The sequence below is a fragment of the Dendrobates tinctorius genome, unplaced genomic scaffold (assembly GCF_039654945.1).
Source record: "Dendrobates tinctorius isolate UK_male_01 unplaced genomic scaffold, ASM3965494v1 ptg000062l, whole genome shotgun sequence".
NCBI classification, from domain to species: Eukaryota; Metazoa; Chordata; class Amphibia; order Anura; family Dendrobatidae; genus Dendrobates; species Dendrobates tinctorius.
The window spans coordinates 21403111-21691468 of record NW_027361730.1 but is presented as its reverse complement, the minus strand read 5'-3'; the positions used below and the strand labels follow the sequence as shown (position 1 = coordinate 21691468).

General features: G+C 46.1%; 1 protein-coding gene across 1 annotated transcript; it reads left to right on the top strand.

The window, feature by feature from the left end:
- Positions 1-135193: 135193 nt before the first annotated feature.
- IREB2 (iron responsive element binding protein 2) lies at positions 135194-283676 on the top strand. Its single transcript, XM_073579368.1, has 23 exons — positions 135194-135342; positions 144271-144325; positions 144405-144494; positions 169746-169911; positions 189532-189669; positions 200386-200598; positions 200704-200773; positions 203323-203506; positions 204581-204720; positions 205952-206123; positions 214516-214613; positions 236539-236655; positions 244282-244441; positions 245380-245515; positions 247370-247454; positions 254372-254528; positions 254822-254946; positions 264979-265083; positions 273158-273300; positions 273508-273655; positions 278355-278477; positions 279358-279543; positions 283054-283676. Exons 1-23 carry the CDS (start codon positions 135277-135279, stop codon positions 283162-283164), a joined length of 2988 nt encoding a protein of 995 aa, XP_073435469.1. The 5' UTR covers positions 135194-135276; the 3' UTR covers positions 283165-283676.
- The last annotated feature ends 4682 nt before the right edge of the window (positions 283677-288358 follow it).

The following is a 288358-nucleotide window of genomic DNA, read 5'->3' as shown; positions in this document are numbered from 1 at the left end:
GGGACTGGCAGTCAATTAGGGCCGGGGGTGTGGTTTCAGTCACAGGGTGGCGCTGGTGTGGGGTCAGTCACCACTCTAAGTATACAGAACGGTGGCTGTAACCGCGCCCCCATCCTTGACTAACACTACATCTGCATTAAGGCTCAACTGCGAATCAGTGCTGGGGGTGCAGTTACAGCCGCTGCTAAATTAACCAGCACTGGTGCCCCCGTGACTGAAATGAGATCACTGATTGGGAGAATAAAGCTCATTTTCTCCCTTCAGTGTTAAGCTATGTGCAGGCGCCGGTCAACATTATAATGTCACTAACTTGCAGATTAACCCTATATCTGCAGGATTAGTAGCATTTTTTCTGGTGACAGGTTCTCTTTATGTTTGCTTTGAGGTTTGCTGCTCTCCAATTGGCTGGAGCATAAAGCTGATAACTCGAGCTGGACAGCACACATACCCATACTGCCAGACTGGATGGCACCGCATGTCCCAGCCACTCCATTCTAAGTGGCTAGACAGAGCCTGTGCCATCCAGAGCTTCTGGTTCTAAGATCTCTTCAGTCACCAGCGTCGCCTGCAGGATGAATATGTCAGCTCCTGTCAACAGACATCGCAGGAGCAGGGACTGGTGGTGATGTAACACTTTCTCATTTGTGATTACAAGTGCCAGGAGTAGAGTAGAAATTGATACCTTTCAGCTTTCATCTCACAGCAGCCAGTGTGGTGGGGGGGCAGTGCTGTGCTCACTAGAAACACCTCTGCAGTAGCTGCTCTCCTCTCATAGAACTGTCAGCTCAACCCTTCCTCCACACTCACTGCACTGAGATGAAAGCAGAAATGATCACAATCGTTGCTATATTCTCAACACTTGAGCAACAGCAGAGCAATAAGTGAAGGGAGCAGACTGTTTTTACATGTCTCATTCATGAGAAAACTTGTTCTAAGGTCTAAGCTATTGCCTGTTCAAAGCTTGTTCTTTTTTATCCTGTATGTTGCTGCCTTCTTTTAATTAGACAACATCATACAGAGGAAGAAGTGCATGACCCCAGTAATGCCCCTTGGACTATACTCCGCACTGCAGCAATTATTCTATGATGTGGCCAGTTTCACATACTCAAACTGGTGAAAGATCATCTTTATGTAAGTTTCTTACTGATTGTCTACATGCTGAGTACAACCAACAGAAGAGACTCTTTCTTAGACAGAGTGTTTAAAATAGTCTGAACATGTGAACCTAGGCTGCATTTCATAAGGACACAGTCTGTATTTGATCCATTACTACAGAACTGCAATGCCATTGCACCACTTCTTCAATGCCCTTACCTTCTACAGTGTTTTCGTATTGTGTACTGTGCCTTTGATCAGTGTCTCATTATGTGTCATTTATTGTTACTTTGTGATTTATTAAAATTATTTCAATAAAAAAAAGTCTGTGTTCAATTTTATCTGTTAGAAAAGAGAAACAAGTTGTGAACTTGCAAAAATACTGGGTTCAGTTTACTCGGCTCATAGCTTCACTAGATCACACACACATACTGTAGATAGTGATTAGAGCCGGATCCAGGTTTTCGTGGGCCCCTAGCGAAAAAGTCTCAGTGGGTCCCTTTAACACAGTGGTCCCCAACCTTTCTGACCTAGAGAGACACATTCAGCTTAGAGAGAGAGTCGCGAGCCACATTCAGTACTGAGAGAGTGACCTGACTAAAATCCAGCTCCTGTCTATCCCCCTTACAGTAGTGGTGACCAGAGCCCCCATTACGGGTATAATGATAACCAAAGCTTTTCCACAGAAATTCACCCTGAAGCATAACAAGATCCAGTGGTTCCCACAATACCCCCATTCAGTATTCTCCCATCCAGCACTCCTAACACACTGTCTCATCCAGCTTCAGGCACCTCCTCCGACAGATAGTATCATCCTTTCTCCAGCGTACCTTACTTAAATTATCTCTAAACCCCTAAGACCAGTATATGTGCAGGGCTACTCACAAAATTCACCATTTTGAGATTTGCTTTTCATACCTGTTTGTTAGACCTGGAGCTAATATACCAAGCAGGAAGAAAGCCATGAGCCACAATTCATGGGACCGCAAGCCACATGTGGCTCCCGAGCTACAGGTTGGGGACCCCTGCTTTAACACATGCCACGATTCATGATGCACAGATAAGAAATATAGGTATAGTACAATGCCAAATATTTTACTTACTTATTACATTACATGAGTGATATCTATTCAAGACCAAAGAAACAGGGATGGGCTATATGCGGGGGATCACCACAGACAATAATTCGGCTTTTAGGTAGACAGTTTTATTGAACATGTATAGACCACACATAGGTTAAAAACATAAAAAAGTCACACATGTGACTTGACAAAGACAAACTGGCTCACAATAGAACCCACACCCTATAGGTACCCTCCACAAGAGACCTGTCTATATATAAACAGCATACCAGTTGGTGGATGGATGTGGTGATTTGAGATGGAATAAGTGGGCTTACAATAATGCCCGTCTATCTGAAAAGAAGAAAATCACCGTTATACAGATAACAATGTACTCCCTAAAATAGGTTCCATATGTATGACACATCACCGTAATCCACAATGCCCATCAAAGAAATATGTATGAGTATGCCCATGAATGAATAAGTATATCCTAAACCCCATATAGGGGACGACAAGGCACAACACCAATGATAGGTGGAGACAAAAGCCCCATGAATGTTGATATATCAAATAGCATTAAAATACAAAGCCCATGTGGAGTGACCTGGGGAGAGAAGATACCCGACGCGTGTCGCCACCCGCAGTGGCTTCGTCAGGGGTACTGAGTGCAGCTATAGCACGTCATTAAATACATGAAGTTTGATGATTAGTGACGCACAGCTGCGTCGCTTACCAGGCTAACATAGAAGAAGATAGGCATCTTGTAGACACAGGCACCGGTGATCAGCCGTAATCAAAAAGCCCTGCACAAGCGCCGGCATGTGGCAACCGGAAGTCCGTCACAACACCTGAGTGCCATGTGAGCCGGTATGTTTGATCACTGCGCATGCGCCGGCGTACGATAACAGGAAGTGAATCACCGATCCCAGTTGCCATGTCGACCCATACACAGGGTCACTGCGCATGTCTCAAGACATATAATCGCATCAATAACCAAACAGCGGCGGATGTGAAATAGTAAATTCCATTAATCTAAATTAACAATTATGCGCATACATAAACCACCAGCATAGTTTTATTTGAAAAAAACACACAATAACTATATGTATATATAATGCCTATCCAGACCCACAGGAAATGAACACTAGTTCGTTGCTGGCATACAATAGCAGGAAGTGAGTCACAGATCACAATTGCCGTGTCAACCCATACACAGGGTCACTGCGCATGTCTCAGGCCATACAATCGCATAAATGGCCCAACTGCGGCGTTTATAGAATAGCAGATTCCGTTAATCTACATTGGCAATTATGCACCTATATAAGCAGCTAATAAACTGTAAATTCTACAATAGCTCAGAAACCATCGAATCCTCACAGCCCATGGCAGACAGAGTGACTGCAGTCTAATCATTTTATATCGGATAGTATAGTCCACGTATTGCTCCATACAGTATATAATGGACCCATATATTACTCCATAGAGTATAATGGGCACTACAATGTCCTCCATACAGTGTAATGGGCCCCACATAATGCTCCATACAAGATAATGGGCACCACATAGTGCTCCATACAATATAATGGGCCCCATATATAGTTCCATACAGTATTCAGGGCCGTATATATTGCTGAAACAGCACAGAAAGAGGACTTAAAAATACTCCAATAATAGAAAACAGCAAAAGAGCAAAAAGGTTTACCCGTCCAGGCCTCCAGACAAATGCACTATCAGGATGCAGTGGACCCATATAATTAAGATGGAAACACAGGTGCAAGTATATAATGGACCCATATATTACTCCATAGAGTATAATGGGTACTACAATGTCCTCCATACAGTGTAATGGGCCCCACATAATGCTCCATACAAGATAATGGGCACCACATAGTGCTCCATACAATATAATGGGCCCCATATATTGTTCCATACAGTATTCAGGGCCTTATATATTGCTCCATACAATATTATGGGCCCCATATATTGGTCCATACAGTATAATAGGCCCCATATAATGCTCTATTCAGTATAATGGGCCCATATATTGCTCCATACAGAATATAATGGCCCCATATATTGCACCATACAGTATAATGGGTCCCATATAATGCTCCATATTGTATAGTGCCCCCATATAATGCTCCATACAGTATATTGCCCCCATATATTGCTCCATTCAATATATAATTGCCCCATATATTGCATCATACAGTATAGTTGCCTCATATACTGCTGCATACAGTATAATGGGTACCATATATTGCTCCATGCAGTATAACAGCTCCACATAGTACTTCATACATTATAATGGACCTCGGATTTTATTCCATACCGTATAATAGGCCCCACATAGTGCTCCATATATTATAATGGCCCCGCACAGTGCTCCATACAGTATAGTGGCCCCATATATTGCTCCACACAGTATTATGTGCCCCATACATTGCTCCATACAGCATAATGGCCGCCATATAATGCTACATACAGTTTAATGGGCACCATATAATGCTCCATACAGTATAATGGGCCCTATATATTGCTCCATACAATGTAATGGGCTCCATATATTGCTTCATACGGTATAATGGTTGCCATATAATGCTCCATACAGCAAAATGGGCCACACATATTGCTCCATGCAGTATAATTTCCCCACAAAGTGCTCCATACAGAAGAGTGGCCCAATATATTGCCCCATATGGAATAATGGCCCCATATATTGCTCCCTATAGTATAATAAGCCCCATATATTCCTCCATACAGTATAATGGGCCTCACATATTGCTCCATACAGTCTAATGGGCCCCACATAATGCATCATACAGTATAATAAGTTCCATATATTGCTCCATACAATGTAATGGGCCCCATATAGTGCTCCATACAGTATAATTGGCCCCATACAATGCTCAATACAGCATAATGGGCCATATATATTGCTCCATACAGTATAATGGGTTCACACATTGCTCCATCCAGTATAGTAGCCCCATATATTGCTCCACACAGAATAATGTCCCCATATATTGCTCCATACCATATAATGGGCTCGATATATTACTCCATAATAATATAATAATAATTTTATTTCTATAGTGCCAACATATTCCGCAGCACTTTACATTATAGAGGGGACTTCTACAGACAACAGACATTACAGCATAGCAATAAACACATAGATCAAAACAGATACCAATAGAAATGAGGGCCCAGCTCGGAAGCTTACAATCTATAAGGGAAAAGGGGAGACATGAAAGGTGGTTAGTAACAATTGCTTTTATTGATTTTTATTGTTTGGACCAGCCATAGTGTAAGAATCGGGTGTTCCTGTTGCTGCAAGAACCAGATAACAGTCTAAATATGCAACAGTACAGACACAGAGGGCTATTAAATGCAAAAAGCATGTGAGAACATGATGCGAGGAACCTGGATATGGTAAAAAATTTTGATATGAGCCATACAGGGATATTTAGGCTCCATACAATATAATGCCCCACACAGTGCTCCATACAGTATAGCGGCCCCATATATTGCGCCATACAGAATGATGGCTTCATATATTGCTCCATACACTATAATGGGCCTCATATATTGATCCATACAGTAAAATGGGCCCCATATATTGCTCCATACAGTATAATCAGTATCTTATAATGCTTCATACAGTAATGACGCCATACATTGCTTCATACAGTATTAATGGGCCCATACAATGGTCCATAGAATATACAATGGCTCATACAGTCATGGCCAAAAGTATTGACACCCCTGCAATTCTGTCAGATAATATTCAGTTTCTTCCTGAAAATGATTGCAAACACAAATTCTTTGGTATTATTATCTTCATTTAATTTGTCTTAAATGAAAAAACACAAAAGAGAATGAAGCAAAAAGCAAAACATTGATCATTTCACACAAAACTCCAAAAATGGGCCGGACAAAAGTATTGGCACCCTCAGCCTAATACTTGGTTGCACAACCTTTAGCCAAAATAACTGCGACCAACCGCTTCCGGTAACCATCAATGAGTTTCTTACAATGCTCTGCTGGAATTTTAGACCATTCTTCTTTGGCAAACTACTCCAGGTCCCTGATATTTGAAGGGTGCCTTCTCCAAACTGCCATTTTTAGATCTCTCCACAGGTGTTCTATGGGATTCAGGTCTGGACTCATTGCTGGCCACCTTAGAAGTCTCCAGTGCTTTCTCTCAAACCATTTTCTAGTGCTTTTTGAAGTGTGTTTTGGGTTATTGTCCTGCTGGAAGACCCATGACCTCTGAGGTAGACCCAGCTTTCTCACACTGGGCCCTAAATTATGCTGCAAAATTTGTTGGTAGTCTTCTGACTTCATAATGCCATGCACACGGTCAAGCAGTCCAGTGCCAGAGGCAGCAAAGCAACCCCAAAACATCAGGGAACCTCCGCCATGTTTGACTGTAGGGACCATGTACTTTTCTTTGAATGCCTCTTTTTTCTCCTGTAAACTCTATGTTGATGCTTTTGTCCTAAAAGCTCTACTTTTGTCTCATCTGACCAAAGAACATTCTTCCAAAATGTTTTAGGCTTTTTCAGGTAAGTTTTGGCAAACTCCAGCCTGGCTTTTTTATGTCTCAGGGTAAGAAGTGGAGTCTTCCTGGGTCTCCTACCATACAGTCCCTTTTCTTTCAGATGCCGACGGATAGTACGGGTTGACACCGTTGTACCCTCGGACTGCAGGGCAGCTTGAACTTGTTTGGATGTTAGTGGAGGTTCTTTATCCAACATCCGCACAATCTTGCATTGAAATCTCTTGTCAATTTTTCTTTTCCGTCCACATCTAGGGAGGTTAGCCACAGTGCCATGGGCTTTAAACTTCTTGATGACACTGCGCACGGTAGACACAGGAACATTCAGGTCTTTGGAGATGGACTTGTAGCCTTGAGATTGCTCATGCTTCCTCACAATTTGGTTTCTCAAGTCCTCAGACAGTTCTTTGGTCTTCTTTCTTTTCTCCATGCTCAATGTGGTACACACAAGGACACAGGACAGAGGTTGAGTCAACTTTAATCCATGTCAACTGGCTGCAAGTGTGATTTAGTTATTGCCAACATCTGTTAGGTGCCACAGGTAACTTACAGGTGCTGTTAATTACACAAATTAGAGAAGCATCACATGATTTTTCGCACAGTGCCAATACTTTTGTCCACCCTCTTTTTTATGTTTGGTGTGGAATTATATCCAATTTGGCTTTAGGACAATTCTTTTTGTGTTTTTTCATTTAAGACAAATTAAATGAAGATAATAATACCAAAGAATTTGTGTTTGCAATCATTTTCAGGAAGAAACTGAGTATTATCTGACAGAATTGCAGGGGTGTCAATACTTTTGGCCATGACTGTATATTGCTCCATACAGTATAATGGGAGCCATATATTGCTCCATAGAGTATAATGGTCTCATATATTGCTCCATACAGTATAATGGGCCCCATGTATTGCTTCATACAGTATAATGGGTCCCATATATTGCTCCATACAGTATAATGGGCCCTATATTGCTCCGTACAGTATATAATGGCCCCATATATTACTCCATATAGTATAATGTGCTTCATAATGCTCCATACAGTATAATGGGCCTCATACACTGGTCCATACAATATAATGAGCCTCATATAATGCTCCCTACATAAAAAGTCAAATACTCACCTCTCATGTTGCCCATCAGCATCTTCTGACTTTCTGCACTGCTGAGCACAGAGGACGCACTGTAATGAAGTCATCAAGCCCTCTAACTTGAGACATCACAAAGAAACAGAAGATTCTGGAGATGATGGAGCTGCGGGGACGAGGAGATGTGAGTATTTCAGGGGGGCCGAGTTCCCCTGACTCACAGGTCCCATAGTGTGCCAGTGTCACAACCGCAAGTGGGCCCACTGTACGTCCAGGGCCCCGGCACTTGCCCAGGTGCGGGTGTTGATGTAGAACCCGATAGTGACTGTCATTTTGTCACTAATGAAGACAATACTTTATCAATTAATAACCAGGGGTATCATTAAAGTGTTTTAACCCTAAAGAAAATTTATCTCCTACAATAGTGACTAAAACTGCTGAAGTGCATAAAAAAGTGCATTTTTGACGTTTGATACCTCATAATACCATTTTTTAAATTTTCATAATACCATAAAAAATTATCTGGCATTGGAAAAATAATGTAATGTACAATGTTAATGCAATTCATTTTCCAAAGAAATTTGTGGTAGAACAGCTATTTGTAGTCGAACAGTTCTAGACAAAAAGCGATACAAAAAAATATTGAAAACGTCTTAACATGCTAGCTAGTACATACATAGTTGGGAATCTTTTAGCCTTATCTATGGTTTTAAAAAGCCTTCCCATAGAGAGAATCATTTTTTTAAATTCTTCTGGCATTATTACGTAAAACCAAAATTATATTATTGCATTTAATAGGTTGGTTTCACACTTGCGTTGGTCAGAGCTGCGGAGAGCTGCGTACTTCCTCTGTTAAGCCCCGCCCACTGCCGCACTTCTTCCATTCAGCTCAGCTTATGTCTGCATGCGTCCTGCGTACCTTAACTTTGGGTACGCAGGCCATGCTGATGTATGCGGATGCCTCCGCTTGCGTCGTTTTGAAGTTATGAGGGTTAAAAGTTGACCAGCGATTTTTCATTTGGAACGGAACGGAAGTAGCGCCGTTTGACTTTTTCAATGCAGAATTGGCTGGAATTGAGATCTGATGCCATGTCGCGTTTGGAGAGCCCCTAATGTGTATAAACAGTGATGTGTATGAACCCCCTTATACACGAGTACCGCATATACTCGTGTATAAGCTGAGTTTTTCAGCACCTTTCTTTTGCTGAAAAAGACCCCCTTCTGCATGTACACAAGTCACAGTCCCACTTACTTGGTGTCAGGAGAAACCTCCAGGTGGGCACTTACCATCGGTTTCAGCAGCCCTGATAGTGAGAGCCCGGAGCCTGTGACGGCCTGTGACAGCTGTACTTACAGCGTCCGGGAGCTGGGCAAGTTAACAGCAATACAGCAGGGCTGGAGTGAGCAGAATGCCGGGTGGTGAGTCTACTGAGAGGACCTGCAGCACATGACCACAGGTGGCGGGGCTTAGCGTCCTGCTGCTGAAGATGAGTGCATGATGCTACAGGGACCCTGGAGCAGAGGAGAGGGGAAGGGGGGCTACCGGACACCAGGGAAAGGACTGGGCACCAGAGCGAGAAAAAATCCAAGACAAGCCGAGATCAGAAAACAAGAGAGGCAATGCAGTACACATGGAGCAGGCTAATGAGGAATAGTCAGGGATGTAGCAGGAGTCAGAAAACCATAGAAGCAGATACACAGTACAGAATCAAAAGGCAAACCCACAACAGGGGACGGAACCATACAAGCAAGCTAGAACACAGGCACAAGGCACAGGCACACAGGGGTTGACACACTCAGCCAAGGGCAAAAGTATAACTGATGGGGATTGGAGCTTCCCAGGGCTATAAGAACCTCTCCCCGAAGCAAAGAGAGGCCACAATGATTAACCCCAGGTGTGCAGGTCAGAGCCTGCACTAGAATCAAGACATTAACCCCTGGCGTGCAGGTCAAAACCTGCAATGGGATCATGACAGTACCCCCCTCTCAACGGGGGGCCTCTGGACCCCCAGGCTTCCCTGGGTATTTAGCATGGAAAGCCCAAACCAGGCGATCCGCATGTAGCAAGTGAGCATGGACCCACGAGCGATCCTCCCGGTCGATATCCCTTCCAGTGGACCAGGTACTGCAACGAGCGGCGCACCCGCCGAGAGTCCACAATATGTCCGACCTCATACTCCAAGTGACCCTCCATCAACACTGGAGGAACAACAGACTCGGAGTCCTCCTTGACAGACCCCACAGGTTTCAACAGAGATTTATGAAACACATTGGATATTTTTAAGGAGGCGGGGAGACGCAACCTATATGCCACCGGATTGACTATCTCCACAATCTTGCACGCACCGATGAACTTTGGTCCCAATTGATGTTACATGTGGAAAGCCAAACCTTCTCCCCCAACTGAAACATGTGTCCTGGGGCTCTCTTTTTGTCTGCAAAATATTTTATACCTCCCCTGGGCCCGAGAGATATTACGCTGGACTTCAGTCCACAGGTTTTTAACCATTGAACGGATCCCTCTGCCCCTGAACAACCGGAATTCAACAGTGAAAACTCCCCAAAATGGGGTTTAAACCCATAATTGATCAGGAATGGGGACATGTTGGTGGATTGGCTCACCCGGTTGTTAAAAGCGAATTACGCCAACGGTAACGCATCACCCCAATTCTCCTGTCTGGTGGAGGTCAGAAACCTGAGAATCTGTTCCAGGGATTGATTGGTGCGTTCCAACTGACCATTATTCTCTGGGTGATATGCTGACAAGAAGGAGAGTGAGATGCCCAATTTTTTACAGAATGCCCTCCAAAATTTGGCGACAAACTGCACACCTCTGTCAGACACAACATTCAGGGGTACCCCATGCAATCGGACCACATGCAGCACAAACAACCTTGACAATGTTTCTGCTGAGGGTAATGCTGCCAAGGAAATTAAATGGGCCTGTTTAGAAAACCTGTCCACCACCACCCAGATCACAGTTTTGCCCCTGGAAGATGGAAGACTGGTAATAAAGTCCATGGAGAGATGAGTCCATGGCCTATCAGGAATCGGTAAAGGTGTGAGTTCCCCAGCCAGCCGGCTATGAGAGCTTTTGGAACGGGCACAAACTCCACAAGGAGAAAAGAATTTCTTGACATCGGACTAGTGTTGAGCTTTCCGATACCGCAAGTATCGGGTATCGGCCGATATTTGCCGTATCGGAATTCCGATACCGAGTACCGATACTTTTTTCGTATCGGATACTGGAATCGGAAGTCCAAAATGCAATGAGCCACTTTTGTGGCTCTGATTGGCTGCCGAAATGACGTCATCATGATGCACTGTCTGTGCGCATCATGATGCGCCGTCAGTTCGGGCCTTCGGGGGGGCTGTGCCGACTGTCCGGGGGTCTGTACTGGCCTGCCGGTGGTCTGTGCAGGCTCCGGTGGTCTGTGCCGGCCTGCCGGGGGGCTGTGCCGGTCTGCCGGTGGTCTGTGCAGGCTCCAGTGGTCTGTGCCGGCCTGCCGGTGGTCTGTGCAGGCTCCGGGGGTCTGTGCCGGCCTGCCGGTGGTCTGTGCAGGCTCCGGTGGTCTGTGCCAGCCTGCCGGGGGGCTGTGCCGGCCTGCCGGTGGTCTGTGCAGGCTCTGGTGGTCTGTGCCGGCCTGCCGGGGGGCTGTGCCGGCCTGCCGGTGGTCTGTGCAGGCTCCGGGGGTCTGTGCAGGCATCGTCCGATGGGACTACAAGTCCCATCGGGCGATGCCTGCTACCATGACAGTGATTGACACATTAGCCAATGATGGGACAGTAGTAGTCCCATCATCCGGCTAATGTGTTGAATGTAAAAAAAAAAAAAAAAAAAAAAAAATTTACATGCTACATACATGCTACATACATACAACATGCATACTACATATATACTACATGTAACATACATACTACATACATGCTACATACTACATGCATGCTACATACTACATACAAGCTACATACATACTACATACATAATACATATATACTACATGCATGCAACATACATACAACATATATACTACATGCATGCAACATGCATACTATATATATACTATATATACTACATGTAACATACATACTACATATATACTACATGCAACATGCATACTACATACATGCTACATACATGCTACATACATACTACATACATAATACATATATATTACATGCATGCAACATACATACAACATATATACTACATGCATGCAACATGCATACTACATATATACTATATATACTACATGTAACATACATACTACATATATACTACATGCATACTACATACATACTACATACATGCTACATACATACTACATACATACACTACATGCATGCAACATACATACTACATATATACCACATGCATGCAACATGCATACTACATATATACTGCATATATACTACATGCATGCAACATACATATATACTACATACAATACATACATATAGACATACAGTACATATAACATAGAGTACATACTCACCGTCACTTGTCACTTTGATCCCCGAAGCCATTGTCGCCTGAGGAATAAATATCAAAATAAAAAAACACCAATATACTTACCCTGATCCGCAGAAGTCCACGAGGGTCCCACGTCCATCTTGCGTGGAGAACAGCAGCATCAGCTGATGCTACCATTCTCTACCAGCTCCAGGAATACAATGACGGAAGGTAGGTATCCTTCCGCACTGTATTCCTCCACCACTGTAAAAAAAGTCCCTAGTCTCACTTTATGCCATTGCTGCGTTCCCACGCAGCAATGGCATAAAGTGAGACTAGGGACTTTTTTTTTTTTAAAGTGGTGGAGGAATACAGTGCGGAAGGATACCTACCTTCCGTCATTGTATTCCTGGAGCTGGTAGAGAACGGTAGCATCAGCATCTGCTGTTCTCCACGCAAGATGGACGTGGGACCCTCGTGGACTTCTGCGGATCAGGGTAAGTATATTGGTGTTTTTTTATTTTGATATTTATTCCTCAGGCGACAATGGCTTCGGGGATCAAAGTGACAAGTGACGGTGAGTATGTACTCTATGTTATATGCACTGTATGTCTATATGTATGTATTGTATGTAGTATATATGTATGTTGCATGCATGTAGTATATATGCAGTATATATGTAGTATGCATGTTGCATGCATGTGGTATATATGTAGTATGTATGTTGCATGCATGTAGTGTATGTATGTAGTATGTATGTAGTATGCATGTAGTATATATGTAGTATGTATGTTACATGTAGTATATATAGTATATATGTAGTATGCATGTTGCATGCATGTAGTATATATGTTGTATGTATGTTGCATGCATGTAGTATATATGTATTATGTATGTAGTATGTATGTAGCATGTATGTAGTATGCATGTTGCATGTAGTATATATGTAGTATGTATGCTACATGTAGTATATATAGTATATATATAGTATGCATGTTGCATGCATGTAGTATATATGTTGTATGTATGTTGCATGCATGTAGTATATATGTATTATGTATGTAGTATGTATGTAGCATGTATGTAGTATGTAGCATGCATGTAGTATGTAGCATGTATGTAGTATGTATGTTACATGTAGTATATATGTAGTATGCATGTTGTATGTATGTAGCATGTATGTAGCATGTATGTAGCATGTATGTAGTATGCATGTAGTATGTTGCATGTATGTAGCATGTAGTGTGTATGTTGCATGTATGTAGCATGTAGTATATATGTAGTATGTATGTTACATGTAGTATATATAGTATATATGTAGTATGCATGTTGCATGCATGTAGTATATATGTTGTATGTATGTTGCATGCATGTAGTATATATGTATTATGTATGTAGTATGTATGGAGCATGTATGTAGTATGTAGCATGCATGTAGTATGTAGCATAGCATGTATGTAGTATGTATGTTACATGTAGTATATATGTAGTATGCATGTTGTATGTATGTAGCATGTATGTAGCATGTATGTAGCATGTACATTTTTTTTTTTTTTTTTTTACATTCAACACATTAGCCGGATGATGGGACTACTACTGTCCCATCATTGGCTAATGTGTCAATCACTGTCATGGTAGCAGGCATCGCCCGATGGGACTTGTAGTCCCATCGGACGATGCCTGCACAGACTACCGGAGCCTGCACAGACCACCGGCAGGCCGGCACAGCCCCCCGGAGCCTGCACAGACCACCGGCAGGCCGGCACAGCCCCCCGGCAGGCCGGCACAGACCACCGGAGCCTGCACAGACCACCGGCAGGCCGGCACAGCCCCCCGGCAGGCCGGCACAGACCACCGGCAGGCCGGCACAGCCCCCCGGCAGGCCGGCACAGACCACCGGAGCCTGCACAGACCACCGGCAGGCCGGCACAGCCCCCCGGCAGGCCGGCACAGACCACCGGAGCCTGCACAGACCCCCCGGCAGGCCAGCACAGCCCCCCCCGGCAGGCCGGCACAGCCCCCCGGCAGGCCGGCACAGACCACCGGAGCCTGCACAGACCACCGACAGGCCGGCACAGCCCCCCGGCAGGCCGGCACAGACCACCGGAGCCTGCACAGACCACCGGCAGGCCGGCACAGCCCCCCGAAAGGCCCGTACAGACCCCAGAGAGGCTGTACAAGGCAAAAATAGGGTTTTTCTTATTCCGATACCGGAAGTCCCATAGACTTGAATGGGACTTCCGGTATCGGAATCGGCGATACCCGATATTTTTTTTAGATCGGCCGATACCATCCGATCCGATACTTTTAAGTATCGGACGGTATCGCTCAACACTACATCGGACCCAAGTAAAGGCCACCAAAAAACCCTGGCTACTGCCTCTCTAGTGGACGTGATACTGGGATGAGCACTCAGCCTAGACTCATGAAAGTCCTGCAGAAGTCTAGGCTGCAATAAATCTGAAACAATTTATCCAATGGCCTGGCCACCAGAGCTAGGAACTGAGCCCTCAAAATTTCTTGCTCCAAAACTGACGAGACCCCCGCCACTACCACCCCCGGGCGAAGAATGGAGGACAGCGGCTCGGGGGGAGTTACCAGGTCAAAATTTCTGGATAGGGCATCCGCTTTATCATTTTTGGACCCCGATCGAAAAGTAATGGAGAATTGAAATCATGTAAAAAAAGTGACCAACGTGCTTGTCTAGGAGTAAGCCTCTTAGCAGATTCATTGTATGTCAAATTTTTGTGATCCATGATAACAATGATAGGATGAGCCGCCCCTTCCAAAAAGTGCCTCCATTCTTCGAATGCCAGCTTGACCGCAAGAAGTTCTCTATTGCCTACATCATAGTTTCTCTCGGCAGAAGAGAACTTCTAGGAGAAGAAGGCACAGAGTTTGAGATTAGTAAGGGTGGCTGGACCCTGGGACAACACTGCCCCCACCCCCACTTCAGAAGCTTCCACCTCCACAATAAATGGTTTGGACAGGTCTGGCTGAACCAACACCGGGGCAGATATGAAACATTTCTTAGGAGCAGAACTCCTTAGTGAGTCCTGACCAATATTTTACATCAGCCCACTTCTGGGTAAGATCTGTGAGTGGTTTAACCACTTGTGAGAAACCTTTAATGAATCTCCGGTAATAATTTGCAAATCCTAACAAGCGCTGGAGCCCCTTGAGATCTTGAGGCTGAACCCTGTCTGCGATCGCCAGCACCGTCTTAGGATCCATACAAAACCCCTCACAGGATACAATCAGTCCCAAAAAAGACAGTTCCTGTACGAAAAACTAACATTTTTCCAATTTAACAAACAATTGGCTCTCCCTGAGTCTCTGGAGAACTGTCCGTAGATGTTGCAAACTGACTGTCCGGGGAATATACCAAAATGTCATCCAAATAAATGATAACAAAACGGCCTATCAGGTCAGAAAGCACAACATTGATAAAGTTCTGGAAAATAGCTGGGGCATTAGTTAACCCAAATGGCATAACCAGTGTCACGACTGCAGCCGCAGATGCGGCCCAGCAGGCGCCTCCACGCCGACGGCGAGGGGGCGGGCGTCCCCCGGGGATGCAATTTGGACCCTCTATACCACAGAGGGGGACCTGGGCCTACCCGAACTAGGGAAGGGCAGCAACCGTGATTCTGTGGCAGCTGAGCATGTGGACAAGGACACGTAGGACTTGATGACACCGCACAACTTCAGGTATAAATAAAGTAAAGTTTACTTAAAGTAAAGTCACAGTACATAGACAAAACCAGGACACACGAGGTCATCAGGACATCAGGACACATGAGGTCATCAGGACATCAGGACACACGAGGTCATCAGGACATCAGGTCACCCGAGGTCATCAGGACATCAGGACACACGAGGTCATCAGGACATCAGGACACACGAGGTCATGAGGACACACGAGGTCATCAGGACATCAGGACACACACATCCAGATGCAGGCAGGACATCAGGGTCACCCACAGGACATCAGAGTCACCGGCAGACATCAGACGGGAGTCGTTTGGTTCCGGACATCCAACACGACCTACAGGCACCACTGCAGTCATCCAGCTCCAGGCTCCAGGCAGCGGTCATCAGGTTCCAGACTGCGGTCGTCAGGCTCCAGGCATCAAACCTAGGAAGGAACTCAAGCGTGATGGTACTAACACCGCAGGATTGCTGGGCCTGCATGGAGCTAGCACCGCATGGTAGTCAGAGCACAGCATAGTAGATGCTCAGCAGGAACACCGGTTGCAAGAGTCTCAGAGTCACTTGGTGCGGGGCTCCAAACACAGAGGGATTCCAGGAACATAACACAGCAGACAGTTCAGACATAGTCAGGTAAGGGATAGGTACAGGATCAAGGATTCAAGCCTGGATACACCGCCTCCAGGCCAGGGTGAATTTAGACGGGGTCAGGTACATGACAGGTACAGGATCAGGGATTGAGGCCCGGACATACCGCCTCCGGGGCAGGGCGAGGGAACAGGACAAAGCAGGAATCAAAGCAGGGAATTTGGTACCATAACCGAGACAGACACGAGACACACATGGCAAAGTCCAGGAGCTTTGTGAGTTGTGAGTAGCTCTGGCCCCACCCATAGGGCAGGGTAAGTTTATAAAGGGGCTGCCCCTCAGCAATTGGCTGGGGACAGCATTTCAAGCACACACACTAACCCTGATAAAAGAAGGGAAGGTGTGGCTGCGCACGCCCTAAGCACACACAGAAACCATTGCAGCACAATCAGTGCAGGAACTGCAGCTTAGAGCACCTGGCTTTGTCTGCAAGCCTAGACACACGAGGAAAGTCATGCACCAGCTGCAAATGACCTCACAACCCGCGGACAGCTTCAACAGAAGCAACCAGGGACCGCACATGCGGACGGTCAAGCAGCAGAGCAAAGACCTAACAATACATGTGCAGCTATGCAGCAGAGCAGGGAACTGAGCAGGCTCCATACAGGTAAAAGCCAGCAGTATCCCAGCTCAATCAGGGGGAAAGGAGTAAGGGGTTGAAGCAAAAAGCATGCATTGTCACGCCGACAATCAAATACAGACAGAACGGCGTGACAACCAGGTTTTCAAAGAGTCCCTCTGATGTGAGGAACGCCGTTTTCCATTCTTCCCCTTCCCGAACCCTTATCAGGTTGTAGGCACCTGGAGATCTAATTTGGAGAACCATTGGGTCCCTGATAACTGGTTACATAAGTCTGGGAAGAGGGGAAGCGGGAAAGTGCTCCTAACCGTTATCTTGTTAAGTTCCTGAAAGTCGAGGCACAGCCGCAATCCACCATCTTTCTTCTTCACGAAGAAAAATCTTGCTGCCACGGGTGAAACAGAAGGCCTGATATGCCCTTTGGGGAGACTCTCCGCTATGTACTCCTTCATGGCTTGGCGCTCCGGCACGGACAAATTGAACAACCGAGCCTCAGGTAACTTGGCTCCGGGTACTAAATCAATGGCACAATCGTAGTGTCTATGTGGTGGCAGCGCCTGAGCCTCGCTTTCGGAAAATACATCTTCGAAATCCTTCAGGTAATCCAGAATACCCTCCAGACCGACAGACAACACAGATACGGATTTATCAAGTTAACAAGAGGTTACAACATTTATCACTGCATCCTCATTGAGTGATCTCCCCGTTACCCAATCAATGGTAGGATTATGGCGTTGAAGCCAAGGCATCCCCAGTACCAGTCCCGCAGGCAAGTTATCTAACACAAGACAACTTAGCTTTTCCACATGAGTGTGTTGCGCCCCCAGGAGCATGGTCACCACACTGGCTTTGCCTTCCTCAAGGGGAGGGTAATGCCAGACTTGGAAGCAGTGATGGGTCTCTCCAGCAGTTAACCTAATGCATGCAACACAGTTCCACTCCGGGCCACCAGGGGGAACTCTGAACCAGGATTGAGGAGCAGGGTACTCTCTGAGGGTCAGGAGAAAGGAGTAGTCAGATAGTGTGAGGAGGTCCACGTGTGCAGACGTGTGGAGCGGGGTGCAGGTTGAGCTCCGAGAGGAGAGCTCCCTCACCACTAGAGCGCAAAGACTGGAGCCTGGTCTCCACGGTGGTACGGATACTAACGGTCCTACCACAGATACCAGAGGAGTAGGAGGCTGTAAATGCCCTACTCTCACCAAAGACTTGGGACACAACAGCAATTGAATAGAGAGCCAGGACTGAAGAGAGGAGTCCCCGAGAGAGGCTACAGCTGTCTGTCATACAAGTATAGTTCTAGGAACATCTGAAGAGAGGCATTTCAGAGTAACTAAGTACTGGAGTGTTTCACACTACAAAGCACTAGGAAGGAGACTGCACAGCCCTTCTGCTGAGAGAGAATCCTGATCTGCTTCCAGGCTAACCTGCTCCAATACCATCTGTAATCAGGACTCTGGACTGCATATACTCAGTAAAGGTACAGAAACTACAACTGCTGTGTCTTGTCTGTTCCCTACGCTTTCAGCACTGCTACATCCCCATGCCAGCTACATCTACACTGCCCTGGGACTACAGCTCCACCTATGGGGAGCTTTACCATCTAAGCTGCACATACCATCAGTCCCAGCAGATCTGTATGCAGCGTTGGCCTAACACCATATTTGCCAAACACCAGAGGTGGCGTCACAAACTATTCTACCATTAATTACATCTCCCCATTGCTTGGGCGCCCAGGGCCACGGACCGGGTCACCGCTGCTGTGACACATCCCCCTGACACCAGCCCGGTACCGAGTATCCCACAGCCCTGGGAGGGCGACCCAACTTGGCGTCACGAGCAGGATTACGGAGCCCGGTATCCCTGGGTCCTGTGTGCCATAGACTGTGTTTGTGAACTATGTGAATTTGGCGCCATTTGCCGCTATTGCTGCGCTGCTTGGCACGCGCGGGAAGAAAGAGGCGGGCCTTCGTGGGCGGAGCCTGCCGCAGAGCGCGAAGAAGAGAAGTGCCGCGCGGGAAGAGAGGACAGCGCGCGAGAGGAGGAGGAGCTGAGGCCTACAGCCCGGAGCGTCGGGCCTGTGAAGCGGCCGCCGGTGAGCTCACACAACCCCCGGCCCTGGCTAATGTTAACTAGGGGGGGAGAAGTTGTCCGCGCCACAAGCCAATACAGCGGCCGACCCTGCCGCAGCGGTCCCCATAATGCCGCTATCCTTGCCCTACATACCGGGAGCGGCCTGGCTACCGCAGTACTCGGGTGAGTCCTACACCCTGAGTGAATTTAAAGAGAGACTGTGCAGTTTGTTCAAAGTTTACCCTCTGTCCGAAGACCAGAAAGTGAATATCCTGATTGGACAGCTAACGGGTGCAGCCCTGAGAGAAGTGAAAGCCTGGCAGGACACTGACAAAGAGACTGTTGCAAAGGTCCTGGCCAAGCTGAAGAGTACCTTTGACACCCGCATGCAGCTGAAATCAAGATGCGGTTCTTTGGCAGTAAGCAGAGGTCACAAGACAGTATCTGGGATTATGCCCTCAACCTGCAGGAGGCACTGTGAGCAGTCAAGCAAGTTGATCCTGACAGCGTAAAGGAAGAAGATAAATTGTTAAAGGAGCAGTTCATCGAAGGACTCCAGTCTAGTACCCACCGAGGACAGTTGCGTATCATATCCTTGCAAAACCCTGATCAGGACTTTGCTGAATTTCAGGACAGGGCTATTCGGGTACTGCAGGAGTCCACTGACAGCTGTCCAGTGCCCCCTAGGCGCCCAGCGATCACCTACCATCAGGAAGCAACATCTTTTCCTTCCGTTCCTGTGGAGGCTGATGCACAGACTCTGGATAAAGATCCAACTGAGCAGCTGTGTCTTCAAGTCCAGGAGCTGACCAAAGGGATGGCTGCACTTACCAGAACCGTGCAGTCCCTGCAGGATTCCTCCAAAGAAAAGGTCCAGCTTGCTTCCAGTCCAGAGGATGTCCAGTGGCTCCGGAGGAGGAGAACCCCGCCACTTCAAGGAAGGAACAATTATCGCTACGACCAGAACGGACGTCCCATCTGTCGCCACTGTTACAAGGCAGGTCATCTTGCAAGGTACTGTCCTTTAAGCGAGCAACCCCTGGGGCAGAGGGCCAACCCCCAGGAGTAGGTTCAGCAGGCCCAAGGAACTGGAGAGCCAAGTATGTGGGAGGGAGACCGGTCCTTCCTGTGGTGATTGACGCCATCCCCATGAACGCTTTGCTGGACACTGGCTCCCAGGTGACCACTATGCCGTATATTTTGTACAAGAGGTACTGGGATGATTCTGAACTCACCCGTGGCCCCATTGATGAACTAACTGTAGTTTCTAGTAATGGTTAGAGTTGAGCGACTTTTGGTTTTTTAGGGTCGCGTTTCGTTTCGTGAAACCCGACTTTTCCAAAAGTCGGGTCGAGCAAGATCGTCCGATTATAGGGAAAAGTCGGGGTCGTCCCGAAACACGAAACCCAATGTAAGTCAATGGGGAATAAAAGTCGGCAGTGAGAGGAGGACAGGAAACACACCTACAGTGCCCATTTGAATGCCAAAAGCATCAATTCTTCTTACTTAAGCTTGTCAACCTTAATTAACTTCATAATACAAGTTACGCACTGAAAAATGGGGGTTATTTGGCTAAAGTTGTGGGGGGGGGAGGACTGGCTGCAGGTTTTCATGTGCCCTGGGCGAAAGAGCGCCCCTTTAACACATACCACAACTCATCATGCTCCGATACGGCAGATAAATAGCGGTATAGTACAATGAAAAATACCTAACTTTTTACATCTCATGACGAGGCCCATCTATTTCTCCATCCAGAATCATTGGTCCCATATAATGTTTGAAACAGTATATGATGAGCTCCACATAATGCTACAGTATATGTTGGTCCCCATGGATGAAGCTCCACTGTCTTATGGGACCAAATAATGCTCCAAACATAATGGGCCCCATTTCTAATGCTCTAGTGTATAATGGGCCCTGTAAATGCTGCTCCAGTGTCTGATGTCCACCTTTGGAATGTTCCAGTGTATGGTGGGCCCCATCTATCATTCTCCAGAGTATAGTGCTCCCCAAAAATTGCTGTCCCAACACATTCAAAATATATGTCTCAGGAGGCAGGCTCAGACGGTGTCAGGCCCAGTATGGATTGCACGTGATTGCACAAAGGTTAGAAAGGGTACCGTATCCCTGGATAACATGTATGGATAGCGTACACATTCAAAATATATGTCTCAGGAGTCAGGCTCAGACGGTGTCAGGCACAGTATGGATTGCACGTGATTGCACAAAGGTTAGAAAGGATACCGTATCCAAGGATAACATGTATGGATAGCGTACACATTCAAAATATATGTCTCAGGAGGCAGGCTCAGACGGTGTTAGGCCCAGTATGGATTGCACGTGATTGCACAAAGGTTAGAAAGGGTACCGTATCCCTGGATAACATGTATGGATAGCGTACACATTCAAAATATATGTCTCAGGAGGCAGGCTCAGACGGTGTTAGGCCCAGTATGGATTGCACGTGATTGCACAAAGGTTAGAAAGGGTACCGTATCCCTGGATAACATGTATGGATAGCGTACACATTCAAAATATATGTCTCAGGAGGCAGGCACAGACGGTGTTAGGCCCAGTATGGATTGCACGTGATTGCACAAAGGTTAGAAAGGGTACCGTATCCCCGGATAACATGTATGGATAGCGTACACATTCAAAATATATGTCTATACAGCATGAGGCAGGCTCAGACGGTGTTAGGCCCAGTATGGATTGCACGTGATTGCACAAAGGTTAGAAAGGGTACCGTATCCCTGGATAACATGTATGGATAGCGTACACATTCAAAATATATGTCTCAGGAGGCAGGCTCAGATGGTGTCAGGCACAGTATGGATTTGACGGCCCAGATTACACAGCGGAGGAGCAGGGAGAGGTAAAGATTGCAAATGCTGGGGCCCTGCCCAAGAAAGGGGTGCCCACTCGTGGGCGTCGGTACTGGCACTGGGCCCCTCATAGTACAGCGGTGTGTCTGACGGCGGGTGTGCACCACCACCGTCAGAAACACTTGATTGCACTATGAGGGACCCTGTGCCAGTGCCCGCGCCCAAGAGTCGGCCTACCCACCTGTCCAGGGCAACGGCACTCGCACGGTGTCGTGCGGTAGGTGGTGACCCCGGCCATGGGGGGGGAGGCAGCACAGTTAGGGAGTTTTGGAAAGTGGCATATGTTGATGTTGGACATTAAGCTGATGCAAAAGGCGAAATAGGTGAAGTACCAGGAAGAGGTGGACCAAAGCAAGCCATTTTTCTGTCACCCTATGTGTCATCAGGGGAAGGTGGGACAAAATCCTTGGAAACCCATGCGTGGTTCATTTTAATGAAGGTTAGATCATCCACATTTTGGGTTGACAGACGGGTCCTTTTTTCTGTCAGGATTAGTGTTGAGCATTCCGATACCGCAAGTATCGGGTATCGGCCGATACTTGCTGTATCGGAATTCCGATACCGACTTCCGATATTTTTTCAATATCGGAATTCGGCATCGGAATCGGAAGTTCAGTTGATTGACGGCCTGACGTCATCATGATGCGCGGTGTGTGCGCATCATGATGCGCCGTCATTTCGGGCCTTCCGGGGGTCTCTGCCGGCCTGCCGGGGGGCTGTGCCGGCCTACCGGGGGGCTGTGTGGACTGCCCGGGGTCTCTGCCGGCCTGCCGGGGGTCTGTGCCGGCCTACCGGGGGGCTGTGTGGACTGCCCGGGGTCTCTGCCGGCCTGCCGGGGGGCTGTGCCGGCCTGCCGGGGGGCTGTGCACCCTGTGGGGGTCTGTACCGGCCTGCCGGGGGGCTGTGCCGGCCTGCCGGGGGGCTGTGCTGATGTCCGGGGGTCTGTGCAAGCATCGTCCGATGGGACTACAAGTCCCATCGGGCGATGCCTGCTACCATGACAGTGATTGACACATTAGCCAATGATGGGACAGTAGTAGTCCCATCATCCGGCTAATGTGTTAAATGTTAAAAAAAAAAAAAAAATACTACATACATACTACATGCTACATACATACTACATATATACTACATACATACTACATACATACTACATACATACTACATGCATGCTACATACATACTACATATATACTACATACATACTACATACATACTGCATGCTACATACATACTACATACATACTACATACATACTACATGCATGCTACATATATACTACATGCATGCTACATACATACTACATATATACTACATACATGCTACATATATACTACATACATACTACATATATACTACATACATGCTACATACATACTACATACATACTACATATATACTACATGCATGCTACATATATACTACATGCTACATACATACCACATACATACTACATACATGCTACATATATACTACATGCATGCTACATACATACTACATATATACTACATGCATGCTACATACATACTACATGCTACATGCATGCTACATACATACTACATACATACTACATGCTACATACATACCACATATATACTACATACATACAATACATTCATACAATACATACATAGACATACAGTACATATAACATAGAGTAACATACTTACCAATACTTGTCACATTGTTCCCCGAAGCCATTGTCTTTCCGGAATAAATATTAACATAACAAACCACAAAAATACTCACCCACGATCCGAAGCAGTCCACGAGTGTGTCCCACGACGATCTTGGGTAGAGAACTGCAGCATCAGATGATGCTGCCGTTCTCTACGGGCTGCAGGAATCCAATGACGGAAGGTAGGTATCCTTCCGCACTGTATTCCTCCGCCACTTAAAAAAAAAAAAGTCCCTAGTCTCACTTTATGCCATTGCTGTGTGGGAAATTCCCACACAGCAATGGCATAAAGTGAGACTAGGGACTTTTTTTTTTTTTAAGTGGCGGAGGAATACAGTGCGGAAGGATACCTACCTTCCGTCATTGGATTCCTGCAGCCCGTAGAGAACGGCAGCATCAGCTGATGCTGCAGTTCTCTACCCAAGATCGTCGTGGGACACACTCGTGGACTGCTTCGGATCGTGGGTGAGTATTTTTGTGGTTTGTTATGTTAATATTTATTCCGTAGACGACAATGGCTTCGGGGAACAATGTGACAAGTATTGGTAAGTATGTTACTCTATGTTATATGTACTGTATGTCTATGTATGTATTGTATGAATGTATTGTATGTATGTAGTATATATGTGGTATGTATGTAGCATGTAGTATGTATGTAGCATGCATGTAGTATGTATGTAGCATGCATGTAGTATATATGTAGTATGTATGTAGCATGCATGTAGTATATATGTAGCATGCATGTAGTATGTATGTGGTATGTATGTAGTATATATGTAGTATGTATGTAGTATATATGTAGCATGTATGTAGTATGTATGTAGCATGCATGTAGCATGTAGTATGTATGTAGCATGCATGTAGTATATATGTAGTATGTATGTAGTATATATGTAGCATGTATGTAGTATGTATGTAGCATGCATGTAGTATATATGTAGTATGTATGTAGCATGCATGTAGTATATATGTAGTATGTATCATGTAGTATGTATGTAGCATGCATGTAGTATATATGTAGCATGCATGTAGTATATATGTAGTATGTATGTTGCATGTAGTATGAATGTAGCATGTATGTAGTATGTAGTATGAATGTAGCATGTAATTTTTTTTTTTTTTTTTTTTTACATTTAACACATTAGCCGGATGATGGGACTACTACTGTCCCATCATTGGCTAATGTGTCAATCACTGTCATGGTAGCAGGCATCGCCAGATGGGACTTGTAGTCCCATCGGACGATGCCTGCACAGACCCCCGGAGCCTGCACAGACCACCGGCAGGCCGGCACAGCCCCCCGGCAGGCCGGCACAGACCACCGGAGCCTGCACAGACCCCCGGCAGGCCGGCACAGACCACCGGAGCCTGCACAGACCCCCTGGCAGGCCGGCACAGCCCCCCGGCAGGCCGGCACAGCCCCCCGGAGCCTGCACAGACCACCGGCAGGCCGGCACAGACCACCGGAGCCTGCACAGACCCCCTGGCAGGCCGGCACAGCCCCCCGAAAGGCCCGTACAGACCCCAGAGAGGCTGTACAAGGGCAGGAAAGGGTTTTTCTTATTCCGATACCGGAAGTCCCATAGACTTGAATGGGACTTCCGGTATCGGAATCGGCGATACCGATACTTTTTTTAAAGATCGGCCGATACCATCCGATACGATACTTTGAAGTATCGGATGGTATCGCTCAACTCTAGTCAGGATTGATCCAGCTGCACTGAAGACTAGAGTTGAGCGAAACGGGTCGAAAAAATTCAAAAGTCCCGACTTTTGGCAAAGTCGGGTTTCATGAAACGAAACCCGACCCTAGGATGAGTTCGGCCACGAGGTCGGCGACTTACGCGCCAAAGTCACGTTTCAAAAGTTTGTTTTGCGCTCTTTTTCAGCCAATCAGGATCCACGGACACTGTGGGCAACGTGATAACCTAGGCACGGGTCACCACCATCTTTCAGAAGGGCATGCAAGTGATTGGCTTGCTTTGGTGGGCGTCACAGGGGGTATAAAAGGGCGTGCACGCCGACCGCCATCTTACTTCTGCCGATCTTAGTATAGGGATAGGTTGCTGCTGATTCTGTAGGGAGAGCGTTAGGCAGGGAAGAAGACAAAAGAACTGCTTCTGCTGCTAGCGATTTGGCCTGCACAACACACAAGTCACTGTGTGTGCAGTGCAAGGGGAGGCTATATTGTGGTGTATCAGTGGTGTTGGTTGTTGGGCTGCCTTCTAAGGCTTCCTGACACGCTGGCATTGCTGTTTACCCACTGCTCCGCAAACTGCTTTTTTAAAAGCAATCCAATCTCCCTTATCCTCTAGTCACTTTGGTCACAGCTGTGCCATCGAGCATGTCACATAGCGCTCAGATATCAGTGGGCCTCACACAATCCACAAGTGTCCAGTGTCCAAAAGTGTACGCAGAGATTCAAAATCTCCATTATCCTCTCGTCACTTTGGTCACAGGCAGCTGTGCCATCGAGCGCGTCACATAGCGCTCAGATATCAGTGGGCCTCACACAATCCACAAGTGTCCAGTGTCCAAAAGTGTACGCAGAGATTCAAAATCTCCATTATCCTCTCGTCACTTTGGTCACAGGCAGCTGTGCCATCGAGCGTGTCACATAGCGCTCAGATATCAGTGGGCCTCACACAATCCACAAGTGTCCAGTGTCCAAAAGTGTACGCAGAGATTCAAAATCTCCATTATCCTCTCGTCACTTTGGTCACAGGCAGCTGTGCCATCGAGCGTGTCACATAGCGCTCAGATATCAGTGGGCCTCACACAATCCACAAGTGTCTAGTGTCCAAAAGTGTACGCAGAGATTCAAAATCTCCATTATCCTCTCGTCACTTTGGTCACAGGCAGCTGTGCCATCGAGCGTGTCACATAGCGCTCAGATATCAGTGGGCCTCACACAATCCACAAGTGTCCAGTGTCCAAAAGTGTACGCAGAGATTCAAAATCTCCATTATCCTCTCATCACTTTGGTCACAGGCAGCTGTGCCATCGAGCGTGTCACATAGCGCTCAGATATCAGTGGGCCTCACACAATCCACAAGTGTCCAGTGTCCAAAAGTGTACGCAGAGATTCAAAATCTCCATTATCCTCTCGTCACTTTGGTCACAGGCAGCTGTGCCATCGAGCGTGTCACATAGCGCTCAGATATCAGTGGGCCTCACACAATCCACAAGTGTCCAGTGTCCAAAAGTGTACGCAGAGATTCAAAATCTCCATTATCCTCTCGTCACTTTGGTCACAGGCAGCTGTGCCATCGAGCGTGTCACATAGCGCTCAGATATCAGTGGGCCTCACACAATCCACAAGTGTCCAGTGTCCAAAAGTGTACGCAGAGATTCAAAATCTCCATTATCCTCTCGTCACTTTAGTCACAGGCAGCTGTGCCATCGAGCGTGTCACATAGCGCTCAGATATCAGTGGGCCTCACACAATCCACAAGTGTCCACTGTCCAAAAGTGTACGCAGAGATTCAAAATCTCCATTATCCTCTCGTCACTTTGGTCACAGGCAGCTGTGCCATCGAGCGTGTCACATAGCGCTCAGATATCAGTGGGCCTCACACAATCCACAAGTGTCCAGTGTCCAAAAGTGTACGCAGAGATTCAAAATCTCCATTATCCTCTCATCACTTTGGTCACAGGCAGCTGTGCCATCGAGCATGTCACATAGCACTCAGATATCAGTGGGCCTCACACAATCCACAAGTGTCCAGTGTCCAAAAGTGTACGCAGAGATTCAAAATCTCCATTATCCTCTCGTCACTTTGGTCACAGGCAGCTGTGCCATCGAGCGTGTCACATAGCGCTCAGATATCAGTGGGCCTCACACAATCCACAAGTGTCCAGTGTCCAAAAGTGTACGCAGAGATTCAAAATCTCCATTATCCTCTCGTCACTTTGGTCACAGGCAGCTGTGCCATCGAGTGTGTCACATAGCGCTCAGATATCAGTGGGCCTCACACAATCCACAAGTGTCCAGTGTCCAAAAGTGTACGCAGAGATTCAAAATCTCCATTATCCTCTCGTCACTTTGGTCACAGGCAGCTGTGCCATCGAGCGTGTCACATAGCGCTCAGATATCAGTGGGCCTCACACAATCCACAAGTGTCCAGTGTCCAAAAGTGTACGCAGAGATTCAAAATCTCCATTATCCTCTCGTCACTTTGGTCACAGGCAGCTGTGCCATTGAGCGTGTCACATAGCGCTCAGATATCAGTGGGCCTCACACAATCCACAAGTGTCCAGTGTCCAAAAGTGTACGCAGAGATTCAAAATCTCCATTATCCTCTCGTCACTTTGGTCACAGGCAGCTGTGCCATCGAGCGTGTCACATAGCGCTCAGATATCAGTGGGCCTCACACAATCCACAAGTGTCCAGTGTCCAAAAGTGTACGCATAGATTCAAAATCTCCATTATCCTCTCGTCACTTTGGTCACAGGCAGCTGTGCCATCGAGCGTGTCACATAGCGCTCAGATATCAATGGGCCTCACACAATCCACAAGTGTCCAGTGTCCAAAAGTGTACGCAGAGATTCAAAATCTCCATTATCCTCTCGTCACTTTGGTCACAGGCAGCTGTGCCATCGAGCGTGTCACATAGCGCTCAGATATCAGTGGGCCTCACACAATCTACAAGCGTCCAGTGTCCAAAAGTGTACGCAGAGATTCAAAATCTCCATTATCCTCTCGTCACTTTGGTCACAGGCAGCTGTGCCATCGAGCGTGTCACATAGCGATCAGATATCAGTGGGCCTCACACAATCCACAAGTGTCCAGTGTCCAAAAGTGTACGCAGAGATTCAAAATCTCCATTATCCTCTCGTCACTTTGGTCACAGGCAGCTGTGCCATCGAGCGTGTCACATAGCGCTCAGATATCAGTGGGCCTCACACAATCCACAAGTGTCCAGTGTCCAAAAGTGTACGCAGAGATTCAAAATCTCCATTATCCTCTCGTCACTTTGGTCACAGGCAGCTGTGCCATCGAGCGTGTCACATAGCGCTCAGATATCAGTGGGCCTCACACAATCCACAAGTGTCCAGTGTCCAAAAGTGTACGCAGAGATTCAAAATCTCCATTATCCTCTCGTCACTTTGGTCACAGGCAGCTGTGCCATCGAGCATGTCACATAGCGCTCAGATATCAGTGGGCCTCACACAATCTACAAGTGTCCAGTGTCCAAAAGTGTACGCAGAGATTCAAAATCTCCATTATCCTCTCGTCACTTTGGTCACAGGCAGCTGTGCCATCGAGCGTGTCACATAGCGATCAGATATCAGTGGGCCTCACACAATCCACAAGTGTCCAGTGTCCAAAAGTGTACGCAGAGATTCAAAATCTCCATTATCCTCTCGTCACTTTGGTCACAGGCAGCTGTGCCACCGAGCGTGTCACATAGCGCTCAGATATCAGTGGGCCTCACACAATCCACAAGTGTCCAGTGTCCAAAAGTGTACGCAGAGATTCAAAATCTCCATTATCCTCTCGTCACTTTGGTCACAGGCAGCTGTGCCATCGAGCGTGTCACATAGCACTCAGATATCAGTGGGCCTCACACAATCCACAAGTGTCCAGTGTCCAAAAGTGTACGCAGAGATTCAAAATCTCCATTATCCTCTCGTCACTTTGGTCACAGGCAGCTGTGCCATCGAGCGTGTCACATAGCGCTCAGATATCAGTGGGCCTCACACAATCCACAAGTGTCCAGTGTCCAAAAGTGTACGCAGAGATTCAAAATCTCCATTATCCTCTCGTCACTTTGGTCACAGGCAGCTGTGCCATCGAGCGTGTCACATAGCGCTCAGATATCAGTGGGCCTCACACAATCCACAAGTGTCCAGTGTCCAAAAGTGTACGCAGAGATTCAAAATCTCCATTATCCTCTCGTCACTTTGGTCACAGGCAGCTGTGCCATCGAGCGTGTCACATAGCGCTCAGATATCAGTGGGCCTCACACAATCCACAAGTGTCCAGTGTCCAAAAGTGTACGCAGAGATTCAAAATCTCCATTATCCTCTCGTCACTTTGGTCACAGGCAGCTGTGCCATCGAGCGTGTCACATAGCGCTCAGATATCAATGGGCCTCACACAATCCACAAGTGTCCAGTGTCCAAAAGTGTACGCAGAGATTCAAAATCTCCATTATCCTCTCGTCACTTTGGTCACAGGCAGCTGTGCCATCGAGCGTGTCACATAGCGCTCAGATATCAGTGGGCCTCACACAACCTACAAGTGTCCAGTGTCCAAAAGTGTACGCAGAGATTCAAAATCTCCATTATCCTCTCGTCACTTTGGTCACAGGCAGCTGTGCCATCGAGCGTGTCACATAGCGATCAGATATCAGTGGGCCTCACACAATCCACAAGAGTCCAGTGTCCAAAAGTGTACGCAGAGATTCAAAATCTCCATTATCCTCTCGTCACTTTGGTCACAGGCAGCTGTGCCATCGAGCGTGTCACATAGCGCTCAGATATCAGTGGGCCTCACACAATCCACAAGTGTCCAGTGTCCAAAAGTGTACGCAGAGATTCAAAATCTCCATTATCCTCTCGTCACTTTGGTCACAGGCAGCTGTGCCATCGAGCGTGTCACATAGCGCTCAGATATCAGTGGGCCTCACACAATCCACGAGTGTCCAGTGTCCAAAAGTGTACGCAGAGATTCAAAATCTCCATTATCCTCTCGTCACTTTGGTCACAGGCAGCTGTGCCATCGAGCATGTCACATAGCGCTCAGATATCAGTGGGCCTCACACAATCTACAAGTGTCCAGTGTCCAAAAGTGTACGCAGAGATTCAAAATCTCCATTATCCTCTCGTCACTTTGGTCACAGGCAGCTGTGCCATCGAGCGTGTCACATAGCGATCAGATATCAGTGGGCCTCACACAATCCACAAGTGTCCAGTGTCCAAAAGTGTACGCAGAGATTCAAAATCTCCATTATCCTCTCGTCACTTTGGTCACAGGCAGCTGTGCCATCGAGCGTGTCACATAGCGCTCAGATATCAGTGGGCCTCACACAATCCACAAGTGTCCAGTGTCCAAAAGTGTACGCAGAGATTCAAAATCTCCATTATCCTCTCGTCACTTTGGTCACAGGCAGCTGTGCCATCGAGCGTGTCACATAGCGCTCAGATATCAGTGGGCCTCACACAATCCACAAGTGTCCAGTGTCCAAAAGTGTACGCAGAGATTCAAAATCTCCATTATCCTCTCGTCACTTTGGTCACAGGCAGCTGTGCCATCGAGCGTGTCACATAGCGCTCAGATATCAGTGGGCCTCACACAATCCACAAGTGTCCAGTGTCCAAAAGTGTACGCAGAGATTCAAAATCTCCATTATCCTCTCGTCACTTTGGTCACAGGCAGCTGTGCCATCGAGCGTGTCACATAGCGCTCAGATATCAGTGGGCCTCACACAATCCACAAGTGTCCAGTGTCCAAAAGTGTACGCAGAGATTCAAAATCTCCATTATCCTCTCGTCACTTTGGTCACAGGCAGCTGTGACATCGAGCGTGTCACATAGCGCTCAGATATCAGTGGGCCTCACACAATCTACAAGTGTCCAGTGTCCAAAAGTGTACGCAGAGATTCAAAATCTCCATTATCCTCTCGTCACTTTGGTCACAGGCAGCTGTGCCATCGAGCGTGTCACAAAGCGCTCAGATATCAGTGGGCCTCACACAATCCAAAAGTGTCCACTGTCCACAAGTGTGTGCAGAAATTCTAAATCTCCCCTGTCCTATAGACACCTTTTACCTTGTTTTACATTACTATATAGTTTGTTGGATTTTGTCTACATTTCTACCAAAAATGAGGAAGGCTGGTGGAAGAGGCCGTGGAATTGGGCGGGGGTTCGCAGCTGGTAATGATGGTGTTGGTGGTGGATCTGATGGTAGTGGCAAGAGCAAAATAGGACCGAATGCAGGAGGTGCTGACCCTGCGTCATCGTCTGGCTACATAAGGCCTCGAACTCTTAGTTTTCTAGGAGTTGGCAAACCGCTTTTAAAGGCAGAGCATCAGGAAAAAGTTTTGTCTTACATTGCTGACTCAGCCTCCAGCTCTATCGCCTCCTCTTCTTCAGTTGTAAAAAGTAAAAGCACTGAGTCGTCATTGGAGGCTCATGTTCATGAACCACACCTTTCCTTGTGTCCTTCACCCCAACCAAGATTGAAGGATGACGCAGGCCATACTACTGATTACTCCATGGAGCTGTTTTCACATACCATGCCTGGATTATCAAGTCAAATGGTGAATTACCCAGGCCAAGATGAATCTGACATGGAGTGCACTGATGCACAGCCGCTGATGGATGATTCTGCTGGTACATTCACTCAGAGCACTACATTGTCCTCGCAGTGTACAGAGCCAGATTTTGACCCTGATGAGACTCAGGTGCCCCTTCCCGCACACTATACCACCATACACGGTGACACAGAGAAAGGTGCACATGACATAGAAGAGGAGGTGATGGATGACCCAGTTGTTGACCCAGATTGGCATCCATTGGGGGAAGAGGGTGCTGCTTCCAATAGCTCAGATGAGGAGCATCCACAGCAGACATCGACATCGCAACAGCTGTTATCTGGCAGGCCCGGAGCACTCCAAAGACAGGTTCCAAACATCAAAAGAGTTGCTGGACAGCTTGTCCAGAGGGTCAAAAGATCACAGCGTGCTAGGCCGCAAAATGTCTGCAAAGTAGGAAGAGTGCAGTGTGGCACTTTTTTGAACAAAATCCTCATGATCAGGCCAAGGTTATCTGTAAGAAGTGCGCAAAGACCTTTAGCCGAGGGAAAAATCTGAAAAATTTGAATACCAGTTGCATGCTTAGACATTTAACCAGCATGCACTTGCAAGCGTGGACACAACACCAAACCTCAAGTGCCACATGTGCAACTGATCACAACGAAGGTAGTCAGCAACGCTACATTGTTTCCCCCACTGTAAGCCCACCGGTTAGCACAGCAGCAAATGTTGAGGTGTCGTTGCAAGGCCACAGCAGTCAGGGAATACCACTGTTATATCAACGAAAGACTGATTCTAGGCCATCAGAAAGAACACCAACTCCATCACCATCATCAATCCTCTCTCAGTCCGCCCTGTCCACCGCTACTTCCACCATATGCAGCTCTCAAGTCCAGCTCACCCTCCCAGACACTATGAGTAGGTCAAGAAAGTACTCAGTCTCTCTTCCGCGTACACTGGGTTTGAACGCCCACATTGCCAAACTAATCTCGTTTGAGATGATGCCCTTTCGGTTGGTGGAAAGCACAGCTTTCCGCGAACTCATGGCCTATGCAGTACCACGCTATGACCTACCCAGTCGCCACTTCTTCTCTCGCAAAGCCATCCCAGCCCTCCACCATCATGTGAAAGACCGCATTGTCCATGCACTCAAGCAGTCAGTGAGCGGAAAGGTGCACCTCACAACTGATGCATGGTCCAGTCGGCATGGCCAGGGCCGTTACGTGTCCATCACTGCGCACTGGGTTAATGTGGTGGATGCAGGGTCCACAGGGGACAGCGGTGGTGGGACAGTGCTGCCTAGCCCACGGTATAGGAAACAGTTGGCTGTAGGCGTTCGACCCTCCTCCTCCTCCTCCTCCTCCTCCAGAAGCGAAAGCTCGTCCACAGAGCGCAGTCGTACGAGCACTCCATCTGCAGCTACCACTGTTGCACACGATGTGTCCCCCTATCGAGCAGCTAGTGGAAAGCGTCAGCAGGCTGTGTTGCAGATGATGTGTTTGGGCGACAGACACACCGCCGAGGTGCTGGCCGAGTACTTGAAGCGACAAACTGAGTCATGGCTGGGCAGTGTACATCTTGAGGCAGGCAAGGTAGTTAGTGATAACGGCCGTAATTTTGTGGCAGCCATAGCCCTTTCAAAACTCAGCCACATACCTTGCTTGGCTCACACTTTGAACCTGGTGGTGCAGTGCTTCCTCAAAAATTATCCAGAGTTAACAGCCCTGCTCCAGAAGGTGCGAAGACTGTGCGCGCACATCCGCCGGTCGCCTGTACACTCCGTTCGTATGCAGAAGCTGCAGCGATTGCTCCACCTTCCCAACCACCGCCTCATTATCGACATTGCAACAAGGTGGAACTCCACCCTGCACATGGTGGAGCGGCTGTGCGAGCAGAGGCAGGCCATAATGCATTTGTGGGAGGATACACGGCCAGGCACTTTGAGAGCAGACATGGAATTGACAGGCGTGCAGTGGTCGAAGCTGAAAGACCTTTGTAAAGTCCTTCAGTGTTTTGAGGAATGCACACGGCTGGTAAGCGCAGACGACGCCATCCTAAGCATGAGCATCCCACTTATGCGTCTGCTCATGCAAACTTTGACGCACCTTAAGGAGCAGGCGTCTGCAGCCAATGTTGATGAGGAGGAAGAGGAGGAGGGAATCCTTGATGACATTCAGCCATTGTCTGCTCAGGGACCTCTCCTGGACGAAGTGGAGGAAGAAGAGGAGGAGGAGGAGGAGGATGATGGGGATGATTACTTAGGGGAGGAGGATGCATCTCGTGGGGCAAGTGAAAATGTTGGCGTGGCAAGGTCTGGTACAGGGTTTGTGCGTGACTGGAGGGATGTGGATTTGCCAGAAAGTGCTCCTCCACCCAGCACTCGCAGTGCATCATTGACACCGGGAACATTGGCCCACATGTCAGATTATGCCTTGCGGATCCTAAAAAGGGACCCCCGCATTGCCAAAATGATGAACGATGACGACTACTGGTTGGCCAGCATCCTGGATCCACGCTATAAAGGCAAATTACAAAACATCATGCCACAGGAGAACCTTGACCTAATATTGGCTAATAAACAAGCAACTCTGGTAAATCGGTTGCTTGAGGCATTCCCAGCACACAGCAGCGGTGATGGTTCTCACACGAGCCGTACGGGCCGGGGGCAGCTTGGCAGAGGTGTTCGTGGTGCACACAGCAGAAGTGGCGTTGGAGACAGGGGTTTCATGACAATGTTGTGGACTGATTTTTCAAATACCGCTCACACAACTGGTAATACTGCATCGATGGAAAGTGACAGGAGACAGCAGTTGTCAACTATGGTTACAAACTACTTTTCCTCCCATATCGATGTTCTCCCACACAGGTCATTCCCCTTTGACTATTGGGCCGCTAAACTGGACACCTGGCCTGAATTGGCACAATATGCCTTACAGGAGCTCGCTTGCCCTGCTGCAAGTGTGCTATCGGAAAGAGTCTTCAGTGCAGCTGGATCAATCCTGACAGAAAAAAGGACCCGTCTGTCAACCCAAAATGTGGATGATCTAACCTTCATTAAAATGAACCACGCATGGGTTTCCAAGGATTTTGTCCCACCTTCCCCTGATGACACATAGGGTGACAGAAAAATGGCTTGCTTTGGTCCACCTCTTCCTGGTACTTCACCTATTTCGCCTTTTGCATCAGCTGAATGTCCAACATCAACATATGCCACTTTCTAAAACTCCCTAACTGTGCTGCCTCCCCCCCCATGGCCGGGGTCACCACCTACCGCACGACACCGTGCGAGTGCCGTTGCCCTGGACAGGTGGGTAGGCCGACTCTTGGGCGCGGGCACTGGCACAGTGTCCCTCATAGTGCAATCAAGTGTCTCTGACGGCGGTGGTGCACACCCGCCGTCAGACACACCGCTGTACTATGAGGGGCCCAGTGCCAGTACCGACGCCCACGAGTGGGCCCCCCTTGCTTGGGCAGGGCCCCAGCATTTGCAATCTTTACCTCTCCCTGCTCCTCCTCTGTGTAATCTGGGCCGTCAAATCCATACTGTGCCTGACACCGTCTGAGCCTGCCTCCTGAGACATATATTTTGAATGTGTACGCTATCCATACATGTTATCCGGGGATAAGGTACCCTTTCTAACCTTTGTGCAATGACGTGCAATCCATACTGGGCCTAACACCGTCTGAGCCTGCCTCATGCTGTATAGACATATATTTTGAATGTGTACGCTATCCATACATGTTATCCGGGGATACGGTACCCTTTCTAACCTTTGTGCAATGACGTGCAATCCATACTGGGCCTAACACCGTCTGAGCCTGCCTCATGCTGTATAGACATATATTTTGAATGTGTACGCTATCCATACATGTTATCCGGGGATACGGTACCCTTTCTAACCTTTGTGCAATGACGTGCAATCCATACTGGGCCTAACACCGTCTGAGCCTGCCTCATGCTGTATAGACATATATTTTGAATGTGTACGCTATCCATACATGTTATCCGGGGATACGGTACCCTTTCTAACCTTTGTGCAATGACGTGCAATCCATACTGGGCCTAACACCGCCTGAGCCTGCCTCATGCTGTATAGACATATATTTTGAATGTGTACGCTATCCATACATGTTATCCGGGGATACGGTACCCTTTCTAACCTTTGTGCAATGACGTGCAATCCATACTGGGCCTAACACCGTCTGAGCCTGCCTCATGCTGTATAGACATATATTTTGAATGTGTACGCTATCCATACATGTTATCCGGGGATACGGTACCCTTTCTAACCTTTGTGCAATGACGTGCAATCCATACTGGGCCTAACACCGTCTGAGCCTGCCTCATGTTGTATAGACATATATTTTGAATGTGTACGCTATCCATACATGTTATCCGGGGATACGGTACCCTTTCTAACCTTTGTGCAATCACGTGCAATCCATACTGGGCGTGAGAACGGCTGGCGAGCTGTTAAGCAAGCTACAGCACCTGTCCAGACAAGTACAGGGATTCCCTAGCGAGGAGACTTATTTGATTGTTTTCAATGTTGGGACAGCAATTTTTGGGGAGCACTATACTCTGGAGAATGATAGATGGGGCCCACCATACACTGGAACATTCCAAAGGTGGACATCAGACACTGGAGCAGCATTTACAGGGCCCATTATACACTAGAGCATTAGAAATGGGGCCCATTATGTTTGGAGCATTATTTGGGCCCATAAGACAGTGGAGCTTCATCCATGGGGACCAACATATACTGTAGCATTATGTGGAGCTCATCATATACTGTTTCAAACATTATATGGGACCAATGATTCTGTATGGAGAAATAGATGGGCCTCGTCATGAGATGTAAAAAGTGAGGTATTTTTCATTGTACTATACCGCTATTTATCTGCCGTATCGGAGCATGATGAGTTGTGGTATGTGTTAAAGGGGCGCTCTTTCGCCCAGGGCACATGAAAACCTGGAGCCAGCCCTCCCCCCCACAGTTTGTAGCCAAATAACCCCCATTTTTCAGTGCGTAACTTGTAATATGAAGTTAATTAAGGTTGACAAGCTTAAGAAAGAAGAATTGATGCTTTTGGCATTCAAATGGGCACTGTAGGTGTGTTTCCTGTCCTCCTCTCACTGCCGACTTTTATTCCCCATTGACTTACATTGGGTTTCGTGTTTCGGGATGACCCCGACTTTTCCCTATAATCGGACGATCTTGCTCGACCCGACTTTTGGAAATGTCGGGTTTCACGAAACGAAACGCGACCCTAAAAAACCAAAAGTCGCTCAACTCTACTGAAGACTCTTTCCAATAGCAAACTTGCAGCTGGGCAAGCGAGCTCCTGTAAGGCATATTGGGCCAATTCAGGCCAGGTGTCCAGTTTAGCGGCCCAATAGTCAAAGGGGAATGACCTGTGTGGGAGAACATCGATATGGGAGGAAAAGTAGTTTGTAACCATAGTTGACAACTGCTGTCTCCTGTCACTTTCCATCGATGCAGTATTACCAGTTGTGTGAGCGGTATTTGAAAAATCAGTCCACAACATTGTCATGAAACCCCTGTCTCCAACGCCACTTCTGCTGTGTGCACCACGAACACCTCTGCCAAGCTGCCCCCGGCCCGTACGGCTCGTGTGAGAACCATCACCGCTGCTGTGTGCTGGGAATGCCTCAAGCAACTGATTTACCAGAGTTGCTTGTTTATTAGCCAATATTAGGTCAAGGTTCTCCTGTGGCATGATGTTTTGTAATTTGCCTTTATAGCGTGGATCCAGGATGCTGGCCAACCAGTAGTCGTCATCGTTCATCATTTTGGCAATGCGGGGGTCCCTTTTTAGGATCCGCAAGGCATAATCTGACATGTGGGCCAATGTTCCCGGTGTCAATGATGCACTGCGAGTGCTGGGTGGAGGAGCACTTTCTGGCAAATCCACATCCCTCCAGTCACGCACAAACCCTGTACCAGACCTTGCCACGCCAACATTTTCACTTGCCCCATGAGATGCATCCTCCTCCCCTAAGTAATCATCCCCATCATCCTCCTCCTCCTCCTCTTCTTCCTCCACCTCGTCTAGGAGAGGTCCCTGAGCAGACAATGGCTGAATGTCATCATGGATTCCCTCCTCCTCTTCCTCCTCATCAACATTGGCTGCAGACGCCTGCTCCTTAAGGTGCGTCAAAGTTTGCATGAGCAGACGCATAAGTGGGATGCTCATGCTTAGGATGGCGTCGTCTGCGCTTACCAGCCGTGTGCATTCCTCAAAACACTGAAGGACTTTACAAAGGTCTTTCAGCTTCGACCACTGCACGCCTGTCAACTCCATGTCTGCTCTCAAAGTGCCTGGCCGTGTATCCTCCCACAAATGCATTATGGCCTGCCTCTGCTCGCACAGCCGCTCCACCATGTGCAGGGTGGAGTTCCACCTTGTTGCAATGTCGATAATGAGGCGGTGGTTGGGAAGGTGGAGCAATCGCTGCAGCTTCTGCATACGAACGGAGTGTACAGGCGACCGGCGGATGTGCGCGCACAGTCTTCGCACCTTCTGGAGCAGGGCTGTTAACTCCGGATAATTTCTGAGGAAGCACTGCACCACCAGGTTCAAGGTGTGAGCCAAGCAAGGTATGTGGCTGAGTTTTGAAAGGGCTATGGCTGCCACAAAATTACGGCCGTTATCACTAACTACCTTGCCTGCCTCAAGATGTACACTGCCCAGCCATGACTCAGTTTGTCGCTTCAAGTACTCGGCCAGCACCTCGGCGGTGTGTCTGTCGCCCAAACACATCATCTGCAACACAGCCTGCTGACGCTTTCCACTAGCTGCTTGATAGGGGGACACATCGTGTGCAACAGTGGCAGCTGCAGATGGAGTGCTCGTACGACTGCGCTCTGTGGACGAGCTTTCGCTTCTGGAGGAGGAGGAGGAGGAGGGTCGAACGCCTACAGCCAACTGTTTCCTATACCGTGGGCTAGGCAGCACTGTCCCACCACCGCTGTCCCCTGTGGACCCTGCATCCACCACATTAACCCAGTGCGCAGTGATGGACACGTAACGGCCCTGGCCATGCCGACAGGACCATGCATCAGTTGTGAGGTGCACCTTTCCGCTCACTGACTGCTTGAGTGCATGGACAATGCGGTCTTTCACATGATGGTGGAGGGCTGGGATGGCTTTTCGAGAGAAGAAGTGGCGACTGGGTAGGTCATAGCGTGGTACTGCATAGGCCATGAGTTCGCGGAAAGCTATGCTTTCCACCAACCGAAAGGGCATCATCTCAAACGAGATTAGTTTGGCAATGTGGGCGTTCAAACCCAGTGTACGCGGATGAGAGACTGAGTACTTTCTTGACCTACTCATAGTGTCTGGGAGGGTGAGCTGGACTTGAGAGCTGCATATGGTGGAAGTAGCGGTGGACAGGGCGGACTGAGAGAGGGTTGATGATGGTGATGGAGTTGGTGTTCTTTCTGATGGCCTAGAATCAGTCTTTCGTTGATATAACAGTGGGATTCCCTGACTGCTGTGGTCTTGCAACGACACCTCCACATTTGCTGCTGTGCTAACCGGTGGGCTTACAGTGGGGGAAACAATGTAGCATTGCTGACTACCTTCGTTGTGATCAGTTGCACATGTGGCACTTGAGGTTTGGTGTTGTGTCCACGCTTGCAAGTGCATCCTGGTTAAATGTCTAAGCATGCAACTGGTATTCAAATTTTTCAGATTTTTCCCTCGGCTAAAGGTCTTTGCGCACTTCTTACAGATAACCTTGGCCTGATCATGAGGATTTTGTTCAAAAAAGTGCCACACTGCACTCTTCCTACTTTGGCAGACATTTTGCGGCCTAGCACGCTGTGATCTTTTGACCCTCTGGACAAGCTGTCCAGCAACTCTTTTGATGTTTGGAACCTGTCTTTGGAGTGCTCCGGGCCTGCCAGATAACAGCTGTTGCGATGTCGATGTCTGCTGTGGATGCTCCTCATCTGAGCTATTGGAAGCAGCACCCTCTTCCCCCAATGGATGCCAATCTGGGTCAACAACTGGGTCATCCATCACCTCCTCTTCTATGTCATGTGCACCTTTCTCTGTGTCACCGTGTATGGTGGTAAAGTGTGCGGGAAGGGGCACCTGAGTCTCATCAGGGTCAAAATCTGGCTCTGTACACTGCGAGGACAATGTAGTGCTCTGAGTGAATGTACCAGCAGAATCATCCATCAGCGGCTGTGCATCAGTGCACTCCATGTCAGATTCATCTTGGCCTGGGTAATTCACCATTTCACTTGATAATCCAGGCATGGTATGTGAAAACAGCTCCATGGAGTAATCAGTAGTATGGCCTGCGTCATCCTTCAATCTTGGTTGGGGTGAAGGACACAAGGAAAGGTGTGGTTCATGAACATGAGCCTCCAATGACGACTCAGTGCTTTTACTTTTTACAACTGAAGAAAAGGAGGCGATAGAGCTGGAGGCTGAGTCAGCAATGTAAGACAAAACTTTTTCCTGATGCTCTGCCTTTAAAAGCGGTTTGCCAACTCCTAGAAAACTAAGCGTTCGAGGCCTTATGTAGCCAGACGATGACGCAGGGTCAGCACCTCCTGCATTCGGTCCTATTTTGCGCTTGCCACTACCATCAGATCCACCACCAACACCATCATTTCCAGCTGCCAACCCCCGCCCAATTCCACGGCCTCTTCCACCAGCCTTCCTCATTTTTGGTAGAAATGTAGACAAAATCCAACAAACTATATAGTAATGTAAAACAAGGTACAAGGTGTCTATAGGACAGGGGAGATTTAGAATTTCTGCGTACACTTGTGGACAGTGGACACTTTTGGATTGTGTGAGGCCCACTGATATCTGAGCGCTATGTGACAGGCTCGATGGCACAGCTGCCTGTGACCAAAGTGACGAGAGGATAATGGAGATTTTGAATCTCTGCGCACACTTTTGGACACTGGACACTTGTGGATTGTGTGAGGCCCACTGATATCTGAGTGCTATGTGACACGCTCGATGGCACAGCTGCCTGTGACCAAAGTGACGAGAGGATAATGGAGATTTTGAATCTCTGCGCACACTTTTGGACACTGGACACTTGTGGATTGTGTGAGGCCCACTGATATCTGAGCGCTATGTGACACGCTCGATGGCACAGCTGCCTGTGACCAAAGTGACGAGAGGATAATGGAGATTTTGAATCTCTGCGCACACTTTTGGACACTGGACACTTGTGGATTGTGTGAGGCCCACTGATATCTAAGCGCTATGTGACACGCTCGATGGCACAGCTGCCTGTGACCAAAGTGACGAGAGGATAATGGAGATTTTGAATCTCTGCGCACACTTTTGGACACTGGACACTTGTGGATTGTGTGAGGCCCACTGATATCTGAGCGCTATGTGACACGCTCGATGGCACAGCTGCCTGTGACCAAAGTGACGAGAGGATAATGGAGATTTTGAATCTCTGCGCACACTTTTGTACACTGGACACTTGTGGATTGTGTGAGGCCCACTGATATCTGAGCGCTATGTGACACGCTCGATGGCACAGCTGCCTGTGACCAAAGTGACGAGAGGATAATGGAGATTTTAAATCTCTGCGCACACTTTTGGACACTGGACACTTGTGGATTGTGTGAGGCCCACTGATATCTGAGCGCGATGTGACACGCTCGATGGCACAGCTGCCTGTGACCAAAGTGACGAGAGGATAATGGAGATTTTGAATCTCTGCGCACACTTTTGGACACTGGACACTTGTGGATTGTGTGAGGCCCACTGATATCTGAGCGCTATGTGACACGCTCGATGGCACAGCTGCCTGTGACCAAAGTGACGAGAGGATAATGGAGATTTTGAATCTCTGCGCACACTTTTGGACACTGGACACTTGTGGATTGTGTGAGGCCCACTGATATCTGAGCGCTATGTGACACGCTCGATGGCACAGCTGCCTGTGACCAAAGTGACGAGAGGATAATGGAGATTTTGAATCTCTGCGCACACTTTTGGACACTGGACACTTGTGGATTGTGTGAGGCCCACTGATATCTGAGCGCTATGTGACACGCTCGATGGCACAGCTGCCTGTGACCAAAGTGACGAGAGGATAATGGAGATTTTGAATCTCTGCGCACACTTTTGGACACTGGACACTTGTGGATTGTGTGAGGCCCACTGATATCTGAGCGCTATGTGACACGCTCGATGGCACAGCTGCCTGTGACCAAAGTGACGAGAGGATAATGGAGATTTTGAATTTCTGCGCACACTTTTGGACACTGGACAATTGTGGATTGTGTGAGGCCCACTGATATCTGAGCGCTATGTGACACGCTCGATGGCACAGCTGCCTGTGACCAAAGTGACGAGAGGATAATGGAGATTTTGAATCTCAGCGCACACTTTTGGACACTGGACACTTGTGGATTGTGTGAGGCCCACTGATATCTGAGCGCTATGTGACACGCTCGATGGCACAGCTGCCTGTGACCAAAGTGACGAGAGGATAATGGAGATTTTGAATCTCTGCGCACACTTTTGGACACTGGACACTTGTGGATTGTGTGAGGCCCACTGATATCTGAGCGCTATGTGACACGCTCGATGGCACAGCTGCCTGTGACCAAAGTGACGAGAGGATAATGGAGATTTTGAATCTCTGCGCACACTTTTGGACACTGGACACTTGTGGATTGTGTGAGGCCCACTGATATCTGAGCGCTATGTGACAGGCTCGATGGCACAGCTGCCTGTGACCAAAGTGACGAGAGGATAATGGAGATTTTGAATCTCTGCGCACACTTTTGGACACTGGACACTTGTGGATTGTGTGAGGCCCACATATCTGAGCGCTATGTGACACGCTCGATGGCACAGCTGCCTGTGACCAAAGTGACGAGAGGATAATGGAGATTTTGAATCTCTGCGCACACTTTTGGACACTGGACACTTGTGGATTGTGTGAGGCCCACTGATATCTGAGCGCTATGTGACAGGCTCGATGGCACAGCTGTGACAAAAGTGAATAGAGGATAAGGGAGATTGGATTGCTTTTAAAAAAGCAGTTTGCGGAGCAGTGGGTAAACAGCAATGCCAGCGTGTCAGGAAGCCTTAAAAGGCAGCCCAACAACCAACACCACTGATACACCACAATATAGCCTCCCCTTGCACTGCACACACAGTGACTTGTGTGTTGTGCAGGCCAAATCGCTAGCAGCAGAAGCAGTTTTTTTGTCTTCTTCCCTGCCTAACGCTCTCCCTACAGAATCAGCAGCAACCTCTCCCTATACTAGGATCGGCAGAAGTAAGATTGCGGTCGGCGTGCACGCCCTTTTATACCCCCTGTGACGCCCACCAAAGCAAGCCAATCACTTGCATGCCCTTCTGAAAGATGGTGGTGACCCGTGCCTAGGTCATCACGTTGCCCACAGTGTCCGTGGATCCTGATTGGCTGAAAAAGAGCGCAAAACAAACTTTTGAAACGCGACTTTGGCGCGTAAGTCGCCGACCTCGTGGCCGACCTCATCCTAGGGTCGGGTTTCGTTTCATGAAACCCGACTTTGCCAAAAGTCGGCGACTTTTGAATTTTTTTGACCCGTTTCGCTCAACTCTAGTAATGGTCATACCTTGCCACAGATTGGATGCAAGGAAATTTCTGTTAAAGTGGGGCAGGTGGAGCTAAAATCATAAGGTCTGATAGTTGTTGATATTGACCGACGTGAATGTAATCCCACGATGACTCTTGGTACAAATGTAATTGAAAACTGTCTGTCCGAGGTTATTGTCTTGTTACAACAGGTGGCTGAGACTGCTGGTTCTGGTGAACAACGAGTCCCACAGAAGGAGATCCAAGCCCTGATGCAAAGGCAACAGGTAGAACTCTCTGGCAGAGAGATTGGCAGCGGCAGAGTGAGTGATGCTTTTCCCATTGTAATACGCCCCAGATGTGAAATGTTGGTTTGGTGTCGGGCAGCCATAGGGCTCAGAGGGCAGGATTACCAGGCATTGGTAGAGCCAGTATATTCAGATAGCAGGCCCACTGTCCTGACAGCCAGAGGGGTGGTTGATGTACGAAAGGGGAGAGTACCTGTACGCCTTCTGAATTGTGGGGAGGAGGAAGCCACAATACCTCGGTACACCACAGTTGCTAAACTGCTCACTGTTAATAACAACTCATTGCAGGCAGCAGAGCCTTTGGTCTCATCCGATCCGGTGGAGGACAATGGCCCTGTGAAGCAGCTAGAAGAGTGGTGCCAGCAACTGCAGGTGGGAACTGACTCTACACCTTCATGCCAGAGAAATGGGGTTTACAGAGTGACACAAGAGTATGAGCGGGTATTCAGCAAACACCCACTAGATTTTGGGCAGTCAAAAGGGGTGCAACATCATATCCCCACTGGAGACCATCCACCCATAAAGGAGAGGTACAGACCTATACCCCCAACACAGTTCCAATGTGCTAAGAGTATGTTGAAAGAGATGAATGAAGCTGGGGTCATTAGGGACAGTTGTAGCCCATGAGCAGCTCCAATAGTGTTTGTAAAGAAAAAGGATGGTACTATGAGAATGTGTGTTGATTACAGGAAAATTAACAGAATCACACATAAAGATGCCTACCCATTGCCTAGAATTGAAGAGTCATTAGCTGCACTTAATACTGCTAACTACTTTTCCACTTTGGATTTCACCAGTCGGTATTGGCAGGTTCCCGTGGCAGAGGCAGACAAGGAAAAAACAGCATTTACCACTCCAATGGGTCTCTGTGAGTTCAATTATATGCCATTTGGACTCTGCACTGCTCCAGGAACATTTCAGCGGCTGATGGAGTGTTGCCTGGGACACATGAAATTTGAAACAGTCCTGTTGTACTTGTATGATGTCATCGTTTTCTTCAAGACCTATGAAGAGCATCTGGAACACCTGGCCGAAGTGTTTGAAGCTTTGTCCAATTTTGGCCTGAAAGTGAAGCCTTCAAAATGCCACCTCCTGAAGCCTAAGGTACAGTACCTCGGTCATGTGGTCAGTGCAGAAGGTGTGGCAGCAGATCCTAACAAGGTCACGGTCATCCGGGACTGGACGAAGCCCAGCAACCTCCATAAGGTACGCCAATTCCTTGGACTGGTAGGCTACTACCAGAGATTCATCAAAGGCTTTACTGAAATAGCCACCCCGATGCAAAACCTTCTGGTGGGGCAGTCCAAGAAGGGCAAGCAGAAGAATTCCACATTTGAATGGACTGAAGAGTTGGAGAGGTCTTTCACCAGATTCAAGATGGCTCTCACAGGAGACGAAGTTGTGGCCTACCCAGATTATGACAAACCCTTTGTGCTGTACACAGATGCCAGCAACGTGGGATTAGGAGCAGTACTGTCGCAGGTACAGAATGGAAAAGAGAGTGATCTCCTACGCCAGCAGGAAGCTGCGTCCCACTGAGAGGAACCCTGATAATTACAGTTCTTTCAAGCTGGAGTTCCTTGCCATAGTCTGGGCTGTCACCAAAAGGTTCAAGCATTACCTAGCTTCGGCCAAATTTACAATCTTCACGGACAACAACCCGTTGACCCAGTTGGACACTGCCAAGCTAGGAGCACTGGAGCAGCGATGGATGGCTCGGTTATCCAATTATGCGTTTACCATCAAGTACCCGGCAGGGCACAAGAATGCCAATGCTGATGCGCTATCCAGGATGCCTAATCTGCCAGATGCAGAAGACCCTGAGGCTCTGGAAGAGGTAGAATTGCCTCCCTTCCACTGGCCACTGGCGGCCCAACGTGCTCAAGGAGTGAGAAGCAGACGGCCTGGCTTGAAGGAAGTCACTCTGAATCCGTTGCCCCATCATGATTGGGCAGAAGCGCAAGATAATGACCCTGCAGTCTGCCTGGTGAAAGCGCTGCTGACACAAGGTGACTCATGCCCAGAGTTGAATGCTCCTGAAGAAACTCATCAGTTGTGGAAGGAAAGAGGTCGGCTGTTCCTTTATGAAGGGAAGCTGTGACGGAGGAGTATCAATGCCCGCACACATGAGCTGGTCTGGCAGGTGGTGGTCCCAAAGAGAGATGCATAAATGGTCCTAGTAGCATACAACAATGGAGCTGGACACTTTGGAAGAAAGAAGTTGGAAACATTGCTCCGAGAGAGTTCCTACTGGACTGGCATGCGGAAGGCCATTGAGAGGTGGTGCTGGGAGTGTGGACAGTGTAACCTGCGCAGAAAGGATCGAGACAGCCAGAGAGCTCCCTTACAGCCAATCATCACCAAACAGCCCCTGGAGTTGGTATCCCTGGGCCATGTGAAGCTGGTTCCAAGCCGGTCAGGCTACCTCTATGCCCTTACCATTGTGGACCACTATTCCAGATTCCTGGTGGTTGTGCCCGTCAAAGATCTAACGGCCAGGACAGTGGCCAGAGCATTCCAACAGCACTTCTGTAGACCACATGGTTATCCTGAGAGGGTGCTGACAGACCAAGGTCCAGCTTTCGAGGCAGAAGTGTTCCATGAATTTTGCAACTTATATGGGTGTAAGAAGATCCGGACAACACCTTATCACCCACAGACCAACGGCATGTGCGAGAAGATGAACCAGGTAGTGATTGATTTACTGAAGACATTGCCCTTGGAGGAGAGAAATCTGTGGCCAGAAAAGTTGCCCGATCTGGTGGACCTCTACAACCATATCCCAGTGAACTCTACCAACTGTACTCCAGCGTACCTGATGAGAGCAAGGCCTGGTATGCTGCCTATTGATTTGGACATGGGAGTCCTGACGCCTGAAGTAACATCACCAGATGCTGACTGGGACAAGGAGAGGCAGCAGTTCAGAAGGGTACAAGAGTGTGTGGAGAAGAGTCTGGCTCAGGCAAGGCAGAAGCAGGAGAGACTTTATGACCAAAGTGCACCTGTTGTTCCTTTTTCGCCGGGAGAACAAGTTCTCAAGAGAAAAAGAAGACTGCAAAAACTGGATGATCAATGGGAAGAGGAGCCCTATTCAATTCTGCCCTCGAACTTTGATAATGCCAAAGTATGCCTTGTTAGCAAAGATGGAGGAGAGACCTCAGCAGCGGTATCCAGGGATCACTTGAAGTTATGGCCTGACCAGTTGAAAGAAAAAGCGGGAGGATCAGATAACATCCCACCTACAGAGGAAGAAAAGACAGTCAGTACCGTGCTTGGAGAATTCCCTGCGAATTGGACTAGAGTTAATGATGCAATCGTGGTGCCGGTGTTGTTATTTCCCCAAGTAGAAGCACAGGAGAATAGGACTCAAGAAGACCTTGAAGATCGAGAAAATCAGGCAGCAGAGGCCACACCAGCAGTGGAGCCAGAGAACCCTCGCCCTGCCAGTGGTGAACCTGTTTTGCCCATGGTGAGTCCAAGAGTTACTAGACAATCTAGAATCCCTGTGCCATGTGGAACACCCAGTAGTGTATCCAGTACATTACCCACTGCACCAGTCTTACGCAGATCTACCCGCACCACAAAAGGCACACTACCAGTTAGATACCGTATATAGAGTAATGTCATTGTTGAAATTGTGTAAATATTTAACTGTTTTTCAAGTTTTGTACCTACAGGTGACCTGTAAGAGTTCTCTTTGGTTTGTTTTATGGACACTGAGCCACAGGACTTGTGTGTGGTCAAAAACTTTTACCATTTGCCCAGGGATGGACCATGGACATTGATGCTGGACTTAACATCATAGGACCATTTTTGAGCTCTTGGATTTTGTACATTTTTCTCTTTTTCAAATATTGTACAATTCTTGTTGTTTAAATGTTTTTTTTGTTTTTCATGTTTTTGTTCAGCCCAGGAGTGCTGACTTGCACTAGGGAGGAATGTGGCACCCCCATGAGCATGGTCGCCACACTGGCTTTGCCTTCCTCCAGGGGAGAGTAATGCCAGGCTTGGAAGCAGTGATAGGTCTCTCCAGCAGTTAACCTAATGCATGTAACACAGTTCCACTCCGGGCCACCAGAGGGAACTCTGAACCAGGATTGAGGAGCAGGGTACTCTCTGAGGGTCAGGAGAAAGGAGTAGTCAGATAGTGTGAGGAGGTCCACGTGTGCAGACGTGTGGAGCGGGGTGGAGGTTGAGCTCCGAGAGGAGAGCTCCCTCACCGCTAGAGCGCAAAGACTGGAGCCTGGTCTCCACGGTGGTACGGATACTAACGGTCCTACCACAGATACCAGAGGAGTAGGAGGCTGTAAATGCCCTACTCTCTCCAAAGACTTGGGACACAACAGCAATTGAATAGAGAGCCAGGACTGAAGAGAGGAGTCCCCGAGAGAGGCTACAGCTGTCTGTGTGACATCGGCGGCCGAGCCCGCCGATGCCCCTTCTGTGGCGGTACCCGCCGCTGTCTCTCCCCACCGCCGCTCCCCCGTCGTCGCCCTCTCTTACCCGGCCTTCCGCTCTGCTGCATCCCCGCGCTCTGTCCTTAGGTCGCGGGCGCGCGCCCATCCGCTTCCTTCATCCAGCGGTGGGCGTCGCTGAAGGTGGGGCTTGCCGCCCACTTCCTGGCCAGTAGGTATTTCAGGCGTCCTCCCTATGAGGAAGACGCCTGATGATTGTGTGGCATCCCTGCACTCTCTGGCCGCTATAGTTTCCCTACAGTACACCTGCCTTGTGTCTTACTCTGTTCCCCCCTGCCTGCCTCAGCCTTTCCCTTCCGCCCTCTCCTCCAGTGCTTCTCCTGCCTACCCTCTGGGTTACTTACCTCCAGGTCCCCTTCCTCCCTTCCTGGGCGTCCCATCCCTCCGGGGTTTCCTGTCCTAGGCCGTCCGCTCCTTTCCTTCCTTCCATGGTTCTCTCCTCTGTACTCCCTTGCCTCCTGTGGCAAAGTCTTGCTACCTTACTACTAACTGCTGCCTGGGTTCCTCCGTTACCTCGCTCCGGTACTCTGGTCTCTGTCCATTATCTCTGCCACCCCTCTGTTCTACCTTGTCTTTCGAGCCATCCCTCTTGGTACCGGCTGTTGCGGTCCTTCCTCCTGTGGTCCTGCCCCTATCGATCCCTGTATAGGGGTCGGTCTTCACCTGGCGTGCTCGGCCCAGGGGCTCCAGGTCCGCGACCCAGAGGGTCCACTCTCAGACGTAGTCGGTTCCTGAACATCACAGTATCATCAGGCCATGGATCCCGCCGGTGCCGCGACCGCTACACAGAAGGAACTACTTTTTCTACTTGAAAACCAGACCCTGATAATGTCCTTCATGAAATCTGGGTTGTCTGCCCTGCAAACCTCTGATCCAGGGCATGCTCCCCTCTTAGCTAGTCTCCAGCAGGAGCTCGTTCAGCAACGCGATGATCAGTCCCACATCCTGGGTTACATGGCGTCCGTTGATGACCGACTGCTCACCTTGCAGTCCTCGGCAGCCGCATCAACCTCATCCCGGGATGCAGCTTCATCCCCGCCCCCTCATCTGGGAAAGCATTCCAGGTATGGTGGAGACCCTAGGTTGTGTCGGGGCTTCTTAAACCAGTGCAGATGGCACTTTGCGCTTTTGCCCCAGCAATATCCCACAGATCGCGCCAAGGTGGCGTTCATTGTATCCCACCTTGAGGGAGAGGCCCTGGCCTGGGTGAATCCTTTATGGGAGAGGGATGACCCCATGGTTTCTAGTATCCGGAACTTTCTGGATATGTTCCGCAAAGTATTCGATGAACCCGGACGCGTAGCATCCGCCACAGAGGCCCTCTTTAACCTCCGCCAGGGTTCCCTCACTGTGGGACAGTACGCCATCCGCTTTCGGACATTATCGTCGGAGCTGGGGTGGAATAATGAGACACTTGTGGATGCCTTTTGGAGGGGTCTCTCAGCTAAAATCAAGGACGAGCTTGCCGGACGAGATACCCCTACCACCCTGGAGGATCTCATATCCCTGGCCACTCGTATCGATCTGCGGTTTTTGGAACGCGCTTGAGAATCGGCTAGGGAGAAGAAGCCCTTTAGGCTCTATCAGGCTCCTATTCCACGCTCTTCTGCGCCCTCCACTAGCGTCGCCCCCGAGCCCATGCAGGTTGATCGTATCAGGCTGTCCGAACAGCGACGCAGGAAGAGGATGACGAGCGGTCTCTGTCTGTACTGTGGTGGGGCCAATCACTTCGTGCGCACCTGTCCTGAGAAACCGGGAAATGCCTCCACCTAGGTCAGGTAAGAGAGGACCTCCTAGGTGATCATAATTCCTCTTTGCCCCTTACCCTTTCAGCTTTAATTATTGCAGGTCGGGAGCGTAGATCTGTGGAGGCGTATGTGGACTCGGGTGTGGCTGGTAATTTAATTCGGCAAGAAGAGGTTGATAAGCTCCAGATTCCGGTCGTCATCCTAAAAGACCCGCGCGCTATCGCCTCCGTTGATGGCAAACCTCTCCCCGAGCTCGTCACCAGGGTTACAGCCGAAGTAGACATGCAAATTGGAGCACTTCATCTCAAGAGGATCGCCTTTTACGTCCTGCCACAATTATCCCATGCCGTTCTCCTTGGATTACCTTGGCTCAGGCTGCACGAGCCGGTTGTTGACTGGCGCTCTGGGGAGATTCTCCGGTGGGGTCACTCCTGCCATGAACGTTGTCTGCGGTCCATCGTCCTTCCTCGTCCGCTGCCTAAGCCAGTCGAGCTCCCAGGCCTTCCCGCACCGTATCACGCGTATGCCGATGTCTTTAGCAAAAAAGAAGCGGATTCACTGCCTCCGCATCGGGCCTATGACTGCCCTATCGACCTGATTCCCGGGGCCACTCCTCCCAGAGGGAGAACGTATCCTTTATCCCCAGCAGAGACCACGGCTATGACGGATTGCATTCAAGAAAACCTGGCAAAGGGGTTCATTCGGAAGTCCTCGTCCCCTGCAGGCGCAGGCTTTTTCTTTGTTCGGAAGAAAGACGGATCACTCCGACCATGTATCGACTACCGGGGTCCGAACAACATCACCGTTAAGAATCGATACCCGCTCCCGCTTATCCCTGAACTCTTCGACCGGCTGAGGGGGGCTCGGGTCTTCACGAAGTTGGATCTGCGGGGAGCTTATAATCTAATCCGGATCCGTGCAGGGGACGAGTGGAAGACTGCCTTCAATACCCGGGATGGGCATTATGAATATTTAGTCATGCCGTTTGGCCTCTGCAACGCTCCGGCCGTGTTTCAGGAATTCGTTAACGAGGTGTTTCGGGATCTACTGTATTCCTGCGTGGTGGTGTACTTAGATGATATTCTCATCTTTTCGCCTGACCTATCCTCTCATCGGAGAAGCGTTCGCATGGTCCTGCATCGCCTCCGGGAGAATCATCTCTATGCCAAGATTGAGAAATGCCTCTTCGAGCAAACCTCGTTACCCTTCTAGGGTTATATAATCACAGATTCCGGCCTGAGGATGGATCCAGAGAAGCTCTCAGCGGTGCTCAAGTGGCCTCGTCCTGTTGGTATAAAAGCCATCCAGCGTTTCCTCGGATTCGCTAATTATTACCGATAGTTTGTGCCTCATTTTTCCACAGTGACCAAGCCCATTACGGTCCTGACCCGTAAAGGAACCAAGTCAAACACCTGGTCTCCCGAGGCTGAAGAGGCCTTCCTTGCCTTGAAACGCTCTTTTGCATCAGCACCGATCTTATCGCCCGGGGGTCAGTAGGCCTTTTGTCCTAGAGGTTGATGCCTCCACCACGGGAGCTGGGGCGGTCCTTTCCCTTCAGGCTCCATCTGGACGGCTGGCTCCCTGTGGGTTTTTTCTAAATCCTTTTCACCTGCAGAGTGCAATTACTCCATTGGTGGCCGGGAATTGCTGGCCATTAAGATGGCTCTGGAAGAATGGCGGTACCTGCTTGAAGAGGCAGTGCACCCCTATACTATCTTCACGGACCACAAGAATTTGGCCTATCTGCAGTCTGCTCAGAGACTCAATTCCAGACAAGCCAGATGGACTCTGTATTTTTCTCGTTTTGATTTCAAGCTGCACTTCCGTCCCGGCAATAAGAACATCAAAGCGGATGCTCTCTCCAGGTCCTTGCAGTCGCCTGAAGGGGATGAGGGTCCTTCTTATATTATCGAACCTGCCAAAGTTATCACCGTGGCTCCTGTGAATTTCTCTTCCCCTCCACCAGGCAAAGGTTGCCAGGCATGTGGGTACCAAGAGGACCCTCCTGCTGCTCTCCCGTTACTACTGGTGGCCATCCCTTCGCCAAGACGTGATGGACTATGTAGCCTCTTGCACGACCTGTGCTCAGAACAAGGTTCCGAGAACCCGGCCTTCCGGTCTTCTTCACCCGTTACCGGTTCCGGAGGCTCCTTGGCGGCAAATCGCTAAGGATTTCGTAACGGACTTGCCCCGCTCAGCTGGATGCACTACCATCTTAGTCGTAGCAGATCGCTTCTCCAAGATGGCCGATTTTATACCTTTGCCCGGACTGCCCTCAGCCCCAAGGTTGGCCGAGAACTTCATCCGCCAGATCTTCAGGCTGCATGGCCTTCCTCAGCGGATTGTGTCTGACCGTGGGGTCCAATTTACCTCTCGATTCTGGAGGGCTCTCTGTCGGCTTATGGGCACATCCCTCGACTTCTCCTCCGCTTATCATCCGCAGACCAACGGGCAAGTGGAATGGATTAATCAGGTTCTAACAACCTACGCCACTTTTCCAACGCCCATCAAGACAACTGGGTCTCTCTCCTACCTTGGGCAGAATTTGCCCATAATAATCATCCAAGCGAATCCACCACCAAGTCGCCGTTCTTTGTAGTCTCTGGTCAAAACCCAGGAGTTCCGCTGCCCTTTTTCACGTCATCAGGAGTTCCCACGGCAGATACTCTTACCATGGAATTTTCGCAAATCTGGAGAGAGACCAGAGAAGCCCTCGTGAAGGCCAGTACCCGAATCAAGAAGCATGCAGACAAAAGACGAAGAGACCTTCCTCTGTACCATCCTGGCGACAAAGTTTGGCTTTCGACCAAGCATATCCGTCTAAAAGTTCCTTCCTACAAGTTAAGTCGCCGATACATCGGGGATTTCGAAGTACTTGGACGCATTAATGAGGTGGCTTAGAAACTGAGGTTGCCGGCTTCACTTCGAGTCCCTAACGCCTTTTATGTCTCGCTCCTGAAACCTGTGGTTCTGAATCGGTTTCAACCTACCTCCACTGCTCCTCCTTCGCCAATTGGGGCTGAAGATGTCTTTGAAGTAAAAGACATTTTGGCTGTGAAAAGAGTTAGGGGGAGGACTCTTTTTCTCATTGAGTGGAAGGGTTTTGGCCCTGAGGAAAGGTCCTGGGAACCTCGAGAGAATGTTAATGCCCTTCTTATTCTGAAAAAGTTTTTTGCCACTCTCAGAAGGGGGGACGTAAGGAGGGGGGCACTGTGACATCGGCGGCCGAGCCCGCCGCTGCCTCTTCTGCGGCGGTATCCGCCGCTGCCTCTCCCCACCGCCGCTCCCCCGTTGGCGCGCTCTCTTACCCGGCCTTCCGCTCTGCTGCATCCCCGCGCTCTGTCCTAAGGTTGCGGGCGCGCGCCCATCCGCTTCCTTCATCCAGCGGTGGGCGTCACTGAAGGCGGGGCTTGCCGCCCACTTCCTGGCCAGTAGGTATTTCAGGCTTCCTCCCTATTGGGAAGACGCCTGAAGATTGTGTGGCATCCCTGCACTCTCTGGCCGCTATAGTTTCCCTACAGTACACCTGCCTTGTGTCTTACTCTGTTCCCCCCTGCCTGCCTCAGCCTTTCCCTTCCGCCCTCTCCTCCAGTGCTTCTCCTGCCTACCCTCTGGGTTACTTACCTCCAGGTCCCCTTCCTCCCTTCCTGGGCGTCCCTTCCCTCTGGGGTTTCCTGTCCTAGGCCGTCTGCTCCTTTCCTTCCTTCCGTGGTTCTCTCCTCTGTACTCCCTTGCCTCCTGTGGCAAAGTCTTGCTACCTTACTACTAACTGCTGCCTGGGTTCCTCCGTTACCTCGCTCCGGTACTCTGGTCTCTGTCCGTTATCTCTGCCACCCCTCTGTTCTACCTTGTCCTTCGAGCCGTCCCTCTTGGTACCGGCTATCGCGGTTCTGCCCCCTGCGGTCCTGCCCCTAACGATCCCTGTATAGGGGTCGGTGTTCACCTGGCGTGCTCGGCCCAGGGACTCCAGGTCCTCGACCTAGAGGGTCCACTCTCGGACGTAGTCGGTTCCTGAATGTCACAGTCTGTCATACAAGTATAGTTCTAGGAACATCTGAAGAGAGGCATTTCAGAGTAACTAAGTACTGGAGTGCTTCACAGTACAAAGCGCTAGGAAGGAGACTGCACAGCCCTTCTGCTGAGAGAGAATCCTGATCTGCTTCCAGGCTAACCTGCTCCAATACCATCTGTAATCAGGACTCTGGACTGCATATACTCAGTAAAGGTACAGAAACTACAACTGCTGTGTCTTGTCTGTTCCCTACGCTTTCGGCACTGCTACATCCCCGTGCCAGCTACATCTACACTGCCCTGGGACTACAGCTCCACCTGTGGGGAGCTTTACCATCTAAGCTGCACATACCATCAGTCCCAGCGGATCTGTATGCAGCGTTGGCCTAACACCATATTTGCCAAACAAAACAGGTGGCGTCACGAACTATTTACCATTAACTACATCTCCCCATTGCTTGGGCGCCCAGGGCCATGGACCGGGTCACCGCTGCTGTGACACATCCCCCTGACACCGGCCCGGGACTGAGTACCCCACAGCCCTGGGAGGGTGACCCAACTGGGACCCACTTTCAGAGAAAAAAGTTCAGACCTGAAACAGATACCGTCCCGGGTAAGAAGGGAAGAGTCAATTGCCACAAGTTTAACAGGATCCTGAAGCCTGACTGTCCCTATCTTATTAAGAGTCATTATTCGGGTATCAATCAGGTTAACAGCAGAACCACAGTCAACAAAGGCAGTAGTCTGAACAGAACAGTCACCAAGTTCCAGTTCCACCTGAAGCACAATTTTTGAAAGTGAGGAAAAATGTACCTGAAGGTCTGGGTAGCCTCCTCGACTACTACTGTTAAATATTAATATTATGGATTTATATTCTTATTATTCTCAGTTCTGTACCAAACACATTGCTTTTAGCTGACAGGTTATTTCTGTATTTAGCTCATGGTAAATGTCAACCCCATATAGAGATAACACATGCTTTATGGGACGTATATAATTCATGGCCTGCAGGAAGGAGGGGCTCTCTCTCTTCTTCACTCTTGGCCGGCCTCTATGTTGAATGGACAGCTGATATGTAAGTTAACCCATGTTGCTTCTACGATGCTTCTAACAGACGCAGCTGTCATTTACCATCCAAGGAAAGAAGTGGAACAAGCTTTGCTATGAACAAATGGACAATCTCTTTATAACTATTTCACCTATTTTCATATTTCACTGCAATGATCTTTTTTTGGTGGAAGAATCCAAATAAACCACTACTTTTTTTTTATAAGAAACATTGTCATATTTTAGAGTATCACATCTGAAAAGAAGTCCTGAATAAGAAAAATACACGAGAATAAGTATTTTTAACAACTACCCAGTCCTAGTCATTTCCCGCCATCTTGAAGGATGACGGACAGGAGGGGCAGATTCCCCACAATAGAAGCACAACTGCTTCTCCCGGCGGCGTCTTCTTTCCTTCTCCTCACAGGCAACAGCGCTCACCTCCATAGCCACAGGAGGAGTCCGGATCTCACCTCCACTGGAGAATAACGATGTTTCAAGTTGCATAACACCTCTTGCCCACAGTCTGCGATCCATGCAAACCGCTTGGGTCATGGCGTCCTCCAGGGAGTCAGGTGGAGGATGAAGTGCCAGGGCATCCTTCAGATGTTCACACAGGCCTCTACGGAACAACCCCCAAAGGGCAGCATCACTCCAAGAAATCTCAGCTGCCTAACGTCTAAATTCAGAACAGAACCACTCGGCCGAGTGCTTCCCCTGACAGATACTCATTATCTTGTCCTCAGCCAAACACACGCTATCAGGCTCGTCGTAAATATGCCCTAAGGCCTCAAAAAACGCATCCACAGTCATTCTCCCCAGGGCAGAAGAGGAAAGCAAAAATGCCCAGGCTTGTGGGGCCCCCCTAAGCAGGGACATAACCACCCCCACTCTCTATTTCTCATCCCCAGAGGAGCGATGTTTCAAGGAGAAAAAGAGCTTACTGCTCTCCTTAAACACTCTAAATTCACTTTTGTTACCAGCAAACGTATCCAGTAACTTAACCGGGGGGTTCGGGTGGGACTAAAATGACATCTCTAGCCCCCACCTGCTGAAACCCTGTGGAAAGCGCACCCTGAACTAAGTCCGCAACCTGCCGATGGGACTGGGCCAGAGTTTGGTGCTCCACATTTAGCTTCTGCAGCGATTGAGTCAAGTGTTTCACCTGCTCAGATAAAGCATCGGGTCCATGCTGCAGAAGGGAAAAAAGTTCACGGTCAGTTATAATGTCAGGAAAAACCGCCAGGTGGGCACTTACCAGCGGTTTCAGCAGCCCTGACAGAGAGAGCCAAAAGCCTGTGACGGCCTGTGACAGCTGTACTTACAGCGTCCGGGAGCTGGGCAAGATAACAGCAATACAGCAGGGCTGGAGTGAGCAGTGAGTCCCAATGAGAGACATGTACAATTTTTATTTTGATCACTTGTCTCATACACTACTGTGCTCGTGTAGTGCAAGAGCTGTTGGTGTCTCACTGACACAGACTGTAAAATTCAGCTTATTGCTGGATATCACAGTCTATCATACCCTGGGGTCATCACATGACCTCAGGGTACCATGGTAACGACTGCGACCCACGATTCTCATTTCGCAATTTTCAAATTTTAAATTTTTATTCTGTTAAACCAGAGAGTTATGTGACACAAAATAGTTACTAAATAACCTTTCCCACATGTCTACTTTATATCAGCACAATCTTGGAAACAAATTTTTTTTTTGTTAGGAAGTTATAAGGGTTAAAAGTTGACCAGCGATTTCTCATTTTTACAACAAAATTTACAAAACCATTTTTTTAGGGACCACCTCACATTTGAAGTCACTTTGAGGGGTCTATAAGGGAGAAAATAACCAAAAGTGACACCATTCTAAAACTACACTTCTCAAGCTACTCAAAACTACATTCTAGAAGATTATTAACCCTTCAGGTGCTTCACAGGAACTAAAGCAACTTGGAAGGAAAAAAATGGACATTTTAATTTTTCCAACAAAAATTTTCTTTTAGCATCATTTTTTTCATTTTCACATGAGCAACAGGATAAAATGGATCCTAAAATTTCTTGGGCAATTTCTCCTGAGTACACCAATACCTCATATGTGGTTATACACCACTGTTTGGGTGCACTGCAGGGCTCAGAAGGGAAAGAGCTCCATTTGACTTTTTGAATGGAAAATATGCTAACATTTAGCGGACACCATGTCGCATTTAGAGAGCCCCTGTGTGCCTAAACATTGGAGCACCCCCACAAGTGACCCCATTTTGGAAACTAGACCCCCAAGTAACTTATCTAGATGTGTGGTGAGCACTTTGAACCCCCAAGTGTTTCACAGAAGTTTATAACGCAGAGCCGTGAAAATAAAAAAAAATCATTTTTTTCTCAAAAAATTATATTTTAGCCCACAATTTTTAATTTTCACAAGGGTAACAGGAGAAATTGGACCCCAAAAGTTGTTGTCCAGTTTGTCCCGAGTACGCTGATACCCCATATATGTAGGTAAACCACTGTTTGAGAGCATTGCAGAGCTCGGAAGGGAGAGAGCACTGTTTGACTTTTTGAATGCTAAATTGGCTGGAGTCAATGGTGGCGCCATGTCATGTTTGGAGACCCCCTGATGTGCCTAAATAGTGGAAACCCCTCAATTCTAGCTCAACCCTAACCCCAACACATCCCTAACACTAATCCCAACCCTAACCACAAGCCTAACCCTAATCCCAACCCTAACCCCAACACACCCCTAACCCTAATCTTAACCCTAATTCCAACCCTAACCCTTATTCCATCCCTAACCCTAATTCCAACCCTAACCCTAATTCCAACCCTAGCCCTAATTCCAACCCTAACCCCAACCCTAACCCTAATTCCAACCCTAACCCTAATTGAAAAATAAAAATATTGTCTTTATATTATTATTTGTCCCTACATATGGGGGTGATAAGGTGGGTGATTTACTATTTTTTTATTTTGATCACTATGATAGGATCTATCACAGTGATCAAAATGAATGAATGGAATTGGCAGATTCGATAGGCGCACTGCGCATGCGCCTGACATTTTAGAAGATGGCTGCACCCATGCAGGAGGGAGGAGGGACACCGGGAGCGACACAGAGACATAGGAGGTACTGGTGGGTGATGGGGGGATCGGAAGGCGGGGAGAGCGGAGGGAAGGGGAGGGGAGCAGATGGTGATGGCGGCGGCAGATCGCCGTCATCAGTCGGTAGCGGGGGCAAATCGCCCCTGTCAGCCGTGGGGGGTCTGATTGCGGTCTCCAGCCATGGCCGATGCTACTGTAGCATTGGCCATGGCTAGATTGTAATATTTCATCAAATTTCATTGATGAAATATTACTATCGCTCTGATTGTCTGTTTCACTGTTAACAGCCAATCAGAGCAATCGTAGCCACGGGGGGGCTAAGCCACCCCCCCGGGGTGAAGTACAAAGCCCCCTGTACATGCGGGTCGGTGACCATTCATTGACCCCGGTCACCCGACCCGCAGGGGGGCTATCAAGTCATGACACAGCATATGCGTCATTGGTCGGATTGGCACCAACTTTCATGACACATACGCTGTGTCACTGGTCGGGAAGGGGTTAAGGAGTTTTGCAACCGATCGGAGCCGATACTGCAGGGCGTCATCTGTCATGTACAGCTGACACCCGCTTGAATTGCCACCAGAATCCCTTATTCGCCATCGCTGTTTTAAAATGGCAATGAGGAAATTAGTACCCTTAACGACTGCTGTTAATGCGTATTGGCAGTCGTTAAGGGGTTAAGTAGGTCCAAACGGTAAACAAGATGTTTTCCACCACCATCTTTCTAAAGGGCAATTCCAAAACACAATTTCAGCCTCCAGGGGTAAGTTGTGAAATTGCAGCACAATTTAGCAAAGTGAATAATAGCAGCCACTAGACGTCAATCTGCAGAAGGACTACAGAATCCTGACATCTCCTTTATATGAATACTTGTGTGATCCATACAAATAATAATTGTTAATTCTATAGCACCAACATATTCTTCAGTACTTTACATTTTGGAGGTGACTTGTACAGACAATAAAGATATTACAGAGTAACACATAACAGATACAAAAAGGAGTGAGGGCCCTGATCGCAAGCTTACAATCTATGAAGGACTGGCACATGATTTATTTCTTTAAGGCCCTTACAAAGGACTGGGGACATTCATTATGTGTTGAGGAAAGGCAATTCCTGCATCTATATAGGAAAGAGTTCTTTACAGTTAGAGCAGTCAGACTGTGGAATGCCTTACCGAAAGCGGTAGCAATGGCATCAAAAGAGGGGCTAGAAACTTTTGTCACAATAAATGTCATTGTGGGTTAATAATAACCTAGTCACAGGTGATGTATAACTGGTCAAGAAAGACTGACATAATGGACCTATGCCTTTTTTTAACCTATGTAACTATAATATATAACTATTTGAATATCTACTAACTTATGGATTTTGCATAAGGATGGCTCGCGTGTGTGCCTCTTTCTACTCTATAATGGATGATACAAGGTGATGGGAAAGCCTCACACTATACAGGCACAGAACCGGTGAGCTATACTTAACCCTTTCAGTTGTGCAGATATTCTGCAAATATCCCATCCATGACTGAGCTGGCTACACGGTATTTTTTTAAGGCTATGTTGCTATGTGCTGGTCAGAAAATATATTGAAAAGAGAGGCCCTGTGGTTCCATTTCCACTTGCTTTTCAGACTATACTGCTTTTTTATGGCTCCATACATTTTATTGAATTTGAAATACAAGAGAGCGAACATCACATGTAAGTGTCATGAAAAACATTAATGTTGAAAAGTATACCTGGAGGGTAGAATCTGGAAAACAATCACATTACACATAAGAGCGGGAGCTACCTGAATTCGGAACTTGCAGCGAATAATAGGTTCATGAACTTTTTATTGTATGCAGCAGTTTACTGCATTTATCTCTACCCTGCAGCATACAAAATTAGTTGTATTTTTTTATACAATTTTGCAGTCATTTTACCCTTTAGCTTTCAAAGTTGATGAACACATACTGTATCTCTGGCTGCAGGTTATGTGATGTTAAAGCGGCATGAAAGGTGTACTCAAGGACAAAGCCATTTACAGATTTAATGATGCCATAAAAGTCTGATGGGTGTTGTTCCAGCTTTGCGATCAAGACAAATGAGAAAAAATGGGGAAGAGCTCAGTGTAAATGCTTCATTCTCTTAACTGAAGCTTATGGATTCCTGCCTATCAGGCCATGAATATGCAAGACTAATGATGCGGGGTGGATTCTAGCTTTCCTGCTGTCTGAACACCTCCCAACAGTGCAGCGTAAATGTACAGTGAATAAACGCAATTCAATCATTGTTTTTTGATTGTATTCGTTTTATCATAAGAATCATCTCTGAACATGATTCTCCAGGTCAGTGGGATTATGTTGCAAAAAAGCAAACTTTATTTTTAGAAAGGTGAGGTAAACAATAAACTACAATTCTAATAATTTGATCTTTATTTCTCTTTACCAGAAGGGTTAATTAAATTTATAATATTGATAGACCACAGTTTTATTTTTTCTATTTTTTTGTTTTTCACTGGTGAGAAGGGGATGATTCCAATTTTTTTATTTTTAAAAAGTTTTTACATTTTTAACTTTCTTAGGCGATTGTCTGATTGTTTCAATAATATACTTCAATACTTTGGCATTGCAAGAAAATAGTACAAATCATAATCTCCTATGAAGTCTTTGGCACAGGAGAGTCAAAATGGCAACGTAGGGGTCTGCAACACAACCCATCGGCTGAGCGGGTCAGGAATTTTGGTCTTTGCTCAGAAACTGAGTCTATTCAACATGCGATAGATGACGACTATGTTACACAGCTAGCATCTATCTGATATAGCAGCTGCCAGAGCTAAGCTTCAAAAACTACTGTTAACTATTTAGGTGCTGCTTTCAATTTCTGTGCGCATACCAGCTACAATCCTTTACGAGCTACAAGTACCACTCTGTCCCCCCCTTATAAGCTATAATTGCCAGTTGTGAGGAAAACTCTATAAAACCTATCAATTTACTGTAGGGAGGAATATTTGTTTAGTTATCCCACCGCTGCCACCAATATGTCGCGAACTACAGGGATTTATGTATTGTATATCCCACTTTCCAGTTCTGATTTGGAACTCACAGCTTTCCAGCACCCCCCTTACCCTCAGGTCAGTCAGGGAACTGCGCCTAGGATAACTAGTTGCCAGACAGGCCGCCTGGATGTGTACTGGCTATTAGGCATGCTGAAGAGAGGGAATTATAACTATTCCCAGCCGCAGCCAAGCAATACGCTTATAAAACCCGTTCCGTCACTGCCAGCTTTGTCCAGCTAGCCCAGAATACACTTCGCTGCCACCAGCTCCGATTTCTTAATTAATAAGGGGTCCGAAGCCAACCCAATTTAGTAGCGCAATTCACTTTAGAGGATGTGGCAGTATGTTATAGAACAAGGAGAAACAAAGCTAGTAATTTCATATATTTTACTCCAAAAAGGTAGGCAGTGTTTACAAAAGTACAAAAAGATATCACAAAATGAGACAATTGAAGTTTGCACAGAATGATTGCAAAATAACAGGGATTAAAAGAAGAAAAGCACTTACAGCCATTTAAGTCATCTCATGGCAGACCATGCGGTTGGGGGAAGGGCAATATATCACAGTGCATCACAGAGGCTCTCTGTGTCAGGGTTCCTGGGCAAAAAGACCCCTGCAGACTGAGCTTACTCTAACTTATATCCCCTGGTTGTGACATCACTGAAGGGGCTGAGTTATGGCAGCCCTCCTCCTTTTTACCAGAGTAGATAATGTGCTAAAAAAACTTCTTAATTATGTAACTAGGGGAGGGAACCTTATATGGCGACGAACAGAGTATCATCTTACTCAGCATGAAGTTGGTATTCATTTAAGTCCAAACTTGAAGTACCTGTATGGATCAGCTATGTAAAAATCCATTTCTTGGAATCTGCTGAAGCTGGAGTCTAGAAAGCTATAGGGTGGGTGGCTCTATCGAGGCACATCCCAAATATGTAACTTTCAGGGGGAAAGGGAAGCTTGTGTCTGTGCAGCTATGGATGTCACAGAGCTCAGTGTGTGTGACAATGAAAAGTTCTAGAAAGGTACTTTGAAGGTGAGCATTTTCGTAGTATCATTACACCACTCTATCCACTTTTGGGAGCTATAATTGTTAATGTCCCATTTTATAAATTATGACTCACTGTCCACCTGTCGGGGTTTGAATCCTTGAGCCTGTGCTTTGTGGTCAGCTTAGCTACCTGCTGATCCACAGCAATTACACCTTTTCTCAGGGTGTTTATTGTTTGTTATCCTTGCTTTAGACTTTTTAGGTTAACAGGTGTTTTCATTTATTTATTTTTTTTGAAACATCATTTTTATTGATTTTGTAATGAAGTTGCATATTACAAGTTATAAACGTTGCATTGAATTGTTACAAAGAACATATTTAAACATGCTTATCACCTAAGCCTGAATAGAAGCAAAAATAAACTTAACAAATATAAAATTATCAAACCCCCTTACGTCCACATTTTCACTGTTTACATTGACTGAAATCAGACACCTTATCTCCAGCTCCACCTTATCCTCTATATAGCTCATATTACACATTTCAGTTTACCCAGATTACCACTCAAATCCTCTAATAGATACCAATCCGAATCCACAAAGGCGCTCATTAAGTCTTGAATTTCTCTGTTTTTTTCCAAAAATAAGACCGATGTTAAACCTTCCTTGATCTCTTTTATCCCTGGGAGTGTTTTAGCTAGCCAGTGTTGCAGAATTAGACGTTTTGTCACCATTGCAATGGTGTGAAACAAGTCATGTAGCCGTCCCCCTCTTGTTTTACCCGTCGTAAAGTGAAATAACCAACATAATGGATCTACTTCTACCCATATGCCACATATCTTCAGATACATATCCTGGACTTTTAACCAGAGTTCTTGTGTCCTGGGACATGACCACAATCCATGTTCTGTGTCTGTTGTGGGCATTGTACATTTTGGGCAACTTGTCTGCCTATCAGGATTCTGCGGAGTCGGAGGTATATTGAAGCCACATATTGTTTTATGCATTATTCTGAACTGACTATCTCTCCATTGTTCATTGATGATATGCTTTCTTACCAATTCCCAGCCCCGCAGAATCTTATGCTCAAGTTCTTCATCATGTATATGTTTTTCCCATTTATGAAATATTTTGCCCTTCCCTGAAGGGCGTAATATGTCCCTCAGCATCCCATATATTGAAGTGATAGATATTTCTCCAATGTCTTTGGTAACCAAGTCTTCCGATATTTCTGAATCGAATTCCTTCCTCACATCCTGAAGGAGGTCTAATACATAATGCTTTAATTGACTATATAACATCAAATGAAATCTCGGCAGCACATATTTGTCTATCACTTCCAATCCCGTCAACCAGCGGCCTTCTTGTAGATGTAGTAAGTCCCCTAACTTCTGTATACCTTTCCCCAACCACTCTGTGTATAATTTATTTTCTCTTCCTAATCTAAAGGCAGGAAATGCCCAAGGATTCAGGTGTTTTGACACTCTCCACATTTTTAGTTTTTTTCTTACTGCCTTCCATGTGGCAATGGTATCTTTACATATTACCGAATATTTAATGTTTGGCGGTATGTGTGACAGCGGCGTACGTAGCAGCTCCGTCAGGTCCTACAAACCACAAAATTCCGTTTCCAATTTGTAGTCAGTATATCTCCCCGTTTTTTAAATCCAGTCTATTACATTCCTCATTAAACATGATAAATTATATCCCCTAATATTTGGCAATCCCACTCCCCCTCCATCCTTTGTGTGCATTAGAGTTCTAATCTCGCTCTTTTACCCCTCCAGATGAATTTAGAAAAGGCCCTGTTTAATCTGACAACATCTGCGTGACGAATTAACATTGGGATAGATTGTATTGGGTACAGTAATCTCGCAAAGCTTGTCATCTTGATTAGGTGGCAGTGACCCAGCAGTGAGAGGGGTAGATTTCCCCACCTCTCCAACTCCTTCTCTATTTTGTCTATGATAGGCTTATAATTGAGATCATAAATCTGTTTCGGCGTTCTCCCCAAATAAATTCCCAAGTACTTTATAGATGTTGTCGCTTTCGGGATACCCATTATATTACTCTCCTGGCCACGTTTTACCTCTCTCCTCATGAACAGAATCTCACATTTAGACTTATTTAAACGAAAGCCTGAGAATTTTCCAAACTTTTCAATTTCAAGCAGCAACATAGGGAGATCTTCCCCTGGGTTGTTCATGAACAGAATTATGTCATCTGCAAATAGGGCATTTTTGACTGTCTCATTTCCCACCTTTATCCCTTTATAGGAACTGCAATCACTTAAATATCTCGACATAGGTTCTATCGCCAAATTAAGCAGTAAGGGGGACAGCGGGCACCCCTGCCTCATTCCCTTTTTCAGCTCGAAGGCATCTGAGAGAAACCCCGGCGTGTATACCCTTGCTTTGGGATTCTGATATAGTACCGACAAAAATTGTCTAAACGGACCTACCAGATTTATATAATCCAACATTTGACCCAGCCATGGCCACCTCACATTATCAAACGCTTTTTCTGTGTCCAGTGTGACCATAACTGGATCCTCTTCCTTATCCAAATGCTTCCCTCTAATCTTGTCTAGCAATAACATGGCTTTCCGTATATTAGTAACGGCTGATCTTCCCTTCACAAAACCTGTTTGTTGCTTTGATATCAATCTAGGCAGTATCCTAGCCAGCCTGTCTGCCATTATTTTTGAGAGAAGTTTAACATCTTGATTTATTAATGATATCGGTCTATATCCTGAAGGGTCTTCCAAATCCTTCCCTCCCTTCGGGAGAAGCTTTGTGCAGGCCGTATTCATCCCTTCTGACATAGCTTCCCTTTGCAAAATGTGATTATATAAATCTTTAAGCGTGGGAACTATTTTCTCACTCAGCGCCTTATAAAATGAACTATTAAATCCATCGGGCCCTGGAGCCTTATTGGCCCCCAGTCCTTTTATTGCCATACTAATTTCTTCCTCCGTGATGCAACCATTTAAATCCTGTAATTCCTCCTCCGTCAGTTTAGGGATATCAACTCTTCCCAGCCATGTCTCCCCCGCTACATCTTGATGATCCTCATCCTTGTATAACCTAGCATAGAATTTGCCCAGCACTCTGTTTATATCTTTGGGATTAGTCAGTCGTCCTTTTTTATCTCTATTTGCCATTATAGATGTACCCACATATCTTCCCCTAGCCAAATTAGCCAGTATTTTCCCTGCTTTGTCACCATACCTATTTAATTCTCCCTCCCAGTGATTTCTATATAATTGCTCTCTTTTTTCCACCCATTCTTCAAAATTTTTTTTGGCCCGCATCCAATTATCTTTATCCTCATCCAGTAGTGAGTTCTTATATTTTGTATAGGTGCTCCTAACTTCACTGCTTGCTGCTATAAGTACTGCTCTTCTATTCGTTTTTTTATTCTCTGCGTGTAAGCCATGATGTTTCCCCTTATCACCACCTTCGCTGTTTCCCAATATAATCTAGGGTTACATTTGTGCTCCTCACTATACATTGCAAACTCGGTCCACCATTCCCCCATCCGTTTCACAAAATCTTGCTCTTTTGTCATGTTTCCTAGAAATCGCCATAAATAGTCCGTCCCTTTCTGATGTGCGTCAGCTAAGTCTAGAGATATAGGACTATGATCAGATATCACCATGTCCTCAATACTGACATCACACACTTTGTGTAGTATCTTATCTGACATAAAGAACATGTCTATTCTCGACCATGTCTTGTGTGCATGAGAGTAATGTGAAAATTCCCGATCCATAGGGTGTTCTCCATGCATCTTTCAGCTGCCAATTCGATATCATATCTTCCAAATAACCTTTTTTCCCCCTATGTCTCTTCCCTTCTCCTGGATTTAATCTTATTAAGCTCCCTTTCCTGTCCTCTTCCTCCTTAAGCACCTCATTACTATCTCCTCCTATGATTATGTTGTTACCACTATCAGCCAGTATTTTGTTCTGTAAGGACATAAAAAATTTCTTTTGATTTATGTTCGGGGCATATATATTGTACAGGGTAATACTTTCATTATTTATCTCTAATTTCAAACGGATGACCCTACCCTCCTGGTCCATTTCTACGGATGAAACTCTGTGTGCCAATGCTTTATGAATAAATATTAGGACTCCTGCTTTTCTGTGTACCGAGCTAGACCCATAAACTTCTCCCACCCATAATTTCTTCATTCTAAAAAAGTCTTCTTTACCCAAGTGTGTCTCCTGAAGCAAGGCTATATCTGCTTTCAATCTTTTCAGGTGACGAAGTATTATCATCCTTTTATGTGGTGAGCGCAACCCTTTTATATTCCATGTTATTAATCTAACCATTATTAATTGCAAAATGATTTCTTCTGCGAGGATGTGTGAAGCTTCTCCCTCTCAGGTATGGACTGCCAGTCAATGTCATCTCAGTCAGTAATAAAATAATTAGTACAATAGTAGTGGACTCAAGTACTTTAACTTCCCTCCCTCCATTTCCCCCCCCTTCTCATCTCACCCTCTCTCCATATAACAACCTCTTTGTTGACTCCTCTTTTTTCTGCCATTATCCAAACCAAAAGAGAAACAATTTCCCGCCCGCCTATTATCCCATATTTATCATGTTGTACCTATTTTATATCCATTCTCTATCTGAGCGGGCGGCGCGGTGGCTCAGTGGTTCGAATCCCACCAGGACAACATCTGCAAGGAGTTTACGTGGGTTTCCTCCCACACTCTAAAGACATACTAATAGGGAATTTAGATTGATGATGTGTGGAAACTGTAAAGCGCTGCGGAATATGTTAGCACTATATAAAAATAAAGATTATTATTATTATCTGAGCCCTGACCCTCATGTAACCTTGAAACTCTGAAATCTTAGATCAACATCTATTTCCCTTAATTTATCATATCAATTTCCTAACATCTTAATATTCACAACCATATTATCTTAAAGCCCTTCTCTCCTTTTTGATGTCAGAGAGGTATAAAAATACTTTACTCCCACCCCCTTCATCCTCCCAAGCAATATTTCCCAATGTTAACCTAGCATTTGTATGTTACTTTCCCCCTGGAATATATCTTAATTTAACACAAAATACTCCCATCAACATTCAATGAAGATCTTGTCTTCTACCTAGTATATACATCACATCTGGTCATCATTATCCCAACTTCATATATGTCTTTTTGTTGTGAAAACCTCACAATGTCCATAAACCAGGATGTCACAAATTTGCCATCAGCCAGTATGATCAGTATGCAGACCAATTAAATCAGCACCCCAAATTCTCCATTCAATCAAACAGAACCTGTGAAAAGAAATAAGATGGGGGGAAAAAAAAAGAAATCGGAGAAGGGGTGGATCTCTCCACCAGCTGTCCTGTAGTCTTCCTTGAACATACATAGTTCCATCTGAAATTGACCCGGTCGGGTGAATATACCTGTAAATTTGTAAGTTTTGTACACCACCATGTGGTTCACAGATGATATCCCTTATTACTGTACGTCTTCCTATTTTAGGTGATTGGGAGTGTAAGTAGTCTTTCTGTAGCTCAACCTGGACCACAAAAATTTCTCCCTTTCATCTTCATAGCATCATGTGAGGTATTCCAGTCATACTTTTCACTTATGCTGACCCCAGGATATATCTTGACACAATCTCATAAGCATTAGATCATTTAGTATTCTGTCTTTTTTGGTTCTTCCTGAACGCCCTTGTCATTGGGGTTCTTTGTTCCTTAGCCATTGTCTCTCTTTCATTATCTCCTTCCAAATGCAAATCCGACCTCAGGCTATAAGGATAGGCTCTCCCCCTCTCGTCCCCAGCATCTCCCCCTATCTCCTCTCTCGGTGGGCTGGTATTTTCAGGTGATTGTTGGTCAGATGAAGGATGCTGCTGGGACATAATTTTCATGGCCTCCTTGGGATCTGTAAATTACCTCATCACACCATCTCTTGTCCTAAAACGCAGCGCTGCTGGGTAGTTTAGCTGGAATCTGATGTTGTGTTTAAACAACAGAGTGCATGCTTCGCTGAATGCCCTTCTTCTCCGTGTCACCTCTGCTGAATAGTCTCCAAATAAAAGGACTTTCTGTCTATGAATTATCAGTGGTCGCCTTCTTCCTTTATAAGCCCTGAGTATTTCTTCCTTATCTTTAAAGTTCAAGTACTTTGCCACTGCCTGGCGTGGTTTCGGAGCTTCCTTGTTATTCTGTTTATTCCTGCCCCTCTCAGCCTCAGTGGCTTCTCTGGGGGGGCTATCCTGTGTGCACGCTCCACTCTGCAGTTATTTGACAGTCCCAGTGCTTTTGGCAATTCCACCTTATAGATATCATTTAGCTGCTGTGTGTTTATTGTCTCTGGGTGGCCAATCATTTTCAGATTGCTTCTGCGGGACCTATTCTCCAGATCCTCTAGTTTATCCACAGTGTAGGAGGCTTGTTTCTTTAAGTCACTGACTTGTTTTTCTAGCTGAATAACTTTGTCCTCCGCCTCAGAAATTCTCTGCTCGGCTTCCTGCAGTTTCTGCTCCTGATGAGTCATCTTGTTTTGCAGCTCTTTAGTGGTAGATTGGATCATGTCAGCCACTGCCTGCTTAAAGTCTTCAGCAAGGTATGATGCCATTTCTTTTGCTAGCTGTTTAAAGTTTAATGAGCCATGAGCATGTAGCTGCATTTGCAATGTGCCTCTTGCCTCCACTGTCTCCCCCTGGCTGAAATTTCCTTCTTTCTCTGGGGCTTCCTCCTCCCGTTCTATCTCCTCATGTGCTTGCCCTGTTTGTGCCTGTGTCTCCGTCGCCATTACTGTGCTCCCACTCTGCTGGCCTCCTCCGACCTCCTCCTCCCTCTGCTCCTTCCCTGCGCCTTTCGTGACAAACCGATCCATGTTGCGGATGATCCCGGATGGTCTCACGATTATCCCAGTACCTTTTGTGAGTCAGGGCTCTGTGTAAATGCAGAGTATTTGCGGCGGTCAGCAGGAGCTCCCTCACATGTGTCTGCACATGGCGGCGCCAGAACAAGAAGTATCGTTTTCATTTATTAGAAATAGAGTCCAACTCACCGTGATTTGCATCCTGGGGGTGTTCACAGCACAGAAACGCTGCGCCAAGGAGTGGGAAATGCATAATGGCGAGAATCATGTTGATGGCAACACAGACACTTGCAAAGCATTGATGTGTGCTTTGTAAGCTGTACTGATGACTCTGTATGTCCCTGAAGCATTTCTGCTATAGCTTAAAGTCATTCAGTGAAATTTCAACTAGGGTTTATCTCCTTGCTCTTTCTGTTCTTTACTTTGCACCTACCTTCTGTTTCTTTTTAGGACGTAGGCAGCATACAAACTAACAGTACGTGCTTTATAATTTACTTTGTATTTTGTGGTTAACTTTATACTCTCTAGCATCTTTCCTCTTTTCAGCACTCTTTCTCTTTTGTAGGTAGTTAACTCTCTGCACTGCCCTCCGATTCTTTAGGAGAAATACAAGGCACTTAACAGCCTTTCAGGTAGTTCAGGTCCGAACTACCATCTTCTAGTCTGTGGTTAGGCCTATCTCAGCTCACACAGGAACCTTTAGTCATTGCTGGTCAGAATCTCCTGTCTGTACAGGAACAAACAGGGTCAGTTGCAGTGTTTAGTTTGCTTCCTTTTTTCCCCAGAGTGAGTTGTTACACAATCATAACACCGCCCTTCTGAAATATAACTTCCACACCATCACCCCTTATGAACTATGATATCAAATCATCCTCCCTTATTACCTACAACTGCTACTCTATCCCACCTCATGAACTATAATATTATGTACTATAATCTTCATAATATCCACAGTATAGACTATAACCACTACACTGTCTCCTCAAGAGGTATGATTCCACACTGCACACATGAAAAGAAGGATTCAGCTTCGGTAATGAAAAAGTTTAGCGTCTTTTTTAAAATGATTAAAATAAAGGCAGTTGTTGTGACAACAAAAAAATATAGTTGGGGTATGAAAGGTGCAAACAATAAGGTAAATTGGATATGTTTAGAACACCTGATGTGTCCTTAAATGCACGTCAAGTGTTCGAAACGCATCCAGTTTACCTTTTTTTTTACCCTTCCATACCCAACTATATTGTTATTGTGGTTACAACAACCGCCTTTATTTTAATCATTCAAATAAAGACGCTAAACTTTTTCATTACCGAAGTTGGATACTTTTCATGTGCACTTCGCTTCTACGTCTGGCAGGGACGTGATCCTGTGCTTCATCCTGTGGATTCCAATGGGAGACTACTAAGGGTGAGCTGAACACTTTTCCTCTTCGCATGATTCTACACTGCCCTCCTTTATGAACTATGGCCTCTACACCATCCCCACTTCATAATGTCCCCTCTCCAAGGTTTATCTTTACACTGTGCCTGTCTCCATGCTGCCCTCATGCAGTCCTTTTTCCATCTTGTCCCTCACAATGCCTTCTTTTCATTCTGTCTCCTCTCCACCGTTTCCTTTCATGCTCTCCCTATCGCCAATCTGTCTTTCCTCTTTGCCTATCTTCAGTTTTCCCCTCCCATGCTGTATTTTCTACATACTGTGCTCTCACAGTGTACCCCCACGCTGCCCCTTCTTTATATTTCCATAGAATCATAGAATATTAGCGTTGGAAGGGACTCCAAGGATCATCGTGTCCAACCCCTTGCTCAAAGCAGAATTCACTAAACCATCTCAGACGTCTGTCCAGCCTCTTTGAAGACTTTCATTGAAGGAGAACTCTTAACCTCTCATTCATCACCCTCACTGTCAAAAAGCTTTTTCTAATATCTAATCAGTATCTTCTCCCTTTCAGCTCCATTCCATTACTTCTCAAGTTTCCATGGGCAAATGAGAATAAGGATGATCCCGCTACACTGTGACATCTGTAAGACAACGCTTACTGCTTCTGTTGGGGGACACTCGCTTGGCAACGGGATGAAAGCACACAGGCATGTTTTTCTCACAAAAAAAACAGTCTATTTGGTTTATTTAGACATCATAAACCACTTGAGGCCATGTTATATATCACAGGCTTAACACATAGTACATAACACTTCTTAGTATACAATTTTAATATGCAGTCTCTAAACACGCCAGACCTCACTTCGTCCAGTTACCGTGGGTGACCGTACAGTTCATTATCATCCATGGAGCCTAACAAGCACCAACAGTCTGTTCCAATGACAGTTACTTGTCTGTCCATAACCCCCTTATCTGGAATTACCTAACAGGAGGTCCTGCTCCACATGCTGACTCCTCGTCAGTCCTCACTCCTGGGGAAGCAGTCTTAGGCTAGGTTCACATTAGCATTTCTGTGCGCAGCGTATCATCTGCATGCGCAAACACATGCAAAAACGCAGCATTTTTTATCCGCATCATCTTACGCATGACGGCAAAAAAACAACTACTTGTGCATGCGTTTGTATGCATTTTTGCATGCGTTGTTTATGCGCATACGTTCGACAGGACAATGCTTTTCCAGGATACTTTCCTTGACACAAGAAACACACAATGGGCGTTTCTCATGAGATTTCTGTATATAGACACACTGCACAGATGAAATCCTCATCTTTTGCTGTTGTATCCAGCTGCAAGATGAATCTTATCGTGGAGGGCTTCCTTATTAATCTTGATTTGCAAGTGAAATTGGCTGTTGCCTTTGCTGTGGCTTGTGAAGATGAAAGAAGAGAAAGACGGAGAAGACATCATCGTCGCTATTGGCAACAACCCATCATTGAAGTTCGAGAGAGCCGTGGAGCCTACCACTCATTGTACACAGAGCTGCGTGAAAACCCAGAAAAGTTTTTCGACTACACGAGAACGTCGGAACAGAGCTTCAATGACTTGCTGCAACGTGTCCGAGGATCCATCACCAGGCAGGACACACAGCTATGTCGAGCAATTCCTGCTTAGCAACATCTGTTGGTGACCCTAAGGTAAGTAATGTTGAAAAAGAAACACCTGTCATTAATATTATTGTTCTAAAAGCCATGTAATGTTTTTTTTTCACATTTTCTGTTCCGCAGATCCTGGCTACCGGAGGTACCTTATCATCTCTACATTTTCAATTCCGCAATGGAGTGTCCACCCTTTCTGGGATTGTTGGAGACACCTGCCTCGCTTTATGTGACGTTCTGCATAAAGAATTCCTTCCCCAACCAACAACTAAACTCTGGCTGGAAATGCTGCAAAATTTCTGTACATTTCCAAACTGTTTGGGGGCTGTGGACGGCAAACACATTCAGATTATGAAACCAGCTGGAAGCGTATCCGAGTATTTCAATTACAAAAAATACTTTTCGATTGTTCTCATGGCGATTGCAGATGCTGACTGTCGATTTGTCGCGGTGGACGTTAGCTCTTTTGAACGAGGAAATGACTCCCAGACTTTCAAAAACTCAGTCATGGGCCAATGTTTGTATGGTAATGATTTCAATCTTTCACAGCCACAACCTCTTCCGAACACTGAAAGACTGCCAATGCCGTTTGTAGTGCTTGGGGATGAGGTGTTTCAAATGTGTGCTCATAAAACCGTGTGCTGTACAGTAGATAAGCCCTGAAAGGCAATGGCCGCATCTTATATCGGCTAAAATTGCTGACTGGTTCCCTTTAAAGTCCCTTATATTATTGGCTCAACTATGGAGTGCTTAACATAGCCTGTACAAACAATTAAAAACGTCCAGAGAATCTGATAAGGCACCAGTCCAGGCATATGGTGGTGTAAATAGTCTATAGATCTCTCTCTTGAGAGCAATATGCCATACATCACATCTATCAGTGATACTCACATTCGAATTTCAAATCATGTATGCAAGAAAAAAGTGAAAAGCAGCACTCACTGGGTAAGGCTAGTTTCACACTTGCTTTTTTTTTCAGCGCGTTTTTCCCGCAAAAAAATGCATTGAAAAAACGCATACAAAAGCATACAACTGCTGCGTTTTTTTCAAGCATTTTTATGAGCATGCATGAAAAAAACGCAGCGTTTTTATGCGTTTGTATGCGTTTTTAGTGCGTTTTTACCGCGTTTGCGTTTTTTTCCAACATTAGGTGGCCCCTCACACTAACCCAAACCATGACTTTACTAACCCTAACCCTAACCCTAACCCTGACCCTAACCCTTAACCAAACCATACTTAACCCTAACCCAAACCCTAAACCCTAACTAACCCTAACCCTGACCTTAACCCTGACCCTAACCCTAACCCTAACCCTGACCCTAACCCTAACCCTAACCCTAACCCTGACCCTAACCCTAACCCTGACCCTAACCCTTAACCAAACCATACTTAACCCTAACCCTGACCCTAACCCTAACCCTGACCCTAACCCTTAACCAAACCATACTTAACCCTAACCCAAACCCTAACTAACCTTAACCCTAACCCTAACCCTAACCCTAACCCTGACCCTAACCCTTAACCAAACCATACTTAACCCTAACCCTAACCCTGACCCTAACCCTTAACCAAACCATACTTAACCCTAACCCAAACCCTAACTAACCTTAACCCTAACCCTAACCCTAACCCTGACCCTAACCCTTAACCAAACCATACTTAACCCTAACCCTGACCCTAACCCTTAACCAAACCATACTTAACCCTAACCCTGACCCTAACCCTAACCCTAACCCTGACCCTAAACCTTAACCAAACCATACTTAACCCTAACCCTGACCCTAACCCCAACCCTAACCCTGACCCTGACCCTAACCCTAACCCTAAACCCCCTTAACTAACCCTAACTCTAACCCAAACCCCTAAATTCCATGGTTAACAAAAAAAAACGCATGTGCAAAAAAACGCATACATGAGCATGCCAGTGCGCACGTATGCGCATCCATAGGCTATAATGGCCATTTTTAGCGCAAAACGTGCGCATACATGCGCATGCGCTTTTTTGCAGGGCCAAAAAATGCAACATGCTGCGTCTGGAAAATACAAACGCACACCCCAAAAAAACGCAGCGCATGAAAATCGCATACGTGCGCTTACCAGCGCGCAGGTATGCGCACCCATGTTAAATATAGGGGAAAAAACGCATGCGCACGTATGCGTTTTTTTCCAGCGCAAAAAAACGCAAATGTGAAACCAGCCTAAGCGATTCACAAATCCTTTATTTTCAGTTCATTTCCAGGTTCAACTCAAGGGGAACTTAATGTTTAGGGGAAAATAAAATGATAAAAAAGGTGAAGCTTTTATGTTATGAGGAGCTGGGGGATATGTGTGCACTACAATCTTTATATTTGTTACCCAACCTACACTATATGAATTTAAAGGGGTATTCCCATTTCCAAGATCCTATCCCTATATTTAGTAGCTGTAATAATAATATTACAAAATACCTTCAATGTAGTATAGTTTTTCTGATTTCACCATGTCGCTTTCGCCATATGTAGGGCATTGCAGTAGCTTAGAAATCAAAAACCTGAATTTAATGATTAAGGGAATCCAAACATTGTCCTTGAACATAATTGGAATTTATTAACCACTAGTCCCACCATGTGGCATTTTAATATAATTGCAAGTATAATTAAAAAATCTTTGGAAACAACTTATCAGGATTTGTTTGGGAAATGCATATTTTAAATCTGTATTTTATTACAAAATCTGTAGCGGAAAAAATGGGACAAGGGTATGCAGGAGATCACATCGGCACTAGCTCTATTATCATATAATGATAACAGATCACACACAGATTAGTTCAATTGTAATATTATGATGAATTTCTGTGCAAAGTTGGTAACCAGATACTTATTTCTGTTGCAGATTTATTTTCTGTGGAGAAGTAAAATTATCCATGTAGATTTCAGAAACCCCATTCACATGCATAGTATGAAAATTTTTGTGAAATCTGTTAAGAATTTCAACACGGAATTAAAGCTGAAACACTTTTCAGATCCTTAACATGTAAATAGTTAAAAAGAACCTAACAGCACTACAGTATTTACTTCTATTACATGCTCAAGAAAGACATTACTGAACTTGAAAGGGTTCAAAGGCGAACTACTAAAATGATAAATGGAGTTGGTTCACTACAATACCCAGAAAGGTTGTCAAAATTAGGTCTATTTACGCTAGAAAAGAGTAGACTTAGGGGAGACTTAACCCCTTAACGACCGCCGATACGCCTTTTAACGGCGGTAGTTAAGGGCACTAAAACCACAGCGCCGTTTATTCACGGTGCTATGATTTAAGTGAATAGCGCCCCCCAGTGTCGGATTTTCTCCAGGGTCTCGGCTGCCAGGGGTAGCCGAGACCCCAGAGAACATGAATCGGTCAGTTTTTACAGACTCCGCTTTTGCGATCGCCGTTATTAACCCTATAACGGCGACTGCAAAAAAAAAGCCGCGATTATGCATTAAATTTCTCTTTCCTCTGATGTGATCGCACATCAGAGGAGAGAGAAATAGGGTCCCCGATCCCCCCGATACCTATCCGTGGTCCTCTGTCCCCTCCCGGTGGTCCCACGTCCTGCCGGCGTCCTCTGATGGGCGCCGGCATCTTGAAAATGGCGGGCGCATGCGCAGTGCGCCCGCCGGGAATCTGCCGGCTCCGGCTGGCAGATTCCATTCATTATTTTGATCACTATGATAAACGATCATAGTGATCAAAATAAAAAAAATAGTACATAACCCCCCCGTTTATCACCGCCTTATATAGGCAAACATAATGAAATAAAGAAAATAGTTTTTTTTCAGTTTTCCATTATGGTTAGGGTAGGGCTAGGGTTAGGGTTGGGCTAGGGTAAGGGTTGGGCTAGGGTTAGGGTTGGGCTAGGGTTAGGGTTAGGGTTGGGCTAGGGTTAGGGTTATGGTTGGGCTAGGGTTAGGGTTGGGCTAGGGTTAGGGTTGGGCTAGGGTTAGGGTTGGGCTAGGGTTAGGGTTGGGCTGGGTTAGGGCTAGGGTTAGGGTTCGGGTTAGGGCTAGGGTTAGAATTAGGGTTACGGCGAACTAGGATTAGGGTTAGAATTAGGATTAGGGATTAGTGTCATGAACTCATTTTCTGCTCCACCAGTTGAGAGTTCCCCTTCCGTTCTCCCTCTGGTGGTGACCGGAGGTAGTGCGGTTGGTTTAAGTGGTAGTGATCTGCCACCTGATGAGGAAGATAACGATTGGATCTCTAGAGTATCAGACTGGATATAAGACAGCCGATGCCCTATCCGGGTGCTCGTGATTCAGTCTGATTCTCAGGTCCTGGACTTCAGCTCTCTTCCAGTCTTCTCAAGTTAAGTTTGTTTTTTGCTATGTTCACACATGCACTTGTTGGTCAGTTCAGTTTTTTGTGTAATCCGCCTGCCCCTGCTGGGGCTATGCTGAAATTCCACTCCTATTAAGCCCTTAAGCCCCAAGGGTGGTTTGCACGTTAATGACCAGGCCAATTTTTACAATTCTGACCACTGTCCCTTTATGAGGTAATAACTCTGAAACGCTTCCATGGATCCCGGTGATTCTGACATTGTTTTCTCGTGACATATTGTACTTCATGCTAGTGGTAAAATTTCATTCAAATAACTTGCGTTTATTTGTGAAAAAACGGAAATTTGGCGAAAATTTTGAAAATTTTGCAATTTTCCAACTTTGAATTTTTATGCCCTTAAATCACAGAGATACGGCACACAAAAAACTTGATAAGTAACATTTCCCACATGTTTACTTTACATCAGCACAATTTTGAAACCAAAATTTTTTTTTGTTAGGAAGTTATAAGGGTTAAAAATTGACCAGCGATTTCTCATTTTTGCAACACCATTTTATTTTTACGGACCACATCACATTTGAAGCCACTTTGAGGGGTCTATATGATAGAAAATACCCAAAAGCAACACCATTCTAAAAACTGCACCCCGTAAGGTGCTCAAAACCACATTCAAGAAGTTTATTAACCCTTTAGGTGCGTCACAGGAATTTTTTGAATATTTAAAAAAAAATGAACATTTAACTTTTTTTCACTAAAAAAATAGTTCAGGTTCAATTTTTTTAATTTACCAAGGGTAACAGGAGAAATTGGACTGCAAAAGTTATTGTGCAATTTGTCCTGAGTACGCTGATACCTGATATGTCGGGGGAACCACTGTTTCGGCGCATGGCAGACCTCAACCTCAGCAGGGAAGGAGCGCTGTTTGACTTGCAAAATTGGCTGGAATTCAGATTGGACACTATGTCGTGTTTGGAGAGCCCCTGATGTACCTAAACAGTGGAAACCCACCCAAGTGACCCCATTTTGGAAACTAGACCCCCCAAGGAACTTATCTAGATATGTGGTGAGAACTTTAAACCCACAAGGGCTTCACAGAAGTTTATAACGTACAGCAGTACAATTAAAAAATCATATTTTTTCCACAAAAATGATCTTTTCACCCCCAATTTTTATTTTTCCAAGGGTAACAGGTCCCTAAAAGTTATTGTGCAATTTGTCCTGAGTACGCTGATACCCCATATGTGGGTGTAAATGACTATTTGGGCGCATGGCAGAGCTCGGAAGGGAAGCAGCGCCATTTGACGTTTTTGGGTGGAATTGAGATCAGACACCATGTTGCGATTGGAAAACCCTGATGTACCAAAACAGTGGAAACCCCCCACAAATGACACCATTTTGGAAACTAGACCCCCCAAGGAACTTATCTAGATGTGTGGTGAGAACTTTGAACCCCCAAGGGCTTCACAGAAGTTTATAACATACAGACGTACAATTAAAAAATCATTTTTTTTCCACAAAAATGATCTTTTCACCCTCAATTCTTATTTTTCCAAGGGTAACAGGACCCTAAAAGATATTGTGCAATTTGTCCTGAGTGCGCTGAAACCCCACATGTGGGGGTAAACCACTATTTGGGCGCATGGCAGAGCTCGGAAGGGAAGCAGCGCCATTTGATGTTTTTGGCTGGAATTGAGATCGGACACCATGTCGCGTTTGGAAAGCCCCTGACGTACCAAAACAGTAGAAACCCCCCACAAATGACACCATTTTGGAAACTAGACCCCCCAAGGAACTTATCTAGATGTGTGGTGAGCACTTTGAACCCCCCAGTGCTTCACAGAAGTTTATAATGCCCGGGCGTGAAAATAAAAAAATCATATTTTTTCCACAAACATGATCTTTTAGTCACCAATTTTTTCATTTTCCCAAGGTTACAAGGAGAAATTGGACCCCAAAAGTTGTTGACCAATTTGTCCTGAGTACGCTGATACCTCATATGTGGGAGAAAACTACTGTATGGGCACACGTCGGGGCTCGGAAGGGAAGTAGTGACGTTTTCGAATGCAGACTTTGATGGAATGGTCTGCGGGTGTCATGTTGCTTTTGAAGAGCCCCTGATGTACCTAAACAGTGGAAACCCCCCATAAGTGACCCCATTTTGGAAACTAGACCCCCTAAGGAACTTATCTAGATGTGTGGTGAGCACATTGAACCCCCCAGTGCTTCACAGAAGTTTATAACGACCGGGCGTGAAAATAAAAATATCGTATTTTTTCAACAAACATCATCTTTTAGTCCCCATTTTTTTTCGCAAGGGTAACAGGAGAAATTGGACTGCAAAATTTGTTGTCCAATTTGTCCTGAGTACGCTGATACCTCATATGTGGGAGAAAACTACTGTATGGGCACACGTCGGGGCTCGGAAGGGAAGTAGTGACGTTTTCGAATTTCAGACTTTGATGGAATGGTCTGCGGGTGTCATGTTGCTTTTGGAGAGCCCCTGATGTACCTAAACAGTGGAAACCCCCCACAAGTGACCCCATTTTGGAAACTAGACCCCCTAAGGAACTTATCTAGATGTGTGATGAGCACTTTGAACCCCTCAGTGCTTCACAGAAGTTTATAACGACCGGGCGTGAAAATAAAAATATCGTATTTTTTCAACAAACATCATCTTTTAGTCCCCATTTTTTTAATTTCCCAAGGGTAACAGGAGAAATTGGACCCCAAAAGTTGTTGTCCAATTTGTCCTGAGTACGCTGACACCCATATGTGGGAGAAAACTACTGTATGGGCACACGCCGGGGCTCGGAAGAGAAGTAGTGACGTTTTGGAATGCAGACTTTGATGGATTGGTCTGCGGGTGTCATGTGCGTTTGGAGAGCCCCTGATGTACCTAAACTATTGAAACTCCCCACAAGTGACCCCATTTTGGAAACTAGACCCCCCACGGAACTTATCTAGGTATGTGGTGAGCACTTTGAACCCCCAAGTGCTTCACAGACGTTTATAACGCCTTGGCGTGAAAATAAAAAAATCATTTTTTTTCCACAAAAATGATATTTTTGCCCCCAATTTTTTATTTTCCTAAGGGTAACAGGAGAAATTGGACTCCAAAAGTTGTTTTGCAATTTGTCCTGAGTGTGCTGATACCCTATATGTGGGGGTAAAACACTGTTTGGGCGCATGGCAGAGCTGGGAAGGGAAGGAGCACCATTTGACTTTTTCAACGCAGAATTGGCTGGAATTGAGATCAGACGCCATGTTGCATTTGGAGACCACCTGATGTGCCCAAACAGTGGAAACCCCCCAGTTATAACTCCAACCCTAACCCCAACACACCCCTAACCCTAATCTGAGCCCTAACCCTAGCCCTAACCCTAACCCTAGCCCTAACCCTAACCCTAATGGGAAAATGGAAATAAATACATTTTCTTTTAATTTTATTATTTTTCCCTAACTAAGGGGGTGATAATGGGGGGTTTGATTTACTATTTATGGCGGTTTTTATGTTTGGCGGCTGTCGCACGCTAAAAGACGCTTTTTATTGTAAAAATAGTTTTTGCATCACCACATATTGAGAGCTATAATTTTTCCGTATTTTGACCCACCGAGTCATGTGAGGACTTATTCTTTGCGGGACGAGTTGACGTTTTTATTGATACTATTTTCGGGCACGTGACATTTTTTGATCGCTTTTTATTCCGATTTTTGGGACGCAGAATGAACAAAAACCAGCGTTTCATGAATTTCTTTTGGGGGGGTGCGTTTACACCGTTCCACGTGCGGTAAAATTGATAAAGCGGTTTTATTCTTCGGGTCGGTACTGTTACAGCGATACCTCATTTAGGTCGTTTTTTATGTTTTGTCGGTTTTTTGCAATGAAAACAATTTTATATAAAAATAATTATTTTTGCATCGCTTTATTCTGAGAGCTATAACTTTTTAATTTTTTTGCGGATGATGCTGTTTGGCAGCTCGTTTTTTGCGGGACAAGATGACGTTTTCAGCGGTACCATGGATATTTATATGCGTTTTTTTGATCGCGCGTTATTGCACTTTTTGTTCGGTGGTATGATAATAAATCATTATTTTTTGCTTTGTTTTTTATTTTTATTTTTTAAGGGGTTCGCTAAAGGGGTTAACTAATGGGACAGTTTTATAGGGCAGGTCGCTACGGACGCGGCGATACCAAATATGTGTACTTTTATTGTTTTGTTTTTTTTTATTTTCAAAAAATGAATTTATTGGGGAATATTTATTTATTTACTAATTTATGTAGCGATTTTTAAAAAATTATTTTTACATTTTTTTTTTACTTTATTACATAGTCCCAGGTGGGACATCACTGTCCTGTGACAGATCGCTGATCTGTCGCATCACAGATCAGCAATCTGTCACAGGCAGTTCTGCAGACTTCCTCATGCCTGCGCTTTGCAGGCAGTGAGGAAGTCAGCTCCCTACAGGCCCCCGAAGGCCCCCGTCGCCATCTTGGATCCTGGGGCCTGTAGGGAAGGAGTCCCCCGCAGCAGCGCTGCACATTGCGCTGCCGTGGGGGGCTCAGGGAAGCACGGAGGGAGCCCCCTCCCTGCCGATGCTTCACTTTAACCCCCGATACACCGCAATCTTGTTTGATCGCGGTGTACAAGGGGTTAACGTGTCGGGGGCGGTCCGTGACCACCCCGACACATTGTGCCAGGTGTCAGCTGTGATAATCAGCTGACACCCGGCCGCGATTAGCGGCGCTCACCACATGGGCACCGCTGATCGCATTAGATGTACTATCCCGTCCTTGGGAATTAAGTCCCAGGGCACATGGACGGGATAGTACGTCTAATGGCAGAAAGGGGTTAATCAGTATTTGCCAATCCGCTTTTTGTCCCTTATTAGATTGGCCTCTTTTTTGCTCTGTCTCAGAATATTTCAGAGTGCTGATATAGGTTTAGAAGTCTAGTGACTTCAGGGTTAATTTTGCTATCAGAAGTGTTGGACAATATTTTTGTAGGCTTTTTTGGCAGATTGCAGACAGTGTCTTTCCTTTTCTATCCTTTTTAGTTAGCCGGGCCCCATCGTTTGCTCAGCCTATTTTCCTGCCTTTGTTTGTATTTTCATCTTGTTTCACCGTCAATACATGTGGAGGGCTGTCTTTCCTTTGGGGTCTGCTCTGGGGCAGTTAGTTTTCCTCTTTTCCTGCTTTAGGCTTATGTAGTTCTCCGGTTGTGACGAGGCGTCCACGACTGCTGCTAGTTGTGCGGTTAAGATCAGGGATCTGCAACCTGCATAGTTACCAACTTCTCTGGTTTTCGGAGACTTAGCTTGTTGTCTTTTTTTCCTCCTTGGTTTCCCATTCATGACAGAATCACCCGCCATACCGCAGATTCTAGGGTACTCAAAAGCAGGAAAGAATTGTTAGAGAAAGAAAAAAAAAAAGTGTCAGAATTTTTTTTCTTTATTATGTATTTTTTCCTCTTTTTCTCTGGGGCCGTAGGAGGATTTTTTTTCCTAATGGAGATTAGGCAACTGTCTAATCATGTGGAGCAGCTTGCTACTGAAGTACAGGAAAATTCCACCTACCTTATTCAGGCACATGCTGCTGAACCCATGATTCCTACTCCTGATGTGTTTTCTGGGGATCTGTTTAAATTTCTGAATTTTAAGAATAATTATAAATTATTTCTTGCTTTGAAGCCTAACTGACCGGGGAGCTCTGTGCAGCAGGTTAAAATTGTCATCTCCTTGCTGCGCGGTGATCCCCAATATTGGGCTTTTTCTCTGACACCTGAAAATCCTATTCTGACTAATGTGTATGCATTTTTTCAGGCCTTGGGGTTGTTGTATGATGAACCTAATGCCGTTGATCAAGCTGAGAGAACCCTGTTGGCATTAAACCAGGGTCATGCTCCTGCAGAGTTGTACTGTCAAAAATTCCGAAAGTGGCGGTCCTTACTACATGGAATGATAGTGCATTGGCAGCTCTCTTTCGGAAAGGTTTGTCAGAGACCGTAAAAGATGTTATGGTGGGATTTCCTGTTCCCTCTGGTCTGGATGGCTCTATGTCATTAGCCATTCAAGTTGATCGGCATTTACGTGAACGTAAAACTACACGGGAGGTGCTGCCACCTTTTGAACAAATGTCTGAACCTATGCAATGTGATGGGGTTTTGTCTAGGGCGCAACGTCGGGAGTTTAGAAGGCGTAATAAGCTGTGTTTTTTCTGTGGAGACGCCTCTCATACTATTTCTGCCTGCCCTAAACGAGAGAAACGTTTTGCACACACATTTGCTGTGGGCAGTATACAACCTAAGTTCCTTTTGGCAATTACTCTGATCTGCTCCTTGTCCACATTTTCCACTAAGGCTTTTGTGGATTCAGGAGCAGCTCTGAATCTGATGGATTTGGACTTTGCTAAACGTTGTGGTTTGTCCATGACGCCTCTGCAGACGCCCATTCCTTTGACGGGTATTGATGCCACTCCTTTGGTGGAGAATAAACCTCAGTTTTGGACCCAGGTGATAATGCGAGTTGCCCTAGACCACCAAGAAAATTGTAAATTTTTGGTGCTGCATAATTTGCATGATACTATTGTTCTGGGGTTCCCCTGGTTGCAAACTCATTACCCAGTTTTGGATTGGAAATCTGTGTCTGTGGTGAGTTGGGGTTGTCAGTGTGTTCTTAGGGACGCTCCTGTTTTCTCCACCTCTCCTCAGTCTCATGATATTCCTGATTATCTGGCTGATTTCTCTGATGTTTTTAGTGAGAGTAAGTCTGCGTCTTTGCCTCCTCATAGGAGTTATGACTGTGCAATTGAGTTGATGCCTGGGTGTAAATTTCCCAAGGGTCGGCTTTTCAACTTATCTGTACCCGAACATGATGCTATGCGATGCTATATTAAGGAGTCGTTGGAGAAGGGTCATATTAGACCATCCTCGTCACCGTTAGGCACTGGTTTCTTTTTTTTGTGGCCAAGAAAGATGGTTCATTAAGACCGTGTATTGATTATCGTTCCCTTAACAAGATGACGGTTAAATATCAGTACCCGTTACCTCTGATGTCTGATTTATTCTCCAGAGTTAAAAGTGCCTGCTGGTTTACTAAGCTTGACCTCAGGGGGGCGTATAATCTTATTCGCATTGTGAGAATCATGTGGGAATAGTGGATGAGGGCAGGTATATCTCGCCCAGATTCCTTTCCTATGTGGCCTAGTCTGGTCATTATCGCACCTGCTTGCTAATGAATAATGGGAGGTGGATATAAAAGGATGCCAGGTGGTTGTGTGAGTGTCTCAGCCTGGGAACACAGAGAGCCTGTCTGTGAGAGAGACACACGTGAGTGGAAGCAGTGCCCACTGCAACTGTGGTTTGGCTGGACGGGAGAAACCCACCAGTTGGTAGTTAGGTGGTACCTTGTTTAGTTAGTGCCGGACAGGCAAGGATTTGTTTTATGTTTTATTTCTTTTTGCATTGCTTTCACCATTAATAAACCTGACCCAGGGTCAGTTACACCCGAATCCCAGCTCTGCGCCTGAGTTTCATGCTGAACACACGTGACCTTTGACCCCAGCAAAGCCGAGCCCGGAGTGTTTTATCACATTGTGGTGGAGAACGCGGGCATCACGTTGGAAGCATGAGCATGGAGGACGTGGTGAAAGCGCTGGTACAGTCCACCGCCGTCCAGCAAGAAGCTAATCGGGTGATGATGGCCCAGCTGAAGGAGTTGGTGGACATGACGGTTACCGATCGTTCGCTTCTCCAGCAGGTGGCACAGCGCTTGGCAAGCTTACCTGAGGTTAACCTGGAAGCCGAGTCGAGAGTGATTCACGTGAGTCGGTACTGGCAGAAGATGACGACCGAAGATGACGTCGAGGCATACCTGACCACGTTTGAACGGACGGCGGTGCGAGAAAAATGGCCGAAGGCACGATGGGCCGGCCTGATTGCCCCATTTCTTTCCGGTGAGGCCCAAAAGGCGTATTATGACTTGGAACCTGAAGCTGCGCAGGACTTTGACAAATTGAAAGCCGAGATCTTGGCCCGGCTGGGAGTGACGACCGCTGTCCGTGCACAGAGAGTGCATCAATGGACTTATCAGCCGGATAAACCACCGCAGTCACAGATGTTCGACCTGATCCACGTGACAAAGAAATGGCTACAACCCGAGGTGTTGACAGCGCCAGAGATAATCCAGAGAGTCGTCATGGACAAGTACCTGAGAGCTCTACCGCCAGCCCTGAGGAAGTGGGTAAGCCATGGAAATCCTACGACGGCAGATCAACTGGTGGATCTGGTTGAACGTTACTCCATGGCGGAAGGACTCCGAGACGACGCTACCCCACCTCGTTCTTCATCGTCTCCACGTGGAACCGGCAAGACTGTTCCAGGGAGTAGGGGAGATGGAAAAATCCCTAAGACAGTGGGGGAGGAAAACAGGACTGCCCGCACTGCGAGGCCGAGAGTAACAAACCATGGTCTAAGCAAGGGGCCCGTTAGGTGTTTCCGCTGCCAAGAGATGGGACATATTGCTGCGAACTGTCTGGTCACTACTGAACCCATGCAGTGCGACGTCACAGACTCTAAAAACCGCATGTCTATGGTTGCACGGGTAGTGAGTGTGAATGCCGGTCAAAAGGATATGGAAGAACACTTGTGTGATTTAACTGTTGATGGCAAAAATGTGGTGGCATTGTTAGACTTGGGAAGTGTGGTGACTCTGGTGAAGGCCAGTCTGGTGTCAGCCCCGACTGGACCATCAGACAAATTTTCTGTAACGTGTGTGCATGGAGACACCTGTTCGTACCTCACCACGGTCATATGCATTACTACTTCCTATGGGTCTGTGCAACATAAAGTGGGACTCGTCCCTGCGTTATTGCATGATGTTATCTTGGGCCAGGATTTTCCCCACTTCTGGCAATTGTGGGAGAATCAGTTGATGCCCTCGGGTAATAGTGTACGTGATTCTTCTCCCAGGGCGTGTGTGAGTCCCGAACCCCTGGAAGAGGTCTCCCCGGAAGACTCGGGGGAAGAGTCTGCGGGAAATGACCTGCAGTTCCCGTTTTCAGTCATGGCGGGTGATACGGGGGAGACCGGGGAAGAGGAGGAGGCTGACAGCCGTCCACCTCCCCGTTTGCCGGATTTAGAAGTTCAGAAAGATGACTTCCAAAGCGAGCAAATAAAGGATCCTACCCCTTCTCAGGCTAGGACAAATGTAAAAGTGATAAATGGGGTACCCGTAGAACCTGGCTCTAGGCTGGCATATCCTTACATGGTTCTTTTTCTTCAGATAGAGAAAAAGGGGGAAGATACGGTGCAACTATTAGTCGTGCCAAAACCCTACCGGCGGCAGGTGCTGGACCTGGCCCACGGACATGTGATGGGAGGTCACCTGGGAGTCCAGAAAACCACCGAAAGGATATTACACTGTTTTGTTTGGCCAGGCATGCATCACGATATTCGTGTATATTGTGAGTCTTGTCCTGACTGCCAAGCCTCTGCACCTAAGCCCTGGTTCTGTAGCCCTTTGGTACCCCTACCTATTATTGAAGTCCCGTTTGAGAGGATTGGGATGGATTTAGTTGGGACCCTTCCACGGTCTGCACGTGGACACCAACATATCCTGGTCATCTTGGATTATGCCACTCGTTACCCAGAGGCCATCCCTTTGCGTAACACGGCCACCAAGACGATAGCCAAGGAACTGGTGCATGTGTTTAGTCGGGTCGGAATACCAAAACAGATACTCACCGACCAGGGGACCCCCTTTATGTCCAGGGTAATGAAGGAGCTCTGCCGATTGTTACAAATCGAACCGTTATGCACATCCGTGTATCACCCTCAAACAGACGGGTTGGTCGAACGGTTCAATAAAACGCTTAAGCAGATGCTGAGAAAGGTGATAGACAAGGATGGGAAGAACTGGGACTATTTACTTCCGTATTTGCTTTTTGCCATCAGGGAAGTACCCCAGTCTTCCACGGGATTCTCGCCTTTCGAGTTATTGTACGCCCGACGTCCTCGCGGACTGTTAGACGCTGCAAAAGGAACCTGGGAGGGTCAGGTCACTCCGTTTAAAACAGTGATAGATCACGTCACACAAATGCAGGACCGTATTGCGGCTGTTATGCCTATCGTCAAAGAACACATGATACAGGCTCAAGGAGCCCAAAAAGAATATATGATAGGGGCGCCAAGATCCGTACGTTTGCACCCGGAGATAGGGTGTTGATCCTGGTCCCCACGGTGGACAGTAAGTTCCTGGCAAAGTGGCAGGGCCCCTTTGAGATTAAGGAAAGAGTTGGTGAATTAAACTACAAAGTATACCAGGCAGGTAAACGGAAACCTGAACAGATTTATCATGTAAATCTGATAAAACCCTGGAAAGATCGGTCTGCCTTGTCAGCGGAGCTGGCCCGTCCCGTCTGCTCGCATACCGTACCGGAGGTACGGGTTGCAGAGACTCTCTCGGAGCGGCAAAAGACTGAGGTCAGGCAGTTTCTACTTCACAACCAAAAGTTTTTCTCAGAAAAACCCGGGCAGACTACGCTAATGAAACATGACATCGTAACTGAACCTGGTGTCACAGTTCACGTAAAGCCCTACCGAATCCTGGAAGCGCGCCGTGAAGCCGTTTCCCGAGAAGTGAAGGCAATGTTAGAGTTAGGTGTCATTGAGGAATCGCACAGTGCTTGGTCCAGCCCGATTGTGCTAATTCCTAAACCGGACGGCACCATCCGGTTCTGCAATGACTTCAGGAAACTGAATGCGGTCTCAAAATTTGATGCCTACCCTATGCCCCGGGTCGACGAGTTAATAGATCGGTTAGGAAAAGCCCTGTATATTACGACTCTAGACCTAACAAAGGGGTATTGGCAGATCCCTTTGGTGGAGGCTGCCAGAGAAAAGACGGCATTTGCTACGCCGGAAGGTCTGTTTCAGTATGTGTATATGCCGTTTGGACTGCACGGAGCACCGGCGACCTTCCAGAGACTGATGGATCGAGTCCTGAGGCCGCATAGGCAGTACGCTTCGGCCTATTTGGATGACATTGTCATTTACAGCTTGGACTGGGAGACTCATCTCCAGAAAGTACAAGCTGTGATTGACGACCTGTGGGAGGCAGGTCTAACCGCGAACCCCAAGAAATGTCACATCGGGCTAGAAGAAGCCCGGTATTTGGGGTATGTAATTGGGAGGGGTGTTGTTAAACCCCAGGTTGATAAGATTCAGGCGGTTCAGGACTGGCCACAACCTGTCAACAAGAAGCAGGTGCAAGCCTTCCTGGGGATCGCCGGCTATTATCGCCGGTTCATACCCAATTTTGCAGCCATCGCTACCCCCCTGACAGATCTTACAAAAGGGAAAGACTCCGTCATGATTAAATGGAGTTTAGCGGCTGAAGAAGCCTTCCATAGCCTAAAACGGGCACTTTGCTCTCAGCCCGTATTGGTGACTCCGGACTTCCGCAGCGAGTTTGTGGTACAAACGGATGCCTCTGATACCGGTATCGGGGCCGTACTCTCACAAGTGAGGGACGGAGTGGAACACCCAGTCCTCTATCTCAGCAGGAAGCTGAATAAACACGAGCAAAGGTATGCAGTCATAGAAAAAGAGTGCCTCGCCATTAAGTGGGCTCTAGAGGCCCTCAAATATTACCTGGTGGGCCGAAAGTTCAGGCTGATCACTGACCATGCCCCTCTCAAGTGGATGCACTTGAACAAGGAACGGAATAGCCGGGTGACCTGGTGGTTCCTTGCCCTGCAGGCCTACACTTTTACGGTGGAGCACCTCCCAGGGGTACAGATGGGGAATGCAGATGCCCTGTCCCGAGTGCACTGTTTGGCGGGTGTCATTGCTCGACCGGAGTGGTCTGAGCAGAGGGGGGGGATATGTGAGAATCATGTGGGAATAGTGGATGAGGGCAGGTATATCTCGCCCAGATTCCTTTCCTATGTGGCCTAGTCTGGTCAGTATCGCACCTGCTTGCTAATGAATAATGGGAGGTGGATATAAAAGGATGCCAGGTGGTTGTGTGAGTGTCTCAGCCTGGGAACACAGAGAGCCTGTCTGTGTGAGAGACACACGTGACACACTGTGATTTGGCTGGACGGGAGAAGCCCGCCAGTTGGTAGTTAGGTGGTACCTTGTTTAGTTAGTGCCGGACAGGCAAGGATTTGTTTTATGTTTTATTTCTTTTTGCATTGCTTTCACCATTAATAAACCTGACCCAGGGTCAGTTACACCCGAATCCCAGCTCTGCGCCTGAGTTTCATGCTGAACGCACGTGACCTTTGACCCCAGCAAAGCCGATCCCGGAGTGTTTTATCACAGCATCAAGCACAAGAATGAATGGAAGATGGCGTTTAATACTCCGGAGGGACATTTTGAGTACCTGGTGATGCCTTTTGGGCTCTCTAATGCCCCTTCTGTCTTCCAATCCTTTATGAATGATATTTTCCAAGACTTTGTGGATAAGTTTTTGATCATCTATCTGGATGACATTTTGATCTTTTCTAGTGATTGCGATTCCCATGTGGAACATGTCCGGACTGTGTTCCAGATTTTGAGGGAGATTTCCGTTTGTTAAGGGATCGAAGTGCCTCTTTGGTGTACAGAGGATTTCATTTTTGGGATTTATCTTGTCTCCATCGACTATTGAAATGGACCCGGCCAAGGTACAGGCCATTTATGATTGGGTTCAGCCTACTTCTTTGAAGGCTCTCCAGAAGTTTTTGGGTTTTTCTAATTTCTATCGTAAATTTATAGGTAATTTTTCTAGTATTGTCAAACCACTGACTGATCTGACCAAGAAGGGAGCTGATGTGCTGAATTGGTCTCCTGAGGCTGTCTCAGCATTTCAGGAGCTTAAGCGGAGATTTACTTCAGCTCCAGTTTTACGGCAACCTGATGTCTCACTTCTATTTCAAGTGGAGGTGGACGCTTCTGAGATTGGTGCAGGAGCTGTGTTGTCCCAAAAAGACCCTGTGACTTCTAAGATGAATCCCTGTGCCTTCTTTTCTCGAAAGTTTTCCCCATCTGAACGCAACTATGACGTGGGGAATCGGGAATTGTTGGCCATGAAATGGGCATTTGAGGAGTGGAGACATTGGTTGGAGGGAGCTAGACATCAATTTTTGGTCCTCACCGATCACAAGAATCTGATTTATCTGGAGTCGGCCAAACGCTTGAATCCTAGACAGGCTAGATGGGCCTTGTTTTTCACGCGTTTTAATTTTGTGGTCTCTTTTCTTCCAGGCACTAAGAATGTTAAGGCAGACGCCCTTTCTAGGAGTTTCTTTGCTGATTCTCTTAATGTGACCGAGCCTACTACTATCCTAGGTGAGGGGGTAGTTCTTTCTGCCATTTCGCCCGATTTGAGACGCGCCCTGAAGGAATTTCAGAAGGATAAACCTGAGCGTTGCCCTATGGGAAGATTGTATGTTCCTGACCAGTGGAGAAAGAGAGTGATGTCTGAAGTCCATTGCTCTGCATTGGCTGGTCATCCAGGTATTTTTGGTACCAGAGATTTGGTGAGTCGGTCGTTTTGGTGGCCTGCCTTATCTCGTGATGTCAGGAATTTTGTACAGTCCTGTGGGACTTGTTCTCGGTCTAAACCCTTTTCTCGTTCTAGTGGGTTGCTGATGCCCCTGCCGGTGCCCAAGAGGCCATGGACCCATATCTCAATGGATTTTATTTCTGATCTTCCTGTCTCTCAGAGAATGACTGTTATCTGGGTGATTTGTGATAGATTTTCGAAGATGGTCCATCTTGTACCACTCCCAAAGTTGCCATCTTCCGCTGAGTTGGTGCCCTTGTTTTTACAACAGGTGGTTCGGTTACACGGGATTCCTGAGAACATTGTGTCCGATAGAGGGGTCCAGTTTGTTTCCTGATTCTGGAAAGCCTTTTGTTCCAATCTGGGAATTCAGTTATCCTTCTCCTCTGCGTTTCATCCCCAGACCAATGGGCAGACTGAGAGAACAAACCAGACCCTGGAGTCTTATTTAAGATATTTTATATCTGCTGATCAAGATGATTGGGTCTCATTTTTGCCCTTGGCCGAAATTGCGCTGAACAATAGAGCTAGTTCTGCCACTCTGATGTCACCCTTTTTCTGTAATTTTGGGTTTCATCCTCGATTCTTTTCAGGGCAAGTGGAATCTTCGTCCTGCCCAGGTGTGGACACTGTGGTTGTGAGAATGCAGCAGATATGGGACCAAGTGGTGGATAAGTTGTCACTCTCTCAGGAAAAGGCCCAGCGTTTTTCCAACTGGCGTAGGACCATTGGTCCCCGGTTTAAAGTGGGTGATATGGTTTGGCTGTCATCTAAGAATATTCCTATGAAGGTTGTATCTCCAAAATTTAAGCCAAGATTTATTGGACCTTATAAGATTTTGGAGATTCTTAATCCTGTTTCTTTTCGATTAGCTCTTCCAGTTATGTTCAAAATCCATAACGTATTTCACAAGTCACTGTTGAAGAGGTTTGTTGAGCCAGTAGTTCCTGTGGCGGCACCTCCTGATCCTGTATTGGTTAAAGGCAATGTGGAATATGAGGTAGAGAAAATATTGGATTCTCGTTTGGTTAGACGGAGACTCCAGTATTTGGACAAATGAAAGGGTTATGGCCAGGAGGATAATTCTTGGGTCTCTGCCTCTGATATTCATGCCAATAAATTGGTTCGTGCTTTTCACCGGGCCCATCCTGATCGGCCTGGTGGCATGGATGAGGGTTCGGTGACCCCTCCTCAAGGGGGGGGTACTGTCATGAACTCATTTTCTGCTCCGCCAGTTGAGAGTTCCCCTTCCATTCTCCCTCTGGTGGTGATGGGAGGTAGTGCGGTTGGTTTAAGAGGTAGTGATCTGCCACCTGATGAGGAAGATAACGATTGGATCTCTGGAGTATCAGACTGGATATAAGACAGCCGACGCCCTATCCGGGTGCTGGTGATTCAGTCTGCTTCTCAGGTCCTGGACTTCAGCTCTCTTCCAGTCTTCTCAAGTTAAGTTTGTTTTTTGCTATGTTCACACTTGCGCTTGTTGGTCCATTCAGTTTTTTGTGTAATCAGCCTGCCCCTGCTGGGGCTATGCTGAAATTCCACTCCTATTAATCAGTATTTGCCAATCTGCTTTTTGTCCCTTATTAGATTGGCCTCTTTTTTGCTCTGTCTCAGAATATTTCAGAGTGCTGATATAGGTTTAGAAGTCTAGTGACTTCAGGGTTAATTTTGCTATCAGAAGTGTTGGACAATATTTTTGTAGGTTTTTTTGGCAGATTGCAGACAGTGTCTTTCCTTTTCTATCCTTTTTAGTTAGCCAGGCCCCATCGTTTGCTCAGCCTATTTTCCTGCCTTTGTTTGTATTTTCATCTTGTTTCACCGTCAATACATGTGGGGGGCTGTCTTTCCTTTGGGGTCTGCTCTGGGGCAGTTAGTTTTCCTCTTTTCCTGCTTTAGGCTTATGTAGTTCTCCGGTTGTGACGAGGCGTCTAGGACCAACGTAGGACCAAAGTAGGAACTCTCCACGACTGCTGCTAGTTGTGCGGTTAAGATCAGGGATCTGCAATCTGCATAGTTACCAACTTCTCTGGTTTTCGGAGACTTAGCTTGTTGTCTTTTTTTCCTCCTCGGTTTCCCATTCAGATTAGGGATGGGATTAGGGTTAGGGTTTGGATTAGGGTTAGGGGTGTGTTGGGGTTAGGGTTGGAGCAAGAATTGAGGGGTTTCCACTATTTACCAACTTTGGGGGTCTAAAAATTGGGGTCTAAAAAATCACTTTTGTGGAAATAAAAAAGACTTTTTAATTTCACGGCTCTGCGTTTATAAACTTCTGTGAAGCGCTTGGGGGTTCAAAGTGCTCACCACACATCTAGATAAGTTCCATAGGGGGTCTAATTTCCAAAATGGGGTCACTTGTGGGGGGTTTCCCCTGTTTAGGCCCATCAGGGGCTCTGCAAACGCAACATGATGACCGCAGACCATTCCATCAAAGTCTACATTCCAAAATGGCACTCCTTCCCTTCCAAGCTCTCCCATGCGCCCAAACAGTGGTTCCCTCCCCACATATGGGGTATCAGCGTACTCAGGACAAATCGCACAATGACTGTTGGGGTATGATTTCTCCTGTTACCCTTGTAAAAATAAAAATTTGGTGGCGAAAAGATCATTTTTGGGGAATAAGATAAGTTCCTTAATGGGTCTAGTTTCCAAAATGGGGTCACTTGTTGGGGGTTTCCACTGTTTGGGTACATTAAGGTCTCTCCGAATGCAACACAGCATCCGATCTCAATTCCAGCCAATTCTGCATTGAAAAAGTCAAATGGCGCTCCATCCCTTGCGAGCTCTGCCGTGTGCTGAAAAAGTGGTTTACCCCCACATATGGAGTATCGGCGTATTCAGGAGAAATTGTACAACAAATTTTCTGGTTGACTTCCTCTTTTAACACTTGTGAAAATAAAAAAAATTGGTTCTGAAGTAAATTTTTTGCAAAAAAAAGTTAAATGTTAATTTTTTCCTTCCACATTGCTTTCGTTCCTGTGAAGCACTTAAAGGGTTAATAAACTTCTTGAATGTGGTTTTGAGCACCTTGAGGGGTCTAGTTTTTAGAATGGTGCCACTTTTGGGTATTTTCTGTCATGTACAATCCTCAAAATGACTTTAAATATGATGTGGTCCCTAAAAAAATGGTTTTGCAAATTTTGTTGTAAAACTGAGAAATCGCTGGTCAACTTTTAACCCTTATAACTTCCTAACAAAAAAAATTTTTGCTTCCAAAATTGTGCTAATGTAAAGTAGACATGTGGGAAATGTTATTTATTAAGAAATTTGTGTGACACATCTCTCTGATTTAAGGGCATAAAAATGTAAAGTTTTAAAATTGCAAAATTTTCAAAATTTTCGCCATATTTCTGTTTTTTTCATAAATAAACACAAGTCTTATTGAAGAAATTTTACCACTAACATGAAGTACAATATGTCACGAAAAAAACAATCTCAGAATCAGCGGGATACATTAAAGCGTTCCAGAATTATAACCTCATAAAGTGACAGTGGTCAGAATTGTAAAAATTGGCCAGGTAATTAAGCTGCAAACTGGCTCTGTCGCTAAGGGGTTAATATATATGTACAAGTATATCAGAGGGCAATACAGAGATCACTCCAATGAACTGTTTGTACCAAGGACTGTGACAAGAACAAGGGGGTATTCTCTTCGTTTGGAGGAAAGACAATTTCTGCACCAGCATAGAAGAGGGTTCTTCACGGTAAGAGCAGTGAGGCTGTGGAATTCTCTTCCTGAGGAAGTGGTGATGGCCAACTCACTGAATGAATTTAAGAAAGGAATGGATGCTTTTCTTGTAAGGTTGACCCAGCTTAGGGGAAGGAATTTTTTTCCCTATGGAGAAAATTGGCTTCTTATCTGAGGGTTTTTTTGCCTTCCCCAGGATCAACAATGCAGAACAGCTGCACTAAAAATAGGCTGAACTAGATGGACATAAGGTCTTCCTTTAGCCTTCAAAACTATGTTACTATGTTACTATAAATACAGTGCAGCCTTTATCATTTAACAATGCTTTCTAGCAAACCTAATGTTTAGGCATATATCCCTGCAAAATTATAAAACCATTGAATAGTGGTAGTGCAATATATTATAATTAACAGGATTAGTCTTTGATGTGTGCACTTAGTGCCAAGTGCAGCTCAGCAAGCCGATATGATGCCCAAAGACATGTTTTTGATACCTTTCCAGTGCCCTCTCTGCTCCATATATCACCCAAATACATGGTTACAGCCAGGGCTGTGGAGTCGGTAAGCTAAAGCTCCGACTCTGACCGCTCAATTTCTCTGACTCCTGACTCCGACTCCACAGCACGGCCTCACTACTGAGCATGTACATAAAGCGCAGCACAGATTCATCTCAACTAAAAGCCAAAGTCGTTAGATCAGGGACAGAACAGATATTTATAATACATTTCATAACTTTCTCAAATTCTAATGAAAAAAATATTCAGCACATACTCTATTTTACTACTGTACCCAATTTATTATAAATTTTATGAGTTGGTCCATTTTAACCTCTTCCCGACAAGCGCCGTACATATACTGCTCTGCAGGAGCTGCGTTCCTGCAAAGAGCAATACATGTATGGCACATGGATCGCGTGGCCTCACGCTGAGCGCCGTGTCGATTGGGTGCGGATGAGATCTGATACCCTACAGCCACACTCACGATCGATGCTAGCTAGCACCAATTGCAGGGGTTTTACCCCACTGATACCGCTGTCAATCCTGACAACGACATGGAGGAGAATCGCGCAGGGAGGTGGCTCCCTGTGTGCTCCCATCAGAACAACGCGATGTGATCGCATTGTTCTGATGGTCTTCATGGAGACCTCCGGCTGCAAGATGGCCATGTGTTCCTTCAGGGAAGGGAAGGTGGCTTGTCAATGCCTTCTCAGAGCATGAGCTGACACGCCTCCTTCTCTGCCTGTCAGATGCTGATCTGATGCTGTGCAGTGCAGCAGCATTGCAGAGTATCAGATCAGCGATCTGTCACAGTACAGTTATGTCCCATCCTGGGACAATGCAAAAAAAAGTTTAAAAAAGTTATTAAAAAGGGTAGAAATATTTTTTTAAAAATCCCCAAATAAAGAACAAAAAAAAAAAGAATTATTCCAATAAATTCATTTATGTAAAAAAATTTTAAAAAAAGTACACATATTTGGTATTGCCACGTCTGTAACGACCCGCTCTATAAAACTGTCTCACTAACCACTTCAGTGAACACCGTAAAAAATAAATAAAAAACAATATTTTATCATTATACCACTGAACAAAAAGTGCAAAAAAAATCGCAATAACAAAGACAAATGTAAATAAACACGCTATCGACGAAAACGACATCTTGTCCCACAAAAATCAAGCAACCACACAGCTCCATCAGCAGAAAAATAAAAAAGTTAAAGCTCTAAGAATGACGCCATGCAAAAATAATAAATTTTTCTATAAAATAGTTTTTATTGTGTAAAAGTGTCAAAACATTTTAAAAAATATAAATGTGATATCACTGTAATCATACTGCCCCAAAGAAAAAAGCTGCCTTATTAATTTTACTGTTGAGGGAGCTTTTGAGGGAGGGCTAAATTAACCCTTCACGGTTGACCAGGTGATTTCCAAATTAATTCACGGGGCGTTGCTAGCAACTGGGAATGACCAGACAGAGACGGGGGTCTCTGTATGGGAGGATCAAGGCAGATCGCTAAACCCCATTTACTGAATGTCACATAACATAGCATTCTGCTTAATTATGCAAAGTATACAGCTACCAATAGAATTGTAATACATTTACTTTATAAGCCAATAGCATTGCAAGAAAATCGGAATATTTCCCTAGCTGCGTGACGTAGAAAATAGAATAGCACATTCTTCAGGGTCTCATATCTCACATCTTGTACAAGCTGGAACAGTCTGGTTTTATAACAAGCGTGAACTTTCATCTAGTTAAGTTACAAAATTTAACTCGTAAACAACAAAATGGCGTCGCAAGCACAAAAATGGAGTCTGGAGAACAAGATGTCCCGTACATCTGAACACTGTACTTCACATTACCACACGCGGAACAGTATAAACAAAAAATATTCCTGAATTGCTGTTTTTTGTTCATTCTACATTACAAATATCAGAATAGAGAGCGATCAAAAAATGTCATGTGTCTGAAAATGGCACCAATAAAAACGTCAACTCGTCCCGCAAAAAACAAGCCCTTACATGACTCTGTTGGACGAAATCTGAAAACATTATAGCTGTCTAAATATGGCAATGAAAAAAATAGGATTTTTGGTTACTCACCATAAAATCTGTTTCTCGGAGCCTTCATTGGAGGACACAAGAAAGCATGGGTGTATGCTGCTGCCACTAGGAGACTGACACTATGCACAAAAAAAAATAGCTCTTCCAGAGCAGTACAACAGCAGGATACAGAGGCAGAAGTCAGGGGACAAACTGAATCATACACATCAAGGCACACGAGCACAGAGGCACACGTTTAAGGATGAGTCACCTGAGTCAGCAACCACTGAGTATACGGAAGTATCACCGACACTAAATGCAGGTACTGCCAACATTAAATAGCTGCCCCAAAACCAAAGAAAGGTGGACTGAATTAACCCTGACCTGGCCAGGATGGAGGCGGAATCATCCTGTCCAGAGTCATGACATAGGGGAGTCTGGACAGGGCATCTGTGTTCCCATGCAACTTCACTGGCCTGTGCTAATCATGAAAATAATAGTCCTGGAGCACCAAAAAGTATCTAGACACCGGGGTATTCTTCCCCTTCCTTTCCATCATCTATTTCACAGGCCCATGATCTGAGACTAGTATAAACTTCCTGCCTAACAGGTAGTATCTCAGGGTGTCAATTGCCCACTTGATGGCTAAGCACTCTTTTTCTATAATGGCATAGTTCTTTTCACAGGAGGAGAATTTCCTAGTCAGGTATAGGACTAGATGTTTGTCCCCATCTATCTCCTGAGACAACACAGCATCCACCCCTTCAGTGGAGGCGTCCGTCTGGAGCCCAAACTCCTTAGTGAAATCTGGTGTGAGCTTTAACTCCCGGAATGCCATCTCAGCTTCAGAGGACAATTTGACCATCAACGACTTTGTGCCCTTGAGAAGATCAGTCAGGGGGACGGCTATCATGGCGAAATTCAGAAAAAAATCACCAATAGTATCCAACAATTCCCAGAAACGCCCTGACCTGCTTTTTAGAGACCGGTTGTGACCACTTTTGGACAGGGCCGGATTTAAGAGGTGGGTGGCCCGGGGCCCATTTTGGAGGGAGGCCCATTTTTCAAGGTGTTGCAATATGTAATGCAAAAACACAAAATGAAATGAGCGCAAGTTTATTTACAAAAATCATTTATGCAGAGTAATTCAGGTAAAATCATTCATTTTTTTACAATCCAGGCACTTTCCTTGATTTTCACGCTGCAAAATCACTAATGATGTCACTAAAGTAAAGATTCACGCAGTATATCTGACTCGATGCTCATGATAGCCAAATTTACAAGTCGTTCCTGCTTCATGGATGTCCTTAATCGGTTTTCAACTAATTTGAGTTTTGAGAAGGAACGCTCACCACTATATCCTTAGAGCTATCTCAATATTTGGGAAAGCGTCCTGCACACTCTTTTCAAAGATAAGCTTGTACATGAAAAGTTCAGTGCTGATATCTTTTGGCTCCTCGTCTGTGAATAAATTGGCAAATGTTACAAACTGACACAGTTCATCGATAAATGTAATGTCCAAGTCATCTGAATAAGACCTGAGGAGTTGCTCTGCTGTGGCCTTAAGCTCGTCTGAAGACAGTTCTTTCAGATGGCTAAAAAAGCTAAATTTGCTTGATATATCTTTATATGCTTGAAGACATTGGTCAAGAGAAGCGATAAACTGATCAATGACAGGCAAGAAAGTTTCTGTTCTGTATTTTTCAGAAGGGCTGAGTTGTACTTCTTCCGTATGGCCATAATCCAATTGTACCGAATGGAAGTGGAGGCAGAGATGGTGAAGTTCACTTTTGTTTTTATTTTTAAAGTGGAACCTCGGGACCATGGTCCGGGGGGCTATGAAGGGGGCGTGACTAGTGAGCCCCGGGCATCTGTAGTAAAGCCCCTCAGACAGGGCCAGAATGAATGGAATACCCGGAGGACACAGGTGCTACCTCCAGTTAGACCCTGAACACGTGGCAGCGGGACCAAAAGGGATAACAGTAGTTACAGCAGAGTCCATAATGAGCCAGGTCCTGGATCCGGGTAGATGGTAAGGAGTCGGTTCCAGTGACCTTCACACAGTCCTCAGACACGGATGGCTGTTGGCGGAACGGGATGGCTTTCGCCCAGGTGGTTCCAGATATAACCAGGAAGCACCGGATACTGATATGCTGTGGAGACAGAGAGCATTAGAAAATGCACAGAGACTGCAGACGCAGCGCAGACAGGATAGCATGAGAACCGGATGTAGCAATGATAGATACTCGTTGCTCCTGCGCTCTCCCTATGGAGGAGAGGCCAGAAATAGCAGCCAGTGCGCTGCCATTGGTTAATTGCAGTTTTTGAATAATGCACGCCATCCCTTCAAGAAGGCAGGAGAGCGGGCGGGCGTGCCCTAATAGCCTTAGCTACAGATCTCCTCACAGGACACCAGGAGGTGGAGGCAGGCCTGAATGCTGAGCAGCAGCGTGAGATCCAGAGGAGGCCAGCAGCTGCCTAAGAACAGCATGTGAGGCTCGAGGTGAGTGCCCATAATGGAGGGCAGCGGCAGACATGGACACAGCGCTAGGACGGGGACCAGGTGTAACAGTGGCAGACCTGGGCGCCGCGCCAGGACAGGGACCGGGTGTAACAGTATCCCCCTCTTTACACCCCCTCTTCTTCAAGTCTGCGTAGAACCGTTTAAGGAGAAGAGGAGCCTGGATGTTCTCCCTAGGCTCCCAAGATCTCTCCTCAGGACCAAAACCCCTCCAGTCCACCAGGTAGTAGGTCTTACCCCTTACTTTTTTATGGCCAAGATATGTTTTACCTCAAAAACATCATCGTCCGAGACAGGGTCAGGAGTGGTACCCGGATCCTTAAAGGTGGGGCTCAAAACTACCGGTTTGAGGAAAGAAACATGAAAGGAGTTAGGCACACGTAGGGAAGTAGGCAACTTCAGCTTGTACGAGACTGGATTAATCGGTCTCAAGATCTCAAATGGTCTGATGAACCGGGGACCCAATTTGTAGGAAGGCATCTTTAAACGGATATACTTTGAAGAGAGCCATACCTTGTCTCCAGGATGAAAGAAAGGCGCATCCAAACGTCTCTTGTCCGCATGCCTTTTCATACGCTGGGAGGCTTTCCAGAGCTGTTTTGGTGTCCCTCCAGACCTTAGAAAAATCTTCAGAGAAAGTATCGGCAGCCGGAACGCCAGATAATCCGGAGATGGGAAGAGGTATCCCGGGTTGCTGTCCGAAGACAATCTGAAAGGGAGACTTTCCAGAAGATTCACTTACTTGGTTGTTGCAAGAAAATTCGGCCCAGGACAGTAAGTCTACCCAGTGCGCGTTGACAAAGTGTCGCAGGAATCCAGCCAAGATTTGATTTGTTCTCTCCACTTGTCCATTGGACTGGGGATGGTATGCTGAGGAAAAATCCAGTTCAATTCTTACCAGTTTACAAACTGCTCTCCAAAATCTTGAGGTGAACTGGACTCCTTTGTCGGAAACGATGTGGAGAGGGAAACCATGGAGACGGAAGATGTGCTGGATGAACAGATGCACCAACTCAGGAGCAGTTGGAAGACCGGGTAGCTGTCACGGGGGCTTAGTTCAACTAAGGCTGTAATTCCCGGGCCCCTGTGATGTCCCTATAACTAGGGAAAACCCTGTCTGACCCTCAACCCAGGGTTTTTGCTGAAGGTGCAAATGCCTGAGCCTCCGACCTTTCCTTATCTCCTGCTCAGCCCTGCACTTAACCCTCCACCCTCCACCCAGTGAGGAGTCACACCACCAAAGCTCCCACACAAATAATGACAGACAGGGAGAACTTAAACTGCACTGCGCCGCACACACACAGGAATATACAGTAATGTGAACAGGGCACAACTAAACACAAATATGGGAAGGAGAAAGGATAACGACGGATCATACGACACCAGATACGAATCTTTCTCTCTCTGCAACACCTCCACTCCAGACCGGAACCACTTGGTATGAAACACAAGCTATAATCGGCGACGCCCATATGCCAGTATGACTATTTAAAGACCGTGGGCGTGACTAACCTTCCAACCTGGTCTCCAGCAGGATTAACCCCCGAGAGCCTGAAGATCAAGCCGGCGCCACTGAGGCTATAGTGGCTGGAGGTGGAACTACCTCTGCCTGCCGGACGCTGTGGTGTGAACAGCGTCCGACATGACAGTAGCGGAACGAAGTGGGCCATTTTAGAGAAGCGGTCCACCACTACCCACACCACAGAACAGCCAGATGAGATTGGAAGATCTGTGATGAAGTCCATCGCGATGTGTTTCCAGGGAGCAGACGGAATTGGTAGGGGCTGAAGCCTACCTGCGGGTAGGTGCTTGGCCATCTTGTTACGGGCACAAGAAGGACAGGCTGTGACGTACTCCTGAATGTCCTTAGCCATAGCAGGCAACCAATAGTACCGGGAGATGAGTTGCAGAGTCTTTCTCTGACCGGCGTGACCAGCCAACTTGGATGAGTGACCCCACCAAAGGACACGAGTACGTTCAGAAGCTGACACGAAAGTCTTCCCAGGGGGAAGCCGGGTAAGGTCAGAAGAAGCAACAGCGACTAACCTTGAGGGTTCAATGATGTGCTGCGGTTCTTCTTCCTGATCAGGAGGTAGAAAGGCTCTGGAAAGTGCGTCTGCTTTGAGATTTTTGTCAGCTGGGCGAAAATGAAGAACAAAATTAAAGCGAGCAAAAAACAAAGCCCAGCGAGCTTGACGAGGATTCAGCCTTTGCGCGGTTTGGAGGTAAGCAAGGTTTTTGTGATCGGTGTATATGACTGCCTGATGAAGAGCTCCTTCTAGAAGATGCCTCCACTCCTGCAGAGCCAAATTGATAGCCAACAATTCCCGATCTCCAACCGAATAATTTCTCTCTGCAGAAGAAAAAACCTTGGAAAAAAACCCACAGGAGTGCATTCGCCCGGTGTACGATTTCTGGGTTAGTACGGCTCCCGCACCTACTGAAGAGGCATCGACCTCAAGAAAAAATTGTTAATTAGAGTCAAGACGATGAAGAACAGGTGCGACAGCAAAGGCCTTTTTCAGAGAAACAAAAGCCTCCTCCGCATCAGGGGCCAATCCTTGGGACTTGTACCTTTCCGGGTCAGAGCCAAGATGGGCGCCACCCGGGTGGAGAAGTTAGGAATGAATTATCTGTAGTAGTTGGCGAAGCCCAGAAATCGCTGTATGGCCTTCAGCCCAGACTGACGAGGCCACTTGAGTACAGCCGATAACTTCTCTGGATCCATTTTTAATCCTGAGGAGGAAAGAATGAAACCGAGGAAAGACAAAGAGGATTGTTCAAAAAGGCACTTTTCAAACTTGGCATACAGTCTGTTCTCTCTGAGCCTCTGTAAGACTAGGCGTACTTGCCTCCGGTGTGAGACCAAGTCAGTGGAAAAAATCAGAATGTCGTCCAGGTAGACAACACAGGTGTAAAGCAGATCCTTGAAAATGTCATTGAAGAACTCTTGGAAAACAGCGGGTGCATTTCTTAGACCAAACGGTATTACCAGCTACTCGTAGTGACCATCATGGGTGTTGAAGACTGTTTTCCATTCGTCTCCATCCCTGATTCGGATCAAGTTGTAGGCACCTCTGAGATCCAGCTTGGTGAAGATCTTGGCCCCTCGGAGACGGTCAAACAGTTCTGAAATTAGAGGCAAAGGGAACCTGTTTTTTACCGTGATCTGGTTCAGTCCCCGGTAGTCGATACATGGCCACAAGGATCCGTTCTTTTTCTTCACAAAGAAGCTTGCTCCTGCCGGTGATGATGATTTTCGGATAAACCCTCTGGCCAAATTCTCCTGGATGTAGTCCGACATAGCCTGAGTCTCTGCCTGGGAAAGAGGGTAAACTCTCCCACGGGGAGGAGATGTTCCAGGAAGAAGATCTATCGGACAGTCATACGACCTGTGGGGGGGAAGTTTTTCAGCCTCTTTGGTTATCCAGGCAGGGTAGCAGGTTGGACCGGGGGTGAAACTGGTTCAATCCGGGTTAAGCAACGGTCCGAGCAGGAATCTCCCCAACGTAGAATTTTACCTGTTCTCCAATTAAGAACTAGTTCGCGTTCCTGTAACCAAGGCAAACCTAGAAGCAAGGGGTGAGACAAACCAAGGTACACATAAAAACGGATTCTTTCAGAATGCATAAGACCTACCCGGAGTTCCACTGGCACAGTCTGGTACTGGACGGATTCAGTCAGTGGCTGGCCATCGACAGCGGTCACCCGCAGCGGATTGGGAAGAGCCTGAACTGGTAAGTGGTAACGATCCACAAGCGTCTGCTGGATAACACTCCTGGCGGCCCTGGAATCCAACAGACCGAGTCCAGAAAATTTTATTGCTCCGCAGGTCACGGAGACTGAGATTTGCAATGAAGGAGAGGAATGTTCTCTACCTAGGGTGGCCTCTCCTACTGAACCTAGGCACAGGAGTTTCCCGACTTCTTTGGACAGGAGTGGATCAGGTGTTCGGAACTACCACAATATAGACAGCTTCCGTCTTTGCGATGCGCCTCCTGGAGGCAGCTGGCCAGACTTACTCGATCTACCTCCATAGCTTCGGGAGAACATGAGGTAGCCATTTTGGAAGAATTAGAGTCCAGGTGGTAGGACCTCTTGTCTCACTTAATCTCCATGGATCGCTCCTGAAAATGCAGGTCAATCCGGGTTGCCAGGAAATCAGGTAATCCAAGATGGTTGGCCTGTCCCGTCCTGCCAACTCATCCTTAATTTTTCCAGATAGGCCCTCCCAGAAGGTAGCCAGCAAGGCCTCATTGTTCCAGGACAGCTAAGACGAGAGGGTGCGGAACTGAACAGCATACTGAGCCGTGAGGGTTCCTTGGCGTAAACGAAGCAGGGCAGAAGCAGTCGACGTGACCCGGCCAGGTTCATCGAAGGTCCTGCGAAAAGTCTCTAGGAAAGATTGAAGATCATTAACCAGCGGGTCTCCTCTCTCCCATAACAGGTTTAGCCAGGCGAGAGCCTATCCGGCTAGATGTGACATAATGAAGCCCACTTTGGCACGGTCAGAAGCAAACATGTGCCCCAAGATTTCGAAGTGTAGGGTACACTGATTGAGAAAACCCCGACACTGAGTGGGGTCACCATGGAAGCGGGGAGGAGCCGCCAGGCGAGGACTATTGCTTGCCGTGACAGCAGATACCTGGGTGTTGATAGGTGATTCAGAAGCAGCCGGGTTCAGCAGAAAATCTATGCAGGTGGACAGCTTACCTAGATAAGACGTGATCTTGTCCTGTTGATCTTTTAAGCGGATGACCTCTTGGCACAGTTCCATAGTCGGAGGCCTCTGGGGTCCAGCGGATTCCATGGCCGGAGCAAACTGTAACGAATGGAAGCGGAGTCAGAGATGGTGAAGTTCACTTTCGTTTTTATTTTTAAAGTGGAACCTCGGGACCACGGTCAGGGGGGCTCCGAAGGGGGCGTGACTAGTGAGCCCTGGGCACCCGTAGTAAAGCCCCTCGGACAGGGCCAGAATGGAATACCCAAAGGACACAGGTGCTACCTCCAGTTAGACCCCGAACACTTGGCAGCTGTCCCAGCGGGACCAAAAGGGATAACAGTAGTTACATCAGAGTCTGTAATGAGCCGGGTCCTGGATCCGGGTAGATGGTAAGGAGTCGGTTCCAGTGACCTTCACACAGTCCTCAGACACGGATAGCTGTTGGCAGAACGGGATGACTTTCGCCCAGATGGTTGCAGATATAACCAGGAAGCACAGGATACTGATATGCTGTAGAGACAGAGAGCAATAGAAAATGCACAGAGACTGCAGACGCAGCGCAGACAGGTTAGCATGAGAACCGGATGTAGCAATGAGATACTCGTTGCTCCGGCGCTCTCCCTATGGAGGACAGGCCAAAAATAGCAGCCAGTGCGCTGCCATAGGTTAATTGCAGTTTTTGAATAATGCACGCCATCCCTTTAAGATGGCAGGAGAGGGGGCGTGCCCTAATAGCCTTAGTTACAGATGTCCTCACAGGACGCCAGGAGGTAGAGGCAGGAGGGAGGTCTCAATGTTGAGCAGCAGCATGAGATCCAGAGAAGGCCGGCTGCTGCCTAAGGACAGCATGTGAGGCTCGAGGTGAGTTCCCATAACGGAGGGCAGCGGCAGACCTGGACGCAGCGCCAGGACAGGGACAAGGTGTAACAGTGGCAGACCTGGGCGCCGCGCCAGGACAGGGACCGGGTGTAACACCAATGGATTAGGACACACGTTTCGGCGCATGTGTCGAGTTATCGTCTGAACATACTCAGATAATAATAATAATAATCTTTATTTATATAGCGCCAACATATTCCGCAGCGCTTTACAGTTTAACAGTTTCAAAACACAAGTCATAAGTAACAACGCTAACAATACAATAATTAAAGCAAAATAAGACGACCCTGCTCGTGAGAGCTTACAATCTACAATGAGGTGAGGGAGATACAAAGTACAGGTGTGTATTTACAATTGTATATTTACAAAGAAGGTCCAGCCATCTTGAGGGAGTGAAGGATGGATGGAGATAGTGAATGGGCTAAACACACTTACACATAGAATGACTTTGATTAGTGAACGTGATAAGCCGCTCTGAACAAATGTGTTTTGAGGGAGCGCCTAAAACTATGCAAATTGTGGTTAGTCCTAATTTCTTGGGGTAGAGCATTCCAGAGGATAGGAGCAGCACGGGAGAAGTCTTGGAGTCGGGAGTGGGAGGTACGGATTAGTGCTGAGGTTAGTCGAAAGTCGTTTGCAGAGCGCAGTGATCGGCTAGGCCGATAGACAGAAATGAGGGAGGAGATGTAGGGGGGTGCTGCACCGTGGAGAGCTTTGTGGGTGAGAACAAGTACTTTGAATTGGATCATATAATGAATGGGCAGCCAGTGTAATGACTGACGAAGAGCGGACACGTCCGAGTACCGATTAGCCAGATGGACGACCCTGGCTGCTGCATTAGGTATGGACTGGAGAGGGGATAGTCGAGTGACGGGGAGGCCAATTAATAGAGCGTTGCAGTAATCCAGGCAGGAGTAGATCAATGCTACAGTGAGGGTTTTTGTTGTTTCCATGGTGAGAAAAGGGTGGATTCTAGAGATGTTCTTTTGGTGTAAGCGACAAGAGCGGGCAAGAGATTGTATATGGGATGTGAAGGAGAGATTGGTGTCAAACATAACACCCAGACAGCGCGCCTGCTGCCGGGGTGTTATTGTGGTACCACCCACGGAGAGGGAAATGTCAGATTTAGGGAGGTTAGTAGACGGCGGGAGCAGAAGAAGTTCAGTTTTGGAGAGGTTGAGTTTCGGATAGAGAGTGGACATAAAATTGGAGACTGCGGACAGACAGTCAGAGGGGAAAAGGTCGGGGGAAGACGTATATAGTTGTGTGTCATCAGCATAAAGATGGTACCGAAAGCCAAATCTGCTGATGGTCTGTCCAATTGGGGCTGTGTAGAGAGAAGAGAAGGGGGCCAAGGACTGAGCCCTGAGGTATCCCGACAGCAAGAGGAAGAGGAGATGAAGTGGAGTCAGAGAACAAAATACTGAAGGAGCGGTCAGAGAGATAGGAAGAGAACCAGGAGAGAGCAGTGTCCTTAATGCCTAGTGACTGGAGCCTAGATAGTAGGAGATGGTGGTCAACAGTATCGAAAGCTTCAGATAGGTCAAGAAGAATGAGCAGAGTGGTCACCGTTACGTTTTGCTGTCAGAAGGTCATTGGTCACTTTGATGAGTGCAGTTTCAGTCGAATGTAGGGGGTGGAAGCCGGACTGTGAAGGGTCTAGAAGGGAGTGAGTGGAGAGGTAACGGGTAAGGCGGGAGTAAACTAGGTGCTCCAAAAGTTTAGAGATGAAGGGGAGATTGGAGACTGGTCTGTAGTTGTTTGTGCAGGATGGGTCGAGAGCGGGTTTCTTTAGTAATGGAGTAACGATGGCGTGTTTGAAGGAGGATAGGAAAATGCCCGAGGAGAGGGAGAGATTAAAGATTGTAGCTAGGTGGGTTGTGATGACTGGAGAGACTGGAGGAGATGTGAGGGAATGGGGTCGGTAGTGCATGTAGTCGGACGAGAAGAAGAGAGGAGTCTGGAGACTTCTTCTTCTGTGATGGGATCAAATGTGGAAAGTGAGCCAGGGGAGATGCAGGAAGGGATGGGAGTCACAGCACTTGCTGGTTGGGAGCAGATTTCCTGACGGATATTATCTATTTTTTCTGTAAAGTGGGAGGCCAGGTCACCAGCACAAATGTCTGTGATAGGGGCTTGTGCTTTTGGCCTGAGGAGGGAGTGAAAAGTGTCAAAAAATTTCTTGGGGTTGTTAGCTAGTGAGGAGATCAGGGTGATGAAGTAGGTCTGTTTGGCGAGGTGAAGGGCAGCGTTATAGGTTATTAACATAAATTTGAAGTGGATGAAGTCTTCTGGTGTGCAGGTTTTTCTCTATAGGCATTCAGCACTCCTAGAGCATCGCTGGAGAAGTTGAGTTTGTGATGTGAGCCAGGGCTGTTTTACTCTGTGCTTGGAGGTTCTGAGGGTGAGGGGAGCTACTTGGTCAAGGGTGCTTCTAAGAGTGTCATTGTAGTGATGAACAGCCAGATTAGGACAGGAAAAAGAGGAGATTGGGGACAGTGATGAGTGTAGGGAGTCTGAAAGTGTCTGAGGGTTAATGGCTTGTAGATTTCTGACTGTGTGGTAGGTAGGAGTGAGCTGGGGTGGGCGAGGATTTGTCAGCGTGAAGGAGAGAATGTTGTGGTCAGAGAGTGGAAGCGGTGAGTTATTTAGGTGGGAGATTGAACAGAGCCGGCCGAAGACCAGATCAAGGGTGTTACCGTCCTTGTGTGTCTCAGAGGTTGAAAGCTGCGAGAGGCCTAGAGAGGTGGTTAGCGATAGAAGCTGGGATGCAGATGTGGAAGGAGGGCTGTTAATGGGGATGTTGAAGTCTCCCAGGATAAGGGTTGGAGGTTCTGAGGACATGAAGTACGGCAGCCAGGCTGAAAAGTGGTCAAGGAAGTGGGTGAGGGAGAGGGAGAGGGGACGGAAGAGCCTGATGGTGTGGACCTCAAAAGAAGGGAATAAGGCTGGTTTCACACTAGTGTTTTATCGCGCAGCGCATCGTGCGCTATCGGGCGCACGTGCAATGTTCCCCTATCTTTAACATGGTGGTCGCAGGTTCTTGCGATTGCACGCGCTCATCAGCATTTAGTGTGCGCTGTGCATTTTACAAGTGTGCGCCCAGACGCGCCGTTCGCTACATGTTGCATTTTTTGTTCCGCCTACATCATTAAAAAAATCGTGCGCACGTGTGCGCACGGTGTGCGCCCAAAAATAGCATTAAAGTCTATGGGGTTGCTGACGTGCGCTTGGATGCGCGCACGTCAGCGCTTTGTGCGCGCACGCGATTTCAGTAAACAATTTCTAGACACTTGTCTAAACCTCCCCCTAAACAAGCAACATTGTTTGAGAGGAGTCTACAGTAGATAAAAGAAGGTGTCTTCAGGGCCAGACCAATACTCTACAGTCTTGAAGAGACAAGACAGCCTTGAAGAGACAAGGCAGCCTTCCAACTGTGGATTCAAGCTTCAGAAGCCAAAATGTGAGTATTCTTCAACATAATGTCTGTGTGTCCTGTACGATTTTATAATGTACTAATGTATTTTTTGTTTAAATTTCAGCATGTCTTCTGGATCGGTCTATTCGTCATCTCGGCAAGAACTGGGCCAAGCTGATCGTGAGGTGTGGATGTTGCTGCCTTTGGGTAAGTTTAACTGCCATTAGAAATGTGTTTTAATTTTTTCTTCTCTTGTACAGGCATCGGACACAGCCAGTGAAGGTGAAGTGCGGGAGCAGTCTGAGCGGGAGCTGTCTGAGTGGGAGCAGTCTGAGCGGGAGCAGCGTATCCAAGTCGTGGCGAGGAGACGCAATGTTAGTATATAGTCTTTACTTTCTTTTTTTATGTCTTTATTTTCATCTTCTTCTCTGTTTATTTTATTTTTCTATCTTTTTCATTCTCCAAAATTACAAAGATTCTAATTTTTTTTTTTTCTATGTTCCACAACGGGAAGACGAAGAAGTGTGCATCGACAAAGAGCACCTGATCCGCCTTGCTGAGGAGTGTATCCCGTTGTGGGACAGCCGTGACCAGCAGTTCAAAGACACAGTGGTGCTCTGAAATGAGGTGGCCGCAGCGATGATGGATGGCTGGGGCAGCGCCTCTCCAACTTCAAAAAGGGCATTCAGTAAGTATAAAGATGCTCTGTGATACTGCATTGATTTTTGGTCCAGATGGCGCTGGTGTGTTTGTGGCAAGATATATTTTTGCATCAAACACACCAATGCCTTCTGGAAAACAGTGATTGCTTTGTGTATTGAACTGCTGTCTTGAAGCTGCATTGATTTATGGTCCTGATGGTGCTGGTGTGTTTGTGGCAAGATATATTCTTGCATCAAACACACCAATGCCTTCTGGAAAACAGTGATTGCTTTGTGTATTGAACTGCTGTCTTGAAGCTGCATTGATTTTTGGTCCAGATGGTGCTGGTGTGTTTGTGGCAAGATATATTCTTGCATCAAACACACCAATGCCTTCTGGAAAGCAGGGATTGCTTTGTGTATTGAACTGCTGTCTTGAAGCTGCATTGATTTATGGTCCAGATGGTGCTGGTGTGTTTGTGGCAAGATATATTCTTGCATCAAACACACCAATGCCTTCTGGAAAACAGTGATTGCTTTGTGTATTGAACTGCTGTCTTTAAGCTGCATTGATTTATGGTCCTGATGGTGCTGGTGTGTTTGTGGCAAGATATATTCTTGCATCGAACACAGCAATGCCTTCTGGAAAACAGTGATTGCTTTGTGTATTGAACTGCTGTCTTGAAGCTGCATTGATTTATGGTCCTGATGGTGCTGGTGTGTTTGTGGCAAGATATATTCTTGCCTCAAACACACCAATGCCTTCTGGAAAACAGTGATTGCTTTGTGTATTGAACTGCTGTCTTGAAGCTGCATTGATTTATGGTCCTGATGGTGCTGGTGTGTTTGTGGCAAGATATATTCTTGCATCAAACACACCAATGCCTTCTGGAAAACAGTGATTGCTTTGTGTATTCAACTGCTGTCTTGATCCTGTTTTCACTCTTGCTCCTGTTGATACTGTTGTTTTGGCTGTTACATATATTCTAGCAGGAAACATAACAGTGTCCTCAGGATCAACAGTGACTGCATTGTGTATAGAATTTTTTTGTGCTGCAGCATTGACTGTTTGCAAAGTTCTATCAGGTGTGTGTGCCGATAATTATCTTGCCTTCAGTGCATTGTCTAACGTTTTTTCTTTTTTTTTTCCCAACAGTGAACAAAATCCGCACACGTTGGCGCTCGATGAAGGACCGCTTCAACACTGATGTTCGTGCTGAGGGACAGGTTCGCATTGGTTCAGCAGCAAGGCGCAGAAGAAAGTACCGCTATCATCGCGAGTTGGCTTTCCTGAGATCGGTCCTTGCCAGCAGAGGGTAAGTATTTATTTTTTTTGACTACTATGTGCTTTTCTATTCCACAGCAGATGCTTCTTGTTAATGCATGATACTAATGTTCTCCCTTTCTTTCCACAGCACTTGGAGCAGCACCCTGCAACCTGTCCCGGGAGCGGTTCTTCATCGATCGACCTCGGACCCGTCCCAGCCATCCGACAGCCAGGAAGCATCTTGTAGGTCAGCAACACAGACAGCTGGTGGCCAGGAAGCTGGTCCATCAGGTGTTCCCCTGTCCCAGGTCTCTGTCACTGGTTATGCGGGCACTACCCACCAGCGGCAGAGGGCCTCGGACAGGCCTGTCATGCCCGAGTTCATGTACTTGAGCGAGGCCTTTCAGGCCAGCCTCAAGGCCCTGTCCACCAGAATGGAAAGCGGTTTTTCCCTGATGGAACGCGGTTTTAACCACATGGAACACCGCGTCCACTCTGTCGACCAGCTCCTTGACCGTCTGGAGGCCGACCTCAACAGACCAGCGTACCATTTTTTCAGTAAAATTGAACAGGGCATGGTGGAACACCTTAGTACTGAGCAACAGCTGAGTGTGTTACAGGCCTGCAACACTGCTTACTTGCAGGCTATGCAGGAGAATCGGTATGTGCAGCAGTCAGTGGTGTCATTTCCAACAGTGCCACCACTGACTCGCTACACCTCACTACCGACTTCTGCTGCATACCACTGCACGGCCACCTGCATTCCCAGTGAAGCCGGACACCACTACACCACCCCAAGTCTGAGTGCTCCTGGACACTCCTCCGCCACCACCACCATGGCAAGCGTTGCTCCTGTATGGAGCACCAGCACCGCCACAGCACCACCTGCTTGGAGCAAAACCACTACAGAACCTGCTTGGGCCACCGACACCACCAGTCAACATCAAAGGAGCACCGCCAGCACTCCTCAGCAAAAGAGCACAGCCAGCACTCCTCATCAAAGGAGCACCGCCAGCACTCCTCATCAAAGGAGCACCACCAGCACTCCGCATCAAAGGAGCCCCACCAGCACTCCTCATCCAAAGAGCACCGCCACCAATTCTCCTCCTCGGAGTCCCGCTAGAACTTCTGCACAGATCACCGACACGCAGCCTCCTTCTAGGAGCACCGACACGACTACATCTCCAAGGATCACCGCCACCGCCACTTCTTTGAGCACCAACACGATTTCGTCTCCTCGTATGACATCCACCGCCGCCACTTCTATGAGCACCGACTCAACTTTGTCCCCTTCTAGGAGCACCGCCACTGCCACTTCTAGGAGCACCGCCACCGCCACTACAGAGCAGCAGAGTGGTGACCCGCATTCGATATTTTACAGGTCAATGCCACGGTCCACCATCTCCAAGCGGTTGAGCAAAGTAAGGCGGTCACATGGTGGAAGTCGGTCCAGGCAGGATACTCCTGTGCCAAAGAAAAGAAAAAAAAACAACTTTGTTCGTCTATCCACCCTCTCCTCCTAATGTGTCTCAACCTGCCTCCATGTCCATTCCAGAGCTCCCTTCCCCCAGTACTTTCGTCGCCCCTTCTCCTAGAACCCCTTCCTCAACCTCCAGCCGTTCCTCATCTCGCCACACCCCCAAAGTATCCCAATCTTCCCCCAAACGTCATTCCTAATAAAATCTTCTTTTTTTTTTGTTGTAAAAATAAATGTGCAATTCTGCTTTCAAAATATTTGGATTGGTTACTGTGTTAATCGCCGACTACACACACTGCGCCGTACATTTAGCGTTTTTGCCACCAGATATCTCCATTACTGAGACATGTTTCTTGTGTCAGTCTTGGAGATTCTTGTGTCAGTCTTGGAGAAATGTGTTGTCAAAACAACCAATCTATATGACTTGTCTCTACATTCTTGGAGTATTGCACAGACTGGATCCAGCAGGGTTCCCCAACTCCAGTCCTCAAGGGCCACCAACAGATCATGTTGTATGGAATTCCTTTTTTCTTTCTTTCTGTTTGCTCTTGTGAAGCAGTTATCAACGGAGATATGGATTTCCTTACAACATGATCTGTTGGTGGCCCTTGAGGACTGGAGTTGGGGAACCCTGCTGGATCCAGTCTGTGCAATATTACAAGAATATAGAGACTGCTGTGGAAAAGACAAGTTATGAATTGAGCAGGGTTCCCCAACTCCAGTGTTGAAGGCCAACAAACAAATCATGTTTTAAGTAATTCCATTACTTTGGTGATAGCTGCATCACCTGAGGAAAAAAAAATTAAATCCATAACCCCTTTCTGTCATGTGACATACTATCCCGTCCATGTGCCCTGGGACTTAATTCCCAGGGTAGGGATAGTACGTCACAGCGATCAGCGGCGCCCACGTGGTGAGCGCCGCTGATCATGGCCAGGTGTCAGCTGATTATCACAGCTGACACCCGGCACAATGTGTCAGGGGCGGTCACGGACTGCCCCCAACATGTTAACCCCTTGCACACCGCGATCAAACACGATCGTGGTGTACCGGGAGTTAAAGGGAAGCATCGGCAGGGAAGGGGCTCCCTCCGTGCTTCCCTGAGCCCCCCACAGCAGCGCAATCTGCAGCGCTGCTGTGTCGGGGGCTCTTTCCCTGCAGGTCTCTGGATCCAAGATGGCGACGGGGACCTTCGGGGGCCTGCAGGGAGCTGGCTTCCTCATGCCTGCAAAGCGCAGGCAAGGAGGAAGCCTTGTGCAGTGCCTGTGACAGATCGCTGATCTGTCACAGTGATCTGTGATGTGACAGATCAGCGATCTGTCACAGGACAGTGATGTCCCACCTGGGACAATGTAATAAAGTTAAAAAAAGGGTAAAAATAATTTAAAAAAATCACTAAATAAATTTAAAAAAAAAATATTCCCTAAAAAATTCATTTTTTGGAAATAAAAAAAAAAACAATAAAAGTACACATATTTGGTATCGCCGCATCCATAACGACCCACCCTATAAAACTGTCCCATTAGTTAACCCCTTCAGCAAACCCCTTAAAAAATAAAAATAAAAAAACGAAGCAAAAAATAATGATTTATTATCATACCGCCAAACAAAAAGTGCAATAACGCGCGATCAAAAAGACGCATATAAATATGCATGGTACCGCTCAATATGTCAACTTGTCCCGCAAAAAACGAGCCACCATACAGCATCATCAGTGAAAAAATAAAAAAGTTATAGCTCGCAGAATAAAGCGATGCAAAAATAATTATTTTTTATATAAAATTGTTTTCATTGCATAAAACCGCCAAAACATAAAAAAACGACCTAAATGAGGTATCGCTGTATCCGTACTGACCCGAAGAATAAAACCGCTTTATCAATTTTACCACACGCGGAACGGTGTAAACGCACCCCCCAAAAGAGATTCATGAAACTCTGGTTTTTGTTCATTCTGCTTCCCAAAAATCGGAATAAAAAGCGATCAAAAGATGTCACATGCCCGAACATGATACCAATAAAAGCGTCAACTCGTCCTGCAAAAAATAAGACCTCAAATGACTCAGTGGGTCAAAATATGGAAAAATTATAGCTCTCAATATGTGGTGATGCAAAAACTATTTTTACAATAAAAAGCGTCTTTTAGCATATGACAGCTGCCAAATATAAAAACCGCCATAAATAGTAAATCAAAACCCCTGTTATCACCCCCTTAGTTAGGGAAAAATAATAAAATAAAAAAAGTATTTATTTCCATTTTCCCATTAGGGTTAGGGTTAGGGCTAGGGTTAGGGCTGAGATTAGGGTTAGGGGTGTGTTGGGGTTAGGGTTGGAGATAGAATTGGGGGGTTTCCACTGTTTGGGCACATCAGGTGTGCTCCAAATGCAACATGGCGTCTGATCTCAATTCCAGCCAATTCTGCGTTGAAAAAGTCAAATGGTGCTCCTTCCCTTCCAAGCTCTGCCATGCGCCTAAATAGTGTTTTACCCCCACATATAGGGTATCAGCGTACTCAGGACAAATTGCAAAACAACTTTTGGGGTCCAATTTCTCCTGTTATCCTTCGGAAAATAAAAAATTGGGGGCAAAAATATCATTTTTTGTGGAAAAAATGATGTTTTTTATTTCCACGCACGGGCGTTGTAAACTTCTGTGAGGCACTTGGGGGTTCAAAGTGCTCACCACACATCTAGATAAGTTCCGTGGGGTCTAGTTTCCAAAATGGGGTCACTTGTGGGGAGTTTCAATAGTTTGGAGAAAAATGAGAAAAAGAGCTGTGCATATATACATAGGATCACCACGCAAGACTCAATTAATACAAAAAGTATATTAAATTTTATTGTCATATGCAAAAAAGCACCAAGAAACACCACACAATAATTTTAAAAACATCTAAAACCATCAAAAGGACAAAAAGTCACCAAGATGACACAGAATGATGGACAACATATAGTCCGCTGGCTGCAGAAAAAAATTATAGCACTAGGATGAGTTATAACAAATCCTATAGTCAGGCTACTAATGTAGTTCCATTCAATACACATAGATGGGGATATGCAGACAGATGTGTACAAATGAAAAATGCATGTAAGCTAGACTGTGTTATTAGGACCCCTTAATAATTAATAACAATGTATAGGTTTCAAAGAGGCATGCACCCAAAGTACAGGGTCAAAATATTCCTGAGCTATACATGGTATCAATTTTAGAACCTTCACAGGTTAAATCACCCAGAAATACTTTCATGCCAAACCTCCAAAAATAGGAGACTAGTAATACAAGAAAAAATAGCGCAGATCCCAATATAGAGTCCAATACTTCACCAGCGAGCAGTCAGTCACATGTACAGTCACAGTCGCCCCATCATCTAAAAGAAGTGCTAGCAGCCAGAGCGGTATACGGAGACCCACGCGTTCCGATACCTAAAGTGTCTTTCTCAAGGTGAGTGCTACTGGTGCCATTTACTGCATCTATTTAAGCCAAAATAATCATGCAACAATAATTACCAGCTGGCAACTTACGGCGTGCAGGTGCCAAGAGGCACGGCGCAAACACAGAGGAGTTGACCCCGGAAGTAAACCCTATACTGGGTCAATCATATAATGCGCAGGCGCAGTCACAGAATATGTAGACATAATAGAAAGTAATCAGCGTTACACTCAAAGGCAAATGCTTGCGAGGTTCCTTTGGGGGTCTAGTTTCCAAAATGGGGTCACTTGTGGGGGTTTCCACTGTTTAGGTACATCAGGGGCTCTCCAAACGTGACATGGCGTCCGATCTGAATTCTAGCCAATTTTGCATTGAAAAAGTCAAACGGCGCTCCTTCCCATCTGAGCTCTGCCATGCGCCGAAACAGTGGTTCCCCCCACATATCAGGTATCAACGCACTCAGGACAAACTGCACAATAACTTTTGCAGTCCAACTTCTCCTGTTACCCTTGGTAAAATTAAAAAAATTGAACCTGAAGTATTTTTTTTGTGAAAAAAGTTAAATGTTCATTTTTTTAAAATATTCAAAAAATTCCTGTGAAGCACCTGAAGGGTTAATAAACTTCTTGAATGTGGTTTTGAGCACCTTAAGGGGTGCAGTTTTTAGAATGGTGTCACTTTTGGGTATTTTCTATCATATAGATCCCTCAAAGTGGCTTCAAATGTGATGTGGTCCGTAAAAATAAAATGGTGTTGCAAAAATGAGAAATCGCTGGTCAACTTTTAACCCTTATAACTTCCTAAGAAAAAAAAATTTGGGTTTCAAAATTGTGCTGATGTAAAGTAAACATGTGGGAAATGTTACTTATTAAGTTTTTTGTGGGCCGTATCTCTGTGATTACAGGGCATAAAAATTCAAAGTTGGAAAATTGCGAAATTTTCCAAATTTTCGCCAAATTTCTGTTTTTTTTCACAAATAAACGCAAGTTATATGAATGAAATTTTACCACTAGCATGAAGTACAATATGTCATGAGAAAACAATGTCAGAATCACCAGGATCCATGGAAGTGTTCCAGAGTTATTACCTCATAAAGGGACAGTGGTCAGAATTGTAAAAATTGGCCCGGTCATGAACGTGCAAACCACCCTTGGGGGTTAAAACATGATCTGTTGGTGGACATTTAGGACTAGAGATTGGAAACCCTGGCATAGAGGATGGTGTTGAGTGCAAGGCATATCTATTGTTACCTTGCCTATTTTGTACCATCATCATTTAACTACTAGAGATAAGGCAAGGAACTGTAGATATACCTTGTAATTAACCACATACTCTATTCAGTGTGTGTTGAGGAAACTAATTAATGATGGTGAAAATAAATGTTATGTATACTTCACAAATACCCTGACCTTGTATCATCATCACTATCACACCTGGGCAGGTGAATACACATGAATTTGAACCTGCAGCGTTGCTTAACTCTCCATATATTTGAAGAACAGTGTAGTGATGCTGCAGTTTAATGTGTATTCTCCTGCCCATTTGTGATAAATTTGGGAAGTATTCGTCACTTCAGCATGACACCAGGCCTGGGTATTTTACCAGTGTGCTTTCAATATCCAAGCCACAGTGTTGATCCTACAAATAATATGTATAGTTACATGTTTCAAAGTATGCCAGTGAATCCAAAAATCACTATTTGTAAAATCGCCCCATGTAACACAAATATTAGTTGTATTATCTCCACGGTCGCTGTTAATTGAACACACTGTAGAGATTATAAAGGTAATACAACTTGACAACTTGTGTGTGTATGTATAGCTACCTACTCAGGAGTATTAGTGAGTTCATGATGCACAAAACACAGCATCATAAATTCACTGATACACCTGGCTACTTGCTAATAGTATTGGGAGTGTAAAAACACAGAATGCACTCAGTACAGGTATCAAAACAGTGTTTTTTATTAACATACCAGCAAGACAATTTTTTTACACCATTTGCTCTTGCCATTCCACCCGTCCTACATCTGAGTTGAAGTAGGCCACAAATTGGTCCCTCATTTGGCCAACTTCAACGGATGACCTGAGAGGGTGCTGAGTAAATTCAGGCAATGGGTTAGGAGCAACATCATCAAGATCTAAGTTCAGGAGCTCTCTAGCAATTACAAAATTATGTAGAACTACACACGCCTTCACCACCTCATCCACTGTTTCCAGTTTCAGATTAATGGCTGTGCCAAGAATGTGCCATCTAGATACAAGTATACCAAATGCACACTCTACTGTTCTTTGGCCCTGGTCAGCCTGTAATTAAAAATTCTTTTGTTGTGGTCCAAGTCCCGGCTGGAGTAGGGTTTGAACAGGTTTTGGCACATCTGGAATGCTTCATCACCAACCATTACAAAGGGCTGTGGCGGACCTTCGGTGTTGGGAAGAGGACGTGGCATGGGAAAATTGAAGTGGTTGCCATACAACCTCCTGCCCATGTCCGAGTTCTTAAAAGCCTGGGAGTCATTCCCACGGCCAAATGCCCTAATGTCCACAGCAATAAACTTACAGTCTGCATCTGCAATGGCCATGAGTACAGTAGAAAAGTACTTTTTATAGTTGTAGTACTCAGAGCCTGTTCTTTTGGGCTTGATAATCCAGATGTGTTTCCCATCCACCGCTCCCAAACAGTTAGGGAAATTGCAGACAGTCCAGAATCTTTCAGCGATTTCCAACCACTTTTCTGCGGTGGGCAGGGGCATGAATTCTGGACATTCCACAAAGCCCGGCAGGTGTCCGCTACAATTCCATACAACGTGGAGATTCCAATACGGTACTGGAAGTGCAGTGAAGAGAGGGTCTCTCCTGTAGCCAGGAATCTGTGACACAAAGAAAAAAAATGTATATTTGTGTATAGGGATTTTTGTACACACCTAAAATTCAATAAAAAAACATATATATCTGCAGCCTTTTGTTCAATACATGCCATAAAAAAAATTACCGCAGCCTTTTGTTAACTCGAATTCTGCCAGATTTGTAAGAGTACATGTCACAACAAAGAAAATTAGGCAGGCATTGGTTTTGCAAAACTACATACCGTAATGTGACCAGGAGCCGTTCCTCAGGAGTAATCGCACGCCGGAGCTGCGTGTACTGTCTCCGGATGACTTCTTGGACCCGACCAAGCAAATAGTTAAAGGTTTCTTGGGACATCCGGGTATAATCCTTAAATTTCTCCGGGTTTGCCTGTAGCTCACTGTAGAGGGTGTGGTACGCTCCACGGCTCTCCCGGAGTTCAATAATGGGATGTATCCACAAACGCCGCCGCTGCAGTCTTCGCTGCCTCTCTCCCTCTGTTCATGGCAAGCAACTGCATAAGCCTGAGCCATCCTCATGTCCAGATCCAAGTCAAAGTAAAAACTCTTGCATGGCAGATCCATCTTTATCAAGGCAAATGCATGCAAATGTGAAGAATTCAGCTGTAAACAGGGTCTATATAAAGAATTTCCATAAGACACGCCCACTGCTGTCCCATTGGTGGAGTGTGTTGCAAGAATTTTTCAAGGATTTTTCCTCCTGTGAAGTGACACCTGTTGTGAGTTCATTTTCCCCTTCACCATTGAGGTCTGATGAACTCCCTCTTCTGGTGAAGGAAGGTAGTGAGGCTGATTACCAAGCACCTGGGTATGATGATGATGACTGGGTGACGGGAATTGCTGACTGGATATAAGGCAGCCGATGCCCTTCTGCCTTGCTGGTGATCTCTCTGAGGGATTCTAGGAGACCAGTCTGATTCCTGCTCCTCAAAAGCTAAGTTTTCTGCACTGCTTTTTGCATTTGTGTTTTGTTTTGCCTTGTTTTTCTGAATTTCTGCCATTCCCTGCTGGGGTGAGTTGAATTCCTCTTTGCTCTGTCTTCAGAAAATACCTGAGTGCTGATATAGTCTTTTTGAAGCCTAGCGTCTTCAGGGCCTTTTTCCCTATCAGCCTGTTGGCCCTTGTTTTGATAGGGTTTTTGGCGGATTGCAGACAGCAGCTTTCCTATCCTGTCCTATTTAGTTAGCTTGGGCCCCATCATTTGCTCAGCCTATCTTTCTATCTGTGTGTGTTTTTTTATCTTGCTTCACCGTCATTATATGTTGGGGCTGCCTATTGCTTTGGGGTCTGCTCTGGGGCAGTTTAGATTTCCCTTTCTGTCTTTAGGCTATGTAGTTCTCCGGCTGTGATCGAGGGGTCTAGGGCACCGTAGGAACCCCCCATGGCTACTGCTAGTTGTTGTTGATAGGTTCAGGGGTCTGCAATCCGATAGCTGCCAACTTCTCTGGTTTTCTCGACTTAGCTAGTATTTCTGTTTTTGCCTCCTACGGTGACTCATTCATAACAGACACCATTGCGCATAAAAAATGCAAACGCATGAAAAACGCTGTTAAACGCATAAAAACGCTGCGATTTTTTGTCGTAATGCGTACAAAAATGCTACAAAAAAACGCAGCTTTTAAAAGCGTTTGCATGCGCTTTTGACATGCGTTTCATGTGCGCTCGATACGCTGCGTAAAAAGTCGCAAGTGTGAAACTAGCCTTTGAGTGATGGAAAGTGAATTGTGGGGACAGGAGTATGCTGACTCCACCACCATGTCTGTTTGTGGGTCTCGGGGAGAGAGAGAATTGTAAGCCACCATAGGAAATGGCAGCAGGAGAGACAGTGTCAGAATCCTGAATCCAGGTTTCAGTGAGGGCCAACAGATTAAGAGAGTTGTTCAGAAAGTAGTTGTGTAGGAAAGGAAGATGTTACAAGCAGACTGTGGATTCCAGAGGGCACAATTAAAAGATGGAGATGAGGGAGTGCAAGTAATATTAATAAGATTATTATGGTTTCGATATGAGGTAAGGTAGGGGTTGAGGTTGGGGGATGGTAGACCAGGGTTGGGGGAGATGTCCTCTGAAATCAGTAGGAGGAGGAAGATAAAGAGCAAATAGTTGTTGGAATTGTAAGTAGTTTTTTTCCGCGATGTGTTTGGGCAAGATGGGCTGAGGTTTCTCAGGAAGGTGAGGAGTGCATGGGAGCTGTACATGGGAAAGGAAAGTATAGAGGGGCTTATGTGTATGAGTCGTGATGGAGGGGGGATAGGGTGGTGAATGTGGATGGCAAAGGAACACAGGAGGATAAAAATAAAGCACATGGTTAAAGGGGAGAGCAAAGTGTGGGTTCCCTGACTAACTGCCATGTATAACTGCCGTTTTCCTGATGCTTAGCTTCTGTGATGCTTTGTTTATGGGATGCTTGCGTGCTGCACCCCACACTGCGTCTGCACCCCACACTGCATGCTTCCCCTTAGGAACTACTACATATATAGGCCACACTACAGGGTCCGGAGAAAGGGATTGTGGGAGCTGGTTGGGTATAATTTGGCAGCTGGGGCCAGCACACCAGGGGATGGTTAGAAGATCAAAGGCACTAGACCAGACAGCTCTTTGCCTTGCTTCTCATAAATTTTAAAGGCGTCACGCTTTGATGCGACATAGTTTTTTAAGCTGGTCAGTGACGCCACAACAGTGTTTAGATCGAGTTTTGCATGTTGTAGATTTTTACTAGTAGCATCTGTTCTTTGCAGGATATCATTCCAGAAGGTGGTGTTAATACCAATTTCAAGATGATTCAGTGACTGAAGATCCAGAGTGAAGTCCTGCCGCGCTCTGCGGTGGAGAATCCTCTTCTCGTGCCGACATCGTGGCTCCACCTCCTTCCTCGAAGGTAGCTGAACTGAACAAACTCTCATCTGATCTTATCCGAGGGAGCGATATAGCTGAATAGGTAGCGCGGCGCGCCTAGAAGCTTCTTCGGAGAAGACTGCTGCATGCCATAAGCTAAGCATTAGGTACAGGTACTAGGGAAGTCTGTCTAGCCAGGTCAGTGGATGCTGACGCAGGTGCCATGACTCTGCCGCTCTGCGCCATCCACTGAGATGTAGGACCATAGCCAGGTCCCTACACTTTCAATAGTTTCACTTTTGTTAAATGTTCTTTATCATTAGAAATGGTTCACAGCAAAGAGAGATGTGTATTCTACATGTTTTGAGATATTTATCCCTATATTGGTGGGTGGCCCCAGGTTGGTGGGAGGCCCAGGGCCCGGGCCCCTTTTGCCCCCCCCTAAATCTGGGCCTGCTTTTGGATTGCCTCCACCTTGTCTACTTGCGTCTTTATCTCACCCTTCCTGATTATGTAGCCTAAGTATTTATGGTTTATGGTAAACCCTGCCTTCCTCAGTGCATCCTGGACTGCCTGGACCTACTGCATGTGCCTTCCCCAGTCTGGGCTGAATATCACAATATCGCAGATCAGCTGCGGCGTACTTTTGTGAGGGGCTAGGATCCGGTCCATTGCTTGGTATACTGAAAGCAGCTGTCAGGTGTAGAGAAGGCCGTCTTCTCCTTGGCACTTGGGGACAGGAGAATTTACCAGTAACCTTTCATTAGGTGGTGATATATCTTGCTGACCCTAGCCTCTCAATGAGCTCATTGACCCGGGGCATCGGATATGCGTCGACACCTCGTTGATCCGCCTGTAGTCATTGCAGAACCGCCACTCTCCATCTGGCTTCGGCACAAGGACAATAGGGCTGGACCAGCTGCTCTTTGACTCCTCAATGACGCCCAGGCTCATCATCCTCCTCACCTCTTTTGGAGATCACATCACAGCGGGCTTTGGTAATCTGATGCGGCTTTTGGTTCACCCTCACATGCGGTTCTGTCGGTATTTCATGCTTCACAATCTGCATACAACCAGGAAACTCTGAAAACAGGTCCTGGTTCCACTGAAGAACTTCACGGCACTGTTGTTTCTTGGTCGGCAAAAGTTTCTCTGCCACTGTGACATCTTCAACCCTGGCTTCAGGATGGACCCCTAGGCACATTGCTTCTACTGGATCCCTGTTATGACTAGGTCACTGAGGAGGATGGCAGGAATAGGCTAGGCCACCAGGAAACCAGAAAGGTTGGTAACTTAGCTGATTGCAGATCCCTAATCCTAACAACACAACTAGCAGTAGCCGTGGGGCATACCTACGATGCCCTATACGCCTCGGCACAGCTGGAGAGCTAACTAAGCCTAAAGTAAGAAAGGTGAAATCTAAACTGCCCCGGAGTAGAACTTCAAAGAAATAGATAGCCCCCAAACATATATTGTCGGTGAGACAAGATGAGGCACAAAGACAGGCAGAAAATAGACTGAGCGAATGATGGGGCCCAAACTGTCTAGATAGGATAGGAAAGGAAAGACACTGTCTGCAATCACACAAAAACCCTAAAAAATCCAACACATCTGATGTACAAAAAACACTGAGGTCTCACGACCTCTCCCCCACTATATCAGCATTCTGGTGTGAACTGGCAGCAAAGCAAAAGAGACTTATATAACAGGGGACTGAACAAACTGAACACAAGCTGTAACTTATGGAGCGGGGTCCAGCACTGCCCCAGCAGGGAGCACGCTGAACCCTCACAGCAAAGCAGAAAGAGGCAAAACCAGATAAGATGCAAAGGATTAGCAAATGAACAACTTAACTGAAAAATGCAGGATCAGGCAGGAGACAGCAGACCTCAAAATGCACAGGAAGAAACCAAATCACCAGCAGCAACTGAGGGAAGCCTGCTCACTTAAATCCTCAGTCAGTAACCCCAGACTTCCAATCATCGTCATCAGACTTCTGTCAACCCAGCCAGCTCCACTACCAGCAGTAACCACCAGAGGGAGCCCTGACTCAGAAGTCAGATCAAGAGAGTTCACAACAGATCCCTGTCTCGCCACGGTTTCAGCAGGTTAATGTGGTACACCTGGTGCGGCATTCTTCTATCTCATTGGTGGACTTTGTAGTTGACGTTGCTCAATTTTTTGACTACCTCTTATGGCCCTTGCCACTTAGTCAGGAACTTACTTTCAACCATGGGGATCAAAACCAACACCTGGTCTCAAGGGCTAAACTCTCTCAGTCTTGCCAACCAATTGTAGACCCTGGCCTGGGCATCTTAGGCTTGAAGGAGGCTCTCCCTCACAATCGGCATCACACTCGCGATCCTGTCCTGCATCTGGGCCACATGTTTGATAACGCTTCGGTGGGGTGTTACCTCTGGTTCCCTGGTCACCTTTGAAATGTCCAGAGGTCCCCAAGGTTCCATCCATATAACATCTCGAATGATGAGAACCCTGTAGAAGATTGTAGGACTTCTCTAATGGAGAACAGTAGGTACGGTAACAGGCAATCCCAGTCCCGACCTTCCTTCTCCATGACCTTCTTCAGCATAGACTTCAAGGTCTTGTTGAATCTTTCCACGAGGCTATCCATCTGCGGATGGTACACAGATGTCCTGAGTTGGGTAATCTGGCGGGATTTACATAACTCTCTCATTACTTTGGACATGAATGGTGTTCCTTGGTCTGTCAGAATCTCCCTGGGCAGGCCCGTCCTGGAAAAAATATGGACTAGCTCTTGGGTTATACTCTTGGCTGAAGAGTTCCTCTGTGTTACCGCCTCCAGGGTACCGTGTCGCATAGTCCATGATTACCAAGATGTATTGGTGGCCTCGGGTGGACTTAACTAGGGGTCTTACTAGGTCCATGGCAATCTGGTCAAAGGGGACTTCTATTGTCACAAGGTTACTGCAGCGGAGCGGAGAAGACCATAGCGTCTGGTTGCTCCTATTCTGCCTTCTGCCGCTGAGAAGAAGCACTTCTCTGGTTTATTAAATGTGTTTATTTCTTTCAGCAGAACAGGGGTTAATCAGCCATGTTGGAAATTTCTGTGTTCAGCTGTGCTCGGTTAGCCACTCCTTTCCCCTATAAAATCTGGGCTCTATTACCTAGTCCTTGTCAGAGTTAGCACTTGCTTCATGACAATAAAGGCCCTGTCACACTATGCGATATCGCTAGCAATATCGCTATAACGTCACTGGTTTTGTGACGTTATAGCGATATTGCTAGCGATATCGCTGTGTCTGATACTTACCTCCGACCGGCTTCCCCGCTGATTATCGCTGATCGCGCGAGAACGTCCTGGGCCGTTTCTCGTCATCAGCTTCCTGCTGTGGAGACGAGCGACGCATGGACGCGGGCGGGAGGACGTCAAGATCGCCGCGTCTGACAGGTAAGTGACAACCCCCGACCTCTGCTATGTCGCTGGTGAGATCTGTCTGTGTGGCAGCTCACTAGCGACCACTTAGCGATGCACCAGCGACCTGACCGCGTCATATCGCTGGTCGGGATCGCTGGTGCATTGCTAAGTGTGACAGTAAGAAAATAGGGGGGGAAGCCAGCACTGCTTAAGGTTAGAACGCATAAATTGAAGTGCATATGCACATAATATCCAGCTGTATTCAAAAATGAGGTATTTGGCAAAAAAATTGATCAATTCAATTGAGCCACCCTGCCGCGCCAAGGCAATCTCATGTGGGGGGTCCTACTCTACATTTATAATAAATACTGTGCCATTACGGCCTCCTAAGAGCATGACCACATCAAGTGCAATCTGTACCTGAACATTGCTGGATCGCTCCCATGAAGCCAGATGAAGCAAGTGCAGATGAAGGCCAACCAGGTCTGAACACAGACATCAGGATTGACCTCCACACATTGCCCAACCAGCAAACATAGATGAAGGGCGATATTGGCCCGGACACAGGTGCACAATTAAATAAAGCTTGGGGCAGGGTGGGGCTGCCGTGTGTGTGCACAGCAGCCTAGATCCATCATAATGAACACAGAAAAATTTATAGCGGACATAGCCAAGCGTGCACGGCAGCAGTGGTGGTGAGCCACAAACCAACAACAAGAAAATAGGGGGGGAAGCCAGCACTGCTTAAGGTTAGAACGCATAAATTGAAGTGCATATGCACATAATATCCAGCTGTATTCAAAAATGAGATATTTGGCAAAAAAATTGATCAATTCAATTGAGCCACCCCGCCGCGCCAAGGCAATCTCATGTGGGGGGTCCTACTCTACATTTATAATAAATACTGTGCCATTACGGCCTCCTAAGAGCATGACCACATCAAGTGCAATCTGTACCTGAACATTGCTGGATCGCTCCCATGAAGCAAGTGCAGATGAAGGCCAACCAGGTCTGAACACAGACATATCAGGATTGACCTCCACACATTGCCCAACCAGCAAACATAGATGAAGGGCGATATTGGCCCGGACACAGGTGCACAATTAAATAAAGCTTGGGGCAGGGCGGGGCTGCCGTGTGTGTGCACAGCAGCCTAGATCCATCATAATGAACACAGAAAAATTTATAGCGGACATAGCCAAGCGTGCACGGCAGCAGTGGTGGTGAGCCACAAACCAACAACAAGAAAATAGGGGGGGATGCCAGCACTGCTTAAGGTTAGAACGCATAAATTGAAGTGCATATGCACATAATATCCAGCTGTATTCAAAAATGAGATATTTGGCAAAAAAATTGATCAATTCAATTGAGCCACCCCGCCGCGCCAAGGCAATCTCATGTGGGGGGTCCTACTCTACATTTATAATAAATACTGTGCCATTACGGCCTCCTAAGAGCATGACCACATCAAGTGCAATCTGTACCTGAACATTGCTGGATCGCTCCCATGAAGCCAGATGAAGCAAGTGCAGATGAAGGCCAACCAGGTCTGAACACAGACATATCAGGATTGACCACACATTGCCCAACCAGCACACGGCAGCCCCGCCCTGCCCCAAGCTTTATTTAATTGTGCACCTGTGTCCGGGCCAATATCGCCCTTCATCTATGTTTCCTGGTTGGGCAATGTGTGGAGGTCAATCCTGATATCTCTGTGTTCAGACCTGGTTGGCCTTCATCTGCACTTGCTTCATCTGGCTTCATGGGAGCGATCCAGCAATGTTCAGGTACAGATTGCACTTAATGTGGTCATGCTCTTAGGAGGCCGTAATGGCACAGTATTTATTATAAAAGTAGAGTAGGACCCCCCACATGAGATTGCCTTGGCGCGGCGGGGTGGCTCAATTGAATTGATCAATTTTTTTGCCAAATATCTCATTTTTTAATACAGCTGGATATTATGTGCATATGCACTTCAATTTATGCGTTCTAACCTTAAGCAGTGCTGGCTTCCCCCCTATTTTCTTGTTGTTGGTTTGTGGCTCACCACCACTGCTGCCGTGCACGCTTGGCTATGTCCGCTACAAATTTTTCTGTGTTCATTATGATGGATCTAGGCTGCTGTGCACACACACGGCAGCCCCGCCCTGCCCCAAGCTTTATTTAATTGTGCACCTGTGTCCGGGCCAATATCGCCCTTCATCTATGTTTCCTGGTTGGGCAATGTGTGGAGGTCAATCCTGATATGTCTGTGTTCAAACCTGGTTGGCCTTCATCTGCACTTGCTTCATCTGGCTTCATGGGAGCGATCCAGCAATGTTCAGGTACAGATTGCACTTAATGTGGTCATGCTCTTAGGAGGCTGTAATGGCACAGTATTTATTATAAATGTAGAGTAGGACCCCCCACATGAGATTGCCTTGGCGCGGCAGGGTGGCTCAATTGAATTGATCAATTTTTTTTGCCAAATATCTCATTTTTGAATACAGCTGGATATTATGTGCATATGCACTTCAATTTATGCGTTCTAACCTTAAGCAGTGCTGGCTTCCCCCCCTATTTTCTAAGTGTGACAGTACCTTAAGAGGGAGAGAAGTTGGTATGAGGAGAGCTGGAGTAGTGATAAGCGACTATTGTTTGGTTGTACGGTTGGTAATTCCTTATCCTTTCCTGTTTTTCTTTCTTCCCCTTTCCTACACACCCTGGTGGATCCCCTGTTATATGTCAGTGAATATTTTGTACGTGTGAAGTTTTCAGTTTACCCGTCTTTGTTGCCCTGTTTGTCGGGTGGGTGTACTGCGGTGCACAGTAGCGCCCCTGCTTCCCTGTGTGGGGGAAAGGGGACAGACGAAGGGCTATCTTATAAAAAAAGGTAAGGGTGGAGGCCCTGGTGTCTTCACCATCTGAAGTATCCTGGTGAACAGGGCGAGCTAGGGTGCCCCCTAGTGTTAGGGCCAGGAAAGGAGCCTCTGACCTCAGGTCACTTGACAGTTGTGTTGTGACATTAACTGTGACCGCAATAATTTTTTCTGATCTGTGATGGATCTAATCACAGCTCTGACAGGGCAATTGCAGCAGCTCAGGTTGGAGGTGGCGGATTTGGGCACGGTGGTTTTACAACACCCTGTTACATCTGGTGTGGGGATCTCACCCTCTAGGCAAACCATTGTGGAGCCCAAGGTCGCATTACCGCACAGGTTCTCTGGGGGGCGAGACAAGTTTGTTGTGTTCCGTGAGGCCTATAAACTTTACTTCCGGTTACATCCAGTATCCACAGGTACAGAGGAGCAACGTGTGGGGACAGTTATCTCGCTCCTCCAGGGGGACCCACAAGCATGGGCATTTTCTCTTCCGTCTGACTCACAACCAAGTGACATTATATTAGCACAGGAGATGGTACGAACATGAGACCCTTGTACAGTGGAGGGCCACACAGGGGCAGTGAGAAAGACACGGGCAAATGGTGACTAGGGGGGCAGGGGAGAAGGACACAAGGGGGCTAGGGGAGACAGGCACAAGGGTGACACGGGGGGTGGCTAGGGAGCAAGGGAGACACAAGGGGACACGGGGGCAAGGAAGCAGGGAAGAAGGGCACAAGGGGACACATGGGGACTAGTTGGCAAGGGAGATTGACACAAGGGGACAAGGGACACAAGCACAAGGGGACAAGGGACACAGGCACAAGGGGACACATGCAGCAGATTTTTGCAATCTGATTGCTTCTATAGCATGCAGATTAAGGCCTGTTTCACACTTCAGTTTTTTTACGTCAGCCAAAATCCGTCGTTTTGCCAAAAAAAAACGGATCCGCCATTTTTTTTGGCGGATCTGTTTTTTTTCCCATTGACTTGCATTGCGGCGGATTTTGACGGATCCGTCATAATTTTGGCATCCGTTGTCTTGAGTGGACGGACTATGAAACGTTTTTTGCGTGCGTTAAAACAGCGGATAGCAATGGATCCGTCGCTGTCCGCCATGCGTTATCATGGACGCCTGTGGGCGGCAAATCTGTTGTAACATAGTAACATAGTAATTAAGGTTGAAGGGAGACTTTAAGTCCATCTAGTTCAACCCATCCTATCCTAACTTGCCCTAACATGTTGATCCAGAGGAAGGCAAAAAACCCCATGTGGCAAACAGTAAGCTTCACATTGGGGAAAAAAATTCCTTCCCGACTCCACATACGGCAATCAGACTAGCTCCCTGGATCAACGCAACACTACGGAAACTAGTGTATATACCCTGTAATATTATACTTTTCAAGAAAGGCATCCAGTCCCTTCTTAAATTTTAGTAGGGAATCACTCATTACAACATCATATGGCAGAGAGTTCCATAGTCTCACTGCTCTTACAGTAAAGAATCCGCGTCTGTTAGTATGCTTAAAGCTTCTTTCCTCCAGACGTAGAGGATGCCCCCTTGTCCCCGTCACAGGTCTAAGAGTAAAAAGATCATTAGATAGGTCTTTGTACTGTCCCCGCATATATTTATACATTGTAATAAGATCACCCCTAAGTCTTCGATTCTCCAATCTAAATAACCCAAAGTATAATAACCTGTCTTGGTATTGCAGACCCCCCAGTTCCCTAATAACCTTGGTCGCTCTTCTCTGCACCCGCTCTAGTTCAGCTATGTCTTTCTTATACACTGGAGACCAGAACTGTACACAGTATTCTAAGTGTGGTCGCACTAGTGACTTATATAGAGGTAAAATTATGTTTTCCTCCTGAGCATATATGCCTCTTTTAATGCATCCCATTATTTTATTTGCCTTTGCAGCAGCTGCCTGACACTGGCCACTAAATGTGAGTTTGTTGTCCACCCATACACCCAGGTCTTTTTCAGTGACAGTTTTGCCCAGTGTTTTACAATTAAGCACATAATTATACATCTTGTTCGTTCTACCCAAGTGCATGACCTTACATTTATCCCCATTAAAGCTCATTTGCCATTTATCAGCCCAAGCTTCTAGTTTACATAAATCCTCCTTTAATATAAAATTGTCCTCCTCTGTATTGATTACCCTGCAGAGTTTAGTGTCATCTGCAAATATTGAAATTCTACTCTCTATACCCCTTACAAGGTCATTAATAAATATGTTAAAAAGAAGCGGGCCCAAAACTGACCCCTGTGGTACCCCACTGCTAACCGTGACCCAGTCCGAGTGTGCTCCATTAATAACCACCCTTTGTTTCCTATCCCTGAGCCAGCTCTTAACCCACCTACACATATTTTCCCCTATCCCCATTGTTCTCATTTTATGTATCAACCTTTTGTGTGGCACCGTATCAAAAGCTTTTGAAAAGTCCATATACACCACGTCCACTGCATTCCCTTGGTCCAGTCCGGAACTTACCTCTTCATAAAAGCTTATCAGATTAGTCTGACAGGAACGGTCCCTTGTAAACCCATGTTGATATTGGGTCATAAGTTTATTCTTCTCCAGATACTCCAGTATAGTATCTCTTAGAAAACCCTTCAGGATTTTACCCACAGTTGAGGTTAAACTTACTGGCCTATAATTTCCAAGTTCAGTTTTTGTCCCCTTTTTGAATATTGGCACCACATTTGCTATACGCCAGTCCGGTTGTGAACCGTTAATTGACGGAATCCGCCAACGGATCCGGCTTTTTATACTGAGCATGCCCGGAAGAATTTCCTTTAATGATTTTTAACCCCAAATTCCGTTCTGCCAGCTAAAACTCTCTCTCTCTCTTGTAGGCTGGTATGTTTATTAAAGGTGGAGGGTCAGCTAAAATAGACTGATCAAACCAAGCATAGCTCCTTGTAAGGGACATAGCCCTAATAAAAATCTTATCTCAATACTGCATTTGCGCCTGTTTTTTCTTGAGTTTCTGGGATTCTGAAACGAAGCATTATCAAAGAGGAAATAAAAAAAAAGAAAAGCAGTTAGATAGTGTAATTAGGGAAGCACAGGGAAATTTTCATGTAAGTACATTAGAATATAGAGCAGATTATGCCTCTAAATAGACAGGGATTTAGAATGAAAATTACTTTGCCTTCTGACCACCCCTTTAAAGTGTGGGGTGGCATAGCGTACGGTAGCCGGACCCCTCTATTCGTCATTCTAGGCATAATAACAGCTCGACGTTATGTTTGGTCTTTTGGCCATGGAACCAGTGGTACAATCTAGCCAGCTTCATAGCGGTACAAGCGATCTGTGAAACTTAGAGCCTGTGCACGCCGTGAGCTTCTTGCCTTGGTAACTGGTCTTGTTGGGACTGCAACGTGACCATACAAGCACTTTATAATTTTACCCTATGATTACTGTGTTATTATGAGGACATAATAAAAGTGAAGTTTTATTGAAGATATGGATGCTGGGCCCTTTTTGTTTTAAAGTAACTGCACCTATCTCCTCAGTTCTAAGAGATCTGTTTAAAGGGGTTGTCAGGTCAAAACCGATAAGTGTGCAGTCACTCTATGTGACTGCAGACTTAGGAGTGCCCCCCAGCTCTCACAGTGTGTGCTGCAAGGATTTGTCAGTTTCAGACCCAGGAACGTAGGGTACAGTGTGAAATGTTAGAGTTATACATACTCCCAGCCAGTGTGCGAGGCATCACTCCTTACACTTGTATAGAGCCGAGGCTTTGCCCCGACCAGTGATGTGGCTGGCCAGAGGGTACGTGTGACTAGAGGGGGCAGCCTCATTCTATACTAGTGTATGGAGAGCTGCGCCCACTGGCCAGGAGTATGTATAATGCCGGGGTCACACTTGCTAGAAACTCGCACAAGTCGCATGTCTCAATACCCAGCACTGCCACCGGCACTCGGACCGAAGTGCTCAGCTGCATAGAAATACATGCAGCCGCACACTCCGGTCCCGAGTGCCGGGTATTGATGTGGTGGGGGGGCCGGGTTGGGGGGTGGTCCACTGTTTACCACGTCCGGACGACACAGACACCAGGCGAAGCAAGGACAAGACGGAGGCAGAGTTCAGTTGTAACAGTTCCGGATTTTATTCGTCGTCCTCCTGACGACCACAACCACGCACCACAGCCTCTTTACAGTTCTCCGTCTCCAGGCCCGGGTACCTGCATCTTTCCTCCAGTCGAAGTGACGTCCCTCGCGGATCTTTCCCTGGGGCTGTCCTAGACCAATCTACCGCCAGCGCTTCACCTGCTCAAGGTCGTTGTCCAAACGGTACCCCCAAGGCCTCGTCTGTCCTGCAGTCCGTCGTGTCAGGGCCACCCCCTGTCCAGGCCCGGATTGGTAATATGCCCAACCGGGCATTTTCCTGCTGGGCCGCTGTCATGTGGGCCACGTGCGGCAGTGCCCGCTCATCTGGCCGCTTGCCAGCTGATGCGGCCACTGGCCTGGCTGTTGTTCCTGCTGCCGGCCCTCTCTGCGGGCACGGCGGTTATAGTTTCCAACCCTCCTGGGATTTTTCTATCCCTCACTGCAGGGAGATAAGCCACCATGCACCCCATCCTCGCCCTAGCATGAGACCTCCCCCCACCGCAGCCACTCATAGCATCGCTTGCCTGCTCTCTTCTCTGTACACAGGACCTGTGATGAGGTCACAGGAGGGGAGGAGTCAGGGGTCACGGTTATGAATGGGAAATCGAGGAGGAAAAAAAGACAACAAGCTAAGTCTCAGAAAACCAGAGAAGTTGGTAACTATGCAGATTGCAGATCCCTGATCTTAACCGCACAACTAGCAGCAGTCGTGGAGCGTTCCTACGTTGGTCCTAGATGCCTCGTCACAACCGGAGAACTACATAAGCCTAAAGCAGGAAAAGAGGAAAACTAACTGCCCCAGAGCAGACCCCAAAGGAAAGACAGCCCCCCACTGTATTGACGGTGAAACAAGATGAAAATACAAACAAAGGCAGGAAAATAGGCTGAGCAAACGATGGGGCCCGGCTAACTAAAAAGGACAGAAAAGGAAAGACACTGTCTGCAATCTGCCAAAAAAAACCTACAAAAATATTGTCCAACACTTCTGATAGCAAAATTAACCCTGAAGTCACTAGACTTCTAAACCTATATCAGCACTCTGAAATATTCTGAGACAGATCAAAAAAGAGGCCAATCTAGTAAGGAACAAAAAGCAGATTGGCAAATACTGATTAATAGGAGTGGAATTTCAGCATAGCCCCAGCAGGGGCAGGCTGATTACACAAAAAACTGAATGGACCGACAAGCGCAAGTGTGAACATTAGCAAAAAACAAACTTAACAAGACTGGAAGAGAGCTGAAGTCCAGGACCTGAGAAGCAGACTGAATCACCAGCACCCGGATAGGGCGTCGGCAGTCTTATATCCAGTCTGATACTCCGGAGATCCAATCGTTATCTTCCTCATCAGGTGGCAGATCACTACCACTTAAACCAACCACACTACCTCCTGTCACCACCAGAGGGAGAACGGAAGGGGAACTCTTAACTGGTGGAGCAGAAAATGAGTTCATGACAGGTCACATGATCAGGAGTCTTTGTCCAGACCCCTGACTCCGCCCCTCCTGTGACCTCATCACAGGTCCTATGCGCACAGCCCTGCCTCTTGGTGTGTCTGCAGGACTCTGCTATGCTGGTTGTCATGGTGCTGGATAAGGGAAGTATGTGTGGGGTCAGGAGGGGTTTACAGGGTAGATGTAGCAGAGCTGTGTGTATGAGGTGTACGGAGCGGAGCTGTGTGTGTACGAGGTGTACGGGGCGAAGCCGGATGTATACGAGGTGTACGGAGCAGAGCCGCGTGTGTATGAGGTGTACGGAGCGGAGCCGGATGTGTACGAGGTGTACGGAGAGGAGCCGTGTGTGAGGTGTACGGAGTGGAGCCGGATGTATACGAGGTGTACGGAGAGGAGCCATGTGTGTACGAGGTGTACGGAGTGGAGCCGTGTGTGTACGAGGTGTACGGAGCGGAGCCGTGTGTGTACGAGGTGTACGGAGCGGAGCCGGATGTGTACAAGGTGTACGGAGAGGAGCCGTGTGTGAGGTGTACGGAGCGGAGCCGGATGTGTACGAGGAGTACGGAGAGGTGCCATGTGTGTATGAGGTGTACGAAGCGGAGCCGTGTGTACGAGGTGTACGGAGCGGAGCCGTGTGTGTACGAGGTGTACGGAGCAGAGCCGCGCGTGTACGAGGTGTACCGAGAGGAGCCATGTGTGTACGGAGTGGAGCCGTGTGTGTACGGAGTGGAGCCATATGTGTACGGGATGTACGGAGCAGAGCCAAGTGTGTACGAAGCATACAAAGCGGGCTTTTCCCACGGACACAGGAGTACACGGCGGAGCCCCGAGGAGCATTTTAAAACTCACACATGACGTTCCACCGGAAGTGATGTGCTGGAAGCTGACCGGAAATGAGATAATTTCATGAGAAAATTGTGACGGAACTAGGAATGCTTTAGATCCATCACCATGTCCTCCTTCGACAGCGCAGACAGCAGGATCGCCTTGGAATCGGGGATGCTGGCCATGTGAGTGGATCATGATATGTCCTGCATCGGGAGGCTCAGGTGGGCATTACAATGGGAGCCGGGCTGCTATAGTATCTTAATAGAATATTTCTTTCTTTCTTTCTCATTCTCTGTTCTGTCCTTCCCTCATTTTCTTTCTCTCTCTGTTCTTTCTTTCCCCTCTTTCTTTCTTTTTCTTTCCTCTCTTTCTTTCTCTCTGTTCATTCTTTTCTTTCCCCTCTTTCTTTCTCTCTGTTCTTTCTTCTTTCGCTCTCTGTTCTTTCTCTCTCGCTTTCCTTTCTTTCTCTGTTCTTTTTTCTCTTTGTTTTCTCGCTTCCTTAGTACCAGTCAAGTGTGCCCACAGTACCAGCAAATGTGCCCATAATGCCAGCCACTGTGCCCTCAGTACCAGTCAGTGTGATCAGCAGTGCTAAATGGGTGCGGTTGGGCGTGGGTGTGACTAGTTGCAAAATGGATGTGGCTGGGACGTGGCCTAAAATTTGCAGCGGCGCGCCGTGCGCACCGCGGTCTTTTTCACTCTTTCCCTTCTGTAACAGTTGGGGCAGCTATGACCAGGGGGTCTGGTTGCCCAATGGATAGCAGTTCTGCCAGGAATTCTGTCACCGTGCGTGCAAAAGGGGACAGAGCTTTGGGAGGAGTACTGCAACTAAAAGCAATAAATAGGACTGAGCTGAAATACTTGGCACAGCTGTGACTACATGTTATATACTCATGTTAATCTCCTCTCACTTGTAACCTACAAGTGTACAAAGATATTATATAGTCACCATGTGACTAGTGGGCCTGTGTAACTTCAAATGCCAGGGCTGAATTTTAGTCCCATTCCGGCCCCGTCCCTTTCCTGTCAGTCCCCTGGTCGAGCTCTTCGCTGTTCTCCGTCTTCTGCTGAGCTCCTCCCGGGACTAGCCTGACTGGAACCCCAACCAGTCCTATTTATCCCCTCTCTCACCGGGAATTCCCCTCCGGGTTCCTATCTCCCCGCGCCCCATGACTAAGCGTTTCTCAAGCCCTAAGCTGTTGTTGAGTCCTGAACTACTCCCCCCTGCCAACTTGTGGTCATTACTAGGTACTGCACTCTCTTGTCTGTCTTTCCCAGCTATCACCCTGCTGTCCTTGTTAATCTCCATCCATAGTGCACCAACCGTTCCCTCCTACTTCCAGTCAAGTCCGTCCGTCAAGTCACCTTCCCCACATTGAGACGTGAGACTTGTGCGAGTTTCTAGCAAGTGTGACCCCGCCCTTACTCAGACATACCCTCTGTTTCCAGGTCTGAAACTGGTGAATCCACAAAGGGCACAGTGCGTGCTGTGGGGGAAGGTATTCATAAGTCTGCAGTCACACAGAGTGACTGCAGACTTATCGGTTTTGACCCCTTTAATAACATGCAATCTGTATTTTGAAAACTGGTGGCATATCGGCTTTTGTGTGTCTTAATACACTGTTCGGCAATGCTATTTGGCATGTTTGTCGGCGGGCGATTACATGAGCGCTGCTTGCCCACTATGTACTGAGTGTAATGTTGGTTTATGTCGGGGTGGCATACTTTAGCGTAGGTTTTTCTGGCCTCATAGGAAAGTAGGGCTGACGGCATTTTTCTAGTCTTCAGGCCAGGCAAACAATATAGATGGATGTTTTATTTTTCCAGTTGGGGGTACAATTCCGGAGAGCTCTCTGATGTACGCCTCTTTCCGCAGACACAGCCATTTACTAGGCGGAAAACGTTACGTCCTGCACTTTTTTTTTCTAAGACAACTTTTCCAAAAATGTTCATAAATTAGGAAACAAAAATAAGAAAGAGTCAAACTAATAACTGTGTCTAGGTCATATACCCGGCTGGAGCATAAAGAGCCAGATTCTGCACAGGCTCCTCCAGCACTTGGCGGCGCAGCTTCATTGTGTGACAACCGTTGTAAATAAAGTTTCTTGTTGAAGAGAAGCTATGTCATCCTTTCCCAATAAAGTTGCGTGAAAAAAAACAGCACATTTGACGTCAGCAGGCAGCTGGCTCTGGTGGAGTCAACATGGCGACTGCAGGCTCCGGAGGTGACGGGGAGATATCATCGGTTCTCTCCTCGGGACGTGGCACTGTGAGCTTCTAGTTCTTTCACACTTGTAGTCGTCCACCTCGTCTATGTCCGTTCCGTTGTCCTTTCTGTGTGTCGTCTCGCCATGGAGTGTGCATTCCTAGCAGCGGGTTCCTTCCTGTGCCGCTCCATGGCTGGTGCCCGCTCCCCTCACGTCCTGGTGTTGGAGGCCCCTGCTGTACTCGGCACAGTGGTGTCACCTCCATGGGGATTGTCAGTACAGTTCTGCTTCATCCGCCGCCCTGCTGCTCTCACCTGCAGCCATTACTCGTCCTGCATGTACCACACATTTCACTATAATAAAGCCCACAATGAAGGCGGATCAGCCTCCTCCCCCACAAGAGTATGCAGGCTGCCTGGTAATGGCTCGTCTCTGGGGTCTTTGGCCTCCAGGCTGTTTGACATTGTCACTATAGACACAATGGAAAGTTTGATTTATTTATTTTTTTATATACAGTATATTGCAGACAGGTGCATTTAACTTTATTAGGTCTCATAAGTCTGACATCCATCTTTGTACTGTGGCTCATAGAGGTAGGGACCCCCCCCCCCCCTCTGACATCCATCTTTGTACTGTGGCTCATAGAGGTCGGGACCCCCTCTGACATCCATCTTTGTACTGTGGCTCATAGAGGTTGGGACCCCCTCTAACATCCATCTTTGTACTGTTAACCATAGAGGTCGGGACCCCCTCTGACATCCATCTTTGTACTGTGGCTCATAGAGGTAGGGACCCCCCCTCTGACATCCATCTTTGTACTGTTAACCATAGAGGTCGGGACCCCCTCTGACATCCATCTTTGTACTGTGGCTCATAGAGGTTGGGACCCCCTCTGACATCCATCTTTGTACTGTGGCTCATAGAGGTTGGGACCCCCTCTGACATCCATCTTTGTACTGTTAACCATAGAGGTCGGGACCCCCTCTGACATCCATCTTTGTACTGTGGCTCATAGAGGTCGGGACCCCCCCCTATGACATCCATCTTTGTACTGTGGCTCATAGAGGTAGGGACCCCCCCTCTGACATCCATCTTTGTACTGTTAACCATAGAGGTCGGGACCCCCCCTATGACATCCATCTTTGTACTGTGGCTCATAGAGGTAGGGACCACCTCTATGACATTCATTTTTACTGTGACTCAGAGGCTGGGACCCCCTCTACCATATCTACCTTTATACTGTGACTCATTGAGATTGGGACCCCCTCTACAACATCTATCTTCACCCTGGCTCATAAATGTTAGGTCCTTCTTTATTATCCATCTTTTTCTGTAGCTCATAGTGATTGGATCTCTCCTCGATGACTTTAATCTTTACACTGTGCTTCAAAGCCCTCTCTTTGACATCAATGTTTACATTGTGTCTCCTAAAGATTGGGACCCCCTCTATTAGCGATGCACCATCAATCCCGACAACGATATGACCCAGTCAGGATTGCTGGTACATCGCTAAGTGGTCGCTAGTGAGCTGCCACACAGGCAGATCTCACCAGCAACATAGCGGCGGTCGCTACTTACCTGTCAGACGAGGCGATGAAGACGTCCTCCCGCCCGCGTCCACGCGTCGCTCCTGTACACAGCAGGAAGCTGCCGACGAGAAATGGACCTGGATGATCTCGCGCGACCAGCGATAACCAGCGGGGGAGCGGTTGGAGGTAAGTATCAGACATAGTGATATCGCTGCTGCGTCACAAAACCAGTGACGTTATAGCGATATTGCTAGCGATATCGCTTAGTGTGACGGGCCCTTTATAGTTGTCAGGACCCTCTATATGACCTTTATCTTTACACTGTAGCTTGTAGCACTGTCCTTGGCATCAATTTTTACACAACATAGTGGTCTGAAATAGATCTTTACACTGTGGCTTATCGATGTAGAGATAAGTGTCTGAGATCAATATTAAAGGGAATTTGTCAGTGGGATCAACCCTCCTAAGCAATCAATATGGGCATGGAAGTCATAGGAAGCTGAATAAAATGATACATTTTATATCTGATGTCTTATTCCACACTTTCATATATGTAAATAAGCTGTGGGCCAGACACTGATCTGCATTTTTTCAGAAATAGTGTAACAAAAAAAAAAAACCTCACCAAAAACTCTGTGGGAATGTGGCCTTAAAGGCTGTAAACGACTTGAGACTGGGGTGTAGGTTCACCTTTAGAAGCAGGAAAACGACCCTAAACATACTGCCAGAGCTACATTGCAATGGTTTAGATCAGGGATGTAAAACTCAAATACACAGCAACAAAATTAAAAGCTTGGGCCAAACTTGATATTTATTTTTTTTAAAAAATGTCTATAATTGATGAAGTGTTTCCTTATCAAATATAACAATGAACTTTTTCGTAAGGAAAATACTTAAGGGTTATTCCACAAACAAAGTACATTTTAACTGATAGATCTTAGAATAAAATATTGGAATGGTGTCATATAAGAGCGGGGGATCTGCCTGGTGTTGTGGGCCAAATATACTAGGGGGATCCACCAAGCATCATCGACCAAATGTACTCTCGCTGCAGGCCAGATTGGGCCTGTGGGCCAGAGTTTGACATGTGGTTTAGATCAAAGCACATTCATGTGTGTTATCAAAACTATTACCACCAAGTAGAATATTAAATCATGTCACTAAAGAAAATCAAATTTTAGCTCAATCTTTAGATTAACCCCTTAATGACCAGAGCTGTTTTCCATTTGTTTTTCGCTTCCCTTCTTTCCGGAGCCATAACTTTTTTTTATTTTTTCGTCTATATGGTCATGTGAGGGCTTATTTTTTGCGGGACAAGTTGTATTTTTGAAAATCACCATTAGTTTTATCATGTCGTGTAACAGAAAACGAGAAAAATATTCCAAGTGCGGTCAAATTGCAAAAAAAAAGTGCAATCCCACACTTGTTTTTTGTTTGGCTTTTTTGCTAGGTTCACTAAATGCTAAAACTGACCTGTCATTATGATTCTCCTGGTCATTACGAGTTCATTGACACCAAACGTGTCTAGGTTCTTTTTATCTAAGTGTTGAAAAAAATTCCAAAGTTTGCTAAAAAAAAAAAAAAGAGAGAGAGAGAAATTTGCGCCACTTTCCGAGACCTGTAGCGTCTCCATTTTTCGTGATCTCGGATTGGGTGAGGGCTTATTGTTTTTTTGCATGCTGAGCTGATGTTTTTAGTGCCTTTTTTTTACTTTTGGCATGCTTCAATAGTCTCCATGGGAGGCTAGAAGTTGCCACACCTTGATGAGCTCTGCTGTATAGAGGCGATGCTCAAATTGCCTCTATGTAGCAGAATTACTGCATTGCTATGAGCGCCGACCACAGCATTCCGGCATCAACAACCATAGAGGTCTCAAGGAGACCTCTGGTTGTCATGCCGACACGTGACGGGGGTCACTGGTGAGCGCATTTCCGTCCAGAAGCGCTTGTACTAAACAGCTAACATGTCCCGGCTTTGAGGTGGGCTCACCGCTAGAGCCCACATTAAAGCGGGATACTGCCATCGGACGTACTATTCCGTCCGATGGCAGTAAGGGTTTAATAGATTTATTAAACAAAACACTAAAAAGATCCATGAAAGAACCACACAAAAACACACAAAACCAGAGAAAATAGGGCAGTGTGGTTACAAATCAGTACAGGCATTTTAGTGACTCGGACTGTCTATGCCTGTATACTTTGTGATGTATATCATATATTTATAGCCAGAAGCTTACATTAAATAGATATATATCCATTACACTTTGAGGACTTGTCGACCTCACCAACATAATCAATATTAGACAGGCTTCAGGACATACATAAGTTGCCTTAAATCAAACAGAGATTAACAATAGATCTCGCATAACACAATTCAAATATTTCTCCCCTCAAAAAGACACTTGGGGCCCGTCACACATAGCGACTCACCAGCGATCCCGACGATATCAACTTGTCAGGATCGCTGGTGAGTCGCTACATGATCGCTGGTGAGCTGTCAAGTCAAACAGGCAGCTTCACCAGCGATCAGCACCAGCGACGCCGAGCGCGCGGCGTTGCTGTGTACGTTGGTTACCAGCGTGCTGATGCAGGGAGCTGGTAACTAAGGTACACATCGGGTTTCTAAGCACCGCGCACTGCTTAGAAACCCTGCGTTTACCTTAGTTACCAGGGTGCTGATCGCTGGTCTCCCGCCTGTCACACACAGCGATTCGTGCTGGCCAGCGGGAGACCAGCAGTCAAAAAAATGTCCTGGCTATTCCAGGACGATCAGCGATAACCGACAGGGGGGCGGCGGTCGCTGGTCAGTGTCACACATAGCGATCTCGCTGGTGAGATCGCTATTGCGTCACAAAACTTGTGACTCAGCAGCGATCTCGCTAGCGAGATCGCTATGTGTGACGGGGGCTTTATGCTGAATAAAAGAGAGATCCATACACACCATGTGCTATTGTAAGGTAAACACCACACTGCCCAATACCCCTGCATGCTTTTTGTGTGCAGGGGGTTATTCATGTGTGTGAATGGCGAAGTCACTGTCCAGTCCGAAATCCCGTTGAGAATCTGTGAAAATTGCTGTTCTCCGAAACTCTCTATCCAATCTCACTGAGCTAGAGGTAGTGTGTAAAGAAGAATGGGCAAAGATTTCAGCTTCTAGATGTGCAAAGCTGGTAGAGACATGCCTTAAGACTTGCAGCAGTAATTGCGGCGAAAGAAGGTCTTGCAAAGTATTGACTTAGGGGGGCTGAATACAATTGCACTACACAATTTTCAAATTTATATTTTTAAGATAGTTAAAAAACCATGTATCTTTTCCTTTGCACTTCACAAAAACTTGATACTTTGTGCTGGTATATCACGTAGGATTCAAATTAAATACAATTAATACTCTTACAAGGCACTGTACTACTAAGATTTTTATATTTGCCTGTATTAATTTATGCAAAGTTGGGTGAAACGGCTGACCACTTAATGGGGTCAGCAGTATTCCACTGTGGTGGACAACATGTGACATCACTTGCAGGGGCAACAGTAGCCTATACACTTTGGGCATTCTTGAAACACGTACTGACAGTGTGCTCTGTTGCCCGCTCCTTACTTCTGATCTGAGTTGCGAGAGAGCGCACGGTCACTATGCACATTGTACAGTAACAGAGCAAGGACTAGTCCAGTCCCTAAATCTGGACACTATGTGACCTATCAAGTTGATAAGTGATAACATATTAGAAGCAAAATAACCCTTTAAAGCGGTTGGTTGTCTGGACCAAATCAATAAGTCTGCTGTCACTCTGTGTGACTCAGATTTATGATTACCCCCAGTGCACGCACTGTGCATTGGGGGGATTCACTGGGACCGGAGGGTATGCTTGCTGTATACATATTCCACGCCCTCCGTTTAGTGACATGGTCTTTCATTGGGTGTGGTCAACTAGAGGACGTGGACTCTCCATACAAGTGGTCCCAGGCCAGAAACCAGCGAATTCCTGCAGCACATAATGCATGCGCTGGGGAAATCATAAGGGTATGTGCACACGTTGAGGATTCTGCTGCGGATCTTTCTGCTGCGGATTTTGCTAAATCCGCAGGTAAAATGACCTGTGTTTTACCTGCGGATTTAGTGCAGATTTACTGAAGATTTTGTGTGGATTTCGCCTGCATTTTTACAAAAGTGGATTCCTATAATGGAATTGACATGCTGCGGAAAATAAACTGCAGCAAATCTGCACGGAAATATTTGCAGCATGTGCACAGCTTTTATTTTACATTGAATATAATGGTACTGTACACCGCAGGAGAATCTGCTGCGGATCTACAGGGCAAAAACCACTGCGGATCCGCAGCAGAATCTGCAACGTGTGCAGATTGTACGGTGCACAGTACCATTCTAATCAATGCAAAATAAAATACGCTGTGCACATGCTGCAGATTTTTCCGCGCAGATTTGCTGCGGATTTGAATCCGCAGCATGTCAATTCTTTGTGTGGAATCTGCAGCGTTTTTACACCTGCTTCATTATAGAAATCCGCAGGTGTAAAAACGCAAGGGAAATCCGCACAAAAACTGCAGAAAATCTGCACTAAATCCGAAGATAAAATCAGGTCATTTTACCTGCAGATTTAGCAAAATCCACGAGGAAAAATCCACAGGAGAATCCACAACGTGTGCACATACCCTTAGTCTAGCCGTAGCAAGGGTATGTGACAATCAGTCACTAATCTCTGATTAATGCAATAGCAGAATGACACCAGTCACTAATATGGATGTGCAATTGAAATTGAGTGATATAAAAATTAACCTTTATTCTTTGACTTTAAAATGATTTTTTGAGACCCCAAATGAATTAAACCCTATTGGGCTATAGTGCTAAAAACAGTGCAGATACAAACTAATCACCCTATTGTACAGAGTCACCAGTGTAGTTAAATGTTGCTTCCCTTAACAGGTATCAGTGCTTGCAACCCCTCGTTTTTTGACCCAGTGTACATGACAAAAACACCTCCCCCTGCCAAATGGTGAGCATTACATTAGCATCTCAAATTAAATCAGAACACTCTCACCAATATTTTTCTGGTTTCCAGGGGTTAATCCAGTCAGCCAGGTACCCTTAACCCGGGTCCAGTGCTTGGCCTGTCTGGTTCAGGATGATGCGTCGGTGCGCTATGTGCTCTCGACTAGTTATAAGAGAGTATACTCATTGCTCGGGTGTCCTCCGAGTATTTGTGTGCTCGGAGATTTAGATTTCGTCGTCTCCGCTGCATGATTTGCGACTTGTAGACAGGCTGAATACATCTGGGAATTCCCTAACAGGCAGGCATTCCACACATGTATTCAAGCTAACAGTCGCAAATCATGCAGCTGAGACGACGAAAACTAAATCTCCGAGCACGCCCAAATACTCCGAGACCACCCGAACTTGCTCGGGAAAACCCGAGCAACGAGTATACTCACTCATCACTATTCTCAACGCCTTTCCTGTTTTAAAGGGAATCTGTCACCCCTTTTTTCGAATGTGAGCTGCCGGCACCGACATCAGGGGCTTATCTACAGCATTCTGTAATGCTGTAGATAAGCCCCGGATGTAACCTGAAAGATGAGGAAAAAAGTTAGATTGTACTCACCGGGGGGGGGGGGGGCGGTCCGATCCGGTGCCCCCATCTTCATACGATGCCATCCTCTTCTTTCCCTCCTGTCGTGGCTCTGGACCTCTCCCGGCGCCTGTGCACTGCAGGACTCTGCTCTACCCTCAACAGGGCAGAGCAGTGCGCCGGAGCCACGACAGGAAGGAAAGAAGAGGACGGCATCGCATGAAGATGGGAGGGACCGGACCGACCCCCCCGGTGAGTGTAATCTAACTTTTTTTACTTATCTTTCAGGCTACATCAGGGGCTTATCTACAGCATTACAGAAAGCTGTAGATAAGCCCCTGATGTCGGTGCCAGCAGCTCATATTCGAAAAAAGGGGTGACAGATTGTTTTAAAAGGCATCTGTACAGTCAGGCAATGAGCACCCGCATCATATAGAACTCATAGAAATGCTCATTCAGGCAACTATTTCTCGCCACCCAGTTACAGATATACGAGCACACTCGTCTCTGCAGCGCATGTATATGTTCTCAGTAGGAAAAGAGGGAGTAGCCACTGCTATTAGCGGAGCACAGCTATCGGAGAAGAAAAAGATCTGGCAGTGGAAATCCAACTACCTGATCCTTATCTTCCTTGACATCAAATATTGTAAGGTGGCTGCCGAACCCCTATTGGTAGGGAAGTTAACTTTAAGAAATGCTTTAGTACATATAGGAAAATGCTTCAGAACACTGGCCGTGACAGATTGTGAGCAGCTGGAGTGTTGGGAGAGATGGCTGCTCACCATCTCTCCACCCCTGGGTGTGGTTCACGTTTGTAAATTGTGCTGTTTCTCATACAAAGGCCTGTATGGGTGTGTGGCGGTTGTAGATCTCCTGGATTGAAGCTGTGTACCCACGTAAGCATTTTTTCCTCGTTTTTAAGCGTTTTTCCCTGTAAAAACGCTTCAAAAATGCATACGAGAAGCATCCCATTCTTTTTAATGAATTCCGCAATTTTTGTGCACATGATGCGTTTTTTTCCGTGAAAAAAAACGCATCGCGGGAAAAAAAATGCAGCATGTGTATTTTGCGGAAAAAACGTATTTCCAAGTATATTCTATTGGCAGGTGGATGCTCCTGTAAAAAACGCTTAAACACAAAGAAAACCGCGCAAAAATCGCTAAAACCGCATAAAAAAGTGCATTTTTCCTGGAAAGGAGTCCGTTTTTTTTTTCTGCATACGTGGGTACATAGCCTTAATGCTGAATAGTCCATATTATATGGCACCGTCCACTTAACCCCCTTTTGGCCTATGACGTATAGATACCTAATGGAAAAGAGAAGAATTAAATGAGCAGAAAGGAAAATGAGCAATTGTAAGTGCACAGTGCTGTATAATATCATGACTGCAATATATTAAGAGGATAAAAACTTTTGATTGGAATGCTTTTTTTAGTTTCAAGCTCGCCCCAATTCAGTAATGTACAACACCTGCATACTAAAAACAAAACAAATATCCTGGAATAAAAAAGTAAAAAAATATATTGCAAAAATTGCATGAAAGTAGTAATAATAGTAATAATAAGGGTATTTAGTTAACATAATTTTGATCAAAATAATGTAGAAGCCATCCCGCCACGTCACGGCAACCGGGTTTTTGGTTTTCTCTGTGTAAAGGTCATGTGTTCATATGCAATTACATTTTGCATGCACATTAAGTTACTTTTTCTGCTCAGACCCAGTTTCTCTAACACCTGCATACTGTAATTCTACATATTGTCTAAATAATGATGCTTATAATAATTTGATTCCTTGTCCTTTAGTTTCTGCTTCTAATGAAAATATGTAAACAACTGAGTTAACAGATGTCTTAGAATTTATTACATTTACTTTTTCAGGGTGGAGACTGGCATGGTCAAGTAGATAAGAGGATGAATTCCGCTAATATTAAAGGTACACGATTCAACAGTTCACTAATGTGAGATATATCCATTTGATAAACAAAATAATCCTCATTTTATATCTGTTACAGAGAACCCCTTCAAGTACTTGCTGGAATCTCTTGAGTGCAGTCCAGATAAGACTTTTTTCAACATCTCTAAATTGGAGGGCTTGGAGTATGGTAAGTAGTTTACCTGCAGAATAATACACAGCTTTTAATTTATTGTTGCAAGGTTGACTAGCCTTTGTCTGCAAGTTGCAAAGAAATTGTGGCATAACATCTTTCATAAAGATAATATTTCTTTATGGGGGAAAAACTTTCCAGCCATGTAGTCCTTGCTATATTGTTTATTCATCCCCGCTCAAAAAGGAAGAAGCACCATATTGGAGTACAGATTTTTCTGACATGGTTTGAGGTTGACATGTCACATTTTCAGAGTCCCTGAGGTGGCAAACAGTGGAACCCTCCCTCCCATAAGTGACCCCATTTTAGAAACTACACCTCTCAATAAATTAATTGAGGGGTGCAGTGAGCATGTTGACACCACATGTGCCTCTCAGAATTTTATACCATTGGGTGGTGAAGAAAGACTATAATTACTGTTTTTTTACCACTTAAATGTTTTATCCATTTTGATGGAATTGGAGTCAGTATAAAATAGACCAACTCCGACGCCTGAAATATATAATAAATTAGGTACAGTAGTTCAGTCCGCGATGTTCTGTAAATGTTTTCATAATTATTTTGGATAGTTCTGAAATATCCTATAATTGTCTGGTCTGTTCCTGATCTTAGGATCTGGGCTTTTAGCGGAGATGACTCTATGCTGCACTTTATGTACATGCTCAGTAGTGAGACCGAGCTGTGGAGTTGGTCAGGGAAATTGAGGAGTCTGAGTCAGTCAGACTTGGTGGTTTGGCTTACTGACTACACATCCCTGGTTTTGGCCCTACATATTTAATTTTTATAAGGGCTAATAAAAAATGGACCTCAGTTTGTTGTGCAATTTCTCCTCAGTACGCCAATTCCCTACATGTAATCGAGAAATATTTTTGAGGCACATTGGGAAGCTCAGAAGGGAATACTATAGTTCAGATTTTACTGTCAGGCTATGTGCCCACGTAAGCTTTTTTGGGCACTTTTGAAGCGTTTGTCTCTGGTCAAAACGCTTCAAAAACTCTTACAAGAAGCATCCCATTCATTTTACATGAATTCTGCACTTTTTGTGCACATTGATGCGTTTTTTTCCGCGAAAAAACGCTTTGTGGTAAACGCAACATTGCTCATTAATTTTGCGGAAAAGTCCGCATTTGTAGCTGTTTTGTGAGTCAGAAGACGCGCGGAAAAAAACGCATCAAAAACGTGCGTTTTTTCCGCAAAAAAACCGCGCGGAAATAAAACGTGCGTTTTCTGGGAAAGAGTCTAGTTTTGAAGCAGAAATTTTCTGCATACGTGGGCACACAGCCTCAAGGTTTGATGGTGGTATGTCACATTGGAAAACACCTGAGTTGCCAAAACAGCAGAAGCCCCTTCCCCATAAGTGATCCCATTTGCAATCTACACCACTCAATGAATTCATTTAGGGGTGCAGTGATTATATTGACACTTTCGGGGGTGTCACAGAATTTTATACCATTGGGCAGTGAAGAAAAAAAGGATTATGGTACATTTTTACCACCAAAATGTTTTAGCTGCAGACTTTACATTTTCACACAGGAAAATGGGTAAAAATGGCACCACAATTTCTGCTGAATGCGGAAATGCTCCATATGGTGCTGTTCAGTACTGCTTGACGCCATGGTGAGACTCTGGTGGGATGGAGCGCGATTTACTTCTCCTCTGCAGTATACACCCTCCTGCTGGCTCCAATTGAACCAGTTCTTGCTTAGTTTCTGTAGGCGGCTCTTGGGTCTGGTTTCAGACCCCAACATTTCTATTTTCAATTTTTATTTTTCCGTAAATTATTATTTTTTTAATTAACGGAGTGAAGGGGGCGATGGATCCTTTCAAGGGTCAGATCTCCCCCGAACCATCAACAGGCGAGAACGCGGGTTATGCCTCCCCGTACCTTCTCCTGCGATGAAGGGGTCATGCCTAGGCTCATTTTAGGGGCGACACTTCCTGCACGATCCTGATCTCCTCACATCAGCAAGATGCAAGCACATGGAGTGTCACCTTCATGTTTCCTCCCCTGGAGCCAGGCATATAGCCGAACAATGCCCCCATCTAATGGTGTCCTGCAGCTCCATTACGTCAGGGGATCAAGGAGGTAGAAGCTGCACAGAAAGGTCCTCTCCATACCCCTATCTAGAGGGAGGATTGATTGAGGGATATACCTTTAACAACAGCGCAGCTCTGGCTCTGCTACACCGCCTCTCTGGGTATGAGAAGACTGTTTTTCATCGCGTCCCCTGCATGACCACGCACAGAGGCAGTGGGTCCTGGGGGGTGAGGGGGAGCGCAGATCTGGTGCCCGGCGGCGCTTGGTCTGTTGTCCGGTTGTGGCCCCTCTTCAGCCGGTGTGCATCACCGGCAGGTGCCAGAAATTTATCTCCCGGCTTCTAGCCGGTCTAGGCCGCAATTTATATTCCTCCGCCCACCGCGAGTGCTCCCGCCCACGTTCCTGGCCGTGAAGCGCTCTCCTGTTCTCAGGGGGCCATGATCATTCACTCAGCCTGCTTCCTGATGACTACGAGGGCACTTATTGGCAGCGCTGACAGTAGCACTGCAAGGATCGCGGAGAGCACTTCTGCAACTTGACATCATCAACTTCTCCTCTGGGGACACAAGAACAGGACCTGGATGAGCTGTACTGGTGCTGTACCTCTGGAGGTGACATTAACCCCTTCTCTGCACATGCTATACACTTTTTCCTGCATCTGCAGCCCATACTCTGTATATAGCCTCTAGGGGTACACTGTCTCAATCTAAGGAGTCCAAGAAGGCTAACAAAACGCACACTGTTTTTTACCTAATGTGCCACTTGCAATACTGCCTTGCCCCAAGCTCACAATACTCCATTCTGCACGGCTTGTGACCCGGAATGCGCCCAGTGGCAACCCGCCGCCACCACCGACCCAAATGAATCTAGCCCCCCTGAGTGGGCTGCGTCCCTTTCACAGTCTATGCCTTCCCTGAACAAAACAATAGACTCTCCAGGGGCCCTCTTTAAGTTGGAACATTATTTTGCTGGCCATGGAGGGCTCTTGTGATGGTTGTGAACCATCCACCAGCAGGGGTTGTACTCTGTCAGGGGGTGCTCAGGTTTCTAGAAAAAGGACCCATGACAAGACCCCCGAACATGTTCGTGCTTCGGCGTCCGTGAGTTCACTTTCTCGCTCTCCCTCTCCTGAAGCGAACATGATTTTGAATAAGAGTCTGATACGTTCTTAGGGTACCGTTACACCTAGCGATGCACCAGCGATCCCGACTAGCGATATGATGCGGTCAGGATCGCTGGTGCATCGCTAGGTGGTCGCTAGTGAGCTGCCACACAGGCAGATCTCACCAGTGACATAGCGGTGGTCGGGGATCGCTACTTACCTGTCAGACACGGCGATCCTGCGTCCTCCTGCCCGGCTCCACGCGTCGCTCGTCGGCGCCACAGGAAGCCCAGCAGGAAGTGGCCGACGAGGAATGGTCCAGGAGCTTCTCGCGCGATCAGCGATAACCAGCGGGGGAGCCGGTCGGAGGTAAGTATCACATGCAGCGATATCGCTAGCAATATCGCTGCAACGTCACAAAATCGGTGACTTTACAGCGATATTGCTAGCGATATCGCTGCAACGTCACAAAATCGGTGACTTTACAGCGATATCGCTAGCAATATCGCTGCAACGTCACAAAATCGGTGACTTTACAGCGATATTGCTAGCGATATCACAGTGTGTAATGGGGGCTTTAGTCCAGGACTCGCAGAGTTATCAAGAGACGCTTGATTCCCTTATTGGGTAGGTCAACAAGACTCTGAGGGTGAACGAGGAATCTATATCCGCTCCGGAGCATGTGGTGTCTTTTAAAAAGACTAAACATTCTCAAAGTGTTTGCCAATCATCCTGAGTTTAAAGACATTGTCCAGAGACATAGGGACCGACCAGATAAACAATTCACAGGTCAGGGGCCTATTGAGTCAAGATATCCCTTTGCTCTGGATCTAATGAAGGATTGGCTACAGTCCCCTCCAGTGGACCCTCCTATATCACGTCTTGCATCCAAAATGCTCCTATCTTGTCTGATGGTTCCTCAGTCAAAAATCCCACTGACCGTCAAATTGACTACCTTGCTTGGTCAGTCTTTAAGGCCTCTGGAGCGGCGCTCTTTGTCCTTTGCTGCGACCTGGGTGGCCAAGGCTATGGTCGCTTGGGCAGAGGTTTTAACCGCAACCGTTCATGACAGTAATCTTCCCCCGGAGGCAGTAAGCCTCGCTAGCCAGATATCTCAGGCCGGGGATCCGGGGATTTCATAGTTAATGCTTCTTTAGATGCAGCCAATTGAGCCGCACAGGCAGCAGCAAATGCCGTCTCCATCAGAAGGGCGCTATGGCTCAGAGAATGGCGGGCGGATTCTACTTCCAAGAGGTCATTAACCTCTCTGCCTTACCAAACCGGTCACTTATTTGGAGAAAAACTGAATCAACGCATCTCTGGCGCTACCGGAGGGAAGAGTAAATTCCTTCCCCAGCAAAGGCCCACTCGGCCGTTTCGGATGCAACAACAGGTTTGGACCTGGCCTTTTCACAGCAATACCAACTGGTCCTCTACATCCTTTTTCTCCTAGATCCAGGGTGGTCCCCACTCAGGGACAGATGTTCCCAGGTCTCATACAGACCTAGTCGTACCTGGAAAAGCAGGCCAAAACCGTCTGGATCTAAGGGAACCAGATCCCTTAGATCCTCTACGCAATGACTCGCTGCGTTATCCGGCGGGCACCGATAAAGTAGGTGGCCGTCTACTTTTGTTCCGACAGGCCTAACTCTCAGTCGTCAATGAAGAGTGGGTCAGAGAGCTGGTGTCCTCCAGATACAAAATAGTTTTCCCACCCCCACTTGACACGTTTTTTTTCCTGTTGTCTCCTCTGAAGGCAACAGCTTTTTACGAGCCATAAATGCACTCCCAAAGGACTGGGTCATTATTCCGGTCCCTCAGGACGAAAGATTTAAGGGTTTTTGCTCGAGCCTATTTGTGGTACCGAAGGAGGATGGAACGGTGCAGCCCATATTGGACATGAAGCTGTTAAACACCTTTGTCAAGAGTGCGGCGGTTTAGAATGGAGTCTCTCAACTTCCTAGGGGAGTTCCTAGCATCCATCGACATCCAGGATGCCTACATTCACGTCGCGATTTTTCCTCCCCACCAAAAGTTTCTATGCTTTGTGTTTCATGGGGAACACTTCCAGTTTGTTGCCTTGCCATTCGGTCTCGCCACCGCCTCCAGAGTTTTCACCAAGGTCATGACGGCTGTCATGGCCATTCTTCACGCTCGGGGAGTGGTGGTACTTCTGTATCTAGACTATCTACTTATTAAGGGACCGTCTCTTCAGGCCTGCGAGGAGTGCGTGAGTATCACAGTGGTTACGCTTTCTCACCTGGGCTGGAAGATAAACTTCAAAAAGTCATTTCCAGTATCGGCTCAGCAAATTTCCTTCTTGGGAATGATCCTGAACACTTCCAATGGGATGGTAATTCTCCTTCCAGAAAAGGTCTTGGCCTTGCAACAGGGAGCATGGGTTCTTTCCCGCCCTGTTCCTCACTCCATATGTTTCAGCATGGGGATTCTCGGCAATATGGTGGCAGTGATAGAGGCGGTTCCTTTATTCGGTCGTCCATGAAAGCACCACCTGCGAGAGGGGATCCGCCCTTCAGGAACAGGAAATCCTACAGATACATAAAGGTGGCACTTCTCCCACGCATCAGTTGGTTTCCTGTTCCTAAAGGACAGGATTCCCTAAAGATCGTACTATCATGGATGAGGAATCCCCAGGCCGGCTGACCGACTCAGGGGGGCTGGGCCAGTGGTGCCGGGCCGGGAGTCGGATGCCGGCCAGTTTTTCTCTGTTGTTCGCCGCTGGGTGGCGGCGACGCGGGTCCCGGCATTGTGGCGGGAGCAATGGGGGGGGGGGGGGGGGGAACGGAACCCCTGGCCACATCGCCTGCTGACCCGGGGGGAGGATCATAAATGGCCACAGAAACTCTGCAGGGCTGCTTTGGCCCATTTGCAGCAATGGATGAGCTGGAAGCTCCCGTGGCCCAGCTGGACCGAGAGCAGGAACGTGCCTCAGGCAAGCTCTCAGCAGAAGAAACGTACTGGGCATTCCAGCCGCAGAAATTCCTCCAGGCTGAAGGATCCAGCTCGCCTTCCCCGTGATCTAGTACCTACTCCTACTGCTCGGGTAAGATCTTTGTGAATGTGCCCTGATGCAGTGTTCCCCTTATATTTTTCTCTCCTATAGGGGAAGAGGTGTACTGGTAAAGCGAAAAACAGGGAGTGTGCCCTTTGCAGTCGTCCCTTGCCAGACACCTACCCTAAAAAAACTGTCAGTCATGTATACGGCAGACGGTAGGGGATTGTAAAAAAGAAGAAGAAAAAAAAAAAAAAAATAGTCCCTAAATTACCATACATACTTCCTTACACTTTCCCCACTTCTGCAGGTGGAGGAAGAAACCCCTGACTTCGCTACAAGTCTAAGGGAAATTATCAGATGGAGCAGACGCAAAAGTAGAACGGTCAGCACAGGACCTGATGTTCGGCGGCCTAGACCCCAGGAAACGTAAATCTTTCCCATTAAATGACAAGGTCCAGAACCTGATCAATAGAGAATGGAAGAAACCAGAAAGGAAGGGCTCCCTACCACCGGCTTTTAAACGCTGATATCCCTTTGAGGACCCCTTGGTGCACAGATGGGATAAAGCCCCAAGATTGGACGCAGCGGTGGCTAAAGCATCCAAAAAATCGGCTATCCCCTTTGACGACATGGCTTCCTTGAAAGATCCGCTGGACAAACTGATCAAACTGGCTTCATGCCTGGTAAAAGCACTTCTATTAATATTAGACGAGTCCAGTCGGTGGTCCAATATAGCTCCCTGGTACCAGATAATCATTGGGCATTGGCATCGCTGGATGCGGCCAAGGCTTTCGACTCTCGAGTGGCCCTTCCTTTGTGCATGTTTACAGAAATATGGGTTTGGCGACAGGTTTCTAAAATGGGTTAGTACATTATATATGAAACCTAAGGCTCGTGTCATTGTAAATAGTTCTATATCTGAGTCCTTTTCATTACATAGGGGACAACCCTGACGGGTTCCCCTTTCTCCAGCCCTTTTTGCCCTGGCGATCGAGGCATTGGCTATTCGTATAAGATCTTCCCCTAATATTGAAGGTATAGAAATAGCGGGTCGAGTAGACACCATAGGTTTATAAGCTGATGACATGGTGATTTTTATGGGTAGCGCGGAGGACACATTGGCACAGGTAATAGCCACTATCAATAAATTCAGTAAATATTCCGGCTTATATATAAATTGTGAAAAGTCTGCCCTGATGCCCATCTCCCATGCCACGACTGGAGGCCCTCTCCTCATTACCTATGGTACCCAGTTTCAAATATCTAGGTGTTCACATCTCAAAGCAGTTTGTTGGATTTGCGGCTCAACATATACCCATTGTTGGGAATGGTTAAAGCTAAATTTCTAATTTGGAGTAAACTCCCGCTTTCTGTAGCCGGATGTATTAATTTAAAATGATACTGCTCCCTAAGCTCAGCTACTCTCTTCAGCACAGTGCCGTGGTAGTACCCCGATCCTTCTTTGCAAATTCGAACTCTCAAATTACATCTTTTATATGGGGGAAAAGCTAGGCCCAAACTCAGGCTGTCCACTCTGCAAGGACCAAAAAAGGAAGGTGGGGCAGCGCTACCAGACTTTTTTTCTATATTATCTGGCTGGACAGGCCAAAGCCATATGCAAGTGGATGCCTGATGATCACCTCCCTAACTCTGAAAGCCTCTTGCTCCATGCCGCACGAGTTAGCTGTCCACTGGGCTTCTTAGAATTGGAAAAAAATAAATGTCCCCCGTTTGCTGCCCCTGCTTCACCTGGCACGATCAGTGTGGAGGCAGATTAAGAGAGTAATTGGATTTAGAGACATAGTGGCTGAAATGCCCCTGTGGAATAATGGTTATTTTCCAGCATTGCTTGAACACCCGTCTGCCGAGTTCTGGACTCAGCACAATGTTTCCTCGGTAAGCGATTTGCACAATCATGGAACCTTGGTGTCTTTTGAACAATTACAGGTCAAATGTAACGTCCCAAGATCCCAATTTTTCCGTTATCTACAATTGAGGTCGGCCTTTCAATCACATATGAGAAAAATGGGGGTAAACAAAGCTATATCGTCTCTGCCCTTGATGGGCATCCTTAAATCGCAAGGTCCCCAGGGTCTCATCTCCACTTTGTACACACATGCTATCGGTAGGGGCGGAATCTGCCATAAACTCTGTTAAAGGGAAGTGGGAGAGGCTCATGCCCGATGCACAAGGAGAGGAATAGGGAGAAATTCTGGAATCTCCGATCGGGGTGTCTGTCTATCAATAACCGAATGACACAATTATATATCAATCATATCTGACCCCGACTCGACTATTCAGGATGGGCAGATTCCAATCATCGGAATGCTTGAGATGTCACTCATTGGATGTAGTCTTTACAGTGGCATTTAAAAGTTTGGGCACCCCTGGTCAGAATTACTGTTATTGTGACCAGTTAAGCAAGTTGAAGATGGAATGATCTCTAAAAGGGCTAAAGTTAAAGATGACACATTTTCTCTGTATTTTAGGCCAAAAAAATTATATATTGTCATTTTTTACATTTTAAAAATTACAATAAGGAAAATAGGCCAATGCAAAAGTTTGGGCACCCTGCATAGTTGGTACCTAGTAGCACTCGCTTTTAAAATACCACAGCTTGTAAACGCTTTTAGTAGCCAGCCAAGAGTCTTTCAATTCTTGTTTGATGGATTTTCATCCATTCTTCCTTGGAAAATTCTTCCATTTCTGTGAGATTCCTGGGTCGTCTTGCATGCACTGCTATTTTGAGGACTAGCCATAGATTTTCAATGATGATCGAATCGTGGGACTCTGAGGGCCATTGAAAAACCTCTAGCTATCGCCTTTTGAGGTAGTCTATTGTGGATTTTGATGTGTGTGATCATTATCCATTTGTAGAAGCCATCCTGTTTTCAAATTCAGCTTTTTTACACATGGTGTTATGTTTGCATCAACAATTTGTTGAAATTTCATTGACTCCATTCTTCCCTCTACCTGTGAAATGTTCCCTGTGCCATTGTCTGCAACACAACTCCAAAGCATGATTGATCCATCCCCATGCTTAATGGTTGGAGAGATGTGCTTTTCCTGAAATTCTATGCAATTTTTTCTCTGCACATACTTTTGATCATTGCGACCAAAGAGTTTTATTTTAACTTCAACAATTCACAGGACTTGTTTCTAAAATGCATTGGGCTTGTTTAGATGTTCTTTTGCATACCTCTGATGCTAAATTTTATGGTGAGGGTGCAGGAGAGGTTTTCTTCTGATGACTCTTCCATGAAGGCCATATTTGATAAGGTGTCTCTGAACAGTAGAACAATTACCACAACTCCAGAATCTGCTAAATCTTTCTGAAGGTCTTTTGCAGTCAAGTGGGGGTTCTGATATGCCTTTCTAGCAATCCTACAAGCAGCTCTCTGAAACTTTGCTTGGCCTTCCAGACCTTATCTTGACCTCCACTGTTCCTGTACACTGCTATTTCTGAATTACATATTGAACTGAGGAAAGGACAACTTGAAAACACTTTGCTATCTTCTTATAGCCTTCTCCTGCTTTGTGGGCCTCCACCATTTTCATTTTCAGAGTGCTAGGCAGCTGCTTAAAAGAACCCATGGTTTTTTCACACAAGGTTAGAGGAAGCTATGTGTTTCTAAACCTGTGGAATCTGCATCAGCTGGCCTTTCCTAACATTGAGGGTGAACAAGCCATATCCCTTACAGGCTAATTAAGGTCTGAAACCTTGGTCAAAGTTATCTGAGCACACAAATCTCCAAAGGTATCCAAACTTTAGCATCGGACCATTTTTCTTTTTGTAATTTTTAAAATGTGAAAAAATTACAATGTGTATTACTTTTTATCCTAAAATACAAAACAAATGTGTCATCTTTAACTTTAGGCCTTTTAGAGATCATTTTATCTTTAACTTGCTTAACTGTTCACAATAACAGTAATTTTGACCAGGGGTGCCTAAACTTTTGCATGCCACTGTATACACATGATTTGGCAATGCCCTATTGCACAATATTGGAAGGAGGTGACGTAATTATTAACTTCCCTGGTACAAGCTCCTGTTCCCCTTGAGCCGCTGGTTTGCATGTTTGGGGTGTGGGATGATGAATCTTGGGGTCATTATATCGGGATTTTTTTACGGGAAACGTTATTTATGGCACAAAAGGTTCTGCCACTGCGTTGGATGGGGAGCTCATGTCCCTCCCTCAGGATTTGGATCGAATTGGTGAATGCAGTTATTCCATATGAGCGTACGCTGTATCGAAATATAGGGTGCCCAGGCAAAATCGAAAAGATCTGAGAGAGGTGGAATTCCCCTCATCTTACCTTGTAGGAAGGAGACATCAAATAATAATTAGCTGATTATGTAGAACTAGGCTGCAAACTGGTAGTTATAGTTTGGTTTAGGAAGTTAAAAAGACTTTATTGATCGAATAACAATCTAAAAGCTTGCATGGTTTACCTGACACTACATTTTATTCCATGTGTAAACTGACGTATGCATTTTGTTTTATATCAATACTGTGGAAAGTGTATGTGCTTTATGCAATGTGTATGTGTATATATATATATATATATATATATATATATATATATATATATATATATATATATATATATATATATATATATATATTTGTCTTGTTTATGGTTCAATAAACGAATTAAAAAAAAAAAAAAAAAAGTCCCGTCTACAGCCCATGAGAATTCAGCTGTTCTTGGGCCTAATCCTAGGTTCGCAAAATCAGGAGTGTCGTGTGCCACCCGAAAAAATTAATTTGCCTACGTTATCAGGTCTTGAACGCCTCCAATAACCCCCACCATGTGTCTCTCCTAGGTTCCCTCTCATTCTGAATACCTGCGGTCCGTTGGCCCAGTTCCATACAAGGGTTCTACAGAGCGAGGTTTTACTTCATCAAAAAATCCTGGGGGGGTTACCTAGAAAAGTCAACTGGCCTGTCCCAACATACTATAAAATTCCTGATGGCTAGAGGAAAACAATTTAGCCAGAGGGGTGCCCTGGGAATATAACATAATCCGTGTAGTCACCACAGACGCAAGACCTACTGGTTGGGGGACCCACATGGGGGAGGTCTTAGTCCAGGAACTATGGGATCACCATTAGGTGGAAATGTCCTCCAACCTGAAAGAGCTAACAGCCGTAGAGCAGGCGGTTAAAAGCCTTCTTGTGTATCTACAGGGTCACCATGTTCGAATATTCTCCGACAATCAGGTCACCGTGGCTTACATCAATCACCAAGGTGGGACTTGTTCCAGACCCCTAATGAATGTAGCAGAGCGGCTGTTCCAACTGGCAGAGCAACATCTTTTGTCTTTAACAGCTCTGCACATAAAAGGAAGAGAAAACACCACAGCGGACTTCCTAAGCCGCAACCTTCTAAGACAAGGGGAATGGTCCTTAACCCCTTAATCCCATGTGACGTACTATCCCGTCCATGTGCCCTGAGACTTAATTCCCAGGGACGGGATAGTACGTCACAGCGATCAGCGGTGCCCACGTGGTGAGCGCCGCTGATCGCGGCCGGGTGTCAGCTAATTATCACAGCTGACACCCGGCACAATGTGTCAGGGGCGGTCACGGACCGCCCCCGACACGTTAACCCCTTGCACACTGCGATCAAACACGATCGCGGTGTACCGGGGGTTAAAGGGAAGCATCGGCAGGGAGGGGGCTCCCTCCGTGCTTCCCTGAGCCCCCCACAACAGCGCAATGTGCAGCGCTGCTGCGGGGGTCTCTTTCCCTACATGTCCCCGGATCCAAGATGGCGACGGGGACCTTCAGGGGCCTGTAGAGAGCGGACTTCCTCAGTGCCTGCAAAGCGCAGGCATGAGGAAGTCTGCATCTATGCCTGTGACAGATCGCTGATCTGTCAGTGATACTGTGATGCGACAGATCAGCGATCTGTCACAGGACAGTGATGTCCCACCTTGGACAACCTAATAAAGTTAAAAAAAAGTGTAAAAATAATTTTTAAAAAATCGCTAAATAAGTTAGAAAAAAAAAAAATATTCCACAATAAATTCATTTTTTGGAAATAAAAAAAGAAAAAAACAATAAAAGTACACATATTTAATATCGCCGCGTCCGTAATGACCTGCCCTATAAAACTGTCCCATTAGTTAACCCCTTTAGTGAACCCCTTAAAAAATAAAAATAAACGAACCAAAAAATGATTTATCATACTGCCGAACAAAAAGTGCAATAACGCGCGATCAAAAAGACGCATATAAATATCCATGGTACCGCTGAAAACGTCATCTTGTCCCGCAAAAAAACAAGCCATGATACAGCGTCATCAGCGAAAGAATAAAAAAGTTATAGCTCGCAGAATAAAGCGATGCAAAAATAATTTTTTATATAAAATTGTTTTCATTGCATAAAACCGCCAAAACTTAAAAAAATGACATAAATGAGGTATTGCTGTTACCGTACTGACCAGAAGAATAAAACCGCTTTATCAATTTTACCGCACGCGGAACGGTGTAAACGCACCCCCCAAAAGAAATTCATGAAATGCTGGTTTTTGTTCATTCTGCGTCCAAAAAATCGGAATAAAAAGCGATAAAAAAATGTCACGTGCCAGAAAATGGTACCAATAAAAACGTCAACTCGTCCCGCAAAAAATAAGACCTCACATGACTCAGTGGGTCAAAATACGGAAAAATTATAGCTCTCAATATGTGGTGATGCAAAAACTATTTTTACAATAAAAAGCGCCTTTTATCGTGTGACAGCTGCCAAGCATAAAAACCGCCATAAATAGTAAATCAGACCCCCGTTATCACCCCCTTAGGGAAAAATAATAAAATTAAAAGAAAATGTATTTATTTCCATTTTCCCTTTAGGGTTAGGGCTGAGATTAGGGTTAGGGGTGTGTTGGGGTTAGGGTTGGAGTTAGAATTGGGGTTTTCCACTGTTTGGGCACATCAGGTGCTCTCCAAATGCAACATGGCATCGGATCTCAATTCCAGCCAATTCTGCGTTGAAAAAGTCAAACGGTGTTCCTTCCCTTCCAAGCTCTGCCATGACAAATTGCAAAACAACTTTTGGGGTCCAATTTCTCCTGTTACCCTTAGGAAAATAAATTGGGGGCAAAAATATCATTTTTGTGGAAAAAAATGATTATTTTATTTTCACGCCCGGGCGTTATAAACTTCTGTGAATCACTTGGGGGTTCAAAGTGCTCACCACACATCTAGATAAGTTCCGTGGGGGGTCTAGTTTCCAAAATGGGGTCACTTGTGGGGAGTTTCAATAGTTTAGGTACATAAGGGGCTCTCCAAACGCACATGACACCCGCAGACCATTCCATCAAAGTCTGCATTCCAAAACGTCACTACTTATCTTCCGAGCCCCGACGTGTGCCCATACAGTAGTTTTCTCCCACATATGAGGTATCAGCATACTCGGGACAAATTTTGGGGTCCAATTTATCCTGGTTCCCTTGGGAAAATAAAAAAATTGGTGACTAAAAGATCATGTTTGTGGAAAAAATACGATTTTTTTTATTTTCACGCCCAGGCATTATTAACTTCTGTGAAGCACTAGGGGGTTCAAAGTTCTCACCACACATCTAGATAAGTTCCTTGGGGGGTCTAGTTTCCAAAATGGTGTTATTTGTGGGGGGGTTTCCACTGTTTTGGTACATCAGGGGCTTTCCAATCGCGACATGGTGTCCGATCTCCATTCCAGCCAAAAACGTCAAATGGCGCTGCTTCCCGTCTGAGCTCTGCCATGCGCCCAAATAGTGGTTTACCCCCACATGTGGGGTATCAGCATACTCAGGACAAATTGCACAATAACTTTTAGGGTCCTGTTACCCTTGGAAAAATAAGAATTGAGGGTGAAAAGATTTTTGTGGAAAAAATATGATTTTTTTTTGTATGTTATAAACTTCTGTGAAGCCCTTGGGGGTTCAAAGTTCTCACCACATATCTAGAGAAGTTCCTTGGGGGGGTAGAGTTTCCAAAATGGGGTCACTTGTGGGGGGTTTCCACTGTTTAGGTTCATCAGGGGCTCTCCAAACGCGACATGGCATCCGATCTGAATTCCAGCCAATTTTGCATTGAAAAAGTCAAACGGCGCTCCTTCCCTTCTGAGCTCTGCCATGCGCCGAAACAGTGGTTCCCCCCACATATCGGGTATCAGCGTGCTCAGGACAAATTGCACAATAACTTTTGCAGTCTAATTTCTCCTCTTACCCTCGGTAAAATAAAAAAAATTGAACCTGAAGTATTTTTATTGTGAAAAAAAAGTTAAATGTTCATTTTTTTTTTTTTTTAAATATTCAAAAAATTCCTGTGATGCACCTAAAGGGTTAATACACTTCCTGAATGTGGTTTTGAGCACCTTAATGGGTGAAGTTTTTAGAATGGTGTCACTTTTGGGTATTTTCTATCATATAGACCCCGCAAAGTGGCTTCAAATGTGATGTGGTCCGTAAAAATAAAGTGGTGTTGCAAAAAATGAGAAATCGCTGGTCAATTTTTAACCCTTATAACTTCCTAACAAAAAGAAATTTTGGTTCCAAAATAGTGCTGATGTAAAGTAAACGTGGGAAATGTTACTTATCAAGTTTTTTGTGTGCTGTATTTCTGTGATTTAAGGGCATAAAAATTCAAAGTTGGAAAATTACAAAATTTTCAAAATTTTCGCCAAATTTCCGTTTTCACAAATAAACGCAAGTTATTTGAATGAAATTTTATCACTAAGGCTACTTTCACACATCCGGTGTGTGGGGTCCGGCGGCGTGCGGCGAAAAGCCGGGTCGCCGGATCCGGCCTGCAGCCGTGACACCGGATGTGTATGCGGCGAGAGATACGGCTTGGACATTATTTAAAGGAGCCGCAGGACGAGGTGGACAGAGGCAGCCGATGAGAGACAGCTGCTGGAGGGGAAGGGAGAGGGGAGGGGGGTGGAGAGAGAGAGACATGGGGGGTTAACACTTAGTGTCCAGGCGAGAGAATCTCTCTTGCCGGGCACTTGTGGGGTTAACCCCACAGAGATCTCTCTCTTACCCAGACACTGTGAGTGTTAACCCCACAAGTGCCCGGCGAGAGAGATCTCTCACAAGTGTCCGGGTGACAGAGAGAGATCTCTCTCTCTCTCGCCGGGCACTTGTGGGGTTAACATTCACAGAGTCCGGGCATGCGCTGTGGAAAAAGCCGGTCCGGCGCTGACAAAAAACGTTGCAGGGAACGTTTTTTGCAGATGCCGGACGGCTAATTTATGCCGTGTCCGGCAACAACCGGACACGACGCATAACCATCCGGCACGATGCGGCGACCATGAAAGCTTATGGGACAAAACCGGATCCGGTTTTTAAAAATTTTGCCGCATTGTGCCGGATTACAAAAACCGGATGTGTGAAAGAGGCCTAACATGAAGTACAATATGTCACGAGAAAACAATGTCAGAATCACCGGGATCCATGGAAGTGTTTCAGAGTTATTACCTCATAAACGGACAGTGGTCAGAATTGTAAAAATTGGCCCGGTCATGAACGTGCAAACCACCCTTGGGGTTTAAGGGGTTAAAGACCTCCATCTTCGACCTGATCGCACAAAAATGGGGGCAGCCAGAAGTGGACCTTTTCGCCACGAGGGAGAACAGGAAAGTGTCTGTTTTGCTCTCTAAATCCCAGAGAAGGGCCTCTGGCAGTAGATGCTCTTCTGACAAAGTGGGACTTCAGGCTAGCATATGCCTTCCCTCCCCTGTCTCTACTACTCCTGATGATGAGGAAAGTCAGTAAGGACAAGGCGAAGGTCATAGTTATCGCCCCGTTTTGGCCCAGGATGGCATGGTTCCCATGCCTCAGGACCATGTCGGTGTCTGACCCATGGGTCCTTCCAGACATCCCGGATCTTCTATCCCAAGGCCCAATCTACCATCTTCAGGTGGCTGGCCTACATCTGATGACGTGGATTTTGAACGGTCACTGCTAAAGGAGAAACGGTTCTCCCCAGCCTTAATTAACACCCTGCTTAAGAGCAGAAAGCCGATCACAACTAAAATCTGTTAGTATGTGGAAAAGATTCCTTTAGAACTCTGGAGTAGTAGCTGGACAGTCCAGACCGATAGCGCAGATCCTAGAGTTCTTACAAAGAGGTGTGGACATGGGGCTCTCCACCAGCACCCTTAAAGTACAAGTGTCAGCATTAGGGGCCCTTTTTAACTGCAACATCGCCAGTAACTATTGGATCATTGGATTTATTAAGGCAACAGGCAGGTCCAGACCGTTATTAAGAAATAAAATTATGCCATGGGATCTAAACCTAGTCCTCACAGACATGACAGAGGCCCTGTTTGAACCTATTTCATCAGCCTCTACAAAAATCTGTCTCTTTAAAGTGGCCTTTCTGGTAGCGCTGATGTCAGCCCGTGGAGTAAGTGACATCCAGGTGTTATCTAGACTTCCTCCTTACATACAATTCAGGGACGACAGGGTAATATTTACACCTGATCCAGCATACTTGCCTAAGGTAGACTCCAGTTTCTATAGAACACAGGAGATAGTCCTTCCTCCCTAATCCAAGGAATGAAAAGGAAAGAAAACTACACACTTTAGACGTTAGGAGATGTCTCCTAGAATACCTGGCAGTTACCGATCCCTGGAAAAAAGATAATGCCTTGTTTTTTGTAATTGTTCTGCAGGCTGTAGTCCCTCCCTAAAGTAATTATTACTCTCTGTAATTCTCTCAGGTGGTGCTGTCATGGACGACCGAATAAAGTCGTAGTTACTCACCGGTTAATGGTATTTTTCAGAGTCCATGACAGCACTCGTAGATTCCCTCCCTTTTATTTAGTTTGTGTGTGCACTTCTTCCTCTTATATGTACACTAATAGTAAATAGTTGAGTAAAGTATTGTACATAAATTATGCTATTAACCTTGGTGGTCCTCTTGTACTTTGTAAACCAACTGATGCGTGGGAGAGGTGCCACCCTTATGTATATGTAGGATTTCCTGTTCGTGAAGGGTGGATCCCCGCTCTCAGGTGGTGCTGTCATGGACTCCGAAAAACACCGTTAACCGGTGAGTAACTAAGACTTTCGCACAGCTACACCTCCGCCCTTTGCAACATGCGCTTCTGTTTGCTTGGGACAGGAACTCGTTCTCTCTCGACCGTCTGTTCTGTCTGTCTCAGCGGGTAAGGCAGACCCTCAGTTGGTGGACGCTGAAATCTTCCTTGGACCAAGGGAAGTCCTTTCTTCCAGTGCGTTGGCTAGTGGTGACAACCAACGCCAGTCTTCTTGGCTGGGGTGCGGTTTTCCTCTATCACATGGCACAGGGTCGTTGATCCATTCGGAGTCGCGTCTCCCCATCAACATCTTGGAGATACGAGCAATCGGGTTAGCCCTTCTTCGTTTTCATCATCTCCGGGCAGGTCGCCCCATCAGGATCCAATCCAACAAAGCCACGGCTGTGGTGTACATCAACCTTCAGGGGGGCACCCGCAGCAAGACGGCCATGCACAAAGTGGGTCACATCCTTCGATGGGTCGAGAGGAACCATTCGGTTATCTCGGCTGTCCACATCCCGGGCGTAGAGAATTGGGCGGCAGACTTTCTCAGTCGCCAAGGGAGAGTGGTCTCTTCATCCGGAGGTCTTTCAGCAAATATGTCATCGCTAGGGGACTCCGGATGCGGCGCTGATGCCCTGGTTCTTCCGTGGCATCTGTTTCGGCTTCCGTATGTATTTCCCCCGCTCCCCTTACTTCCGAGGGTCATCAAAAAGATCAGAGCAGATGGGATACCAGAGATTCTGGTCGCACCGGACTGGCCGTGTCAGGTGTGGTATGCAGAACTAGTACAACTAGTTGCTGACGTTCCCAGGCGACTGCCAGATCCCGCAGATCTACTTTCACAGGGCCTGATTTACCACCCGAACTCTGGTTCCCTGTGTTTAACGGCGTGGCGTTGAGTCCTGGGTTCTAGCTCAAGCAGGATTCTCTCATCAAGTAATCTCCACCATGATTAGTGCTAGGAAGCCTGCATCTATGCACGTTTATCATCCTGATTTTCCATCAAGACAAGATAGTCTTGAGGACGTCCCTGTCTTTTCTGCCGAAAGTTGTTTCTTCTTTTCATCTCAACGAGGATATTATTTTGCCTTCATTCTGGCTGGAACCAGTCCATCGTATCGAGAAAGTTCTTCACACTTTGGATGTGGTTAGAGCTCTTAGAAGGTACGTCTCGCGGACGGCCTCCTTCTGCAAGTCAGATGCCTTGTTCGTGCTTCCAGAGGGGCATAGGAAGGGCCTAGCCGCTTCAAAGGCCATGCTTCTGCAATCGGCAGTACCACATTTTGTAATTGGTGGTACATGAGGTATTAGCAGTTGTGTTGCTCCCCACCCAGGGACTGCTTTAGGACGTCCGATTGTCCTGTGTCCCCCAATGAGGCGTAGGAGAAATAGGGATTTTTGTGTACTCACAGTAAAATCATTTTCTCCGAGCCAATCATTGGGGGACACAGCACCCACCCTGTTAGCCTAATGACTGGTTTTCGTTCTTAGTTTGGACATAGATTATTCTTGTTAATTGTTGGAAGCTCCTACTGCTTTTTACCGAACTGGTTCAATTGGATCCAGCAGGAGGGTGTATACTGCAGAGGAGGAGTTAATCTTTCTATGTTCACTTAGTATCTTCCTAGTGGCAGCAGCATAAGACCCATGGTCCGGTGTCCCCCAATGATTGCTATGATTGACTCGGAGAAAAGGGTGAGTACACCAAAATCCCTATTTCCTGTCTGCAGTTATATTGGGGTATGTTCCCACAGTCAGTAAACGCTGCGGGTCGGATACTGTGTACATCCGCAGCGACCAACCTGCAGCGTCCAGCTGTTACAGCATAGTGGATCTGATTTCAAGAAATCCCATGCCCACTATGCGTGCACCGATACCCGCAGAGACTGACATGCGGTGCGCCTTTCCAGACCGCATGTCCATTTATGTAGCGGAGAAACTGTCTTTGCGTAAATTACCCATACTTTCATTAAATGCGGTAAAACTGCGTTCTCTTTCTAGTCACGTGTATTAAGTGCAGGAATGCAGCTTACTATGCATGTGTACTAATTTACATAATGGTGAATCTTATGACACAGCCAGAAGTACATGACACAGGAAGTGAAGGAAAGCACAGAGGTCCCCTCCTTTCTTAATAATAATTAAAAAAAAAAAAAAAAAATAGCGTGGGGTCCCCCTATATTTGTTAACCAGCCAGAGTAAAGCAGACTACTGGGACTGGTATTTCAGGCTGGTAAGGATCCAATATCCTTGAATCTTACCAGCCTGATAATACCAGGCCGCAGCAGTCTGCTTACCTTGGATGGCACTTTACCCAGCTCTTTCCACTTTCCCTTTAGCGGTGGCAAGTGGGGTTTATATTTGTGGGGTTGATGTCACCTTTGTATTGTCAGGTGGCATCAAGCCCACGTATTAGTAATGGAGAAGCGTCTATAATACACCTGTCCATAGCTAATCCTATAGCTATATGGTAAAAGACACAGCCAGAATAAAGTATTTTAATTGAAATAATAACACAGACTCCTTTTAATAGATCTTAATTAAACCATACTTACGGCATCGCCTGTTCCACTGAAGCCAATGTCTCCTGGAAGCAACAATATCCTTACCTGTCCACCGAGAAGATATACATACTGTCCCACGACAAGTCCAGCTCTTCTACATCTGGATGCCTTTGGTTGAACGGTAGCATTATGCCACCATTCAGCCCGACAGCCAGAACACAATGGAGCTTGAAGATGATCACCGGAGATAACTGTCCCCGACAGTCACGTACACTGCAGTTTTTTGCGGTTTGCTGATCGTGAGAACTTGACTGGTGATAACCCCGGCGGTCACCTGCACTACAGTTCTCGCAAACAGCTCGGCTCATCGCGAGAACTGCAGTGTACGTGTACTTTCGCCTGAAGCAACTATGTGGGGCCTATTGTACTATATGGTGGGCTGTGTGGGGATTACAATTGGAGAATCATGCTGTGATGGGGTCACCATTCTTTGTTGGGGAAATTGAGCGAGGTGGAGAACGGTAGGGTCATCATACTGTGCATGTGAAGGAATTCACTTAAGGGGTAGCTTACTGTTTGTGGGGCACTTTTGTTAGTATTACACTTTATCTGTATTCACGGTCTTTTATCCTTTTTTTATTACAATGATGCCATTGGGCTATATGCTTTTTACTGCTTTTACATAGCATATTACATTATTCCAATATTTTATTCTAAGATTTAGTAACTAAAAAAAGTACTTTGTTCATGGGAAAACCCCTTAAAATTTGTTTCTACATGAAAATGTTCATTGTTATATTTGATACGGAAAATCTTCCTCAATTGTAGACTTAATTAATAATAATAATCTTTATATTTATATAGCGCTAACATATTCCGCAGCGCTTTACAGTTTGCACACATTATCATCACTGTCCCCGATGGGGCTCACAATCTAAATTCCCTATTAGTATGTCTTTAGAATGTGGGAGGAAACCGGAGTACCCTGAGGAAACCCACGCAAACGCGGGGAGAACATACAAACTTTACAGACTTTCTTTAACCCCTTCCTGACATCCGACGTACTATCCCGTCCACGGTACCCGGGCCTGTATGACCGTGGACGGGATAGTACGTCTGCCGCGATCAGCGGCGACCACGTGGTGAGCGCCGCTGATCGCGGCCGTGTGTCAGCTGATTATCACAGCTGACACCCGGCACTATGTGTCAGGGGCGGTCACGGACCGCCCCCGACACGTTAACCCCTTGCACACCGCGATCAAACATGATCGCGGTGTACCGGGAGTTAAAGGGAAGCATCGGCAGGGAGGGGGCTCCCTCCGTGCTTCCCTGAGCCCCCCACGGCAGCGCAATGTGCAGCGCTTGTAAAAATAAATTTAAAAAAATCGCCAAATAAATTAGAAGAAAAAAAAAAAAATATTCCCTCAATAAATCCATTTTTTGGAAATAATAAAAAAAACAAACAATAAAAGTACACATATTAGGTATTGCCGCGTCCGTAATGACCCGCCCTATAAAACTGTCCCATTAGTTAACCCTTTTAGCGAACCCCTTAAAAAATAAAAATAAAAAACGAAGCAAAAAATGATTTATCATACCGCCAAACAAAAAGTGTAATAACGCGCGATCAAAAAGACGCATATAAATATCCATGGTACCGCTGAAAACGTCATCTTGTCCCGCAAAAAACGAGCCGCCACACAGCATCATCAGCGAAAAAATAGTTATAGCTCGCAGAATAAAGCGATGCAAAAATAATTATTTTTTATATAAAATAGTTTTCATTGCATAAAACCGACAAAAACACGACCTAAATGAGGTAACGCTGTAACCGTACTGACCCGAAGAATAAAACCGCTTTATCAATTTTACCGCACGCGGAACGGTGTAAACGCACCCCCCCAAAAGAAATTCATGAAACGCTGGTTTTTGTTCATTCTGCGTCCCAAAAATAGGAATAAAAAGCGATCAAAAAATGTCACGTGCCCGAAATTGGTACCAATAAAAACGTCAACTCGTCCCGCAAAAAATAAGACCTCACATGACTCAGTGGGTCTAAATACGGAAAAATTATAGCTCTCAAAATGTGGTGATGCAAAAACTATTTTACAATAAAAAGCGTCTTTTAGCGTGTGACAGCCGCCAAACATAAAAACCGCCATAAATAGTAAGTCAAACCCCCCGTTATCACCCCCTTAGTTAGGGAAAAATAATAAAACTAAAAAAAAGTATTTATCTCCATTTTCCCGTTAGTGTAAGGCTGTGTGCACACGCTGCGGATTAGGTGCGGATTCATCCGCGCGGATTTTGTAAAATCCGCAGGTGAAACCGCAGGTCAAAAGACGTGCGGTTTTACCTGCGGATTGCTCTGCGGTTTTGTCCTGCGGTTTTTCATCTCCTCAATAGAGGAGATGGCAAACCGCAGGAGAATCCACAGAAAGAATTGACATGTCAATTCTTTCTGCGGATTGAAAACCGCAGATAATCCGCGCGGAAAATTCCGCACCGTCTGCACTGCGGTTTTTGATTCCCATAGGGAATCATGGTACTGTACACCGCAGCAGCCAAAACCGCTGCGAGTCCGCAGCAGCCAAAACCGCTGCGGAACCGCAGCAAAATCCGCAGCGTGTGCACACAGCCTTAGGGTTAGGGCTAGGGTTAGGGCTAGGGGTGTGTTGGGGTTAGGGTTGGAGTTATAATTGGGGGTTTCCACTGTTTGGGCACATCAGGGGCTCTCCAAATGCAACATGGCGTCTGATCTCAATTCCAGCCAATTCTGAGTTGAAAAAGTCAAATGGTGCTCCTTCCCTTCCAAGCTCTGCCATGCGCCCAAACAGTGTTTTACCCCCACATGTAGGGTATCAGCCTACTCAGGACAAATTGCAAAACAATTTTTGGGGTCCAATTTCTCCTGTTACCCTTAGGAAAATAAAAAATTGGGGGCAAAAATATCATTTTTGTGGAAAAAAATGATTTTTTTATTTTCACGTCCGAGTGTTATAAACTTCTGTGAAGCACTTGGGGGTTCAAAGTGCTCACCACACATCTAGATAAGTTCCGTGGGGGGGTCTAGTGTCCAAAATGGGGTCACTTGTGGGGAGTTTCAATAGTTTAGGTACATCAGGGGCTCTCCAAACGCACATGACACCCGCAGACCATTCCATCAAAGTCTGCATTCCAAAACGTCACTGCTTCCCTTCCGAGCCCCGACGTGTGTCCATACAGTGGTTTTCTCCCACATATGGGGTTTCAGCGTACACAGGCCAAATTGGACAACAACTTTTGGGGGTCCAATTTCTCCTGTTACCCTTGGGAAAATGAAAAAATTGGGGACTAATTGATCATGTTTCTGGAAAAAATACGATTTTTTTATTTTCATGCCCTGGCATTATAAACTTCAGTGAAGCCCTTGGGGGTTCAAAGTGCTCACCTCACATCTAGATAAGTTCCTTAGTGGGTCTAGTTTTCAAAATGGGGTCATTTGTGGGGGGTTTCCACTGTTTAGGTACATTAGGGGCTCTCCAAAGGCAACATGACACCCGCAGACCATTCCATCAAAGTCTGCATTCCAAAACGTCACTACTTCCCTTCCGAGCCCCGACGTGTGCCCATACAGTAGTTTTCTCCCACATATGGGGTATCAGCATACTCAGGACAAATTGGACAACAACTTTTGGGGTCCAATTTCTCCTGGTACCCTTGGGAAAATAAAAAAATGGTGACTAAAAGATCATGTTTGTTGAAAAAATACGAATTATTTATTTTCACACCCGGGCATTATAAACTTCTGTGAAGCACTGGGGGGGTCAAAGTGCTCACCACACATCTAGATAAGTTCCTTAGGGGGTCTAGTTTCCAAAATGGTGTCATTTGTGGGGGGGTTTCCACTGTTTTGGTACATCAGGGGTTTTCCAAACGCGACATGGTGTCCGATCTCAATTCCAGCCAAAAACGTCAAATGGCGCTGCTTCCCTTCCGAGCTCTGCCATGCGCCCAAATAGTGGCTTACCCCCACATGTGGGGTATCAGCGTACTCAGAACAAATTGCACAATAACTTTTACTGTCCTGTTACCCTTGGAAAAATAAGAATTGAGGGTGAAAAGATCATGTTTGTGGAAAAAATATGATTTTTTAATTGTATGGCTTTATGTTATAAACTTCTGTGAAGCCCTTGTGGGTTCAAAGTTCTCACCACATATCTAGATAAGTTCCTTGGGGGGGTCTAGTTTCCAAAATGGGGTCACTTGTAGGGGGTTTCCACTGTTTAGGTACATCAGGGACTCTCCAAACGTGACATGGCGTCCGATCTGAATTCCAGCCAATTTTGCATTGAAAAAGTCAAACGGCGCTCCTTCCATTCTGAGCTCTGCCATGCGCCGAAACAGTCGTTCCCCCCCACAAATCAGGTATCAGCATACTCAGGACAAATTGCACAATAACTTTTGCAGTCCAATTTCTCCTGTTACCCTTGGTAAAATAAAAAAAATTGAACCTGAAGTTTTTTTTTTGTGAAAAAAAGTTAGATGTTCATTTCTTTTTAAATATTCAAAAAAATTCCTGTGACGCACCTAATGGGTTAATAAACTTCTTGAATGTGGTTTTGAGCACCTTAAGGGGTTCAGTTTTTTAGAATGGTGTCACTTTTGGGTATTTTCTATCATATAGACCCCTCAAAGTGGCTTCAAATGTGATGTGGTCCTAAAAATAAAATGGTGTTGTAAAAATGAGAAATCGCTGGTCAACTTTTAACCCCTTATAACTTCCTAACAAAAAAAAATTTTGGTTCCAAAATTGTGCTGATGTAAAGTAAACATGTGGGAAATGTTACTTATCAAGTTTTTTGTGTCGTATCTCTGTGATTTAAGGGCATAAAAATTCAAAGTTGGAAAATTGCGAAATTTTCAAAATTTTTGCCAAATTTCCATTTTTTTCACAAACGCAAGTTATTTGAATGAAATTTTACCACTAACATGAAGTACAATATGTCACGAGAAAACAATGTCAGAATCACCGGGATCAATGGAAGTGTTCCAGAGTTATGACCTCATAAAGGTACAGTGGTCAGAATTGTAAAAATTGGCCCGGTCATGAACGTGCAAACCACCCTTGGGGGGTGAAGGGGTTAAAATAAATATCAAGGTTGACCCTCACGTTTTGTCCATGCTTTTACTTATGGCCTCCTGTGTATTCGAGTTTGACATCCCTGCCTTTGGGAATCATCTTATCGCTTGTACTATACATAACAGTACAAGTATAGCTAAAATCACAATTTTGTATGAAAGCCAGCTACATGCTGGCTTTCCCTGGAGTATCTGAATGACATGCACAGGGGTCTTCAGCAGATCCTCCCCAGGTGTTATGGAAAACCCATCTGCCACCCGCGATCACATAATGTGCGGAGATGGGCAATCCCTTTTAAGGATGGCTCTGCAGTCTGGCTCTTGGGGGAAGGAGTAGGGTGGACAGATTGGCGTGAGGTCCACCAATGATGTCTAAATGATTGACTTTTTAAGATAACCTATTTAATCACTAACTTTAATCTTCTATTGCAGATACCTTGCCTTTTTGCATCCGAGTGGTGCTTGAAGCTGTGATACGTAATTGTGATGGTGTGTTGGTAAAACAGGATGATGCCATGAGAGTTTTGAAGTGGAAAACTAACTGTGAATGCCAAGAAATTCCCTTCCTTCCAGCCCGTGTTGTCCTGCAAGATTTCACGTAAGTATTGTTTGGTGCTATTCTTCGCAAAAAACAAAGGGTCAAGAAATGTACTGACACCCTATAGGTAATGGGGAATGTCACAGTCCTCTCAAAATATATTGTATATAATATGTAGGAATGAGAAAAGTATTGAGATATAACTTATAATGGTATATTAGGATAAAATTAAAGGGGTTGTCTGGGCTTTTCACATAATCTCAGTACATATGTGGGCTGCAGAATGGTGACAAGTAATTTACCTTCTGTCACCAGTTTGCAGGGTTTTCTAGATATCACTCTCTCTTGCTTCTGAGCATAACATCCGGGGGGGGGGGGGGTTGGGGGGTGTTCTGGCATTGAAATGAGAACTGGTTGCTTCCTCCTACTCTAACAAAAACCTGCCCTCTATAGCAACAACCCCACCCTCCATAGCAACAGGCCCTCCACGTCCACATGAACAAGCCCTCCTCACACAGTAACAAATCCTCCCCCTCTAGCAGCCTCAGTGCAGAGAGCAGAACCACCCAGTTGCTCCTCCCCCAGACATACACTGAACAGTGATCTATGGAGAGTGAAACTCTAGTGAGGAGGGTAAATCGTCCTGTATTCTGGGCCACTCCATGATTACAATACATAAGTCACTCATCAGTGATTCCTTCCCTCAGTGTCCCAGGCTGCTGGCAGTGATGGGGCTTGGGCTGGCAGTGATGGGGCTCGGCTGCTGGTAGCAGTGAGAACAGACTGTGATGGCCAGTGATGGGGGGTCTGCAGCTTCTAATCTGCACAGGGGATGGCAGTCACTGATGCAATCTGTTCTGTGACAAAGCCTCTGCTGTGCGAATGAGACAGCTCTGTGTCACTGTCTTCACAGCAGCAGATTTGGTGCAGTATGTGTGAGCATGTCTATTGGGTATACAGCCTGCAGCAGCCGTCTATTGGGTATACAGCCTGCAACAATCTATATTGTGTGTGTGTAAAATAAGAATATATATAAATAATATGCTGGAGTGGAGGATGGGCGGCATCTCCAGGGGACCCGAATATGTTGTCAGTAAGGGACCCTGAAATTTCGAGTGTCAGCCTTGCAGGGATGAGAGCATAGATGGAAGAAGACATGAAGGTGGAGAGAGCACAGAGGGGAGAAGACAGCACAGGGGAAGAGCACACGGGGAGACAGCACAAAGGAGAGAGCACATGAGGGGAGAAGACAGCACAGGAAGAAGAGAGCGGACAGGGTGAAAGACAGCTCCACAGAGCTCACCCCATCGTGACATCACTGCCCTCCTGATGCAATAGCATTGGGCCCACATCTAGTATATACACTCACTGGCCACTTTATTAGGTACACCTGTCCAACTGTGTGTTAAGACTTAATTTCTAATCAGCCAATCACATGGCGGCAACTCAGTGCATTTAGGCATGTAGACATGGTCAAGACAATCTCCTGCAGTTCAAACCGAGCATCAGTATGGGGAAGAAAGGTGATTTGAGTGCCTTTGAACGTGGCATGATTGTTGGTGCCAGAAGGGCTGGTCTGAGTATTTCAGAAACTGCTGATCTACTGGGATTTTCACGCACAACCATCTCTAGGGTTTACAGAGAATGGTCCGAAAAAGAAAAAAAATCCAGTGAGCGGCAGTTCTGTGGCCGGAAATGCCTTGTTGATGCCAGAGGTCAGAGGAGAATGGGCATACTGGTTCGAGCTGATAGAAAGGCAACAGTGACTCAAATTGCCACCCGTTAAAACCAAGGTAGGCAGAAGAGCATCTCTGAACGCACAGTGCGTCGAACTTTGAGGCAGATGGGCTACAGCAGCAGAAGACCACACTGGGTACCACTCCTCTCAGCTAAGAACAGGCATCTGATGGCTACTTTCAGCAGGATAATGCGCCATGTCATAAAGCTCGAATCATCTCAGATTGGTTTATTGAACATGACAATGAGTTCACTGTACTCAAATGGCCTCCTCAGTCACCAGATCTCAATCCAATAGAGCATCTTTGGGATGTGGTGGAACGGGAGATTCGCATCAGGGATGTGCAGCCGACAAATCTGCGCCAACTTTGTGATGCCATCATGTCAATATGGTCCAAAATCTCTGAGGAATGCTTCCAGCACCTTGTTGAATCTCTGCCACGAAGAATTGAGGCAGTTCTGAAGGCAAAAGGGGGTCCAACCCGTTACTAGCATGGTGTACCTAATAAAGTGGCCAGTGAGTGTATATTATACACATATCTACTATAGATTTGCATTAGGTGCTATATATAGTTTTCATTACACAATATACAATTATCTACAAGGAGTATGGCATGGAACATGTAATGGCCCTATCTATTACCATTGTGGATGTGATGTAGATTGTGCTGCTTTCACAAATACAGGATCACTGCTGTGTTCTTTCCAATGCTGGATTGATAAAGATGAGTGCTGGTGCAGTTTACTGACAGCCAATGAGTGGGAAGTGGGTGGTGCTGGTCACTGGAGCTTGGTGGAGCTTCACACATACACTGCACCAAATCGGCTGATGTGTGAAGACATCAGTGACACAGAGCTGTCTCATTCACACAGCAGAGGCTTTGTCACAGAACAGATTACATCAGTGACTGCCATCCCCTGTGCAGATTAGAAGCTGCAGACCCCCATCACTGGCCATCACACAGTCTGTTCTCACTGCCAGCAGCCTGGGACACTGAAGGAAGGAATCACTGCTAATGAGTGACTTATGTATTGTAATCATGGAGTGGTCCAGTATACAGGACGATTTTCCCTCCTCACTAGAGTTTCACTTTCCATAGATCACTGTTCAGTGTGTGTCTGGGGGAGGAGCAGCTGGGTGGTTCTGCTCTCTGCACTGAGGCTGCTAGAGGGGGAGGATATGTTACTGTGTGAGGAGGGCTTGTTCATGTGGACGTGGAGGGCCTGTTGCTATGGAGGGTGGGGTTTTTGCTATAGAGGGCAGGTTTTTGGTAGAGTAGGAGGAAGCAACCAGTTCTCATTTCAATGCCAGAACACCCCCCCCCCCCTTGGACGTTCTGATCAGAAGCAAAAGAGTGATATCTAGAAAACCCTGCAAACTGGTGACAGAAGGTAAATTACTTATTGTCACCATTCTGCAGCCCAAATATGCACTGATATTATGTGAAAAGCCCGGACAACCCCTTCAAATAAACCACCTTTCCTTGACCTAAAATTAACCTATGGGAAAGGTTATTTACTATCTGGTTTAAGGCTGTAAGCATTCAGTTTAAAAAAATCCTTTTTTTTTTTTTTTTTTTTTTTTTTAAATCTCCATCAAATTTTAGATATTTTCATTATAAAACACCCATAAAACAAAACATATAGACTTAACCAAATAACATTTTTGAGCATAAATAATATTTCATAATAATGAAAAAAGCATATACAGAATGGGAGGAATAGGGCTAGGCAACAGCACATGTGAAAGACTTGGGTATACTAATAGATCACAGACTGACTATGCGTCAACAGTGGTGCAGCAGCAAAAAAGGCAAAAGCAATTCTGGGATGTATTAACAGAAGCATACAGTCTAGATCACGTAAAGTCATTATTGCCCTCTACTCTTTGGTCAGACCTCATCTGGAATTCTGTCCAGTTTTGGGCACCACATTTTAAAAAAAAGACATCAACAAACTGGAGCAAGTTAAGAGAAGAGCGACCAGAATCGTGACCGGTCTGCAAACCATGTCCTATGAGGAACAGTTACAGGATTTGGGAAGCTTGCAAAAAAGACTGAGAGGAGCATTAATAGCTGTCTACAAATACCTGAAGGGCTGTCACATTGTAGAAGGATCATCTTTATTCTCATTTGCACAAGGAAAGACTAGAAGCAAAGGGATGAAACTGGGAGGAAACACAGATTAGATATTAGAAAAAACTTTGACAGTTATGGTGATCAATTAGTGGAACAGGCTGCCACGAGAGGTGGTGATTTCCCCTTCCATGGAAGTCTTCAAACAGAGACTGGACAGACAGCTGTCTAGGATGATTTAGTGAATCCTGCACTGCATTGAGCAGGGGGTTGGAGACCAGATGGCCCAGGAGGACCCTTGCAACTCTTAACATTCTATAAATTTTTTTTAACTTCTTAAAATAAGGAAATGTTTTACAAATTTAGCATCTCTGTAGTTGTATTGACTTGGAGAATCAAGGTGCCAAGTCATTGCGGCGTTCTTTTTCACCGTATCACTGCACTTCAGTTTTCCAGTATATTATATGGTAAAAAGAACGTTGTCATTCAAATCTACAATTGGTCCTGCAAAACCATACCCATCATATGGCTGCATCTGTATAAAAATACAAAAAGTTTATGGCTTTTTAAAGAGGGGGAGAAAAAAGACAAATGTGCGCAAAAAAAAAAGTCAGGGCATGAAAGGTGTAAAACTGCAAATAGTCTTGCAAAGTAAAAACAAAGTAAAACTAGTCCAAAATATGGCTTTCTGAAAATTACTCCCTTCTCAACATGGACAGTTTCCTTTCTTCTAAGACCCATTTACTTTATTTTTATTTCCACATAGACATGTGAGAGCTTGTTTTTTGTGACATTGCTTTTTGGAAATTGTTTTTGCGGCGTACATTGTTTGGTAAAAATGACTTGACAAACTGATTCTCCTCAACAGTGCAATTAATGTGATGCCAAATGTATCCAGTTTTTTTTTTTTTTTGTGGTGGGGGGGAAAAGGAAAACCATTTGGATTGTCACTGATTTCCAAGACCAATAACATTTTCATTGTAATGGGGTTGTGTGATTGTTTATTTTTTTGCAGGGTGTGGCGGTGTTTTTATGATACCATTTTGGTATAGATATGGCATTTTGATTGCTTCTTACATCATTTTCTGCGGTGTTGCGTCTACTGAAAAAAAAAAAAAAAAATGCGGTTTTGCCACTTTTGAAATTTTTTTTCTCTTTACGGTGTTTACTGACTGGGTTAAATATATATATATATATATATATATATATATATATATATATATATATATATATATATATAAACTTTTTTGGACACTGTGATGCCAAATGTGTATTTTTTAATGCTTGGAAGAGAGGGTAACTTGAATTTCTCCTACACCTCATTGGGGGACACAGAGACAGTGGGTGTTATGCTGCTTGCCACTAGGAGGACACTAAGTAAACCAGAAAAAAGTTACTGTATAAGCCGAACCCCCCCCCCCCAATTTTGCCACACAAAAAACGGGAAAACTTGACTCGTGTATAAGCCTAGGATGGAAAATGCAGCAGCTACTGGTAAATTTCAAAAGTAAAAATAGATACCAATACAAATAAAATTGAGACATCAGTAGGTTAAATGTTTTTGAATATTCATATTGAATCAGGAGCCCCATATAATGCTCCATACAAAATACACCCCATATAATGCTGCACAAAGGTTAATAATGGCCCCATAAGATGCTCCATAGAATATGCCCCCATATGCTGCCCCATAGACTTTGCTGCCCCATGGACTATGCCCCCATATGCTGCCCCATGGACTATGCCCCCATAGGCTGCTGCAAAAAAATGCCATACTCACCTCTCCTGCTCAGGACCCGGCACCTGTCCGGGGTCCATCGCAGCTCACCACTGTCTGCGCGTCCTCTGTCAGTGACTGTTCAGCCAGCAGAGGGCACGGCGCACACTAACCACGTCACCGCTCCCCCTGCTGGCTAAACATCACGGACACAGGAAGCAGCAGATGGCGGTGAGTAGCGTGGGAACGAGGACAGGTGAATATCGCTATACTAGCCCGTCCTGGAACGTCTCTGCAGCCTCGCTTCTCCACTGTCTCCCTTCCTGCCTTCAGCGGTCATGTGATATCGCTCATTACCACTCACGAATATGTGCATATTCATGAGTTTAAAGCGCGGTACCACGTGACTGCTGAAGGCAGGAAGGGAGACAGTGGAGAAGCGAGGGGGGCTGCAGAGAGTGCCAGGACGGGTGAGTATGATCTGTGACACCCCCGCCCCCTCCCCCGCTGACCCCCAGGTATATGACTGGTGTATAAGCAGAGAGGAAGATTTTCAGCCCAAAAAAAAAGGGCTGAAAATCTCGGCTTAGGCTAGTTTCACACTTGCTTTTTTTTGCAGCGCGTTTTTCCCGCAAAAAAACGCATTGAAAAAACGCATACATAAGCATACAACTGCTGCGTTTTTTTCAAGCATTTTTATGAGCATGCATGAAAAAAACGCAGCGTTTTTATGCGTTTGTATGCGTTTTTAGTGCGTTTTTACCGCGTTTTTTTCCAACATTTTTAGGTGGCCCCTCACACTACCCAAACCATGACTTTACTGACCCTAACCCTAACCCTGACCCTAACCCTTAACCAAATCATACTTAACCCTAACCCAAACCCTAAACCCTAACTAACCCTGACCCTAACCCTGACCCTAACCCTGACCCTAACCCTGACCCTAACCCTAACCCTGACCCTAACCCTGACCCTGACCCTAACCCTTAACAAAACCATACTTAACCCTAATCCTGACCCTAACCCTGACCCTAACCCTGACCCTGACCCTAACCCTTAACCAAACCATACTTAACCCTAATCCTGACCCTAACCCTGACCCTAACCCTTAACAAAACCATACTTAACCCTAACCCTGACCCTAATCCTTAACAAAACCATACTTAACCCTAACCCTGACCCTAACCCTTAACAAAACCATACTTAACCCTAACCCTGACCCTAATCCTTAACAAAACCATACTTAACCCTAATCCTGACCCTAACCCTGACCCTAATCCTTAACAAAACCATACTTAACCCTAACCCTGACCCTAACCCTAACCCTGACCCTAACCCTTAACAAAACCATACTTAACCCTAACCCTGACCCTAATCCTGACCCTAACCCTGACCCTAATCCTTAACAAAACCATACTTAACCCTAACCCTGACCCTAACCCTAACCCTGACCCCAACCCTAACCCTGACCCTAACTCTAACCCAAACCCCTAAATTCCATGGTTAAAAAAAAAAAAAAACGCATATGCAAAAAAACGCATACATGAGCATGCCAGTGCGCACATATGCGCATCCATAGGCTATAATGGCCATTTTTAGCGCAAAACGTGCGCATAAGTGCGCATGCGCTTTTTTGCAGGGCCAAAAAATGCAACATGCTGCGTCTGGAAAATACCAACGCACACCCCAAAAAAACGCAGCGCATGAAAATCGCATACATGCGCTAACCAGCGCGCAGGTATGCGCACCCATGTTAAATATAGGGGAAAAAACGCATGCGCAGGTATGCGTTTTTTTCCAGCGCTAAAAAACGCAAATGTGAAACCAGCCTAATACATGAGTATATACGGTAACTCCTCCCCTGCAGTATACACCCTCTTGCTGGATGAGATTTCTCCAGTTCTTGCTTAGTGTCTGTAGGAGGCACTTGTGTCTGGTTTCAGACCCCACCATTTTTATTTTATTTTTGATTTTTCTGTAAATGAAGGGGGCGACTGTTCCTTTCTATGGCCCGCTCTCCCCCGAACCAACAACAGGCAAGCACGCGGAGTATACCTCCCCGTACACTTTCCTGCGACGATTGGGGCTGATTTCTCTGGCGATGATCTTTACGGTCCTGGTAATCCACCGATACGAGGGCAAGCGCATGGAGTGCAATGGAGAAGACAGGAACAGCGCTTCTGAATGCCCTGAATCAGCCCCATAGCTCTCCATCCCACTGCCATAGGGAGGATCGATTGAGCATACCCCTTTAAGAACTCCTCCAGCTATGCTACATCAGCCAGGAGGATGAGAAGACCTGCATGGATGGCCCCGGACAGCGTGGCCTGCCAAGCACTGGAGTAGAGGTATGGAGTCAGGTCCTGGTCCCCGGGAGAAGCGCTGACTTGGCGTCAGCGGCGCCCCCCCCCCCTCCCTCTCGGCGCTTGGGTAGGCCAAAAATTTAGTCCCCAGCTTTTCCGACCTACCAGGCTGCAATTTGAATAGCGCCACCCCCTCCACTTAGCGCCTCTCATTACTTACGAGACGCGCAATTCTAATCTCGGGGGGGGCCATGTCTTTTACCTCAGCCTGCTCTGGACACGAGCTGTGAGGTGTGCACTCTGCCAGATACCGGGTGACACCACAGGGCCACCGCTTTCCTCCCAGGGGACACAGCACAGGACCATGGGTAAGCTGCATCTGCCCTCAGATTAAAGCTTAACCCCTTCCCGGCACATTCCCTGCAGCTGCAGACAGACTCTGCCTTTAACCCTTTTCAGGAGCACTATGTCTCAATCTAAGGAGGCTAAATGGGCTGCTAAGAAGCACACTGCGTTTTTTACCGTGTGTACCACTTGCAAGTCTGCCTTACCCAGTGCACAGACTAATCCGTTATGCACGGCCTGCGCCCTGACCTGCACTCAAACGCCCCTTGCCGCCGCTGCTGACGGGCCTCCTGCATTTAGTATCCCTGAGTGGGCTGCGTCCCTGTCATGGTCGGTGGAGTCTCTGACCCAGGCTATATTCTCCCTCCGGGAGGACTCTAAGTCAGAAAGCGTCCTTACCTCCCGAGGAGGACTCTGGCGTCGGCCGGGAACCGTCCACCAGCAGGGGCTGTACTCTTTCAAGGAATGGTCAGGTCTCTAGAAAGCGACCCATGACGCGTCCCCTAGTTATATTAGCACCTCAGCATCTGCGACGCCTGTCTCTCGCTCTCCCTCTCCCGAGGTTACAGCGAGTATGACTCTGAATTCGCATCTGACCCGTCAGCCCCTCAGAATCCCCCAACTCATCAAGAGTCGCTTGATTCTCTTATAGAAAAAGTCAACAGGATTCTGAAGTTGGATGAGGAAAATATTCCCGCTCCTGCACATCCTATCTCATTTAAGAAAACCAAGCGTGTGTGCAGGTTATTTACCAGTCATCTGAACTTTAAGGAAATTGTCCAGAAACATAGGGATCGTCCACATAAGCGGTTCACAGTGCAAAAGTCTACTCAGGCTAAATACCTTTTTGATCCAGACCTAATGAAGGATTGGTTACAGTCCCCTCCGGTGGACCCTCCTGTATCGCGTCTTGCTTCTAAAATGCTCCTATCCATTTCTGAGGGTTCCTCAGTCGGAAACCCCTCCGATCGTCAAATTGACTACCTTGCCCGTTCAGTTTTTGAAGCTTCAGGAGCAGCGCTTTTTCCATCTTTCGCGGCAATGTGGGTCACTAAGGCAATGGCCGCTTGGGCAGAAGTCTTGATTACTTCCTTCCAGGGCACCAATCTTCCTCCGGAGGCAACCACTGTCGCCAGGCAGATAATTCACGCAGCGAACTTTGTATTGGACGCTTCTTTTGATGCCGCCAATTGCGCTGCTCAAACTGCCGCTAATGCGATCTCCATTAGAAGAGCCCTGTGGCTCCGCGACTGGCGGGCGGATGCCACATCTAGAAGATCGTTGACATCTCTCCCCTTTCAAACGGGTCGTCTTTTTGGAGAGAAACTGGACCAGCTCATTTCTGATACTACCGGGGGGAAAAAGTAAATTCCTTCCTCAACAAAAGGATGTTCGGCCGTTTCGCAACCAACAGCTGACGCGTTTTCGATCTCTTCAATTCCGGTTGGTCCTCTACCTTCTCTTCTGGATCAGGTTGGTCCCCGCGTGGAGACAGAGGCTCCCAGGTCTCATGCAGACCTGACCGCTCTTGGAAACCCAGGCCTAGGGCTTCTGGATCTAGGGGAGCCAGATCTCCTAGATCTACCCAATGACTTGTTGCGGTATCCGGCGGACACCGACAAAGTAGGCGGTCGCCTACTTTCCTTCAGCCACACCTGGCTCGCGGTCGTCCACGACAAGTGAGTCAGGGAGCTGGTGTCCTCCGGATACAAAATAGAATTTTCTTTTCCAGGTCACCACCTGACAGCACGATGGAGGACGTCCTTCTTATCCACAGTGGGACATGAAACCACGAGAGCTCAAAAGGACCCTCCCCTTGCCATCCTTCAGTGTTTTTCCTGTCCCACTGCGGATAGGAACGACGGGAGAAATCCGACCGTTCCGAGCAGATGGTGAGGATCGGGGGGCCCAGCCTTTCCCTTCCCGCCTCAAGAATTCTGCAGGCTGACACCCACCTGAGGGTCCCTCAGCAGACCCAGTGTAGCGCTGCTCCTGGGAGCCGGAGTCGCTTCCCCTGAGGGGGCTCTCGACTTCAGGCGTCGCCTTTGATGTCCCTCTGCCGGGCCGCCTCTACAGAGCCGCATCTAGTAAGCGGTCCCGACGCCATATCACCGCCGCAGGGCATCTTTGCAGACCACCGAGGGAGACAGGTGAGAGAGCCGGCTTGGGGGGGACCGCGCCGCTCCGAGCGGCGGCGTCACAGGCCCTGGCGCCACTTCCGGTCTTGCCGGCTGGCCGGATTGCGTCCTGGGGCCGCGTCACTTCTGGGGGACGGGCCCGGGGCGTCTGCAGTACTTCCGGGTGGCGGTTCAGTCACGGCTATGAAACTGAACCGCGCGCTCCCGGAGCGGGAAGCCGACAGGCGATGCCCCTCCAGGAGGATTCGGAGCAGGTCGGACATCGCTCGCACCAATTCAGGTGCACTGACTAGTGGCAGGTGGGCCCACACAGTCGTTCCTGCACAGAGATGGAGGATCAGGCGAGAACTGAGACGGGGCCTGATGGCCAGGGTCACGTGAGTACCTCAGCGAAGGTTACTGCAGGACCCTAAGTAGGCAGATCCCACAGGACACATATTCTGTGTATTTTAGGGGACCCCAGCAGAGAAGGAGTCTAAGAAAAAGGAGAAAAAGTGCCCAATCTGTGCCAAGAAACTAAAGGACACATGGCATAAGCCCTTATGTGACGCATGCACCAAACGCATAGTGGGGGATGAGCAAGCCACTGTCATGGCTAACATGAGATCCATTGTAAGGGAAGAGGTACAGGCTTCAGTATCAGGCCTGAGATGCCCCCAGACTCCGCAGCTGATTCCCCAGGTATCCGGTAAAAGGCCAAGGGAATCGGACTCCTCATGGGAGGAGGACCCGTCCGAATCAGGACTAGAGGAGATGAGAGAACCCACAGAGAAGGGGAAGAGATATCTCTTTTTGTCCGGGGATACGGACGAACTGCTGGGTGCAGTAAGACACACTATGCAGATTGAGGAACGCCCAGAGACTCTATCGGTACCGGACGAGATGTTTGGGGGGCTGCGATCGCAAACCTCGATGGTATTCCTAGTAAATACGCATATACGAACGATGATCCTGGAGGAATGGGAAGAGGCGGAGAAGAAACTCACGGTCCCTAGAGACTTTAAACTGCGCCTACCATTCGACCCAGAGGAGATCAAGGTCTGGGAGGAAATCCCAAAAATAGATATCCCAGTTGCAAAGGTGTCTAAGAAGACAGTCATTCCCTTTGAGGACTCTTCCAATCTGAAAGAGCCCATGGACCGGAAGGCAGACGGCCTCTTAAAGAGAGCCTGGGAAAGTTCGTCCGCGGTCATACGGGCTAATATAGCAGCAACGTCTGTAGCGCGTTCAATGCACCTGTGGATAGACGACTTAGAGGAGCATCTTACAGATAGAACCCCAAGGGAGGCTATTCTAAAATCCCTTCCCCTGTTAAAATTAGCCACCGGGTTTCTAGCTGATGCCTCAGCGGAGACCGTCAGATTTACGGCCAGGAATCAGTCCCTGACTAACGCGGCCAGGAGAGCCATCTGGCTAAAAAGCTGGTCGGGGCATATACAATCCAAAAATAAGCACTGCTCAATCCCGTTTTCGGGAGGCAAGGTGTTCGGGCCTGTGCTCGATGATATTTTAGAGAGAGCCTCTGACGAGAAAAAAGGTTTCCCGGAAGAGAAACGGAAAAAATATCAGCCCTTTCGTAGGCCCCGTTTTAACCAAAGAACGGACTACAGAGGGAAGGGGAAAACTGGAAGATGGAGCTACCCCAAAGGGGGAGAGAGCAGGGGCAGAAATAGGGACTCCATCTTCTCCGGGTCAAACTCCCGAAGGAAATGACGCCACCAGAGTAGGGGGCCGATTGCTCGGGTTCCTAGGAGAGTGGCAGTGAATTTCCAGCAGCCCCTGGGTGCTACAGGTGATCTCGCAGGGGTACAGGATAGAGTTCAACTCCCTCCCTCCAGGCTGATTTCTGATAACCAGTCCCCACCTCCATTCGGCCTCCCCCATGTGGCGGGACATTCAGGACCTCCTGACAACGGCTGCAGTCATCCCAGTTCCCGCGCGAGAGGAAGGCAGAGGGCACTACTCGAGCCTTTTCTCAATAAAAAAAGCCGTCAGGAGAGTCCAGAACTATAATAAATCTCAAACCCCTAAACAGGTGGCTAAGATACAAAAGATTCAAGATGGAATCAATAAAATCTACAATTCCCCTCCTAGGGAAGGGGGTGGTAATGTGTACTCTAGATTTAAAGAGTGCGTATTACCATGTCCCCATCCATCCAGACCATCAAAAGTATCTCAGGTTTGCAGTGAGGAAAGGGGGCAGGATCTACCATTATCAGTTCCGCTGCCTCCCCTTCGGTCTAGCATCAGCCCCAAGGGTCTTTACGAAGCTGATGGCAGAGGTAGTGGCCTACCTAAGAATCAGGGATATCACGGTGGTCCCTTACCTAGACGATTTCCTCATCACATTCAGTGGCCCGGCTCAGGCTCGACTGTCAGTCTTTGATTTCCACGCTGCAGAGCTTGGGCTGGATTATAAACTGGCAAAAATCAAATCTAATGCCCAAGCCAAGAATAAAATTCCTGGGAGTAATATTAGACTCAGAAGAAAGAATGTCTTACCTTCCAGAGGGAAAACAGAACAGCATGAAAGAAAGGATTCGCAAAACAGCGGGTCTCTATCAGGGAGGCCATGAAGATTCTAGGCCTGATGACATCCTGTATTCCCTGCATCAGGTGGAGCCAGTTCCACTCTCGACATCTACAACGGGCAGTTATATCTTCCTGGGACAGAAGACAAAGCTCGTTGGACAGAATGATCCGATTGTCTCACCGGGTCAGAAGTTCCCTTTTCTGGTGGACTGTTCCGAAGAATCTACACACCGGTGTCTCATGGATCCAATTCCCGGAGGTCATAGTTACCACAGACGCAAGCCAGCAGGGCTGGGGTGGACATGTCCAAGGAAGATACTACCAGGGACGATGGGGTCGAGAGGACAGCATGCAGTCCTCCAACTTCAGGGAGCTTCATGCGGTATGGAAAGTATTATCGTCGGTCCAGTCACTGGTGAGGTACAGGCATGTCAAAGTACTATCAGACAATACCACAACAGTAGCTTTCCTCCGTCACCAAGGCGGTCCAAGACACCCAGGACTGCAGCGCCTAGCCGAACATCTTCAGATGGGCGGAAAAGAACACCCTCTCGATCTCAGCAGTGCACCTAGAGGGTGACAAAAACCAGGTGGCAGACTTTCTCAGCAGGAGAAGAGTAGTCGCAACGGAATGGGAGCTGAACAGCGAGGTATTCGACAGCCTATGTAGCCGGTGGGGAACGCCGGAGATAGACCTGTTCGCAGTCAAGCAGAACACAAAGCTCAGGAACTTCTACTCTCTGAACCCTCTAGGGAACCCAGCAGGAATCGACGCTCTGTCCCAATCATGGAGCGGGGGCCTGTTATATGCCTTCCCGCCTCTCGCTCTCATACCGCGGACTCTCAGGAAGATCAACGAAGACAAAGCCAGAGTCATACTAACAGTGCCATTCTGGCCAAAGAGGAGTTTGTTCCCCTTGCTCAGGAAGATGGCAGAAGAACCCATTCTTCTTCCAGAAAGAAGTGACTTCCTCCGCCAGGGCCCGGTTTGGCACCAGAAGCCAGAGACACTTCAATTGTCGGCCTGGATCCTGAGCGGCAGGTCTTAAGATCAAGAGGCCTATCAGACGACGTCATCTCTACCCTGCAGGCGAGCAGAAAACCGGTAACCGCCGCAATATACAACAAGATCTGGAAAAGATTCTGCAGCTTCTGTGGAGAGACGACAGTTGAGACTGACCGCCCCAATATCCCAAAGATTCTGGACTTCTTACAGGCAGGGTTCAAAAAGGGTCTTAGACCCAGTATGCTAAGAGTTCAGATTGCAGCCCTTAGCGTGTTCTATGACTGCGCCCTATCAGCACACCCCGGGTAGCCCGTTTCTCCAGGGCGGTTCAGAGGCTGAAGCCCTTAATAAGGATGTCTGTTCCCCCCTGGGACCTTACCCTAGTCCTCAATGCGCTATGTAAGCACCCATTCCAGCTAGTGGCAGACATTGGGATTGGTAATGTCTCGATCAGAACGGCATTTCTGGTAGCGATCATGTCAGCAAAGAGGCTAGGAGAACTTCAGGCCCTGTCTATCCAGGACCCATATCTTCAGGTGTTCGACGATGGCTTAATCTTAAGACTTGACCCGGCTTTTCTTCCAAAGGTGGTCTCAGATTCAAACATGAATCAAGATGTAGTACTCCCTTCATTCTGTCAGTTCCCTAAGAATAAAAAGGAGAGCGCCTACCATAACCTAGACGTCAGGGAGTCGGTTCTCGGGTACCTAGACGCAACCAGGCCTTGGAGAAGGGATAATCTCTTCATTCAGTACAGTGGTCCGAATAAAGGGAGGAAAGCAGCTAAATCCACAATCGCAAGATGGATTAAGTCCACAATTAATCTAGCCTATAGCACACAGGGGCAGAATCCCCCAGGGAACCTTAGAGCCCACTCAACCAGGGCCATGGCCACGTCATGGGCAGAGAGGGGGGGAGCCTCGGCGGAACAAATCTGTAGGGCCGCATCCTGGTCCAGTCTGAGTACCTTCTCTAGACACTATAAGTTAGATGTGGTATCCGCACAATTGGCATTTGGCAGAAAGGTACTCCACGCAGTAGTCCCACCCTAGGATCAGTCTCCTTTGGTACTACTCCATCGTGCTGTCAGGTGGTGACCTGGAAAACTGTAATTAGACCTACCGGTAATTGTGTTTCCAGGAATCCATCCTGACAGCACTGTTAGTTCCCTCCCTAAGATATTCATCCGTACTATTGTGATGTAACATGTGTATGTGAAAATTTGTTGAATAAAAACCTTCTTGCATCCATCCAGATGTGTTACTTTGAGAAATCACTGAAGGATGGCGAGGGGAGGGTCCTTTTGAGCTCTCGTGGTTTCCTGTCCCACTGTGGATAAGAAGGACGTCCTCCATCGTGCTGTCAGGATGGATTCCTGGAAACACAATTACCGGTAGGTCTAATTACCGTTTTTCTTCTCCCCCTCCAACTCGGTTTTTCCCTTCTTCTCCCCCCAAGAAAGAGACAAGAGCCTTCCTTCGGGCTGTTCAGGCTCTGCTAAGGGACGGAGTCATCATTCCGATCCCTCATCATGAAAAGTTCAGAGGCTTTTATTCAAACCTTTTTGTGGTTCCAAAGAAGGACTGGACCATGCGACCCATCTGGATCTCAAACTGTTAAATCAGTTTGTCAGGGTACGGCGATTCCGAATGGAATCTCTCCGATTAGTTGTTGCTTCCATGGAAAAAGGAGAGTTCCTAGCATCCATCGACAACAAGGATGCTTACCTTCATTTCGATCTGCTCGTCCCACCAGCAGTTCCTGCGTTTTGCAATACACGAGGAACACTTCCAGTTTGTTGCCTTGCCCTCCGGACTCGCCACCTCCCCCAGGGTCTTTACCAAGGTCATGGCCATTCTCCACTCTCGGGGAGTAGTGGTGTTACCGTATCTGGACGACCTGCTCATCAAGGGTCCGTCCCTTCCAGCTTGCGAGGAATCCGTTGATATAACAGTAAATACACTTTCTCGCCTGGGATGGAAGATAAACTTCGAAAAGTCTTTCCCGCAACAGGCTCAGCAGATTTCCTTTTTAGGAATGATCTTGGACACTTCCCGCGGGTTGGTCATTCTCCCTCCAGAAAAGACCCAAGCCTTACAACAGGCAGCACGGACTCTTTCCCGACCAGGTTCTCACTCCATTCGATTCAGCATGAGAGTTCTCGGAAAGATGGTGGCTGCGATGGAAGCAGTTCCATCTCCGTCGCTTACAACATGCGTTGCTGTTAGCTTGGGACAAGAACCCGTTCTCCCTGGACCGTCGGATCCTTCTGTCCCTGCGGGTCAGGCAAGCCCTCAAGTGGTAGACACTCAGGTCCTCCCTGAATCAAGGGAGGTCTTTTCTTCCAGTAAGATGGTTGGTAGTAACCATCGACGCAAGTCTAATCGGCAGGGGTGCGGTCTTTCGTCACCACACGGCACAGGGTTGTTGGTCGACCCGAGCGTCACCTCTCCCCATCAACGTTTTGGAGATGAAAGCGATCAGATTAGCTGTACGGCGTTTCCACCAAATCCTCGCAGGTCACCCCTTCAGGATCCAATCCGACAACGCCACGGCTGTAGTGCATATCGACCACCAGGGAGGTACCCGGATCAGGCTGGCCATGCATGAAGTGAGTCACATCCTCCAATGGGCAGAGACCAACCATTCGCCCATCTCAGCAATCCACATCCCGGGTGTAGAAAATTGGGTGTCAGATTTTCTCAGTCACCAAGACATAACCTTGGGAGAGTGGTCTCTTCATCCGGAAGTCTTCCAGCAGTTTTGTCATCGTTGGAGTCCGGATGTGATCTCATGGCCTCAAGACTAAACAACAAGATGCCTTGGTTCATTGCCCGATCGCACGATCCATGCGCCATCAGAGCAGACGCCCTAGTTCTGCCATGGCACCGCTTCCAGCTCCCGTACATCGTTCCCCCTCTTCCCTTGCTTCCGAGGGTCATCAAGAAGATCAGAGCGGAGGGAGTACCAGTGATCCTAGGCGCACCAGATTGGCTGCGCCGAGCATGGTATGCAGAACTAATACAACAAGTCGCAGACGTCACCTGGCGACTTCCAGATCGCATGGATCTACTCTCACAGGGCCCGACTTACCACCAGAACTCCGGGGCCCTGTCTTTGACGGCGTGGCCATTGAATCCTGGATTTTAGCACAGGCTAGGTTCTCACGACGTGACTTCCACCATGATTAGTGCTAGGAAGCCTGTGTCCATGCGCATCTATCACCGCACCTGGAAAACCTTCTTTTCGTGGTGCAAGGATCATGGTCGATCCCCTCTGGTGTTTTCCATTCCAGCCATATTGGAGTTCTTTCAATTCGGATTAAAATCAGGCCTCGCACTTAGCTCGCTCAAGGGCCAAATTTCGGCCTTGTCGGTGCTTTTCAATCGCAAAATTGCCACCAAACTTCAGGTCAAGACATTCATTCAGGGAGTTTCCCATGTGGCGCCTCCTTTATAGAAGGCCTTTGGAATCATGGGGCCTTACAGGAGGCTCCTTTCGAACCGCTGCAGGACATGTCACTGACCGTCCTTTCTAGGAAGATGGTCTTTCTAGTGGCAATTACGTCAATCAGACGAGTTTCGGAATTGGCAGCCCTGTCCTGCCGTTCTCCGTTCCTGAATTTTCATCAGGGCGAGGTAGTTCTCAGGACGTCCCCATCCTTCCTGCCCAAGGTCGTCTCCTCTTTCCATCTCAACGAGGAAATTGTTTTGCCTTCCTTTTGTCCAGCGCCAGTCCATCGCATTGAGAAGGACCGCCACACCCTGGATGTGGTTGGGGTGCTGAGACGGTACATCTCGCAGACAGCTCCCTTCCACAAGTCAGATGCCCTGTTCATACTTCCAGAGGGGCATAGGAAGGGTCTAGCCACTTCAAAAGCAACGCTAGCCAGGTGGATTTGCTTGGTGATTCAGGAATCCTACCGTGTCAGGAACGCGCCTGTCCCAGCGGGGGTTAAGGTACACTCTAGCCGGTCAGTGGGCGCCTGTTGAGCCATTCGGCACCAGGCCTCGGCAGAACAGGTCTGCAAGGCTGTGACTTGATCCAGTCTGCATACTTTTACAAAACATTACCAAATTCATTCTCAGGCCTCTGCGGATGCAGCTCTCGGCAGACGCATCCTGCAATCGGCAGTACCTCAGTGTTGACTCAGTGGTACATGGGGTATTAGCAGATGTATGCTCCCCATCCAGGGCCTGCTTTAAGATGTCCCACTCTCTGTGTCCCCCAATGAGGCGTAGGAGAAATAGGGATTTTTGTGTACTCACCGTAAAATCCTTTTCCCGAGCCATTCATTGGGGGACACAACATCCACCCTGTCTAGCCTACTGGCTCATTGTAGCATTCTTAGGTTTTGACATAGTTATGGTTATTGTTAACTGTTTAAGCACCTACTGCTTTTTTCACCGAACTGGAGAAATCTCATCCAGCGAGAGGGTGTATACTGCAGGGGAGAAGCTAACTTTTTTTCTGGTTTACTTAGTGTCCTCCTAGTGGTAAGCAGCATAACACCCACTGTCTATATGTCCCCCAGTGAATGGCTTTTTTTTTTTTTTTTTCTGCATCTCTAATTGTTGGTATTTGCAAACATTATTACTCCCATACAAAAAGAAAAAGGAGGGCACCACCAAAGAGGCAATGAACACTAAATAATGACTGGGATCTCCTGCAGCATGTTATTTGCACAACATTGAAAAAACAAAGGGACAGTCACATTCTGGGAAATAGTGATCTCCAGTAATAACTAAAAGCATTGTTTTTTTTATCTATCAAAAAATGCAGACAGAAGGCGACATTAAAAACGTTTAAAACCAAAACATGATAAATACACACGTCATTCCCATAGTACGGCATTGACACTCCTCCAGAAAACCAATCCTGGAGTATATGTGACTCCAAATATGAGTACATACAAGACTGAGCAATGTTAGACACTTAATGGATTGATATGCCAAGCTGAAAAAATAAGCATAAATTAGTAAGCTCAGTATGTGATGGGTCTAAGTTTACAGCACCATGTAGAGAAAATAAACAGCGTCTGTAATAAAACCGCTATATAAGCAGGAGCCAAAAACTGTATATAGATCCTAAAACACACAATAGTGTGGTGAAGACAAAACGAATCAGGCCATGTAACTATGTAAAGTGCATAGGTGCTGATGAGAAGTAAATAAGACCCTAATAAATTTCAGTTGTGCACATTGGAAAATGCCATAAATTGTGCACCCTAGAAATCAGACTGTCCAACCTGCACTTATGAAGATAAAAACATAGTAGGTGGGGCCATGCCGGTAAACAAGGATGAAGGCAGAGGAAGCGACCCTGCACGTACATCATTTTAGTGTACATTAGTATACCCTGGTCAAACCTGGAATTCACAGTACTTCTCACATATTATTCAGGTCAAAAGTAGGCAGTTTTTGCTCTTATTTTATTTACACTGGTCCTCTGGCTATTCAGTTTATATTCTTTTAAATCCTACATAAGGCTCCAGAGATATGACCCTCATTATGTAGCACTAATTTTTGATCTTCCAAGGGGCGTGGCTCAGATTAATTAATTATGTAGAGCAGACGAAAGACACACCCCAGAGGATCCTGTGAACATCGCCCCATTGTATAGACCATAAAATTGACAAATGTAAAGGGCTGTACCGCTGGAACTGTATTGTGGATTTAATTTGTTTTTTTTTGACATTCAGAGGAGCAGCGGGAATAAAGTGTGAGCAAAATCTGGCTACTATTGAGCTGGTCCTCTTTTAATGTCTTTGAAACCATTGTAATGGTTTGTATTTTTCTCATTAATCCTGATGTGTTTTTCATTATAGTGGCATTCCTGCGATGGTTGACTTTGCTGCAATGAGAGATGCAGTGAAAAAATTTGACAGAGATCCAAAACTGGTGAATCCAGCCTGTCCAACAGACCTCATAGCGGATCATTCTTTACAGCTGGATTTTACTAAATGGTATTTTGTTTTTAATGTAAATGCACACAACTCGGCATGTGATCGATCTATGACTGTAGACCACATTTTCTGTGAGGACTCTGAATTTCTGAATGTTGGTATCTCTACATCTTTCCATGTGGTGCTACATTGACGGTGGTAATGTCGCTATGCTTACTGCTTCACTATAGAACGAGTATTTGACACTGACTTGCTGCCGTCACAGCAGAAATTTAGAAACCAAGTTAGGGAACTATTTTTCAGAGTTGGGAAAACTCATAAAAACCATAAAGCCATACATTTGATTTACTTCCAGATAATTTGTATTTTCCACTAAAATACAAAAATGGATTTACTTGAAGTTAGAGTAGCACCCAAGTGTTATACTTATCTGTTTTACTTCCAGAAACACTTTTTTTTTTGTGGCAACCATACTGTATATAAATATCGAATAAAAGCCAGGAGGAATGGCTAGAGATATTTAGTGATTCCTTTATGGAAATCTATATAAGCAATCTATTGCTAGCGGCCACCGTACTTTATCGCTTCATTGGGGAACACAGGTTTCGCTAGGTGGCTGACACTAGGACTAAAAAGTTAGTTTCTTAACACAAAGCTCGTCAGTTTTAGCTTAGTGTCAGTAAGAGGCAGACCTGGATCTGATCCCAGATCAGTCTTTTTCTCCTTAAGTCACCTCATTGTGTGTTGTTTAATCTTTTTTTCTTTGTTCTTCAGATTCTTCTTTTCTGGCTAACAGGGTGTAAGGTCTCACCTGTTTTCAGAGAATAGTGACCAAGAGAACAATGTGGTGCTGTCCACATTGTACCCTCACTGGTCTGCCGGGAAGGATCTTACCCCCAGACACGTTAAGTGTATCTTGGGGTGGTTCGTGGGCGGCTGGTCCTTGCCTGTTCCCCACCCCAGCCCTCTTAGGAGAGGGCCGGGAGGAAGACGATGGTCAGTCCTCAGTGACCCTCCCCTCTGTGTCGACAGCATTTTGTGCCTCGTCCGGGACCACGATTGGTGCGAGAAGGACACCTTTTTTTTTCCCAGTAACCCCCCCCCCCCTTCATCCTCTTCGTCCTCTGGCGAGGAGGCATTAGGAAGCTAGAGGAGATCACAGCACTCTTCCTCTATGCAGTGCACGTTGTTTCTCACGTGCCGCAGTTGACATCCAGAAATTTAGTACCTGGCTTCTTCTAAGGCATACATAGTTGCGCTCTCTTCTTTGTTTGTGCTGGCCATTCAGCGCTTGAGGGCTTGCGTGTGCTTTCCTTCCTATGGGAGCACTTCTTTCATTTCCAGGGCAGTCTTGTTTCCCGCCCCATTGTGCTTGCCAGTCAATCAGTGTGTGAGGGCTTATGCCCACGTGCTTTTTATCCTATGGGATTGTTTCTTACTTTCACAGCGCAGGTTTTCAGCATGCCTTGCCTGAGCCTGCCCCGTCCGTTTTTTCTTCACTCTGTCTCCATCTTCGGCGGTGCTTCATGACCTGCTACAACTCCACATCACCATTCTCCTGCTAGACCAGCCTCACCCAAGAATGCGTTTTCCCTACATCCAGGACTGGGTAGGCTCTGTCCAGGCTGTTTTCTTCTTCCCTCATAGGCTTAGCCCTCTTCAGCAGTTCCTGGACATACATATGCACAGACCCATGGAGTCTCGCTCCTGTCCCTACCACACTATTGTTCACTACGTATGTGCCCTCTGCAAAAAGTAGCCCGCAGGTCAGGCCTCGGCTATCTGCCCAGATTGCAACCTCTTCACCTTGCAAGCTTCACAGGAGCCGCCTGGGGACGAGAACACACCCCTCCACCAGAGTGGGCTTTTGCAATTTCTCAATCAGTAATTGAACTAATCAAGGTATCCCAGTCCTTCGTACAGATCCTTAAATGTTTACGTAACATTTCAAACCAGTCTCGCCATGGCACCCCAACGGCCAATCTCTCAAGTCCTCAGGGACTCTAATTGATTCTCTTTTGCATGACAGATCACCCCCACCTGGGAATCTTTTTAGGGTGGTTGACAGGCTTCTCATCTACCGGGACGCAGTCGACAACACCGGGTTCAGGGACATTACCATTGTTCTTCCCTCCCATGCAGACGTTTCTTCATGCCCCACTCTCCAAGGGTTCCTGTCCAAGTCCCCGGTCTCTTTCAAGCCATTTCCTTTCCTCCAGGCAGGGGTTATCGTACCCGTCCCCTCCCATTAATGCTTCTCAGGTTTCTGTTCCAACCTATTTGTAGTGGCAAAGACTGCTTGCTCCGTCTGATATATTGGATCTCAAATTTCTAAACCTGTGGGTGCACTTCAGTTACTAAAGGATGGAATCCCTCTGATTGGTGATTGCTTCTATGGAACCCGAGGAGTTTCTCTGCTCAGTTATCCAGGATACCTATCTCCTCATTCCAGTTTGTGTGGTGTATTGGAGGTTTCTCTGCTTCGCGGTCCAGGAGGAGCACTACCAGTTCACAGCTCTCCTCTCTGGTCTCTGCCCCCAGAGTGTTTACGAAGGTAATGGCCTTTCACTGCTCCTCGGGGATAGTAGGTATTCTCTAACTGGATGACCACCTGATCAAGAATCCATCCTTCCAAGACTGTTGTGAAAGTCTTCAGATCACCTTGACCACCCTTTCCTGTATAGGCTGGGTGGTCAGCATGGTGAAATCGTCTGATTCTGGTCTAGCGCCTAGTTTTCCTAGGCATGCTGTTCGATGCCGCTCGCACCAGAGGTCTTTTGCCAGAGGAAAAAATCTTGCTGATTTGTTCCTTAAAATGCCCATCCAAATGTTCTGTTCATCTCTGCATAAGAGTACTAGGCATGATCATTGCCGCATTGGAAGCTGTCGCTTTCACACAATTCCATACCCGTTTTCTCCAGCAGACCCTTCTGTCAGCTTGGGACAAAAGGATTTCGTCCCATACTCCTGCCTCTCCGAGTGAGGCAGTCTTTGACATGGTGTATTCTCCCCCCCCCCCATTCGACACAGGAGGTCATTCTTCCTTCTCCACTGGCAAGTTATGACAGTTGCTATTCTCCTCGGATGGGAAGTTTCCTTCATACAGTCCTGGGTCGCTGGAGCTCTAGGGAAACCTCCCTTCCCATAAATCTCCTGGAAATCAGAGCATTCTACCTTCTTTGCTTCATTGATAAACCTAACGGACCATCCAATCCGAACTCTATTAGACAGTGCCACGGCCGTGCCATACATAAACCACCATGGCGGGACACGCAGCGAGTCTGTCATGATGAGGTCTCAAAGATTCTGGCTTGGGCCGAGCTGCATGTGCCAGCAATATCAGCGGTCCACGTTCCAGGCATAGACAACTGGGGCATCGACTTCCTACCCAAGTTATCAGGGTCTCTCTTCAGGCAAGTGGTTCCTCTACCCATCTATGTTCAAACAGATCTATTAGTGGCGGGGCACTTCCGATGTCGACCTGATGTTGTCTCCTATGAATTACAAGGTTTCTCGTTTTGTAGCTAGGTCTCACAACACCCTGGCCGTCTGTTACGACCACCTGGTCATTCCATGGTAGGTTTGAATTTCCATACCTTTTGCCACCCCTTCCCCCTGATTCCCAGACTTGTCAAGATGAAGGTGGAATAAGTTCCAGTCATTCTAGTGGTACCAGGCTGGCCCAGAAGAGCCTGGTACGCAGAGTTAGTCAACCTATTCGCAAATGTAACCTGGAAACTCCCAAGCCTACTTTCTCAGGGTCCCCCTTCACTAGAATTCTCGGGCTGTCAATTTAATTGCTTGACTGTTGAAGCTGCAGTCCTGAGAGAGTTAGGGATACTTCACACTAAGCGAGATCGCTGAAGCGTCACCGTGACGCAACAGCGACCTCGCCAGCAATCTTGTTACATGTGACACTTAGGCTGTTGTGCCCACATAAACGTTTTTTTCACGTGTTTTTTTTAAGCGTTTTTACCGGTAAAAACACTTAAAAATCAATTAAAAGAAGCATCCCCATTCATTTTAATGCATTTTGCACTTTTTCTGCATATTGACGCAGCATGCTCATTAATTTTGCGGAAAAGTCCGCATTTTTAGCTATTTTCTATGAGACTGGGGACGCACGGAAACGCGCGTTTTCTGGGAAGGAGACCGGTTTTCATGCAGAAATTTTCTGCATACGTGGGCACATAGCCTTAGCAGCGACCAGGCCCCCGCTGCGATGTCGCTGATCATGCTCGAATGTCCTGGGCCATTTTTTGATCGCTGGTGTCCCGCTGACCAGCATGCATCACTGTTTGCCACCGACGAGCGACCTCCAGAAATCATGGATGCAGGCGGGGGGGGGGGGGGAGGTGTCAGAATTGCTGCTGTGTGACAAGGTCCCAACGACCGCCGAGAGCGTTGCTGCGTCGTTGGGTAAATCTGACTGTTTGGCAGCTTACTAGCGATCATTTAGCGACGCACCAGCGATCCTTACCAGGTCGTATCACTGTTGGGATCGCTGGTGTGTCGCTTAGTGTAATGGTACCCTAAGGGTTCTCAGGTAGGTGAGGTGCCGCAAGTGTCCGTCACCTGACCTAATTTAAGCCCCCTTTTTTTTTCTGTTCCCTTAACCCCTTAATGACCAGGGGTATTTTTGGTTTTACATTTTCATTTTTCCCTCCCCTTCTTTCCAGAGCCATAACTTTTTTATTTTTCCGTTTATATGGCCATGTGAGGGCTTATTTTTTGCGGGACGAGTTGTACTTTTAAATGACATCATTGGTTTTACCATATCTTGTACTCGAAAACGGGAAAAAAATTCCAAGTGCGGTGAAATTGCAAAAAAAGTGCAGTCCCACACTTGTTTTTTGCTTGGCTTTTTTGTTAGGTTCACTAGATGCTAAATGTTACCTGCCATTATGATTCTCCAGGTCATTACGAGTTCATAGACACCAAACATGTCTATGTCCTCTTTTATCTAAGTGGTGAAAAAAAATTCCAAAGTTTGCTAAAAAAAAAAAAATTGCGCAATTTTCCGAGACCCGTAGCATCTCCATTTTTCATGATCTGGGGTCGGGTGAGGGCTTATTTTTTCCGTGCCGGACTGACGTTTTTAATGATACCACTTTTGTGCAGATACGTTCTTTTGATCACCCGTTATTGCATTTTAATGCAATGTCTTGGTGACCAAAAAAAAACGTAATTCTGGCGTTTTTAATTTTTTTCGCGCTACGCCGTTTAGCGATCGGGTTAATGCTTTTTTTTTTTTTATTGATTGGGCGATTCTGAACGCGGCGATACCTAATGTGTGTGTGTGTGTGGGATTTTTTTTTACTGTCTTATTTGATTGGGGCGAAAGGGGGGTGATTTGAACTTTTAGGTTTTTTAAATTTTTTTTTTTATTTTTAAACATTTTTTTTTTTCTTACTTTTGGCATGCTTCAATAGCCTCCATAGGAGGCTAGAAGCTTGCGCAACCCGATCGGCTCTGCTACATATGGGCGATGAGCAGATCGCCCTTATGTAGCAGATTTACTGCTGTGCTTTCAGCGCCGACCACCGGGTGGCGCTGAAAGCCATATGCCTGGAACAACCATAGAGGTCTCATAGAGACCTCTGGTTGTCCAGGCAACATGACGCCGACCCCCGATCACGTGACGGGGGTCGGCGATGACGTCATTTCCGGCCCGGCGGCCGGAAATGCTATTTAAATGCCCGCTGTCAGCATTGACAGCGGCATTTAACTAGTTAATAGGCGCGGGCGGACGGCGATTCCGCTCGCGCCTATTGCGGGCACATGTCAGCTGTTCATAACAGCTGACATGTCCCGGCTTTGATGCGGGCTCAGCGCCGGAGCCCTCATCAAAGCAGGGGAAATGTCTGATGACGGACTGTGTCCGTCATTGGACATTAAGGGGTTAATTGGGACTGCTTTAGGACGTCCCATGGTTACCTGTCACCCAATTAAGCGATAAGTATTTTACAGTAAGTATCCAATTATTTTTCTTGGAGCCTTCATTGGGGGACATGGCACCCTCCCTGTTTTTTGGGCCTATGTGCCTCAGTTGGGCCTGTATATAGTTTCTGTTGCTTCTCCTACTGCTTTTCCACTAAAACAGACAAACTTAGTGCCAGTCCTTGGGTATACCCTGCTGAGAAGGAGCTAACTCTTTTGCCCAGTGTCAGCCTCTTACCGACAGCAGCTTACACCCATGGTTACCCGTTTCCCCCAATGAAGACTCCAAGAAAGAGTACCAAAAATCCTTCTTTGCCTTTTAATCACCATTGTCTGCATAATGCAGAAAATAAGCAGAGGGGGGACTAAGTCCTAGAAATGTATCCAGTTCTGTTATGGAATATTCACTTGTCTCCCTTAGTAAATACTTGTGTTGACTTAGGCTACTTTCACACATCAGGTTTTCGGCGTCAGGCGCGATCCGGCGTCGTGCTGGAATGCCGGATCCGGCAAATGTTTTGTAAAACCGGATGTGCCGGATCCGGTTTTCTGCCGGATCCGTCTTGTTCTTGACAGACAAAACCGGATCCGGTTCATCCGTTTTTCTATCCGTTTTTCGACGGATTACGCCGGATCCGGTTTTTAAAATTGACCCTTGTGGCCTTCCGAACGGGATTGGCTACTGGAAAACTATATATAGCATGTTCCTACAGCCCTTCTTTGACAGGTTGTAGAGGAGAAAGTGCAGGTTGGAGAGAAGAGCAAGTTACTGGCGAAGATGGATGTTGTCATTGGAAATATTACCACTAGAAGTTCTGTGACGGTTTCAGTAATGAGGGACAATTTTGCACTATACTTTATGTCACCTCAAGGCAGAGTACACTGGCAGGATGACAGAGTGTGAAAGATTTGTGCCCTAACCAAACTTGTGTACCTTCTGGACCAACAGTATATACCTTTGCCAACCAAAGTTGGCTATCTTGTCATGGTCTTACTATTTTTAGCTTTAGGCCACAGGTGTGTACCTGGTTGTGTTTTATGCAAAGTATTTCACCTTTTAACAAAAGTTGTGTACATTGTTAGGAAATCACCAACAATAAACACAACTTTTCAGGTGAAATACTTTGCTTCAAACACAACCAGGAACACAACTGTGGCAAAAAGCTAAAATTTACACACAGTTATATACCTGGTTTTGAATACCTTTTTACCTTTTAAATACCCTGTATTTAACCTTTTTTTTAAACATATTTCGCCGCAGAAAGAAATGACAGACAACCAGTGTAAACAATAATTTAACTTTTATTTAAAATATTTTTTTTTTGTGTAAACTGTTTTTAAAGTTAAAAAAACTTTTTTAATAAAGGTTTGAAACCAACCAAATGGGCATTTTTATTACAAAAAAAACATTATAACTCGGTGTAGTGTGGGATGGAAATACTGCTGGAGGGGCTGCGGGACACTTCGACAATGGGAGTGTGGAGAGAGGACTGGGATCGTGGTGGGGAAGGAACAGTTAGAGGTGATGGTGTGGAAAAAGCTACAGAATGGGTGGACATGTGGGAGGCAGAAGAGGTGGTGGGCGGTGGAGTGGAGGGTTGGGCAGGGACTGTAGGAGCAGATGATGTTGATGGAAAGTGGTACGGGGAAGGAGTTTTTTGGTACGGGGAAGGAGTTTTGGTACGGGGAAGGAGTTTTGGTACGGGGAAGGAGTTTTGGTACGGGGAAGGAGTTTTGGTACGGGGAAGGAGTTTTGGTACGGGGCAGGTTGCTGGAAGTGGGGAGATGTCTGGTACTGGGGAGGTTGCTGGTACTGGGGAGGTTGCTGGTATGTAATAGGAGGGGGAGGATGGAAAGTGGCTGGAGGGGGTGCAGATGTAATAGGAGGGGGAGGATGGAAAGTGGCTGGAGGGGGTGCAGATGTAATAGGAGGGGGAGGATGGAAAGTGGCTGGAGGGGGTGCAGGTGGAGGAACTACAGTGGTGGGAGGTGGAGGTTGGGAGGTAACCTGCTGTAGAGCACCATGGCACGAATGCATTACATGCATCTGCTGGGTAGGAGATAGTGTTGCCATGCGCTCCACAACAGACCTGAAAAAGGTGTGGTTTGGCGAAGATCTTGCTTCTGAATGCATGGTTTGCAGAAGTGTCTTCACCTCCAGAATGCTGGAGTTGATCTGCTGAAAGCCTGCGGAGATTTGCTCTGACAAGACTTTTAGACAGTTCTGGAAAGATGCATTCAGATGCAAGAACTCTGGCGCATAACTCTTTTCCTGACCCCTCTGCCGCTGCCGCCCAGTACCCGCAGGTGTACTAGAGGTGGCAGGGGCAGAAGGGTGGGGTAAAGGGAAAGCGATCTCCTCACCAGCAGCTTCATGTAATGTAGGCGGCCACGATGCTCCTGTGCTGGTGGATGGGACAGATGGGTCGAATGTGTGGGAAGGCTGGGAAGGTGCAGATGTACCGGGGCGGTCGAAGTGTCCCTCGGTGCCGGTCTCCTCAGGGATCGCCTCAGAAGGGTCCAATCGTGCAGGCTCCCGAGTGCTGCTCACCGTGCTGTGGAATAAAGAGAAAAAAAAACAATTAAAATACTGACATGGTATGGCCCTGGCTGAAAAAAAAAAGTTACATCTAACATTTTTTTTCACATGTGGTGTGTAATATTTACCTTCTAGTGACCATTGTTTCCCGGAGGAACGACAGGGCTTGTGCGTACTTGTACTTGCTCCTGCGTCCTCCAGATCCACTCGGGGCCCGCATCTCTTTATTGAACTCCTTCTTGAAACGATCCCTCACAGACCGCCACCGATTCACAATTCTGTTCCCTGAAACGAGAAAGGAGTGGTTAGTATACAACATCAGTGTTTCACAAACTCCAGTCCTCATGGTCCCCAGGGGTCATGTTTTCAGGATTTCCATAGTAAATAGAAATCCTGAACACATGATCCGTGGGGACCACGAGGACTGGAGTTCGGGAAACACTGGTTTACATCAAGCAACCGGTACTGTATATACTTACGCTCTTTAATCTGGGCCCGAACATCGAGGTCCTCCCAGCGGCCCACAAGGAGCGAACAGATTTCCTCCCAGAGTCGTCGGGTAACGATAAGGTCAGCGTGGTGGCGGTCAGCCATATTCCAGAGCGGCTCCCTTTCTCTGACGAGATCGATGAGGTGGTCCACATCGAGTCCTCCATCCTCACCGTCAGAGTCGGGAGCACGCTGTGAAGGCTGTTAAAGAAAAAGACAAAAATAACATAATTAGCCTACACAAAAGAAATGAAATAAAAAGTGCAAAAAAACAAAGCAAAAATATTTATACTTACACGCTGGTGACCGCCGCGTTGCTGTCGCCGACGACCCTGGGAGGCACTGCGAGGACCTCTTGGCCGAGCACCAGATTGGGAAGACTAGAGAAGAAAACAAAAAATGTTATGTCTTTGGATGTAGGCATTTGTTTGCTGTGTGTGTGGTCTGCAGAACATTGTTTTCTATGTGTTGTGTGTAGTGTGATGTTGTGTTTCTGCGTTTGATGCAAAAAACTTACCAATTGTGAGCCCACTCCAAGTGTCTGTCCACCCCTTCCTTCTTCTTCTGGGAGCTCCTCTTCATCTTGTGAATCCTGTTTTGAAATAAAAGGCAATGAATAGACATATATTACAGAGATGATGGATTTTGGAAATAAAAACTTACCGTCAAACGCTGACGATGCGAGGGAGGGCTCCCAGAAGATGATGTGCTGTCTTCCTGGTGGCCACACTCCATGCCTGTGGGTGGTGTTCCAGCTGCTGCCATTGCTGCTGCTGCATCTATTGGGCGGCTGTTGAATAAAGAGAAACAAAGGGCCAATGAATATCTTGATATTCAATAGCCCTAGTTTGGAGGAATGGGGGATTTGATAATTACCGTCTCTCATCTGCTGCTGGCCTCCCCTCCTCAGCATGTTCCATTTGCTGCTCCATTTGGGGTGGTGGTGGTGCTGATGGTGCTGCAGTGGTCTCCTGCCTTCTCCTGCTGCGCTTGGTTGCTTTCTTGGGTGGCATGTTGGGTGTGGCTGTGGGTCCCACTGTCTTGCTTTTATATATGTCTTGTGGGCAGAGCTACTGAGCATGCTCAGACCAAAAAAAACGGATCCGGCCACCGGATCCGGCTTTCGCCGGATCAGGCGCATTGCGGCGCTCATAGGCTTTCATTGTGTGAAAAAGCCGGACGCGCCGGATCCGGCGTGTCCGGCTTTTTCGCCGGAGACAAAAAACGTTACAGTAGCCGGTTTTTCCAGACGCCGAATCGCGACACATTGCCGGATCCGGCGAAAACCGGATGAAACGCATGGCCATCCGGCGCGATCCGGCGCAAATGCAAGTCAATGGGGGGGAAACCGGATCCGGCATTGCATTTCGCCGGATCCGGTTTCTGTCAAAAGCGCCGGATCGCGCCTTACGGCGAAAACCTGATGTGTGAAAGAGGCCTTATGGAATTACAATTCTGGAGCTTATAGACCTTTGTGTTGTACCGTCTTATGGTTTTTGTCTTGAGCTTTTCTGAATAAATTGAAAACTAGAATTTTATTAAAGGGTTTGTTGAGGATTAGAAAAACATGGCTGCTTTCTTCCAAAAACAATGCACATATCCACATGTTTCTGTTATATTGCAGATCGGCTCCTTTTGAAGTGAATGCTGAGTTGCAATACCAGACACTACTTTTAGATAGTGTTTGGGAAAAATATCTGCAATGTTTTTTTCAGTCCTGGACTTTCTCTTTTATTTGAAATATGTGAATTTATTAGTGAATTTAATAATGAACTTTTATGTAATTAGTCACATGAATCTGTCTCCAGTGCAGCACAGACCGTTTCGATAGCAACCTCAATAGAGCCACACAGACCAGCGTCCAAGCTCTCGCCAGCCAAATCTGCAGGTGCTAAGCCGTACTGTAGGGGACAAATTAGCTGCAAGGGAGCCTGTGATGCAGGAGCCTCAAGCAGCAGCTCTCGTGAACAGATTGAAAACACCCCAATGTTGTGTCCGTTCCATTTACAACCCATTCCAGAGTAAGACCCTTATTTACATACTAAATGGCTGTCTTTTTATTAGTAACCCCTCTTCTTTATAGAGCCCACATTTACATTAGTCTTTCTGCACTACTACTTTTACAGACCAGATGCTGCGCTGAAAAGTCTCGAAATAGAATTTAACCGAAATAAGGAAAGGCTTCAGTTTTTTAAGGTAAGGTTAAAGAACCCCAAAAGGGCTGGTAATATTCAAAGGCTTCAATCACATGACAGTCATTGATGTAAGCCTCTGCACGCCAGCATTCCACGTCATAACCCTTTAGCCCCTTGATAATGCTTCTGGTGCGGTGAAACATTTCAGGGGTTTGATTTTATTTTTATCTGCAGTCTTTCACAATCATATTGAGGTGTACTGGAGACACATCGCTCATGTAGATACAATTCAAATAACTTCAGCAGCTTTGATGCTGTCCCTATTCTATTAATTTATTAATTGTAAGCCATATGACTGATTTTGTGTTATAGCTGACATTTAGTCTTGTTGCTGTCATTGCAGCAAATTACTGGCCAAAAACCTTAGAGGGGTTTTCCGCAACTTTAACTTGGATGGCCTATCTTTGGGATAGGTCATTTGTGTCTGATCGACGGACTTGCGACCCCTGATACCCCCTGCCGATCAGCTGTACATGGCTGAGAATTGCTACCAACTGTTTTTTTATTAAAAAAAAAAAAAAAATGTTTGCAGGCAGAAAATTGCATGATTTAAACTCTATTTACTTTTTCTAATCTTTATTTTAGTCTCCTTAGAGGACTTAAAATAAGTGTTTATATACTTGCCTGCAGGGTGATCCGGTCTGATGGGTGTCGCTGGTCTTGGTCCGGCGCCTCCTATCTTCTAATGATCGCCGCCCTCCTGCTTGCTTCTAGTGGATAATGCGGCCCTGCATCATCCACACAGGCTTCCTGGAATTGTGTTCCTGAGAAGGTGTACTTTGCTCTGCCCTGTTGCGGGCAGAGCAAAGCACTGCAGTGCGCAGGTGTCGGGGCACCTAGACCTTTTCCGGCACCTGCGCACTTCAGTACTTTGCGCTGGTTACACCACTTGCCACTACACCAAGGCAACTGGGAAAAGTGAGGCTAAGCGCCAGATTTGGCTCACCTTCTTGATGCACCATTTCTGGGTCCGCTGAGGGCTGGTGGTGTTGGCCTGGGAGGGGGGAAAATATCTCTGGCCCCTTCCCTGGCTATTAATATTAGCCCACACTGTGGCTTTCCCTTCCCTGGTTAGAATTTATAGGGGGAACCTCTTTCATTTTATTTTCCTCGGGTTCCCCTTTAAACTAACCAGTAGAGTTGAGCGAACTTGTTCGGGTTCCCTTCTTTCTGGATTGCGTTGGCTGATCGCCGCCGCAGCTACATGTATCAAGGTTGTGTCACAGCACATGGTTGAAGAGCTCAACAAGCAGACTCTCCATGTATGTGCTATGACACAGCCGCGACACATGCGGCGCCAATCAGCTGGTCAGCCGGCGCAATCCAGGAAGCCAGATTCCCTCTTCAGCTTATTCGGTAAGAGCTATAGCTTGCCGAATAAGAGGGAACCCAAACAAATTTGCTCAAATCTGCTAACCAGTAAAGGCTAAGCAAACGGCTGTGAGCTGTTATAAAAATTAATCTTTATTTATATAGCACCAATTTATTTGGCAGCGCTTCACAATTCCACAGTTGTTATACAAGTCATAAGTAACAATATTAAAGATAATACAATAATGCAAAGATATTGATGCCCCTGCTCGTCAGAGCTTACAATCTACAATGAGGTGGGGGAGACACAAAGTACAGATGCTTATTCACAATGATGGTCCAGCCATATTGAGGGAATGAGGGATAGACAAAGACTGCATGAGGTAGTCACCAGCCAGTATTTGTGGTGTTTTTGGGTGCGGTGGCATTTGATGGAGAGTTATGTTCAGAGAAATAGTGAATGGGCTATATATAAAAGGACTTTGATTATAGAACGTAATAGGCGGATGTTTTTAGGGAGCTCCTAAAACTCTAAGTTATGGTTAGTCCATATTTCTTGGGGTAGAGAATTCCAGAGGATTGGCGCAACTCTATGCTGCATTTAAAGGGAATCTGTCACCCCTTTTTTGAGATATCATATAATGATATCATTCAATAGTGTGTCACATAAGGATTCTCTTAGTACTTTTGCTTCCCCCTGACCCCGCACCTTTCATGTATAAATACCTTTTTTATATCGGTTCAGATGTATGTAAACTGCCGCTGTCCGGTCCGCTGGGCGGGGCTTATTCACCTGCTCCCCCCCCCTCCCTGTCTTGCTCTACGCATTTCTTCTTGTGTAAAGCAAGACACGGAGGGGGGGAGCAGTTGAATAAGCCCCGCCCATCGGACCGGACAGCGGCAGTTTACATACATCTGAACCAATATAAAAAAGGTATTTATGCATGAAAGATGCGGGGTCAGGGGGAAGCAAAAGTACTAAGAGAATCCTTATGTGACACACAATTGAATGATATCATTATATGATATCTCAAAAAAGGGGTGACAGATTCCATTTAATTCCATATTTGTCACTCTGACATACAGATGGCACATGGACCATGGATCACACGGGTACTGTTTTTTCCTGTACAGGAATTGCCAGGAAGTGTGAAGGGGCCTTAGTGGAGATGTCCTCTGCTGTGATTAAGTGATTTTCATCCATATGTTGATAAAGATAACGCTGTGATTATTTTTCAGTGGTGTTCGAAGGCTTTCAAGAATGTCACAGTGATTCCTCCAGAAACTGGAACTGTGCATCAGGTGAATTTAGAATACCTATCCAGATTAGTTATGGAGGATAAAGGCTTCTTGTATCCAGACAGTGTCCTTGGTACGGATTCTCACACTACTATGGTGAATGGCCTTGGAATCTTGGGTTTAGGTGAGTTAAATTTCTTCACCACTTTCTTAAAAGGTAGCTAATAAATGGCTTAAAGCAATATAAACAATTACATCTTGAAGACCTCTAAGTTTTTAGGTTATTTGTTTGAAATCAGATCTGATAGAAAGTTAATAAAGCATTTCTAAGTCCAGCCTGATGTTGGTAGTGTAAATTTGAGGGGATATTTTTACTGCTACGGTTGCTTTGCGACTTCACACAACAGTCTTATCCATGTGGCACTTCAGGGGCACTTTATATCCTTGAAAGAGTTTGTTTTCATGTAGAAGATGTCTAATGGGTATCCTAGTCTATTCTATTATTTCTAAACACTGTTTTTGGGGATTCCTTTGTATCTCCGTTCATACTGCACCCACACACACAAATGATACACCATTTGGAAGGTAAACTTGCCCCCTTCAGCAAGAAAATAGCCTAACAAACCACACATCCACGATTTGACCACAAAATACAGTTTAAACATTAATTTTCATAAACCTGCAGTAAGGAAAAATGACCTGCAGGTGGCACCACAGTACCCCAAAGAACACTACCAACACATTTGTAAACATGCACTGCTTTTTCGCTGATTACTTCGCCACACACACGATACGGTAAACATTCCCGATTTCATCACTAAATACAGTATAAACATTTTTTTTCAAAAAACTGCAGAAGACACAATGACCTGCAGGTGGCACCTCAACCGGAAAACATTTTTTGGCCTCTGCTTATCAAACCAATTTATTGTATTACCAATCTACATACAGTATATAAATACCTGTCTGTGTTCATCAGCTCATGAAATACATTTACATTTCACCAGCTTCCTTTTTCTGAAATTGCGTGCGCTCCCGACGACCAATGTGTGAAAATTTTGCACGGGCCAAGCTAGTAAATATATAATGTACAACTGATATTTTTTATAAAGAAACCAACTGTAATATTTAGTAAATTGTCATTTAGTTTTTCTGTTCCGATTGTGACACTTATTGTGTGCGCCATTAATTTACTGCCTATAATATAATATGGAACGGTGATAAGATCTGTATCTGCAATATTCCTTTTTTTTCTTAGGTGTCGGAGGAATAGAATCAGAAGCAGCTATGCTGGGCATACCCATCACGTTGACCATACCAGAAATAATTGGCTGTAAGGTGACTGGCTCGGTACCAGAACTTTCCACATCCATAGATGTCGTTTTAAGCATCACTAAGGTGAAAATTTAAAACTGGATAGAACATTAGCTCTAGCTATTTGTGACTGCTGTGCTTGAATCTGGTCAATGTGTGCAAGTGTGTTTTATGGGCTTTTTAATGAAGCAGGTTTTTTTTTTTTCTTTTTTTCATCATGCTTTGTTTTACGGAGAGCGTTACTTTTGTACTTTTCCCCAGCTGTCTATTGTATGAGACAAAATTGCCACCTTACAAATAAATTCTGAAGTCTCTTCTGCTGCAGGAAGACAAAAACTTGTGATGAAAGTCCCAGACTTGTTTGAGCTAAAGCAGAGCGAGGTATCTATAGGTGCCCTTCTCAGTTTGGGGCAGTGGTTGTGAAATTCTGTAGGTGAAGGGGGTTTTATTGAATTTACAGTTCTGTATTAACCCTTTCAGGTTATATAACTTATATTTTTACGTCATGTCATGTCCATGACTTTGATGTGGGCTTCAGCTTTAATCCTGCAACTTTCCTTGCACATGACAGCTGATTGTAATCAGCTATCATGTACCTTTAATAGCCGCTGGTGGATCGTTGCATAACCTGCAGCTATTAACCAGTGAAATCTAGTGATTTTAACACACGCCGGCCGGAAGTGCACCATTCCAGCAGCCCATCAGGTGCCCCATCATGTGATTGCGTGATTGTGTCTACCCCAAAATGATAAGCCATCACACAGCCCCAGACCCTTAAAAAAATGAAACTGCTGCAGGTCTTGGAAAATGGTGACAAATTTAAACTTCTTTTCATACAAATTCCAGAATTTTTTTCATCTCTGAAATAAAAAATAAGCTAATACATGTATGGTGTCTGCGTACTCGTACTGACCTAGGGAATCATATTGCCAGGCCAGTTTTACCATATAGTAAATACATACTAAAAAAATAATTGTGCAATTGCACTTTTTTGCAATTTTACTGCAGTTAAAAAAAAAAAAAAAAAAAAAAAATAAAATAAAATAAAAAATTCACGTTTTTCGATACGCTATATGTTAAAATCAATGGTACCATTCAAAACTAAAACTCATCCTGCAAAAATCAAGCATATTGATGGAAGAGTGAGTTATGGCTGTTAAAGGTCGTAACCATGGATACTGCAATACCCTACAATTGGATAAGCGACATAGCAACACATACTAAATGTTAGAATAGGATCTTGGAGATGGGAATACCCCTTTAAATGTTTCCTAGAAAATGATTCTTAGCAAATCCTTTTATTTTTTCCCTGCAGCACTTAAGACAAGCTGACTTAGCAGGAAGATTTGTGGAATTCTTTGGAGAGGGTTTGTCTCAGCTTTCAGTTGTCGACCGTACCACAATAGCCAACATGTGCCCAGAGTATGGTGCCACAGTGGCCTTCTTTCCAGTGGACCAAGTTACCCTTAGCCACCTGAAACAAATTGGTAAGCATTCTGCACTGGCTATCTAGCAGTTGTGTATGATGCATGATTTGTAAAGTGCTATGGAATTTGTTGGTGCTATGTGAATTAAAATGATTTTAAGAATCTGTTCACCTCATGTTTGTCGGGAATTAAACTTCAAACAAATGCCTCCGTCTGGCCTTTTATATGAGCTTCCTGGAAAACCTTATATTGAGGCTCTCCCATCAAAATTTTTATCCTCAATATATTGCAATCATCATCATCATTATTGGTTGCAATTGCTCATTTTGTCGTTCTACCCAGTTAATTCTTTTTTTTTCCCCCCCCCCCGTTAGGTCTACAATATCATGTGATTAAAAATGGACAAGCTCAATCCTAAGCTCTTTGTAGAAACAGGAGGTCAGTTTTCCCTGTATGGGTCATGAGTCACTGCAAAAGTCTGTGGGAGGAGGCAACAGCTGGGTCAGGAGCTGAAGAGGAGCTTGATAAATGCAGGGACAAGAGACTTCTGTTTCTACATGGAGCAGAGAAAACAATTAACTGGATGGAAAGACAAAATCAGCAATTTTAAGTACACCGTACCATATAATATGATGACTGCAATATATTAAGAGGATAAAAACTTTGATGGGGAGTGTCTCTTTAGGGTATGTTTCCACGGTCAGCAAACGCTGCGGATTGGACACTGCATACATCTGCAGCATCCAACCTTCAGTGGCCAGATGTTGCAGCATAGTGGATGGGATTTCAAGAAATCCCATGTCCACTATGCGTGTACTGGCGGCTTCCCTGCGGAGACGCATATGCGGCGTGTCTTTCCAGACCGCGGCTTGTCTATTTATCTTGCGATATCACCAATGCAATGTATAGGACGCCGTTATTCCGCACAGTTCAATGAACACATGCGGAATCACCTGCGTTCAAAAGCCGGCAGCGCTTTGGACGCAGCGGACATGTGCTGTGTTCAAAGCGCTGACGGTGTGGATGTAACCTAAAGCGTATGTACTGCTCCTAGGAAAAGCAGTTCTGTAATATAGAAAAAATGTTTCTTGTAGAAGATACCTGTTTACATACTGCCCACTGCAATCAATGAAACATTTGTAGTAGTGTCAATCCACATCCTCACAAAGTGCAAAATTATGCAAATGGTTGTCCAGTGCAGTTTATAAGGCTCTGGTCATGGCATGTTTTTGGTAAAAGGTACTGATTTTTTTTCAGTCACCCATGACTGCACCACGAGAGAGGGGATCCGCCCTTCAAGGACAGGAAACCTTCAAGATAAAAAGGGCAGCTCCTCTCTCCACATCAGTTGGTTTCCTGTCCTTGATGGGGAATCCTCAAGATGAATTCATGGAAGAGGATGCCTAGGATGGATGAGTTTGGCAGGCAGAGGTCTGTTACATCAGTCACCAGGTGTCAGTAGTGCCTCGGAGGCCACATTGCGTGCGTGGGGAGGTGTTATGCCTGGCCATGCAGCCCGGGAGCACATCTGTGTCTGGGTGAATTTCAGTGAAGAGGATGTCTGGGGCGGTCGTCTTGGAGCAGATTTAGATCTGCTATGGCCGCAGCCAGTGTTTGCTCTCAGGGTCTTGTGCGCTCTGAGTGGAGTCGCGTTCTGATGCGTAGGACCAGGAGGCACAGGAAAGGACTGCACCTTTCTGGAGTCTCGGGGGCATTTAAAGAGGCCACAAGCAGGCAATAAGCTGGCAAAGACGGATGCTTTTTCACCGGAGCACCTAAAGCCGCAGGAGCAGCAAGAATTCCCCCAGAAGCCTGAAAAGCACCTATCGCGCTCTCAGGATAGAAAGATGCAAGATCCCCAGCATCCACACCGCAGCAGCAGCGGGGGCCGCTCGGGCAGCATACGGGCAGATCATCACAGCTCTAGGAAGGAGGAGTCCATAGTCTCTGGAGGAGACATTACTGACATCATTCAACCTCCGTATCCGGGATAAAGCGTCCGAGTGCTGAGTGATCTACGAGAAAGTGCAGTACACTAATGTATATTTTTCTTTCGCTTCTGGTCTTTCTCCCTCTCCTTTTTGTTTTTGGTGGGACGCAGAGCAGGGGGTCCCTAGAAAGAGTCCTGAGATCCTTAATCCAGTCTGAAGTCCGTATAACAGTAATCACGCTGCAGACCATGGCAGACAGTGACAGTAAGAGGAAGGAAAGATACAGCCTTTTTTGCATCGCAAGAGTAGTCTACGGGTATCTGAGTCAGAGGACTCGGCTCAGATGGGGTTATCCGATAGCAGTTGAGAAGAAGAGATCAGTTTTCCAGTAGAAGCTACGGATGAGTTAATAAAGGCAGTTCAATCCACTATGGGGCTAGTGGATGAAAGGACTAAGGCCGGGATCACAGTACCGTGTATTTCTATGCAGCCGCAGCTCCGGTCCTGAGTGCTGGCTGCAGCGACGGGTTTTGATGCAAGAGACTCATGCGAGATTCCCCACAACACACACGGTTGTGTGATCCCGGCCTAAGAGGTCGGCTCTTGACCTCATGTTTGGCAGCCTGCAGAAAAAGAAACGTAGGGCCTTTCCTAAAAATGATCAGTTACAGAGCCTCATTAAAAAAAAGAATGGGAGAGACTGGGCAGGAAGGCACAGGAGCTTACCTCCCTTAAGAGTAAATATCCATTTGATGAGGAGGCATCCTCCTCTTGGGATAAAGCACAGAGACTGGATGTGGCAATTTCAACGATCTCAAGGAAGTCTTCTCTCCCGTTCGAGGACTTAGTATTTTCGAAGGAGCAGCTAGATAGGAAAACAGTTTCAAGGAATAAATATAGATATATACACTGGCATAACGTGCAGATAAATGAAGAAAACCGTCTGCCTATCTTGAGGTGAATATATGATCCAGCACGGATAGAAGGGTAGTATGAGGAAAGTTTCTGGGTTACTGACCCGCAAAAAAATCCACAGGGGTGGCTGCACCAGAATTCCAAGTGCGCCTGCGCTAGTGGTGTTTTTTGGCACACTTCCTGTTTCTTTCCCCATTCCCGTCATTCAGAGCGCAGTGCGCACGCGCGATCAGCATAATGATGCGCGTTCATTGAATTCACAGTTGTGGTTAAGATAGCGCAGGCGCACTACAACTAACGTTGTTTCTTGCCACACTTCTGTTTTTTCCCCACTTCCGTCATCTAGAGCGCAGTGCGCCTGCGCGATTAGCGCTATGACGTTCGCTCATTGAATCCACAGCTGTATTGCATTTTATGAGTTATTGGGTGCATAAATAAACGTGCCTCTCCTCCGTCTCACACATTCTCCCTTACCAGACGGGGGCGTGGTCCCCGATGCTCTGAGTCATTATTATGCAGGTCTGCTTATGCCATTTTTTCCGTTCTGCTTTCCTGGGCTATATCTTTACTTAGTATTCAGACTTCGTTTTCCTCTTTTATTTCTTAGAATATATGAGTGGAACATATGGGCACACAGGTACTTATTTTTTGATTTGTTCACTTCCCTTAAGATACCTTATGATCACCTTCAAATTTCTATATGTGCATATATTTACATATATAATGTTTTCCCCTTTTTTTAACAGAATATTAGGATTTACTCACCGGATGGAATCATTTTGTTTATGATGTTTATTTGACTTGTTGACTATTTTGACTTATTTTCTATATAAACCATGTATTAAAATGGCACATTGTCTCCCAACATACGTTATTGACTATACGTTATGGTTACTTTATTTTTTTATAAATAAAACCCTTGATAAAGGCCTGAAAGAGCCGAAATGTTTGGGGATTCTGTATTGTCTTATGTTTCATGCTTCAACAAATAAATAGTTTCTTGCAAAAGAAATGTTACTTTTTTACCTCAGGTTTTGCACTATAGTTGCACCAGAAGGATCCTGTAAGCTGGAGCAGGGAGATGAGAGCCAGCAAGTACACAGGTACTGGCATGAAAACACAGCGGCACGTGAAATATACTGTGCACCCCAGGTGGAGGAAAAGTGGGGACCGGGGAGCGTCGTCACCCATCTCCCCCCCCCCCCCCATGGAGCCCACCTGGATCCTCACCAAGGATAGGCATGCGGTGTGCGCCGGCCGGTGAGGCGCCGCTGTCCGCGCCTTGTTTTGTTTTAGGAAAACTGTTTCCTTTAAAGCAGCCTGGGAGTCCTCAGTGGGAGCACTAAGCCAGCCATTGCAGCTACATGTGGGGCCAGGTCCCTACAGGTTTGGCTGGATAATCTCGATTAGAACAGCGGGTCTCAAGAGAAGCCATTCTAGAGGCGGTCCCCACCATTAATGCTGCAGCAGTTTTTTTTTTAGTAGATGCTTCAGTGGATTCTGCAAGATTGACTGCCAGATCAGGGGCACTAGCCAATGCTGGACGTTGGGCAGTCTGGCTGAAATGCTTGCCGGGAGATATGCAAGCTAAAGTTAAGTTCTGCTCTATTCCCTGTGAAGGGAAATTTTTGTTTGGGCCTGAACTAGATGAATTACTAGAGAAAGCAGGAGATAAAAAGAAAGGGTTTCTGAAGCCGCTCTTTCCATCCTTTTGGCGATTCTTTCGGGGGGGGGTTGAAGGTCCAGGGGGCAGATATACAGAGAACGAGACAGACCAGATAAGCAGTCCGGAGGAAGGAGAAGTTTCTACTTTGGGAAACCCTTCAAAGACACCAAAAAGCCCTCTCAATGACTTGTTTTCCCATGTGGGAGGGAGGCTCTCTCACTTCCTTTCGTCCTGGGAAGGAATTTCGTCCAGTGCCTGGATCCGACAGATTGTTGGGTCGGACCTAAAGTTAAATTTCCACGATCTATCGCCACAAAGGTATATAGAGACCCCGGTACAATCATCACAAGAAAAACAACAGGTCCTGGAAGACAAAAATAGTATTGTTATTGGAAAAGCATGTACTGGAAGAAGTTCCTGTAGGGGAAAGAAAGGAGGGGTTCTATTCCTCCCTATTTCTGATTAAAAAAAAAAAAACAAAACACGGCTCTTGGAGGGACCATTATAATCTTGTGAGGTCTGAACAGTTTTTTGATAGTCCCTTCGTTCAAGATGGAGTCAGTAAGATCAGCCGTGAAATTTCTCTTCCCACATTGTTACATGGCAGTCTTGGACCTCAAGGACCACTATCATGTTCCCATCTGCAAGCAAGATTGGAGGTTCCTCAGGGTAGCGGTGCAAATAAGATCTCAAATAATTCATTTCCAGTACAGAGCTCTACCCTTCGGGTTAGCAGTAGACCCTCGGATATTCACGAAGCTGATCTCAGAATTGACTGCTCATCTCCGAGAGAAGGACATTTTTGTAATACTGTATCTGGATGATTTCTTGATTTGTTGGAAACTCCTTTCTTCACTGTCAGGAACAAGCCAGGATAGTCAGGAATGCTTTAGAGTCTCTGGGGTGGCAGTTGAATTTACAAAAGTCCAGACTAAGGCCAGTAATGGTATAAGTCGTCTTAGGTTTAGTAATAGACTCAGTGAGGGAGGAATGTCGACTCCCAGAAGAAAAGGAGGAAAAACATCAGACAGCTGATCTTATCAATGGCGAATTCAAAAGATGACCCTCAGGAAAGCAATGTCGCTGATGGGGTCTCTAACTGCCTGTATACCAGCAGTGAAAAGGGCCCTTTCCACAAAGAAAGCTGCAGTGGTGTGTGCTAGAGAACGAGCTAGTTCTACAGGGTCACTTGGAAAGAAAGCCTACCCTCCCAGAGACATTTGTTTGGTCTGTAACCACCATCTGAGTGATCGCGTTAGTTCCAAGAGTGGTACTTTTGATAAACAGAGCATCCAAGATGGTCACAACAGATGCCAGTCCCTGGGAGTGGGGAGCCCATCTGGGCACCCTATGGCTTCAGAATGCCTGGTCTCAGGAAGAAAGACGCCTGTCAAACGTCTGGGAGCTCCTAGCTGTTGAAGGGGCACTGAAGAGACTGTTACCACATCTACAAGGAAGGACAACATGTGAGGATTTTGTCAGACAATCAAGCTGCAGTAGCCTGCATAAAACAGGGAGGCACTCGTTCTCGTCCGCTAATGGAAGTAACAAATTATTTTTTTTTTTTTTTTTTTTTTTTTTTACTGGCAGAAGGATATTTCCTTTCATTATCGACACTGCACATCCGAGGAATAGACAATTTGAAAGCAGACTTTATAAGTCGCAACCAGCCAAGACAGGGAGAATGGTCCCTAAAAAGTTCAGTATTCAACCAGATTGTGGACATGTGGGGTTGGCCCCAGATAGACCCCTTTTCCTCAAGGGACAACGAGGGTCCAAAAGTTCTGTTCCTTAAGCCCAGCAAACAGACTGTATGCAGTAGATGCCTTCAGGACAGAGTGGACACCGGGGCTCCTCTATGCCTTCCCTCCAATATGCCTCATACCTTCAGTCTTAAGAAAGATCAGGGAGGACAGAGCCAGAGTAATTCTAATAGCTCTGTTTTGGCCGAAGAGGCCTTGGTTCTACTGGCTGAGAGCAGTGTCGGTAACGGATCCGTTGGTCCTCCCAGAGGACAAAGATCTCCTCTTAAAGGGGCCCTTCATTCATCTTCAGATGTCCGTGCTGCATTTAACAGCCTGGAATTTGAGTGGTCACTTCTAGAGAGGAAGGGTTTCTCGGCAAGGTCAGTCTCCACCCTGCTTAGTAGCAGAAAGCCAGTAACCACTAGAATTTATGGGAGGATCTGGAGAATTATTATCCTTCTCAGGACCAGTACGGGAGGGGGAGGTTCCGTTAGTGGCCATACTGGAGATTCTTCAGAAGGGGCTAGAGCTTGGTTTAGCAGTTAGCACCCTTAAGATGCAAGTTTCAGCCTTGGGAGCCTTATATAATTGCGACCTGGCAAATGATAGATGGGTGGCCAGGTTCATTAGAGCCTGTAGTAGGTCTACCTCTGTTCCATCTCCTAGACCTACTCCATGGGATCTGAATCTGGTTTTATCAGCATTGGCAGAGAGACCCTTTGAGCCATTACACTCCATCTCAGAAAGAGTGATTTCATTGAAAACAGCCTTGTTAGTCGCACTCCCATATGGTAGGTGATTTACAGGCCTTGTCAGCAGACCCTCCCTACACACAGGTTATGGTGTATAGGATAGTGTTGAGATTCGACCCAGCTTACATCCCCAAGGTGGTGTCAAAATTCCACAGGAATAGTTCTACCATCATTCTGTCCTAACCCGAGCAACTAGAAAGAGGAGAGACTTCATTCCCTGGATGTTAGGAGGTGCCTCCTGTGTTATTTAGAAGTAACAGAACCCTGGAGGAAGCAGGGGGCCCTGTTTGTATCTTTACAAGGGTCTAGGAAGGGCCTTAAGGTGTCCAAACAAACTATAGCAAGGTGAGTGAGAGATGCCATAAAGCTAGCTTACGTTAGTGCAGGCACAGCTATTCCTGAAGGTCTGAAGGCCCATTCCACGAGAGCCATGGTGACGTCCTGGGCGGAGAGAGCAGATGCCTCCATTGACCAGATCTGTAGGGCGGCTACTTGGTCCTCTCCTTCTTTCTTCAGACACTATAGTTTAGACCTGTGTGCTTCCTCTGACCTCCCATTCGGGAGAAGGGAGCTACAGGCTGTGATCCCTAAAACTACAAGTCTATGTAATTCTCTCTTGGTGCTGTCATGGGTGACTGAAAAATACGGGTATTACTTACTGGTAATGTTTTTTTTCGTAACCCATGACGGCACCCTAAAATTCCCTCCCTATTTGTGATCACTACTATTGTTTGGTGCATCTTCATAGTCTGACACTCCATTTGGCATTGGTAGATGGGGATCTAATGTATAAATGGATGTATTATTTTGAGTGTACACTAGTCCGCAGAGGTCCTCTCATGCTCTGTAAAACAACTGATGCGTAGAGAGGAGCCTCTTTTTATCTTGAAGGTTTCCTGTCCTTCAAAGGCTGATCCCCTCTCTCGCGGTGCCGTCATGGGTTATGAAAAAACACATTACCAGGTAAGTAATACCCGTGTTTTCATTTGATTGGGGGGAGGGGTGGATGTTCAAAATTTAAGGGAAAAAAAAAAAACCCTAACAATATAGTCAGTTATTTCTTTACCGTTCTGTTATACAAAAAAAACAGGATCTGTCTGAAAAAACATGCACTGAACAGGCCCTCAGAAAACGTAAAGGGGTTGTACACTGCTATGACAATCCCTTCTTGCTCTAAATGTTTGGCCCCGATAAAATTAAAGCTTTATACTCCCCTCCAGTGCCAACGTCATGCCCGCGGAGTTGTCCCGTGGCTTGTGTGACATGTGGTGACTGGCGACTGATCAGAGCGGGTGTCACTGTCTCAGTGTCTGTCTAAAGTCAGGGACAGTGATGCTTGCACTGATTGGGCATCACGTGTCATACAACCACATGAGAGCCCCAAGACCTATAGTGTGGCATGTTTCACTTGACTTGCTTCTTGTCTTTTCTTCCCTATGATAGGTGTTGATCCACTCAGAATAAAAGTATTTGAAGCATATTTGAAAGCAGTAAAGTTGCTCAGAGAAGAAAATGGTACAATAACACAAAGATATTCCAAGGTAGTAATAATACGCGAGGCATAAATTCATAGCGGCATTGATGTGTGCATAATATGTTGTATTTGTCTTCGGCAGTATATTTTAAGCCCAGAACTTGAAAGGAGGATCAAAAATTGCATTGTTTGTCTAATTTCCTTGTGAAAGAATATCTTTTTTTTGAATCAGATCTTTTTTATTAAACATTCAGGAATCAATACAGAAAGAATATGACATCTTATATAGCAAGTAAAATTTACATTGAGAGCAAATATTATTTAAAGGGTAAAACTCTTCCTGTGTAAGAATAAATAAAAAGAAGAAATCTCAAAACACAGATATTTGCATAAAATTGAGCCTATAAACAACATGGCTCCACAAATAAACAAAAATCAAAATTATACATCAGTGCCTCATTTCAGCGGGAAAACCATCCCCGCCAGCCGCGCCACTCCGCATCATATTTCGCCCCCCCCCGCCCCCCACGGATATCAGGTCCAATCCACCCCAGCTCCCTCCCACCGCGCCACTCAAAATCTACTTCGCCACAAAGGGCACTAGACTTTATTTTCACCCCCCAAGCATCCCCTCATCGCAAGCACAACAGCAACTGGTCCAACATCGCATCCCGTACCAGTGCGCCCGAGGGGAGACCCGGTGACTCCATCCATGGCTGCCAAATTTTGTAAAACTTTCTTAATGCATTTCTTTTTAAATAAGCCCCCCTTTCCAATCTGATGACATTATTTAGTTTATTTTTAAGCTCTGACAATGTTGGTGGCATAGGATCCAACCAATGATATGCAAGTATCTTTCTTGCCTGATACAGGATGCGTGCTATTCCCAGGGCCACTGCAGAGTCCGGGTCAACCCCCTCCTCCCACAAATTCAACAAACATAGACGAGGTGACGGTCGTATTGTGATATGGTATACTTGGGCTATGAGTCCCAGGGTCTGCCTCCAGAAATCCCCAATGTGCCCGCACTCCCACATAACATGCATCAAGTGGGCATCATCCTGCCCACACCTAACACATTGTGTATTGGGCCTAAGTCCCATTTTAAATAATAAGCTGGGTGTTTTATATACCCTGTGAATGAGATATATTTGCGAAAGCCGCTGGCACTCAGAAACCGCCATTTTAGGGACCTGTTCTAGAATATCGGACCACTGGTCCTCCGTCAGGGGGCCAACGTCCCGTTCCCACTTATTCTTAGCAGCAGTCAGTGGATATGTCTCCAGATGGGCAGGTAATAATCTTTTATATAATTCAGAGATAAGTCCCCTAGAAGACTCAGATGTAAGTAGCATATGTAGTGTTTGATTATGTGTCACTATCACCGGATTTGTCCTTCTCTGTTTTTCCAATGCATGTCTTAGCTGTAAGTACTGATAAAAGAAGACGTGCGGGAGGTGAAATTCTGTTCTCAATTGTTCAAAACTCTTAAGAGTATTATTTTGCAAAATTTGTGACACCAGATAAATCCCTTTATCTTCCCATCTTCCGAACCCCACCAGCTTTTTGATCTCTTGCAAATCCGGATTTCGCCACAATGGCCACAATTCCGTAGGCCCATTTATCTTCAAAAGAGACTTACCCCTATCCCACACCTTGAAAATCATAGCCAACGTGGGGTATCGTGCCCCATTTATCTGCCGTCTTCCCACCTCCAACCGGCACCCTGGATATTTCCATACCGATCCTTCCCTCACAATATCACCACCATTGTCACACGCCCCGTCTCTACCCCAACCCTTAAGATGTTGCATCTGGGAGGCTATAAAGTATATGAATGGGTTTGGCACCGCCAATCCTCCCTCCTCCTTCCCTCGCTGCAGTATCTCCAAGCGAATCCTAGCCTGTTTTTTCTTCCAAATTAATTCCCGGAATAATGTATTTATTTTTGCAAAAAAGTCCCTACAGATCCACACCGGAGAATTATGTATCAAATATAATAATTGTGGCATCATTACCATTTTGATTAAGTTAGATCTACCAATATTCGACAACGGCAGGCGACACCAAGTATGTACTTTTGCTCTAAATCGCTGCAACAGGGGCTCCAGATTCAGAGCCCGAAAATCCTTCGGGGCAGGACTAACAATTATACCCAGATACTTAAACCTCCGAACTACAGGGACCGGTATCTGCAAATCTGAGAAATCCGCCGGGAGAGGGTCTATCGGCATTAAAGCTGATTTGGACCAATTAATCCGAAGACCAGACCTCAGCCCAAATTCTCGAATGACCTCCATTGCCGGCAAAATCGAGGAATGTACCTTATCTAAATATAGAAGTAAATCATCCGCGTACAATGATATCCTCAACTCCACAGTTCCACATCTGAATCCCATTATTTCTCTGGACTTCCGAATTGCAACTGCCAATGGCTCCACCGCAGTAGCAAATAGCAAGGGCGAGAGCGGGCACCCCTGTCTAGTACCTCTCCCAAGAGGAAAAGACTCAGAGACCCTGCCATTAGCCCCAACCTTCGCCACCGGCGAGCCATACAACAGCCTCACCCAATTTATAAATCTGTGTCCAAAGCCCATTTTCCGAAGTACCGCCCACAAAAAACCCCACTCCAAACTATCGAACGCCTTAGCGGCGTCTAAGGACAAAATTGCTCTTCCCCCCAACTCCCCAGAACTATGTTGAATCCCCAAGTATAGTTTCCTAAGGTTCATAGATGTGGCTCTGCCTGGGATAAATCTCGTCTGATCCTTCTGTATAACAGATGAGATAACTCGGGACATCCTATTGGCGAGTACCTTGGCCAATAATTTAACATCTGTTGATAATAGGGAAATCGGGCGATATGAATCCGGAACCTCTGGATCCTTTCCGGGCTTTAATATTAAAACTATCAAAGCTTCCCTCATAGATGGCGGGAGGACCCTCTGCCTTTCAGCCTCTTCAAATACCTTAAGTAGCTTAGGTAGCAGTAAGGGTGCATAGGTTTTGTAAAACTCGCCAGGCAGGCCATCCATTCCTGGAGCCTTTTCATTTTGCATCTGACCAAGCGCCTCCTCCAACTCCTCCAACAGGATGTCCCGATCCAATGAATCCCTATCGCTATCAGCCAATGCAGGGAGAGAGAGAGCATCCAGGTACTGCTCAATCTCAGTCTCCGTGAGACTGCAATCTGATGTGTATAGTCGCATATAATACCTCCTTATCTCACTCACTATGTCCGCACTGTCTGTCACAGGACCACCCGAGTCCGTTTTTAGCCTATTGATATATGAAGATCCGTCCTGTGCTCTAATGACCGTGGCCAATAAATGTCCTACTCCCTCCCCCTCTATAAAATATTTTTGTTTGAGGAAATAACGTTTATTTGCTGCCGCCGACATGAGGTTTTCCCTGAGCGACCCCTGTGCCTTCTCCAAAGCTTTTTTAGTTTCCTCTGTCGGGTTGAGTATCACCGCAGCCTCCGCAACAGACACCTCCTGGATCAGACTCTGGGTGTAGCGTCTATTTTGGCTTTTCCGTGTGCATATTTCTCTAATATATAAGCCCCTGACATAGGCTTTCATGGAATCCCAGACTATGTGTGATGATGCAGAGTACTCATTAAGTTGAAAATATTCTAGAATGGCATCATGCAAAGATCCCCCTATAAGCTGGATCCAGAAGGGATTAAGCTTCCAGATAGGTCTAGATAGGGTGAGGGGGTGTCCCCATGAAAGTGTGACATGTAGCGGCGAGTGATCAGATACACTTCTAGGCAGGTAGGCCACCCCTCGTACATATGGGGTCATGAGTGTATTCCCAATGGCCAGGTCTATCCGTGACATAGCGTGGTGGGAGCTAGAGTAGCAGGAAAACTGTCTGGCTGTGGGGTTTTGGACACGCCAAAGATCTACCATACCCAGCTCCACTAACGTTCTAGCAAATGAGGTTGAGGCTGCATCCTCTGATATGTTTCCCGAATGCAACTTATCCAAATAGGGATGCAAATATGTATTAAAATCTCCTATTAGAAGAGTCGGCGCAGGGGGAAAGGAACCCAAAATAGACAAGATTCTTTTTACTGGTTCGACTGAATAGGGCGGGGGGATGTACATGGCAACCAAAATAAATTGTATACCGTATAACGTGCAAAGCAAACATACAAATCTGCCCCCAGGGTCAACCACTGATTTAGTACATGAGAAGGGGATGGACCTGTGCACCAGCACACTGACACCCCGCGCATGGGTCGAGTACGTGGAATGATATTCATGTGAAACCCATCCCTTTCTTAGCCAATGAATATTATCTTTCACCATGTGGGTCTCAGACATACACAGGATAGCCGGGAGAAATTTCTGCATATTAGTAAATATAGCACATCTCTTATTTGCATCCCCGAGCCCCCTAACATTCCACGCTACAATATTAAGTGATATCGCCATAAGAGCAGACTAAAAAATGAGAAATCGGAACATACTCCACTCCCGAGGGAGAGAGGCAATCTCCACCATCCCTCAGTACAATGAATTGGGCGACACGGCTGACGCACATCACATCCCACAGAACAATTAGGGAATACAACAACAAACGAAAAAAACAAAGGAGGGAGAGGGAGCACTGCACACCAGTGCACAGCGCCCCTACCCCCAAACACAAGTGTAACTTGCACATTTCTCTCAAATAGAGAGAATCAGGGCTAGAAAACTCGCCCAGAGTCCATGCAGGGAGAAGGGTCCACAGCTTGTCACTGTAACGAGTGTCCACAGCAATCCGGTCAGCTCCCGCCCTGAATCCGAAATGGAATGAACAGTAGTAATTATACCAGCATAGCGTCCTAGACAAAAAGGAGTAACACCTGGTGGCGAAAAAAAAGGGAGAACTTCAAGTATTCTTCCTCCTCATGGACCTCTCATTAATATCCAGCCAGGACAGCGCCATTCCCGCCGTATCAAAAAAGTGCGTTTCTCCATTCACATCAATCCGCAGTCTAGCAGGGTACATCATGGAATATGTCACCTGTAAGTCACGTAGGCGTTTTTTAATCTCAATAAATTGCGCCCTTTTACGCTGCACCTCCAGGGAAAAATCAGGGAAAATGGAGACTTTCCTCCCATTAATAGCAAGTTCCTTAATGTCTCTGGATCTGCGCAGGATAGCATCTCTATCTTTAAAGTGTAGGAGCTTAAGCAAGATGGGACGCGGGGGTGCTCCCGGCGGGGGGGCACGCGTAGGGACCCTGTGTGCTCTCTCAATAGTAAAGAATGGGGACAAAACATCTTTACCAAAGGTGTCCATTAGCCATTTTTCAAAAAAGCCAAGTGAGTCAGTCCCCTCCGTCCTCTCCGGAACCCCCACCAGTCGCAGATTACTTCTACGGGAGCGGTTCTCTAAATCATCCACCTTGTTCAGCAGTATTGTAATATTTTGCGTGGCTTTTCCCAGCTCCCGTGTTATTGGTGGCAATTTATCCTCCGTCGCACCAACACGCTCCTCCAGTTCCCCCACCCTGGCAGTCACCCCTCGCAGCTCCTGTTTAATACAGGCCATGTCCTTGGTGACAATCTCCATTTGATTACTTAGAGTGGCCAGTGTGGTATTGCAGGAGTTAATTGCTGCGAGGATTTCTCCCAGTGTGGGCTCAGCAGTCACAGACTCCGGCTGCTCCCCATCCCCCACTCCTTCCTCCTCCAGCACAGTCCCCTGTGTCTGCACATGTTGGGCTGAAGGGGGGCCCAGTTTACTCACTGTTCCCTCCCTGGAGAGATGATCCTCCAGCTCCACGCTGCATCCAGCGTCTGCCTCAGTCTGTGCACTGGGCGATCGAGCAGCAGCAGGAGGCACCCTTGCATATCGTTCCAGCCTGCCAGCAGCTCCCATCGCTCCACTACCAGCCGACTTGTTGTTTGCTGGTGCCATCCTGGATGTAGCAGAGGCGCGCCCCGGCGTCTCCTTATCTTTTTTACTGCTGCGGTTCGACATGGCCCAAGGATCCTCCGCTGTCTAAACGCCCAGGGAGATATTGCAGCCCTCCAGGTCAGTGGGACTCGTCAGCAGTGCCGGTAATCAGGATTTATTGTCGGATCCGGGCAGGAGCTCTCTCACTCCACGTCCTCCCTACATGAGGTCCAGGCCACGCCCCCCCTTGTGAAAGAATATCTAGTTTGTTTGAGGAGAGAGCTGGCCCCGTTCTCCCCATCCTCCTTGCAGTTAATTTAGTGCAATCCTGTACAAAGTGGCCGCCTTGATTTAACAGCAAGCAGAGCGTAACTGTAATTGCACAGTTTGCAATCACACACAGGGCCCCTGAGCTTAGAGGGCAAAAACTTATAATAGCTGGGGGGGCAACATCGGAGCTATTGCGACAGTGCCCATGAGCTTCAAGTTGCGCCACTAACGGCAAGGTTTTTTATATGAATACATCAGGCTTGTAAGAACATGGTGTATCTTTGCACATTAGTGTTATAGATATGACACGGTAATTTTCTTTATCGCTTCATTGGGGGACACAGGTAACCATGGGTGTATGCTGCTGTTGCTACGAGGCTGACACTAGGCAAACAAGGAAACTATTTGCGCTTAAACCACCTGTCCTTGCAGAATAAGTATGCCCTTAAGTACATACAGACTCTACTACAAATTTATACACAAATTTTAGTGCGTGTGTGTTCTAATTGTTTCCCAATGTATTACCAATACAAATCACAGATCGAGTGCATGTAAGCTATCTGTGATCTGTATTGGTGATACATTGAGCTATAATTAGAACATACCCGCATTGGTGTATAAATTTGTAGTAGAGTCTGTACGTACCTAAGGGCATACCTTATCCTGCAAGGATAAGTGGTTTAAGCGCAAATATACTTTATTAATTGATTACTTTTTATTGACAATTGTGTGGTTATGGTCTTGTTTGCTGCTGGACCCTTGTTTACACCAGAGACACTAAAGTTGATAATTCTCTTGTTCTTAAAGGGGATCGGTCACCCTTTTTATCCCCTTTTAGCTGCCGGCATAGACATCGGGGGCTTGTCTACAGCCTTCTGTAATGCTGTAGATAAGCCCCCGATGTAACCTGAAAGAAGAAAAACACGTTATATTATACTCACCGAGGTGGGCGGTCCGGTCCGATGGGTGTTGCGGTCCGGCCCGGTGCCTCCTTTCTTCATGCGATGACGTCCTCTTCTCCCGTCCTGAAATGGCTCCGGCGCAGGCCCATTGCTCAGCCCTTTGCCAGCAGCTGCAAAGCCAAAAAAAGGGTGACAGATTCCCTTTAAAGGAATATAGCTCCTCCTTGCCCTCCGACAGGCACAAAGCCCTTCAGTTTAAGCTTGGTGTCTGTAGGAGGCGGACCTGGATCTGCTACCAGATCCACATTTTCCCTTTCAAGTTCCCTGTTTGTGTTTATTAACTTTTTCCTTTTGTCTTTCAGGTTCTCCTTAGGGTAACAGGGTGTAATTTCTCACCCTGTTTTCCTGTAGTTATGCGACTGAGAGCAGTGTGGTGGTGTCCACTCTCGGGCCCGCAGGGAGGACCTAATCCCCTGTCACCTTTTACGGGTGTTTTCAGGGTGATTCCCAGTGGCCGGTCCTTCCCAGAGAGGGCTGGGAGGAAGACGGTGGTCACCAGTGGTGGCCTCCCTCCTTCTTATAAGGGGTTGATGCAGTCTTCCTCACTGTCTGGAGACTGTGTGGGAAGGAGGATCCAGGATTCCAGCGACCTTCTCCCACCCGAGGGCTCCTGATGTGATCCTTATCGCTGCAGAGAGACCAGGACTCACCGCAGGTAAGGATCACCCTGCAGCCGCAGCCATTTTTCCCATGGCGGGATCAGCACTTGTGGTCTCTCCCCTTTTCCTATCTTGAGCCTATCACCGTCACATGTTTAAATCGCGCGCGCCAATAAGGAGTCTTCATCCTCTTCTTTTGAGTCTGGCCATGCCCCCTTGCAGCACGTGGGCGTTTTTTTTTTTTCTGCGTGCTTTCTCCGCACACGTTTCCCCCCCACGCACTTCCTGGCTGTTCACGCCCCTGATGTGTCAGCCGATCGGAGGGGGGCCTTCGTTTTTGCCAGCCAGCAGATTGTCCAGGCTGATCACACCCCCGGGGTGTCAGCCAATAGTACACTTGCTTTCTTTTTTGCCTGCCGTCACTTCGCAGCGCAGTGGGACAAGCAGAGGAGACTCTGTAGACCTGCTGGCATTCTGCACACGAGGAGATGGTCTGCAAAGGGGGACACAGCTTCCACATTTCCTTCTGCTGGTCATCGCTGGCATCGGGCAGACTGTTCCTTTTTTTTTTTTCCTTCCTTTGTCTGGCCCCTCCACAGCAGTATCCCCAAGGCTCGACTTATGCCCAACCCTAGAAAGGCTTCTTGCCCCTCTAAGCCCTCTTTGATTCACTACGCCTGTGCCTTTTGCAAAAGAAAGTGGTATTCAGGCCAGTCCTCCCCTTTCTGCCTGTCCGGCAGTCCCTCCACCATGTCTGCCTCACAGGAGCCCTCTAACGCTCGGAATGAGAGCACTCCCTTCCCTCCTGAGTGGGCTGTTGCCATGTCACAGTCGCTCTCTGACCTGACAAACGCTTCACAGTCCCTGGTCCAGGTCCTGGAATGACTCCCACATTTGTTCAATGCCACCAGTGCACTGAACATCTCTTGCGGTGATTTTCACGCACCTTCACAGGGACAAATAGAGCACAAGGCAAAGGAAGCAGGCTCTTTCTGTTTCTTCCTTCATGTTCTTTGTGTCCTTCTGCATCCTCCTGGATGCAGTCCTCCCCACGACCCCTCCTCGGAGGCGGCTTTTGGGTCGGATGTGGATTCCCAGTCTGAATCTGATACGGACTAGACCTCAAAGTTGCATGATATGGTCAATAGCCTTATCCTGGCAATTACCCAAACGCTGAACCTAAAGCAGGACAAGGCAACTGCCCAGGAGCAATCAGTCTCCTTCAAGCAGGTAAAATATCCCTCCTGGAATTTCCCTAATCACAGGCAATTTGAAGCGATTGTGTTCAAACATTGGGAACACCCTGATAAGCACTTCCCAGGAAGGAAGCATCTCGATAGCAGCACAGACCTTGTTCGTAGATGGGCAGAATCCCCCTAATCCGCCGGTTTCTCGCCTGTTTTCTAAGACAGTTTTGTCTTTACCGGATGGTACATCCCTTAAGAATTCTACAGATAACCAGAATCCTTGGCTAAGTCAGCTTTTGAAGCGGCTGGCGCCTCCCTCTGTCCCATTTTTGCCTTTACCTGGGTGACAAAGTCCATGTCTGCCGGGGCAAGAATGCTTTGCCAGGGTAACCTAGCGGCAGCACCTCTGGATGAGCTGGCAGATTTGGCAGACCAGATTGCCTATGCCGGCAAATATCTTTTGACCGCTTTCTTGCCGGTTGTTCCGCCAGGGCTACCAGCAATATTGTTGCTATTCGCCCCATTCTCTGGTTGAAAGCATGGAATGCAGATCCACCGTCCCTTACTGGCCTTGCCTTCCAAGGCTCTAGACTTTTTGGGTTCAAACTGGATCAAATAATTTCCAACGCTATCGGCGGAAAAAGCACCTCGCTTCCCCAGTCCAAGCCTAAGCGTCTTTTTTAATAGGTCACTTCAACGCTGGGAGCTGAAGCTGTGGGCTAAGCACTGACCGGGACTGTGTGAAAACATCACATACGGGGCTGTTGCTCAAGAGAGGGGAGGACAGGAGGATAAGAAGTGAGGGAGAGGAAATATAATATAAAATAAAAATATAAATTGCGACTTCCGGGAGGCGGACTTTGGGAATGGCCGCTTCTTCTTGAGCTCCTCATCATCCCAGAGCCATCCAGGGCCATCGCGACGATGTTGCCTAATTAAGTGAGGAGACCGACAGGGCGAGACCAGCGGGAGTGATCTGGCCGCCCAATTTCCCCAGAGGTCCCGGTGTGTGTGCGGCTGAGGCCCTCGCGGCGGGCGCCGCGTGACTAGCAGCGGAGGAGACGGGCGACGCCCTCTGAGGAGGCCTAGATAAAAGCCGGCGGTGAGAGGCACAGGAGACCCGGAGGCAGCACATAAGCGGCGTGAAATGAAGGAGGACGGTTACCGGAGCACCGGTCTGTGACGGCGGCGGTTGGGTAGCGGTGAGTGTGAAGGAGGTGGGCTCACTAGATTCAGCGTCATCTTGCCCGGGGTGAGGGGCAGCACAGCAGACCCTTCCACATTGTCCCAGAAGCATAGAGACAACAGACACGCATTTTAAAATTGCTACCTAAAAGCTACATATTATCAGCAAAGTCTCAGACTTTCCCCTTCTGCACTTGAAAAGCCATTCAACCCCTACAGTACTGTTACCAAGCGACTAATGCCTATCTCCAGTGCACTAAAGGCCCTCCCTATTGATCATATATCGTGTTATTATACCTGAACGGGCCCCTGGGGAGCAGTCTCTTTCGGGGAATAGTGAACATCACTACCCTATACTGAATGCAGACAAGTGACAGACATTGATGTAGCTACCTGTTAATGTAGACATCACCAACCTTTCCAGCAGCATTACCAGTGTCCATCATAATGGAGAAGTTTATGGGCAAACAGAACAAAGGGGGTCGTACATCCTCCCGGAATCAGCCCGGTCTCCCTTCGCCCAATTTGATTCAGGCTACCGGTGGTGACAACTCCCACTCCATAGCAGACATCATACTAGAACGCCTGATGCCTGAAATCGAATCCAGATTCACTACCTTCCAGGCCTCAATTGATACCATACTCTCACAGGTGGCGGCTCAGGGCACTAGAATAGTGGAGGCGGAGCAGCGTATTTCAGATCTAGAAAACGCCGCTAAAACAATTGAGAAGCGCCTGGATGGCAAAGAGAGGATCATCTCTGATTTGCAAAACAAAATTGATGACCTGGAGAACAGATCCAGACGTAACAACTTGAAATTGGTGGGACTGCTGGAGATAATCCACCCTGCGGAGCTACTAAAGCTAACATCCCAGTGACTGCCGCGGGCCCTAGAGGTCCCCTTGGAGTTTGGTCGGATCACTATTGAGAGAGCTCACAGAGTGGGTCCGCCTAGGGGGGGGAGAGAGAGCCGGTCCGAGGCCAGTTCTGTTTAAGGTTCTGGACTACCAGGATAAAATTCGTCTACTAACAGCATATAGAAAGAGACCTCAACTTCTTTATGAAAACCATTAAATTTTGATGTTCCAGGATTACTCGGCAGCGGTGGCGGCCAAACGCAGAGCACTCCAGCTGGCATTCCAAATGTTGATAGACAACAATGTGAGATTTGGCTTACAATACCCTGCGCTGCTGCGTTTTACATTGTCGGGGAAAAATTGGGCTTTCGACGACCCGGTAGAAGCCCTAAAATGTATGCAGGAAGCCACAAAACTGCCATGATGGTAATTGCATACAATTTGACTGAGGACACTTCAGTATACCGATTGAAGTGATGTTGTAGCAGGTTCTGCACTTACATGTACATGATGCAACTGTTCTTTTTGTTTATTTGGCATACATACCGTACAATGTTTTGTCACGGGAAGGAAATAGAAAGTTGGGGTCTATCTTCCCGTTGACAAGGGGGGTTTTGCGGGGGGGTGGTTGGTTGGGGAAAATCTCTGCTTCTAGTTGGAAGAATCTCATCTTACTGGGACTCCGAGGCCTACTCGCTGGGATGGGTGGGGGTCCCATTCATTTTTACTTATTTTTTTCATCTGGATAACACGTACAGGAATAGGTTAAATGGCAGCGGATTCTAATACTGCAAAGGTGGACCTGGTGTCTCTTCACTGGAGTTCCTGGAACGTTAACGGGTTAAACTCCCTGGTAAAAAGGAAAAAAAATTCTTATTTACATCAGAAAAACTTCCATGTGGTCCTCCTCCAGGAGACCCACTGGATAAAAGGTAACCACCCAATGCTCAGAAGCAAAAAATTCTCTTTGTATAGAGGCTTCGTACTAAAAAGCAACGAGGGGTGGCCCTACTGATTAACAACAATGTTAAATGAGGTGGTGGACACAGTGGAGGACCCTGTGGGCAGATTTGTCTGCGCTAAAGTCAATATTGAGGGGACGACTTACAATGTGGATAACATTTATGCACCAAATACACCCGATCCCCAGTTTCAGGCCTCCGTGTTTGAATACCGTATTTTTCTGACTATAAGATGCACCGGACCATAAGACGCACCCCAATTTTCAGAAGGAAAATAGGGAAAAAAATGTGTCAAATGGGGGTCCGTCTTACAGTCCGAATTCAGGTTACCTGGGAACCGGCACAGGTGGAGGAGTAGTCACAGGGGTCATTCAGTGGTCCAGGCTCGTGCGGTGGCGGCTCTGTGCTAGGGCAGCTGTGCTGGGGCAGCTTTGCTGGGGCAGGTGGCCTGTGCTGAGCTGAGGCAGGTGGGCTCTGCGGGGTGAGGGTGGCGGCGGGCTGTGCTCTGGTGCAGGGGCGGCGGCTCCGCCGGCATTTCCTCGCAGTCCGAAGGCCCCCGCACATCCCTTTCTGGCCACCGCCATGTTGCGGTGGCCTCCGGGAACATGGACGCCGGAAAGATGGCCGCCGGTCCGGGGACGGCGCATGCGCGGGTTCAGATCTCGTCCCGAGATCTCAGGGGAAGAGATTCAAATCTCGGCAACGAGATCTCGTCCCCCGAGATCTCGTGACGAGATCTGAACCCGCGCATGCGCCGTCCCCGGACCGGCGGCCATCTTTCCAGCGTCCATGTTCCTGGAGGCTACCGCAACATGGCGGCGGCCAGCAAGGGATGTGCGGGGTCCTCCGGGCTGCGAGGAAATGCCGGCGGAGCCGCTGCCACCCCCGTACCGCAGAGCCCCACCCGCTGCCACCACAGCACCGCAGGTTAGTATATTGCGACCATAAGACGCACCCCTCACTTTCCCCAAAAATTTTTGGGGAAAAAAATGCGTCTTATGGTCGGAAAAATACGGTACATTGCAGGTTGGGATACGAATTCTCTCATAGTGGGCGGGGATTTTAATGAGGTATATGATGTAAACATGGATAAATCTAAACACCAATCGCCACCTACACGGACCTCGGGGAGCTTCCTACAATCTCTCTGATCATCTAGATTTAGTGGACGTGTGGAGGTTACAGCATCCGCTAGAGAAGGATTTCTCCCATTATTCACATGCACAGGACTCCACGCCAGAATTGACTTTTGGTTGCTGAGCACTATACTTTTGTCTCTCATTCAACAGACAAAAATATTAGATATTTACATCTCAGACCACGCACCAATCACCTTCCACCTCAAACCAAAGCAGCCTGTTCATTGTAATAGGAGATGGAGATTCCCCTCATATTTATATCAGTCGGATGACTTTAAGAAACACGTAAATTTCGCTTGGAACACATTTAAAGCAGACCACTCAGAACACATTGAAAACACCCCATTTGTTTTGGGACACCTCCAAAGCAGTTATTCGAGGACAAATAATATCCTTTGTGAGCAATAAAAAAAAAACCTATGACGCCTAACTTTAGAATCACAAACAGCATTGACTCTTGCATACAAAAGATTTAAAGCCAATAATACGCCCCTTACGAAAAGCCTATAAGAGAGAAACGGACGTTCTGGCCCATGAGAGAGCAATGGGGCAACAAACCTGGCAAACTGCTCGCATCACTTGCTAGGCCGTACCGTAAAGCCACAAGAAATCACAAAATTAAAAACAAGCATGGCACCGTCTGGACTGGCAATAAGGAAATTATTGAAGTTTAGAGATTTTTTTAAGTCTCTCTATAGTGCAGCGCCAAAGACAGGGAATGATGCCCCGGAGTTCTTGAAGCCGGATGTACTACCTAAATTGACCGAGGAGCGCAGAGCAACCTTGAATGCTCCGATATCCATAGCAGAAGTCGTCCAAACCATAAGTACCCTAAAAATATCTAAGTCCCCTGGCCCCGACGGATATAGTAATGAGTACTACAGAATAATGGGAGCACTAGGCCCTCACTTGTGTGCGGTTTTCAACCAAATTGTCCAAATGGGATGGCTACCTGATGGGTTTACTGATGCAGATATAATTGTACTTCCCAAACTGGGCAGGGACCCATTGCGAGTAGATGGATACCGTCCAATCTCGCTGCTGAACTCAGATTTCAAAATTTTCACAAAAATATTAGCAAACAGAGTCCAACAACTAATCCCCCAATTAATATCACCCCAACAGATTGGCTTTGTCCATGGGAAGTCAATAACGTATAATATACGCACGGCTCTGGAGGCTATTTCTTATGAGAGAGTGAGTAGGGATTTGGGGGCTATTGTGGTCAGCCTGGATGCCGACAAGGCATTCAACAGGGTCGCTTGGGACTATCTCCATGATGTCTTGGCACTTGGAGGCTTTGGGTCATGGTTCTGTAAGGCCATCACTGATATATCATTAACCGGTGTCCAGGCTGGCCATAAATGGGTCACTATCGTCGGCTTTCAGGATTCAAAGGGGCACCCGTTAAGGTTGCCCCTTATCACTCCTATTATTTAACATAGCCTTGGATCCATTGATTAGGACTTTACAGGGTATGTCGGAGTGTGAGGGAATGACCGTAGGGAACGCTGCAGTTAAAATTGCGGCGTTTGCCGATGATATCCTATTTATTTCCAACCCAACCAAGGCACTTCCCATAATAATGGACGCACTCAAATTTCAGCCACTGTTCTGGCTTTAAAATTAACTTTACTAAATCCGAGGCATTGGCCTTGTTCAAACAAGGAAGATCGATCCCATCCTTTCCTTTCAGATGATGCACATCCTCTATAAAATATTTAGGAATCCATCTTCCGGCTGATTTAGCTGACTTATACCAAATAAATTTAAAACCACTGATTGCCTCAATACTTGGTCTTTTAACCTGGAAACATTACACCCTGTCCTTCTCTGGACGATGCCATCTGATCAAAATGGTTATATTTCCAAAACTCAGGTATTTATTTCAGACCTTGCCCTTATTATCTAACGCGGACGTGCATCTGCTGAATAAAGCATTCCGTTCATTCATCTGGGGAGCGGGGAAGAGGGCTAGAATTGGTCTGCTAAAATTACAAGCCCCCAAAGGAGGAGGAGGTATCAACTTCCCAGATATTGGGCGGTATAATCTGGCTACAAATTTTCGATATGCTATTGATTGGTTGCTAATGTGGATGTGGACCAGCAGTTCTACCCACACATTGCGCTCTCTGCCTTGTTACACTTAAGAAACGACAGCCTTCCTACCGACGTGGATCAACACCCAACCATATGGCAGACCATACGGGTATGGCAAAAATGCAGGAAAATGCCATATGCACACTGATTCTTCACTTTTCATTCCATTTTTGGGCTACCCTAGATTTCTGCACGGTAAACCGCCCTTACTTTATGCAGCTCTGGCCAGACAGGGGTGTGCCATGGCATTGGACTTGCTGGACGATAGGTTTTCCTTACTTACGTTCAGCAACGTGGTACATCGATTCCCTATATTTGCTAATAGGCCCTTCCTCTTTTTTCAGACACGAAGTTTAGGCCTAAAGAGCTTGGGGGATGGTCAGCAGGGAAAGGGGAGCTACAAAATGAACAACTTTCTAAGGAACACTAAGACACAAATCGCGTCAACCAGCAGCATTTACTCTTTGATACGTAACAGCTGGTCATGGGAGAGTAGAACCACAGGTCCGGCGAGATGGGCGGGGGACATATATGATAACGGTTGGCGATATTTTGGAAGCCACCAACATACAGAGACAGGTTGTTTCATCTAGCAGTTATACAGGCATGGCGCTTTTGCTCCTTCATAGAGCTTATGTCACCCCATATACTAAATCCAAAATGTCACCCCAGGGCACGTTCGCTTGTACCAAGTGTGGCATGGAAAACACTGACATCCTGCACCGGATGTGGGGATGCACAAAAAACCATAAACAATGGGAGCGCATTCATGCAGAAGTTCAGCAGATGTGCGGAATAACGTTCGAACTCACTCCTCAATGGGCGCTCTTTAACATACTCGGTCAGAGGTCAGACAAGCTCCCCAAACATATAAAAGCCACACTGATACTATGGGCCTCCACAACTAGAAAGAGCGTTCTACAGCACTGGTTGAACCCAATGCCGCCACCTAAGACACTCATACAATCTAAGATGTTTCTTTTTCGCATGGCTTGGTTGGATGCCTTGACTTATAAGGAGAGAATGGTGGGGAGGTTTTTGACCACATGGTCGTTTTTTAACCCGACACTACCTCAGGACACCAGGGACCAGCTCAGATCCCAATTTGAAAACACTCAATAGTACCTTTTTTTTTAAAAGAATTGGTGGTCATACACCAATACCATAAAAATCTTCTAACCAATTAGAGTGCAGAGGACTATGAAGGGGGTTGCGGAGGGAGGACGGAGGGAAGAAGTTGGGTATTTGGGGAATTTATAAGATACTAATGTCTTGCATGACCAAACGAATTGCATACCTTGAACTTGTATACCTTGAACTTGTTTTGAAATGCCGTTTCTTTTCAATTCTGTATGTTATCGAAACCAATAAAATATATTTAAAAAAAAAAAGAGGTCACTTCAATTTTGTTCCTTTTGGCCCTTTTCTGCTTCAGGCGCTTACGCCCAGCAGGACCACACTTCCGCCCAAGGGGAAAGGCAGAAGCAGTCTTTCCAACCTGCCCATCATTGAGTCCAAAGGGTTGCTCCCCCAAGTCTTCTCACACACCAGCAGATTTTCCTCGGCGTGGCGGGTCACCCCCCCCCCCACCCACGAATCTCTCCAGGATGGGAGGCCGACTTCCTCTCTTCCAGGACGCCTGGTTGTCGGTGGTCGACGATACCTGGGTCAGAGAGAGAGTCATTTCCGGGGTTACAAAATCAACTTTTCTTCCTCCCCAGGAAGACGTTTCTTTCAGTCTTGCCTGCTAAGACATCAGGCTGAAGGGGTTCTTCAGGCTGTCTCTTCCCTATTATGCACAGGAGTAATCGTAGCTGTTCCCTGGAATGAACTCTTTTCAGGGTTCTATTCCAATCTATTCATAGTCCTGAAGGACGGATCACTCCATCTGATTTTGAACCTCCAAGCGATTGAACCGTCGCGTTTGGATCTGTCATTTCAGGATGGAATCCCTGCATTCGGTAATTGCCTCCATGAAACACAGGGAATTACTTTGTTCTGTAGACATTCAGGATGCTTATATTCACATTCCTGTTTGTGTTCAGCATCAGAGATTCCTGCGGTTTGCGATCCAGGGGGATCAATATCAGTTTCTGGCTCTTCCATTTTGCCTCGCTTTTGCCCACAGAGTGTTCACAAAGGGCATGCAGCGGTTATGGCCATTCTTCGCTCCAAGGGGATTCTCATAATTCCTTACTTGGACCATCTTCTGATCAAGGGGCTGTCCCGTCGAGATTGCGAACAGTCTCCAGATCACCCTGGCCCATCTCTGCTGGATAGTCAACAAGGAGAAATTCTCGCTGACCCCAGCACAGCACTTGGTGTTTCTGGGCATGAGGTTTGACAGAGTTCAAGCCCATGTCTTCCTTTCTAAGGAGAAGTTTTTCTCCCTGTACCAGGAGGTCTGCATTCTAAAGCGACCAGCTCCTCTCCCCTTACGGTCCTGGGTTCTGGGGAAGATGATTGCCACCTTGGAAGCTGTGCCTTTTGTCCAGTTCCATACCTGTCCCCTTCAGCTGGCCCTCTTTTCTGCTTGGGACAAGAGGACTGCCTCCCTTGACCGACCTGTGCTTCTGCCTCTCAAGGTGAGGCAGTCCTTGACCTGGTGGATGCTATCAGCATCAGTCCTACAAGTGAAGTCCTTCCTTCCTCTCCGGTGGCAGGTCATCCCCACAGACGTCAGTCTCCTTGGTTGGGAAGCGGTCTTCCTACATCACACAGCGCAGGGTCGCTGGAACGGCCAAGTAGCCACTCTCCCCATCAATGTCTGAGGGCAATTTTCCTTGCCCTTCGCCGCTGGCAGCTCCTCATCGCAGACCAACTGGTCTGCGTACAGTCGGACAACGCCACCGCCGTGGCCTACATAAACCATCAAGGCGGGACTCTCAGCAAACAGGTGACGGCAGAGGTAACAAGGATTCTGCAATGGACGGAGTGTCATGTTCCCGTTATATCAGCTGCGCACATTCCAGGGGTGGAAAATTGGGCAGCCCATTTTTCTGAACTGTCAGGGTCTCACATCGGGAGAGTAGTCTCTCAACCTCGCCATTTTCAACCAGATATGCCAGAGATGGGGCACACCGGACATCGACCTGATGGCGTCTCGGATGAACCACCCTGTTCCTCAGTACGTAGCCAGGTCCCGGGATCCACTAGCCATCGGTTGCGAAACCCTAGTATTCCCGTGGTCCCAATTCCAACTGCTTTATCTTTTTCCGCCTCACCCTTGATTCAGAGAGTCGTGAAAAGGATAAAGGCAGTAGGGATTCCCAGAATCCTGATAGCTCCAGACTGGCCAAGATGGGCCTGGTATGCAGAGTTGGTGAACATGCTCATGGACGCTCCCTGGAGGCTTCCAGACTCCAGATCTTTCACAAGGCCCCCTCTTCCACTTGAGTTCACTAAAAACATATGTGCGTGTTTTACCTGCGAATTTTCTGCATCTAATGTAAGTCTCTAAGTTTAATGGCATGACCGTTGAGGCTGCAGTTCTGAGAGAGGTTTGCTTTTCCTATCGGATCATTCAGACCATGATTAGGGCGCGAAAAACGGCATCCTCGCGTATCTACCACAGATACTGGAAGGCCGCCTTCCGATGGTATGAGGTCAACAATTTGGTTCCTATGTCCTATTCCCTTCCTTCCATCCTTAGGTTTCTACTAGTGGGTCTTGACTCATGTCTATCACTCAGTACTCTTAAGGGTCAAGTTTCCTCTCTGTCAATTCTTTTCCAACGAAATCTGGCATACACCTATCACGAGGGGGTTCTGATCTTTGGCCGCACACGGTTATCACGTGCAGGGGGGCTTATCTTGGTTATCCCACCACTGCCACAATGTGATGAAAAACAGCCAGCTAGTCTTGACCTAACAATTTACCGCAGGGGCTTATTTTAGTTATCCCACTGCTGCCACAAAGTGTTACAAACTGCCGGGATTTATGTATATCCCACTTTCCAGTTCCACTTTGGAATTTGCAGCTCTCCGGCGCCCCCCCCTTACCCTTAGGTCAGTCAGGGAACTGCACCTATGATAATTAGTTGCCGGGTGGGCTATTTGTTGTGCCCTGGCTATTAGGCACGCAGCAGCGAAGGAATTATAAAGGCTCTGGCTGCAGCCAGACAATCAGCTTATAAAACCCCTTCCGTCACTGCCAGCTAGCCTAAAGCACACTCGCTGCCACCAGCTTCCGATTTCTCTATTAATATTTAAAGTGAATAAAGAGGGTCCGAAGCCGACCCAAATAAGTAGCGCAATTAACTTTTAGGCACGTGAAATCGTCAGAGAGCAAGGTGATACAAGACTAATAATTTTATATTTTACTCCAAAAAAGGTAGCCAGTGTTTATAGAAGGTATGAAAAGATTTTACAAAATGAGACTATTAAAATATGTAAAAGCAATTACAAATAAAAGGATTAAAACAAACTCACATGTTACTTAGGTCTTCTCAGGCAAACCAGGCTGGGGGGATGGGCGACACATCCCAATGCATGTGGGGGTCTTGAGATAACAGCGTCCAGGCAGCAACTAACAGGGGGGCTTAGTTGCAGTAACTTATATGTCTGGGCTTGTGACTTCACTAAAGGGGCTAGTTTTTTGGCTCCCTCCCACAGCTTTGAGTTACAGATTTTGGTTCTGAAAACTTATAACGATCATAACTGGGCTTGAGAACCTAGCAGAATATCGGCAGAACCATCATTCATCTTATTTTGAAGTTAGCTTTCTAATGAGCCCAAACTTGGACTGGCTATTCACCTATGTTCAAGAGAAATCCATTTCTCTGGTTCTGTTGGCGCTATAGTTTAGCAAAAATGACTAGTGAGGCTCTGTCAAAGCACGTCTCAATGTCATTTTCATATTTCCGTCACTGACTGGGCTCGAGTTATGCCCTCTTTACAATATTATATATATATATATATATATATATATATATATATATATATATATATATATATATATATATTCTCTATCGCACATGGGTTAGACAAAGGAAATTCTCTCTGCTTAATAACATTCCTTAGGGGGGGAGGAGGGAGCCAGGAAGGAGTGAGTGAGCTGGAGTTTCAGGTTACAGAGCTAAGGAGCGCACACAGCTGCAGTTGCTGACAGGGAAAAGGAAGGGGGGTCTCTTGTCTTTGTGCAGCAGAAAGTTCTGGAAAGTGTGTTAATAGGGAAAATCAAACATGATATTTTACATTATCGTGACAACACCCATGGTAAGCTGTGTACCCATTAAACGCTGCAAGAATGAGATTTTACGGAGAGTACCAAAAATCCCTCTCCTAGTTATTTGTACTACCCCTGCTTTTATATTTTGTGTGCAGCTTTCGACACTGTTGACCATCCTCTCCTACTCTCTAGGCTCCAGTCACTAGGCATTAAGGACACTGCTCTTTCCTGGTTCTCCTATCTTTCCGAGCGCTCCTTCAGTGTTCTGTTTTCTGGCTCCACTTCATCCCCTCTTCCTCTCGCTGTTGGGGTACCTCAGGACTCAGTCCTTGGCCCCCTTCTCTTCTCTCTCTACACGGCCCCAATTGGACAGACCATCAGCAGATTTGGCTTTCAGTACCATCTTTATGCTGATGACACACAACTGTACACATCATCCCCTGACCTTACCTCCGCTGTACTACAGAACGCCACTGACTGTCTGTCTGCAGTCTCCAACATCATGTCTGCTCTCTATCTGAAACTCAACCTCTCCAAAACTGAACTTCTTCTGCTCCCACCATCTACCAACCTCCCTAAATCTGACATTTCCCTCTCTGTGGGTGGCACCATAATAACACCCCGACAGCAGGCGCGCTGTCTGGGTGTTATGTTTGACTCCGATCTCTCCTTCACCTCCCATATACAATCTCTTGCCCGCTCGTGCCGCTTACACCTAAAGAACATCTCTAGAATCCGCCCTTTTCTCACCATGGAAACAACAAAAACTCTCTGTCGCCCTGATCCACTCCCGCCTGGACTACTGTAATGCTCTATTAATTGGCCTCCCTCTCACTCGACTCTCCCCTCTCCAGTCTATCCTTAATGCAGCAGCCAGGGTTGTCCATCTGGCTAATCGTTACTCAGACGCGTCCGCTCTTCGCCAGTCATTACACTGGCTGCCAATTCATTACAGGGTACAATTCAAAGTACTTGTTCTCACTCACAAAGCTCTCCACAGTGCGGCACCCCCTTATATCTCCTCCCTCATTTCTGTCTATCGGCCTAACCGACCGCTGCGCTCTGCAAATGACTTTCGACTAACCTCTGCCCTAATCCGTACCTCCCACTCCCGACTCCAAGACTTCTCCCGTGCTGCGCCAATTCTCTGGAATGCTCTACCCCAAGATATTAGGACCATCCACAATTTGCATAGTTTTAGGCGCTCGCTCAAAACACATTTGTTCAGAGCGGCCTATCACATTCAGTAATCAAAGTCATGTTATGTTTGTGTGTGTGTGTAGCCCATTCACTATCTTCATCTAACCCCCACCCCCTGAAGATGACTGGACCATCATTGTAAATACATCATTGTAAATACAAACCTGTGCTTTGTATCTCCCCCACCTCATTGTAGATTGTAAGCTCCCACGAGCAGGGTCGTCTTATTTTGCTTTAATTATTGTATTGTTAACGTTGTTACTTATGACTGTTGTGTTTGAAACTGTTTAACTGTAAAGCGCTGCGGAATATGTTGGCGCTATATAAATAAAGATTATTATTATTATTATTATTATTATTATTATTATTATTAAAAAATAAATAAATTAAACGTCTAGAATATAATGGCTAACACAAATTACAGGAATTATAAATTACTATTTTTTTTCCTTTATATTTTTAGGTTTTAGAAATCAATTTAAACACCATTGTACCATGTGTGAGTGGCCCCAAGAGACCGCAAGACCGAGTATTAGTAACTGATATGAAAAAAGATTTTGAAGCTTGTTTAAGTGAAAAGGTGAGTGAATAACTTAAACTAAGGCTGCAATCACATTGTAGATCTACGGAAGGGATTGTGGCTGTGCTCACAGTTACATTTGCATATTCCATGTATTGCATTTAGATGCAGATACAAATTGAACAAAATTGTCTCAATTGGAAATGTTTTAAGTGATGCAAACTGATGCAGAGGGGCCCCGCTTATTATGGGGTCTGGATTCCATTGTGTCAGCTTGATAGTGGAGTAAACAACATTTTGCATGTGCTGCACTTTCCTTTTCCAAATACTGACACAAAGCACACCCATTAACCCTTTAGTGACCATGACTAGTTTAAACATTGTGACTGGTAAAAAAAAATTTTTAAATCTGACCAGGGTCATTTTATGTTTTAATAACCCTTAAACACTTCAACGTATCCCAATGATTGAGATTGTGTTTATTTTATTTTTTTGTGACCCATTGTACATTGTTAGTGGTAAATTTAGGTCAATATGATTTGCGTTTATTTGTGAATATATTGACATTTTGGACAAATGTAAAAAAAATAAAAACATTTTATATTCTTAACTCCTTTATTCCTGATGGTGGTTTGCACGTTAATGACCAGGCCAATTTGTACAATTCTGACCTTGTCCCTTTATGAGGTAATAACTCTGGTATGCTTCAATGTTTCTTGGTGATTCTGAAACTGTTCTTTTGTGACATATTGTACTTCATGATAGTGGTAACATTTTTTTTTTATATGACGTGATTTGTGTAAAAAAAAAAAAAAAAAAAAAATGGAAATTTGGTGAAAATTTGAATTTTCATGCCCTTTAAAACACAGAGATGTCGCACAAAATGCTTAAAGGGAATGTCACCCATTTTTTGATATCATGTAAAGATATCATTGAGTTGTGTGTTACCTAAGTATTCTAGCCGTTAACCCCCCCTGTCCCCGCACCTGTGATGCATAAATACCTTTTTTTATCACTCTTCCGATTTATGGAAATTGCCACGGTCTGGTCCAATGAGCGTGGCTTATTCTCCTCCCCCACCCCACCTTGGCTTGCTGGACATAATTTCTTCTGTGAATATCACAGATGCCGTTGTTTATTCGCGCCTGCGCATTGATAAGGCCGTTTGCGCTTGCGCAGTATGCTTTGCCCAACTGGGCAAAGCATACAATCGCCACTGCGCATGCGCAGGTATTTTTGCCTGCGTCTATGACCCGGAAGTCTTCTTATGCATATGTATTGAACAGGTCCATTTTAAACATGAATTTTGTCAATGATCTTCCAAAAAAAACAGGCAAACAAGTGAAAATGGAAATGTCAACTTGGCCTAAAGCACTTACCCACTTTATATATAGCATATGTCATTTGGTCACTAAAAATTATGACAGTACATATTGGCAAGTTACACTAAGATCCTCCATGCTGGTGCTCATTATGACCATGCACCACATAATTTTCCTCCTGGCTTGGTGACTTTTCATATTTCAGCAATGTGGCACTTTCCTAGGCTTGCAGAGTGCCAAGAATATGATACATCCGTGTTCCCATGACTTATTGCAATAGTTAATTAGATCTGCAATTAGGGTTAGGGTCAGGGTGCCTAAAATCCACAACAGAATCCTCAGAATTATTTCACTGCAGCTATCACGGTTTTTTAACGGTCGTAGTTCTTTTCGAAACCAGCCACATTGGAATGAATGCAAATCAGTGCAAGTTTATCTTGTCCAAGGGCAATGACTTTGTATTAGTTAGCTGTTATTTGGTACAAAATGAATGTAGCCAATTAAGGATAAGGGCCACACCGCATGACATTGAGATGGCATTGTTACCCTCTTCTAAGTGAATGGGATTGCATTGCACGGACTGGCCATTGCTCTCCCGACCAGTGTGACATCCCCATATATTTCTATGAAGCGGTCGCTTTCTGGTCGGTAGACCTACAGCCAGTCCATGCACTGCGATCTTATATCAGACTGATTTGTACTGATGTCTGAATGCGCCCTGTTACTGTGTGAACACTGCTTCTGATGGATTTTTATAGGCTCCTTTTGATTTTAATAGGACTCATAGAAGTCTAGGAGAAGCTGAGCATCTGAGGTCTTAAGGTCCTATACTACTCTCTTTTCTAATATAATTTTTTATGGTTTAAGGTAAACTTAAATGTTTTCAGGTAAATGTAGTGGTGGTGTGCTGTATTCACACCACTTTGTAGTATTCTTTAAATATTGTATATCACATTTTTTTATACATTGAAATAATATTGGAAAAATATATCAACAATGGAAGATAAAATTCCCCCTTTTTCTCCTTCGTCTCATTGGGGGACACAGGTACTGTGGGTGTATGCTACTGCCGTCTGGAGGCTGACACGAAGTATAGAAAAAAAAAAGTTAGCTCCTCCGCCGACGCATACACCCTCGCCCCGATTGCGGGCGGAAACCAGTTTCTTGCTTAGTGTCCTATGGAGGCAAACACAGTCTGGATCTCTGCAGACTATTTTTTTTGCTTTCTAGCTATGAAGATGAGACAGGGGCGACGGATCCTATTGAAAGGGTCCGATCTCCCCAAACCATCAATGGGCGAGCCCGCGTTGAATATCGCCTCTGCGTATACTTTCTCGCACTGAGGGACATCTCTGGGACTTTTCCCCGGACATCTATTTTTCTTATTTTTATGAAGATAAGACAGGGACAACGCATCCTATTGAAAGGATCCGATGTCCCCAAACCATCAACGGGCGAGCACCTGCGAGTGTCCCTCCACGTATCCTTTCCAGCACCGTGGGACATTATGCCAGACTTAGCCCTGTCCACCCCTAGGTATTGAAACCATGGGCTTGCACAGAGGCACAAGACTAGTCTGTGCGGCCTCCACTGCTCCACCAACGCAAGACGGCGGTGCTGCATGGCGGCGGACGGTCCCTCTCCTCGCCCCTGAAGGCAGACGGAGCTAGGGTGCCTGCACCGTTCAAAAATGAATTACCCCAGGTGCCGCTACCGAGTGGCTGGATAGGGGCAGAGACGATGGCTCACCTGTCTGGAAAGGTTCATCCACCTCACAGGAGCCTCCGGCCTGCAGGGGCCGTACTCTCTCTAAGCAAACGCATAGGAAGAGAACCCACACTGCGTCTCCGGGCCCCTCCGGTGCTTCGGAATCCGTGAGTGTGGCATCTCGTTCACTGTCACCATTTTCCGGGAGCGAGCAGAGTTCAGGTTATGACGCGGAGGAATCCCTGGACCTGGATACCCCGGGGTGTCATGAGATGGTAGACATTCTCATTGAAGCTGTCAATCCGACTTTGGGTATTGAGGAGGACGTCTCCCTAACCTCAGGTCATAAGGTATCCTTTAAGAATGCCAGGCGACCGCATAGAGTGTTTAGCACTCATCCAGAGTTCAAGGACATAGTGCAGCGTCACAGGGAACGTCCAGACAAGCGTTTTTCGGGCCAGAAAACGCTAGAAACGAGATATCCGTTTGCACCAGAGCTCTGTAAGAGATGGGCGGAATCTCTGGTTGTGGATCCCCCAGTGTCACGCTTGGCCTCAAGAACTTTGTTGTCGGTGCTTAGTGTTTCTTCCATTAAAGACCCCACGGATCGGCTCATAGAGAGTTTGGCCCGTTCGGTGTATGAGGCATCAGGATCAGCACTCTCTCCTTCATTTGCGGCAACATGGGTAGCCAAGGCATATCATGGTCAGATTCTTTAAATGTCCTATTTAGGATAGAGACCTGCCGACGGAAGTGTCTGAGATAGCAGGTCAGATCGTGATGGTGGGTGACTATTTAATCAATGCGTCCTTAGATGCAGCTAATTGCGCAGCACTAGCGGCGGCAAATGCAATCGCCATTAGGAGAGCCCTGTGGTTAAGGCTATGGCGGGCTGATTCGATTTCCAAGAAATCCTTGACTTCCCTGCCGTATCAGGGTAGCCGCCTGTTTGGGAAAAAATTGGACAAACTCATCTCAGATGCTACGGGGGGGGGGGGAAAGCACTTTTCTCCCACAGCAGAAAATTAAACTGCCATTTCGTCAGCCTCAGGCACGCTTTCGAGCATTTCACTGCCCCGGGTGTATGGCAGCGGCCAGTTCTGCCACCCCAGCTCGCTGCAACCAGGACAAGGAGCGTCTTGTCACGTATAGCGCCAACCCGCTGGGCAGGATGCGAGGCCGCGCGCCCAGGGCAAGGGGGACCAGGTCCCAGAAGCCCTCAGCCAAATGACTCGGGGCATCCGTTACCCGTGGGCGGACGTCTACTCCGGTTCCGCCACGTCTGGGTCGCGGAAGCACGCGACGCATGGGTGGCGGAATTAGTGTCGTCCGGGTACAAAATAGAATTTGTCAGACATCCTCCAAGACTATTTTTTCTTTCCCAGCTTCCCAAAGCAGAATCTCGGGCAGAGGCGTTGCTAGGGGCCATCAAGGTACTTCAGCGCAACGGGGTCATTGTCCCTGTACCAGAGTGCGGGAGAACTCAAGGTTTTTATTCCAACCTGTTCGCAGTTCCCAATAAGGACGGGACAGTAAGGCTGGCTCTGGACCTAAAGCTCCTGAACAGGTTCATCAGAATCAGACACTTTCGAATGGAATCTCTCCGTTCAGTCATATCTGCCATGGAGCAGGAAGAATACTTGGCCTCGATCGACGTCCAGGATTCTTACCTGCATGTCCCTATTTTTCCCCCGCATCAAAGGTTCCTACGTTTTGCAATCGATGGTCGGCATTTCCAATTTGTAGCTCTGCCTTTTCGGGTTGGTCACCACCCCCAGAGTGTTCACAAAAGTAAAGGCGGTCGTCATGGCCATTCTACACTCTCGGGGCATAGTGGTTTTACCATACTTAGACGACCTCTTGGTGAAAGGTCCGTCCTTTCGGGCATGCAAGGAAAATGTCAACATCACGCTCGATACCCTATCGCGCCTAGGATGGTTGGTCAACGGGAGGAAGTCATCCCTTGTCCCAGCTCAGAGGATTTCGTTCCTAGGGATGATTTTCGACACCTCCCAAGGGTTGGTAATTCTCCCTCAGGACAAGGCTCGAGCGCTTCGGCAGGGAGTTCGGAATCTTCAACAACCAGGCCCTCACACCATTCGGTTCGGGATGAGGGTTCTAGGGAGGATGGTGGCGCCAATGGAAGCGATTCCATATGCTCAATTTCATCTTCGGCCCCTGCAGCACGCTCTCTTGACATCTTGGGACAGGAGTCCATTCAGGCTCGATCATCAGTGCAGGTTGTCCTTTCGAGTCAGACGCTCACTGCAGTGGTGGACGCGCGACTCCTCTCTTCAGGGGAAACCCTTTCCCCCAGATCAATGGTTGGTGATCACAACCGATGCGAGTCTTCTTGGTTGGGGAGCAGTTTTTTGCCATCACACGGCTCAGGGGCAATGGTCGCATCGGGAGGCACGCCTCCCGATCAACTTGGTAGAGATACGAGCGGTGCGGTTGGCACTGCAACATTTCCAGCACATTCTAGCAGGACATCCTGTCCGGATTCAATCGGACAACGCCACGGCAGTGGCGTACGTGAATCACCAGGGAGGCACACGCAGCAGGTCAACCATGCTCGAGATAGAGTATGTACTACGCTGGGCCGAGGGGAACCACTCGGTAATCTCAGCAGTCCACATACCAGGCGTGGAAAATTGGGCAGCGGACTTCCTAAGCCGGCATGGTGTTGTGGCTGGGGAATGGTCCCTGCACCCCAAGGTCTTCCAGCAGATTTGCCAACGGTGGGGGACACCGGACATGGATCTGATGGCCTCCAGGGTAAACGCCAAAGTGGCCGTGCTTGTCGCTCGGTCTCAAGACCCGCAAGCAATCGCAGTGGATGCGTTGGTCCTACCATGGAACCAGTTTCGACTCCCATACCTGTTTCCCCCGCTGCCACTACTTCCGAGGGTCATCAGGAAAATCAAGACAGAGGGGGTTCCGGCAATTCTGCTGTCCCAGACTGGCCCCGTCGGGCATGGTACGCGGATCTAGTGCAGCTCCTCGCAGACGCTCCTTGGCGTCTGCCAGAGCGACCAGATTTACTGTCTCAGGGGTCGATCTGCCACCCGAACTCAGGGGCCCTGTGTTTGACGGCATGGCCGTTGAATCTTGGATTCTGACCCAGGTGGGGTTTGGGCGTGAAGTGGTTGCTACAATGGTTAGCGCCCGGAAGCCTACCTCGGCGAGAATTTACAATCACACTTGGAAGGTTTTCTTTCGTTGGTGTCAAGAGCACGGGGTGGCTCCACTTTCCTTCTCGGTTCCCAACATCCTGGCTTGTCTTCAGTCAGGCCTAGACGCAGGTTTGGCCCCGAGCTCCCTTAGGAGACAGATATCGGCCTTGTGTGTCCTCTTCCAGCGAAGGATCGCTTCTAATATGCAGGTCAAGACGTTCATTCAAGGGGTCTCTCACTTGGTGCCCCCCTATAGAGCGCCAATAGACTCCTGGGATCTTAACCTGGTCCTGAGTGTCCTGCAGGAAGCTCCTTTTGAGCCATTGCAAGAAATTTCATTATCATACTTTTCCAGAAAGGTCATATTCTTGGTAGCCATAACTTCCATTAGGCGCGTCTCTGAGTTGGCAGCTCTATCTTGTAGAGCACCATTTCTTACCTTTTACAAGGATAAGGTGGTCCTTAGACCAGCTCCTCCCTTTCTGCCGAAGGTCGTGTCCTCTTTCCACATTAATGAGGACATTGTGCTGCCTTCATTTTGTCCAGCGCCAGTACATAGGGTGGAAAGGGCGCTCCACACTTTGGACCTAGTAAGAGCGCTCAGGAGGTACGTGTCGAGGACGGCACCTTTTCACCAGACAGACTCACTGTTTGTGATCCCCGAAGGGCGCAGGAAGGGTCTAGCAGCCTCAAGGTCGACCATAGCCAGATGGATTTGTCTAACTATTCAAGAGGCTTACTATATTAGAGGCACACCGATTCCAGCAGGGATAGGGGCGCACTCTACTCGGGCAGTGGGCGCCTCTTGGGCGCTTCGGCACCAGGCTTCGGCAGAGCAGGTATGCAAGGCGGCAACCTGGTCCAGCCTGCACACTTTTTTTCTAAGCATTACAATGTGCATACTCAGGCTTTGTCAGATGCGATCCTGGGTAGAAAAATTCTCGAGGCAGCAGTGGCGCACCATTAGACAGGAGGGCATGCGGCTTGGATTGGTGAGTTGACTTCCCACCCATGGACTGCTTTAGGACGTCACACAGTACCTGTGTCCCCCCAATGAGACGAAGGCGAAACATGGATTTTTGAGAGTACTCACCGTAAAATCCTTTTCTTCGAGACGCTCATTGGGGGGACACAGCACCCACCCTAGTAGCCAGTTGGCTCTTGTTTATTTAATGAATATAGTTCCTTTTTTTAAATTAGGGTGGTCCTTTTTCAGACATATGGTATTCTGCTTTAAGATTAAATTGTTTTTGTGTTCTCCTACTGCTATTGCACTAAACTGGTTTCCGCCCGCAATTGGGGCGAGGGTGTATGCGGCGGCGGAGGAGCTAACTTTTTTTTTTTGTATACTTAGTGTCAGCCTCCAGACGGCAGTAGCATACACCCACAGTACCTGTGTCCCCCAATGAGCGTCTTGGAGAAAAGGATTTTATGGTGAGTACTCACAAAAATCCATGTTTTTTTTTTTTTTGTTTTGTCAGGTGGGTCTGAGAGGGTTTCAAATCCCAGCTGAAAGGCAGAAAGTGGAGGTTCCTGTTTCTTATGGAAGAACCGAATACATGTTGTCTCACGGTTGTGTGCTTATTGCTGCTGTGATCAGCTGTACCAACAACTGCAACCCTTCTGTCATGCTAACTGCAGGTAATAGTAGGCTGACATTTTACATCTGCTCTTCTGGTGTACCCTTTATACAGGTTTTTTCTAATTATTTCTAATTGGGTATTTGTAGTGATAGGTTCTCTTAAAGGGGTTTTCACATCTCCAAGGTCTTATCCCAATATGTAGTAGGTAGAATAATATTAGAAAATACCTCCAATTACAAATATATAGTCTAGTTCTCCTGATAACCTATGTCGCTTACCTCATGTGCAGGGCATTGCAGTAGCTTGGGTATCCATGGTTACGACCACTCATATAGTGATGTTAGTTGCTAGTGGTCATAACCATGGATACCTAAGCTACTGCAATGGCCTGAACATTATGTAAATGTCTTTGGTTATCAGAAGAACTAGATTACATTTCTCATTTGTGGTGTTTGCTAATATTAACATTATTGCACCTACTACATATTTGGGATAGGATCTTGCAGATGGGGACATACCCCTTTCTTTTAAGTACTTCCAGACTGCTCTAGCATTCAATAATACCATACTTATCGGAGTGGTTATAATCATACGGTTTCTCCTACTCCTTTTCTACCATCATTGCTCTGCTGCTGATATGTCTGTTTTACATGGGGAAAAATTGGTGGTTGTCTCAGTACAGATAACCCCTTACGTGTCTGGCTTTGGCCTTAAATTTTCCATAGCAGAATTGGTTCCCTCAGAAATTGTGGGCATCCGCAGTAATATTACGAGAGTCATTGACACCTGCACTCGGACGTTTGTATGCCCTGATTGGGTACATTGATCGGGTTTGTGTCCTAAGAAAAGCTCAAACTGTTCATGGTAAGCTGTAGACATGTTTTCTGGAGCCGGGAAAAGTAACTACATGTTAAGGTTTGATTATTTTTTTTTTATTTTTTTTTTATACTACTGATTTATGTAAAAACAAAATGTGATGGTGACATTCTTTCACAGGCTTGTTGGCCAAAAAGGCTGCAGAAGCTGGACTCAAGGTGAAGCCTTATATCCGGACGAGCTTATCACCTGGAAGTGGAACAGTCACCCATTACCTCACTGCCAGTGGAGTGCTACCCTTCTTGAACCAACTGGGGTTAGTACATGATGTACCAGAAAGCAATTCTAAAGTGATACACTTTTCTTCAAGAGTTAAAGTGGGTCTGTCAGCTTAATGATGGCTACAGATCAATACTTTTTGTAGCCAAAACTAGCTGGTGCAATCAGGCATGTTCATAAGGAGGCGTGCTCCTTCCTACCCAGTTTTGGGCACCACATTTTAAAAAGACATCAACAAACTGGAGCAAGTTCAGAAAAGAGCGACCAGAATAGTGACCGGTCTGCAAACCCTGTCTTATGAGGAAAGGTTGCAGGATTTGGTAATGTTTAGTTTGAAAAAGAGGAGACTTAATAGCTGTCTACAAATATCTAAAGGGCTGTCACATTGTAGAAGGATCATCTTTATTCTCATTTGCACAAGGAAAGACTAGAAGCAATGGGATGAAACTGAATGGGAGGAGACACAGATTAGATATTAGAAAAAACTTTTTGACAGAGTGATCAATGAGTGGAACAGGCTGCCACGAGAAGTGGTGAGTTCTCCTTCAATGGAAGTCTTCAAACAGAGGCTGGACAGACATCTGACTGGGATGATTTACATAATCCTGCTTTGAGCAGGAGGTTGGACCAGATGGCCCAGGAGGTCCCTTCCAACTCTACGATTCTATGATACCCCTCTCTGCAGTGATTGACAGCAGGGCTCGACTGGGACTTAAACTCAGCTCTGGCACACACCCACAGCAGCCCACATATCATTTTGCCTAAAACCTCAAAAAAAACAAGAGGAACACATGTATGATGTCATTTTCTTTGCTTGGCATTCCTCTCATTACTACCTTCAAGGGTTGTGGGGTTGGTGTCGCTTGCTTCCACATTAAAATATGAGCAGCACTAGTTAATGTCTTTGCATGCATCCTTGCAGGTATCATTCACATACCCTTATCATTAGACTAGGACGTGCACAATGCCTGTCTATTATGCACATTTTCTTATAGGTATGCAGGATGTCATCAGAACTTCTACCCTTCCAATGTCAAAAGCCCATGTCCCTACATGCTGACTAATCATTGCTCATTTTGTTAACAAGTTGGATGGTAACAGCCGGATGTCTATCAAGCTTTTGGCTAGATAGCGACTTAGTCTGGAGTAAAACGAACTGGAATAACACGGCAATATGTAAAACCACCCTCGTTAAAAACTTTGAGAATTTGCTGCAGGTTACCTGTGGTTCACTCATGTATACATATCAGGATTATATGAGTTGCATATACAGTAACTTGTATGGCTACAGGAGTACCATGATAATGTACATAAACAAAATGAGGCTTATGTACTTGGAGGGCGACCAGTGATAAATGTACATGCATTATGTGCTGGACATTGGCATACAGGGCAGTTATCTGAAGACAGGACCAATCTGATCACACCCTGCCCTGACTGCACCCTGGAAAAACACATGCCAAGCTGCATTATACAGGGCCCATGGTACTTGCTGTCAAAGGGTCCCAAGCCGCTTCCTTAGTGTACAATGTCTTGGCGCATGTTACCCTATGCCAGTTATATGCAAAGGATTTACTTAGCGGGGCAGCCAGCCAACTACAGGAGTGGCCCAGTTGGCAACTGCCAGGTAGGATTGATTGTGAATCCATACCTGACCAAATATACTATGTGGTACTTACATCTGCATGCACTCCTCTACACTCACCATGTCCTGTATATGCACCATTACATAAATATAGTACATAGTCATTATTAAATCCAAACTATTATATGCACTACATTCTCACTAATATATACACACTATACTTTATATGCGCTGCATTATTTTGAGATTCTCTGAAATATAACTTTGACTTGAAAAATCGTAACTTTTGCATTTGTTTTCATCCAGATTTGATATTGGTGGATTTGGATGCTCTAGATGTGTTGGCAATACCAATCCATTACCTGAGGATATTGTCACTGCTATTAAGGAGGTATGCTGGTACATTCTGTTATATAGCTATCTCTATTATTATTATTATTATTATTATTATTATTTTATATAGCGCCATTAATTCCATGATGCTGTACATGAGAAGGGGGGTTACAGACAAAGTTATAGATATCGTTAACCGTAAACCAATTTACAATCAGACTGGTAAAGAGGGGAGAGGACCCTGTCCTTGCGGACTTACATTCTATCTCTATCTCCATTTATATACAGTGCCTACAAGTAGTATTCAACCCCCTGCAGATTTAGCAGGTTTGATAAGATGCAAATAAGTTAGAGCCTTCAAACTTCACACAACAGCAGGATTTATTAACAGATGCATAAATCTTACAAACCAAAAAATTATGTTGCTCAGTTAAATTTTAATAAATTTTAAACATAAAAGTGTGGGTCAATTATTATTCAACCCCTAGGTTTAATATTTTGTGGAATAACCCTTGTTTGCAATTACAGCTAATAATCGTCTTTTATAAGACCTGATCAGGCCGGCACAGGTCTCTGGAGTTATCTTGGCCCACTCCTCCATGCAGATCTTCTCCAAGTTATCTAGGTTCTTTGGGTGTCTCATGTGGACTTTAATCTTGAGCTCCTTCCACAAGTTTTCAATTGGGTTAAGGTCAGGAGACTGACTAGACCACTCCAACACCTTGATTTTTTGCCTCTTGAACCAGGCCTTGGTTTTCTTGGCTGTGTGCTTTGGGTCGTTGTCTTGTTGGAAGATGAAATGACGACCCATCTTAAGATCCTTGATGGAGGAGCGGAGGTTCTTGGCCAAAATCCTTAGGTAGGCCGTGCTATCCATCTTCCCATGGATGCGGACCAGATGGCCAGGCCCCTTGGCTGAGAAACAGCCCCACAGCATGATGCTGCCACCACCATGCTTGACTGTAGGGATGGTATTCTTGGGGTCGTATGCAGTGCCATCCAGTCTCCAAACGTCACGTGTGTGGTTGGCACCAAAGATCTCGATCTTGGTCTCATCAGACCAGAGAACCTTGAACCAGTCTGTCTCAGAGTCCTCCAAGTGATCATGAGCAAACTGTAGACGAGCCTTGACATGACGCTTTGAAAGTAAAGGTACCTTACGGGCTCGTCTGGAACGGAGACCATTGCGGTGGAGTACGTTACTTATGGTATTGACTGAAACCAATGTCCCCACTGCCATGAGATCTTCCCGGAGCTCCTTCCTTGTTGTCCTTGGGTTAGCCTTGACTCTTCGGACAAGCCTGGCCTCGGCACGGGAGGAAACTTTCAAAGGCGGTCCAGGCCGTGGAAGGCTAACAGTAGTTCCATAAGCCTTCCACTTCCGGATGATGCTCCCAACAGTGGAGACAGGTAGGCCCAACTCCTTGGAAAGGGTTTTGTACCCCTTGCCAGCCTTGTGACCCTCCACGATCTTGTCTCTGATGGCCTTGGAATGCTCCTTTGTCTTTCCCATGTTGACCATGTATGAGTGCTGTTCACAAGTTTGGGGAGGGTCTTAAATAGTCAGAAAAGGCTGGAAAAAGAGATAATTAATCCAAACATGTGAAGCTCATTGTTCTTTGTGCCTGAAATACTTCTTAATACTTTAGGGGAACCAAACAGAATTCTGGTGGTTTGATGGGTTGAATAATAAATGACCCTCTGAATAAACTTTTCACAATTTAAAAAAAAATTAAACAAATAACATTCTCTTTTGCTGCAGTGCATTTCACACTTCCAGGCTGATCTACAGTCCAAATGTCACAATGCCAAGTTAATTCCGAATGTGTAAACCTGCTAAATCTGCAGGGGGTTGAATACTACTTGTAGGCACTGTATCTCTCTCTATCTCTCTATCTGTCTCTGTGTCTCTATTGGTCTCTGTCTCTCTATCTCGCGCTCTCTCTCTCAATCTGTCTCTCTAACTATGTGTGTGTGTATATATCCGCATGCACTATATATTATATATACACAGTGCTGCACAAATTAATTGGGGCAAAGCATTTTTTTTAAGTAAAATCGTAAGTTGGTTACCAGTCAGTGATTCAAACCAGTTTTAACTGCTTTGAACAGGTGTGAGTGCCTGTTCAAAGCAGTTAAAACTGGTTTGAATCACTGACTGCTAACCAACTTACGATTTTACTGAAAAAAATGCTTTGTCCCAATTACCGTATATACTCGAGTATAAGTCGATCCGCGTATAAGTCGACCCCCCCTAATTTTGCCACAAAAAACTGGGAGAACTTATTGACTCGAGTATAAGTCTAGGGTGGGAAATGCTCCATAGATTATTCCCCCATATGGTGTCCCCAGAAGAAGCGCCATAGATTATTCCCCCATATGCTGCCCCCATAAGAAGCTCCTTAGATTATGCCCCCCATATGGTGCCCCCATAAGAAGCTCCTTAGATTATGCCCCCCATATGGTGCCCCCATAAGAAGCTCCTTAGATTATGCCCCCCAAATGCTGCCCCCATAAGAAGCTCCTTAGATTATGCCCCCCACATGCTGCCCCCATAAGAAGCTCCATAGATGATTCCCCCATGTGCTGCCGCTGCTGCATGTAAAAATAAAAAAAATGACATACTCACCTCTCCGTCGCTGGGTGTCAGATTCTCACCTGTCCTGCGTCTATGGCTGCTCCCCGCTATCTGCCACGTCATCAGTCAGTGACGTTCAGACTGCAGGGGCCGCTGCGCGCACTAACCACGTCACCGCGCCCTCTGCTGTCTGAAGTCACTGACCGATGACAGACACGGACAGCAGCAAGCAGCCATGGACGCAGGACAGGTGAGTATCGCTATACTTACCCGTCCTAATGCTGTGTCTTGAGCCCCCAGCTTCTCCGCGCTCTCTCTTCCTGCCTTCAGCGGTCACGTGGTACTGCTCATTAAAACTCATGAATATGCGCATATTCATGAGTTTTAATGAGCGGCACCACGTGACCGCTGAAGGCAGGAAGAGAGAGCACGGGGAGAAGCTGGGGGCTCAAGACACAGCGTCAGGACGGGTAAGTATGACCTGACTCCCCCTCCGACCCCCCGGTGTATATGACTCGAATATAAGACGAGAGGGGGACTTTCAGCCCAATTTTTTGGGCTGAAAATCTCGACTTATATTCGAGTATATACGGTAACCCCTTTACTCCCAAGGGTGGTTTGCATGTTAATGACCGAGTCAATTTTTATAATTCTGACCACTGTCCCTTTGAGGTAATAACTCTGGAACGCTTCCATGGATTCCGGTGATTCTGACATTGTTTTCTTGTGACATATTGTACTTCATGTTAGTGGTAAAATTTCATTCATATAACTTGCGTTTATTTATGTAAAAAGCGGAAATTTGGTGAAAATTTTGAAATTTTTGCTGTTTTCCAACTTTGAATTTTTATGACCTTAAATCACAGAGATATGGCACATAAAAAACTTAAGTAACATTTCCCACATGCTTAGTTTACATCAGCATAATTTTGGAACCAAAATTTTTTTTGTTAGGAAGTTATAAGGGTTAAAAGTTGACCAGCGCTTTCTCATTTTTACAACACCATTTTATTTTTACGGACCACATCACATTTGAAGTCACTTTGAGGGGTCGATATGATAGAAAATACCCAAAAGTGACACCATTCTAAAAACTGCACCCCTCAAGGTGCTCAAAACCATATTCAAAAAGTTTATTAACCCTTCAGGTGCTTCACAGGCATGTTTTGAATGTTTAAAAAATGAACATTTTAACTTTTTTTTCACAAAAAGAAATACTTCAGGTCCAATTTTTATTATTTTACCAAGGGTAACAGGAGATATTGGACTGCAAAATTTATTGTGCAATTTGTCCTGAGTACGCTGATACCTGATATGTGGGGGGGACCACTGTTTCGGCACATGGCAGAGCTCGAAAGGTTACGAACGCCGTTTGAATTTTTCAACGCAAAATTTGCTGGAAATGAGATCGGGCGCCATGTCACGTTTGGAGAGCCCCTGATGTGCCCAAACCAGGGCTGTGGAGTCAGTAAGCCACAGTTGCGACTCCGACTCCTGGATTTTATCAGGCTCCGGCTCCGACTCCTTCATAAATGGCCAATTCATAACAACAAATATACTGTTGTAAAATATTAAACATCGTGCTTATTCAGTTTCTCACCATCATATAATTAATCAGACCACTTAGAGCAAAAACTACATTTATTAGAATACAATTAGAATATAGCAAATAACGTTTATAAACTTTTCTAAACTGTAAGTAAATATGCAATAAACACTTTTATGCAGTTAATAAGAAGAAATCTATAAATTTGTCCTCAGAAAAAGTATTGCCTCTGTCAGATCCTCCTTCATGGATGCCCTCAAATCTGATCTAATTATTTTGAGAGCAGAGAACAACCTCTCTACACTATCTTGTGTTGGTGGCAAAGCAGTAACCACTCGGGCAACATCTCTGACAATGTCAGGATACAGAGGAATCGCTTGTTGCACTGTTATTTTTGATGAACGGTCAAATTTCTCAATTTCTTTTAGTGCACATGAAAAATTCTGCTGAAATGTACTGGCTGTGTTCCTTGATGGGGATGACTCTTCTTCTATGCGGGAACGCTTTGCACGGTCCTTGTGATCCAAATATTTTTCGAAATTAAATTCTTCATCAGTTGATGATGAGGGTGAAGATGTGGCAGGACGACCAAATTCTTCTTCTTCCTCCTGACTGTTCTGCAACCCTTTCATCCTTACTGCTATTTCAAACAGAGCTTCTTTTCCTTTACTTAGCTGTTGATCATCTAGAAGAATCCGATGCATTGGGTCTACATAAACAGCTGCCAAAAGAATGTTATTTTGTAATAGTAGCTCCTCTCTCCGTTTCATTGATGTAGCAATGCCACTTGCAATTAACCCTCCTCTTTGGGACAGGCGAAACATCAGGTTCTTCCACTCCTTTAAGAAAATACCTGGAGTTAAGTCCTCTGCTTGTAATTTTTTAGTCACTGTAAATGTGTGCTCTAGCAATTTTTCCAGCTCAGTCACCTGATTCCACTGACTTTCATTTAGTGTCAGTTGAGGGTTAGCCATGTCTACAAGAAAGGTTTTCAGTTCAACCAAGCACTGAATCATTAAGTAAGTACTGCCCCATCGTGTGGCTTGATCAATAATTGCCCCTTTTCCAGCACGTCTCTTCAAAATTGAGTCAACTTTAGGGGTTCTGGCAACAGTAGCCAATTTTCTCACCTTGCCAATCAGTGCAGCAGCATGTCCTTCTTGCAGACTGTCTCTTATAGCCAGCTGTAGCGTATGCACAACACAGTGCATGTGATGAATGAAAGAACATATTGACACAGTTCCAACAAGATCATCTAAACTATCATGTTGCTGTTCATCTGAAGCAACTTCAGGTGGCTCCTCAGTTACAATACTGTGTTCCTCTATTTCAAACATTTCTGTGTCTGTGGACCCAGAATGTTCTTCTAGCTGCTGGTCACCATCATTACTCTCATTCATTAGCTTAATAGTACTTATCATATTTGAAGCATTGTCAGTTACGACAGAAAGAACTTGCTCTTTTTTAAGTTCATAGTCTTGCAGAACCTTTTCCACCAAGACCTGGAGAAACTCACTGGTGTGATGAGCTTTGGTGTCTTTTACTGCCAATGTCTTGGTAACTATTTCATTTTTGTCACAAACAAATCGGACATTGATGGCAAAATAGTTCACTCTGTGACGTGTGCAGGCATCCATTTTAAGAAACAGAAAGCGTCCCTTGAGAGTTTTTTTAAGTTCTTCCTTTTGTTTAAAAGCTTCTTCAATTACTAATTTTCTAACACCGTTCTGCGTGTGGTAAAATTGATAAAGCGGTTTTATTCTTTGGGTCAGTACGATTACAGCGATGCCTCATTTGTGTTTTGGCGCTTTTATACAATTAGTTTTATGTAAAAAATAAATTTTTTTTGCATCTCTTTATTCTGCAAGCTATAACTTTTATATTTTTTCGCTGATGACGCTGTGTGGCGGCTCGTTTTTTGCGGGACAAGATGACGTTTTCTGCGGTACCATGGATATTTATATGCGTCTTTTTGATCGCGCGTTATTGCACTTTTTGTTCGGCAGTATGATGTTAAGGCATTGTTTTTTGCTTTTTTTTTTTTTTTTTTAAAAAGTGTTTAACTAGTGGGACAGTTTTTCATAGGGCGGGTCGTTACGGACGTGGCAATACTAAATGTGTACTTTTATTGTTTTTGTTTTTTTTATTTAGAAAAAAAGAATTTATTAAAGAATATATATATATTTTTTTTTAATTATTTTTAAAAGTTTTTTTTTTTTTTTTTTTACTTATATTGTCCCGGGGGTCACGTCATTGTCTTGTGTCGCTGTGTCAGACCAGCGATCTGACAGGCGCTGCTGCAGGCTTCCTCCTGCCTGCTTTCAGCAGGCAGTGCGGAAGCCGCCTCCCTCCTCCCTGCAGGACCCCGAAGGCCCCCGCGGCCATATTAGATCCGGGGGCCTGCAGGGAGGCGGACTCTCGGAGCGACGCAGCACATCGCGTCGCTCTGGGGGTCGCAGGGAAGCACAGAGGGAGCCCCCTCCCTGAGCGTTCGCTCCTATGCCCCCGGTACATGATCTCAGTGTGCCAGGGGTTAATGTGCCGGGGGCGTTCCGTGACCGCTCCTGACACAAAGTGCCAGGTGTGAGCTGTGATAACCAGTTGACACCTGGCCACGATCAGCGGTGCTCCCCCCGTGAGTGCCGCTGATCGCGTGTGACGTAATATTCCGTCCAATGTAGGAAAGGGGTTAATTTGCACAGCACTGTGTATATATACGTGTATGTGTGTATATGTGTGTGTGTGTGTGTGTGTGTGTATGTATATATATATAGAGAGAGAGAGATATTTATGTATAGATAGATATGTAATTAAATGTGTTACCTGTTGTTTTTTTTTTGTTTGTTTTAAGGGGGAGCTGGTGGCATGTGGTGTTTTTTCTGGAAACAAGCATTTTGAAGGGAGTAGGTGTAGTTGTATCCGTGCCAATTATCTGGCCTCCCCACCTCTGGTTATTGCCTATGCCCTGGCGGGCACAGTAAACATAGACCTACAAACAGATGCTCTGGGTAAGTATGACGTACATATCTTGTAATGATTTGGCTGTAGAATAGTTTTATATGCTTCTGTAGTGAAAAAACACATGCACTGCAGAAAAAAATTGAAAGTTTAAAAAAAAACAAAAAAACATTCTATTTGTCATATTGAAAAGAAATAAAACCACATAACACCTTCCTTTGTTACCTGGTCACATTAAAAGAACAATGTCCTCCCTTAATTCTAGAAACATTATTATTGAATTTGGAATATGTATACATTAATATAATCACACTAAGGTCCAATTTTATGTATTTTTTTTCAGGTGTAAATGCTCAGGGTGAGAAGGTCTTCCTGCGGGACATTTGGCCCAGCCGTGAAGAGGTTTTACAAGTAGAAGAGAATCTTGTTATACCGTCCATGTTTAATGAGCAAAAAATGAAAATGGAGGTATAAAAGTATATCTGACACCTCACTTATTTCTAAAACCGTTTCTCTATTGCTTCATTGGGGAACACAGGAAACCATGGGTGTATGGTGCAGCCACTAGGAGGCTGACACTGTGGACAAAAAAAATAGCTTCTCCCCAGCAGTATACGTGCCACCAACTGGCACTAAGCTAATGACTTTAGCTTAGTGTTACTAGGAGATGGACACAGGTCTTTAACTAGATCCATATCTACCTCAGTTTTCGGTGTTTTTCAGTAATGTCTTCCTTTTTTTTTTTTTTTTTTTTTTTTTTTTTTTTTAAGATTTCCTCTTCTATCCCCTGGAGAGGAACAGTGTGAGCAGTCGCACTGTTATCCCATGTAGAGACAGAGTACGGCGTGCACTGACACCCCGTATCCTCATCTGTCTAGCCAACAGGACCCCAGCCCCTAACTCCCAAGATGTGTTCAGGTGATCTGAAGACTGGCCTTGGTCCCTTACTCCTGCCCGCTCACACATCAGAGCTAAACTGCGTCAGGAGATACAGACATCAAGCGATCCGGTGAGGTTTAGACGTCTGTTCTTGCAACCAAGATATCTCCTGGGACGAAGAGGTACTCCTTTTTTTTTTTTTTTAACACAGGTTTCCCCACCTCTGATATCGGTTATCACTAGAGACTATGGTTAATGCTTCAGCCCTATAGAGTGGAGCGTCAGGTCCGATCCCAGGAGCAGAAGATGATTTATTGGAGATGTTATCAGTGTCTACAAATTATGACCAGAAGAGCCTTCATTGCCAATCAACATTTTTGAGATCAAAGCCATTCTTCTGTCCCTCCTCTACTGGCATGACTTTCTCAGGGGCCTACCAGTTTGAATCCAGACCGACAATGCCAGGGTGGTGGCATATGTTAACCACCAGGGAGGAACTCTGAGTCGTCTGGCTATGGCCGAAGTCTCCAAAATTCTTCTCTGGGCAGAGAACAAGGTTCCAGCAATATTGACAGTGCACATCCCCAGCGTAGACAATTGGGCCGCCGACTTTATTAGTCACGAGGGTCTCTCGGCGGGAGAATGTTCTCTTCATCGGGACTTCTTCCATCAGATTTGTCTCTGGTGGGGCACTCTACGTGGATCCTATGGCGTCCCGGACGAACAGAAAGTTCCTGCAGTTTGTCTCCAGGTCCCGTGATCTTCTCGCTGTTGGAGTCAATTCTCTGGCCATACCCTGGTCTCGGTTTACGCTTCCTTTAGCGGTTTATGCCTCTTCCCCTTCTTCCTAGGCTGTTGAAGAAAATGCAAGCGGAAAGGGTGCTGGTTAGCATCAGATTGGCCCAGGAGAGCCTGGTATGCTGAGGTCATCAGTCTGCTCTCAGACGCCACTTTGAGACTTCCGGACAGACCAGACCTGCTTGCTTAAGGATCCCATCTACCACCGGAATTCTCGGTCGCTCGATTTGACTACGTGGCTGTTGAAACAAACCAGTTCTAAGAGCATCCGGTTCTTGGACCGAGTGATTTAAGACGATGATCCAAGCTCGGAAGCCTGCATTGTCTCGCATCTGCTATCAGACTTGGAAAGCCGTCTTCCATTGGTGTGAGTCTAATCACACCACGTCTATGGCCTTTTCTCTTGCTTCTCTTCTGGCCTTCCTTCAAGCAGGATTAGATGCAGGGCTTGCTCTCGGCTCACTGAAGGGCCACGTCTCAGCGTTATCTATTCTTTTCCAGAAGAATACAGCTTCGCGCTCTCCGGTCCGAACCCTCTTCAGGGAGTGGCTGATGCGGCGCCTCCGTATTGACGGTCTGTGGACCACTGGTTCTGAAGCCCTGAGGAGTTCCTCCCTTGGAACCGCTCAGAGGTCTCATTGTCATTTTTTTTAATCAGGTAATTTTTTATTAAACATTTTCAAAAACTGAAAAAGCAGGTAATCACATACAGTGTAATTCTCAAATAGTGTATTACATGAACACAATAGAACCCAATAAAAATCCCTCCCATCCCACCCTCACCCGACAAACTCTCTTCTCTCCCAGTGCTTTTGGTCCTTCACAGCCACAGTTTTCGGGTTATAGCCTCCTCAGCGCTCTCATCCATGTTAATCTAGAAGGCGCCATCCTGGGAGTGTCCAACCAAGGCGCACACATATCCTCCCATTTCTTAATTTTTCTCTTTTGATACACATATTTCTCCATAACTATATTAACTGCATCGGTAACTTCCGTGATTGTAGGTACAGAAGATCCCTTCCAGTGAGCCGCTACTCTCTTACAAGCTCAATATAATATTTGTGAGACTGCCAGCTGATGTCACTCTGAAAGCGGCAAAGTCTCCACCCGACCCAGAAGAGCCATTTTGGGGTCTAGTACCATTTGACATTGATACAGTGTTAAGTAGATCAGTCATACCCCCCGAAAACCTACGTAACCGGGGACAGTTCCAGGTCATGTGTATCAGATCCACATTGGGCATTCCACATTTCCAACAATCAGCCTCTCTAGCATAGCCCATTTTCAACAGCCGTACAGGAGTTCGATAAACTCGGTGAAGCAAATAAAGATGCAACACACTCTACGCCTCGCTAACCGAGACTTTCGTGACTTCTTGCAATGCATTTGCCCATTCATCATCTAAGTCCCCTACATCAACTTGCCACTTATTCTTCAGTGTCTCCAAACTTGCCACTCTCTCTTCCAACATTGCTGCATATATCATGGATAATTATACCTCTTGATCCTCCTCCCATCACTACTCTAAAGGGCCTGTCACACTAAGCGATATCGCTAGCAATATCGCTGTAACGTCACTGGTTTTTGTGACGTAGCAGCGATATTGCTAGCGATATCGCTATGTCTGATACTTACCTCCGACCGGCTCCCCCGCTTATCGCTGATCGCGCGAGAACGTCCTGGACCGTTTCTCGTCAGCTTCCTGCGGCGCAGACGAGCAACGCGTGCGGGGGGACGTTAGGATCGCCTCGTCTGACAGGTAAGTAGCGACCCCCGACCCCTGCTATGTCGCTGGTGAGATCTGTCTGTGTGGCAGCTCACTAGCGACCACTTAGCGATGCACCAGCGATCCTGACCGCGTCATATTGCTGGTTGGGATCGCTAGTGCATCGCTAAGTGTGACAGTACCTTAACAGCGGAGTTCCAGCTGGATTACCTAGTGGGGTGAGTCGCTGTTGTGTTTCACAAGCATGTCTCAGCTGGAGATATTGAAAAAATCTTGCATTAGGAATGGAAAACGTCTGTTTGAGATCCTCATGGGATTGAAACTCCCCTTCCGAATAAAGCTGTAATATTAGTTTAAGCCCTCTCCTCTCCCATAGCTCAAAACCCTCTCATTTATTTAGCTCTGTACATGTCAAGTTTCTCCAGATCAGGGCATGCCCCGTGACTCCCTGTATATCCAATATTTCTTTGGCCATGTTCCATACCTTATGCACTTCATTGTCGGACTATTGATAGCTCGACCCTGACTGAACCGCCCCGAGTCTAGCGCCTGCACCAGTAAGTCCTTTCCCACTACGCATGTAAGCATACGCCTCGAGGAACTTCGCATAATGGAATCCTCCTCCCCCAGCCTCTAAAATGCTGCAACTGCGCTGCAAGATAATATAGAAACGGGTCAGGAACCGCTAAGCCCCCCAGTTCTTTAGATCTACGCAAAACCTCCAGCCGAATTCTAGGAGCACTCCTCTACCAGATAAGCTCTCTAAATATTCTAGTTATCTGATAAAAGACTTGACCAAAAATCCAAATGAGCGCATTATGGAGGGCATACAAAGCTTGTGGCATGAGAACCATTTTTACTAGGTTTGCTTTTTCCATCATACTCAGTGGTAACCTGCACCAGTCCTTTACTTTTTGATGACATTGAACAAGTAACGGGGTAATACTTAAACACTCAAAATCTTGTATATTATGCCCAATATGAATTCCCAAGTATTTAAACTCTTTGACTACATTTAAGCGTCCGGCCGATCCCAAGGAGTTCTCGGGGGTGGGGGGGGGCTCTCCCTCCAGCATAATTGAAGATTTCTCCCAATTAGTACATAGACCAGAAATCACTGCGAAGGATCCAAAGACTTCCATTGCCACTTTCAGAGATGACAGCCATTCTCCCAAAAACAAGAGCATGTCATCAGCATACAACGCTATTTTTTTCTTGCAAAGGCTCATACACAAACCCCTTAATTTCAGGTGTCGCCCGAATTACTACTGCCAAGGGCTCAATTGCCAGAGCAAACAGTAGGGGAGACGGGGGGCACCCCTGTCTAGTCCCTCTGTGTAAGTTAATTGTATATGAAATCTCCCCGTTTACTCTAATTTTGGCCTCTGGAGTCGAATACAGCAGCTGTATCCAGGCAATAAAGTTTTTACGGAAACCCATCTTGGCTAAAATAGCCCACAGATATGGCCATTCGACGCTGTTGAATGCTTTGGCAGCGTCTAAAGATGCAACAGCCCTAGGTTCCTTTCAATTTGATGGCATCTGTAAATTTAAATACAACCGACGGATATTAATTGCAGTCGATTTCTCTGGCATAAAACCAGTTTGATCTGGATGAATAATACTAGATATTACTCTAGACAGCCGCATCGCTAGGATCTTTGCTAAAATCTTGACATCAACGTTTAAAAGGGAGATAAGTCAGTATGACTCTGGAAGACAAGGATCCTTATCAGCCTTGGGGATCACCACTATGATTGCTTCATTCAAAGACCGGGGCAAGTGCCCATCTTCCCTAGCTGCTTCAAACACCTTCAGCAGCTGTGGAAGCACTATATTTGAGTACTGTTTGTATACCTCCACAGGCAGCCCATCAGACCCCGGTGTCTTAGTCCCTGCCATAGAGTCCAGAGCCTCCTCTAGTTCCTCCAGACTAATTGGGGCCTCCAGCCCAACAGCTTCCGATTCCGACTGAGTAGGCAAACTAGTAGTCCCCAGAAAGCTACTGAACTCGTCAGAAAATCCCCCCTGCGAATTATATAGCGTCTCAAAAAACCCACTAAAAGTTGCTAGAATTCCCTCAGAAGATCTTTCTAGTTCCCAGTTTTTATTTTTTATTTCCGCTACCATTGCAGGGCCAGATTGAGTCTTGATCAGGGTAGCTAGCAGATGTCCAGTTCCCTCTCCGTCCCTGAAATAAACCTGTCGCCCGAACTATTGCTTATCAGCAGCTTTTAAAAGCCTATGTTGAGCTGATCGTTTTTCCGCGTCTTTTAATGCGTTAAAATGTATAGCTGATGGAGTTTTCAAATATTGCAGTTCTGCATAGATAACTTCCTTCTGTAAGAGTTCCCCATATTCTCTAGACTTGGTTTTAACTCTATTCACTTCCGAGATCAACAATCCTCCCAGGTAGGCTTTAGACGCATCCCATATTATTTCCCTGGGGGCTGTACCCTCATTAATAGCAAAAAATTATTTTAGCAAGTCGGGGATCCTAGTATCTGCCTGAATAATAGGTAACCAGAATGCGTTAAACGACCATGGTGCCCGTTCCCCTCTCCCTCCATTTTCCCAATTAAATGTCACCATAACAGGGGAGTGATCTGACAAGGCCCTAGGTTGATACTCCATTCCTCTGAACTGTCGGACTGCCTGTGGTTACCCAGTATCATATCAATCCTGGACAGCGAGCCATGAGAGAGGGACATACATGAGTACAATCTTGTTCGCGGATTATCTCATCGCCATAAATCCACCAGCTCAACCTCATCCAAAACGTGTCTGATTCCTCAATGGTCCCCCTGACCCCCTACGATCGATCTAATGTGTTATCTAGTATATTGTTAAAATCACCCAGTATTATCGTCGGGACTCCCAGGTGACTCTCTACAAACTGAAGACTCTCCTTCAACACTGTTTCAGAATACGGAGGAGGGACATAAAGAGCTACAATCAAACATTCAATTTCATTCAACCTGCCCCTCAAACATACAAACCGACCATCCATGTCTATTTTAGAATCAGATTCACAGAACGTAGTATTTTTTCGAAACGGCATACTCACTCCTCTAGAATAAGTGGAAAAAGTAGAATGTAAACATTGCCCATCCCATCGAGGGTGCAAAGATTGAAGTCTATCCTTTGTCATATGTGTGTCCTGCAAACATATCACTTCCACCTGCAAAGATTTTACATAATCAAGTACTGCTTTATGCTTAGTCGGCTCCTTCAGGCCACGGACATTCCACGTCAATATTTTAAGGTTTCGGGCCATACTACCTAGTTATGAGACATAAAAGCAAAAGAGCAGCGTGAGGAATCATTTCACGCACATACCTAGTCGCAATAACCCCATACATCAAGAGATAATTGAGAGAGAATAGTAACAGTTCCCAACCAGTTCAATACCCCATTTAAGCATAATACTGGAGGCCGGGAGTCTCTTTCTCTGCTCAGCGTGAGAGTCCGGACCATTAACCATCAGCTCTCCAGAGAAGGTGGAAAGTTGTTAACAGCTTATAACCGCCAGCAATCAGGAGCTACAAAAAAAAAAAAAAAAAAATCCTCTCCATACTGCAGTCCCAGTTTGCTCCACATATTGCCGGAGTCCTCGTCATCCAAATATTTTCTCATATTCATGGACCTAATGCAAAATGAAGAGAAAAAAGTTAAAACAAGAAAACGAAGGACTAAGAAACCATTACAAATTCAACTCTGTAGCCCGCGTGCACCACCAGAGCAGACTCGGTGTACAAGGGAGAAGTGGAGTTCCATCGCTTCTCCGCCAACAGTCAATCCAGAAGGAGGCATCTCGAAAAGACTGCTAAAAGGCATTTAGCGCATATCCATTATCATGAAGTAGTTCATGCACCGAAGATAAACAGACTCAAGTCGCTGAATGACGTAATGTTTTCTCATTCTTATCCAACCAATCTCGTGCATCCTTTGGAGATTCGAAAAAACGAGTAGCTTCCATAGCAGCCACTCGCAACTTGGCCGGATACAGCATTGAGTAAGGCACCTTTTAAGGATCTCAACCGGCGTTTAACATCTTGAAATTGCGGTCTCTTATTTTGAACTTGAATGGAAAAATCCGGATACAAAGAAATTTGTTGCCCATTTATTGTTAGGTCAGTCTTGTCTCTAGCTTCTCTCAGGATGGCGTCTCTATCCATATAATGAAGGATTCAGATCAAGACAGTGCGTGGTTGTGCCCCAGGCGGCTGAGGTTTAGTGGGGACCCTATGGGCTCTTTTGCAAATAATGGGGATAGAACATTATTCCCAAATGACTTGCGTATCTAATCCTTAAAGTATTCCACAGCTCTATTTCCTTCTGCCTTCTCAGGGACCCCCACTATACGCACATTGTTGCGGCGCATCCGATTTTCCAAATCATCCTGCTTGGCTATAATTGCTTCTATTACTTTGCCGTATTGTTCAACTTGTGTTCTCACAGGCCATAATACATCTTCCACCTCACTCCGTCTCTCTTCCAGCTCAGTGGTTCTGTCATTTAGGGATCTAATGTCCTGCCTCACATTTCTTGGCTCAACTTTAATGTCCTTCGTCTGCAGGGCCAGCGCTGCGTTCCCCCGTGATACAGCATTCAGGACATCAGTGAGAGTGGGAGGATCAGCAGCCTGTTCCGCAGCGGCCATGAGCACAGAGTCCTGCATCTGTCCCCCAGTTTGAGTGTCTATGGCGTCCCCTGCCCCCTACATTTCCTGGGAGCCATCCACCTCCATCTGCGCTGAATCTCTCTAATCCAGCCTTTGCCTGCTTGTGCTGTTTAGGAAAGCCACTGGTCGGGGATTGTGCATATTTCTGCAGTCTCCTCCCTCCGCCTTTCCTCGGCGCGTCTCCCGGCTGTCAGCCCACGCTGTACTGCGCCATCTCGACATCCTCTCTCCTCACCTCTCCCCAGCCGCGTCTTCCTCATATTGACGGAGATCTCTGCCGCTCACCTCCCGCTCACCGCCTGTCAGCACCGCGGGCCACAGAGGAAACCAATATGACCGTCCAGACCCCTCAGGCTCGGGATAAGGGACTATATCAGGATAAATTGACCGGAGCTCCTGGGTCCTGCTTCCACTCACATTGCCGGCTACCTCCGCCCCCCTCATTGTCATTTTTATCTTGGAAAGTGTTTTTTTTTTTTTTCTTTTAACCATTACTTCAGTCAGGCGGGTTTCGGAGCTGGCTGTGCTTTCTTGTTGTTCCCCCTCCCTTATTCATCTAAGGATAAGGTGGTCTTGCTTCCTGTTCCCTCCTTTCTTCCCAAGGAAGACTAAGCCTTTCATCACAATGAGGACCTCGTTCTCCCCTCCTCCTGTCCTTTTTCATTTTCACCCCTGGAGCGTTCTAACAGGTTGGACTTTGACATGGTGATATGCATTTACCTTTCCAGGACTGCACCCTTCCGGAGAACGCACTCTCTTGTTGTCCCTGAGGGGGTATGCATAGAGGCCTTCCAGCATCCAAGGCTACAATTGCTCGTTGGATCTGGTCGACTATCTAGGAGGCGTATTGGGTTAACAGAACACCTCCCCCTGGGATTAAGGCTCTCTACCCGTGCAGTGGGTGCCTTCTGGGCTGCTTGCGATCAGGCAGCCGTCTTATAGCTTTGCAAAGCAGTAGCTTTGCAAAACAGCGACATTGTCTTCTATTCACGCATTCGCCAAGTTCTACAGGTGTTGCACACCTACTCATCGGACGATGCCAGCCTAGTTTGGAGAATCTTGCAAGCAGCAGTGGCTAGTTTTTTGACCTGAATGAAGTTTGTGCAGTTTCCCTCTCAAGGACTGCTTTGGCATGTCCCATGGTTTCCCGTGTCCCCGAATGACGCAATAGAGAGAGCAGGATTTATGGTTACTCACCGTAAATTGCTTCTCGGAGCCTTCTTTGGGGGGGACACCGCACCCGCCTATGTTTAACTGTGATTCTTTCTATTGTTAGTTTAGTATTGTTTTCTCTCTCATAATCTTACTCTACATTTTGCTTCTCTTGCTTTCTCACTAACTGATCAACTTGGTGCCAGTTGGTGGGTGTACGCTGCTGCTGAGGAGCTAATTTTTTTTGTGTATAGTGTCAGCCTCCTAAAGGCAGCAGCATACACCCATAATTTCCAGTGGCCCCCCCCCCACATAAAGGCACCAAGAAACAGATTTTACAGCGAGTAACCAAAAATCCTGTTTTAAACATAATACTATGGAGTTGAGCTAAAAGACTTGCAGGATCCTGATCCAGCTGCCACGTTAGTAATCTGTTGCTGCTGGAACAGAGCACTGCAAAACTCCTACTAACTGGCAGCCTCAGCACTACTATGAATTAGTAAACCTCATGTTGACACTGAATGTTGTTTTTTTTTTTTTTTTTCCCTTTTGCGTTGTCGACATTTTTTAGAGAATTGAATGTGTTAATTTGATCGATTCTACTATATACTGAAATACCGTAGTGTTGCAGTGCACGGGGTAAATGTCTCCTATGGGTTTCAGCATGGCAGCGACTAGGGCAGACTCCCAGCTATCGTGAGAACACAACGGCCGATAAGAGCTGACGCACGTGGTCGCTGGTGAGATGTCAAACAGTCAGATCTCACCAGCGACGCAGCAACGATACGGAACGATACGAAGGTCGTTGGGACCCTGTCTCTCAGACCTGTAGTATTGAGGTTTTTTGTCGTTGTACCTGTCAAACACAGCGATGCATGCTGGCTAGCGGGACACCAGCGATCAAAAAATGGCCCAGGACATTCAAGCATGATCAGCGACATAGCAGCAGGGGCCCGATTGTTGCTATGTGTCACACGTAGCGAGTTTGCTGTTGTGTCACAAAATCTGTGATGCAACAGCAATCTCGCTAGCGATCTCGCTATGTGAGACGGGGGCTTTATTAATCGTGATCTGACTTCTAAGTAAAAAGTAAATTTATTTGTTTGAGACATATCGCTAGTGTCACTGAAATACTACAGAAGATAAATTAGTCTGATACGTGACATACATGATTCTTGGAAAAGTGTGCTTTTGCTACGTATGTTTTTTACTTTTCCATTTAAATAGTATTTTGTAACTATTCTCTATCTTGTTTTCAAAGAAACATAATACCAGGTGGAACCTTTTGGATGCACCAGACAGCACTTTATTTCCTTGGGATTTTAGATCCACCTATATCAGAAGTCCTCCCTTTTTCAACAGGCTGGTATGTACAACTCCAATCTATCTAATCTATTACTTCTTAATCTCACTGTATATAGCACTAGCACTTTATAGACATCGTCAACACTGTGCCCATTGGGGCTAACAATCTAAATCCATCCGTCCCTCCCATTTAATGAATAAAATGAGTTAAATACAAAGTAACTAAGGAAAGCACTACACTGATGCTACTTTGACTCCAGTGATACGAGTGACAAATGAAGAATGTCCTAAAGAGTGCTTGGGGAAACTAGGTGATAGCTCATCATTTTGGGAAATCTGTCACCAGCTTTTTGCAATATAGTCTGAGAACAGCATCATGTAGGAACTGAGGCCTGGCTCCAGCGATGTCTTTCGCTGGTTTGCATGGTGTAATTTTGATACAATCCCCGTTTGATTTCCTCCAGATCTAGCAGTGCACAGAATACTGAGCTCTCTATAACCCCTGACCACACCACTGATACCTGTGTACACTATTCATTGACAGAAGGCTGCTAATCATTGTTGTTGGCCTGGCTTTACAAAGCAGTTTGCTAGGAGGCACAAGACTTCTAGTCCTGTAGTGATAATCTCCTGCTCTTAAAACACTGATTTTATTCAAGCGGCAACACACAGCCTAGTGACATCATTTGAATCAGAATCTCTGCCCTATATCATGCTACTTTAAAGGGAATCTGTCACTAGGTTTTTTTTTCTACCTTATCTGAGAGCAACATGATATATGCAAAGAGACCCTGAATCCAGCAGTGTGTCACTTAGTTTATTGGGTGCAGGGGTTGTGAAACAGTTTTAGGATTTAGCAAGGCTAACCCCGCCTACAACAGTTAACCCCACCCACACCATTTTCTCTATTTTTATTGTCCTATAGACGGTGAGCTTCTTTTCACAGGAGGGAGTGGTGTCTGACTACCATGCACATGTTGCTGTAGTCCAGACAGGTATATTCACCAGATGATAAAACCTTCAGTAAGTAATCTCACTCAGCCTGATGTATGACACAGTGAAATCTGGGTTTTAACCCGTACCTCATGCTGTCCTTGATTACATAACAAGGACCTACTGATAGATTCCTTTTAAAGGACATGAACACCACAGCTCTGTAGCCCACTATTAGGCCACTTTCAGTATTTGGTCAGAAAACATTTTTTAAATCAGATTATTTTTTTAATAAGCAGTTTTAACTTACAAAATTGAGACAAAGCACACACAATTTTAACATACAGATTTGAGACATAACTCTTACACAACCCCCCCATTATCAAATTATAACTAATATAACCGTAGGTCCCTTAGAATGTGACCTATAAATGTATAGTAGAAAAAAGGGAGAAACACACGAAAAAAAAACAATTTTTAAGGGGGACAATATGAAACAAGATAAGACTTGTACAGCATAGAACTATGAACAGTCAGGCACATAGTACAAAATGAGCAATAGACATATTCATGAAACCTATTCATAAAGCAAGAGATCATATGGAACCAAGAGGGAATAAGGGGTACTGTTATGAATGAGTCACCGTAGGAGGCAAAAACAGAAATGCCAGCTAAGTCCTGAAAACCAGAGAAGTTGGCAACTATCAGATTGCAGACCCCTGAACCTATCAACACAACTAGCAGTAGCCGTGGGAGGTTCCTACGATGACCTAGACCCCTCGTCACAGCCGGAGAGATACATAGGCCTAAAGAAGGAAAGGGGAAATCTAACTGCCCCAGAGCAGACCCCAAAGCAATAGGCAGCCCCCCACATATAATGACGGTGAAGCAAGATGAAAACACTTACACAGACAGAAAGACAGGCTGAGCAAAGACGGGGCCCAAAAACTACCTAGATAGGAACGGATAGGAAGGCTGCTGTCTGCAATCTGCCAAAACCCTAAAATAGCCAAAAGGTGATATCAAAATGGCCCTGAAGCACTAAGCTTCAAAAACTAATCCGCACTCAGGTACTTTCAGAAGACAGAGCTCACGGAACACTGCACACTCCAGCAGGGAGTGGCAGAACCCAAAAAGCAAGAAAAACAAAAACAAATCTTAGATGCAAACGGCAAAACAGCAAACTTAGCTTTAGGAGAGCAGGAATCAGACTGGTGTCCAAGAGTCCACAGAGAAATCACCCGCAGGGCAGAAAGGGTGTAGGCTGCCTTAAATCCAGTCAGTGACTCCACTCAGCCAATCGTCTTCATTAGTCCCAGGTGCCTGATAATCAGGCTCACTACCTTCCTTCACTAGAATAGGGAGTTCACTAGGCCTCAGTGACGGAGGGGAAAATGAACTCACAACAGTACCCCCCCTTGAGGAGGGGTCACCGAACCCTCAATAACGCTACCAGGGCGATCAGGGTGAGCCGGATGAAAGGCACGCACCAATCTTTTGGCATGAATATCAGAGGCAGAGACCCAGGAATTATCCTCCTGACCATAACCCTTCCACTTAACCAAATACTGGAGTCTCCGTCTAGCCAGACGGGAATCCAGAATTTTCTCTACCTCATATTCCAAGTTACCTTCAACCAATACAGGGTCCGGAGGTGCCAACTCAGGCACAACTGGCTCAACAAACCTCTTCAACAAGGACTTATGGAACACATTATGGATCTTAAATGTGACAGGAAGAGCCAAACGAAAAGAGACCGGATTAATAATCTCCAAAATCTTGTAAGGTCCAATAAATCTAGGCTTAAACTTAGGAGAAGCCACCTTCATAGCAATATTTTTTGATGATAACCACACCATATCACCAATCTTAAACTGGGGACCAATGGTCCTATGTCGGTTGGAAAACCGCTGGGCCTTTTCCTGGGAGAGAGAGAACTTATCCACCACTTGGTCCCAGATCTGGTGCATTCTCTCCACCACAGTGTCAACATCTGGGCAGGCAGAAGGCTCCACCTGCCCTGAAGAAAATCGAGGGTGAAAACCAAAGTTACAAAAAAAAAGGTGACATCAAAGTGGCAGAACTAGCTCTATTATTCAAAGCAAATTCAGCCAAGGGCAAAAATGAAACCCAATCATCCTGATCAGCGGAAATAAAACATCTCAAATACGACTCCAAGGTCTGGTTTGTTCTCTGTCTGCCCATTGGTCTGAGGGTGAAAAGCAGATGAGAAGGACAACTGAATTCCCAACTTGGAACAGAACGTCTTCCAAAATTTAGACACAAATTGAACTCCTCTGTCAGATACAATGTTCTCAGGAATCCCGTGCAAGCGAACCACCTGTTGCAAAAACAGAGGCACCAACTCAGAGGAAGATGGCAACTTAGGGTGTGGTACAAGATGAACCATCTTAGAGAACCTATCACAAATCACCCAAATAACAGTCATTCTTTGAGAGACCAGCATATCAGAGATGAAATTCATTGAAATATGGGTCCATGGCCTTCTGGGGACCGGCAAAGGCATCAACAACCCACTAGAGCGAGAACAAGATTTAGACCGGGAGCAAGTCCCACAGGACTGCACAAAATTCCTGACATCATGAGACAAGGTGGGCCACCAAAAAGAGCGACTCACCAGATCTCTGGTACCAAAAATACCTGGATGACCAGCCAATGCAGAGCAATGAACTTCAGACATCACTCTCTTCGTCCACTGGTCAGGAACATACAACTTTCCACTGGGGCAACGCTCAGGTTTGTCCTCCTGGAACTCTTGCAGAGCAAGTCTCAAATCGGGCGAGATGGCAGAAAGAACTACCCCTTCGCCTAAGATGGTGGCAGGCTTGGTCACCACAGGAGAATCAGCAAAGAAACTCCTAGAGAGGGCGTCTGCCTTGACATTCTTAGTTCCAGGAAGGAAAGAGACCACAAAATCAAAACGTGTAAAAAACAAGGCCCACCTAGCCTGTCTAGGGTTCAAGCGTTTAGCCGACTCTAGGTAAATCAAATTTTTGTGGTCAGTGAGGACCACAACTTGATGTTTGGCTCCCTCCAACCAATGTCTCCACTCCTCAAATGCCCATTTCATGGCAAACAGTTCCCGATTCCCCACATCATAGTTACGTTCAGATGAAGAGAACTTACGGGAAAAGAAAGCACAGGGATTCATTTTAGATGTTACCGGATCCTTTTGGGACAACACCGCTCCTGCACCAATCTCAGAAGCATCCACCTCTACCTGGAACGGGAGTGAGACATCAGATTGCCGCAGAACCGGGGCAGAGGTAAATCTACGCTTCAGCTCCTGAAAGGAAGCAACCGCCTCCGGAGACCAATTCAAAACATCCGCTCCTTTCCTGGTCAGGTCAGTCAATGGTTTGGCAATACTAGAAAATTTTGCTATAAATTTCCGATAAAAATTAGCAAAACCCAAAAACTTCTGGAGGGACTTCAAAGAAGTGGGCTGAACCCAATCATAAATGGCCTGTACCTTGGCCGGGTCCATTTCAATAGTTGACGGAGACAAAATAAATCCCAAAAAAGAAATTCTCTGTACTCCAAAAAGGCATTTTGATCCTTTGACATACAGAGAATTCTCTCTCAAGATCCGGAACACAGTCCGAATATTTTCCACATGAGAATCCCAATCCTTGGAGAAGATCAAAATATCATCCAGATAGATAATCAAAAATTTATCGACAAAGTCTCGGAAAATATCGTTCATGAAGCACTGGAAGACAGAAGGGGCATTAGTGAGCCCAAAAGGCATCACCAGGTACTCAAAATGTCCCTCCGGAGTATTAAACGCCATCTTCCATTCATCCCCCTGCTTAATGCGGATAAGATTATACGCCCCCCTGAGGTCAAGCTTGGTAAACCAGCAAGCACCTCTGACTCTAGAGAATAGATCCGAAATCAGGGGTAACGGATACTGATATTTAATAGTAATTTTATTGAGGGCACGATAATCAATACAAGGCCTTAAAGAACCATCCTTCTTGGCCACAAAAAAAAAACGGCACCTAAGGGTGAAGAGGATGGTCTAATATGACCCTTCTCCAACGCCTCCTTTATATAGGACCGCATAGCCTCGTGCTCGGGTACAGATAAATTGAAGAGCCGACCCTTAGGAAATTTACACCCCGGGTTTAGTTCAATAGCACAGTCATAACTCCTATGAGGAGGCAAGGATGCAGACTCATTCTCACTAAATACATCATAGTAGTCCGCCAAATAGTCAGGAACCTCATGCGACTGAGAAGAGGTGGAAAAAAACGGAGCCTCACTAAAGGTACACCGGCAACCCCAACTCACCACAGACACAGACTTCCAATCCAAAACTGGATTATGAATCTGCAACCAGGGAAACCACAGAACAACGGCATCATGCAGACCATGCAACACCAAAAATCTGCAATTTTCTTGGTGGTCTGGGGCGACCCGCATGACCAACTGGGTCCAAAACTGAGGTTTATTTTTAGCCAGAGGGGTAGCATCAATCCCCCTCAAAGGGATAGGCGTCTGCAGAGGTGTCAACGGAAATCCACAACGTTTAGCAAAATCCAAGTCCGTTAGGTTTAGCGCTGCTCCCGAATCCACAAAAGCCTTGGCGGAAAATGTGGACAGGGAACAGATCAGAGTAATCGCCAAAAGAAACTTAGGCTGAACCCCACCAACAGAAAACGTGTGTGCAAAGCGTTTCTCACGTTTAGGATAAACATAAATAACATGTGAGGCATCTCCACAGAAAAAACACAGCTTATTACGCCTTCTGAATTCCTGACGTTGCGCCTTAGACAAAACTCTATCACATTGCATAGGTTCAGACGTCTGTTCAACCGGCGGCAACACCTCTCATGTAATCCTACGTTCACGTAAACGCCGATCAACCTGAATGGCTAAAGACATAGAATCGTCCAGACCAGAGGGAACAGGAAATCCCACCATAGTATCTTTTACGGCTTCTGACAAACCCTTCCGAAAGAGAGCAGCCAAGGCACTATCATTCCAGGTAGTAAGGACCGCCCACTTTCGGAACTTTTGACAGTACAACTCTGCAGATTCTCGACCCTGGTTCAATGCTAACAGGGTCTTTTTCAGCCTGATCAATAGCATTAGGTTCGTTGTACAGCAACCCCAAGGCTTGAAAAAATGCGTTCACATTAGTCAGAATAGGGTCATCTGGTTTCAAAGAAAACGCCCAATCCTGGGGATCGCCGCGCAGCAAAGAGATGACAATTTTAACCTGCTGCGCGGGGCTCCCTGACGAGTTAGGCTTCAAAGCAAAAAATAATTTACAATTATTTTTGAAACTCAAAAATTTAGATCGATCCCCAAAAAATACATCAGGTGTGGGGATCTTTGGTTCAACAGCATGTGAACGAGCAAGATAGGCGGAAATTCCTCGCACTTCAGCAGCGAGCTGCTCCACACGATCAGACACTTGCTTTATCTCCATTGAGAGAAAAAAAAATAAATTCCCCCTACGGCCTCAGATATAGAGGAAAGAATATACAAACACCTTTTTTTTTTTTTTTTTTTTTTTTATTAACACAATTCTTTCCTGCTATTGAGTACCCCAGGATCTACGGTTTGGCGGGTGATTCTGTTATGATTGAGTCACCGTAGGAGGCAAAAACAGAAATGCTAGCTAAGTCCTGAAAACCAGAGAAGTTGGCAACTATCAGATTGCAGACCCCTGAACCTATCAACACAACTAGCAGTAGCCGTGGGAGGTTCCTACGATGACCTAGACCCCTCGTCACAGCCGGAGAGATACATAGGCCTAAAGAAGGAAAGGGGAAATCTAACTGCCCCAGAGCAGACCCCAAAGCAATAGGCAGCCCCCCACATATAATGACGTTGAAGCAAGATGAAAACACTTAGACAGAAAGACAGGCTGAGCAAAGACGGGGCCCAAAAACTACCTAGACAGGAATGGATAGGAAGGCTGCTGTCTGCAATCTGCCAAAACCCTAAAATAGCCAACAAGCTGATATCAAAATGGCCCTGAAGCACTAAGCTTCAAAAACTAATCAGCACTCAGGTACTTTCAGAAGACAGAGCTCACGGAACACTGCACACTCCAGCAGGGAGTGGCAGAATCCAAAAAGCAAGAAAAACAAAAACAAATCTTAGATGCAAACGGCAAAACAGCAAACTTACCTTTAGGAGAGCAGGAATCGGACTGGTGTCCAAGAGTCCACAGAGAAATCACCCGCAGGGCAGAAAGGGCGTAGGCTGCCTTAAATCCAGTCAGTGACTCCACTCAGCCAATCGTCTTCATTAGTCCCAGGTGCCTGATAATCAGGCTCACTACCTTCCTTCACTAGAATAGGGAGTTCACTAGGCCTCAGTGACGGAGGGGAAAATGAACTCACAACAGGGTACCATAATTAACGAAGCATAGGAAACAGATTCTCCAGCAGCAAAATTTGGGATGGCAAACCTGGGGTGTTAAGCCAGGGGCTCCAGATTTTATTAAATTTTCCGATAGCTTTTCTTTTAATATACATTCCTTTTTCCATCCTTATAGAACTATTGACTCTATTAATAAACTCCTCCACCGTCGGGGGTGCAGATTGCTTCCAGTGCAAGGCAATAGTTTTCGTGTTATATATAGAATTTTAGCCATACCGATCGCCAGCGGGTCTTCCATAGGAACATCCGGTATAATACCCAGCACACAGACCTTTGGATCAGGGAGCAATCTTGTACCATAAACTTGCCAACGTATTCAGAACATTATTCCAGAACCGTCCAAGCCGAGGACACTCCCAGAACATATGCATAAGGTGTGCATCAGGTAGGCTACATCGGGGGCAGCACGAGTCACTCCTTATCGCAATAGAACGCGGGCGTTTTATATTTCCTATGTATTAGATACCTCTGCGATAATCTCTGGGCCTCTGATAACGAAAGACAGGACACTGAATTCAGCACATAGTCCCACTGATCATCTGAGAGCTGGCCAACATCCTCCTCCCATCTAGCTTAGGTGCAAAGGGGTACTTATTGTGGAATGCATTCAGAAAACATTTTTTACATCAGAGGGAAAGTATAATAGAAAAAAATGCACCACTTCTGCATTTTTCACCTACTCTTGGTGTTGGCTTACAAATACTGAGGTAAAATAAATGTGGTTTACATTCCGATATATATTTATTATAAATAACCTCTTTCTAATCTGTCAATTTTAGGAAAAAGCCCCAGCACCTCTGCAAGCAATTGAACGAGCCCACGTATTGCTTTATTTAGGGGATTCCGTCACTACTGACCACATTTCGCCTGCGGGAAGCATTTCTCGTACAAGTCCTGCTGCCAAGTACTTGATTCAGAAAAAGTATGCCATCTTCAGTAAACATTCTAAATGCAACCACTTATTAGTATTATCATTTATTTCTGTAGCGACATTCATTCCATGGTGCTGTACACTTATGTGGCCATTTCAGCACTGTTTTTGCCTGTTTTAAGCTGCTTCATTTTAGTGGTTTGTTTTTTTTTTTTTGTTTTTTTTTTTGTTTTTTTTAATTTTTCCTCCCCATTTTAGCTTAGCGCCAAGGGAGTTCAACTCGTATGGGGCCCGCAGAGGCAATGATGCTGTGATGACTAGAGGAACATTTGCGAACATGAAACTTTTTAACAAGCTTGTTGGAAAAACCGGTCCAAAAACTATTTATTTTCCATCAGGACAGATGGTGAGTAGTAATAAAAAAAAAAAAAAAAAAAAAAAAAGAATGTGACAATAGGGGGAAATATCAGCTACTTGTACATTACATCTGTTGTCACAGTTGGCATAGAAGCCTGGAAATGCTTCTGCTTGTCCATCCAGGGAAGACTTTGACAACCTGGGACCCTATATATGACCCTTATAAGATCTGTACCATCTTTACCTGATCTTGTCAGTCTCTGCATTATGAACATTGTGACCACTGGGACTTTATTAAGCTGATCGGGGATTTAATTAAGATTGTTCATTAAAATAAATAAGGCAACCCCATAACCTCCCATGAAAATATCTGTTAAACAATTTCGGAAGATTTGCCTTTACTAATGCCTGCACATGTTGCATAAAGTGTTGGAATATACCCCTATAGTGAAACCAATTTGCCATCTCTAACAACCCATAATATAAAATGTGTTTAATTTTGTTTGGTGAATGGGAAAATTAGATTGTTAAACGTGATCAAATTTTCTGCTGTTATAAAAAAACAAACAAAAAACTTTGAGTACTATTTTGGATGAACGTAAAAATGATGGCTAATATTTGTACACGTAATGTACAAAGCTGTTGAATTGCAGATATAACCAATATTTTTCCCCTCACGGGTGACGGCACGTGAGAGCATAGGGATCTCCCTCCTATAAGTGGACAGGAAGCCAAGAGCACAAAATAAACAGTTCCCCCTTTCTCCTTCAACGTGGTTTCCTTTTGGATGTAGGAGCCTAGAGCACACAGCTGGAGCAGTCATGAATTATAGCAATCATGTAGCAACCGCTAGTAAACATGGACTACAGGCAGTTGTGCTCTGAAAGCTAACATCAGTTCGGGAGAATCTAGATTTAATGCTTCAGTATCTACCTATGTTTGATGTCTGACCTGGGGCATTGTGTTTCAGTGGCCTGCAGTGTTGTTTTTCGCAAGTCCTGTGGCCTTGTAATTCTTGCTTGTTTTGTAGCCATGCGTGTGGCCTTTCATCCTTTTGTTTCTTGTTTAGGTGCTGCGACTTAACATATTTTTTGGACTATAAGACGCGCTTTTTTTCCTCTAAAAGGTGGGGGAGCAGCCAGTCACAGGAGGCAGGTGTCGGCTGCTAAAGAGAAAAGAATATTTACTCCAATAAGTATTTCGGGATTGAGGTCATAAAACTGGTGTTCCTGTGGCAAGCCTGCGCAGGATCGGCGATCGCTGGTAGCTGGTACTGCGCCTGCGGCGCCATCTTGGAGGAAGCAATTTTTTTTTTCTCTAGCAAGTTGGGCCCACCGGCGCATGCTAATACCAGAGATCGAATCGCCTCTATATACACAGCTGCTACTGTGCGCCATTTTCAAATGGATTTTTATTTATTTTTTCAAATATCAGGATAACCTCAAAAGTAATCATTATATGCATAGTATATATGCGATTTATGCTGCAGCACAGGTGCCACGGCTGGCACCCGCCTGCAGAAGGATTTTTTTATAGTATATATTGAAAATATTCATTATGTAAACTAGGGGGCAGGTCAGTGAGGGATCAGTGACCTGTCAGCAGTCTTCAGTAAGAATACCTAATCAGAGCACCACATGAAGACCCCCCCCCCTCCCCCACAGGCCGCCCTGGAGCATGAGCATGTCATTAACTTAAAACTGAAAATAGAGATTAAACAACCACAAGACTGATTTCATCACCAGATATCATTTTAATCAGTATAATGGCACCGACCTCAGTGTATGTAAGTTACTGTGCACAATGCTGCTGACCGGTTCCCTTAAAGTTGTGAAATTGAGGCCATTATAGGGAATAGGATAAATTCTAGCATCCGTAAAATGAATAATCCTGGCTCTTCTTTATATTAAATGGCTTAGAGCTCTTAGTACTTGGCTAGAATGCATTAGACACAGTTGCTGTAAGATGGAAATCTAGAGCTACAGTTGTCCTCTTCAGCTTAAATAAATTTCTTATGAGAAATTAACGTTACCTCCCAAGTCCTAAATATTTCTTCTGGTTTCTGAAACCCCTGTGACATTCTGGAAGGCTCAATCTACACTTCATAGCGTAGAATTGGGTAGATATTTTTAACCATTAAGTGATCACTGACACTAGAAGGGTTTCTTATGGTCCAAATCTTGCCCTTGGGTGGGACTTACTTGAATGGAAAATGTCAACAATATTGGGTCTGATGTTGCGCAATATTTAAAGCAGGTGCAGTTGTTGGGCTCACCGTCCAATAGCGTCCTAGTAGAGGCCTTGATAAGGTTACCAAGTTCTTTTAATCACTTGATTTCTGCTTCCATTAACATACTAAGTCTTAGTACCAGTTCCTATATACTTAAGTTGTTAGGTGATTTAACAAGTACAGAATATCTTAACTAAATTCTAGGAAGATAACCAATCGTACACATAAGTAAAGTCTTCTTGGAAACCACATTGAAGGAGCAAGTGGTTTTTTTTTTTATTTTGTGCTCTTTGCTTCCAGTCAAGTGATGGGGACAGATCCAACTCTCAGGTTCTGTTATGGGTTTCAGGGAAATCAAATTACCAGTAATGCTAGTTTCACACTAGCGTTTATGAGCGCAGCGACGGCCTGCGCACGGCCGCCGCTAAGCCCCGCCCCCTGCCTCGCCTCCGCCGGTAGCTCCGCCTACCGGCGCATGACGCTGCATGCGCCCTACGTCCCCTATCTTTATCACAGGGGGCGCAGGCCGTGCGCAGTATGCGTTTGGCGGCGCATGCGCCTTTTTGACGGTGCGCCGACCTGCGCCAAACGCAACCTGCTGCAGTTTGGTTGCGTCGGCGCACCGTCAAAAAGGCGCATGCGCCGCCAAACGCATACTGCACACGGCCTGCACCCCCTGTGATAAAGATAGGGGACGCAGGGCGCATGCAGCGTCATGCGCCGGTAGGCGGAGCTACCGGCGGGGCGGAGCTTAGCGGCGGCCGTGCGCAGGCCGTCGCTGTGCTCGTAAACGCTAGTGTGAAACTAGCCTTAGTAATTATCATTTTCACTGAAGTGTAAAGGGAAGATTCCGCCATAATTTCATCAGTTTTTTTTCTAATATTGGTCTTATACAGTAGTGTTCAAAATAATATCAGTCCCATATGACTAACCAGAGTAATCACTGATTTTGGTATAAATTTATATTACCACATGTCAAACAATTCACCAGCAAATGCAGTAGATTCTAAGAAAACCAACACACAGCATTCACGATCTGCAGGTTTTTGAGTCTGTGTATTAGAATAATTAATTGAAAGGGGAGTGTCCAAAATAATAGCAGTGTGAAGTTCAATTAGCGAGGTCAATCATTCTGTGAAGAAACTGGTGTGAATCAGGTGGTTCTTAAGGGTGAAGCCAGGACAAGTTGTACATACATTTCTCTTTGAAAGCCTGAGAAATGAGTCATTTGAGACATTGTAGAGAACAGCGTACTTTGATTAAGGGTATGTGCACACGCTACAGTACCTACAGTACCATGTAAACCTATGGAAAAACAAAACCGCAGTGCACATGTAGGGGGTGGACTGACCCAATGAACCTGTCTGAGATGGAAAGAACATTTAAAGGATGATGTGCACTATGCTTTATTGTATGTGTATGGTTAACAGCTGGGAATTAGTGCAGGACGACATAGTACTGGGTTTTGGCCACAAGATGGAGACAGCGAGCAGTAAGAAAAGGGCTTAACAGCAACTTAAGGCTAGGAAACCGCAGTCATGGTGGGTGGAGTTACGGGACTAAGAAGGGGATTTCCAGAGAGAGGAGATATGAGAGGAGAGTCCCAGAGGCAGGGCAGAGAGACACCCACGGGGAAGAAAGAAGTGAGAAGAGCACAGGAGAGGACAGAGAGGAGAAGCTCAGGAAGGACAGAGGAGAGCCAGAGACGGTTACTCTGACAGGGGGGTGGCCCTGAGGAGGCAGCCGCAGGAAGAGACGTCAGCGACTGACAGAAGGTTTGGGTTCCGGACGGCTGGGACACCGAAGATTGAGTACAGCGGGCAGACTTGGCCAGAGGGAAGCGCTGTGGCCGTGGGCCTAACGGCAGGCACGGTGACAGGACCATGAGGGTCTTCGCCAATCGAAGCAGAAGGAAGGTGACAGGTACCCAGGCCAGGGAGCAGAAGCTGGTGTCTGCTGTGGATGTCAAGAGGACACCGAATAGAGTTTGGACCTGATTGAACGGATTTCTGCCTCCAGTCTGTTCCGTGGCCGAAAGGGACCACCCTCCAGTCGGCACATGTACTACACACATGCTGCGGAAAACTCTGCGTAGATTTTCCGCGTGTCAATTCTTTGTGCTGAATCCACAGTGTTTTTACACCTCTTCCATTATAGGAATCCGCAGGTGTAAAAACGCAGGCAAAATCCGCACAAAATCTGCACTAAAAACGCAGGTCATTTTACCTGCGGATTCAGTCAAATCCGCGTGGAAAAATCTGCAGCCAAATCCGCAACTTGTGCACATACCCTTAAAATTTGGGGGGGGGGGGAGAGTTATCGTGAAAACAAAGTGCCTACAGAATTTTGGATTTGAACTGGAACACATTTATCCTTCTCTTTAAAGTGAGTGATTTGGAGATTTGACTGTCCCCTACTATGAAATTTTCCACCACCTAAATGAAATTAGTAAGTCAGGACCAGCTTTCTAATGACACTGCACTCATTGGGAAGTAAACGTGTTCCTTTTTGTTCCTAGATGGATGTATTTGAAGCAGCAGACATGTATCAGAAAACTGATATCCCACTAATTATTTTAGCTGGGAAAAAATATGGATCAGGTAACTCAAGAGACTGGGCAGCCAAGGGACCATTACTGCTGGTATGTTTTTGATCCTCTATACTTTTATATATCCTCATCTTCTATATTGCTAAGACCAGTATTTAATCTGTGAGTCTAGAATATCCTAGGTCAAGTCTGAAGTTGAACTTTTTTTTTTTAGCTTGTTTATTAAGGTTGAATCATGGAAATTTCTAAACATCTCAGGGATACAGAATCTTATTAGGTCTCTAAGTGACAACAATGAATAAGCTAATGATTGAGGAGTGGGTGGCAGAAAGTAAAAAGTGGAAAGTTGGGTGGAAATATTGAACTATTTGTCATAAAGCAAATACCAATAATACAGTTTTAGTTGAACAGTTGCCTAAAACACATATGTAAATACAATACAACCCCGTGCCCACTAACACTATGGTGGCCAGCAAGTTGTAAATCACATTCAATTTGTGGTCAGAAACCTGTGAACCAGGTAAACCCTAGATAGGCAGGACAGGTGGAAATTGATGTTGACCATATGTCCTCATATAGCTGCACCCGATTGTCTCCTATGCTCTTGTTACAATGCTCTTGAACTGCAGAATATCTTGAATTCTAGATATGGCTTTAGAAGAGGATTGCCTTTGACTTCCCCTTGGATAGCTATTGTCCACTATGCAGCAGATATAACGTGGGACACCAGTTTACTATATTTTGGGGAGTGTTTAATAAGGCAAAACATGGAAATGGGAAGACCCTTTTTGGAAAAGTTTGGAGATATTTTGTATATTTGTGTTTTTTATCACCAGCTGCAGGAAAGTTAAGTGAATAAATAAAAAGCAGCAATGAATTAGCTGAAAATGTTTCAACGTTTTCTGCTAATGGACTTTTTACTTTCATACCCTCCATAAATATTCCTTATTCTTTGATACCTGTCTGTCAACAGGGTGTCCGAGCTGTAATAGCTGAAAGTTATGAGAATATTCATAAGGATCAATTAGTGGGAATTGGAATCGCACCTCTTCAGTTTCTTCCTGGAGAAAATGCAGAATCTTTTAGCCTTTCTGGAAAAGAGCAGTATTCTATATCAATTCCTGCCAAACTAGTACCAGGAGAAAGTCTGACAGTCAAGGTAGGATTTAGCTATACATTACATTTTGGTTATTGTACCATTCACTAACATTGTGCTTATGCTGGGCAACACTATGATTCCTAAATATATTGATATAGTTTGTGTTAATATTGCCTTGAAGGGGTTTTCCCACAAACAAAGTTAGTTTTAGAGTTTAATTTTTAATCAGTACATCTGGGAATAATACTTTCCACAATTGGTTGTGTTAAATAAAATGTTCCTGTGCTGAGATAATCTTACATGTGCCCCTGCTGTGTACTGTGTAATGGCTGTGTCTCACCGTACAGGGACATGGTCTGCTCATACCACAGCTGCTGGGCAGGGGAGGAAGCAAAGAAAGTGTACGGACATTACAGCAGGGGATCACAGCTGATTCTTTTTGTGAGAGAAAGCTTTTCCTTGCCTGTTAAAAAATGTTTTACCTCGAAAGAAAGCATTTATTTGCATTCCTGTGCTGTAATGTCAGTATACTCTTGCTTCCTCCCCTGCCCAGGAGCTGTGGAATGACCATGTTACTGTATAGTCAGACACAGCCATTACACAGCAGGGGCACATTTATAAGATTATCTCGGCACAGGAACATTTTATTTAAACATATCCAATTGTAGAAGGTGTTGTTCCACGATCTATTTATTAAAACGAACTTTGTTCATGTGAAAACCTAAGTTACAGTCTCAAAGCCTAAGAGCATGTTCACATTTTGGTGCATACTTTACATAGTGTATTTGGTACATAAAATAGCATTTTACAGTACCAGCAGGTACTAGGTTTGCTGTTCTGATTTTTGGAAGATGCAGTACTGTCAGAAACTTGCATCAGTCCTGATTTTATTTTTTTTTTTTTTTTTTTTACAATTTTGAAATGGCAATAAAACATACTATATTAATTTGGTATTTCTGTATTCATACCCACTGAATAGAAATAACAAACCATCTTTATTGCACAGTTAACAAAACATGTCAAAATTCCTGTGTTTTTCCGTTTTGTGTTTATTCGGTTTTGCGTTTCAATTTCACCACAAATTTTTTTTTCCTTGCCTTTAACCCCTTAACGACCAGGGGTATTTTTGGTTTTACATTTTCATTTTTCCCTCCCTTTCTTTCCAGAGCCATAACTTTTTTATTTTTCCGTTTATATGGCCATGTGAGGGCTTATTTTTTGCGGCAAGAGTTGTACTTTTAAATGACATCATTGGTTTTACCATATCGTGTACTCGAAAACGGGAAAAAAATTCCAAGTGCGGTGAAATTGCAAAAAAAAGTGCAATCCCACACTTGTTTTTTGCTTGGCTTTTTTGTTAGGTTCACTAGATGCTAAATCTGACCTGCCATTATGATTCTCCAGGTCATTACGAGTTCATAGACACCAAACATGTCTATGTCCTCTTTTATCTAAGTGGTGAAATAAAATTCTAAAGTTTGCTAAAAAAAAAAAAAAAAAAATTTGCGCAATTTTCCGAGACCCGTAGCGTCTCCATTTTTCATGATCTGGGGTCGGGTGAGGGCTTATTTTTTCCGTGCCGGACTGACGTTTTTAATGATACCACTTTTGTGCAGATACGTTCTTTTGATCGCCCGTTATTGCATTTTAATGCAATGTCTTGGTGACCAAAAAAACGTAATTCTGGCGTTTTTAATTTTTTTCTCGCTACGCCGTTTAGCGATCGGGTTATTGCTTTTATTTTATTGATAGATCGGGCGATTCTGAACGCGGCGATACCTAATATGTGTATGTGGGATTTTTTTTTTTACTGTTTTATTTTGATTGGGGCGAAAGGGGGGTGATTTGAACTTTTAGGTTTTTTTAATTTTTTTTTATTTTTAAACATTTTTTTTTTTTTTTTACTTTTGGCATGCTTCAATAGCCTCCATAGGAGGCTAGAAGCTTGCGCAACCCGATCGGCTCTGCTACATATGGGCGATGAGCAGATCGCCCATATGTAGCAGATTTACTGCTGTGCTTTCAGTGCCGACCACCAGGTGGCGCTGAAAGCCATATGCCTGGAACAACCATAGAGGTCTCATAGAGACCTCTGGTTGTCCAGGCAACATGACGCCGACCCCCGATCACGTGACGGGGGTCGGCGATGACGTCATTTCCGGCCCGGCGGCCGGAAATGCTATTTAAATGCCCGCTGTCAGCTTTGACAGCGGCATTTAACTAGTTAATAGGCGTGGGCGGACGGCGATTCCGCTCACGCCTATTGCGGGCACATGTCAGCTGTTCATAACAGCTGACATGTCCCGGCTTTGATGCGGGCTCAGCGCCGGAGCCCTCATCAAAGCAGGGGAAATGTCTGATGACGGACTGTGTCCGTCATTGGACATTAAGGGGTTAAAAAACAAAGCAAAATCAAACAAGCCTTTACAGCTTTGTCGATTGAAAAATTGAAACGGTTATGTCTTTTGGAAGGCAGAAGTAGCAAAGCAAAAGTGTTTGTGATAGGAAGAGTGAGCCTGGGGAGTCTGTTTGGTTCTTTCTTTTTTCACCACAAAATGAATGTGAAATCCTTTATATGAAAGACTTGAATATTTTATTCTTTTGAGGAATAAAAATAAATTCTCATTTCTAGCAAAATGCAACCTTAATAACCTTATGTCTTTCCTGCAGTAAATTTTTGTACATGTTCATATTTTGGAATAACAATGATTGGATCAAGCTTGTTTAGATCAGATAATGATCAGACCAATGAATCCTTTATAATTTTACAATTTAGGCAATGATTCCATTGTGAAATTAATCATTTGACAGTTGTAGCAGTAAATCTATCCATTTGACCGATCTAAACTATTAATATGGGCATACAGGTTATAGACTGCTGAGGAGAGACTTACCTGTGAGTTTTATATCCGATGCTTTGTTGCTGAAAAATCCTCTTTTATCACTTTTATATAAATGACCTCTTGTAGGCTATCGTGCGGATGGTGCCTGAAAGACAACTCTGCCTGCAGATCTTGTTTTCTATATAAGGGGGAGTTACCAGTGTGATATGTAATGGTTACCAGTGTGATGTGTAATGGCCACTCTCTGCTCTCCTGATCTCACTGCATAGCTGTGTGTGATTATAACTAACATGTCTGCAGGTTCCTCTCAGCTCCAGCTCACAGGCAGACAGGGCTGCAATATTGTTAAAATACAGCAGAGCTCAGAGAGAAGCAAGCAATGAATGTGTTTGCAAGAAGACAAATTCCACTTCTCCTGTTCTGTTAGTTATCTCACTGGTAATTACCCCTTCATGTAAAATAATCTCTGGAGGCAGTTATCTTCCAGGCTGTGTCTGTCCCAGAGACTGGAAGAGGTCACTTGTATAAAGTGATAAAGGATGATTTCTCTGCATCAATTTCTCACTGTTTTCTGCATTCTATAGCCTGTATGACCAATTTAATAGGTTAAATGTGGTGACAGATTCCCTTTAAAATTGTGGACTATAAGGAACTCAATGTCTAAAATTGTATATTGGTCTCCTGACTTTAAAAATTATTTCATTTTTTTTTTTTTTTTTTTCTTCAGACAAACACCGGAAAGATATTCCAAGTAATTGCAGCCTTTAACAATGAAGCAGAAGTTACATTCTACAAGCACGGAGGAATATTAAATTATGTGGCCCGGAAATACTTATAGTAATGTCAGCAAAGAGAAACCCATGAACTCTCTCAGATTGTACAGATGCTTTCTGTGTGCTTGTACTTTTCTTGCCTCCTTAAAGACTCTGGTTGGTGGGAAAAAAATGAGTCGCTGAAGCTTCTTCCAGCACTTTCAATAGAAGACTGGTGCTATGGGCATGCCTTCCTTAGTCCCACCTAGGGACAACCAACAATCATCGCATTTATTCCTACTTGCACATTAATTTGCAGGTGGACTTTTTGACTTATTCGGAAGCCTTGTGCACAGTTTTGCTCTTTAAGTCACACAACTGCTTTTTGGACTTCCAGTAGCTGCAGTATTGAATGATCAATACTATTTTATTTAAAAAAAAAATCAAACAAACAAAAAAATTATTAAATTAAAAAATAACCTATCCTTCCATTTGAACTCTATGTATCCATCTTGATATGGAAAGGAAGATGCTTGTTTGGTTGTGGTAATACCAGACTTATTAAATATGTTCTGAAATAAAGATGCCTAAATCCTTACCCTCGTTTTGTATTTGTCAACTTACTGACATTTTAAAGGAAGTTTTAATGAGGGTTTTAATGGTGAATAATGGCCTGTTAGATACCTTGGTCACTTCTTCATACTCATTTGCGTGTTTTTCTTTTAGCATGAAGATTTAGTTTTCATGCACACACTCTAGGAATGATTAACACTAGAGATGGGTGAACCCGAACAGTGAAGTTCAGCGTCCATGCCGAACATCTACTGTTCGGACACTGGACACGCACTTCACCAGGAAGTCCCTGTTACTGTTTGGGTTCGACCCCCGAAACTGGGTATTTGTTGCGCTGTCATGTGCATGACACCGTGGCAAACACTGCTTCTGATCGGCAGTAAAATCATTACCGCCGGTCAGTAAGCTGCATATCTCACTCTGCATGAGACCGCAGCTTTGATCAGCGGTAAAAAGTTTACCTTCAGTCATTGGTGTCGGTTGATGGGACTGCTACCGACGCTACTGGCATGCCTGTCGGAACCGGCCGCCTCTTACCTGTTAACACTCTGGGAACCGGGACAATTATGAGTGTAACATATGGGCTCGCCTACAGTACAGCACAACAGTTTATAATCTTAAGGTGAATTACTTGTATCCCCCAACCAAATATCCCTTCACCAGTCCCGATGTGTTGGCAGCGGATTATTCAGGATACACTCCATTGTGTGAGAACAGAGCTCCTTTATTCAGGAACAATATATGATGAGCTTAATCGATCAGGGATAAATCATTTGTGTTTCTCTATCTGTGCAGAATCTACAGCAGGCTGCTTCTCTCATACACAAACACAGGAAAAACAGTCACATGCTCTCCCTGTGTGAGCCTTAGAATTTTTTTGTTCTAACTTTATAAACAGCGTTCAAATCTAACTGAACACTCATAGACAGGGATGGAGTTGTTGCACCAAACATTTTCCAACACCCTATTATACTGACCCAGAACAAGAAGAGTTTGAAAGTGTACCGCCCAAGTTTTACCAGAAAAGAAAAAACTACCTTTTCTCATAGGAGGTTGCTGCTGGTACAGGCAGTAATAAATACAATGAAAATTGAAGAAACCCACAATACAAGATGATATGTTTGGGGGTTTAAGGTCTTGGACGAATAGAGTTTTCCCCGTTAATAAACATATTAAAGTTATGTGAACCTTTAGGAATAGGAAGATGTAAAGTAAAGGGTTGTTATACCCATAAATTGTAAAACTCATCTTCCGTTTGAATCAGAAGAGGTGAAAATATGGGAAGAAATTCTTAAGACTGATACTCCCATAGCCAAAGTAACCGGGAAAACATTTCTCATTTTAGGAATCAAGTCAGAGGGAGCCTATGGTTAGGAAATCAGATGGGCTACTGAAAATAACCTAGGAGACTTCAGCAGCAATAGTTAGGGCCAAAATCGCTGCTACCTTGGTGACAAGATCTATGAACCTGCGAATAGATGAGTTAGAAGACCACCTTAGGAAAAAACTTCCATAGATGATATTTTGGAATCCCTACCCTTACTAAAGATGTCAACTAACTTTATGGCAGATGCCTCAGTGGAGTCGATCCAGAGCGCAAGGAATGGGGCATGTTCTAATGCCACAAGACGAGCTATATGGCTTAAAACATGGCTTAGAGATAATTTATTTTTCGATTGGCTATGTTCAATTCCTTTTTCGAGACTGAGTATTTGGCCCTATAGTGGATGATATCCTAGAGAAGGCGTCAGACAGAAAAAAAAAAAAAGCATTTCCAGAAGAGAAATCTAAGCGAGTGCCTTCCTTTTGGAGAACCCGATCTCATTCGAAGCAGGACTATATTGAGATGGGGAAGACTTTCTCAATTGAACTACTGGTGCAGGAATTCAATGATGCTAAAAGAGTGGGGGGGAAGACTGTGTAGTTTTTTTTCACAGAGAATGGGAAGATTCACAAAAGCACTGAATTCTAAAAACTGAAGTGTGAGAAGAGGGTTGCATTGGCAATCCAACACAATGGGCAGCACTTTGAACGCATTTTATAAGTGGTCATAAACTTGTAAGTAACTCATGAAAGAATAAAGATATGTTGACATCAAGCACACCTTTGTTTTTCTTGTGAAATTCTCAATAAGTTTGTGTCACATGACCCTCTTCCCATTGAAAGTAAAAAAAAGTCTGATCCAAAATGGTCGACTTCAAAATGGCCGCCAGGGTCATCACCCATCTTGAAAAGTTCCCCCCTCCCATATACTAATGTGCTACAAACAGGAAGTTGATATCACCAACCATTCCCTTTTTATTTAGGTGTATCCATATAAATGGCCACCCTGTAGTAAAAGTGATAAGGCGTCTTTATTCTTTGGGTCAGTATTGTTGTTTTTCTTTTGATGAATCGGTATCGTGGCTTATTTTTTGAGGGACAAGATGACATTTTCAGTTATACCATTTTTATTTCCATTCAACTTTTTATCAGGTTTTATTCCACTTTTTGTTTGGAGGTATAATGAAAAAGCATAGTTTCCAGGACGTCCCTCCTGACAGCACCACCAGGAGGCTGTCCTTATCCTTGATAGGGACAGGAACACAGAAGAGGTTAAATAGCCCCTCCACACCAACCCCTTCAGTGTTTTTCCTGTCCCTATCAGGGACAGACGCAGAAGAGCGCAGCGGTGCGTGTACCTGTGAGGCTGGCGTGTCGGTCGGAGCCCGGTGGTAGGTGCTGCCGGCAGCGGTGCCCTCGCTGGGGTTCCGGGCGGTGATCCCGCTGCAACAGCGCTGAGACCGCTGGAGGTCCCTCAGTGCTGGGGGTAGAGCTGGTTGCTCCCCGTCACGCGCATCCTCTTGGAGGGCTCTGCGCTGCAGCAGCTGCTGGTCCTGGCTGCAGGATGCCGGCACCTCGGGTCCCGGATTCCGGCGCGCCGAGTCATCGAGGGGGCTCGCCGGTGACTACTTCCGGGGTGGAGCCAAGGAAAAACATGGCGCCCAGTGCAACGCGGCCCGGGCAGCAGAGTATCCCACAGGGCCGGCGTCACTGAGATCCTGGCGCCCTGCACAAGGAGAGGTGTCGGTAAAGGGCGGGGAGACCCTCGCACACGCAGCAGGCAGCAGCAGCTGGGCTCGGAAGGAGGACAAATCAGATGTCTTGAAGCCGGGTTAGGACGACTACTTAAAGACACTCGGACGGACAGCACACTGACTCAGTAGAGATGGAAGGTGGTAGACGTCCAGTCCTTAGAGCCAGACCCGGACCATGTGAGTAGAAGGGTACCAGGGTCCCTTACGGGTCTCCATACGCAGATATACAGGGCCCGCTTCCCTATATATTTTTCAGGCCAAGGAGGTACCTAAGCAGTCCACCTCGACCACCAGGAAAAAAACCTAGCAAGTGCCCCCTATGCTTGACCAAGCTCCCATCAGGACATACAAAGAGTTTGTCAGGACTGTATATCAGGACTCCTAAGACAACAGTCCTCTCTTTTGGACAATATGAGATCCGTAATACGAGAGGAAGTGCAGTCCACGGTCGCAGCACTGGTACCGACACAATCCCCGTGCCCGAAGAGGCCCAGATGGGAGCTAGAACAGAGTTCGGAGGAAGGCGAGGTGTCAGACTACTCTGATCCTGACTCTGGCGATTGTTTCTTGGCAGCTCCCCCGGAAGAAAGGAAGAGATACCTTTTTTTTTTCTGCGGAAGATACGGACACACTCTTACAGGCAGTCCGAGATACAATGAAAGTAGAAGATTCTACGGAACCACGGACAACCCAGGATGAGATGTTCGGAGGGCTGAGAGCCCGTAGAAGTACTGTTTTCCCGGTTAATAAACATATAACGGTGATATTAGAAGAGTGGGAGGAATCGGGGGGGGGGGGGGGGGGAACTAATGGTCCCAAAAGACTTTAGATACCGTCTTCCCTTTGATCCAGAAGAAACAAAAGTGTGGGAGACAGTCCCGAAGATCGACATACCTGTAGCCAGTGTCGAAGAAAGTGGCTGTTCCCTTTGAGGATTCGTCCGGCCTAAAAGATCCGATGGACAAGAGATCAGAGGACCTCCTCAAGAAAGCTTGGGAAGCATCAGCAGCCATTATGAAGGCTAACATAGCAGCCACCTCGGTAGCCCGATCAATGAGCTTATGGGCGGGGGAATTAGAGGATCAGATTAGAGACAGAACCCCCAGAGAGGAGATACTAAAATCACTATCTCTCGTGATAAGCTACTGTCTTCATGGCGGACGCTTCGGTGGAATCAGTCCGGTTTGCTGCAAGAAGTAATGCCTTATCTAATTCAGCAAGGCGGGCGCTGTGGCTGAGATCCTGGACAGGAGACACTCAGTCAAAGAACAAACTGTGTTCTATACCCTTCTCTGGGCTCCACGTTTTTGGGCCCGTATTAGATGAGCTGCTCGAGAAAGCTTCCGACAAAAAGGGCTTTCCGGAGGAAAGGCCTAGACGAACGCCTTTTTTTCGGAGGACCCGCTCCCATCCCAGACAGGACTATAGGGGAAAATGGAAGTCCGGTAGGTGGAGCTACCCGAAAGGAGGAAGAGGAAGAAGTTCTCAGGAGCAGAAGGCAAGACCTACCAGGGAATGATGCCAGGAAGATAGGAGGGAGACTCCGTTACTTCCTAAACATCTGGAAGGATATTACCCAAAACCAGTGGGTTCGGAAAATGGTCGCAGATGGTTACAGAATAGAGTTAAC

What these genes read in the sequence shown, in the direction of transcription:
- IREB2 (XM_073579368.1), top strand. Translation starts at nt 135,277, where the DNA reads ATGGCGACTGCAGGCTCCGGAGGTGACGGGGAGATATCATCGGTTCTC. An exon ending in CAGCTGGATTTTACTAAATG is followed by an intron (nt 189,670 to 200,385) that starts GTATTTTGTTTT and finishes ATCTGTCTCCAG; the next exon opens with TGCAGCACAGACCGTTTCGA. An exon ending in TAGCCACCTGAAACAAATTG is followed by an intron (nt 206,124 to 214,515) that starts GTAAGCATTCTG and finishes TCCCTATGATAG; the next exon opens with GTGTTGATCCACTCAGAATA.